Source organism: Schistocerca piceifrons, chromosome 4, assembly GCF_021461385.2.
Source record: "Schistocerca piceifrons isolate TAMUIC-IGC-003096 chromosome 4, iqSchPice1.1, whole genome shotgun sequence".
In the NCBI taxonomy this organism is placed as follows: domain Eukaryota; kingdom Metazoa; phylum Arthropoda; class Insecta; order Orthoptera; family Acrididae; genus Schistocerca; species Schistocerca piceifrons.
In genome coordinates, this window is record NC_060141.1 from 546620850 (window position 1) to 546909207 (window position 288358).

General features: G+C 42.9%; 1 protein-coding gene across 1 annotated transcript; it reads left to right on the forward strand.

Annotated features, from left to right (window-relative positions):
- The first annotated feature begins 86199 nt into the window (after positions 1-86199).
- LOC124795995 (salivary glue protein Sgs-3-like) lies at positions 86200-239634 on the forward strand. Its single transcript, XM_047260077.1, has 3 exons — positions 86200-86321; positions 231650-231832; positions 239205-239634. The coding sequence occupies exons 1-3, from the start codon at positions 86200-86202 to the stop codon at positions 239632-239634; spliced, it is 735 nt and encodes a 244-aa protein (XP_047116033.1).
- The last annotated feature ends 48724 nt before the right edge of the window (positions 239635-288358 follow it).

Here is a 288358-nt window from a genome sequence, read left to right on the forward strand (position 1 = left end):
CAGTGAAGTTCTGTGAGCTCCTCACAGGTGCGCAGACTTGTGTGAGGCCTTGCGTTGTCATGGCGAAGAAGTTCGTTTGAATTTTTTGTGGGGACGAACACGCTGAAGTCGTTTCTTCTTCTTTTTCTTGAGTGTGTGTGCGGAAGAGCGTCACGCGGGAATTCGGACAGGTTTGCACGACCTTGTTGCAGCGATGACAGACGCCTCGCCCAACGACTCACCGTGCTTTTGTTCACTACCAGGTCTCCGTAGACATTCTGCAAGAGCCTATGGATGTCTGTGATGCTCTGGTTTCGAATGGCTCTGAGCGCTATAGGACTTAACATTGAAGATCATCAGTCCCCTAGAACTCAGAATTACTTAAACCTAACTAACCTAAGGACATCACACACATCCATGCCCGAGGCAGGATTCTGAAGCCCCTAGAACCGCTCGGCCACTCCGGCCAGCCTGCTCTGTTTTCCCGCCAAAAGAAACTCAATGACAGCTCTTTGCTTGAAACGTACCTCTGTTACAGACGCCATTTTGAAGGCTACGTAGAGCGCCAACCACCTATCGGAACTTCATGAAACTATAGCGACTGAAGCGGAAACATTCCACGATGCCCCATAGGCCCTCCGTATTTTTGCAGCCGAAGTTAACCAAGGGAAGAAATACCTTGTATTATTTACTGAACGCCCCTCGTAAAAGAGAAGAGGAGGAAAACAAATATCACGACACAGCCGTAGCTCAAAGAGAGTTCCCACAAAACAGGCACCAGCAGTCTCCACTTCCATGGGTTGAATAAGTCTTGAAGTATGTAATGGTCAGGGCAGATAAAACATTTACGTATGTGGGGTACTTAATACATACCTGAAAAGTGAAGGTATGCAGAAAATCTTTTCTGGACTTGTGCTTCGAAGCGGAGACCTACAATACAGTACCCTACTTTGGAGCTGTTTTCCATCGTTATGTCTCATCATCTATCCTCAATGCAGTAAAATTTTGTAGTGGAATACGGTTTCATACTCGCGATCACCATCTTCCAAGTTCTGTTAAGGATTATGTCAATATGCAGTCTGTCTCTTAGGCAAACTGAAAACAAGAGCTGAAGTGTCTGTTACAGTTTGCGATGTGCTGTGTATTCACTGAAGAAGAGACTTTGGGGGGTTATTAACTGCATGATGAGACAATCCATCCACAATCGGCACGTTGCTCATAGACAAGAGGCAAATCCAAGCCGACTGCCAGTTGCTGAGGAATTAGACAGTGCTGTAGACGCTCCCAATCTCCCATCTCACTCAGTCTTCTAATAGCTTCTTTACTAGTTTCTCAAAGAAGAAATGCGCTCATCAGTGTCCTTGCAGAATTTTGATTACAAACCATGCCTTGCGTTATAAATAGCCTTTCTGTAGCCTAAAAAGTCTTCGCAATGAACAACTAAAGCCATGTAATCAGCATAAATGAAGCTCGTAATATGCCGCGATCTTGACTGGTCATCCGTAAACAAGCACAATACGATCGACGAAAGGACACTGACGTAGGAGGTTATTACTTGCCATCTGTCCTTAGTTTAGTATGGTAATCAGCAGATGAATAGATGCTGAGAATTATATCTAACAAAAGAGAAGTAAATGAGTGCTGGTCTGCAACGTGTTACGTTGGTTTCTAAGCTAAAATGTATGTTTTTTAACATTTTTCTCTTTGTTCATAAATTAAGCATTCAGGTATCCACAAACTAATTTTTATTTCACATCGTCAGCTTGACGACTTCGCACCGTGTGTGTACAGAAGGACCCATCCCTACCTGCAGTCAGGTGGGGCAGATGGGCATAGTACAGGAAAACGCAGCCGTCTACTACTTCTGTCTGCGGAGGGGAGGCAAGATTGTTCCAGACATGTTCAGATGTCCGGGCAGCATGACGTTTGACCTCACTGTTTCTAGGTAAGTACTGTACAATATTAGTTCAGAACAATAGTCTACTCTTAGTTCTTTGGCTTTCATAGTCTAGTTTTCATAACTATATTTTAAACACACTGCTGAGCCTTAAGATAACTGCTCGCTTAATGTCGTGTTAATCCTCCTTTAGAAACCAGTTCAAAATGTTCAAATGTGTGTGAAATCTTATGGGACTTAACTGCTAAGGTCATCAGTCCCTAAGATTACACAGTACTTAACCTAAATTATCCTAAGGACAAACACACACACCCATGCCCGAGGGAGGACTCTAACCTCCTCCGGGACCAGCCGCACAGTCCACGACTGCTGCGCCCAGCCCGCTCAGCTAATCCCGCGCGGCTAGAAACCAGTGCAGCACGCGTGGCATGTATTCGACAAGTCCATGATAGACTTCCGCAGGAATGTAACACCAGATGTGTGCCCACATGTCATGCAGTTCCCATGAATTGTAGGCTTGTGGGTGCCGAGCTGGCGCCATATAGCGGCCCATATGTGTTACACTGGGCTCAGATCAGCCAATTTTGATGGCGAAAATTTCAACACAAGTCAACTGCCATGTTCCTCAAAAGACTATCACTTTCCTGGTTTGACATTATGATCCTGTTGGTAGAAGCCACCACCGTCGAGGAAGACATCAAGCATGTAGGAATGCAGATGAACTGCAACAATATTCACTTAGTCTATAGCTGTCAAGATGCCTTTGATTTCCTGTAGCACAACACTGCCCACATCTTGCCACAATACATGTTCCGAGCAGACGCTCGCCAGGATGACGCCGTATCTGGACACGTCCATTAGTGTGGTATAACAAGAAATATTATTCATACGACTAGGTGTCATTTTCCATTGATCCACTATCTAGTCTACTATCCCGCGCCCTGCAAATGTCATTTGTTCAACATAGGAACACTTGTTTTCGTAAGCTGCAGAGACTAATATTCTAAAATTGAGACGAATAGCGTGCTCCGAAACAGCCTGCGCCCACACCATCATTGTAGTCTCGCGTTAGATCTGGCACAGATCCCCGCTTTACAGAAAGGGCCAGTCTCCAACCCCCATGCTCTGTGATGAGGGATGCATCTCCGACGCCTTACCACTAACTCGTACATTTACGTCCTTTAATAATCTACCCTTTGCCAAAGTCGTTTACGTCAGTGTGTTTCTACACTACGGCCTATAACGTTGCTACAGTTCTTCCCGATCCATCTCCGCCCCACTTACATTCTTTGCTTACCCTTTCACGTGTCCAAAACGCCACCAGGCAACGTTCAGTCTCGCTATGTGCAGTGGTCATAATGTTTAGGATCATCACTGTATCTAAATAAACAACTATTACTCGTTCTGTAACTCTTCAATAACAGGTCACAGTCTTTCTAAAGTGCTCGGAAAACGTTTACACACATCTTGCCAATGATTGTCACATGTTTCATACTAATACGAATCTTGACTTTAGAATTTGTCTCATATCTGCTGTGCACTGGAGCATTTACTGGGTGTTGTACGGACTTTGTAGCCAATACTGTAACCGCTCTCTGTTAAGATTTTACACCAACTGATTAGGCTGGCTAGGTAAAACGTTTCCTTCAGTGGACAGCTGCTCAACATTCACTCAACACCTTAGACTTATTAACGCAAACTTTATTACAGTAAAAGTTTTCGTTTGTTGGTACCCAAATATATACACTGATAAAACTTCAACTCAGTTAATTAGTAAATATAATAATCCTTAATAATCAGAAGTCGCAGTAGAAGTAACATTAATGTAAAACAGAACGATACTTTTATGTCGTCTCGTTGTCTCTGTAGGCTTGTACTAAGAGAAGCAAAGAGAGGACGTATCCTCTTTCTATAACGCAAACTGCATGCATTTATCAACTGGATTCTTTATTCATAAGAATAAGAACTCTATTTAAGTCAAGATAGTCCTTGTGGTACAAGCTCTCTGTAATGGACCACGTTAGCCTCACTGCTGGTGATGTAAAAAGTCCATTATGTACACTATTCTGGTTGCTAGTTCTGTCTGCGAAGGAAAGTGACTGGGTTGCGACTGATGTCTCGATGACTCACTCAGTGACAGACTCGAACTCACTCAATGCGACAGACTGGCCCTCCTGTGCGGCGGCGATCTAAATAGTGGTGGCGTTGAGGGCGTTGATGGAGCGCTTCCTGCGAGTCTGTCATTGGCTTCTATCGATCTTCTCGCAACGTCTATGCTGCATGGTATGCTGGTGCCAATCTACGCCAGCACAAGATAGGCCAGGAGCTGTAACTGTGGAGGACTGCGTACTCCCAACTGTGCCCCACCACCTGGCTTCACAGGTTCGAATCCTGCGTCGGGCATGGATGCGTGTGATGTCCTTAGGTTAGTTAGGTTTAAGTAGTTCTAGGGGACTGATGACCACAGATGTTAAGTCCCGTAGTGCTCAGAGCCATTTGAACCATTTTTGAACCACCTGGCTTGCAAGGCAACAGGAACATCCTCCCGAACAATGCTGCCAGGGCACACGTCCAGGCCTGAGGGGGTGTGCTGGGGTGATGATGGCGACGGCGGTGGCGGGTCAAAGTCCATGGGGTCAGTGAGTGGAGACGGTGGGGAGGAGGGCGCAACTTCCATCCGCTTCTCTCGGGGTGCCCCATTGGCACCAGCAGCTGGCATCAAGGGCTGCGTGGTCCCATGAGCCCGTGGATCTGGGGGGAAGAAAAGCAGCAGAATCCAGGGCAAATGACATGCACGAATTTGGTTCTGGTGGCAGTACTTCAAACCATCGGAACCTGCAATTAAGTATATATAAGAGCCAATGCGTTCCTGGAACACGACTCTTTCCCGGCGCCCGCGGTTGCTGTAAACCCTGGGAAGAACAAATTGCTTGGCGCAAAGGCATACTTGGGGACCACTGGCGGCTTCAGATGCTGCGGTGGGTGTAGCAAGTGTAGCGGCGTCTGATGGCGGCGGCTGTGCAGATGTTTCGCCGTGGCTGGGAGCGGTAGGGGGCGAGAACGAGTTGCAGCGCCTGTTCCCATGTGTGGGTGGTGCAGCGCTTGGCCATCTGTCGCTTCACACGGCGCATGAAGCATTCTGCTTCTCCATTGAACAGTGAGTGAAATGGAGCACTTGTTAGATGACGAATGCCATTTCCTTCACAGAACTGTTCAAAATCACGTGAAGTGAACTGCGGTCCATCTCCGACACTAGTATTGTAGCAAACCTTCTATGCAAATTGTGGGCGACAACGCTTGAATGGTGCTACGTGATGTCTTAGAGTTCACAGGCACCGCAAATGGTAACTTGCTAAAAGAGTCCACCACTATGAGCCAACGAGTGTTCCAAAATGGTCCTGCAAAGTCAATGTGCACTCGCTGCTATGGCGATTGAGTCTCAGGCCAAGCGAGAATGTTTGTGGCAGAGCGGATTGGTTTTCTGCGCAGGCGCGACACTGTGACATCATCTGTTCAACGTGGGCGTCCTTGTCTTGTCAAGTGCGGTGCCAGCGCGCAAACTGTTCAGCGCTAACAATTCCTCAGAGTCGTTGGTGGAGCAATCGCAACACATCCTGTTGCAATATTTTGGTAATAAGCACACGCGACTGCCCACTGTCATTTTGATCTAGAATCGCACCCCACTGAACTGAAAGGTTATGCCGATGTGCAAAATATCGCCGCGCAACTGAGTTCTGGATACTGTTCAATGAACGAAGCCAAGACGTAAGAATATAATGCAACAAAATCTTGAGATCTGGCTCTGCTTCCGTAGCCTGTGCTGTTTTTCTGTAGTACAAGGGAAAATATACCAACAATTCAGAGCCCTGCGCATCGGTTTGGCAACAAAATGAGGCAGATGCATCAAAATTAGAGTCTAGGCCAATTGGATGGCGAGATAGGGCGTTTGGACCGCCATGCTTTGCCGTAGGTCTGTACATAGTTTCATACTGATATTACGAAAGCAACCAACTCTTCCCTTTGGCGTACGACCTGAGGCGACAATATAGTCAAGGTTGTTGAACAAAATGGCACTTTTGCAGTCAGCTATTCCAAGTAAAAAAAAATGGCGGGTGCGGAAACACTGCCGAAAAGGAAAGGAAAATACTTGAGCAGTCCTAAGTGTGTATTTACAACAAACACTTTCTGTAATTCTTCACCCAATGGAATTTGCAAGTAAGTATCACACAGATCTGTCTTAGAAAAGTAACGTCCTGCACCAAGACTGTCTATGAATTCTTCAGGGCGAGCCGGCCGGAGTGGCCAAGCGGTTAAAGGCGCTACAGTCTGGAACCGCGCGACTGCTACGGTCGCAGGTTCGAATCCTGCCTCGGGCATGGATGTGTGTGATGTCCTTAGGTTAGTTAGGTTTAAGTAGTTCTAAGTTCTAGGGGACTGATGACCTTAGAAGTTAAGTCCCATAGTGCTCAGAGCCATTTGACCGAATCTTCAGGGCGAGATAACAGATAACTGTCAACTACTGTCTGTGGGTTGACTGTAGGCTTAAAGTCAACACAAATGCGTATGCAACCAGAAGGCTCATGCAACAAAATGAGAGGACTTACCGACTAACTAGCTTGAAAGGGAGAAATTAACACCATTATCTTGCAATTCTTTCAATTCACTGGCTAGTTTGTCTCTTAAAGCAATTGGAACGGAGCGGACCCGGATAAACTTAGGCTGTGCATTGTCTTTCAATGTAACATGTTCTACAAAATTATTAACTTTTCACATTCCTTCCAAAAATAGTTCAGAAAATTCTTTGGATCACAAGCCGATATGGAAAGTACATTGTCTTGGAAGCGAAGGCCAATCAAAACCGAAAATGTTCTCACTGTCTCTTGACAGTAAAATTCACTGTCCTAGTATGATATTTGTAAGTGGCAGGCAAACTAAACTCTCCATGCACTGGAATTTCATGGACGTTGTAAGCAGTAAGGTGCTTGCTAGATTTAGAAAGGAGCCTGTCTGTTCTTACGTGACACTATTAAGGAAAGTTACTGACACGCATGTTCACGCAAGTTCACACGACGGCCAGCAGCTCGTAATGAGACAAATAGTTTGTTTGAACGTCGTTGCACAGACCTAGGGCGAGAATGACGCACAACCTTAACCTTACTTTCGTCAGAATCTGGAAAACACAACTTTCACTGTATATGCATGAGCCTTTTTTTTTTATGCAGAACTGCCGTTTTTGTGCTGTTGCAAACAAACTGCTTGAACACAGCTTTTTTCCCCACAGGTGTAACACATTGATTACGTGATGGGCAATCCTGCCTTTTATGGTAAACAAAACATATAGGGCAAGACTTCACTAAATTTACAGGCCTGTCTACCTGTCTACGTGGCTGCCCGCGCGGCTGTGTACGTGCTCGCTATTGTGGCTGCTTGGGGCGGTCGCGAGCAAGGGGTGACTCGACCCGACAAATCGGGGCCTGGTCAAACTTATCGGCCGCTATGGCACCCGAATAAAATTGCTGTAATACTTGCAACACTTGAGGAAGTTATGGATTAGAGTACTTAAGTTCTGTTCCCGTACCGACAATCTGCGACACTGGATGCTATTGCATCCCTAATCATCAAGTCACTGTAAAGTTGCCACAACTACATTTAAATTTACACTTCATAGTCATGCCCGATAATTCTGTGTACCACTGACGGTACGTCTGTTCCGGCTGTTTCTGCAAGCGAAAGAACAGATACCTGGCTGCAGCTACTTGGACTTGCTGGTCATAGTACTCAGTTAATGCAGCGATTATTAGTTGCTCATAGTTAAGTTGGTCGGGAAACGCAGTTGGGAAAGGTTTTTGTATTAACCTGAACACGAGGGATCCCGCAATCGAAAGAAGATATTGTAGCTCCACTGTACCTTGAACTAGATGAACTTCACAATGTGCTTGGAACTGTGATAGGTATTCGAGCCATTCCTCTTCTGTGTCGCTACATTACCAGACCGTTGGTATGCTGGTCGGCGGCACGTGTTGGACTTGTCGGTCGGTTGGCTCTTGTTGTGCGACCGACGTCGCTTGTGCATCCAGAAATTGTTCTACAGTCGTCAGCAAAGCACCAATTTTTAGGTTCTGAAACTGAAAATTTTGTGTTAGATCCATCACATTGGCCGTCTGAGTCTGAGGCGCGATGGTAAGGGGGGAGGGGGAGGGGGCGGGGTGGTCATGGTTTACAGCAATATGTTATAGCAAAATAATAAGCAAAGCCTCCGAAAAGAAAAATTTGATTAGTTAATACAAGAATACGACAACGAGCATCCCTGAAATCTTAAACACAAGAGAAGCAAGCAAAATCTTCTTCTGAAGTATACTCGTCGCCATCTTTTGTTGTCTCGTTGTCTCTGTAGGCTTGCATCAAGAGAAGTAAGGAGAGGATGTTGTCCTTCTACAACAACAAAAAATGCACGCATTTATTAACTGGCTTCCTTATTCATAAGAATAAGAAATCTGCTTAGCTCAAGATAGTCATTCCAGTACAAGCTCTCCGTAGCAGACCTCGTTAGCCCCACTGCTGGTGAAGTACAAACTGCGCTATGTACAGTATTCTGGTCACTAGGTTCTGTCTGCGAATGCAAGTGACTGGGCTGCGACTGATGTCTCGTTGATTCACTTGATGAAACACTCGTACTCACTTGGTGAGACAGACTGGCCCTCCGGTCCGCTGTGGCGATCTAAATAGTGGCGGCCGAGAGGGCGTTGGTGGTACGTTTCCTGCGAGTCTGTCGTTGGCCTCTATCGATCCTCTCACAACCTCTCTGCCCCATGGTGTGCTGGCGCCAGTTTATGCCAGCATAGATACAATCAAATGGCGACTATTAACCTACATTTATGTTTTAAAAGAGAATAATTTCATTCAACTCCTTGTATTTCAAACAATATAAGACATTACAAGATGAAAAGAAATCTCGGCAGGTCCTTGCCTGTAATATTAAGTTATTAAGGGAAATTCTAAAATATCAACCAGAAGTTTTTTTGTTAACAAATGCCAATAGGCAACTGCATAAGTTCAGCTTTAGCCACTTTTTTAGTAGTACATTTCAGGAGATATGAAAATCGCATAACTTCCAATCTAAGGAGAAGGTGCTGTCAGGAACAAACAACTACTGATCCTTGGCAATTTTTTACAATAACATTAAGTAAGAACAAAGCAAAAAATACCCGCAGAAGCTTAAGGCTGGAAGATTCGAGTGTGAGGACACCCACCTCAATTAAACATTACAGAACCATAGCCAGAATACTATGGTTTGCATCATCCCATCAGCTGCTCAGGAGAGGACAAACCTACCACAGGCAGCTTGCAATTACAAAACAATCCTCTGATAGCACGGAAAATCAGTGCACACAGTATTATCAGGCTTCTATAACAAAGAGAGAAGTTAAACTAGTCAACTCAAATAATTTACGTTGAATAAGTGCGCCTAATTAGCAATTGCAACGTTCATAATAGACAAAACACAGAAATCCAATATGGTCTTTGGCAAATGCAACAAATTACATCACTTGTGGAACTAGGCAGTGGGCAACATCCCCAAGGAGTTGGTGAAGCGTCCTAAGTTCAACAGGTAGCCTTTATTCACATCAAGCATGCTCTGTCGGTCTGAGCATTGGTGGTGCCAGAGGGGTGCACTGTGGTCAGAACTTCAGTGATGTTATTGACTCAGGGTGAAAGACACCCCTGAGCTGGACTTGCCTTCTGGCTCAAAAAAAAAAAAAAAAAAAAAAAAAAAAGTTCAAATGTGTGTGAAATCTTATGGGACTTAACTGCTAAGGTCATCAGTCCCTAAGCTTACACACTACTTAACCTAAATTATCGTAAGGACAAACACAAACACCCATGACACCCACGCCCGAGGGAGGACTCGAACCTCCGCTGGGACCAGCCGCACAGTCCATGACTGCAACGACCTAGTCCGCTCGGCTAATCCCTCGCGGCTGCCTTCTGGCAGCCACATTGATCTGCATCAGTTGTACCTTCTGAGAGTCAGGTGTAATAGTCAAAACGTTCGAGCTACGTAATTAAGTGATGAAGAGCTTGGCCCTAACAAGTTATTTCGAAGTATTGCTTCTTTCAAAAATCATTAAAAATCTCGGTAAAAAGGTCTTCATTGTGTACTGAAATGAAATATTGGCCCATTATTATTCGTGTTTATTACCAAACTTCATAACAAACACACATTACGAATTTTTAGCCATATCAAAAGGAATAACATGCATATAAAATGAAACAACTATCCTTTTTGGGCAAATACCAATTTAAGCTAATGTTTCATCCACCTGACAAAGACCATGGTGAACAAGAAGAAGACAGTAAACATCTGCTTTTACATCATTGATAAAAGAAATATCGCGGAGCCACACAGTGATTAGTTCAACTGTGTCACAAGGCACATGCATGCACGTCCGAAGGAACTTCGCATCGTAATTCGGAATAATACAGGTACTGCAATATCGTCTCCATTTAAGTCTGTCAGTGGAATGTTCTCGTACGTCAAGCGAGGCCATGGTGCAGTATGATAGCTCTTGACGTGCTGATATGCGGTCTGTGCAATTTTATAAAGAAGTTTTACTGTTTCCGGCTCTGAAATAATCCATTTTGTATCCAATGGCGCCCCAGATGGGTATCAAAGCTGTTTCAGAAACAGCCAAACAAAGATCGGTGTAACAGCATTGTGCTGTTTATGTTGTTGCTTCGTTGACTAATAATATTAATATCAGATTGTTCACAGGTTCGACTTTCTACGGGGTGGGAATGAAAAGATAATGGGATACGTAGAGCAGAGATGGCGACTGCGATAATCTTCGAATCTATCTTTCATCTATAGTATTCATTAACTCGCCACTGAGTGGCACAGATGTCCTATACACCGTTCAGAATAATTAAAACCAGTTGTTCTCTCGCGTGAAATATACTTAAATTCTTCCAGAAATCATCACTTTCTGCTTGAAGTACTGTACGTGATTTCTGCCTTCTCATCTGGCAAAAATATATCACATAAATCTAATAATGTTCCTCATCTTCGTACATTACTTTCGATTAATCAATAAAAGTATTCAATCACACTAATATGTCGTACAGATGTATTGCATTGTCTCTGTGCCGGTACCGATCGGGAGGTCACCCTTGACGTCAGTTGTGAACATACACACAGATACAAATACTATTACCCACCGGTAGGACACCGCACTCTAATGGATTTCAGCGTTTAATTTAAAAATAAAGCATTCGTAGGGACCCGCCAGAGACGTCTATGGAACAGTAGAGTGAACATTCATCATGTCACGAAGGGCACTCATGAACAACGATCGGCTCTGCATCATAACGTTAGGTGCAGAAAGCTTGTCAAACTGGGAAACTGCTCGACGTGTGCGCCGAAGACATAGTGATGTGGTGCGTATATGGAATCGGTCCCAACGGACAGGTAGTGTTGAAGACTTATCCCGCACGGACTCTCCACTTTCGAGAGGAGCACTCAGTGGTTGACATCTACGATTTTTAAGTCAGATGACTCATGGCCTTAGCTCACTAGAACTCAATTCAGCGTTCGAAGAGGCCCCAGGACGTCATGTATCACCCCAAACTACTAGAAAAAGAAAGCATTATGCGAATCTCCACTCCCGATGACCGTGACAAGCGCTTCGTCGTTCACCACACCATGGATTCCATAACAGATGGGGAAGAAATTATGCAGAATGAACGCCCCAGAATCGGTGCCGGGTGTTGTTTACGGATGAAACGGATTTATTTGTATACTGATAATGGCAGACAACGTGTTTGGAGAGAACCTGATTATATCGAACGTCTCCAGAACTGTGTCCCAGATATGTGAAAACCTGGTGATAGTTGTGGTGGTGTGGTGGTGGTGTTATGCTGTGGCATTACAAGGGGCCCCCATACTTCTTTCGTGGTTGTTGAGGCCCATCTCACGGCAAATGGTCGAGATTCTGCAACAAATAGTGGGGCTGTATCGCCAATATTTTGCTGTTAGGTTCATCTTGATGTACGACAATACGAGTTCTCATAGTACATTTCTCGTGAACTCGATCCTCCGCCGTGCTAGGATCCGCAGAATGGGGTGTCCTGTCCTCTCCGTGGACGTGAACGCAGTCGAACATTTGTGGGATCGATGGAAGCGAACTGTTTTCGGAAGTCGACAACGGTCACGTAGGCCTACTGTGCACGACATGTTTCAGAATCGTCATGGAAGGGCGGGACAATCTGGACTGCAACTCATCGATAGTATGTCACGACAGATTCCGGCCACCATCCGAATAAGAGGACGTTTAATGACGTTTCGAAGCTACTCAGGAGTGTAGCGAAAAATTGCCCACTGGAGGCGATTTTGCCGTCTCGCATATGTTTTAATTTTCATCATTTGTTGATCCGCGCACATCGCAAACCAATATATAAGTATGCTTCCACCTTTTTTTTCTGTACCATGAATTTCGAAATAAAAGAGTGATCTGTAACTTTTACTGATATACAGTGTGTAAATTTTAAGTTGACAAACCAGAATATCTCGAAAAATAAACCTCGCACGAAAAAATGTGTAGAATCCAAAGTTGGTTACTTTCGAGGGGGACATCTGTTGGTGCTAAAATTAGCCCGCCACCCCAGCCCCCTGGGGGTGGGGCGGGAGGCAACTTTAAAATTTCAAATTGGAACCCCCATTTTTATTGCAGAATCAGATTCTACATAAAAACTATGTACATTTTGTCTAAAACATTTGTTTTGGTTCTTGGTACTTGTCGCTGTAATTCAAGAAAATCCATGTTCTCATTTTTGTGTCAAAAATGATTACGGATAAATAAAAAATACTTATTTACTTCGTAAATTTGCTAAAACTTAAACTCTTCCTCTCTCCCCGTAGGGTGGGGTTTGAGAGAGAGGAATTAGAGTTCTACAAATATTGACCCAAATACTAATTTTTTCCGCAGTTTCGGAGAAGTTTGCTTGTAAAACACTAATTCCTCTCTCTCAAACCTCACCCTATGGGGAGGGAGGGAGAGTTTTAGTTTCAGCGAATCAAAATTTACGAAGTAAATAAGTATTTTTTATCTATCCGTAACCATTTTCCACGCAAAAATGAGAACATGGATTTTCTTGAATTACAGCGACAACTACCAAGAACCAAAACAAATGTTTAAGACAATATGTATGTAGCTTTTATGTAGAATCTGATTCTGTAATAAAAATTGGGGGTTCCAATTTGAAGTTTTAAAGTTGCCTCCTGCCCCACCCCCAGGGGGCTGTGGTGGCAGGCTAATTTTAGCCCCAACAGATGTCCCCCTCGAAAATAATCAACTTTGGATTCTACACATTTTTTCGTGTAAAGCTTATTTTTCGAGTTATTCTGGTTTGTCAACTTAAACTTTGCACCCTGTATAGTGCTTGATTTGTAACAGTATGCGCCGGTACGCCGTACGGACCTCTGACAAAAAAAGCGTTAAAATAGCGTTTTAAGAAGTCTGTATTTGAAAAAATCCAGAGGAAGATCGCAGTACCGGAACCTCTATTTTTTCTTTTATTTTTTTAAATTTATTTATCTATTTAGCGTATGGCGCTACACACATGGTTTACACTTATTACATTATGAAATTATATGATAAAATACACTATAGAATATACAGGTGAAGGATACATATTCAGATAAAGTATAATGCGTAAACACAATAAAAAGTAACATCACAGCAGATATTTTGCGTTACACAAGTCTTCAAATTCTGACGTCCAAATTGGCGATCCATTCGAGGCAGGGCGGTGTGGCGTTGAAGAAGTCAGCCCGACTACCCTGGTAGGCTCTTAATTCACAGTCCTGGGCGATGTGCTGTATTGTTTGATTAGGTGCCCCACAGTCACAGCTAGGGCTGGGAAGCTTTCCCCACTTGTGTAGATTGTGTGCACACAGTCCATGTCCTGTTCGGATTCTGTTTAGTCTTTTCCATAGCTGTCGTGGAAGTTCAAAGCCCTTAGCTTTCTCTGATGGACAGATAAGTTAACGGTTGTCAGGAGAGGCGCTATCACTCCAGCTCTCGTGCCATTTATTATCCATGCTGAAGTTGGCAGCTGACAGTTGTTGGGCCAGTCTTAAAGGGGGATTTCTGGAGCGCAGCCGTGTTCTTTCCAAAGTTGGGACATCTTCATGGATAGGAAGTAGGGAGTTATTCATTATTTTTGTGTATTCCTTCATCAGAGCTTCCTATCTTCGTACGTTGGGTGGAGCTATATGATTAAGTGTTGGAAGCCAAAATAGTGAGTAGTCTTTATGCATCCAGTTATGGCTCTCATAGCAGCGTTGATCTGGGTGTCCACCTTGTTTACATGCTTGCTGGTTAACCACGCTGGTGCACAGTACTCGGCTGCAGAGTACACTAAGGCGAGTGCAGAGGTTCGTAGTGTGTCTGCTGCTGCTCCCCAGTTAGTGCTGCAGAGCCTCTGAATGAGGTTGTTCCGTGAGCTTATTTTATTGGACACATTTCCAGGTGTCTTTTGAAGGATAATGTCCTCTCTAAAGTGACCCCAGGTACCTTGGATATGGCTGATATCGCAGTTGACTGCCATTCAATGACTGGGTGTTGTGTGATGTCCTTAGGTTAGTTAGGTTTAAGTAGTTCTAAGTTCTAGGGGACTGATGACCATAGATGTTAAGTCCCATAGTGGTCAGAGCCATTTTTTTTGTTCAAATGAAAGCAGCTGACTTCAGTCTTGGTGGGATTTGGTATTAGTCTCCATTTGGTGAAATACTCATGCATATTTTTTAGGTAACTTGTGAGGATGTTTTCAGTGTCTCTTTGTGTCTTTTTTTGCAAATCAAGCATATATATGTTACATGATTATTCATTTATTTCTTGTTTGCTTTTCCTTTTTTTCTTCCCAAAACCTCTTCATTGTTTGATTGTTTTTCTCTTTCCTTTTCTCTGTCCATACTCCGCCTATTTTCTTCCTTTCTTTTGGTTCTAATTTTGTGTCCATAATTTTGTTTCTGAATTTGTCTCTTTCATTTATCATTTCAATACAGATCCCTACTCGTTGCTTGTTTTAGATCTTCTATTTCTTGAAACCAATTGGTGCTTTTATTTTTTTGAATTGTTTACTACATCAATAAATCAAAAATCCTCTTTGTGAGTCTGTTTTTGTTTATTCTATGTTTGTGTCCTTTGAATGTTAGTTGGCGTTTTCTGATCATGTCTGCGAGCCTGTTTGTGTGCTCATATATTTCTTTGGCTTCTTCATCCATATAGCATCTCTGTGTACAGGTCCAAAAAATTTTCTGAAGATTTTACGTTCTACTTTTTCTGTCTCTGCGATGCCTGGTGCTCGCACTGTGGTCGGCTTTGATGCATAGAGTGCTTCTGGTAGTATAACTGTACTATATTACCTCATTTTAGCCTATCTTGAAATATTTCTTTGACTGTAGTGCGTCCATGTCAGTCTGTGCGCTTTCTGAAGTTTTTCTATTCTTTATATGCTGGATGTCTTTTTTGTATAGATTCTGCAAGATATTTGAGTTATTCCACTCTCTTAACCTCTCCGTATTTTGCGTGCGTGGCTTGTTTGTTGTTGTTTATTGTTTCATGTATTGCGTTTTCTCATGCGATATATGTAGACCTGTTTTCGCAGAGCCTTCAGGTAAGTATTCCAGTGCATCTTGTCTATTGATGCTGAGTATTATCAGGTCATCTGCAAATGCCAGGCGTTTTATGATTGTCTTGTTTGCACACGTTTTTCCTAACTGAATCCCTTTTACATTTTCATCCCATTGTTTGATAATTTCGTCGAAGACAATGTTGAATAAAATCGGTAAGAGACCATCTCGTTTTCAGACCCCTGTGTGTGTATCTCGAATGGGTCTCAGATCTCTCCCATAAATTTAATTTTGAATGTAGTATCTGTAAGTGTCTGTTGTATGAGTGTCCTAGTTTTTCTGTCTATTCCACATTCTTCTATTGTATCATAGATAATCTACCTGTCTATGGAGTCGTAGGTGTACTTAAAGTCCACGAATGTGACTTCACTGTTCCTCGTCCGTTTAGCCTTCAGGAATGTTACCAGTTTCCAAATCTGTTCAATACAGGATCTTGCTTTTCTGAAGCCGGCTTGGTATTCACGTTTCTTTGTACCAGCTTGTGATTCTAGTCTGTTGAGTAATGCCTTGGCAGGAATTTTGTAGGTGACCGGTAATAATGAGAAACCTCTGTAGTGATTAGGGTCTGTTTTTTTGCCCTTTTTGTAGAATGGGTGAATCAACACACATTTCCATTTCTGCGGAATTCGAAATTTTCTCTGTATTCCGTATTTCTGTAAGGCTTTCATCGATTTTATTTGCAATGGTTTGCTCTTTGAGTCTCCGGTTCAAGTAGATAATTGCGTCTTCTGCTGGGAATCTGTCGTTTTTAGTCGTTTTATAGTCTCTTCTACCTCTGTTGTTGAAAGCGCCATTGAATCTGGGTTTGGTACCGTTTTCCTGAAGTGCAGTTTCCCTTTACGTTTCTTGCAATTGAGCAGTTTATCGAAATAATTTTTAAGAATGTTGCAGTTCTCTTTAATATTTGTTTCTTGAGATACGTCCGTTCTTTTGAAGCAAATACTTGGAGGCTGATAATCTTTTATATTTTCCCCGAAAATTCTGTATAAATTTCTTGTGTTATTTCTCTTGACGTCTTCCTTGATTTCCTTTAGTCTATTTTTGTCTTATTTCCTCTTCACCCTTCTAATATCTTTCCAGGATTGTTTCTGGACTTTGTGGAAATCTTGCCATGTCTATTTTCTTCTGTTACTGCTTAACATCTTCCATGCCTGGAGTCTACGTTACATGGCCTGACAACAAGCTGTGTTCCACCGCCGGCCGAAGTGGCCGTACGGTTCTAGGCGCTGCAGTCTGGAATCGCGAGACCGCTACGGCATGGATGTGTGTGATGTCCTTAGGTTAGTTAGGTTTAAGTAGTTCTAAGTTCTAGGGGACTAATGACCTTAGAAGTTGAGTCTCATAGTGCTCAGAGCCATTTGAACCATTTGTGTTCCACCATCGATGTTTTCGTTTCCTAGGAAGTTGATCCCAACGCATCGCATTCTCAATTATCTTCGCGAGTCGCGAGGTCTGCCCAATTTTCTGTTGAACTTCGATTAATTCCTTCAATAATTTTGTCTTTGTTTGTTGTTGTTGTTGTTGTTGTTGTTGTTGTTGTTGCGGTCTTCAGTCCTGAGACCGGTTTGATGCAGCTCTCCATGCTACTCTATCCTGTGCAAGCTTCTTCATCTCCCAGTACCTACTTCAGCCTACATCCTTTTGAATCTGCTTTTTACCCTCCACGCTGCCCTCCAATACTACATTGGTGATCCCTCTATGTCTCGGAACATGTCCTACCAGACCGATCCCTTCTTCTAGTCAAGTTGTGCCACAAGCTCCTCTTCTCCCCAATTCTATTCAATACCTCCTCATTAATTACGTGATCTACCCATCTAATCTTCAGCATTCTTCTGTAGCACCACACTTCGAAAGCTTCTATTCTCTTCCTGTCTAAGCTATTTATCGTCCACGTTTCACTTCCATACATGGCTACACTCCATACAAATACTTTCAGAAACGACTTCCTGACATTTAAATCCTTACTCGATGTTAACAAATTTTTCTTCTTCAGAAACGCTTTCCTTGCCACTGCCAGTCTACATTTTATATCCTTTGTTTATCTTTAAGTATTCCGGGTCCGACCTTATAATTTTTTCTGTGTTGTCTTTCTGTTTCTTGATATTATTTTCACTTGCAGTAAATGATGGTCGGACTCGAAGAATCCTTTTCGTTTTCGCACATTGATAATTTCGCTCATATGTGTTATGGCTACATAATCTATTTGAAATTCTTCCCATGTTGTTTTGTGCGTTAATCGTTTGTGAGTTTTCGTTTTCGCTCTTGAAATTGCGTTGACATAATTTTTAATTTAAAATTTTGACAGTAAATTATGAGACGTTCCACAGTATTATTGGTTTGTTGTGTGCTCTCCTTGACTAGTTGAGCACTGAAGTCTCCTAATATAATTTTAACATGCCTTTCTGTTATCTTATTTGTTATTTCTTCCATGTCTTAGCAAAACTTTTCAGCTTCTTGTGGTTTCTTTATGTTGTGATAATTTGTGGGTGCATGTGGATTGATGATTGTGTATCTTTTGTTTCCTGATACTGAACCGAAATCTAGGAGACAGAAAAAATCGCAACACCAAGAAGGAATTGTGCAACACAAAAGAAAATTGATAGGCGGGTTTCTCAATCTGAGAGGTGGCGTCTGTTCAAATTTCGTGTAAGCCGCGTGAGAGTAGAGCTAGTAGTGCAACTATTAGGATGCAAATCTGGTTTGCTTTAAATACACGCTGTAACGGTCGTTAGTATTAGTCACCTTTGAGATCGGACGTGGTGAGTTGATGTTAGTGAAGAATGCCTTTAAGGCGACAAGGACGCCATTATCAGCACCTCACTGAGTTTATATGAGATAGTGTAAGAGGGCTATCAGAAGCTGGATGTTCCTTCTGCGATACTGCAGTACAACTTGGCAGGAATGTAGCCACTTACACGACTGCAGGCAATGTCGGTCACGAGAATGCGGACAGCCACGTGGTGCTACCGAGAGGGAAGACCATCGCGCTCGGCGTACAGCTCAGTCGCATCGTACTGCATCTGCAGCAGCAGTTGGCACCACAGTGACACAACGAACTGTTACATATCGGTTACTTAAAGGATTGTTCCGAGCCAGTAGACTTGTAACGTGTATTACACTGACCCCAAACCATCGCTGTTTACTACTTCAGTGGTACCGGTACCAGTGATAACTGTGCGTTGGTTAAAAGCAGGCCAACTGAGGACTTGCAATCAATCTGTCTGCGTGCAAGACACATTGACCCCACAGTTGGGGTTAAGGTCTAGGGCGCGATTTCGCATCGCATGCTCCCTGACTGCACATTTGTACATCAGTCTGTGATTCGACCTGTTTTGCTGGCATTCACGAACAGCTTTCCAGGTGCTGCTTTTCTACAGGCTACCTGTAGCCCACATACCGCTGTTGAAACCCAGTAACTATTCAGTAACAGTTACAGAAATACAGCAATGTAAAATCGCATATTTTCGACTTCCTGAATTTACTAACGGCCACTTGAAACGTTACGCTAGTGTGTTACAAAAGTCTGCTCCTACACTCTCAGTGACCAAGTTCAAATTTTGAAACTCTCCGTCAAGTATATTACCATGTATGCTATTGGCCTATAAACATATATTTTCTCTGCTACGCCACGTATTAGGGCTTGTCTCAAAACAGATAATCCAAGAAATCTCTCTCCATGTCATATGTCACGAAATTGTCGATGGATCTAACTGTAACCTCCTACCCAATGTGTATAAGAAGAATTTTGCTAGTTGAATTATGTAGAGAGAGTTCAACCGCGGTAGGAATAAAAATGGATTTACTAGTTCTTCATTTGGGACGCGATTCGCATGTATTGAAAGGCACCGCAGGCAATCTAGGAAAATTACAAAACCCAGTACAAACATAATCACCACATACAAAAATTCTAAAACAACACAACCACATAAAAATTCTTTAACCCTACAACATGAAGTTGCACGTCGAAAATTGTGTTTAGGAACGGGGAGGGAAGGGAGGTAACTAAAGAGTGTACCAGCTCCCGTAGTATGAAATATAAGATTTAACACAATCATACTACGGGGAAATAATCGTCTCATGAAATGAATAGTCACACGCATGAAATTACGCCCAGCAGGAATGGACCAAGTGCATGTATAACGCTAAAATACGGAACAACGCTGATAGTGACAACTAGTACCTAAAACAAGAACGGCATTGCCTCGTACGCAAGACTATCAGCAATGGCCATAAAGGTTTAAAGGAATATGGTAACACACCTCATCTACATCTACAAGACTACTCTGCAATTCACATTTAAGTGCTTGACAGAGTGTTCATCGAACCACAATCATACTATCTCTCTACCATTCCACTCCCGAGCAGCGCGCGGGAAAAACGAACACCTAAACCTTTCTGTTCGAGCTCTGATTTCTCTTATTTTATTTTGATGATCATTCACACCTATGTAGGTTGGGCTCAACAAAATATTTTCGCATTCGGAAGAGAAAGTTGGTGACTGAATTTTCGTAAATAGATCTCGCCGAGCCGAAAAACGTCTTTGCTTTAATGACTTCCATCCCAACTCGCGTATCATATCTGCCACACACTCTCCCCTATTACGTGATAATACAAAACGAGGTGCCCTTTTTTACACCCTTTCGATGTCCTCCGTCAATCCCACCTGGTAAAGATCCCATACCGCGCAGCAATACTCTAACAGAGGACGAACGAGTGTAGTGTAAGCTGTCTCTTTAGTGGACTTGTTGCATCTTCTAAGTGTCCGGCCAATGAAACGCAACCTTTGGCTCGCCTTTCCCACAATATTATCTATGTGGTCTTTCCAACAGAAGTTGTTCGTAATTTTAACACCCAGGTTCTTAGTTGAATTGACAGCCTCGAGAATTGTACTATTTATCGAGTAATCGAATTCCAACGGATTTCTTTTGGAACTCACGTGGATCACCTCCCACTTTGCGTTATTTAGAGTCAACTGCCACCTGTCACACCATACAGCAATCTTTTCTAAATCGCTTTTCAACTGATACTGGTCTTCGGATGATCTTACTATATGGTAAATTACAGCATCATCTGCGAACAACCTAAGAGAACTGCTCAGATTGTCACCCAGGTCATTTATATAGACCAGGAACAGCAGAGGTCCCAGGACGCTTCCCTGGGGAACACCTGATATCACTTTAGTTTTACTCGATGGTTTGCCGTCTATTACTACGAGCTGCGACCTTCCTGACAGGAAATCACGAATCCAGTCGCAGCTTGATTAGAAGTCGCTTGTGAGGAACGGTGTCAAAAGCTTTCCGGAAATCTAGAAATACGGAATCAACTTGAGATTCCCTGTCGATAGCGGCCATTACTTCGTGCGAGTAAAGAGCCAGCTGCGTTGCACAAAAACGATGTATTCTGAATCCATGCTGATTACGTATCAATAAATCGTTCCCTTATAGGTGATTCATAATGTTTGAATACAGTACATGCTCCGAAACCCTACTGCAAACCGACGTCAATGATATTGGTCTGTAGTTCGATGGATTACGCCTACTACCCTTCTTAAACACTGGTGTGACCTGTGCAATTTTCCAATCAAGCCGATAATCGTAATAAAAGAGAAGTCTCAAATGGTAAGATCAAATGTGACTTAAAAAGAATACAGGTTCTGTCAAAAGCATAAAAAATTACCTCGGGAAGTAACACTGTTATAATATGTAAACCATGCCTTTATACAACATGATGAAGCGAACTGCCTGCATGCCTCACACCAATGAAGTCGTAAATGGCGTTGGTTCGGGGTCGGAGGAATGTAACTGCAGGGTGTCTGGCTCGAAACTGTCCTTGAAGTAACCGATTTGTAACATTTTTTGTGTCACTGTGGTGCCAACTGCTGCACAAATTGCTGCTGCAGATGCACTACGATGTGACAGAGACATACTCCGAATACGATGATCCTCCCTCTCGGTTGTGCCACGTAGCCGTTCAGCTCCGACCTTTTTGCGACTATACATCCTCGTGACCACCACTGGCAGCATTGGCAACATTGCTGTCGGGTCTTTCTGTAATATCGCAGGAGGAACATCCAGCTTTCGTAACCCTAACACACGAACTCTTTCAAACTTAGTGACGTGTCTTCGTCGCCTTAAAGGCATTCCAGACTAACTTCAACTCACCAAGCCCAGTCTCAAAGGTAACCGAGGCTCAAGACCGTTGCAGCGTGTTTTTAAAACAAACAAGATTTGCATGCTTATAATGGAGCCACTAGCGCCACTCTTAGGCGACTAGCGCTAAATATGAACAGGCATCGTCTTCCAAATGCGAAAAACAAAAATATGTCTGTCAATTCTAGTGTATACCGCACAATTCATTCTTGGTATTGCGATTTCTTTTGTTTCTTTTGTATGTTTGTGTGGGTCAGAGTGTATTACTGGATAGGTGTTTTATTAACACCGTTAACCCTGAAGGGTAAAGCCCCAGCTACGAATTCCAGTCAGGCAACAGTACTAATGAGCAGCTATGTTTCAAAAGGGTGAACGCTCAGCTGTAGAGTCAAAATAATATTCTAATGATGAGCTAGTATTTGCCATACTAGCTGGACACCACTGAACCTAGTCTATTGCTTTGCAGTGTGTTCTTAGAACACTGTTCCATTAAGTATACTAATATCACTCAAATTCCAGGTAGGTATGTGGTAGTACATAGTATCATTCGGGATACCCTAAATTCAATTATTCCTTAATGTGAAGGAAGTTAAGAACCTATGACAAAGTGACAAAAAGAAAAAAACATATTGACTATGCACTGAAACAATACTTTTACGCCTAAATTAACACATCATCAAAAAAAAAGTTATTAAGCATTCAACTAAAAAGGAAATAACTTTGCCAATCACAAAGTAGTATATATAAAATATTTGTCGTTTGGCCATGGTGAAGACCTAATGGTGCAGAATCTTAGTTCAAGTGTTAACACACTCTACACAACTCTCTTGTACAGAGTATTTAAAAGTTAAAGTAAACATACGAACCTGAGAACATAAAGAATTTTGTTTAAATTCTCTTTCTTACTGGCAGCTGCATAGTGAAGGACCAGCCATCTACAATGTGGGGTCCAACGACAGAACAGCCGTCCACGACCTGGAGCCCAACAACAGCACGGCCATCCACGACATGGGGCCCAACACCAGGCCAGCAATCCACAACTTGGGGCCCAACTACAGGCCAGCCTTCCACAACCTGGGGCCCAACTACAGCCCAACCATCAACAACTTGGGGCCCAACAACAGTCTGGCCATCCTCCACCAGGGGCCCTACAACAGGACGACCATCCACAACCAGGGGTCCAACATCAGGCCAGCCATCCACTACCTGGGGCCCAACTATAAGCCAGCCATCATCAACTTGGCACCCAACATCTGGTCAGCCATCCTCAACCTGGGGCCCAACAACAGGCCAGCCATCCATAACCTGGGGCCCAACTACAGGACAACCATCTACAACCTGGGGCCCTACAACAGGACAACCATCCACAACCTGGGGCCCAACAACTGGACAACCATCCACAACCTGGGGCTCAACTACAGGCCAGCCATCCACAACTTGGGGCCCAACATCTGGCCAGCCATCCACAACCAGGGGCCCAACTACAGGTCAGCCATCTACAACTTGGGCCCCAACTACAGGCCAGCCTTCCACAACCTGGGGTCCAACTACAGGCCGACCATCCACAACTTGGGGCCCAACAACAGTCTGGCCATCCACCACCTGGGGCCCTACAACAGGACGACCATCCACAACCTGGGGTCCAACAACAGGCCATCCATCCACTACCTGGGGCCCAACTACAAGCCAGCCATCCTCAACTTGGCGGCCAACATCTGGTCAGCCATCCTCAACCTGGGGCCCAACAACAGGCCAGCCATCCACAACCTGGGGCCCAACCCCAGGACAACCATCTACAACCTGGAGCCCTACAACAGAACGACTGTCCACAACCTGGGGCCCAACAACTGGTCAGCCACCCACAACCTGGGGCCCAACTACAGGCTGGCCATCTACAACTTGGGCCCCAACTACAGGCCAGCCTTCCACAACCTGGGGTCCAACTACAGGCCGACCATCCACAACTTGGGGCCCAACAACAGTCTGGCCATCCACCACCTGGGGCCCTACAACAGGACGACCATCCACAACCTGGGGTCCAACATCAGGCCAGCCATCCACTACCTGGGGCCCAACTATAAGCCAGCCATCATCAACTTGGCACCCAACATCTGGTCAGCCATCCTCAACCTGGGGCCCAACAACAGGCCAGCCATCCATAACCTGGGGCCCAACTACAGGACAACCATCTACAACCTGGGGCCCTACAACAGGACAACCATCCACAACCTGGGGCCCAACAACTGGACAACCATCCACAACCTGGGGCTCAACTACAGGCCAGCCATCCACAACTTGGGGCCCAACATCTGGCCAGCCATCCACAACCAGGGGCCCAACTACAGGTCAGCCATCTACAACTTGGGCCCCAACTACAGGCCAGCCTTCCACAACCTGGGGTCCAACTACAGGCCGACCATCCACAACTTGGGGCCCAACAACAGTCTGGCCATCCACCACCTGGGGCCCTACAACAAGACGACCATCCACAACCTGGGGTCCAACAACAGGCCATCCATCCACTACCTGGGGCCCAACTACAAGCCAGCCATCCTCAACTTGGCGGCCAACATCTGGTCAGCCATCCTCAACCTGCGGCCCAACAACAGGCCAGCCATCCACAACCTGGGGCCCAACCCCAGGACAACCATCTACAACCTGGAGCCCTACAACAGAACGACTGTCCACAACCTGGGGCCCAACAACTGGTCAGCCACCCACAACCTGGGGCCCAACTACAGGCTGGCCATCTACAACTTGGGCCCCAACTACAGGCCAGCCTTCCACAACCTGGGGTCCAACTACAGGCCGACCATCCACAACTTGGGGCCCAACAACAGTCTGGCCATCCACCACCTGGGGCCCTACAACAGGACGACCATCCACAACCTGGGGTCCAACATCAGGCCAGCCATCCACTACCTGGGGCCCAACTATAAGCCAGCCATCATCAACTTGGCACCCAACATCTGGTCAGCCATCCTCAACCTGGGGCCCAACAACAGGCCAGCCATCCATAACCGGGGGCCCAACTACAGGACAACCATCTACAACCTGGGGCTCTACAACAGGACAACCATCCACAACCTGGGGCCCAACAACTGGCCAACCATCCACAACCTGGGGCCCAACTACAGGCCAGCCATCCACAACATGGGGGCCAACATCTGGCCAGCCATCCACAACCAGGGGCCCAACTACAGGTCAGCCATCTACAACTTGGGCCTCAACTACAGGCCAGCCTTCCACAACCTGGGGTCCAACTACAGGCCGACCATCCACAACTTGGGGCCCAACAACAGTCTGGCCATCCACCACCTGGGGCCCTACAACAGGACGACCATCCACAACCTGGGGTCCAACAACAGGCCATCCATCCACTACCTGGGGCCCAACTACAAGCCAGCCATCCTCAACTTGGCAGCCAACATCTGGTCAGCCATCCTCAACCTGGGGCCCAACAACAGGCCAGCCTTCCACCACCGAGGGTCCAACAACAGGCCAGCCATCCACTACCTGGGGTCCAACTACAAGCCAGCCATCCTCAACTTGGGGCCCAACATCTGGTCAGCCATCCTCAACCTGGGGTCCAACTACAGGCCGACTATCCACAACTTGGGGCCCAACAACAGTCCAGCCATCCACCACCTGGGGCCCTACAACAGGACAACCATCCACAACCTGGGGCCCAACAACAGGTCAGCTATCCACTACCTGGGGCCCAACTACAGGACAACCATCTACAATCTGGGGCCCTACAACAGGACGACCATCCACAACCTGGGGACCAACTACAGGCCAGTCATCCACAACTTGGGGCCCAACTACAGGCCAGCCATCCAAAACCTGGGAACCTACCACAAGCCGACCATCCACAACTTGGGGTCCAGTGGCAGCCAAAGCTGCCTGAAGCTGCGCCACTGGCTGTACAATTCGAAATCTTATTTTCAATCAGAATGATTTGTCACTTTAGGATTCATAAAATGTTTCAGCTATTCAGGCATTAAATAGGTGTTTCCCGTTGAATGTTTTTGTAGTGGCTTGGCTAATAACGACATTGTTGTGCAGTTTATCGCCTACTATATGGAAATATTGTAGGCATAAGATTCTGGTTTTGACATATGTAATGCGTGAGTTACATCGTATTTGTTCATAATGGCCTTATTTCATTACAGCCTTATTTATTGATTCATTGTGTTTTATGTTTAAAATAATTTTTTTTATTCTTAGATTGGATTCATCATTGCAGCATTTGTATGAGACTTAGAAGGCAAATGTGCACTACAGAGTGTATACGCTATAGTCCTCTATCCTGAGGTGCATAAATAAATAAAAATCGTGTACCGCATCACATAAAATAAAACGTTAATTACTCATCATTCTTAGACATGTGACAGTCACCCATTTGAGTTTTTCTGTTAATGGTTCTAGTGAAAGTTTCGTGTTAACATTGATCGAAAGTAGACTGATCAAAAGGAACTGGGTACCACTATACAATGCGGAACTGACCACTAGATATTACGAGTGTAGGACCTGCCAGTGTGAAAGGAGGCAGGGTACTTTGTTGGCAGCAGAGACGCTGCAACAGCAGAATGGAGCGATCAGGAGAGCTCACTTACATCGATCATGGACTATTGTTTGTCACCTGAGAAAAAAATCCATCATGAACGACAAAACCCTTCTAAAGCATCTTCGGTGGTGTGACTGAAGTGGAAACTCAAAGAACCAACCGCAGCAAAGGACTGGGCAGAGACCATCGAGGATTGCAGAGGGTGGCTGAAAAAATTTGATGGAATCCACGGAAGAACTCACTCTCGATTTCCAAAGGGCTACCAGCAGTTCAGCTAGCACAGTGACTGTGATTATGGAGTAGAAATAATGGGGTACAGCGGTCGAGGAGCTCTTCATGAGCCATTCGTTCATGTGGCCAATTCTAAGCAATGCTGGCAGTTGTGTGAATAGCGAAACGACCAGACAGTGGCTGACTGGAAAAAGAGTTACTTAGAGTGGCATCATACTATACGCTTTGGCGAGTTGATGGAATGTTTCGAATCAAGCTAATTCCTGAAGAACTTTATGTGCCGTCATGCGCAGTGCCGACAGTTAGGTAAGGATAAGGTGCTGGTGTTGCGGTGTGTGGATGTTTTTCTTGATTGTAATGTGGTCCTCGTATTGCGCTTAACTCCTTCGCTTATCACGTGGCGTACGCAACACACGGAGCTGGTGACGTAACTGCATACGGAACCCATGTTGTGCCAAAGACATACTATTCTCGGCTTCCGCAAGTTGTCGTTACCTGCTGCAACATGTTTCAGAAATATTAGAGGAAGTAAACATATTTTTGTAATGGTAGAACTCAAGAGGATAAGAGAACGCTAAATGCGAGAGGATATGAACATTTTGCAGAATTGTGTATTGCAAAGGAACTATTAGGAGACGATGTATCTATCAGCTTAGTGATGCAGCCTGTAAAAGCTGCTTCTGTGAGGCAATAGTTTGTTGACAATAGTATTAGTGACATGGACCGACCTGCCTAAAGGCACCTTGGGGATGAGGTAGAACGTCAGCTTCGTTCTAGATGCCTGTACGCAACATCACTATGTTCTCATGTTTTCTCTCTTGAGGAAGAATGAGCAGTCATTCCTCCGTAGACATTGAGTCATCTCATTGCGAGTGTCCCCAGCAGAGTTCAAGCCGTCATTAAGGCGAATGGTGGAAAGCCCTGCATTAATTGTGACCAATAGTAACCTAGATACTCTTGTATCTCGAAACGTTATGTTTTCTCGACTGAAGACGACTTGGTGCTGAAAGTTGTCAGGGGATGTGTTCCTTTCACAATACCAAAATACCCAACAGGATTGAAATCTCAGCACCGTGAGGTATTCACAAAAGCAAACAAAAATAACTTAAAAAGGAACACACTTTGCGTCAGATGTAACGCCATCATAAATGATATTCTATGCATTGCAGTAAGTCTACGTCGTTTCTCATTCTGCTATTCCACTAGGAAGAAGCTCTGGTAGTAAATTTCGCATATCAAGGGTGAAAACATCAGTAACGAAGTTTGATTCATTCTTGGAGCAGTGCTTAGAGGGCCCACAGCCGAGCGTTCCAGAAGGCGAAATGGCCTCGCGCCCATCAAAATTCGCCAAACGTTGGGAAATAAATGGATCAGCGTGTCCTGCCTAGCCCCGTTAGACTTTCAAAAATTTAAAAAAAAAATGAGGTTAGATCATCTTGTGTGTGAGCCAAACCACGACAGTTCATATGAATTTCCCCACACACGGGTCCTTCTCGGTCGATGCTGGGCCCTTGACCTGATCGATCGCTCGTCTGGAGGGTGCCGCAAGGATGCATTTACGTTTATGGTGATGGTTGCATCTGCTTAACAGAAGAAAAATCTTTTAATAGGGGTGACAATATTACAGGTGGATTTCAATTTTTTCAGCGTGTCGACCCATTTGACGTTCATCAGCCAAGCATAGTGAGTAACCATTCCTGCTCATACAACTCAAGAACTAATAAACGAGCATAAGCGAAGCCAACTAGTGTTAGAAGCAAATTGCTGCACAAAAGGAACAACCGATGTCATCTGTGGAAAAATCAAAACTATCAATTTTCTGATAACACTTCGTAGAGAAACCAAGATAGCTGCCAGCGTGTGTGGTCGTTAACTGCTAAAGAATAAGAAATCACACTTTTCTTAGCAGTGATACAAATTCTTACTTCTCCTCTAGGATAATTACTGAGAGCCAATCACTGCATGCCTACATTTTACACATCCGTTTGCTCCGTTAGCAATAGGACTCAATAGGTAAAACAAACATTTCATTTCGAACACATTTCCACGAATTGCTACCAGTTACTTATGACTTGTATCGGAATAAATTTGGTAATATTAAACTAATGTAAATCCTACTGCAGCCTTTCCACGTGTTCATACATACATGCAGTCCTCTAGACACCACAAAATCACATGACAATTGTCAAGAACTGTCTGATGGAAAGTCTTAAGCGAAAAAGTCGTCGGAATATCGCTTTCTGATATGTACATCTGGTTCACTCGTATGGACGGATGGCAATCAATACTGCGCAGAGTGGTGGCTTTGAAAGGATGAGAAAGAGGAGCCTAGACTGGAAGTACCAGACCAAGAAATAGGATTGGGGAGAAGAGGAGTTTGTGGCACAACTTGACTAGAAGAAGGGACCGGTTGGTAGGACATGTTCTGAGGCATCAAGGGATCACCAATTTAGTATTGGAGGGCAGCGTGGAGGGTAAAAATCGTATAGGGAGACCAAGAGATGAATACACTAAGCAGATTTAGAGGGATGTAGGCTGCAGTACGTACTGGGAGATGAAGAAGCTTGCACAGGATAGAGTAGCGTGGAGAGCTGCATCAAACCAGTCTCAGGACTGAAGACCACAACAACAACAACAACAATTCATGCAAAATGGCTTCCAACGTGATCATGGCCGCACGATGGGATTTAACAGACACTGAACGCGGAATGATAGTTGGAGCTAGACACATGGACCATTCCATATCGGAAATCGTTAGGGAATTCAATAATTCACGGTCCACAGTGACAAGAGTGCCCCGAGTATACCACATTCTAGTCATTACCTTTCACCACGGACAACGCAATGGCCGACAGCCTTCATGTACAACCGAGAATAGTGGCGTTTGCGTAGAGTTGTCAGTGTTAACAGACGAGCAACACTGCGTGACGTAACAGAGAAATCAATGTAGGACGTACGACGAACGTACCCGTTGGGACAGTGTGGCGAAATTTGACGTTAATGGGTAATGGCAACAGGCGATACGAACAGCACGACATCGCCTGCAGGATGGCTCTCCTGAGCTCCCGATCGTATCGATTGGACCCTAGACGACTGGAAAACCATGGTCTGGTCAGATGAGTACCGATTTCAGTTCGTTAGAACTGTTGGTACGGCTCGAGGGTGGCGGACGCCCCATGAAGCCATGGATGCAAATTGTCTACAAGCTGATGATGGCTGTATAATTATGTGGGCTGTGTTTACATGGAATGGACTGGATCCTCTGAGTCAACTGAGTCGATTATTGACTAAATGGTTATATTTGGTTACCTGGAGGCCATATGCAGCCATTCGTGGAGTTCATGTCCCCAAACCACGCTGGAATTTCTATAGATAACATTATGCCATGTCACCAGGCCACAATTGTTCGCGATTGATTTGAAGAACATTCTGGACATTTCGAGCGAGTGATTTTGACACCCAGATCGCCCAACATGAATTCTATCGCACATTTATGAGGCATAATCGAGAGGTCAGTTCATAAACAAAATCCGTCAGCGTAACACTTTCGCAATTATGGACGGCTATAGTGGCAGCATTGCTCAGTATTTCTGCAGGGGACATCCAGCGACTTTATGAGTCCACGCCAGGTCGAGCTGCTGCACTGCGCCAGGTGAAAGGAGGTACGACACGATATTTGGATGCATCCTATGAGTTTTGTCACCACAGTTATTTGCAACTTCACGAATTGTATTAATAACATCAAAGAGTTACACCGTACTGCCACCGCACTAAAGAAACTAATGAAGCTGGTCAATTTAAGAAGTAGTAGCTAAGGTTCTGTACATTCTCAAGGCACTCGCTGAGGAACACCAAACAGTTGAAAAGCGTGATTTAAGAAGCTTATCGTCAAACTGTCTCTGATGCTCCACTGGCTGTGCGGACGAAGTCGCCCACAAGTAGTTCCTTAGCCATAAGTAACGTTGTTCTGTCACCTTCAGGAATCTTCAAACAGTAGCACGTCTCCTCAAATGCAATAAACCGAGTGTGTCTCCTGCAAAGCGCTACCGTGAACAGTCTGTAGTGACTCAGCGTGCACCTGTGTACACTGGTCAGCTGCAGCATGAAGACTCGAAGGCTCTGAACGAGGACCGCAACAGGGCGAACTGCGCCAACAGCGACAGAGCGCTCAAAAAGCAGGATGGTTACGCACCTTAGGGAGACGCGACAGCACTCTTTACTCGTTTACTGAGTCAAAGACACCACAGACGAAAGACTATCGACACTAGCTGATACATGGCTGTATCTCTCGCCATTTTGAAAACAAAAATCGGTAGAGGAGTTACCACTGCCTTAAAATGATGCTTTATAACGACCAAGTTTAACCTGGCTATCATGAAATCTTAAGCAACAGGCTAACTGGGGTCAAGATCTTAACGTTGTTAGGTTCAGCGAAACGTGCAATACTTTATGGAAATTCTTATCCTTCTGGCTTTGAGCTCCAAAATTTTTAATATGTCTCAAACGTTTACATGGCAGGAAGCCTAAAGCTATTGTACCGTCTTTCTCTGATCTGCAAGCTAAATATTTTCAGCTCACCTCCAATTCCTTATGATGACTTCGGGATCGATCTACTTTGGAAAGACACCATTAACAGACTGTAGGTTTGATACAGATGAGGGTTAAACAAACATTAGAATGGCCAGAGTTCTTTTATAAGTTTCATGAAAAGCAGAATTAAAGATCAAATTTGGCAAGAGATACGCCCGCTATACCCGCTGGGAGGAACAGGTAGTAGGATTGTGGAAAGGGCCAAACGTTGAGGTCAGTTTCTCCTTCTGTCATTTATTGTAATTTAATAATCTTTATAACCACCAAAGCGGCACATAGGCGGGCTTTTACCGAATGCAACTCTTTCACGGCTGAAGGCCTCCAAACAAGAAATCTTAGCAAATCAACAAGATAAAATCCAATTAAGATAGCAATAAAATAATTTAAAAAGGCAAACATATGCAAAGTGGAATAGAAATGGCTAAGGCTCAGGGCCACAATTAAATTTCATATCTTAAAATATATTGCCATAATCTTTTAAAGGCAGAGGGCCGCAATGTTTAAGCTTGAAAGATAAACATAAAGTTTAATTTTACAAATTTTTTTAAGAAAATTAAAACAAATAATCATAATCCTTAAATTCAAAGTAGCTGACAACAGATAATTAAACACCGGTGGCACTTAGAAGCCTCCAGGGAGGTCGGTCTGCCCTCGTTCACTTAGGAGAGGCAGGTGGTGAGCCCACTATACTTGACCGGTCGGAACCCAACCAGGGAACAGCCATGGACCGACCGACACAACGACTTGCTTGCGACCAATGGGTACATGAGAACTCAAACACATAAAAGTTACGAAGCACACAACATGAATGGACGTCGCTTGGGTAGTTAAAACCACTACTCAACTTTGACGTACTGGATCGGTGAACCACGAAGCTCGTAGCGATCGGACAGCTCCACACACGCTCCGACACTGTGCAGGGACCGGCAACGGACCCAGCGACTGCACCGCCCGGAGACATCTTCCCTGGAGCGCAGCAACCGACCGACTGCCTGCTGGTCCGCCCGCGACTGCCACTCCGTCGCGAGTGCACTGCTGGTGCGCTTCCCACTCACTTCCAGACACACGACGGCGGAAATACTGGCTCGGACCCAAACATGCAGAGGGAACACGCCCACTGGCTAAACAACATCCCTGAACCAGGAAAGGACTGACCCAAGTTCCACAAGATGGTGATTCAAGGGGGCCCAGAAGTGCTCAGAGAACCAGTTACACTTCTCCCGATGAGACGACTGACCTCTCAGAGCCACTACGCCGACAACATTTAAAATAATCGTCAGTGGAACTAACGCCAACTACACACACAGGCTGACAAACTCTTTCACGAAGACCTGAACAATACACAACAGTAACTAATAACGCACGAAGGCAAATCGGGAGTCGATGCGCGCGCGCGCGCACACACACACACACACACACACACACACACACACACACACACACACACACACAGCCGACTCATAAACGATCGGGGAGCCAAAACGCGTCGTCCGGTAGGACGACCGACGGCGATCCACCAAGACCGCGGCCCGACTCAAGTGATGCGTGGCGGCAATGGTCAAGCGAGCCATGTCGACGCAGACCTCACTGCTGCTCCAACCTGACTGCGCTAGTGCCGCATTGTAACCCCCAACTGGCAGGTCCGGACTGCACTCCAGACACGTTCCAACTGACTGGCAGATCCTAACTCGCAACGCAAACTCGCAACCCGAACTCCCATACGACAGACAGCGACCGGGAAGTAATAGCAGTCGAGCGAAGATACTACGAGAGTGGACATATCGATACGCGCTGCTAACGTTGCTCACAGTCAGGCAAAGCAGCAACTCAGTGACAGCAGTAATTAAAATTAACGTAGTGAGGTGGAAGTACGTTAAAAACAGGGTGTAAAATACATGCTGGCGGGAACACGAGCCACGCACGGCTCAACAAGTTTCAGGGTTTCAGAGTGAGCTTGCAAAATAATCAGTGCAGATTTTAGATTATGGTTATCCCATTCTGCGTAGGAAGGTGCCGGTGATAGTGAATGGTGATAATATCAGATATGGCATTCCCAAAGTAGAACTTTCTAAACACACTAGACGCAAAAACTGAACGGGTTGGGGTCGTGGCTTGGGGGATAGATGTCACGAAGATCCTTAGGGGGCCAAGAAATAGAAAAAGCCTTAGTCAAATGTTGAACAGGTAATCTGGTTGTTCATCTCTTTATTAGGTATTAGCTGCAGAGAACGAGAGAACGAATTAACAAGAATGTATCAGTTACAAAATCTCATGCATACGTAAAATATTTACCCCGACACAGGAATTAAACAGGAGCTGAACTTGCCTTGAAGACCCAAATTGAAATTATTGCGCACAAGGCAAGATTAACGCAAAGAATTTTTGACCCCAGCTGCGAATCCTAAAGTGGGTAAATGCATAGTATTAAATTTAGCATTAATGGAAGGTGTTCACAGAAACTAGTTTTAAATGCACACGTTAATTTATTCAACTAAAAACACACATTAAATGCATCTGACTACGCAAGACTTTCAACTGATATTACAGAATTTGTGCTAGGTGAGTTATATTGAATAATCCAGCTGCTTTTCAGCATTACTTGAAGGTTAGTGATAAAGTGCCCTTTAGACGCAACCGGCATTCTAAAAATATTAACAAACTTTTATTCCAACGAGTACAATAACTGTTGACCTTACAGACTGAGGAACACATGCATCTCCAGAAGTAATAACCGCAATAATCAGAGAAAATGTGGACCAAGAGTTGTACAACGATGCCAGTGCTGTTAATAATGCTCAACGTAGATATTCAGCATGAGACTTGCAGAAAGATGTCATCATTTCAGTGTCTCTGCAGTACAGAGCAGGTGTCGTGCTTTCGCCAGCATGAGCTCCGGAGCCCGATCGTCTGTTAACATGTACACCAGATTTGAGCCTCCTCCTCTCTAGATCAATTTTTCAATGCGCTCTCTTCTCCGTTCCACAAGCAACTCCAAATATACTAGCTGAATCGTACAGCCCGTTCTTTTCTTCTCATCAAACAGGACACGACCAGCAGTCGCTGAACAAGAACACTAAACTGTCCAAACTCGTTAGTTCTCCTTGCAAAAAAACACCGCCAAGAAAGTGTGTCATGTTAAATCGACGATGACTGTCCCGCTCGCCATTCTTTCTGAAAATACTACTGCTTCTACACTGTCATCGTGACGTCACAAACATTTTTAACATCTCGTGGTTTCGCACCCAGCAACTAGCCTCTCATCAGATGTCTTCTGAAAGTAAGAAACTCTGCCCAAGGCTCGCCTCTTATTTTGCTGCAAGCCGTGTTTCTTCAGCTGAATTCACTCTTCAGAACACGGAAAAATGATGTCGACCTCGAGCTGATCAAGTTTCATACCTGGCCTCTTCTCAACCACTGAGCCTCTATGGCTCATAGACTCACAATAGCTCCGACCTTCTGGAGCTCACCTAGCGAGGCGACTTTCATGGAGACAATACCTGAGGTTGCCTGCAAGTGCAGACGCCAAAAGCAACAAGCAACTTTTTTCCTACCATCAATCACTGCTTGGCTGTCCCAGCTCCACCGTACTAGTCTGGTCCCACACACTCGCACGGGTAAAAGGAAAGAAGACCACCACCATCTTAAAAGACTTAAGATTTTAAGTTAGAAGTCAGTATGTGCAGTCACTGCCGCCCCGTTTGCTTTTATAAACAATATTATCATATGCTGTCACTTCATTATCCTCTAAGTAGAGTGTTGATCTCATACTAAACGAAAGGAACATGCCAGATAGGTTGCCCTTCCCACTGTTACCGTTTTTGGTACTAGGAAGGGGACCCAAATAACCCACAAAAACCTTTCCCATGGGCTTCTTTTCGAGGGACGAATAAAGAAGACCATGATGAGAATTAGGATTACGCTTAGTGATCTTACAGGCCTCACATTCACTAACCAACCTCCCTACATCCTCATTTAATGTTAGCCAAGTGAGAAGCTCTCTGATTTTCGTTAGGTTTTATATATAGCGCAATGCCCTTCAAGTAGTTATTCACGAAAATATGGAAAAAAGCGATATTTTCCTTGTGGAAACAATTTCTTAATTTTTCGTTATAATTGATGATATAACAAAGGAGAAATTTATTACGCTGGTAACAGTGAAGTTGTTGACCAGTGAGAAGCAAGCGTCTGTCTAAAACTGCCTATACCTGGATCCTGACTCTTCTCCATTCTTCTCCATTAAATTACTGAACACTGAAAGCATTTTTATTAACACCATCTAAACCCACGCCTCACTTTCGGTACCCTGGAATGCCTCTGGGTCACTACGATCTACTTCAGTCATATGACTCAAAGCTTTCACAATCTGATTATCTAATACCTGTATATGCTTTACTGAAATGTGAACGGCAGAAATTCGGAGAGCACGAAGTGCAATCCAGTCAGTCTTATGAGGTCTTCCAAGCACACGACTTAAGAGCTGGTTGTCGGCTTGTTCAAGTTAAAATAAATTTTCTACTAGGCGAATAGCACCGCTAGCGTATCTAACTCTAGAGCAGAACATTCTAATCCAGCCACAGAGCTAGCTCTAAAAGTTTACGCAACCGGTCTCTCTTACCGTCCGTCATGCTCCTGGAGGAGTACTGCTTCAATCTGGACCTAGACGTTTAAAATCAGCAATAGCCAAAACAGCAGTACCACTAAGTGTCAGCTTAACTGCATCAAAGGCAGCTTGGTGACTATTATTTCGCCGAAAAACTTTACCCCTATGGTGCAATTGATTCAAGGGTGAAGCTACCTGGGTGAAATTAGTTATGAATTATCTAACAAAATTATCTTAGCAATAAATCGAGCGTTATCTTCCTGATTTTTAGGAGGATGAAAATTCTGAGTATCTTTTGTTTGCCCTTGATCAGTTCTCGCCCCAGTGGTAGAAAATAAATGCCCTAAACATGAGATTTCAAGATGTGCCAGATCAGTCTTACATCGCTTATGCTTACTTCTCGTCAACGAACCAAAACTTGGATTAAATGGCATAAATATTCCTTAAAGGTTTTACTAGATATCACTCTATCATTAAGGTAATTATAAATATACACAAGCTTGCCCAAAATCGAGTCCAATAAACGCGAAAGAACCACTACACCTGTGGATAAAACACGATTGGATTCAAATAAATTACAATTGGCACTGAATGCTTTGGTGGTTTCAATTCTTCCGCTAATGGCACCTGGTGGTAAGCTAGTTAAGGTCTAACACAGTAAAATAACGCACTCCAGCAAACTAAGCGAAACAATTCTCTAAGTCAGCTAAAGAAACTGACTGCGAGATAAACTTTTGAGTGGCAGTAGGATAATCTACCACTAGCCTACAATCAGCGCCTTTTCCCTTTGGCAACAGAGACATGGGTCAAGCATAGGGCGAGGTCGGTGGCGTAATGGCCTTAGCAGCCAATATATTGTCGACATTCAGGCTTAATTAACTTTTGGAAGCGATAAACGATACGACACTAGGTGAACAGTTATATCATCAGTCAACTTACCGTATCAGTAAGCCCCAACCTCACTATAAACACATCTGCAAACTGTTGAGAGCTTCTGAAACTTCTTCGACCTCCTTTCTTTCAATTGAGCGGCATTAAATTGAACTGAATTACCTTGAACGTTATTAACACATTGGATGCTATTATCATAATATTATCTTTATAACTTGCCAGGCTGAAATTAAAAAAAGATCTATTTGCCAACATAGCTCAAGACAGCTCTGAAACATCTCATTTTTCCCCATATTTTCAGTGGTTATCTCGCCACATGCAGACCCGCATCGCCGTACTCGTCCTTTCTTGACACAAAGAAAATATCCGGGTTTATTACAGCGATAACAATTTCTAACATGTCGAATTGCACTTCATTATTGTTTATGAACGAAATGAGTGTTAAAGATACATTTGTGACATGTTCACTAGCATAACGTTTCCCGTTATTGAAGCGAATGCTATCTGTTCTTGTGACAATATCTTTGTGGTTAACGAAGGAGCCGGATTTATCACTAAACAACAAAGACGAACAATCTTGATAACGAATTCCTTCCAAAATATTACTGAGAGCTTCTGCTTCTGAGACCTTTAAACACAACGGCGGGATAGCTGTTCTATTAAACTGGTGCATAAATATATAGCATTATGTTTTGCATGTTGCTATGCCGGCTGATAGGGGTTTATTCATCGATGGTAATTTTTTATTTCTAGTTCACCATTGGTATTTGAGTTTACATCTTATCATTTTGTCATTTGGGGACAGTGAGTGGACGCTACAAAATGGAGTGCCAAGTGGAAAATCGGAACATTTCCAACATATTCCTCTGTTTGCGTTCAGCAGAGAGGTGGCAGCAGCAAAGACAGCCAGAAGCATTTGCACCCTGTATGGGGATAATGCCATTGAACGCAGCATGGCACGAAAATTGATTTTTCGTTTTAAGGAGGCTAGCTTTAACATTAGTGACTCTCCACGTTCAGGAAGACTTTTGGGATTTGATGAAGACTGTTTAATAACATTAATCCACAATATGAATATAAAAAAAGGGAGGAAGGTTTATCTGTTTAGCAAGAGTAATAGAAGGCAGATTTCAGACTACCTAACAGATCAAAGCGAAAATTTCTGTTCCGACACTGACAATGTTGAGTGTTTATGGAAAAAGTTCAAGGCAATCGTAAAATGCGTTTTAGACAGGTACGTGCCGAGTAAAACTGTGAGGGACGGAAAATAGCCACCGTGGTTCAACAACAAAGTAAGGAAACTACTGCGAAAGCAAGGAGACCTTCACTGCAAGTTTAAACGCAGCCAAAACCTCTCAGACAAACAGAAGCTAAACGATGTCAAAGTTAGCGTAAGGAGGGCTATGCGTGAAGCGTTCAGTGAATTCGAAAGTAAAATTCTATGTACCGACTTGACAGAAAATCCTAGGAAGTTCTGGTCTTACGTTAAATCAGTAAGTGGATCGAAACAGCATATCCAGACACTCTGGGATGATGATGGCATTGAAACAGAGGATGACACGCGTAAATCTGAAATACTAAACACCTTTTTCCAAAGCTGTTCCACAGAGGAAGACCGCACTGCAGTTCCTTCTCTAAATCCTCGAACAAACCAAAAAGTGGCCGACATCAGAATAAGTGTGCAAGGAATAGAAAAGGAACTGAAATCACTCAACAGAGGAAAGTCCACCAGACCTGACGGGATACCAACTCGATTCTACACAGAGTACGCGAAAGAACTTGCCCCCCTTCTAACAGCCGTGTATCGCAAGTCTCTAGAGGAACGGAAGGTTCCAAATGACTGGAAAAGAGCACAAGTAATCCGAGTCTTCAAGAAGAGTCGTCGAGCAGATGCGCAAAACTATAGACCTATGTCTCTGACATCGATCTCTTGTAGAATTTTAGAACATATTTTTTGCTCGCGTATTATGTCATTTCTGGAAACCCAGAATCTACTCTGTAGGAATCAACATGGATTCCGGAAACAGTGATCGTGTGAGACCCAACTCGCTTTATTTGTTCATGAGACCCAGAAAATATTAGATACAGGCTCCCAGGTAGATGCCATTTTCCTTGACTTCCGGAAGGCGTTCGATACAGTTTCGCACTGTCGCCTGATAAACAAAGTAAGAGCCTACGGAATATCAGACCAGTTGTGTGGCTGGATTGAAGAGTTTTTAGCAAACAGAACACAGCATGTTGTTCTCGATGGAGAGACGTCTACAGACGTTAAAGTAACCTCTGGCGTGCCACAGGGGAGTGTTATGGGACCATTGCTTTTCACAGTATATATAAATGACCTAGTAGATAGTGTCGGAAGTTCCATGTGGCTTTTCGCGGATGATGCTGTAGTACACAGAGAAGTTGCAGCATTAGAAAATTGCAGCGAAATGCAGGAAGATCTGCAGCGTAAAGGCACTTGGTGCAGGGAGTGGCAACTGACCCTCAACATAGACAAATGTAATGTATTGCGAATACATAGAAAGAAGTATCCTTTATTGTATGATAATATGATAGCGGAACAAACACTGGTAGCAGTTACTTCTGAAAAATATCTGGGAGTATGCGTGCGGAACGATTTGAAGTGGAATGATCATATAAAATTAATTGTTGGTAAGGCGGGTGCCAGGTTGAGATTCATTGGGAGAGACCTTAGAGAATATAGCCCATCAACAAAGGAGGTGGCTTACAAAACACTCGTCCGACCTATACTTGAGTATTGCTCATCAGTGTGGGATCCGTACCAGGTCGGGTTGACAGAGGAGATAGAGAAGATCCAAAGAAGAGCGGAGCGTTTCGTCAAAGGGTTATTTGGTAAGCGTGATAGTGTTACGGAGATGCTTAGCAAACTGAAGTGGCAGACTCTGCAAGAGAGGCGCTCTGCATCGCGGTGTAGCTTGCTGTCCGGGTTTAGAGAGGGTGCGTTTCTGGATGAGGTATCGAATATATTGCTTCCCACTTATACCTCCCGAGGAGATCACGAATGTAAAATTCGAGAGATTCGAGCGCGCACGGAGGCTTTCCGACAGTCGTTCTTCCCGCGAACCACAAGCGAGTGGAACAGGAAAGGGAGGTAATGACAGTGGCACGTAAAGTGCCCTCCGCCACACACCGTTGGGTGGCTTTAGGAGTATAAATGTAGATGTAGATAATCCACGTCAGTGTACTCGAGAACTGGCAATTGTGATGAACTGTGATCGTTACGCCATTGCCTTACATTTTCAAGCAATGGCTCTAAGCCAAAATGGGAAAAAACCGGGGATGGCCATATGTGCATCTCTGGTTGCTCGTAGTCAATTGGCTCGTCAACAACACCAACCATTCCTATCCTGTACCGTTACTGGTGACGAGAAATGGTGTCTTTATGCTAATATAAAGAAAAGAAAGGAACGGTTGAGCCCGAACAAAGCAGCACCTCGCCACACAAAGACTTGCGCGCACCCACAGATATTAATGTTATGCATATGGCGTAACAACGAAGGTGTGGTATAGTGCGAATCCATTCGCCGAGATGTAACCATCACTACTGACACTTGTTAAGGAGTGAACGGCATTGACTGCTCTAAGTTTAACTTTCGTCGCTGCTCGGTTAACTCTGTTCGACGCGATCCCAAATTGGCCCATCACTATCTTGTAAAGACTCACTTTTCAGATGTTATGGTGTTATCAACAACTGTGACGTCTTGCAGATGCAGCCCAACAACAACGACCAGGAGGGCTTTGTGAAGTGATGCTATTCCACGATAACGCCCGCCGGCATTCCAGGAGACTGACAAAAAACACTTTATAGTAGTTGATTCGGAAAGTCATTCCAGCCCAACTTATCCACCTGATATTGTGCCCTCAGATTTTTACTTTTACCGCTCTCTATCGAACAGCCTTCAAGAAACTTCCTTTCCGGATGAAAATGTGCTCCGAACATGACTCGAAGAGTTCTTCGCCTTTATACATGTGATTTCTACAGTCTCTGTATCAAAAACTTACCCAAGCGTTGGCAGACATTCGTAACAGCGAAGGAAAGTCTGTGTTATGTATATCTGTTGTGTTTATTAAATTTATCGAAAAACGCTACGAACTTATGCACAAACCTAACACACTGACATCTAGAACACTGATATCTGCTCATGAGCAGTTAGCGTTCATGGAGTCGTGGCACTTGCTCTGTTCACAACCACCATCTACCATCAAGGTGTGATATCTCAAGATGGTCTACAACAGACCGAAACCGATAACCTAGTAAAAAAAAGAAGTTTCTTCCGGTTGTGGCTCTTTCACGTTCGTTTTTAAGTAATAAAAAAACCGCTGTACTCCAAGAGCAATGTTCTCGCAAACTACATTCATCCTGTGTCTCTGAATCCCAACCAAATTTTTTATTTGTGTATGATGTTAGGTTAGCAAGATAATTATTGTACTTAAAATTTGCTACATATTAGCAGATTATATAAAAGAGTACAATATCTAAGTTGTATAAACCCGACAGGAAAGGATGTGTGTACAACTTGAAATATTTATTGTAATGTATGTATCCATCACCTCAACCAAAGGTCTCCACACTCCTTTAATAATTATTTTCAAATAACAGTGTTGTTCTTTCATACATTCTTTGCATTCTGAGATAATTTTGTTTTGCTGTAAATTCTTTGCAATTTGTTGTTTCTAGACACCATCATTCTTCACAAAGTGTGACAGTTTACATGTGATTCGTTACGACAGAGAAAGGAGCCTGTGGCCACTGGATGTATTCTGTTTTAGTTGTTTTATTTTCATGTTTAGGTATACGTTTAGTTTTTAGTCAAAAATTTCCCCAAAGACATGTTCTGAAACGAGTCTTCATTTCTCCCTCAGACAGTGCCACAGATTACCCTAATGTCATAAAACAACACACACGTCGTACTAACACATTTAAATCAACCCGATGATGGAGGTTTAACTTTCGAAACACGCTGTGGATATAAATAAACAGTGACTGGTAACTGTAAAGCTGTTACAAAAAAAGTAAATGAATATGATTAATGGTCTATATCTATTTCACGAACGCATATTAACTTTTATGGACATGCTGGGCTGTGAATTTGATGGTGGCAGCCACGAAGACAACCTTAGGTGATCCAAGAGATCAGACTGTAGGTTCCGCGGTGTCGTCTGAACAAGACACAGCCAGGGCAAAAGTACCGCCGGCGCAGAGACGCTAGCTGGTGCCAATGCCATAGAGACCCGCCACTGGCGCGACTTCGACCAGCGCCGCGAGTGGTGCTGGGGATGAAGATATCGACTTCGCCTCGGCCAGTTGTCGACCGAGTACAATCCGAGAATGACCGGACGACAACGGACAGAAACCTGTTCGGAAGACAGAAGAGCAACTCCCATCTCCTTGATTATAGATCATCGTCCAGGGCTGACTTAGAGAGGGAACGTCGTTTAGTGTACTCTTAAATGTGAACGGACAGTTGTAAATTGCATTTGCTATGCACTGTGAAGTGTAACTACGATCATTTGCGCTTAGCCAATAGGGGCCTTTTCTGTTATGTTACAAGATGTGTTGCAGACTTTTTACTCGTCAAGACACAAAATTTAACCCATTTGTGTGACTTCATTACTTAATTTGTTGGAGTGTTGTAGAACCTTCGTTCTGCTATTGTGTTACATGACGCTGGGGCATGGCTGTTCAATAGTGGCAAAAAGAAATTGTCTCAGCGGTGTACTGCGCCAGAAACCGTTTCACAAACTCACAATCTCGGCCTACCTTATCAACTGTGGCAACTCTACTTCCACAACAGTAGCGACGAGGCCTTTACAAAACAGGCGACGAGGGTTTACAAAAGGTTCCAGATAACCGTAATCCAACAGCAGGTCCCAAACAAAGTCTAATCAAAAGAAGCAAATAATTTTTTACAAAACGTTCTCTTAGTAGATACTTCGTGTAGTACATCCGCAGCGCACGGCACTACACATCGCACTACACACGTGTTGCAGGACAGCTGATGATAACCGATGCAACCAAACGGTAGATTACCAGTGTTACGAGAATATACAGCCACTTTTCCGTTGGCATACAATGGCACTTTAAGTGTTTTTAGATTCTAATCACTTGCCGAACTGCCCCCTTCCTCCGTAAGGAGAACGTTACCATTTGGACCGCAACAGAAAACAACCTCGCCTGCTGCTCCACTGACTCTCCTCGGCTTTCATACAAAGAGATCAAACAGGCTCATAACCAAGCATCGTCTATACGGTGCTCAAACGCACCACCGCAGCTGCTACTTAAAAAACGATTTCGCTTGTAATCATAGCTGGTGATAAAGAATGTCTCGCTTGCGGCAAGTACTCCCTCCTCCCCCCCCCCCCCCCCACTTCACCATCTGACTACCCCAGTAGTACAAGACTGCATACAAGTTGAAATTTAAGCATACTATCACTATGGGGATGGACCTGGATAAACTGAAAGAACCAGAGGTTGTACAGAGTTTCAGGGAGAGCATAAGGGAACAATTGACAGGAATGAGGGAAAGAAATACAGTAGAAGAGGAATGGGTAGCTTTGAGAAATGAAACAGTGAAGGCAGCAGAGGATCAAGTAGGTAAAAAGACGAGGGCTAGTAGAAATCCTTGGGTAACAGAAGAGATACTGAATTTAATTGATGAAAGGAGAAAATACAAAAATGCAGCAAGTGAAGCAGGCAAAACGAATACAAACGTCTCAAAATGAGCTCGACAGGAAGTGCAAAATGGCTAAGCAGGGATGGCTAGAGGACAAATGTAAGGATGTAGAGGCTTATCTCACTAGGGGTAAGATAGATACTGCCTACAGGAAGATTGAAGAGACCTTTGGAGAAAAGAGAGCCACTTGTTTGAATATCAAGAGCTCAAATGGAAACCCAGTTCCAAGCAAAGAAGGGAAAGCAGAAAGGTGGAAGGAGTATACAGAGGGTCTATACAGGGGCGATGTACTTGTGGACAATATTATGGAAATGGAAGAGGAGGTAGATGAATATGAAATGGGAGATATGATACTGCGTGAAGAGTTTCACAGAGCACTGAAAGACCTAAGTCGAAACAAGGCCCCGGGAGTAGACAACATTCCATTAGAACCACTGACAGCCTTGGGAGAGCCAGTACTGACAAAATTCTACCATCTCGTGAGCAAGATGTATGAGACAGGCGAAATACCCTCAGACTTCAAGAAGAATATAATAATTCCAATCCCAAAGAAAACAGGTGTTGACAGATGTGAAAATTACCAAACTATCAGTTTCATAAGTCACGGCTGCAAAATACTAACGCGAATTCTTTACAGACGAATGGAAAAACTGGTAGAAGCCGACCTCGGGGAAGATCAGTTTGGATTTTGTAGAAATGTTGGAACACGTGAGGCAATACTGACCCTACGACATATCTTAGAAGAAAGATTAAGGAAAGGCAAACCTATGTTTCTAGCATTTGTAGACTTAGAGAAAGCTTTTGGCAATGTTGACTGGAATACTCTCTTTCAAATTCTGAAGGTGGCAGGGGTAAAATACAGGGAGTGAAAGGCTATTTACAATTTGTACAGAAACCAGATGGCAGTTATAAGAGTAGAGGGACATGAAAGGGATGCAGTGGTTGGGAAGGGAGTGAGACAGGGTTGTAGCCTCTCCCCAATGTTATTCTATCTGTATATTGAGCAAGCAGTAAAGGAAACAAAAGAAAAGTTCGGAGTAGGTATTAAAATCCATGGAGAAGAAATAAAAACTTCGAGGTTCGTCGATGACATTGTAATTCTGTCAGAGACAGCAAAGGACTTAGAAGAACAGTTGAACGGAATGGACAGTGTCTTGAAAGGAGGGTATAAGATGAACACCAACAAAAGCAAAACGAGGATAATGGAATGTAGTCAAATTAAGTCGGGCGATGCTGCGGGAATTAGATTAGGAAATGAGACACTTAAAGTAGTAAAGGAGTTTTGCTATTTGGGAAGCAAAATAATTGATGATGGCCGAAGTAGAGAGGATATAAAATGTGGACTGGCAATGGCATGGAAAGCGTTTCTGAAGAAGAGAAATTTGTTAACATCGAGTATTGATTTAAGTGTCAGGAAGTCGTTTCTGAAAGTATTTGTACGGAGTGTAGCCATGTATGGAAGTGAAACATAAATGATAAATAGTTTAGACAAGAAGAGAATAGAAGCTTTCGAAATGTGGTGCTATAGAAGAATGCTGAAGATTAGATGGATAGATCACATAACTAATGAGGAGGTATTGAATAGAATTGGGGAGAAGAGGAGTTTGTGGCACAACTTGACCAGAAGAAGGGACCGTTTGGTAGGACATGTTTTGAGGCATCAAGGGATCACCAATTTAGTACTGGAGGGCAGTGTGGCGGGTAAAAATCGTAGAGGGAGACCAAAAGATGAATACACTAAGCAGATTTCATTTGCATTTCATTTCATTTCATTTTATTATCTTCCTGTATATCATTTACATGATGTAGGAATTGTCACAACAAAGTTATCATACTAGTACAAGTACTGCAGACATAATAATAGAATATCACTTTCAAGGCGTTTTTTAAAAGTACAAGTTTACACATACAAATTAAAATTTTTGGCAATAAATTTACACACAATCAAAGTACTCATCTATGTCATAGAAAGTTTTGCTTAAAAGGCAATTTTTAAGTTCAGTCTTAAATTTTACTTCATCTATTATTGCCTTCATGTACACTGACAGAGCATTGTAGAGTTTTATTCCAAAATAACTTACATGCTTTTGGGTTTGTGTTGTCCTTACCTTTTCTACATACAAATTCTTATGAGTTCTAGTATTATAATTATGGCAGTCCTCATTTGTACATAAATTTTTCATATGTGTTCTTGTACACAGAATGCTTTTAAAAATATACAGTGATGGTATTGTGAGTATTTGCAGTTCTTTGAAAAGGGGCCTACAATGAGTTCTTGGAGAGTTATGTGTTATGATTTGTACAGCTCTTTTCTCAAATTTGAAGACATCTGTTAGGCTTGATTTAGTTTTACCCCAGAACACTATGCCATAAGACACGATGGACTAAAAGTAAGCAAAATACACTAGTCTAGTACAGTCTGTACTGCATACTCTAGATAATATCCTCAATGCAAAACATGCCGAATTGAACCTGTGGGATAAGTACTTGAGATGGTCTTTCCAGCTTAAGTTTTGATCAATGTGCGTGCCCAAAAACTTTGTGGATTGTACACTCTCTATCTTCTTATCCATTAGTTTTAACTGGAGGTCCATATCTTGAGTTGCTTTGCCATACTGTATATAATTTGTTTTACTTAGATTAAGTGTTAACTCATTAGCATTAAACCAATGTTGAATATAGACTATATCAGTTGTGGTGGTAAATGATTTTTTATCATCACTTATAATTATGCTAGTGTCATCTGTGAACAACATTATTTTGGTAGAAATATTAGGATGTTTTATGTCATTTATATAAAGCAAGAATAATAAGGGACCGAGAACACTGCCCTGTGGGACACCTATTTCCAATTTCTTTGCATCTGAGACGCACTTGATTTTCTGATTCTTATGCTCTGCGATGATTTCTACCACCTGAGTTCTATCTTGAAGGTAAGATTCAAACCTCTGCTTCACAACTCCCCTTACACCTATTGCCTCCATCTTGTTTAACAGAATTTTGTGATTTGCTGTAGCAAAAGCTTTAGATAAATCTAAGTTAATTCCCACTACACATTTTTTAGTGTCGAGACTCCTGACAATCTCTCTGGTATAGGCATGGATAGCTGATTCTGTGCTGTGGCCTGAGCGAAAGCTATGTTGATTGCAGTTTAGAAGTTTGTGAGCATCTTTGTAATTTATGAGTCTGGTTTTCATTAATTTCTCTAGAATTTTTGAAAATGATTGGAGAATCGATATTGGTCTATAATTTTCTACCTTGTATGGATCTCCTTTTTTAAACAGAGGTCTAACCTTAGAGATTTTCAACCTCTCAGGAAACACACCTTCGCTGAAAGACAAATTGGCAATATGTACCAGGGGCTTTATAATTTGTTGGGCAACTTTTTTTATTATTGACACAGGCACTTCATCCACACCTGCAGACATTTTTGATTTTAGACTCTTTATCACCTTTAATATTTCATTATCATTTGTGGGAGTTAACAACATACTACTCTCTACTTTTGGGGCTGTTAATTTCTCATGTTTAGTAAAGTTTTTACTTAATGACACTGGTACACTTAAAAATTAATTATTAATGTATTTTGCCAGAGTTTCATCTTTTAATTCAATATTTTCACTATTTTTGAGTACTATTTCCTGATCCTTGAGGCCCTTACCTGTTTCCCTTTTCACAATTTCCCAAATAGTTTTTGATTCATTGCCTGATTTTCTTATTAATTTATCATTACTTAGTAATTTTGCTTTTGTAATTACTTGGGGTCAGTCCAACTTTTCAGTCTATAGTTAAGCATTTTCATGGTCCTGGAGGAATTTCTAATACCTGTTGTGATCCAGGAGTTAGCACGTGTATGCCCATATGTGTTTGTTTTGACAAGTTTCTTAGGAAAACACATTTCAAAATTCAACTTAAAAATGGAAGAAAAAACATTATATGCAGTGTTTGTGCTAGTTTGGAACAGTACTTCTGCCCATGATTGGTTAGTCAGTGTATTTATGAAGTGACTGCAACTATTTGTGGAGAAGGTTCTTTTGTACATTTGGTATGAACTATTTTTGGTCACAGGGGCTATGGGAAATTTAAGGATAAGTGCATTGTGATCAGATATTCCTAGGTCAACATTTATTACATCTATATCTATGGCATCTATATTTGTGAAGATATTATCTATGAGACTTTTTGAAGAGTTTGTTATTCTTTTAGGGTTAGATATATGTGGATACAAGTTGAAGCTATGTAAAAGATTCAGGAACTGATCTTTGGATGCACCTTCAGTCAATAAGTTGACATTAAATCTCCACTTATAATTATTGTTAATTTTTTATGATGTAATATTTTGAGCAATGCCTCTAACTTATTTCTAAAAATTTCAGGATCACCACATGGTGATATGTACACTGACATTATCATTAATTTACTCTTTTGCATATTCAACTGTATTGCTGCAGCCTCAAAATGTTTTTCTTCATTCAAGTTATATTTTTAACCTTTACTCCAGGTTTTACATAAATGCAAACACCGCCATGTTTTGTTTCCTTCCTGCAAAAATGGCTTACTAATTTGTATGGGGAAATGCAAATATTTTCTAGTTCATAACTCATGCACCAATGTTCTTGAATGCAAATACAATCTATACTAGCTTCACTGGCTGCAATCTCAAGTTCTAATATTTTATTTTTAACGCATTGTATGTTAAGGCTCATTATTTTTAAATTATTGAAATTAGATTGAGAGGAGTTTGTACTCATGTTTCCCAATGTTACCGGCTGTTCCTTGCCTAGGCTGGGTAACAAAAATCCTTAAGAATTACACGTTTCCTGCTCCTTGTATTTCTTACCCCTGGATGTGCCACCATACTTCTTGTATCTGTAGTTGTAGCTGCTGTTTCAGTGGATGCTGGAGGTGTTTCTGAAGCTGATGATTCAGTGGATGTTGGAGATGCTGCCAGTTTTGATGCTGAGTCTGGTTTTGTAAGTGATGTTCCAATTGATACTGGAAGTGATGTTCCAATTGATACTGGAACTTTTGCTGAAACTGTATTTTCGTTTAAATCTTGAACTACAGTTGGCACTGACGTTACTGTGGACGTTGAAGCTGCGTATGAAGTTGATAAATGAAGCTCCGATGGTGTTGATTTTTCTTCTGCTGATGATATCTGAGTGGCATTTTGTACCACTGTTCTTGCCTCTGTTCTTCTGATTGATGGACTAGTCACAGATTCTGGACTTGATTTTGAACCTGCTGGGGAGGGTGGTACATCTGCTGCTGATGATAATGGTTCAGCTGTTTTTGATGATTTCGACACTACTGACAATTTGGCTGATGTGGCTGCTGTACTGGACGACACTTCAGATTTTTTTACTTCTTCTAACGTCAAAGAATCTTCTGTTGCTACCAATGATTGTGGGACATCAGCTCTTCCTATTTCCGCTAATGTTGATACTTTAATAAGGCCGTTTTCAGACAGTGTAATAGTGTTTCGTTCTACTTTAGAGTCTTTAATAGCATTCGATATTTCAGCGCTCATGGCTTCCTTCCCTTTCATGTTTCTGTGAAGTCCATGCTCTGTAAAATGCTCTCTGCAATCACTATTTATCCCAACATATGTAGCATTAGGATAACCTCGACATATCTTAGCGAAAAGTCTGTTGGCGGTAATAATCTCAGTATTCACGCAAGAGTTTTCCATGAGATCATACCTATGAGGGACACTGACAACAAAAAATTTCACTTCAGGCATTTTACAAATTACTTGCTTTAAAACTGTAGCACGTCTAGTTTCATTGTGGTATACATCGTTGGCGCCTCCAATTATCACACATGTGCTGCCATTCGTCATAGATTGATTACAGCTATTTAAAACTTCACATGGTGGCGCTCCTGGTTTGATTAGGCCAGTTACCTTGAATCCTGTTTTCTTAGAACTCATAATTTCGGCTACACCTCTTCCATGGCTGTCTGCTAGAATAAGGATTTCATGTCTATTTTCCAATGTGTGTTTTTTGTTTTATTTACAAATAGCAGGCCGATTTGTTTTGCTTTGTGAGCGCAATTTAGCGTTGATCACTGAACTGTCCGTGTGGATGATGGTACAATTTGATTGTTCTTTCTCCTCTGTGCTATTTTCAAGCTCACTAAAACTATTACTTAATTTTAAAGTAAGTTCCGCTGTTTTTGTTTTTGGTCGTGTGCTGCTTATTTGACTGGTATTTGAGAACACTTGTAGGCTAGATTTTGAGGAATTTCTCACACTTATTACCAAGTTTTCAAGCGTTTTTGCGTATTTTATAATATGATCGAGTTCTTTCCTAAGTTCGTTCTCTACATTCACTTGCTGCATCAAACTAGTCTCAGGACTGAAGACCACAACAACAACAATAACTATGTCATATGAACACTTACTGACTTACCATGAGAAAACTCTGAAGTATCTCCGCTTTTGATCAGGATCGAAAAGCCACAACGTCATTTGGATTGAAAGACGCACTGAGCCCTATGGTCTGCGAAAGCAAGGTAAAAGTTTTTCCTTATTTTATCAGCAGCACTACTAATAGGTCCAAAATTCTTTACCATTATTTCATCGCCTACTATATAAGGATTTGTCACCACTTGTAACACTGCAGCTCCGTAAGAAGTACCTGTTTAGTGTCTTTTGCTTTATCCATCGACCAAACAGTTGGTTGGGGGAGACACTATGGGGACAGGTCAATTAATGACCAAATGTTACTAATTGGAGCTATGATTCTCATCATCAACCACAGAAGGAAGTGGTACGAACAAATTTATCCCTGTTATAATGTGCTATTAATGCTGAGCACAGATTCGTATTTGCTCTTTTTGTACATGACTGGATTGGGTAATATGGAGTTTTAGTGCTATGGATGCCCATACCTAGGGATTTTTGTAAATACGTTACATGTGTCATGTCTCATGCGTCGCCAACTTCCTCACAGGCTCACGCATCACAAATATGGTTTTTAGCCTATTCATAACCGCCCTATAAGCAGCAACTCCAGTTTGATAAAACCAAGTGAGACGTGAAAATGCCTGAAAACAGGCTATAAGTAGCAACTATAATTTCTTAATCTAGCGAGTAGTTATACAAAATCGATGCACATTATATCAGATGCATTTTCTACGAAATTAGATACCAGAAACATAAAATTTCGAGATGTGAGCATATTTTTGCATTTTTCAACTCTAAGAATAATGTCTGCGTACATATTTCGCCATATTAAGCGTTCCGTTGTTTTATTTCTAGTTTCAGATACCGAAATGGCCCCTCCCCTCTATTATTGGATTTCGGATGCAGATTAAAATATACGGCATCTGTTCTCAAGGCGCAATTTTTGGCTTATCGTATTGTGCATTAGACCATAAGACGTCTTGCTTAATAGAATGAGACATTGCAGCTTTTACAGGTTTCAAGAATGAATTAAGTAGCTGCAGTACTAGCTTCGCCAGATTTTAATTAATATTTTATACTTCTAACAGTTTCATTATTGGGACTGGGAGAAATACTACTGCAAGTGTGCTTGAAGACCCTTTAACCACTTGCAAAATAGTCATTTCATCAGTCTGTTCCATGACTGCTAAATGGCGAGAGTGTTTACAGCTCAAGTTCCTTGTTCCAGAGTGCTGTATATAGCTGATATGACATTTAGAAAGTTACCATTTTTCTATGTCTGTATTGATATTTCTTCAGTCCAAGCAGCCGGCCGGAGTGACCGAGCGGTTCTAGGCCCTTCAGTCTGGAACCGCGCGGCCGCTACGGTCGTAAGTTCGAATCCTGCCTCGGGCATGTATGTGTGTGATGTCCTTAGGTTAGTTAGGTTTAAGAAGTTCTAAGTTCTAGCGCACTGATGACCTCCGCTATTAAGTCCCATAGTGCTCAGAGCCATTTGAACCAGTCCAAACAGCACTACCAATGCATCATCTTCATAAACCTAATTATTATTTTGCAAGTGGTTAAGGGGTCTTCAAGCACACTTGCAGTAGTATTTCTCCTAGTCTCAATAATGAAACTGTTAGAAGTATAAAATATTAATTAAAATCTGGCGAAGCTAGTACTGCAGCTACTTAACTCATTCTTCAAACATGTAAAAGCTGCATTCTGTGCTTCGTCTCACTCAAATTTATAACCTTTCTTATGCAAATAATTTAATAGTGCAGCTTTAGGGACCTACCCAAGAATAAATTTTCTAAATAAATTTCCCATCCCAACCAATCAGGCTATACCTTTACTATATTCAGGAAGTGGAAATTCAAGGACTGAATGTATTCGCTGTGGGTCTCTTGTAATTCTTTCCAAAAACTGCATCATAGATCATGATGACTCCGTTCACCATACAACTTTTATCACAAAGATGAGTAAAAATTTCTCATAAGAACTGATCATGTTTCTCTATAGTCTTACTACCGATTAAATCGTATAAATAATGATACACATAAGAAATCTTAATATCTGAAAATAGTTGGACAGTTAATTGAGAGAGTGCTGCAGTTCCCACTGATAATGCAAATAGGATTATTCCACACATAAATGTTCCCATCAGTTGTAAAGATGGTGAGCTGTCAGATTTCCCTAACGGTATTTATTTTTACAGTTAGTTAATATCCAGGGCCTTAAAGTATCCAAAACTGAAATATAAATGAGATAAGGGTAGTGATGACAATTTTCTTGTTTCACTGTCTGTGATCTTTCACATGCCTACCCTCATCATTTGACATTTTGGCACTAAAAATAAAAGTTGTAAATAAGGCAATTTTTAATTACGACTTACTCCATTATCCAATATGTAATTAGTAAGCTGTTTTGATATTTACACTCACAGTAGCAAAAGTCAGTACGGAGGTTTCAGTACCAAATCAGTGTCATTAATTTCAATGCAATATTCTAATAAGCTGCAGCACCTAGATCGGTGGCTAACTAATCCAGACTTGGCTTTAATTTCCTTTTTCCCCTAGTCATCCAGATAACAAAGGGTCGAATTGCTATTGCTATGTGATATCCATCTGAGCCAAGGCCTTCTTGCTTTGGTTACCTGTATGGTTGCCGTCTCCTTATGCTGACGAAGGGGAGATATTTTCTTTGGATTAAAATTAAAATGAAAGTTATTACCCACTCAAAGCAATACAAATCTTACCTTAGCGATAAATTAGGATCGTACTATGCAGGTATAATCAACGACGGCTCCCGGAAAGTACTGGAGTGGTCACATCCTCAATGAAGGATAAAATTCAAACTACACCTAGTGATTGGGAGCAGTTTACTCTTCAGGCGGCTGACTTAGGTGGGGATCGAATGTACCCTACAATAAGAAGTCAACCTCAGTAATGTGCACAAAGTATGTGTGGAGGGCAAATGAGCGGTTAGAGATAAGGAACCTCTTGCCCTTGGGATGGGAAACTGTGCACGGAGCCAGATGTGCCACAAAAGCCAACAGCATGGATATGTGGAAAGCAACAGAAAACTACTACAGCATTAAAGACTCATTTGGATAGCCCATGTGTAGGAATTCTGGTTAAATTTAGTAATGTATGTTATACTATTGTCTTCGGGTTTCAGATCCTGAGGCCGTCTTGCACTAAACCCTCTCAGAGGCGGAACAGGAGGACCAGAAAAAGAAATAAAAATTAAATTTAATCAATTAGGTACACTGGAAGACGAGATGAAAAAGAGTATCAAATAATATCAGCTTGACTTTTTGGACTGTGAGACAAGATGGACTGTAAATGGTTACTTTATATGAGAAGATTTCAAAATAAAACGTAGTGGAAATTAACAGTCGGGACTAATGGAGTAGCTATTGTATTAACAAACAAATGGATCCATGGTGTAATTAACACCTATCATGTGATTGATAGGATATTACTGGCATAGTTAAAGGCTCTCCCTGTGGATATAATAGTTGAGGTAGATTTACTAACTGGAAACAGTAAAGATGAATAAACAGAAAATATTTATAGCGTCATTGAAAAATTAATGGAAACGATAAATGCCAAAGACAATATTTTTCTCATGGGAGATTTTAATTCACCTGTAGGGCATACAAAAGAACCAAAAGCTTGTTGGTAATGTAAGAATGGTTGAAAGTCTTCCTTATTTTGGGTTCCTGACGTTTAATGCTGGCAACCGTTTACCATCCAAATGAACTGTAAGAACTGCAGGTTTATCGTTCTTGAAAGCTGATTTTATTGTTTCAGACCATTCTCTTCTCTCCTTTGTCAGATTCTACGGATATATGGTTTATTAATACGGAGCTATTCATTATTGGGACCATGTGCCTTTGCTGTCGCCTGAAGAATGTACATAGAATATCTTACACTCAGCAGGCATCTATCCAAGGTAGCTATTAACTTTTCAGTAATAAAATTTTTGGTACCTCAACCCACACCATTCTCAAATGAACTACTCTAAGAAGCATATTCTAAAACTCAGCATTATCAACATCAATTTCATCTGCAAGGGAAAACGCCTTATCTGGTTCTTCGGATGATGAAGAAGGAAGTGCAGCAAACGATGTAGAAGTGGTTGCTGTGCACTTTTGCTTCTCTTGCCTTTTTTCTTCTCTATTTTTCTCTTCTTCACCCTATGCTCTCTACTTCCAAGACACCTGCAAGGTAGTCTTTTCTCTCTGGCACCTTCTGCAAAAGTAAAATCATCCTGTATTCTTTCAACTCAATTGTCCATAGAGCACTGGCATGTGAGATATAAAAAAAAATTTGTCATGGTTTTTATAATCTTCTCGTCACAGCACTTACATCTTGACACTTTCCTTTTTGCAGCTTTTTCTACTGTGAATGCAAGTTAATACCTTTTGTGAACGATGCTGAGTAGCTCTTGTCTGAATTCTTCCTTTATCCCAGAGTAAAATTCCCTCGCAAACCTCAAAGAATAACAACTTCATTACGCTCTGATTAAAATTACTTTGCGACTGACTTTTCAGTAAATCGAATCGCGAGGCCGTAAAATAGTCAGCTGCAGCTGTTTCTCGGCTCTACGTGCTCACCGTGTTGCCTTTTCTGTGTGTAGAAGACGCAGACCTGCCTCCTGGGTTTGGGAGGTGGGCAGGCGATGCAGGCCGCAAACGCTGGAGAGATGGCAAAGAAGAGCACTAAACGCAGTGATTTTCACGTTCGAAACTATAAAAATATTTTTACGCAAATAGGGCAACGTTATTTCTGCTGCCTAGGTTAGTCTTCGGTAAACCTTTTAGTTTCTGCATAAAAACAGCTGAAAGAAAACTTTCACACTCACAACTTTTATCACACAGTCATAAATACCCTTTTGTTTAAAAACTTGGTTTCCTTCGCATCTTATATTCTGACAACACAGGTTGCCTTTCGTAATCGCAGTTTTATGGTGTCTGCAATTAAGAAACCTACAACACTTACCTCGAGATGCTTGCAGTGAAAAATGTGACTACTTTACGTTAGCATGGAAGAAAGCACTTATATGGTTATGGAAATGTTGTTATACAATTGTGTAAGCTTCCGCAGACAGGGTAACTTGACATAAAAGTTTTCTCAGTATGGTACCGTGTCATGATGGAAGACCACTGTAACTGTGGCGGAAATGTTAGTTCCTCCTGCATAGTTTTTTACATTATGACGTGGTGCCATTACTCAGAGAAGTTTTGAGCCAACGAAATGTTACGAGTTGAAATACGCACTAAAACTTTTTTAAATATTATTGTCATTTTTGTATAAGGAAACTACGCTTTCGCAGTAACACGGTCATAAAATTAATAGCGCTCATTATAGTTTGTATAATACTGCTATCAATCCAATAAGCTGTGTTATTGTCTTACTTCTACATCCATGGACGTAAAGAGTTGAGAATTTGAATAAATTATTATTCCTTGGCTTTAGTTGTCTATAGATGTATGAGAATGCAGTGAAGGTTATCTCAGTCATACACGTACAGAATTGGAATCTATGAATCGTTTTGTAGCTCTTGTTGATATCAAAGAGCAGTCAAAAGCTTGATCATACCTGAGTAATAGTAACCAATCGACTATCCTTCAAAAGGCATCTACAGTAGCACACAGAAAGTGAAACATTATGGAATGTCTACAGTAAAAAACATTCCCATACCAGATAACTGTTGTAAGGGTGACTTACTGGATCATGTGGCTCAGGCTGAACCACCTGTACCTCTATATGTTACGGATGAACTGGCAAAAAAACTGTAAGGTCCTCAGATTGTCATCGTATAACTGCAGTTTCAATTCCACTGAACTCACATGGGCTCAACTTAAGTGTTACGTGGAAGTGAAGAACAAAAAATGTGCCCTGGCACAAGTGGAAAGACTGAAAAAGTATACTGCAAACTAAACTTCCTCATTATACTGGCACAATTTTGTAAGACACCCGAAGGAAGTAATCGTGAATCCATGGGGAAATGAATGTGCTGTGGAAAATAACATAGGAAACTTATTATGACATTAATTCTGACAGTGATTAAACAGAAGATATTGAAAGTGATTCAAATGTAACTTACGTGCATCTGTTAGTGGCATAGAGTGGTACCAAAAATTCTGTTCCACTCAGCTCTTACAACTTCTCCGCTTAATAGATAATTTATTATTTTGCGACGTGTGGTAGTAAATGGTCGTCTTACTCCTGTTAGTCATCTTTAACCTCTGTTTACGGTATCTGGACCTAATTCCATAGCTACAGAAGCTGCGACCGCCAACAGAGGTCCTCCCACTACCCACTAAGACGTTGGCAACAGTCAGCAGTACATAGCTTGCTTCTTTCTTGGTGCGCGCACGTTACTATCATTTGCGCGAGCACGTGGCATGTTGTGTGTGAGCCAGAAACTCTGCTCCCCACCACTGCTATCTCTCAGTCAGTAAGCAATTTTAATCGGAGTAAACGGTTAATTTTACTTCTCCTATATGGAAAAATGGAAATGAGGTCCCATGCTTCTTGACAGAGCGTAGGTGAACGATGCGGGAGACCCGCACCGCTGTACTAGACAACGTCCTAATGGAGGTGGTTTGCCGTTGCCTTTCTCCGACCGTAATGGGAATTAATGATGATGAAGATAACACAACAACACTCAGTCATCTCGAGGCAGGTGAAAATCCCTCGCCGCGGCAGGAATCGAACCGGCGACCCCGGGCTCAGGAAGCGGGAACGCTACCGCGAGACCACGAGCTTCGGACGTCTCCGATATAATAAAATAAAACTTCCAGCACTTGTCTATTCGACGGTAATTTGCGTCCTATTATTTCGTGTTTTGCATCTCCTGTTAAAAGCACACTTTACTTAGCCCTACCGTCTTACAAGAGAATTATGTAGTCCGACATGTCGAAACCTACCCTGAAATTTTTTACACAGAAAGAATACAGCAAAAGAAATGAACTGTCAAAAATTTATCTGCTAAGGTGCATTGAAAGTATTTTTTTAAGTTGAAGTTACATTTATTTTGCCCTAAAACGAATCGGTTATGATAGCAATTTGTACAGCCCTTCCTGCCTAGCAAGGAGAATGCGAGAACGAGCGGACGCAAGCTTAACAAGGGAACGTGGCACCACCTAATATGAAGTCCGAAGTTCACATATGTGAATTTTAAGCACTTGCACTATACCAAAAGTGACTGAAATCATTTAATTTGTTTAACAACTTGCTGTTTATATCGACAGCTAAGTTGTTGCAGATGTAATTGTTACACAAGTCACTAGCAGAGGAAAGAAAATCAAGGCAGTGTATGATGTTACATTACAGACGACATTAATCGATCGGGACATAAAATATTTTAAAACAATTTCAGTAGCACAACTCTCATGATAAAATTTTAATGATGTATATTTTACTAACAATGAAACAATTCCTTTTTTATTTCCTGCAGTCGTCACAGAAATGCAATGTGTCTATTGGTTGACGAAAACACGAGGCACGCCTGATAGAATGAAAATGCATTGAGGCACTTCACAGTAATTACTAGTTTTACTTAGATAGATCTGGAATGGAGTAAGTAACGGTCATGGCCTTTGATCTCCGTATTATGCTGCATACCAGGCACAGTTGACCAAATTCTTAAAATGTGGTACTGCAAACTGACAATGCAGAAATGACTGAATCTTAACAACACTGTTCCACTGATAATTCTGAAATGACAAAGAGCTATCGAAAATTATATTTTACGACAATTTTCTGAAAAACGCTTTAGTCTGGTGAAAGCTTTTTTTATCGAGAGGTTGAATCAACTATCAGTTCCGAGTGGAATCTGAATTACATTAATAGTCTTTTCGTATTCTTCCTAAAGAAATACGTGTCGTCGTGTCCAGGCCAAGGGTCCAACAAAAGCAATGAATTACTCTCTGCAGCTGGTAAGAAGTATCGGATGTAATACTGGAACTTATTCTCTCACATTTTTCTAAATTTTGTTACGTCGCTTACAATATTTTTGCAGCTACACAGTCATTTCTTTTAATATTTGCCTTGAAGTTCCTGAAGATAGATATGAAGCTCGGGAAATAGTAATCCACTGATACCTAGTTGCATACTAAGGTGTAATGGGATTCGTCGAGTGCACAAGGAACTCTAATTTTGCTCAAAATGTTAAAGTGCAGTTTATTAAGTGAAGTGTGTATGGATTTCCTGCACGAAATCTGACTGACCGGCTTGATACACAGCATTTTAGGGGATAACAAGAAATTTTATCTTCCCGTCAGTAATGAATTTATAGTATTACCTATTAATCATATCTCATCTACACATTTAGCTAAAGTAAACTTCATAATTTTGCACCCTCCTTTTCCATATAACTTCCTGAATGGAAATCAAAATTCACGGAATCGTCAGAGTTATTTTCTCTTTCTTCTAACGTTCCTACAATGTCCAATGAAATGTCGAGAGCATTCGAGTGAATGTCCAAGAAATTAACTAATGAATAACACATATGTATGACTTCAATAGAAGTAGGTGATTTCGATTACATATTACGTCCTTCATATATCATTTTTGCAATGTTCAAAACTTTAATTGAATTCTGGAACCAGCACTAAGACAGATGTTATTAGCAAACATATAAGAAAAAAAACACAAAGAAAATTAATTCAGTTCTATCTCCATTAACATTTAGTGATACCACAAGGGCAGCTACTAATTGCTATGAATATTGAATGAATTGTAAATTCGTGAAAATAGTAAATGTGAACAATTTGTTAGAGGAACTATCAATGGAAACTGAAATTCGATTTATTTGGTCGGGTTTTGCTGTGTCACCTGTTAACTTATCTACACTCACTCAGGACTATATGCCTAGCGCATTGCACATTCGCTGCTGCGACGACAATGGTAGGGGTGTGCGTTTCTCCAGCCATCTAGTAAGCTACGAATTTGGAAATTTTCAAAAATTTTTTTGAAAATACCTACAGTGTGGCTTGACAGTTAATATTTTCACCTTGTGTTTCTCTCGTTGTGTTCTTCCTGTGCAAAAAATTTCAGGGGAGATTTCGACATGGATAAAACCATTCCCTTGCAAGACAGCAGCTAGAAGATATGTGTGACACAATCGAGAACAAATAAACAACTGACTGCACTGCACATTTACATACTGATAACACGAGGTGACATCAGCGCGACATCTGCAAACAGTGTGAAAGATCATGTACTTCATTAGAGTTTACGCTCAAGTTGGCATTGGTTATAGTGCTTCTGTCGTAACAGCATTTTGTATAGATCGGTTTTAGATTGACTCAAAGAATGATGGAGGACAAGAGCTTGGAAATATTGATGTCGGAAAGTAAGGGACACGCTAATAAGTAGTTCAAAGTAAATTCTTTTCTGTATCATGTCGTAAGTGTTTGCAGGCAAAGCAGAAACGACGATGAATACAGGTCGAAGCAATAAATTAGAATTTGTACCACGCCCGGAATTCGATCCTGAGTGTCCCGTTCACTACGTAAGAGCGCTAACAACCGCACCGCCCTGGCACTGTGGCTAACACAGCTGTGTAGATTACCCTGATACGTCTCCCGCCTTAACACAAACTCCAATTCACGCCTCACCCCATCTTGAAGTTCCCACACGTAACTCGTATCAGTACTGCAGAGGCTCTCCGACACTGGAATAGCACCTTACTATTGATCAGAATTGGGATAATCCTCCCTGCATCTCAGGCATAGGTGATACATTTATTCATATTATGTTATGGGCTCCACATAAGTATTAAGTCTCAGCTTTGCCAATGGTACTATATACAGGTAGAACAATGACTTGAAATTTGTAGCAAAGACGGGATTCGAACTAGGGTCTTCTGCTCAGTTAAAAAAAAAAGAAAAGGAAAGAGGGAATGATCCCTTGGCAAAGTGGGGAGGTTCAAATGGTTCTGAGCACTATGCGACCTAACTTCTGAGCCTAGAACTTAGAACTAATTAAACCCAACTAACCTAAGGACATCACACACATTCATGCCCGAGGCAGGGTTCGAACCTGCGACCGTAGCGGGCGCTCGGCTCCAGACTGTAGCGCCTAGAACCGCACGGCTACTCCGGTCGGCAAAGTGGGGAGCCATCATTTTACGTGGCATGGCTACGATATCTCCGTCGCCAAACAGGAACATATGGAAGAGGTAAATGGCCACAGGAGAGCATTTATTTATCGACAAGAAATAATTCCGCCTTTCCCGTGACTTGTTTCTGTAAAAAAAAGAAAACAAACACAATGCTATACTCCACGGACACTGCCGCCCTGTCTTCATGGCATGTCTTCTCGTAATGTCGCATAGGTACCGTGAATGTATTGAATTTATGTCTTGCAATGAATAATGCAGCTAAGGGGCGATCGTAGAAGATGCTTTTCAAGAAGTTCGAAAAGTATTGACTGTACTTAGGGTTCTTCACAATAGCACAATGACGATCGTTTAACCAGTTCCAAATCTATGAGTCAATATGATACCACCTCCAAATAGTGAATTGCCTGACCTCTCATCCGCATGACAGAGGCCAGGTAGAGGAGAGTGCGTGAATCGATATAAGCGGGTGACATCCGCAAAAAGAGAGCCAGAATTTGGAGCACAAAATACAAGATCTCTTCGGCCGGCCCACAATGAAGCCAGTGTTCGTCTGTATCCTGGACGTTGCAGTTCACCAGGGCAATCGGAAATATGGATCGTATGGAGACTTCTTAAAGTTATCTTTTTCCTGTTCGCCGTCAGGTACCAGGTCGAAAGTACCTCTGAATCTTGCCTTACCGCCTTGACAGTACGCAGTACTACCTTCCAATGCACGGTGCGATATGTCAGATCGACAACACTAGGCGACCCGCGGCGAAATAGAGTGCGATAGACGTCTCTTCTCGTTGGTAAGCGATAGACATGGAGAACAGCTGTAGTCCATATAAAACCTCCCAAAGTAGGAAAATAGCACCGGTGTCGCAGTACGTGCCACCGGAGGGTCGACGAAAGACGGTGCCAGAGCCACCCTCAGTAATCCCGTGACGGTAGCCAGGCATCGCCGTCAGCGCTTGAGGTGCATACCAACGTATAGAGACACTGCTCGATCACGAACATTAGCAACGCCAAGTCCGCCGCGCTCTTCATGAGGCTCCGAGCTATCTGTTTAGGCGTCGGTAACATTTGTTCTACATGCGGACGTTAATAATTTCGGTCTGTTAATGAAGGTGCAAAGCACGAAGGCGATGAGTGACAAGTCCAGCACAGATATGTTGCAAGAGGCTCCGATAATTAAGAGTCGTCGTGCGTGAGTTGTCGTCCGTGAAGTCGATACCAAGGCAGCTGATTTTACCGCACAGTCTAAGTGAGGCAATGCCTGCATGTGTCATCCCAGCGCAAATATTTAAGGCCAGCGATTTTTGTATTTTTATATGTCTCCCCGAAGCTTCCCATAAGTGGAAAACCAATCCAAGGCTATACGGACATTACATTCGTCACGAAGAGTTAACAACAGATCATCTGAATACGCAGTGAATCTGAGAAAGACGCCACCAAGAGACAATCATGTAAGGCGGCATCGTAGACAGCACAACAAAGGTTCTAATCCTAAAGCATACAGCACTGTCGATAAGGGACAGTCCTGTCTAGCAGATCGGCGAATCTGCAAGGTGTTCGACAGTGTACCGTTGAGAAGCACTTTCAATGTTGCGCCACGTAGGAGACAGAACACCACCTCGATGAAAGTTCGCGGGTATTGCATATTCTGAAGCACAGCAGTTAAGTACACATGACTGAAGCGATCAAATGCTCGACTAAAGTCTGTCACAGCCAGAGCTCTCGGTATACAGAGCAACTTAGCGAAAGCAGTCACGTCCCTGTAGCGGTACAGAGCGGCGTGGATATAATGCGTCCCACCCGCCGCTGTCTGATCCACTGACAGGACACAACACGAGACGTCGTACACCGACTTCGAGCTGCCAGTAGGCGTTTGAAGATTTTCGTATCACAGTTCAACAAAGTCAGTTGTCGGTAGTCTGTAATTCGTGATCCTCCGCAAGGTTTACGGATTGGGACGATGCCACCTTCCGCAAAGGCAACCGGAAGCTGCACCTCTGACATCATGAGCTCTTGACATATAGTAGTCCAAAAGGATACCAACGGCTTCTGGAACGTCCTATAAAACTCCAGGTGTAACCTATCCGCTCCTGGTGTTGATATCTGGATCAGATCTCTTCTTCACCTACAGGTTACAATAATGGATAAAGTATGCATTGCTTATGTCTCTCTGCCTGACGTGACGGGCGCCAACTTCCGTCTTCATCTCATCGATCACAGTCCTGTGTCTGCGCTTTCTTTCCATGGTTATAGGGTACATGGATTGGACAGATGTAAGCAGTGTGGTCAGTAAATGCTGCTGGTCACAACCCAGTTCCCTTGACCGCATTCCTGAGAGAGCGGGAAGTATATATCCGTTCAGTTCTGCTGGACGAATGTCCCGTGAAGTGCGTGAAACCCTGTCTATTAACACAGATGATGTTCCAAGTTCCCACCAAACCGACCTCGAGAAAGACAGCGCCGCGTTCTGGGCAAGGTGAATAGTGAGGTGTTTGGTCCTTGGGAGACCGTGTACAATTAAAATCGTCCCCATTCACCATATCATCTACCCCGCCTTTGCGTACTTGCGTTAATTCCTCAATAAAGAACAACGAACGTTCATGCCTCTTACTGACACCGGTGTAGACTCTGTAAATAATGTTGAGCTAGCCTTATCCTGTTGGAAAACATCCTCTGTAACGCTGTTCATGAATGGCGACATCACAACAGGTCGGATCGCCAGACTGACGTACAATTTTGCAGTCTGGATTCGTGGAATTACCACGAGAGTGCTCCTGCTGTCGTACGAAATCGCACCCCAGACCTTAACCTCGAGAGTAGATCCAGCATGTCTAGAACGCAGACAGGCTGAGAGCGGGTCCTCAAATGGCCTTCTACTAACCAACACATGGGCATCACTGGCACAGAGACAGAACCACATCTCATCAGAAAACATAACAGACCTCCACTCTGCCCTCCAAAGAGTCCTCGCTTGACACCACTGAAGTCGTAAATGGCGGTGGTTTTGGGTCGGTGGAATGCACGCTACAGGGCGTCTGGCTCTGAGCTATCCTTGAAGTAACCGATTTGTAACAATTCGCTGTGTTACTGTGATGCCAACCGCTGCACAAATTGCAGCTGCAGACGCTGTACTATGTTCCAGAGCCGTATGCCGAACACGATGGCCTTCTCTCTCGGTAGTGCCATGTGGCCGTCTTCAGCCTGGTCTTCTTGTGAAAGTTCATTCTTGTGACGGTCGCTGCAGGCGATCACGTACTGTGGCTACATTCCTGCCAAATCCATCCGCAATATCGGAGAAGAAACGTCCAGCTTCTCGTAGTCCTGTTACACGACCTAGTTCAAAATCAGTGCGGTAATGATAATGGCGTCTTTGTAGCCATACAGCCGATCTTGTCTAACATCGACCCACAACGTCCAATCTCACGACCGTTACAGCGTTTAGTTAAAGCAAACCTGATATACATCTACGTTGTCATTGTATAATATATTTTTATCAACACATGTGGTGTTTCGGATTCATTTTAGGACCTAACATCAGAGTTGCCACCCTGGTGCCTTTGCCTATAATGTCGTATGACATACGACGTATTTAGGAGAAATTCAGTTTATGGGAAAATTATGTTTGTACATAAAGTTACCCACCATTACCATCACCATTGTCATGGTCATCATCATGGTCATCGTCGTCGTCATCGTCGTCTTTGTCATGGGCATCGTCATCCTCGTCGTTGCCACAGTCAGGGACATCGTCGTCATCGCCATGGTCATCGTCGTCTTTTACATCATCGTCGTCATGGGCATCGTCGACATCGTCGTCGTCATCGTTGTGATAGTCATAGTCATGGTCAAAATCGTCGTCGGCGTCATCATCATAGTCACAGTCATCGTCGTCGTCATCATTGTCATTGGTGTCGTTGTCATGGTCATCTTCATCTTGGGTCATCGTCGTCATGGTCATCGTAGTCATGGTCATCATCGTCGTCGTCGTCGTCGTCATCGTCATCGTCATTGTCGTCTTCAGTCATTTGACATTCACTGGTTGTTAAAGGTCAAATTACTGTTTTTTCATGCTGCTCCCGTATGTCTGTGGTTATCATATATCCGTCTTCCATTACGTCCTCCTGGTCTACTGTTCTCTCTTGATGACTTGGACAGGAATTCGTCTATCTGACATCCATTCACTCAGCTACATATCTCACCCACCTTCTTTTGATTTTCATTACGTTTTTCATTTAAGTCTGTTTCATATACATTTGTTCGTTTCCCTGTCTCTTCAAGTACTTACCAACATATTGTCGAATAATTTTCAGATCAAAAGTCCATATAAAGCGAGAAATACTAACTGTAAACATTAAACATAACGCAGTTGTAAAATACCATTTAGTTTACAAAAATCACTGCAAGACAGTGTAACAAGTTTGTGTATACTTTATCTATCCATTCAGGCATTTTCTGCGGATCCCCTAGACGTAGAAAGGTATCAGTTTTTTTATGACTCAGTCCTTAGCTTCAACTTGTTTCATTTCATACAAACAATGATGGGTTAAATTATTATGTCCACCTGCTTAATAGTGAGTCGGCGCAGCTTTGCGTTCACATACCGATTCTCTGTGGCATGTATTCGGTAATTGCTGGTATGTTTCCTGAGATATGTGGACCAGACGTCTACACAAAGGTCAAGCAATTCTCGAAAGTTACAGGCCAGTGGTTCGGGTGCGGAACAGGTGCCCCACAGAGTCCCAAATGTGTCCCACCAGGTTCAAACCAGTCACGTTTCGTGACCAAGAGCTCAACCAGAGTTTATTAACACACTCCTCAAACCACTGTAGCACGAGTCTAGCGTTGTGAAGGGGATGGTGTAAAATGCCATCGCCGTCATGGAAACATAAAACATGATATGATTCAGGTGGAGCGTAGTAAAGTCCTTGTCCACAAGTGTGATGGTACCTTCGATCACCACCGCAGGTGCCATGGAAGACCAGATGAATGTCTCCATCGTATAACACTGACCCTCCCTAGGCCTGCGTCCGTGGCGGAGTGCTTGTTTATAGCTGTCACTAACATTATTACAGTAGTAGTATGTCTATGTTCGTTCTGTAACACTTTGAAGACGTATATACGCAGCGATTACGCGTACGCTACGGTACCGTAACCATCTGAGTCATCGCGCTCTGGCCGTTGCGCAAGGTCGGGGCAGCCGTCCAGGTGAGTCGGCAACGTACACACACACACACACACACACACACACACACACACACACATACACAATGTTAACAATTACATATTGCTTTGTGATCAAATATACTTTGATTTGTTTCTTTAAAGTTCTTTAAAGGACACACACACACACACACACACACACACACACACACGCACAATGTTAAGAATTACAGTTTTCTCTGTGCGTGTGTACAAGAGATTAAAATTTGCATAATTTAATAAGGAAATGTTGTGAACTTCCCTTTCTTACGAATTATCAGTTCTAGTATTAAAAGAGTCGGTTTAGGCCGGTTGAGGTGGAAAAAAACACCTTGCATGTGTAGTTTTTCCAGTGTGTTGTGCAAGTGAAGGTTAGTTCCATTTGTGTACCACGGGAATAGGTCAATCGGTCAACCACTAACAAAGTTCGGTTTAAATACCACGGAGATAGTTCGTTCTGTGTACCACGTCCTGTGTACCACGATTGATCAAGTCTGTCGCTATCCTTCGACTTTACCAGAAGAGTGGCGGCGGCAAGGAGAACTGGAGCGAAATGTAGCAGCCAAGATTCCTCACCCCTTGCAGTAATGGGAACTAAACCAAAAAGGTAACAAGCAAGAGCTCGCCTGCGAGCTCGCAAATTTTGGGAATGGAAGACGTACCACCAATATCTGCACCTGAGAAACTGCACTTTACATATTCTGAAAATTTGCAGCGTATCCTTTGTCAAAGACTGTCTTCTGTTTGTTAGTACTGACATAATCGCCAGTTTTACGTTTCGAAGGGCGTGGATCGATCATTTTGATTTTATTATACACCTACGCCGGCTGCATTTTAATTGTCCTGTGCTTCGTGTGATTATATTGTTTTACGAATCCTTGTACGGTATTAATCAATTTGTAGGAGCCCTGAGCAGTAAATTTTCTGAACATAAGACTCTTGAGAGTTCTGCTGAAACGTTCAACTACGGAAGCTTTCATATTTGAAAAAGTGGACTAATGATTAATTCTGAGGTGTTGCATTAACTTTTTGAAACTAGTATTGTAGAATTATTTCCCAAGATCGGTTTGTAAGTGTACTGGAACCCGCTTGCTTTCTGCGTAAATTTTTTTAAGAGCGTTTGCAACTGCAGCACCACCTTTAGTCTTCAGAGCAGCAACCCACGCGTATTTGGAATAAACATCGACCACCGTTAATAAATATTTATATCCAGGATTCCATTTCGAATATGCAGTCATATCAATTAAGTATGCTTGATGGAGGTTGCCAAATCCATTTGTGATAACTGCCTGCCCACCTAGGATACGTTCAACAGGCAGGACGATGAAGCTCATCAGCAATCGCAGCTTGCATCTCTCTTTAACTTGATGCTTATTGAAAACATCTGCCCAAGCCTAGTTCAACGACGTTGGCTACTCAACAAAAGGGGACCACTACTGTTAATAATAACGTTTCTACTCAGGTATTAGGGGAAATGGAATTAATGATGGACGACAAAATGAAAGAATCGAAAAGGCAATTACAATCTGTTCGGGAGGAAAACAAAGAAACGTGGCAGGAAAACAAACAAATTCAGGAGAAAATCAAACCGGACTTTGTTAGTGATTAACCGATCGACCTAATGCCGTGGTACACAAATGGAACTAACCTACACTTGCACAACACACTGGAAAAACTACACATGCAAGGTGTTTTTTTTCCACCTCAACCAGCCTAAACCGACCCTTTTAATACTTGTATGTGTGCGTATGTGTGTGTATGTGTGTGTGTGTACTGATCACAGAAAAAACTGTTATTGTAAACATTGTGTGTGTGTGTGTGTGTGTGTGTGTGTGTGTGTGTGTGTGTGTGTCCTTTAAAGACCTTTAAAGAAACAAACCAAAGTATATTTGATCACAAAGAATACTGTAATTGTAAACATTGTGTGTGTGTGTGTGTGTGTGTGTGTGTGTGTGTGTGTGTGTGTGAGTGTGTGAGTGTATGTAACCAACTCATCTGGATGGCTGCCCCGACCTTGCGCAACGGCCAGAGCGCGATGACTCAGATGGGTACGGTACCGTCGCGTGCGCGTAATGGCTGCTTATATACGTCTTCAAAGTGTTCCAGAACGAACATAGACATACTACTTACAGTATATGGTCAAACAAGAAACGTCTTTCATCCGATCAGGCAACACGTTTCCAGCAATCCACGGTCCAATCTTGGTGATCCTTGCCTCATGTCATCTTAATTTACGATGTCGTTTGGCCAACATGGAAACACGAAGGCGTCGTCTACGCATATTCAACGATGTCTGCTGAGCGAAGTCCCCAAAACAATTCTTCCTGTATCAGGAATCTACTCTTTCGTCAGATCTACCAAGATTGCCGTCAGTCCTACTTTACAGAGCCAACTTTGAAGTTCTGTGATGTGGGGTAGATGTCCAACACGTTCGCCTCCTGTTTTTCATTGTCCTTCAACACTCTTTCGTGGCAGCAGCACACCAAAAGTCGACTAGCTCCGCAGTTTCCGAAATACTCGTTGCCATGTGCAGGGTCATAACATATAATCGCTTAAGGCTGTGGACTTTGTTATTTTAGGCCAAGTCGTCGCTAGAATGAATCCCCATACCTGCCCAGTTTATATATTTTCCTTGCCGCAACGGCACCAGGCGGCCTTCAGTCTTATGGTGGACGGTGGTCATAATGTTTTGGCCGAGCAGTGTATGTCATACACTGATGAAAGCGGAGAGTATTTATACTATGAAGCACCACTCCAACGCGTATCAAACACTATGGAAACGTTCATCGCATAAGGGGTATTAAATGATTAAACATTCATTCCAGTCGGAAGTGGTGTCATTAAAAACGATGTGAAGTTGACGCCCAAGGGCCTGAATACAGTGTTGCATTCATTGTGACGTGGAAGCAAGCAGCCTCCGAATGTCATATCGGGGAATTTCTTGCCATAAATAAAATACGTGCTGTATCCGTTCATGACGATTACCTGTTTCCCATCAAATTCCCAGACATGCTACTTACGTCTGGGAAGACTAGTTAGGATCCATACATTACTGAATGCGTTTTTTGTTTGAACTGCTCTGTGTGGCCTCCCATTATCCTGTTTGAATATGAAATTTGATACGAAGGACTTGAAGGGAGAGACAATAATATTCTTGCCCCATACTGAAGAGCATTCAGCCTTCCTTAAACAATTACCAAATCACTCCTCTCTCATATATAATAGATTTCACATAATAAATTGAGAGGCATGATAGGGATGAACCAAGAGAATCGGTGCTGCCTATCACTATTCACCAGGTCGTATATGGACACGTCGGCGTCGACCACTCCACCACAAACTGAAGCGAGATTCATCGCTGAACACCACAGTGCTGCATCTGTCTCTGCCTCTACGGCAAACCAGACTTTGTGGTCTGTGGTATGGTGTCATAGGTAGACGACGCATGCCATATCGAGATCTCAGATTCCAGTAATCTGTTCCTGACAGCTGCTGCTGGCAATGTGCCTGCAACTTCTGCCCAGATTTCAGCTGTAGTCATTTGTGCATTCCTCAGAGCGTATCGAACATCCTATGATACTCTGATATATCCTCGAAGGTGCCACGGCCTACTCTTCTTCCTACACTTTTTTCTCAAGTCCATGTCATCACGACTAATTGCCCAATCATTTCGCTATAGCCAACTGTGTGTGCAGTCTGTCACTATGACGCCCCCACGCCCCTCACACCAATGGCTCTTCCACTTTCAAAGCCTGAAAGATGGCGATAACCTGCACTTCCAGCTGTTTCAGACATGCTGTGCAGCAATCTCCACCTGAAAAGTCTGTGACTTAGGGATACCAAATAGCCCTCCTGTATTGACGCCATTCTTCATCTGTACGAATTGCTTTTTTTTTATTTTAAATACAAAACATTAAGAAAATAAGCTAACATAGGGATGAAATTTTAATCAATGCAAGTAGGAAAACAATGCTGATTCTACGGAATTTTCTTAAGCTGAGGAATTAAAAGAAGGGATCTGTTTTACTTGGTAAAAATTTTCTAAAGCCAATATGGTACAAATATAATTTTATGTACAAACAACCGGTTTTGACATATTTTGCTGTCATCTTCAGTTCTTCAAAAATGTTATAACATCTGTTCAGTTTGAGTGGGACCTCACGCCAAGCTGTCATGTATATAAAATTTGGCACAAAACATAAAGGTGTGTCATAAATAAGACATTTAGAAACAAGAATCGCCTCGTGCATATAGCCATGTCCACATGCATAGCACTCTCAGATGATTTTTGAAGACCTGAAGATGGCGGCAAAGTCTCTCGAAACCGGTTGTTGGTAAATAAAGACCCATTTGTGCGATCTTGACTTAAGAAATTCTTTACTAAGGGCCGATTCTGGAACACATTTGACCTTTGACCTTTGCGTTACCTACACTCAGGGATGGGGTCAATGAAATTTGACATGTCCATGATATAATCATGCCTCTCCACACCCCATACCTCCAGCTAATCAAACATTTCAAGATGACGGAAAGAACCCAATTTTGTTAGTGGAAAATTAAAACATGTTCACCCTCCTCTCCCCCCATCCCTCAATCTTCGCCATCCCTCAGCCGATCAGAGCAAAGTACTAAAAATTAACTACCCACCATTAAAATTTGTACATCTCTATATTCACATCACCCTTATCTTAATTACTATGATTTATGGCTCAAAGGTGACGTCAGATACTTTTATACTAAAGTGATATAGCATACATATACCGGCACAGTGCTACTTAAACCTTTGGGGCAATTTGTTGCAGTTTTACCGGGTTTCTTCCACTTTTCAAGACTGTCATCCTAAGACACATGTAAATACAAGACTTTAAATTTTAAACAATTACTACAGTGTTAAATGTTAACATATACACTGATATCTCGCGTTAAACAATTGTCACAGTGCAGCAAATACGCTCTCGCAACATAACAAGTCTACATTTCGCTGGAAGTAACTTATTTAGGGATAGGGGAAGGGGCATCGAGTGGGAGGTGGTTTTAAATTTTTACTACCACACTTGGGATATTTCTACCATCTCGAATTTTTTGATGGTCTTGAGATAGGATGAAGGGTGAGTGGACGGGCATGATTATGTCATGATGCGAAGGTCAAAAGTCAGAAATCAAATCTGTTCCAGAATTGGCATTGTATGATTAGTAACGTATCCAACAGGAATGTAAATAGTGGAGTATCAGCATGGAAGCATTAAGTCTAGATGGTAGTGATGTAATACCTTCTATTTCTGTCAGTGTAATTGATTTTCGGACTCTTTAAAAAATTTTGTTTTGGGAACCTGCGCAAATTACCTTTCAGCGGTCTAAAAAATCCACACTACGAACAATTAAAGCCATATAGTCAGCATAAATGAAGCTTCTAGTGTGAGGAGATCTTTATTGGTCGTTTGTGCATATTTACTACAGGATTAACGGGTATTATTTCGTACCTCTTTTTGTTGTCCTAAATTTAATATTGTAACCAACAGATCGATAATTGCCGCGCAGGATTAGCCGAGCGGTCTCAGGCGCTGCAGTCATAGACTGTGCGGCTGGTCCCGGCGGAGGTTAGAGTCCTCCCTCGGGCATGGGTGTGTGTGTTTGTCCTTAGGATAATTTAGGTTAAGTAGTGTGTAAGCTTAGGGACTGATGACCTTAGCAGTTAAGTCCCATAAGATTTCACAGACACTTTAAGATCGATAATTGCTGAGAAGCAAAGGTGACAAAACAGAAAAGTAAATTACTGCTGGTGTATGACATTTCATCTTGGTATTAACCAAGTGCTTCATTGTAAGCTAAATTATCGTATTAAAACATTTTCCATTTTGATCCTGAAGTAATCAGTCAAATGACCACAAACTAATTTTTATTTCGCATCAACAGCTTGACGACGTCTGACCGTATGTGTACAGAAGGCCCCATGATGTCCTGCAGTCAACTGGGGGAGACAGGTGTGGTACGGGAAAACCCAGCCATCTACTACGTCTGCGTACTAAAGGGAGGCAAGATCGTTCCAGACGTGTACAGATGTCCTGGGAGCATGATATTCGACGTCAGTGTTTCTACGTAAGTATCCTATGAAGTGAGAAATAAGCTCTGCTCTTAGTTCTTTCTCACTTTATCGTTTATTTTTTGTAACTAATTTCTGCACATGCCGAAGAGCAGAAGTATTATGACGATAGACCGGTGGATTATGGATACAGAGGTGGCGGTGGGTAGCGTCCCATGTATGTTGCATTGGCTTCAGTTAAGGTGAATTCGATGGCTAAGATATCGACATGAATTATCTATCAAGCTCCTGAAATCACTGTAGCACGATTCTGCCTATGTGACCCGAACATCCAGCTGGAATGTTTCATTACTGTAGAGGAAGACATTAATCGTGAAGGGATGTAGGCGGACCTTAATAACTTTCACGTAGCTTGTAGGTATCATAGCGCACTGGACTTTTGACACAAGTCCCGTGGACACCTATGTCTCCCATAGCATACTACTGTCTCCGCAGGTCTGTGTCCATGCCAAAGTGCATTTTCTGATCGGCCTATCAGCTGAATAACGGCTTATCTGGATAGTACCACCGACCTGGTGTAACAAGAAACGTAGTTCGTCCGACCAGGTGACACGTTTCCATTGATCGACGGCCGAATCCTGGTGATGCCCAGTCTACTGCAATCTTAACTGAGTGACATCATTTTGTCAACATGGGAACTTATGGCGTTCATTAGCTGTGGAGCCTCATTTTCAACAATGAGTCCTGAATAGTGCGCTCCGAAACCTTTGCACTCTATCACCAGATACGCCACAGTCAGCCGCAGATGGCCGCCTATCCTGCTTTTCAAAACGGGCAAGTCGCCGACCTCCTCATTCTGTGATGAGTGGACGTTTAAATTCCTTTCGCCTAAGTCGTGCTTTCATTGTTCTTCAATAAAGTGGCCTTTGCCTAATGTCAGAGGATTTCACCATTGTGGCTTGTATCATTGCCCGAATTATTCTCCGTTTGTCATAGTAAAAGGTATTTGACCATTATAGGTAAAAAGAAACGAGAGGGTTGAAGACAAGGAAACAAGGACATAATTATAACGAACATAAGTCCAGAAACCAATGGTTTCATTAGGTAAGCACAAATGCAGTAATGCCAGTTTTAGAACACTTTTAACGCCTAAAGCTGTGTTTATGGCGAAAGGTTATGTATAAGGACATGCATGATGGTACTCCGGCACAATTTCTTGTGGCTTTTGGGGAATACGTAGGATGAATATTTGATAACAAGGATATCAGTCGTGACTCACCAATAGCCTCTCAGGTCCCCCAATTGAATCTGTTCATTGTTTTGTGTGGAGATACGTAAAAGATTTTGTGTATTCCAGCCCTGTTCTTAGGGTCTTTGAACAATGGGAGCGCATCGTGGAAGGTTTTCAATGCTTTCAGAACTCGCCTGATATTTCTGAACGTGTACAGGCATCGAGGAGCGGACGTAGTGTAGCTTACCATCGCATGAACTGTGAGCATGTAGTTGTTCAAAATGGCCCTGAGCACTATGGGACTTAACATCTATGGTCATCAGTCCCCTAGAACTTAGAACTACTTAAACCTAACTAACCTAAGGACAGCACACAACACCCAGCCATCACGAGGCAGAGAAAATCCCTGACCCCGCCGGGACGCGGGCCAAGTGTGCTAGCCGTGTGCAGGCCACCGCTCGGCCTGTCTCGGCTTTGCTCGTTCGTTTCCGGAAGCACTCGGCACAGCGCAACTTTTCATTTATTATTGCGGTGTACTATTTTTTTGTCGGCACAACTCTCTTCGGTTCTCCAAAACCGGGGAGTCAGCGCTGTTTAGACTTCGCGATTTGTTCATGGTAAGATGGACGTTCACGGGTCTAGCTTATGCTTGTACGAAATGAGGCATTCTAGCGATCTGTCATCTCAAGCCTTTAGAAATGAACAGGAATGACAGAAGGGAGGGATGAGATTCTGAACATCTGTTATGCAGTCGTACAAGTAACCGTTACTGCAAATTTTCTAAGAAGCGATATTACAAAGCCATGAAGAAAGAATTTAAAGATTTAGTTGACAATGAAACCGCAAAACATTACAACGATCGACACACGGGATTCACTGCTCAGTACGTCAAGAAGCACTTTGTACTAAATTTGCAAACATGCAGCACGTGACGAAACTGGTAGTAAGAATAGTAAAACATCTGTGGTCTCACGCATTATTTTACTGTCAGTTGCAACACTTTTGGATGGAATTGAGCGAAGAATGGAATTTACGAAGGAAATAGGAGTGGAGGAACTAAAATTGGAACATGCGGAATGGAATATAGACCTCACATTTTAAGTGACCTCGACTGCACACTGTCTACAGTAAGACAATGCAGCATGAGAAATAACTTCTTTCCGATCTGATGAGGATGCGTTTAAAAAGAAAATCGCGTTGTAGAAGGGACACATTCTCTCAAACACAGTCGTGTTTCCTAAACTCAATACTGTTAAAGAAAACGTTAAGTTTTAAGAATTCGTAGTAGTTTTGAAGGAATTACAAGGATAGTTTTCTATGCGTTTTGAAAACACTTCTAATATTAAATCTGTTTTCGAGCTGTTTTAGAGACACTTTGCCGTTTCAGTTGAAAGCTCACCTGTGACTGTACAGATGTAACAGACTGATCTACTTTCCTCAGGTAGGGTTTCCACGTCCCCATAAAGAAGTTGCAAAAGTGGTACATCTCGGTCGACACACAAGTGTGAAAGGCTTTTCTTCGATTATGAAATTAAATAATACACGGTTACGTGAGGGCGAAAATCTGTGAAACTGTCTGAGTCTGTCCATATGCCGACATATTATGTCTTCGGCGCCCCAGAAATAATTAAATAATACCGAAAATTTGCGTTGTTTGTGTAATATTTTGTTGATAAATGTGAAATATAAAAGCAAATCGTGTGCAGTGCGACTGCATACCGAAAATTTGCGTTGTTTGTGTAATATTTTGTTGATAAATGTGAAATATAAAAGCAAATCGTGTGCAGTGCGACTGCATTGCCATTTAAATGCAGCAGGTTCGAGGTTTCCCTTCCCCCCCCCCCCCCCCTCCCCTCCATCCAAGGGTTCAGACAGCGTGCCATGGCACGGGGGAAATGTATGGTTGAGCAGAGCGCTATGGTGCCCGTGCTAGGGCACGGTTCGCGAGCCGAGATCTTGACCCGCCCTGATTTACTTGTTTCGTTGTCATCTACACCACTCTTTCGTCTGTACATGCGAGTATAGTAGAGTCAGACACCTTATATACATATTTTCCATACCGCTTCAGATGCTTTCAACGCCACCAGGCGACATCCATTGTCGAGATGGACAGTGTTTATCAACAGCGTTTGTTTACACAAAGAACCTATACTTGTTCTGTAACAGTCTCCAATAGGTCATATTACCCTTTGTAGCTTTTTAAACCATTTCACGTAACTTCCTAGTGACTAAGTGTAACAGGATAAAGTCTGACAAGAAATTTACCTTAGGTTTTTGTGGTACAGCCATTATGTTCTGACACGTTTACTTTATGTTGTACAAACGTTGGAGCTAATATGAAATGGTTACAAGCATAACTACATTGATTACATTGAGACACATATTTGAATTACATACATCGAAATTCAAAATCAGCCTTTACAAAACAGTTAAGTGGTCGTTCTTTGGACAAAACCATTCTCAGACAGCCCTCTTTCCCGAGAACCAAAAAAATCTAACCCCCTCTTCAGACTAAAATTCTACTAAATGTAAGACATTCTGCAGCAGTCATTAATATTTACCGTATACTGATACAGTAAGCTTGTTTACGCTTTTAACAGAAAGTCAGCATTATCCAACACTCCTTAGAGCTGAAAAAGCAGGGATGCCTTTATCCACAGTTGATAGGTTTGAACAGCTCTGAAAATTAGAAGACGCAGTTAATAAACAAAATTTAACAATATAAATAATGTAACTGGTCAGCATTTAAACAGTTTTGATTAAAAAAACCGAATAATGAATTATCGCCGGCCGGTGTGGCCGTGCGGTTCTAAGCGCTTCAGTTTGGAACCACGTGACCGCTACAGTCGCAGGTTCGAATCCTGCCTCGGGCATGGATGTGTGTGATGTCCTTAGGTTAGTTAGGTTTAAGTAGTTCTAAGTTCTAGGGGACTGATGACCTCAGTGGTTAAGTCCCATAGTGCTCAGAGCCATTTTTTGAATTATCGAATCACAACAACTTGTGGTTCACGATTCCTTATCTCTGTAGTCTATTGTATGTAGAAAATCTACAGAGTAATGAGAAGACATGAGCAGTTCTAAACTTCACCTGATTTCCTGCACGAATTTTTGATTATATGGCCAACATCTTGTGAACTCATGCTACAGGGTCGAATGACAGTTCATACACTGAAAAACCAAAGAAACTGGTACACCTGCCTAATATCGTGTAGGGCCCCCGCAAGCACGCAGAAATGTCACAACATGACGTGGCATGGATCTGACTAACGCCTGAAGTAGTGCTCAAGGGAACTGACACCATGAATCCTGCATGGCTGCCCGTATATCCGTAAGAGTACTTGGGGGTGGAGATCTCTTCTGAACAGCACGTTCCAAGGCATCCCAGATGTGGTTAATAATGTCCATGTCTGAGGAGTTTGGTGGCCAAGGAAGTGTTTAAACTCATAAGAATGTTCCTGGAGCCACTCTATAGCAATTTGGACGTGTGGGGTGTCACACTGTCCTGCTGAAATTTCCCAACTGCGTCGGAATGCACAATGGTCATGAATGGATGAGGGTGATCAGACAGGATCATTACGTACGTGTCACCTGCCACAGTCGTATCTAGACGTATAACGGGTCCCATATCACTCCAACTGTACACGCTCCACACCATTACGGAACCTTCACCAGCTTCAAAAGTCTCCTACTGACATGCAGGGTCCATGGATACCTGTACACGTCCATCGGCTCGATACAATCTTAAACTAGACTCGGCCGACCAGGCACCGTGTTTCCATTCATCAACAGTCCAATGTTGTTGTTTTACGGGCCCAGGGGAGGCGTAAAGCTTTGTGTCGTGCAGTCACCAAGGGTACACGAGAGGGGCCTTCGGCTCCGAAAGCCCTTATCGGTGATATTTCGTTGGCTGCTTCGCACACTGACACTTGATGGCCCAGCATTGAAATCTGCAACAATTTGGGGAGGGCACTTCTGTCACATTGAACGATTCTCTTCAGTTGTCGTTGGTGCCATTCCTGCACGACCTCTTTACGGTCACAGCGATGTTGAAGATTTGATGTTTTACAGGATTCCTGATATTCACGGTACACTCGTGAAATGATCGTATGAAAAAATCCCCACTTCCTCGCTACCTCAAGGTGCTGTGTCCCATAGCTCGTACGCCGACTGTTAAACCACGTTCAAACTCACTAAAAATCTTAGTAACCTGCCACTGTAGAAACAGTAACCGACCAGACAACTGCGACAGACGCTTGTTGTATTACATAGGCGTTGCCGACCTCAGCGCCGTAGTCTGCCTGTTTGCATATCTCTGTATTTGAATACTCATGCATATACCAGTTTCTTAGCGCTTCAGTGTATAACTTGCTGGTGTAGCGTAACGCGTTGCGTGTCGGGTTGTAAAGACAAAGAAGTGAGCTAACCATGGATCTGATCAGCGTGGTGGATAAGCGGCCGTGGTTGTGTACACCAGCCAGCCTGCGTTTGCATTTTATGTAAGCTGTCATGATCGGTATGTCGAATACCGAGCAGATGCCCAAATGCCGCCTCAGAGAATACTATAATATAAATCGAATTTTACACGATTCTCAGACAGCTGGTGCTCTCGACTACCCTCCCTTAGGTTACCTTGACAACTGTGACGTCAGGAAGCACAACCGGTAGCAAAGAAATATAGTAAAATTCAGTTTGCCAAACCCTGATAAATCGGACCCCGAATTAGACGGAATAATTGCTAGAGAGAAATATTACAGCTAGTCCACGTTCGAGTAGGTTAGGTGCAAGAGGCAGTCAAACGAAAACGAGACGGTTGGAAAAAAAGTAAGTACACTGGGTATTACTTCAGTAGTAGTAGTCATAGCTGTTGATACATTTACCTACTGTGATACAAGACGGTCAGCGCTTTCATAGAAAAAAGTCTGCTGTTGCCTACGGAACCATGATTGTACCCTGTCCTGCACCTCTACGTCCGAAGTAAGTCGACGGCACCAACTGTCTTTTTTCAGGACTCCAAAAATACGGGCATGAGGAATGTCTGGATTGTACGGAAGATGTGTAATGCTTCCCAACGAAATTTCTGCAGCGTACTCATAAAAATCTGTCAATAAAATGCCCGCCACGCGTTGCCAAGGGTCTTTCGGCTACGCTCAATTAGTTTCACTGGGAAGTCCTTACACGTTTCCCATACAGTCCCGGTCTCTCCCCATACAATTCCATATTTTTGGAGACCTGAACAAAGACGTTCGCGGCCGTTGATTTGCTTCGGACGAATAGGTGCACGTCTGTGTGGCATCATGGTTCCGTAGGCAACTGCAAACAATTTTCCATGAAGGCACTGACCGTCTAGTACCATAGTGGGACAAACACAGTAACAGTTATGGAGATTACTTGTGAAATAATTAACAATTTACTTATTGTACTCCATCTCTCGTTCCAATAAGCCTGCTCCTTATATGTCTCATTGTCTCATGCCAACATTAATAGTTATTCTGTATTTATGTTATTAATAAGGTATTTATGATAATGCTGATTTCGTTTCAACAGATATATTCGTTTTATGCTCCTTTCTAGCCAAAGAAATGCTACGTTAGGTACACACATTTTACGCTGATAATTTTAATCTCTTGTAATACCATCAGAGAAATTTATTTTGTAAAAGTTCCTCTAACTGCAGTGCGAAAATTAATAAAAAAACATTTGTCAAACACGAATTTTGCTGAGTGTGTTTTGGATTACATTAAGATTCGACGTAGGATAGTTCCATACGTGCTGAAATGTGGTATGAGGAATTTTATAAACGAAATTGACTAATTAAGGCTCGAAAATCAACCATGCGACATTGTGGTTGCTCGGGGTTCTGGGATTGGTTGGTTTTCCAACCAGGACCGATACATGGGGATATCAAAGACCACCACTATTTTATGAACGCTGATTGACTGAGATACTTGCTGTGCAAAAGAATAACACAGGAATTTTCCATTCTATCGTTCACCGAACAACAAACTCACCGCTTGCGTTTTCCAGTCGATGACAAATTGTATTGAATGCACGACAGACGCACACCTTGTTCTATTATTCCAACCCAGTTATTTCAGTTGAGATAATCGAACTTCAACGTTTTTATATTGTTATCTTTCTGTAGATTTCCTTTAATAGTTTCTATTAATATTGTGCAGTTTCTGATTTGTTGATTGGAACATGGTGGTTTAGCTAAACTAGAGAGAACGCATAAAAGTAAGCAGTGTGCGATCTCCTTATATCCCACGGTCAGCCATCTGTAGAGCTACTAATCAGCGCATCCACAGTATCTGCTATGTTTCATATCCCATAGTCCCGCTTCTTCTGATTCCATTAATTTAAGTATGATGCTCTGCATCCTTGGTCTTTTCATTTAGTTTCCCACATTCAGAACTGATTGTGCACAGAACTATGCTGTGACGTACACGCAAGCATCTAGTAGTTTGAAATGTTCTTGTTGTAGTGGGTAGAAGCGCCAACACTGTTTTACTAGAGGAGGCCGAAACGCACGCGTTTTAGCTCACGCAGGCTGGCGTGAGGAGGGAAGAACTATACTGACGTGAGGTCTGGAACATGACAAGGAATTAGAAATTAGAAACCGGACGTAATGGGTTTCATACTTAACTTTAATCCATTAATGATGAACGTCGCTCTTGACGGTACATGAGTCACAATATTATCTGTTCAGAAGACATATTAACTGAATATGGCGCCTTGCTAGGTCGTAGCAAATGACATAGCTGAAGGCTATGCTAAACTGTTGTCTCTGCAAATGAGAGCGTAAGTAGTCAGTGAACCATCGCTAGCAAAGTCGGTTGTACAACTGGGGCGAGTGCTAAGGAGTCTGTCTAGACCTGCCGTGTGGCGGCGCTCGGTCTGCAATCACTGATAGTGGCGACACGCGGGTCCGACGTATACTGCCGATTTAGAGGCTACCACCTAGCAAGTGTGGTGTCTGGCGGTGACACCACAGTTCTTCTGTTGGGCTGCAAAGTATCTGTGATTGTGAGGTGAAGATTTAGTAGTGAACTTATGATATGGGACAAACCTTATACTTGCAGACGGATAAGAATAATTTAAAGGGAAGGTGGCCTACATTAGACCACGACGAAAAAGCAACGATCGGTTTCCCACCATCAGCCATTTCTCAAGAACATAATCTCTTACCCACGAGGACTGGATTGAGAACAGTATGCTTAACGAAGTCTGATTACCTGAAATATTCTACAGTGGAGAATTTATGATCAATTCAACGTACAGAATTTCGTAACATTAAATGCCTACATCGATATCGTACACAGGATTTCGTTTGGCGGTGTTCTGAATTACTTAGCCGAGGACTGGCGTGTTCGCCGCAATAGCCAATTGTCCATAAGTGTTAGTGGTAATGTAATGAACTACGTAAGCCTGTCAACAATTGCACTGATATTTATCGATTAATAGTGGAACTGAACGCATGTAAAATACAAAAAAATTTTCTCAGAATTGTCAGTGTTTTTTTAAATGTGAACAAAGAAGACATAGATACATCTACGTTGCACTAAAAGAAAAACACACATATAACTGGAGCTCACGGAAGCATGCGATTTGCCGTAACAAGTCGTTTAGTGGAAACTACAGACCATGAGATGGACAGGCAGACTGAAAGCAGTTATCTTATTAATGATGTATTACGTAATTCCTCTGGCAACATATTTTGTGCCGCACTAGATGAGACTCTGGACCTTATCATTCGTGGCACTGCTATTACAGTGTGACCTCTTCGGGCACGACACATGACCTGTCACCATAAGTTCACTTCAGGCAGTACATGTCACCTATTAGCTCTGTGATATCCTTTCCTTCAACGGTTTTAGTTCACCAAGGGATACAGGCGATATGCGAAGTTTGGCAAGTCTGAGAGGTGTGTAGACAGCAGTGAAGTTGTGAGAATTCATCGATATGGATGACTGGATAGGTCAGTGAGAAGCAGCCCAAATGCGGGGTGCTGACCACAGACATCGGTCAGGAAACAGTACTAACCCATCAGTAAGTTTAGAAACAGTGAGCACTTCCCTAAAGAGTGAAAAAAGAATTCAGAAAATAATAGCGTTGCTTATCTGAAAGCGTTCACACTACTAGATACCCAACCTTGTCCGTAATATACAGCGTGAATCACCTAAACTTTGCACCGCAAATATTGCGTAAATGAAAAGTGCTAGTCATGTGCTATTTTCACAGAATTGGTTGGTAGTCAGGGGCTAGTACTGTTAGTCACTCAATAGATTTTAATAATACTTAGAAAGTATATTTTTGTGCAAATATACCCCTTTTTACTTGGAGCAATGTGTACTGACATTAACAAACTTAAAGTAGGAAAAACTAAAATGTCAGTTACGTGTGTTGCAGAATCCTAGTTAGTTCTTGTTCTGTTCTAATTCTAGTTATGTGGATTCTGACCAGTAACGAGAGAATTCATCAGCATATTCAGAACGACCATCAACAGTGGCAATACACGCTTCCAGTCTGGTATGAAACGACTGCTGCACACGTGCTAGCATTTCAGCGGAGATGTCCGAGCAGGCTGCAGTAATACATCGATGCATATCGTCGGCTGTAGATGGTACCTCATAAACAGCGTCTTTCAGCTTGACCTACAGTAAAGGCTACAGGCGTCAAATCCGGGGAACGAGCCCTCCATGGTACAGGTCCAGACAAATCATGAAGACATGCTGTAGTACTTCGTGCACTATGTGCTAGATAACTATCATATTGGTAACAGAAGTTCCGCCAATTCTGCAGAGGAACGTCTTTAGCATTCGTGGAAGATGACTTTTAGGAGGCTGCAACACTTGTGCGTGTTCAGTGTTCCGTCTATGAGAAACTGGTTATGAACTGATGGTTCATTACCCCGCACCACACGATTACACTCTATGAACGCAGACGTTCCACCTGAAGAAGCCAAGGCGGATTTTCAACAACCAAAAGGTGCATTTTCGGTGGTTTACCTGGCTATTATCTGTGAATGTGGCTTCATTAATAAACATGATACATCTGGAGTATCCTGTTTTGGCTCTGAGCACTATGCGTCTTAACTTCTGAGGTCATCAGTCGCCTAGAACTTAGAACTAATTAAACCTAACTAACCTAAGGACATCACACACATCCATGCCCGAGGCAGGATTCGAACCTACGACCGTAGCGGTCGCTCGGTTCCAGGCTGCAGCGCCTAGAACCGCACGGCCACTCCGGCCGGCTATCCTGTTTTAATGCACACGTACGGAAATTAACACGGTTATCATAATCATTTCCCTGCAGCTCTTGGTGGCTAGCGTTGTGAAAGGGATGGAACATATGTTGATAGAGAATACATAAGACACTTGCCTGACCCATGCCGCTTCCTCGTGCAATTTTGCGGGAGCTAACGTGCAGATCAAATGCAACGGCAGCAAAAACATTAACTTCCCCCTATTTTGCCGTCACTTGTTTCCTTGTGTTATGCTGTCCAGGTGCTACTCTACCACTTTCAGGCACCTGGTTGAAGAGGTTGATAAATAACTGCCGAGATGGTGGACGTCTCTTAGGATATCTAGCCGCATACTCCACACAGGAACGTACTGCATTCTTCCTACACTCTCCATACACCATGAGCATGTACGCTTTTTCTGTACTGGTAAATCCCATCGACCTGCTCTTTCGACTGTCACAAAAAACTGACAAGAAAGTCAGAATGCACTCAAGGAACACACAAGTAAACTGTAAGGAAAAGTAACAAAATGGCTCGAAGTACTATGGGACTTAACATCTGAGGTCATCAGTCCCCTAAACTTAGAACTACTTAAACCTAACCAACCTAAGGACATCACACACATTCATTCCCGAGGCTGGATTCGAACCTTCGACCGTAGCAGCAACGCGGTTCCGGACTGAAGCGCCTAGAACCTCTCGGCGACCGCGGCCGGCGGAAACGTAACAACATCGTACATAGCAATTACGCAGGTTGAATGGCACAAACAAGTGCCGGTGTGGAAACTTTTCAGAATACGATATCTAGTAAAAGGCTAAAATTAGAATCCTGCATCAAACACCACCGACATTCTAATTAACCCTACTTTTGCTTTGTTAATGTCAATAGCCATTATTCCTTCTAAAACGTGTATCTTTGCACAAAAAACACACTTTGTAAGTATTATTACAACCTTTTTATCGGCTAACAACACGGGCTCTCGACTACCAATCCATTCTGTGCAAATCGCACATCAAAAGCACATTCCAATTCCGCAATGTCTACAGTGCAAGTTTTAGATGATTCACCCTGTATTGCTCTGCTATCTTTTGTGAGCGGTTGTTCTGGATTAAGTATGTAATTTCAATCTATTACACTGAGAATACAAAACAGCAACATTCAGGATATTGTAAGCATACTTTTACTTAACATAAAAATTGTCAGCAAAACTCGGAAACGGTAAAACTGTTATCAATACGCTGAATTTGCCCTTCACCAATGTACAGAGTGAAGAAAAACTCCACCAACAACAGTCATAGGCTGTTCAGGGACTGCCTCAGGAGTATTTCGGTATAAAGAATCCACAGCCAAATGTGACGCATTACTGGATCATTACTGGGTTATTGCTTTTCGTTTGGTGTCTCCCACCAATTAGCTTTGTGTTTGTATTGCAGATAAAATACAGCACAACAGCGCAAATGTTTACAGTACGTGCTGTTTCATTTTCCCATTCTTTCATGGTACCTGCTGTTGACAACTGTAATGTCCTCTAACTCGTTGCTTTCAACTCTGCATTCATTACTGCTCGGTTCCTTCTAGGGGTTTGTTTATTGGCAGTGTTAGCTGTGCGTTAACAACGATACTGTGGATAGGTTTAATGATTTCTGATGAAGAGTTAGCCAAAATTGCTCCTCCTGTATGAGTTCACTGAACGCAGCGGACGAGCAGCACAGCAGCATGATACTGAGTTGTTCCTGCACTGAGAACAACCAAATCACAGTACTTTTGCATATGATAGTTATTGCTTTATTCTTTGTTGTACTTTTTGATTATTGCCAATTACACGCATGTTCACTGTAGTGTATCTACTTTCAGAGAAACAAAAATGACTGTAGGCACAAACCATATAAATCAAAATTACACTATTACTTTGTAACCAGCCACCAAAGACCGTGAGTCCCCTATACCAAACTAATCATAAAGTATCTCTCAACAAACTCTGAAAGATTCGTGGTGGAGTTCTGGTTCACCCTGTATATGCTTAAATTACCAGAACACTGGTACTCGAGGCATTCTAACAACAACAAAACTTTTACAAAACATGCAGTAGGATTCGAATATGATACATTGTTTCAGTAATAAATGTTGCTACAATATAAGAAACCAGTCTACAGATTTTAATTCGAGTGATATTTACATCTACACAAGACATTCATTCAGGGCATTTTAGAAAATAACAATATATATATATATATATATATATATATATATATATATATATATATATATATATATATACACTTGAGGGAAAAAAACATGTATTCATGCACTAATGTTGCACCACAGGTTAGTTTAATTCTACTGTCTACTTTCAGCTGTATTATGACGTCACGGCCTCGCCCCACGAGGCAGACGCTGTACTGGCTTGACTCCAGAAGGCAGACCACATACTGGCCCTTCTCCACGAGGCAGACGACGTACAGGCCCGACTCCACAAGGCAGACCACATACCAGCCCAACTCCACGAGGCACACGACGTACAGGCCCGAGTCCACAAGGCAGACCACATACCAGCCCAACTCCACGAGGCAGACGACGTACAGGCCTGACTCCACAAGGCAGACCACATACCAGCCCAACCCCACGAGGCAGACGACGTACAGGCCCGACTCCACAAGGCAGACCACATACCAGCCCAACTCCACGAGGCAGACGACGTACAGGCCCGAGTCCACAAGGCAGACCACATACCAGCCCAACTCCACGAGGCAGACGACGTACAGGCCTGACTCCACAAGGCAGACCACATACCAGCCCAACTCCACGAGGCAGACGACGTACAGGCCCGACTCCACAACACAGACACATACCAGCCCAACCCCACGAGGCAGACGACGTACAGGCCTGACTCCACAAGGTAGACCACATACCAGCCCAACTCCATGAGGCAGATGACATACAGGCCCGACTCCACAACGCAGACACATACCAGCCCAACCCCACGAGGCAGACGACGTACAGGCCTGACTCCACAAGGTAGACCACATACCAGTCCAACTCCATGAGGCAGATGACATACAGGCCCGACTCCACAACGCAGACACATACCAGCCCAACCCCACGAGGCAGACGACGTACAGGCCTGACTCCACAAGGTAGACCACATACCAGCCCAACTCCACGAGGCAGACGACGTACAAGCCCGAGTCCACAAGGCAGACCACATACCAGCCCAACTCCACGAGGCAGACGACGTACAGGCCTGACTCCACAAGGCAGACCACATACCAGCCCAACCCCACGAGGCAGACGACGTACAGGCCTGACTCCACAAGGTAGACCACATACCAGCCCAACTCCACGAGGCAGACGACGTACAGGCCCGAGTCCACAAGGCAGACCACATACCAGCCCAACTCCACGAGGCAGACGACGTACAGGCCTGACTCCACAAGGCAGACCACATACCAGCCCAACCCCACGAGGCAGACGACGTACAGGCCCGACTCCACAAGGCAGACCACATACCAGCCCAACTCCACGAGGCAGACGACGTACAGGCCCGAGTCCACAAGGCAGACCACATACCAGCCCAACTCCATGAGGCAGACGACGTACAGGCCTGACTCCACAAGGCAGACCACATACCAGCCCAACTCCACGAGGCAGACGACGTACAGGCCCGACTCCACAACACAGACACATACCAGCCCAACTCCACGAGGCAGACGACGTACAGGCCTGACTCCACAAGGTAGACCACATACCAGCCCAACTCCATGAGGCAGATGACATACAGGCCCGACTCCACAACGCAGACACATACCAGCCCAACCCCACGAGGCAGACGACGTACAGGCCTGACTCCACAAGGTAGACCACATACCAGCCCAACTCCATGAGGCAGATGACATACAGGCCCGACTCCACAACGCAGACACATACCAGCCCAACCCCACGAGGCAGACGACGTACAGGCCTGACTCCACAAGGTAGACCACATACCAGCCCAACTCCACGAGGCAGACGACGTACAAGCCCGACTCCACAACGCAGACACATGCCAGCCCAACCCCACGAGGCAGACGACGTACAGGCCCGACTCCACATGGCAGACACATACCAGCCCAACCCCACGAGGCAGATGACGTACAGGCCCAACTCCACAACACAGACACATACCAGCCCAACTCCACGAGGCAGACGACGTACAGGCCTGACTCCACAAGGTAGACCACATACCAGCCCAACTCCACGAGGCAGACAACGTACAGGCCCGACTCCACAATGCAGACACATACCAGCCCAACCCCACGAGGCAGACGACGTACAGGCCCGACTCCACAACGCAGACACATACCAGCCCAACCCCACGAGGCAGACGACGTACAGGCCTGACTCCACAAGGTAGACCACATACCAGCCCAACTCCACGAGGCAGACGACGTACAGGCCCGACTCCACAATGCAGACACATACCAGCCCAACCCCACGAGGCAGACGACGTACAGGCCTGACTCCACACGGTAGACCACATACCAGCCCAACTCCACGAGGCAGACGACGTACAGGCCCGACTCCACAACGCAGACACATACCAGCCCAACCCCACGAGGCAGACGACGTACAGGCCTGACTTTACAAGGTAGACCACATACCAGCCCAACTCCATGAGGCAGACTCCACATGGCAGTCACATACCAGCCCAACCCCACGAGGCAGACGACGTACAGGCCCGACTCCAGAAGGCAGACCACATACCAGCCCAACTCCACGAGGCAGACGACGTACAGGCCTGACTCCACAAGGTAGACCACATACCAGCCCAACTCCACGAGACAGACGACGTACAGGCCCGACTCCACAACGCAGACACATACCAGCCCAACCCCACGAGGCAGACGACGTACAGGCCTGACTCCACAAGGTAGACCACCAAGGTGGGCTCCCTGCCGCCGTTGGATAAGCAGCTGCAGCAGCAAGTCGTATACCCCTAGCTTACTTATTTGTTACATAGTTTAATTCTTTATTTCTTTGCGTGTTTTTGGGTACTTGCAATGTTTAATTCATAAATTTCGGGCGTATTATAGTATTTGAGAGTTGCAGCATTGCGCTTTAGTGTTTACTACGTAGATTCTTACTTAAATTCCGTGTGAGTTTCGTATAGGAGGTGTAATTTCGAGTTTTAATTACTGTAATCGTAAATTCAGGCAGATTGTAGCGCAGTCGTTAGGCATTTGTACAGGTTAGTTAACTCATTCTTTACGTGTTTCAGTTGCGTTATCTAGGCACGGACTCGTGTTTCAGTAACTGTTGTTCAACATCGATTAGAATGAACAGGGACTGTGATTACTGTGTTCGGATGAGGGCTGAGTTGGCATCCCTTCGCTTACAGCTGCAAGCGGCGCTGACTTCGGTCGCGCAGCTTGAGGCTGTTGCCAATGGGCACCACTGTGGGGAGCCGGACTTGGGTATCACGGAGATGTCAACCTCGTCCCGTCTGTCCCCAGATCGGTCCGCCGCTGTGGTTCCCCCGGTTGCTGCCCGCAGTGGGACTGAGCCCTCGCCTGTGGTTGATAGGGAGGTCGTTCCAAGGCGTGGCAGGCAGTGAAAGACGTCCCCAGAGGCTGATCAGAACACCTCCCCGGTGCGTCTGACAAACAGGTTTCAGGCACTGTCTCTGGCTGAGCCAGATGCAGCTGCCTGCCCTGTTTCAGACGATGATTCTCAGCCTTCTAGGTCCGGGCAATCACAGAGGGTGGGCTTATTGGTAGTTTGGAGCTTCAATGTAAGTCGCGTAATGGGGCCCCTTAGGGATACGGCGGCTAAGGAGGGGAAGAAATCCAGTGTGCACTCCGTGTGCATTCCGGAAGGAGTCATTCCTGATGTGGAAAGGGTCCTTCCGGATGCCATGAAGAGCACATGGTGCAGCCAACTGCAGGTGGTGGCACATGTCGGCACTAATGACGTGTGTCACTTTGGATCTGAGGAAATTCTCTCTGGATTCCAGTGGCTATCTGATTTGGTGAAGGCTGCCGGTCTTGCTTACGAGATGAAGACAGAGCTCACCATCTGCAGCATCACTGACACAACCGACTGCGGACCTTTGGTGCGGAGCCGGGTGGAGGGTCTGTATCAGAGACTCAGACGGTTTTGCGACCGTGTTGGCTGCAGATTCCTTGACTTACGCCATAGGGTGGTGGGGTTTCGGGTTCCGCTGAATAGGTCATGAGTTCACTACACTCAGCTGGCGGCTACACGGGTAGCGGAGGCTGTGTGGCGTGGACTGGGCGTTTTTTTTAGGTTAGAAGGTCTCAGGAAAGTACGGGGTGGGTTGCAATCTCAAAGGGTGCATGGCAAATACAGGACGTGCTTGGATCAAGGAACAGTCGGAATTGTAGTTGTAAATTGCGCTTCAAGCGCTAATAGTGTGGTGTCACCGCCAGACACCACACTTGCTAGGTGGTAGCTTTTAAATCGGCCGCGGTCCATTAGTACATGTCGGACCCGCGTGTCGCCACTGTCAGTAATTGCAGACCGAGCGCCGCCACACGGCAGGTCTAGAGAGACGTCCTGGCACTCGCCCCAGTTGTACAGCCGACGTTGCTAGGAAAGGTTCACTGAGAATTACGCTCTCAATCGCCGAGACGATAGTTAGCATAGCCTTCAGCTAAGTCAATTGCTACGACCTAGCAAGGCGCCATTACAGTTTATATTCTTGATAACGTACCGTCAAGAACAATGTATTCAAATGATGGATTAAAGTTAAGTATTCCAGCAGCTACGTACTTTTCTTTATAGCATTCATTCCGTATCCTGTTTCAGACCTCACGCCCGCCTGCTTGAGTTTAACGCGTGCATTTCGGCCTTCTCTAGCTATACAACAAATAGAAAGCACAGAAGCTGAAATCGTTATAGGTACAGAAAGCTGGCTAAAGCCTGAAATAAGTTCTGCAGAAATTTTTACGAAGTCTCAGACGGTGTTCAAGAAAGATAGATCAGGCAGAATTGGTGGTGGAGTGTTTGTATCTGCCAGTAGTGGTTTATCTTGTAGTGAAGACGAAGTAGATACTCCGTGCGAATTGGTATGGGTGGAGGTTATACTTAACAGCCGAACTAAGTTAATAATTGGCTCCTTCTACCGACCTCCAGACTCCGATGATATAGTTGCTGAACAGTTCAGAGAAAATTTGAGTCCCGTAACAAATAAAAACCCCACTCATACGGTTATAGTTGGTGGGGACTTCAACCTTCCCTCGATGTGTTGGCATAAATACTTGTTCAAAATCGGTGGTAGGCAGAAAACATCTTCCGAGATTGTCCTAAATGCTTTCTCCGAAAATTATTTCGAGCAGTTAGTCCGCGAAACCACGCGAATTGTAAATGGTTGCGAAAATACACTTGACCTCTTAGCCACAAACAATCCAGAGCTGATAGAGAGCATCATGACTGATACAGGGATTAGTGATCACAAGGTCGTTGTAGCTAGGCTCAATACCGTTTCTTCCAAATCCACCAGAAACAAACGCAAAATAATTTTATTTAAAAAGGCGGATAAAGTGTCACTAGAAGCCTTCCTAAGAGACAATCTCCATTCCTTCCGATCTGACTATGCAAATGTAGACGAGATGTGGCTCAAATTCAAAGATATAGTAGCAACAGCAATTGAGAGATTCATACCTCATAAATTGGTAAGAGATGGAACTGATCCTCCATGGTACACAAAACAGGTCCGAACGCTGTTGCAGAGGCAACGGAAAAAGCATGCGAAGTTCAGAAGAACGCGAAATCCCGAAGATTGGCTAAAATTTACAGACGCGCGAAATTTGGCACGGACTTCAATGCGAGATGCCTTTAATAGGTTCCACAACGAAACATTGTCTCGAAATTTTGTAGAAAATCCGAAGAAATTCTGGTCGTATGTAAAGTACACAAGCGACAAGACGCAGTCAATACCTTCGCTGCGCAGTGCCGATGGTGCCGTTACCGACGACTGTGCCGCTAAAGCGGAGTTATTGAACGCAGTTTTCCGAAATTCCTTCACCAGGGAAGACGAATGGAATATTCCAGAATTTGAAACACGAACAGCTGCTAGCATGGGTTTCTTGGAAGTAGATACCTTAGGGGTTGCGAAGCAACTCAAATCGCTTGATACGGGCAAGTCTTCAGGTCCAGATTGTGTACCGATTAGGTTCCTTTCAGATTACGCTGATGCAATTGCTCCCTACTTAGCAATCATATACAACCGCTCGCTCACCGATAGATCTGTACCTACAGATTGGAAAATTGCGCAGGTCGCACCAGTGTTTAAGAAGGGTTGTAGGAGTAATCCATCGAACTACAGACCTATATCATTGACGTCGGTTTTCAGTAGGGCTTTGGAGCATATACTGTATTCAAACATTATGAATCACCTCGAATTCGCACGAAGTAATGGTCGCTATCGACAGGGGATCTCAAGTTGATTCCGTATTTCTAGATTTCCGGAAGGCTTTTGACACCGTTCCTCACAAGCGACTTCTAATCAAGCTGCGGACCTATGGAGTATCGTCTCAGTTGTGCGACTGGATTCGTGATTTCCTGTCAGGAAGGTCGCAGCTCGTAGTAATAGACGGCAAATCATCGAGTAAAACTGAAGTGATATCAGGTGTTCCCCAGGGAACCGTCCTGGGACCTCTGCTGTTCCTGATCTATATAAATGACCTGGGTGACAATCTGAGCAGTTCTCTTAGGTTGTTCGCAGATGATGCTGTAATTTATCGTCTAGTAAGGTCATCCGAAGACCAGTATCAGTTGCAAAGCGATTTAGAAAAGATTGCTGTATGGTGTGGCAGGTGGCAATTGACGCTAAATAACGAAAAGTGTGAGGTGATCCATATGAATTCCAAAAGTAATCCGTTAGAATTCGATTACTCGATAAATAGTACAATTCTCAAGGCTGTCAGTTCAACTAAGTACCTGGGTGTTAAAATCACGAACAACTTCAGTTGGAAAGACCACATAGATAATATTGTGGGGAAGGCGAGCCAAAGGTTGCGTTTGATTGGCAGGACACTTAGAAGATGCAACAAGTCCACTAAAGAGACAGTTTACACTACACTCGTTCGTCCTCTGTTAGAATATTGCTGCGCGGTATGGGATCCTTACCAGGTGGGACTGACGGAGGATATCGAAAGGGTGCAAAAAAGGGCAGCTCGTTTTGTATTATCACGTAATAGGGGAGAGAGTGTGGCAGATATGATACGCGAGTTGGGATGGAAGTCATTAAAGCAAAGACGTTTTTCGTCGCGGCGAGATCTATTTACGAAATTTCAGTCGCCAACTTTCTCTTCTGAATGCGAAAATATTTTGTTGAACCCAACCTACATAGGTAGGAATGATCATCAAACTAAAATAAGAGAGATCAGAGCTCGAACAGAAAGATTTAGGTATTCGTTTTTCCCGCGCGCTGTTCGGGAGTGGAATGGTAGAGAGATAGTATGATTGTGGTTCGATGAACCCTTTGCCAAGCACTTAAATGTGAATTGCAGAGTAGTCATGTAGATGTAGATACCAGCCCAACTCCACGAGGCAGACGACGTACAGGCCCGACTCCACATGGCAGACACATACCAGCCCAACCCCACGAGGAAGACGACGTATAGGCCGGACTTCACGAGGCAGACGACGTACAGGCCCGACTTCACGAGGCAAACGACGTACAGGCCCGTCTACACAAGGCAGATGACATACTGGTTCAAAATGGTTCAAATGGCTCTGAGCACTATGGGACTCAACTGCTGAGGTCATTAGTCCCCTAGAACTTAGAACTAGTTAAACCTAACTAACCTAAGGACATCACAAACATCCATGCCCGAGGCAGGATTCGAACCTGCGACCGTAGCGGTCTTGCGGTTCCAGACTGCAGCGCCTTTAACCGCACGGTCACTTCGGCCGGCTGACATACTGGCCTTACCCAACAAGGCAGACAATGTACCAGCCTTACTCCAAGAGGTAAACGACGTACAGGGCCACTCCAGGTAGCAGACATTCTAGCCCAACTCCACGATGCAGATGACGTACCAGCCAGCTCCACGAGGCAGACGATGTACCAACCCGACTCCACGAGACAGGCGATGCACGAGTCTGGCCCTACAAGACAGACAATGTACCGGCCCAGTCACTCCAGGCCATCATCATGACATCTGTCCTCCTTGTCGATGTCACTACCTTACGCAGCACCTCCAAGTTGATAACGACACAGGCTGATTCCTGCACACAGACATCGACAACTTACAACTCACACTGTTCTATGCTGATGGAATGGAGACGCCACATGTCTCTGAATCATGCTGTCACTCGTCTTTCAATGTTTGGTGAAACGATCCAATCATGTTGAGACCAAGCACCCTTAACAAAAATTGCTATAACTACAGTTGCTCTATTCTGAGAGCATGTCATTGCCAAACAATTTGTAGTTCAATGCATTTTCACAGTAAACCTCTCATTTAATTCACAGTGTCCTAATTTTATGCCAAGTATCACACCTCACAAATTCTTTTGGTAGGTATGTTAACTGAGAATGCATGTGGCTTGAAATATGGATTTCATTTCATTTCTTGCTGTGCATCGTTCATGAGGCTATCAAGAATTGAATTAGTAGCTGATGTCATGATTCGGTGGCACCTACATTTTCACAACAGCTGTCCCAGATGAATTTCGGAATAAACCATTAGGTTCAGTGATGAACTGATGTGTGGTCTATATGGTTAGACCGAAATACAAAACAATGCATGAGGCAATTTTGGTCATGAAGTTTAAGATGAGTCTTTCGTTTTGCAAGTGTACGAAAAAACTGTTTTAACAATACTTGCGCATATTCATGGTAATGAAAAGAATGTCGTCATGGCTGTCTCAGAAAATGGGGTGAAGTGACGTATTTCTTTAAGGTAGTTTTGAAATCTGAAACACAATGAGCATGATTTGATATTTGATCCATGAAATATTTCAAGCTCATCAGGCAATCTCTACCTTGTTGGTTATTAATAGAGGAATTGTAAGTAGCTAGAGCGTGAAATTTTGTTGATGCGAAAGTTGTGTTTAAATACAGACTATGGGTACAATGTTTTTTTTTGTGTGTGGCTACGAATACTTAGCCACGCGGGATTAGCCGAGCGGTCTAGGGCGCTGCAGTCATGGACTGTGCGGCTGGTCCCGGCGGAGGTTCGAGTCCTCCCTCGGGCATGGGTGTGTGTGTGTGTTTGTCCTTAGGATAATTTAGATTAAGTAGTGTATAAGCTTAGGGACTGATGACCTTAGCAGTTAAGTCCCATAACATTTCACATACATTTGAACATTTTTGAACAAATACTTATCTACGAGATCCGTCTACTTTGTAGTAGCCTGATTTGATAATCTTCCCATTTACCAACTTCTGCTGTGTCTCGATGCACAGAGTGTAAAAATGATCTCCAACGAATAGATATTTTAGTGCTGAAGCTTGTTTAGGAGACGAATTACTGTAATAAGACTAATGTGCACTGCAGAATGTAGACGTGATGTCTTTATTTTATATCCAGGTACATAAATTAATTAAAAATCGAACATTTACTCAGATAAAATAAAACGCTAAACATTTGTTATGCGATTTCATTCTTTTTATTGTTTCTTTTTTTACATTCCGTTCTAACATTGACTGCATGTGTCTGGAAACAAAGGCTTCTGGAATAAAGCCATCTTGGCACTGAAATTTGTGTGGATATGACTTCCTATCACAACATCAAAATAAAGAGATGAAATTTCGGACTTGTGACTTACTTCCAAACTAGAGGATTGTGACTACTAACCAGTATGCGCTGTGTTATAATTATCACCATAGTAAACACATATCTTACTTATGTTGTAAATGCTCATTCGAAGCATTTATTAATTTCTCCTACAACTTTCGTCGTACGCACTGCAGCCATTTTTCTGGCAGTAGCTTCAACAGTTGGCTTTTAAGACGATTTTAACTCTTATCATTTCATGCGACTCAATATTGTTTGATTTCATCCCCATAAATTCAGTTATTTCACTTCAATATATTTGTTTCACAACGTATATCTATCGCTTGCGACAGGGTAGGCCATGATCCTTCACCAACTTCTCTCGCCCAAATGTGTCAAATCATGTGAAAGTACCTCTGGTATTAACTTTTGGAAGTCAATGACAATGAAAGTTTGGTTGAGGCCAAATGTATGGGGAAATAAATGGGCTGGTGTTTCCTGGTTATTCCTGTAAGATTTCCAGAAAGTCAAAAACGAGGCTCGGGTAGTTGGTATGTAGTAAATCTTCTGCTGCGCCAAGATACACCAGTTCATCAGAGTTTCCTAGGTTTTGGCTCGACGAGATACCGCTTGAGCTGTTGGATCTCGAGTGGTTCGATACATTCACAGAAGCAGCTGCCTAACAAGAACGTTATATGTTAATAACGATAGCAATATTATCGGTGGTATTTTATTTTTTCGGTGTGTCGACCTATTTGACGACCATCAGGCGAGCATTGTCAATAACCATCCATGCTCATACAATTTAAGAGCTTTAAAACGGCCACAAACAAGTAATGAAAGCCAAGTAAAGAAAAAAAGCCAATGAATGGACTAACTTATCTCCATTTCAGTATCACCTGTGGAACAATCAAAACTTCCACTTGACATTCTGGTAAAGTACGCCACAGAGAAACTGCAACAACTGCAAACTTCTGTGGTTCTTAACTTCCAGAACATGATAAACGACACACTTTCTGGGTAGAGATACAAACTCTTACTTCTCCTCTAGGAAATAGCTGAGGTTCTATTGGTGCATTATCAGTCTCAATTGAGAAACCTGTCATAGCTACATTTCACACACCCATTAGTTCAGTCAAAAATAGTTATGAGTAGGAAAAAGCAAACTTATTGCATACACACCGTTCATGATTTGCTAATAATTCCTTGTCAAATGTATTATTAACATAAATTTTCTAAGCGCGACCGCTACGATCGCAGGTTCGAATCCTGCCTCGGGCATTGATGTGTGTGATGTCCTTAGGTCAGTTAGGTTTTAGTAGTTCTAAGTTCTAAGGGACTGATGACCTCAGATGTTAAGTCCCATAGCGCTCACAGCCATTTGAACCATTTTGAACCATAAATGTTGGACTATGGTTGATATGATAGAACAAAAATATTTTGATATATTCCTACCTTCATCAGTCTTCGTAGATAACACAAAATGAGTTGACAAGTGTCGGGAATCATCTGCAGCAAAGTGTGAAGTGAACTAGCTGTTCGGAGTATCACTTCCTCATACGTACAGAGTTCACCAGCCCTTTGCCTTTTTGTTATGCTGATCAGCAAAGCTTTACAGTCACATGTGTAGCGTAACCCGCAAGGAGACAGCGTCCTAACAACATGTAAAAGCACACGTGTCTCCAAGTATATCTCATAGGACTCAAATGTTGGTATGCCTACAGGACCAGTACCAGGATTTAACCGAATTTTAAGCATAATTTTTGAATCGCAATAGCAGAAGGACGCCGACAGATGTCAGATACTTCCACCTACAAACTTTGTTACAATGACCCTATTTCAGAAATCCAGCAGTATCTCCAGTCTTTCCTCAAATTCTTAGGCTCATCCAAAAACCTCGCTCCAGAAACCATATTTCTCCTCATCCCTACCACTCGCTTCACTCCTACCTTCTAGATGCTTCCTAAAGTCCTCAAACCACCACCCAGGATGCTCCATTGTGGCCAGTTACTGTGCCCCACAGAGAGGATATCGGCTATTGTAGGCCAACGCTTTCAGCCTACCCTCCTGTATAAAAAATACCAACCATTTCCTCCTTCGACTCTCCACAGTTCCTGTTCCTTTACCGCACAGTTCCCTGCTCGTCACTAGAAATTGGAATTTGTGGTAAGTTCTTATGGAACCAAACTGCTGAGGTCATCAGTCCCTAGGCTTACACATTACTTAATCTGACTTAAGCTAACTTACACTAAGGACAACACACACACCCATGCTCAAGGGAGGACTCCAACATCTGAAGGGGAAAGCCATGTGAACTGTGGCAAAGTGCATCAGACTGCGTGGATACCCTGAGTGGCAATCGTTACTATTGATGCCATCCCTCTTTACATTAACATCCCTAATACCCATGGCCTTACCGCTATTGAACACTACCTTTCCCAACTCCAGATGGATTCCAAATCAACAACCTCCTTCCCAGACGCCGTGACCAACTATAGCCTCACCTGTGATTACTTCTACCAAATCTGGTTTATAGCTACCATCCGATGCCAACCTATTCATGGGCCATCTAGATGAATCCTTCCTTAACACCCACAATCCTAAACCCCTCACTTGGTTGAGATTCAGTGATCACATCTTTGTGATCTGGACCAAGGATGAGGACACCCTGTCCACATTTCTCCAGACTGTCAACACCTTCTCCCTATTTGCTTCACCTGGTCCTACTCAACCCAACAACCACACTTCCTAGATATTGACCTCCACCTCAAATATGGTCACATCAGTACCCCTGTTCACATCAAACCTACTAACCACCAGCAATACCTCAACTTCGAAAGCTACCACCATTCCATCCCAAGAAATTCCTTCCATACAGCCTAGCCACAAATGACCATCACATCTGCAGTAATGAGTGGTCCCTCTCAAAATATACTAAGGGTCTCACTGAAACCTTTACAGACTGTAGTTATCCTCCCAGCCATCTACAAAAACAAATGTCCCTTGCGTTATCTTTCCAGTCACCCACCACCTCAAAAATCTCATAGTCTTGCCATAGAGTATTCCCCTCATAACTCGGTACTACCCAGGAATGTCCTGCCCAATATCCTTCCCACCCCTCCCACAGTGGTATTCTACATCTACTAAACCTACACAGTATGCTCATCCATCCCTACACAACCCCCACTCCAAACCCCTTACCTTATGAGTATATCCCAGTAATAAATCTAGTCCCATATGTCCTTCCACCACCACTTACCCCAGTCTAGTCAAAAACATCACATGTCCCATTAAAGGTGCAACCAGCCAAGTGATCTACAAGCTAAGCAGCAACCACTGTCTGCATTCTATGTGAGAATGGCAACCAGCAGGCTGTCTGTCCACATGAATGGCCACCAACAAACTGTGACCAAGAAACAATATAACCACCCTGTTGCTGAGCATGCTACCCAACAAGACATTCTTCATTTCAATGACTGTTTCACAGTCTGTGCCATATGGATCCTTCCCAACAACAGCAGCTTTCCTGAACTGCACAGGTGGGAACTCTCCCTGCAATATATCCTATGTTCCTGTAACCCTCCAGACCTGAACCATCATTAGTCATTGTCCTCATCCATCTAGCCCATACCCTGTTCCCATTCCTGCACTCACCCCTCTATTCCATCACTGCACCCAGTCTTTTTACTTCTATCCTGTTCTGCTACCTTCCCTCTCTCCCCCACCCTCCGTCTAACCTCCCGACTGCACCTAGCTTCCCTACCCTCTCTCCACCTCGTCCCTGTACGCTCCCCAGCAGCATGTCACCATCCTCCACCCCTACCCTGCTATCCCTCTACCCCTCCCTTTCCCTGCCCCAGCCACCTCCTTGCCCCTACCCAGTTGCCTTTCCCATCATGTGCTGCTGCTGCTTGTAGTCTGGCTTCAGCTGCCAGAGACTGTGGTCATGTGTATGCTATTTGTGTTTGCTTGAGTGTCTGTGTGCGCATGTGTGTGTGCGTGCGTGTGTGTGTGTGTGTGTGTGTGTGTGTGTGGTCTATTTTTGATAAAGGCCTTGTTGGCCAAAAGCTTATCTTGTGACAATATTTTTGTTGTGCTTATCTGTGACACATCACCTCCACTATATGGTGAGTAGCAACTATACTTTTCATAATATTGTTTAAGTATAAACAGTTTAACGAAAATTTCAAGTTTCTTTTATCATAACACATGGAAAGAAAACAATCACCTATCAGGGACTTTCAATAAATAATGCAACAGCATTTATTCTTAAAGCAGGTTGGTTTTATCCAGGGCTTCAACACACTATATTATTTTCCACTCTTTTGGCTACAAAACCCTCTTTTTGAACGTAACCTCCGCTCAGTGCGACAGCCTTACAAACTTTACTGGAGCTGGCCAGTATGCCTGGGTGGTACTACTCTGCTGGTCGACGTTGGAGCGAACCTCTTGCTGCACCGTCCACGTACTGCATCCCGCAGAATACATCCTTCATTGATCCAAACAGATGGAAGATGGAAGTTGAAAGGTGAGAGACCCGGCATGTAGAGTGGATGAGGAAGAACAGCCCAATGAAGTTTTGTGAGCTGTTCTCAGATGCGCAGACTTGTGTGAGCCCTTGCATTATCATGGAGAGGCAGAAGTTGGTTTGCATGTTTGTGGCGATGAACACGCTGAAGTCGTTTCTTCAGTTTCCTGAAGGTATCACAGTTTACTTCAGAGCTGATCATTGCACTTTGAGGGAAAACATCAAGCAGAATAACCCATTCAGAGCCCCAGAAGACTGTCGCATCTTTACCAGACGAGGGTGCAGCTTTTAACGTTTTCATTGGAGGGGAGGCGGTGTGGCGCTGCTCCATACATTGCCGTTTTGTCTCTGGTTCGAAGTGGTAAACCCATGTTTCATCGTCTGTGAACGTGTTCGACAAAAACTTGTCATGATCAGCTTCGTAATGCACAAAGCAATTCCGCACAGATGGTCCTTCTCGCTCTTTATGGTCTTCTGCTAGGGGTGAGGAACCCAGTGGGTAAACACGTTTGAGTACCGCAACTGATGTACGAGTGTGTCAGCATTACGAACAGATGTGTCCAGTTGTTCAGCGAGGTGTTTCTGATCCGTCGATCACCTCGAATGAGTTTCCGCACGTTGCAACGTTGGACAAGTCGCAGCTGTGTGCAGCCAGCTGGCACATGGGAGATTAGACAGGTCTGCGAGACCTTGTTGCGATGATGATAGACGTCTTCTCCAGCCTCGTCCAGTGACTCAACGTGCTTTTGTTCACTGTCAGGTCCCCGCAGACATTCTGCAAGCGCCTATAAATATCTGCTCTGGGTTTTCCGCTAAAGGAAACTCAGTGACAGCTCTCTGCTTGGAACACACCTCCGCTAGAGACGCCATTTCATAGGCTACTTATAGCATCGCCACCTATCGGGACTTCATGAAACTATTGGGACTGCAGCGGGAATATTCCACGATGTCCCACAACAAATTCCGCGTTTTTAAATTGATATTGGCTGGGAAAAAATGTGTTGCATTACTTGTGGAACGTCCCTCGTACACGTATTACAAGAAGTAATTTCAGAATCATTCGTGATGCGTGTTTCTTTTAATGCCATGATGTGGACTTTGTAAATGCATGCCGCGCGAGATTAACCGAGCGGTCAGGGGCGCTGAAGTCATGGACTGTGCGGCTGGTCCCGGCGGAAAATGGTTCAAATGGCTCTGAGCACTATGGGACTCAGCTGCTGTGGTCATAAGTCCCCTAGAACTTAGAACTACTTAAACCTAACTGACCTAAGGACATCACACACATCCATGTCCGAGGCAGGATTCGAACCTGCGACCGTAGCGGTCGTGCGGTTCCAGACTGTAGCGCCTTTAACCGCTCGGCCACTCCGGCCGGCAGGTCCCGGTGGAGGTTCGAGTCCTCCCTCGGGCATGGGTGTGTTTGTTTGTCCTAAGGATAATTTAGGTTAAGTAGTGTGTAAGCTTAGGGACGAATGACCTTAGCAGTTAAGTCCCATAAGATTTCACACACATTTGAACATTTTTTTGTAAATACATTTTCAACTGCTTTGAGTTTAATCTTATAAGTGACAAATCCTTTTATCTCTCTCAACTACCTTTCACACATACAAATCCCTGATGCATTCCTTCTTTTTCTGTGGAAATGTTGCATGAATACCCGCCCCTCTCAAGTTCCAGTCGCTCCAGAGCCTAAAATGGCCATGCACTCTGCGACGCTTTGCGCATCCGTTTACCCTTTCTCAAAAGGTTCGTTTAGGAACTTATCAAATTCCCGCCTATTCTCACTCACACTGAACACCACCGAAGAATCTACTCCATGGGGCAAACTCGACTCCAATAATCTTACTGTTTCCACTCTACTTTCAAATCCGCATATACTGCCGCGCCTTCAACGGCACATTTCACTACCCCTGTACCTACACACACTCCATGTAGTCTCCCAAAGAAACTCAGCCAACTCCCCCAACCAGATCATGAACTCCACGTCAACATTTACCGATCCTACCAGCCACAGGTCTACCCAGCCCATTCCATCTCATTACGGCTTCCTCCCCCTCCCCATCCCACATTTTCTTACCCCTCATTTCCTTCCCATCTGCGTTTCTTTCACCACCACTCCTTTTCTCAGCAGTTATTAGCGTCACCAATTCTCCCCTCTACACCACCGTTTCTTCTGTCCCGACAGTCACTGATATTATTACTGTTTTTAATTACCAGTGCAAGAGGTCGTATGTCTCATACATCTAAAAATTGCCATTTTATTTTTCCCCTAGAAAAAGTGTTAAATTGAGTGTTAATATCTCCCCTATTTGTCTCCTGTTTCTTTTTCATCTAATTAGTTTTCACTCTCAGTTGGCTGAAGAGCACGTTGCCCGTACTGCTGGCAGTCTCTCTCCCCCCCCCCCCCCCCCCACCATCCCACCACCCCACCCACAGCGACAGTGGTGCTATGAAATAACAAGAAAAAAGCTTTATCCAATGTAATAATAAAATAAATGTCAGTAATTACTCTTTTGGTCTGTCTCCATAACTGAGTGGTCAGTGCAGCTAATTACCATGTGGAGGTCCCAGGTTTGATTTCCAGTATACCAGGGATATCTTCGATGGGAGGACTGTGACGGGGTGCACTCAGCCTGTTACAGTGTGTCCATAATAAAAGTTCCAATTTCAAAACGCTGTAGAAGGAGAACCACTGCTCAGAATGACGTCAAATCTGAACAGTATAATGTTGATACTGCACAAAAAGCAAAATGACGTCTGTCTTTAAATGTTCTTGGGCACAAAACGCATAAAAAGCAAAATGATATCGGTCATTAATTTTTTTGGGGTCAAAAGCCACATAAAAATCAAAATGACATTGATTTCTCATTGTAGTGAGACTGGCGCAAGACACGTTCAATATGCTGTTTACCGTTTTCTGCCTCAAGTTGAAATCAAGTAACAGCCTATTCCACAATAGAGTCGATTGTCTGGAGGGTTACGTTCAGAATGTGTTGTCTAGTGCGTACCTTCAGTTCAACTACGTTCGTAATTGCAGCACCGAACACATCATCTTTCAGATAATCCCAATGCCTGAAGTGACACGGATTAAGATCAGGTGATCTGGGCGGACAGGCTGTAGGGAATGATGGCTGATAATTCTAGCATTTCCGAAATGCCTCTGCAGTAGCTGCTTCACTGACTGTACAGTGTGCGAAGGGGCGCCATATTGCATAAAAATTATCCGACCCACACATCCACGCTTTTGAAAGATTGGAGCACCCTTGAGTGTAAAAGGCTCTCATAGCGTTTATCAATGATGATGCAGGTAACAGGACCTGTAGGACTCTTTGCCTCAAAAAGTAGGCCCTACAATAAACTATGTCGTCGACCGGCACCACACACTCACTTTTAAAGAATGAAGTGGTACCGGTTGACGTGCATGCAAATTTTCCATTGTTCATATTCTGCAATTCTGCATATTGACGTATCATTGTTGATAGAAACTGGCTTCGTCTGGGCACAGAATGTTACACGGCAACACATTTTTAACTTCCATGCGAGGAAGAATTTGGGAATGAAGGCTGTCTTGCTGGCAGGTCAGCAAGAAGCAACTTCTGAAAATGGGTGATTTTGTATGGATATTCTGTGTTTCAAATGTCGAATCATGGAGATGACTCTGAACGGTGTTTATAAATTAGTAATACAAAAATAGCCTGTAATGCTGGATGTTTCATATGACTTTATGCAATGTGCTCGCAGGCATGTGAACTTCATGTCTGCACAACACCTCTCGATCTCTCCTGCTATCCTCCATTTGCCATAATGCACACCAAAAGAACCTGTCTCAAGCAGACATCGAACCAATGCCTTTTTCCTTACCCTTGAGTGCGTACCCGGAACAGTAGCGCCCGATCCTTCATGGAAAGAGTCATGTTGGGCGTCCCTGACGCAAACTAAGGAACAGCCGTGTGCAACGCGTCTGTTGGAATGCACACACTGGTGCTCACAGCGTCATCTACTCGTCACATTTTCGTAATTTTTTTTCTATGAAGTTTCCCACCATCTGAGTGACATGTTGTTCAAACATTCTGAGCTGTGGTTCTTTGTATAGCGGGTTTAAACTGGCACTTTGATTATGGACACCATGTATTTCTATGTCTGTCATTGGTTATGGAGTGGTCAATATCCTTACCAATGAATCAGGAGCACAAAATCTGTGTTGAAAAAGTTGAAAAATCTATGGGAAATCAGCAATGTCAACTTAAGTTAGTAAACATATTTCCTGAGGAGAAAAACATTTCCTATGGACTGTGGTTGGCGACTAAATTTAGGCCTTGCATATAAATCAGTATTTGCAACCGTCAGTTTCAGAGGCAGATTCATGACCTTGAAAACATGCTTCCTGAAGCACAGGCAAATCGTCTGCCATACGTGCAGTATCTGTACTACGTGCTTCACCCAATGGTCCTCCTGACACTGTGTAACTCAGTTTACTGTCAGTATTTCTTGCTTGGGTGATGGTCAACAGCACGTACAAATTTTGCAAAATGCATAACATTGTGCTGTCTGTGATAATGTTATTTATTCTCCTACCGTTTTCTGTTCCAAACTATCATCAACGGCAGCTGTACAACATACAAAAGTGGACAGTGTGACAATCTCAAACGAAATAATAAAAAACAGGAGGAAACGTTAAATCGATCGAAATACTCACAAAAATAATCACAGATGTATCACATGTCATACATGCTTTGACATAAGTTACCACTGGGAACCACAATTGCCAATAAAAATCAAAAGTTATCATAAGATTAAAATATGACGGCACACTGACAAAAGGATAAATGTGATGTACAGCAATACAAGTCGAAGCACCTCCAAGTCAAAGATCACAGTCTTGAAGGTGCCATCGCGTACTTCTGTGGTAATCAGATTACACAACTGAAGTATTAACAGTTCTACACTTGATTGACAGCACATAAAAACACCAATAAAATAAAATATACAAGTAACAGAATAACGGGATTGATGAATGTAAGAATATACAATACTTTACAATCCAGTCAAAAATGTAAGCATATAAAATACAAGTTACAGAGCAATCCATGAAATTAAAATAAGTCAAGCGATATCTGACGAAAATACACATTCAAATAAATTAATACAAAAGAAACACAATTTTTAGGAGTAAAGGCAACTGCAAAAGGAATGTAGAATATGTAGACGTAAAACATATAAAATTTTATGCATATGCCACAATCAAACCAATTTTTTCTTTTTTTTATGAAGTAACATGTCATACATCTGAACTATTCCACATTGGCTAGGAGAATACGTCGTTCAATTTCTACACAATCACAAAAAGTAACTGAAATTCCATTTATCACATAGAGAAACATTAATAAACAGATATGCTAGAGAACCTACACTTGAACACATTGGTTCAAAAATATTTCATCAACATTACTACATTGTCATATGACAAAAAAGAAGACCAATTAGCGTACAGACAAAAACCAAAGGAGAAGGAAATAATCAAATCATACAATTGTTTCAATTGACAAAACCAGAGACACATTGGGAAAAAATGACTATATAAATTTTTACATCATGCCTTTGTAAGTTTTATCATGCATTTAATTCCTTTCCCTTACCCCTAGTCTATAACCCCCTCTCAGACCCACAATATTTTCACATTTATACTTTTACAATGTGTTTAAATTCACGGTTAAAGGCCTCCTCTTACTCAATAATCAATAATAGTCACGAAACGTACATTGTTAGCCCAGCTTCGTCTCAAATTTCCGTGTGACGTTTCTACCACAGCAGATGATCCTCACAAAACACACACTTTCATCCCTGCTTACCCCTTCCCACCCTGCAGCGCCCAGCACCCCACGGAAGTTTATGCATTTCTTTTGTCCCCATGTACCTCTCTGGAAAAGACTTAGTATAACTGTTACAGACTTTGATAGGAAGCTGTCCTATTTGTCATGACGATTTTCAGGAAGTTTTGGCCAAAAATGTGAATGAAGTTGGGAATTTGATAAATGTACTCTACCCTTGTATTACCGATATAGTCATATTCTTTGTAACACTGTTTGAGATCGGAGATGTTGGACTGAGAGCCTAATTTTGTTTTGACAGAATAAGTCAGAGAGTAACAGTAGTAGAGTGTGTTGGAGAGTTGGTTTAAAAAGGATGCTGTGTAGTGGAGACAGCATTGTTTAAGAATGGATTTCGTAATAATATGATTCGAGGAAAGATTTTGAGCAACTGAGATTATATTAATGCAAGAATGATATAAGCCAACTTTGAAGGTAATCTAGGTTTTTTTTATATTTGAAGCTGTGTAGTTTCTCATTTTGTAATAAAGCATACGGTCCTGTCTTATAAAAGAGTTATTATAGGAGAGTTATTAAGAAATATTTTGCTAACTTGTGTAGGTGAAACTTTATGAAAAGTTGTATTTCTTTTATGGCTTAATGAAGCGCAGTTAAACTTGTATCTTTCTTCTCATTTATCAGTCGTTAAGATTAGTTCAACATGTTCATTCATTTTCATGGATCTGTTTACACACTCGCATTGAACTTCACGAGTTGTGTACTGAGAAGCATTTATGAAAATTGGTAAGATACTGTCTTGCATTGCACATTGGAAGTACGGCAAATAAAATTTGATTTTTGACGGTCACATCATTATTCCTAATTGCAACAAGTTGCAGAGCAGATGAGAGTTCCGTGCGAGAAGTACGCCAAAAAATTCACTTACTATCAAAGTTCCTGTTCACTGTAAAGCACAGTGACTGACCCAGTTTATCTGCGAAAATAATATCAGTATCACATTAGAGGCTTAATACCAGTAAAAGATTTCAGTTAAGTGCTATCTGCGAATTTTCAAGCAGTTTTATCAGAAAGTCAGATGCATTAATTTTTATGTTCATTTACTGTGTAATTACAGTAACATTTCTTTTATAGTGATTATTTGCAAGACTAAAGATAAAGATTAGCAATATTCAGGGCCAACGTTTTAAACTGAGTTGTTTTATTTTGCAGTCAGATGGCGTATGTAAAGTTCACTGAAAACGAATTGCTTTGTCGCAGACGAATTGTTTTATGTAACGGCTGTACTCTGTTCATCATAAAAATAAACCTGATGTAAAAATTACGCTATGTATTCTTCCGCGCCGAGATTTATATAAGAAAATAAGTTTTACGTATTTCTCAGACACCAGCTTGACACTTATGAATACGAGTGTAAATAGATAAGAAGCTTTCAAGTGCAAATAGTTTGTTTCGACTGCTCTGTTTAATCGATGCACTAGTAATTTTGTAAAAATTTCAATATTACCATAGATTAATAAAAATACCACAATTATAATGACATAATCTAAGATTTCAAACAAAAAAGAATAAAGGGAAGAAAAAGAGTAAAATAAAAAACTCGATACGATAATTAATGAAACGAAATAGTAAATAATATTTAAAATTAGATTACACAGACAAAAATAAAGACCACTTTTATTTCGATTAAGATTATTAAAAATTATCACGTCCCTGGAACTGAAGCCACGACATACAATTTACGATCGAAGAGCTTTTCTCACTAGTTGAAGTAAAACGCCTTTGGGCACGTGTAAAATTTCAAGGTCGCGATACACATCCATCAAATTTATCAAATAGCTTGCGAGATCTCGTGTGTGTGTGTGGGGGGGGGGGGAGGGGGGCACGAAAAGATTTTTTGAATCAACAAGTACCACTCTGGGTAAATGGGACCTAACCAGAAAAAAAACAGGAATGAATCAGCAAATAAAAACTCATTGCCAGACTACTGTGACCTACGAACCAACTGTGAACGGCCATACATGTGGTATAGGCTTAATAAAGTTAAATGAAGGCATAAATGCCGTAGGATGCCAATTTTCGAGCCTCAAAAGTAGCTCATCGCAAAAACGGCCAGGCCGCCGCATGTCATAGACGTCCAGCAAGACCAATCAACAGACTGCTGCAAGAATCGCAATGAGACGCATCAATATACATACAGTATATGTCATAGAATGGCCGCCACCAGAACTAATCCCGAGGGCGAGAGGGACAATCGAAGGAATCATAGCTACAACACGGCCGCAACCCCACGTATTCTCCCAAACGCCAGGCGCTAGTAATAACGCTAAATCCACACCCTGTATGAATGGCATTAAATGAGATGGACCTAGTATAAGGTAAACAATAAAAGCGAAACACACAACGTATAATTCAACTGTCAAGAATTAAAAATGAAGAAAACATGTTTAATGGAATTGTCGAGAAATGAAAATAATAAAACAATAGCACAAACCATAAAAGAGACCAGAGTGACATATCACAAGTTAAACAAAACAGTGCAAGATATTTGAAAGTACAGAGTACCTCATATTAAGAATTCAAGACGAAGGATGCAGATAGTGCAACACAATGTATGAAGTAACCTACATAATGATGCTGCACAAATTTTACAGTGACGGAGAATTTAGCGTGACAAGTAAACACGAGAAAAAATAGTGAATATGTACATAGTTGCAAAGCTACACATTAGGTATATAGCTAAGGAACAGTATATTCCGTACAAACCAATTAATAGGAACATTTACCCTAGCTCTGAAAACATTCTGCGACACCTCCCAGTCGACACGACACACAACCTCCAAGTTCACGGGACGAGATGCTACAGATAAAACTTACGCGAAGATGACCAAATGCGACAACCTACTATAGTGGGCTGGCCGTGGTGGCCGTGCGGTTCTAGGCGCTTCAGTCTGGAACCGCGTGACCGCTACGGTCGCGGGTTCGAATCCTGCTTCGGGCATGGATGTGTGTGGTGTCCTTAGGTTAGTTAGGTTTAAGTAGTTCTAAGTTCTAGGGACTGATGACCACAGCAGTTAAGTCCCATTGTGCTCAGAGCCATTTGAACCATTTTTTTTTTACTATAGTGGACACCGCTGCAGACATTGTAAATAGTTGCTGAGCATCCCTTTACATTTAAGTCAATTTGTTCGGATGTTGCAACTTGCACTTCATAATTTTTAACTCTTCCAAAATGTAAGGACCCGTTCTTTTGATAGTATATGCAAAGTTTCTAAGTTATCTTTGATGTTACGCAAACTGTGCTATTGTGTATCAAATGCACTGCTAAAACTGTCTTAGGATTACAAGCGACACCATATTAATACCAACATTATTATACTGGCAAACTACACGCTCTTCATAATGGTCCAACGTTGCACGTTACTTTTAGATTCAACAAGGGTTCCCGCCCACAGATCTCATACAGCTCTCTAGTTTATTGGATATAAGACTGTCTGGAGCATAGTATTGTATTGTAGTGAAACATGGACTGTGGGAAAACCGGAACAGAAGAGAACAGAAGTATTTTAGATGTGGTGCTACAGAAGAACTTTGAAAATTACGTGGACTGATAAGGTAAGAAATGAGGAGGTTCTCCGCAGAATCTGTGAGGAAAGAAACATATAGGAACACTGTAAGAAGAACGGACAGGTGTTAGGACATCTATTAAAACATCAGGGAATAATTTCCATCTGCCCAGTCTACAACGTCTGACGTCTACAACGAGGGGTGGCCACCCAACCCCGCGACGTCTGGACGTGGTTTCACCTTGGTTTCACCACGTGTTGAAGACACTCACCACAGCATTCCTCGAACACCCGACAGGTTTTGGAGTTACTGAAATGCTCGAGCCGAGTCGGCTGGCCCTCACAATCTGCCCTGAGTCAAACTCAGACAGATCGCGCCCCTCCCCCACGTTACACACGGACAGCACGCCCACTTATACTACATGAACGGTGCGCGTGTCTGACTAGCGGTCATTCCTCGCCAGCTGAGGCTGCTATCACCTAAATGGGTTTATATCGATAGTAAGTCGGTGATTATAATGTTCTTCCTGATCAATACATGTCTGTATGTTAAAAATGACTTTCGGCAGAATCGTGGTTTATTTTCTTGGTAGTATATTTCGTTTGAAAGTTATGAGGCTGTCAAGAAACACTACTTTTTTCAGTCTTCTGACTGATTTGATGAGGCCAGCCACGAATTTCTTTTCCGTATCAACCTTTTCATCTCTGGGTAGCAGTTTCAACCTTCATCCTAAATTAATTGGTGGACGTACTCCGATCTCTGTCCTCATTGACACAGTGCTGGCAATGAGCGAGAGTCATTTCATTGCGGTTTATTTTAACGCAAAGCACACGCAGTGGAACTCCCACCTCACAATTGTCAGCGGTCGTCGCCTCCTGCGGGCCGCCCAGCAAAACGGTGTCACAATACTGGGGCCGTTCGATCACACGAATTTACCCTGATTGCGTTAAGGCCGCCAACTGTGAGTTCGTGGATGCGTCGATTATCCGTGGTGGTTCTTCGTGGCAACAGCGCTGGCCTGGAGGGTCGCAGTGACTGCTGTCAGCAGGACAGGCAGCGGCTGCAGGAGTTCATTCAGCGATTGCAGAAGCGATCGGAGTTCTCCGGTGTGGGGTCTTCTCTCGGTGCAGGGGCAGTCATGGGGACGTCCTCTGTGGTTGGGGCAGTGCGCTTTGACTGGATGGTAGCTGCTCGCTGTTGTGCGGCACGTTAGGTGGGCCGCGGTGCGATGTGGGGAGGAGCACAGTCTGCGCGCCATCCGCGCCCTCTGGTCGCTGCTTATGGAGCGGTTGGTACTGCGGCTTTATCAGCTGACTGTTCCTGGATCTTGATGTGTTGGTCTCTCTTAGTGCTGTCTGGAAAGGAGAGGGGGTGGGAGGGGCCCCCTGATGGCATCCACGAAACTGATACCTGGCTGCACCTTGTTTAACGGTGCTGTCCTTCCTCGCTGATAGTTGCTTCGCTTCCTGAACGCCTTGCAGCCCCTATAGCTCGCCACAAGTGGCTCTCTACAGTTGCAGCACTGTGCCGTGTCTTCTCTCTTCAGAGTTCACTCCTTGCTCTAGTGCGGGCCCGGGTATTTAACGCAGCAGGGCCGCATGAAACAGCACTGTGCAACGTGGTCGAGACCCTGGCACGAGTAATACGTTGCCCGCCTTCGCTTTGCACGGAGTGGCTCGACAGTTACCGGTATGTGGCCGATACTCTGTAATTCGAAAATCTTGCGATTATCAAAATGACATAGATCAGAGGCTTGTCCCTGTGAGTCCTGGGCGACATCATCAGGCACGTTGGACACGGTAGCCCAGCGCCTCCAGTTCTCCTTTGATCTGACTCGGTCCCATCTTCATAGGAAGGTGGCGGATGCCGGCCTTGAGGACTTTGAGGGGGTCCGCGATATGTGTGAGGCAGTGGAGCCCCTCATTCTCGATCAGCTTCATGAGTTTTTTGTGGTCTTCGATGCTGATTCTGTACCTTGAGACGGTCGTTTCTGCCAACAGCGACTGTTGCTGACACGATCTCTGCATTCAATTGCGAGAAATCCTTGAATGTACCACCCGTACATAGGACGACGAATGGTGGAGGGGAGAAGGTTTCCTCCCCCGTGACGGCTCAGCGCCACTCAATCCAGCCGACTCAGGGATGGCATTGAATGAGTTTTCCTCCTGCAGTGGTTGCAACAACTGGATTACTTTGCCCCGTCAGTGTGGTTCCTGCCGGCTGGAGTGGCCGAGCGGTTCTAGGCGCTACAGTCTGGAGCTGCGCGACCGCTACGGTCGCAGGTTCGAATCGTGCCTCGGGCATGGATGTGTGGTATGTCCTAAGGTAAGTTAGGTTTAAGTAGTTCTAAGTTCTAGGGGACTGATGACCTCAGAAGTTAAGTCCCATAGTGCTCAGAGCCATTTGAACCATTTTTTTGTGCTTCCTGCTTGGGACAATAAATTCCTTCTCCAGGCTTGGAATGGGTACAGCCGCTTGCGTCCCCACCTTCTTCTTTGGCAGCGACTTGGTACTGGCGGCCTGTGGTGCAGTGTCTTCCTCGCCGGAAACAGTGTAACCTGCCCACTATATTTGTTTTTACCTGAAATCTAACCCTACTTCGCCTCCCACTTTATAAAACCTACGTATTACCAAAACTGTGTATTCACAAACTGTTATCCAACTTACGCTCGTATGCTAACCATTGACTGAACAGAAGCTAGTTTTAACTGAACTGTAACTGATCTGAATGCAAACTGTCTTTATATTAAATGCGCATCGCTAGTAAAACAGTTATCTGGCCCTAGTCAAAATTTCAAATTAACTCGCGTCTTGACGACATTGTTACAGATTTCTCGAAAGCATAACAGCAGACAGTTAGCAGGCAGCGGCTAAGCTCTATATCTGTTTCTAAATACATATTCAAACTGTTGCATATGGTAATGCATAATGAGAAACAGTGGGGTGGGGAGAGTAACTGTTTCCATGAAATAATATGCCAGGTCAACGATTTTAGAATGAAGTATATATTCAAATGGACAGAGTAAAACTTCGTGTTATCATCATACATATCATTGGTCTGAACAATACTATGCTTAACAAAGTAAATAATGATTTAAAAAGGATTCAATGTTAACAGAGAATTTCTATAAAAATCAAGCAGCTTAATCAATTAATACGCTAGGTCATGGCTCAGGGAAGTGGGGTGCTCTTCCTCTCAGCTCTCAGCAAGTTAAGTAGCTGACAATAATCACTCCTAGCCGCGCAATGCTGCAGCTTTACCTCAAACTTCTTGTCTTCAAAAATAATAATATTATTCAAAATATATATTCCTTTCATCTTTCAATGTACACATCATACTCATGCATGCTGTTCTTTACCATATTCCTTATCTAACAGATACAATCACAAGTCAACACCTACCACACATCAACTAAGAATGAATCAGACTGCGCAGAGGCAAACACTGTGCCACGACAAGACCAGAGATTGTTTAACCGTAACGTAACTTGCCCTCTCTCCGGTGTGCACATCGATAACATACAAAGACCAAGTGCCATGACCACCTTACAACAGCTCGATGTTTCCGTGATGGTTGCATGGTTTCCATCCGCCCCACTTGTGGCGCGTTCTAATGGAATGTTTCCTTCTGGTACGCCAGTGCAGTTGCAGCGTCAAGCGTCGCTGCTTCTTGTTTTGCGTCAACCCACGAGGCAGGCGTGTTCTGCACCGTTGCGGGCGTGGCAGGGTTTCCTGCTTACTCGGTGGCCGCTGCCGCTTCTCAGGTCGCTACTCCTGGCTCCACGGCAACCCACAAGGCAGATGTCTTTCGCTAGGCTGCGAGCAGGGCAGGCGTTTCCCTCTGCGCGTCGGCGGCTGGCTGCTTCTTCCAGGCGGCTACGATGATTGTTGCGACTCCATCTCGGCGATAGAGGCGCCCGCCGGTCGCCAAGCGGTCGAGTGAGTGTGTACGATTTTTCTGGTCACGTGCGTGCACCGGTGAGTCTGTGCCCGCTTTTCGCGCCAGCGATCTCCGTGCAACGTAGTGTGAGAGCCGGTCAGTCGTAGATGGCAGGCAAGATGCGGCCGCCGGGAGAGCACTCTCTGCCGAACCACTCGCTCCCACAGCCGCTTGACGAGTTTCCGGTCCTCTAGCAGCATCCTCCTCTTGATCCACAGTGGAAGTATTGTGTCTAGACAAGACAGCCTAGACACAATGAGAGGAAGCCGAAAGGCACGCGCTAAGCCAAAGCAGGGTGAGTGAGGTCTGAAACAGGATACGTTATGAATGCTATAAAGAAAAGTACGTAGCTTCTGGAATACTTAACTTTAATCCATCGTTTTGGTACATCTGGAGATTGTGGCGATACAAGTGAGACTCTTTAGATACATGCAATGTTACTAATGGCGCCTTGCTAGGTCGTAGCCATTGACTTAGCTGAAGGCTATTCTAACTATCTGCTCGGCTAATGAGCTATGCTTCGTCCGTGTAGTCGCTAGCAAAGTCGTCCGTACAACTGGGGCGAGTGCTAGTCCGTCACTCGAGACCTGCCTTGTGGTGGCGCTCGGTCTGCGATCCCTGACAGTGGCGACACGCGGGTCCGACATGTACTAAATGGACCGCGGCCGATTTAAAGCTACCACCTAGCAACTGTGGTGTCTGGCGGTGACACCACATTCCTCCCCCGCAAATCGGCGAACGGTCGTTTGATAAGGCTTCCGCCCGCCGTGGGGAGGACCCCATGTTGGCGTATGCGATGAGGTGGGGAGCCTAACAACAGGCGAGGCTGCGCCACCCGCACCCGGCCATTCGGTCCGAGGGGAGCTAGGAAACGCCTGAAAACCTAGTCCAGGGTGCACGTCAACATGCGGTGTATGCGCCCGTAAATAGACTGGAGGGGCCGAAGGGTCGACCTCCATTGCGTCGGGGTACCCGACGCGCGAAGACGCCATGTGGTCCGGAGCGGGCAAGAGTTCCATGGCGGAGGACGGCTGGCCACGGGAAGCGATCGGCGGCGCGTGACCCAGGGAGGCGCGTGGCGGCTGCAGCGAGGCGCTTGGCGGCTGCAGCGAAGCGTCCACTGCGGGCGGCGCCGGCTGGAGAACAGGCGGCGGCGGCGGCGGCTGCGGCGGCGCGTCGCCATTGGACAAAATGGAAGGCATCGTCGGTAACACCTGGGGATGAGGCGAGCCAGTAGATGGGTCCCCAGGGCGCTGACCGGACGGCACCGTCGCTGAAAGCAGACGGGGAGCGGCAGAACCCGTGCGACGACAGAGGCGCCGCTGATTGAGATGCCGACGCACCTCACCAGAGGCCCCCAAAACCAAATACATCGCGCGGCCGAGGCAGCGAAGAATGCGCCCTGCGAGCCAACGCCGTGAACCTCGATAGTTGCGATAGAATACAACGTCGCCTGGAGCAAAAGCAGAAGTCTGCCGCTGCACAGGAACCTGATGCGGCGGATGCAGCAAAGACATCAAGGTTCGATGAGGACGACCGTGGAGCAACTCAGCCGGCGAGCGACCATCTCGAGGCTGAGAGCGATACGAAGACAAAAAGAGCAACAACGCGTCCTCCCGAGAATGCGACTCTTTCAACTTCAACATCTGTGACTTGAAAGTCCGGACCAATCGTTCAGCGGCACCGTTTGACTGAGGCGAAAACGGCGCGGATGTCAGATGTTGAATACCATTGGCCTGGCAGAATGACTGAAATTCTGCGGACATGAATTGCGGGCCATTGTCGGAAACAATAGTCTGCGGAAGACCTTCAACGCAAAAGATAGCAGACAATGCTTGGATGGTGGCAGAGGACGTCGTGGAAGACATCCGGACAACAAAAGGAAAATTACTGAAGGCTGATTTACTATAGACATGTTAAACAATTGAAATAAATCTAAACCAAACAAGTTCACTGCAGTAGAAGAACGAAGAACGTTAAATGATACAAGTTTTGTTTGTCCCTTGTATGTTGCAAGAAGAGTGCACTGTCCTAACACAGGGATATTCTGACCTGAATAACTATTTAACTTAACATTTGCGGCACGCAACGGAGGTTTGCCCAGTTGTTTGTACGTGTCGTGATTGAGCAATGAAACTGCAGCTCCGGTATCGAGCTGGAATGGTATGACCTTGCCATTAAAGTCCAAATCTACAAAAAGCTTATTGTCCTGCTGACGACAAGAGCGACTGTCTCGTGCAATTTGAACTGACACTGGTACAGAAGCACTGGCGACTTGACGCGAGTTCCGGCGACGTCAACGCACAGTATTTGTGGGACGATCACAGTCACTGTTAGAGACAGTGGCACTGGACGAAGTGGAATTAACTACAGGAATGTCCATGGGTGAAGGTCCACGAGACTGAGCATTCTTGGTTCGATTCCGGCGCAAAGCAAAGGGCCTGGTATGGTTGTGATTGTCTGATCTGAGCTTTTTCTGGCAAACACTTTGAACATGTCCTTTCTTATTACAGAAAAAACAAATAGCTTGGCGTGACGGGCAATTGTCACGCGAATGTCTAGTAGCACACCGCGGGCATGATTTCACTGCAGTTGTATGCTGTCGCGGCACACCTGGTTTAGAGCGTGGCGGCAGCTGCGCGGACGTGTGCGAGGGCAGGTTACCGGGCCGTGCAGCGCGCCCGGCAGGCCGGTTAATGTTACACACGGCTGGCGAAGTTGCAAATGATTCCTGTGCAAAGTCAAGCGTGTCTTGTCTATCTAATATGTCGATCACTTGCTGAAGGGAGGGATTAACTAGTTTCAAAATCTGTTCCCGTATGCGAACATCAGAAACGTGCTGTGCTATTGCATCACGTACCATAGTATCTGAATAAGGGAGTCCACATTCACACTCAAAAGCACAATCCCTTGTAAGGCCTTGCAATGTTGCAACCCACTCCCTATTAGTTTGACCGGCTGTACGTTTTGTATGAAAGAAAGTATACCTCTTTACAACTACATTAACTGTTTCCTTGAAATAGGCATCCAAAGCAGACAAAATTTCTTCGTAGGACAGAGTTGCTATGTCGCTTCGGGGAAATAATTTCACTATCACACGGTACGTCTGCACCCCTACACACGCCAATAAATGAGGCTGCCGCTCGTTACCTTGAATTCTGTAGGCGGCGAGATGAAATCCAAACTGGCTTGACCACTCCGTCCATGTTTCCTTAGCTGGGTCAAACGGCCTAAAAGGCGGTGCAAGTGCGAGTTGCAGCAAGTGCGAGTTGCAGTGCAATTTGACCCTGGACGAGCTGTCCAAGGGCATCCAATAACGCCTGCGTCTGCTGATTCTGCAAGCGATAAAAGTCGGACAGTACATCTGGCGAAGCCATGACACAAATAAATGTAAGCAATTAGAAAGAACAAGACCCTTTCCGTTGACTCGTGGCCAAAAATTGTTGTGTCTAGACAAGACAGCCTAGACACAATGAGAGGAAGCCGAAAGGCACGCGCTAAGCCAAAGCAGGGTGCGTGAGGTCTGAAACAGGATACGTTATGAATACTATAAAGAAAAGTATGTAGCTTCTGGAATACTTAACTTTAATCCATCGTTTTGGTACATCTGGAGATTGTGGCGATACAAGTGAGACTCTTTAGATACATGCAATGTTACTAATGGCGCCTTGCTAGGTCGTAGCCATTGACTTAGCAGAAGGTTATTCTAACTATCTGCTCGGCTAATGAGCTATGCTTCGTCCGTGTAGTCGCTAGCAAAGTCGTCCGTACAACTGGGGCGAGTGCTAGTCCGTCACTCGAGACCTGCCTTGTGGTGGCGCTCGGTCTGCGATCCCTGACAGTGGCGACACGCGGGTCCAACATGTACTAAATGGACCGCGGCCGATTTGAAGCTACCACCTAGTAAGTGTGGTGTCTGGCGGTGACACCACAGGAAGGTTGGTCCGTGACAGGTGAGGGGTGGGATGAGGCCGCCGACGACGCAAGTTCTACCGAACGGCGATCTGCCTAGTCGCTCCCTTCAGCGACAAAAGCCGCGTCCGCATAACGCCTTCTCAACCTCCTTGCAGCATCCATCTCGGTGGCAGGGTGCATGTGCTGATCCATTGCAGGTTCGGGGCCAGATGTGACCGGTGACGCAGCAGGCTATGCCGGCCGAAGATCCGCCACCTTTCGCTTCATCACAGCGTACCTCTCCGCTCGCCATCTCGCTAAAGGCTGCAATTGCATGCTGTCAGCTCCGCTAATGCATTGCCCTTTTATACCTATTGTTCACGATACTACTGTCATTTGTATTCTACTGGCCATTAAAATTGCTACACCATGAAGAAATACAGATGATAGACGGGTATTCATTGGACAAATACATTATACTAGAACTGACATGTGATTACATTTTCACGCAATTTGGGTGCAGAGATACTGAGAAATCAGTACCCTGAACAACCACCACTGGCTGTAATAACGGCCTTGATACCACTGGCCATTGGGTCAAACAGAGCTTGGATGGCGTGTACAGGTACACCTGCCCATGCAGCTTCAACACGATAACACAGTTCATCAAGAGTAGTGACTGGCGTATTGTGACGAGGCAGTTGCTGGGCCACCATTGACCAGACGTTTCCAATTGGTTAGAGATCTGGAGAATCTGCTGGCCAGGGCAGCAGTCGAACATTTTCTGTAGCCAGAAAGGCCCGTACAGGACCTGCAACATGCGGTCGTGCGTTATCCTGCTGAAATGTAAGGTTTCACAGGGATCGAATGAAGGGTAGAGCCACGGGTCGTAACACATCTGAAGTGTAGCGTCCACTGTTCAAAGTGCCGTCAATGCGAACAAGAGGTGACCGAGACGTGTAACCAGTGGCACCCCATACCATCACGCCGGGTGATACGCCAGTATGGCGAAGACGAATACACGCTTCCAATGTGCGTTCACCGCGATGTCGCCAAACACGGATGTGACCATCATGATGCTGTAAACAGAACCTGGAATCATCCGAAAAAATGACGTTTTGCCATTCGTACACCCAGGTTCGTCGTTGAGTACACCATCGCAGGCGCTCCTGTCTGTGATGCAATCTCAAGGGTAACCGCAGTCATGGCCTCCGAGCTGATAATCAATGCTACTGTAAACGTCGTCGAACTGTTCGTGCAGTTGGTTGTTGTCTTGTAAACGTCCCCATCTGTTGACTCAGGGATCGAGACGTGGCTGCACGATCTGTTACAGCCATGCGGATAAGATGTCTGTCATCTCGACTGCTAGTGAAACGAGGCCGTTGGGATCCAGCACGGCGTTCCTTATTACCCTCCAGAACCCACCGATTCCATATTCTGCTAACAGTCATTGGATCTCGACCAACGTGAGCAGCAATGTCGCGTTACGATAAACCACAATCGCGATAGGTTACAATCCGACCTTTATCAAACTCGGGAATGTCATGGTACGCATTTCTTCTCCTTACACGAGGCATCACAACAACGTTTCACCAGACAACGCCGGTCAACTGCTGCTTGTGTATGAGAAATCGGTTGGAAACTTTCCTCATGTCAGCACGTTGTAGGTGTAGCCACCGGCGCCAACCTTGTGTGAATGCTCTGAAAAGCTAATAATTTACATATCACAGCATCTTCTTCCTGTCGGCTAAATTTCGCGTCTGTAGGACGTCATCTTCGTGGTGTAGCAATTTTAATGGCCAGTAGTGTATATGTGCATATCGCTGATATACCTCAGGGTATGTGTTTCTGGAGAGGGCGGGGGGGGGTTCAATAAAGTGAAATATCGTTTCTTAGGCCCCCAGGAGGGTTAAGGGGGAGGCACCAATAAAGTGTTGTGTCCCGGGCGCCGTCGTTCGGGAGAGGGGCACGAGAGGGCGAAGGGTGCCAATAATGTGTCGTGCAGAGGGCGCCTCTGCTTCCGAAGCGCCATTCGCGATTGGAATAGTAAAAGGGAGAAAACATACCGATACCGGAAGTACCTTCAGTCACACAACTTAAGGTGGATCGCGGAGTTTAATTGTAGATATAGACCACAGCATGAAATACTGTATCTCTCGAAGCATTTTGTAAGATTATTTGATAGTCACACTGTCTCCTTGTCGATTTCGTCATTGTCCTTTGCAGAACACCGTCCAGAAAGAGTCATCTATCTTCTTCCTATCGCTCCCTCGTACAGTCCTTGACGGGCTGCTGAAAGGGACCGTTGTGACATCGTGGCGAACGAATTCCAGCACCAGTTTTCGACACAAAATAAATATATTAGCTGTACGTTGTCAGACATCTGTCCGTAATTCGCACTGGACAACCCCTTGCTGCTCAACGTAGTCATTGCAGTGTTGTGCCATTTTTCTAGAAGAGAGATATAAAAGTGTTGAATTCTAAGGGCACAAAGATGTCATCGCCAAGAGTTGAGATCAGCTCCTAGTGCATAGGGTGTCATACAGTGCCACACACAGTTTTAGTGCTACGTTTTGTGCAGTCCGGTTGGCATGGCTGCACGACAGACTTGGCCTATCGGCTAACCTGACGTTTGTCCTATGTATGTTTGCTTGTACATATTAATATGTAACGTTAGCCCTTATGTTCCAACTATTATACAATGCTACAACTGCCGAGATATAATCGTATTAGCAAGCAGTGTAGGAGTGAACAGACGTGTAGGTGGTGTCGAGGATCCCATTCCACACTAAAGTGTCTATTAAATCAAATCGCTTGCGTAATTTATGGAAGTGAAAACTTGGCTGCAGGCAGACAATGCCAAACTCACATCTTTATTAGACAAGTGCGAGGGTTCAGTTAGTTCGTAAATTACCGTCTGGCCTTCAGCTCTGAAAGGCCTATGACCCCCTGACTCGTTGATAAACACTTCTTATGTCTGTAGAAGAATTCTACTTATATCCAAAACCAGAACACAATAATTCTGATTTGTATGAAGGTTATTATTATGCCTTTGATCTCAAGTATGTTTTGAAATTAATCATTTAAGTACATCTCGTTTTAACAAACTCGAAACTTCCAAAGCAAAAACAAGAGTATTTGCATCAGTATTTACATTACTAATCTTCTGGTCATTGGTATTTCATGTCGTCATGGTTCGTGTAGGAGATTCTCCAATCACTCTGCACTGCTTCAACATACTAGGACGGCTCAAATCTCATGCGGAATACCTCAGTAAAATAAAGCTATACGCGAAACAAGTTTCGGTTCATACCAGATCTTACCGCAAAATAATTAAACTTATAAACTCTGTACAATTTTTCCGGCTGAAGAAATAAAAAGATCTTCTGCTAATAGAGCCTGATCATATACATTCAAAATAAGCACGAGATTTCCCCCTCCATCAACGAAATTATTCATTTTAAAAATCCCAGCCACAAAAAAGTGGGAAATCTCGTACCTTCACACAACTCAATGAATTTGTCAAATTCAGTCACACTCCTTTCAGGGATTCAGATAGGGACTGGAGCGATGTCTTCTCATGCTGTGTTCTTACCACATCCGGTGTATACCGATAATAGTGCCATTGACCTGGACGAATCTCTCGCTACCAGACATCGAAGGATGTACAGAGTAGGACCATTTCAAGGCCACCCTGAAGATCAATCTCGATAAAGATCGAGCGATCTTCAAGGAACATATCAGTTTCATTATGTCAAAAACATGGCTATGATATTTTATGACTACAAAAAACCCATCGTGGTAGGAACGACTGCCGACCAAGAATTGATAGTATGAGTCTTATATAGAGATGAATTGAAGTGCACCATTCTGCAAACAAAGCCCTGTGGTAAAGTCTTCTTGTGTAACAGATGATGACAACATCAAAACCCTAACTGTGGAACTCGACAAGTTCACTTTAACTTCTCTCTACAAACCTCCTGCCGCTATTTAGTTTTCTGACTCCCAGGATATCACCACAGCTAGAAAAACATAGTCATCAGCTGTGACCTCGACAGCCATCACACTGATTGGGAATACAGTGCGTGTAACGACGACGGACTTGAAGTTGAGCTGTTCGCAGAATGCCAACAACTCAAACTCACAAAGGACCGTAAGCAACCAAGGACATTCTACGGCTATTGATGAAAGAAGAGTTACAACCCTGAACTTTTTTTGTCAACTGTGAGATCAGTCGAATAATGAAGCAACACCTTCCACACAATACAGATCAGTTATGTGTACCACTCAAAAAGTTTTATAGCCTCAGGTCGTACGCTTTAGACGCAGATTCAATTTTAAGAGGCCAAGTGTGTCATCTTCACCAAAATGGCGGCCGACAAAATATTGGAAATAGACGTCAATCCAAAGAACTACGATGTGTTTATCAAGCTCCTGCTCAAAGCTGAGTGTCAGAGCGTCCCAAGAGGCTGCATAACCAGCTACAGACAGGGGTTACAATATGGCAATGTGCAGCTATACGCCAATTACTGTCGCAGCTTTGAGGAAGGCCATTTCTCCGACGTAACGAGGGAGTTGGATGAGACATTAACGCAGAGAGTACGTTCCACTCGCAGAGCTGAGCAATCGAAGTTGATAAGGCCTAGTCCACAATAAATAAATTATCCAACGAGCCTCACGAACCTGTACAGTTTAACAACATGCGGGCTTTCAAATAATGATGAAATGAAGTGGTGTGATGGCCCTCAACTACGTACCCTCTGACTCGAAGATGAAATATTAAAAGTTTTTGCTGGTTTCGTTGTCTAGGGGCTGGGATACGTAGTTGCCGCATTACAAGTCAAATACTGCTGATTCTACAGTACACAATATGAATAGATCGAATGGTCGAAGGTTCCTATCACTCGGCAGTTGCGAATTTTGAACGTAACATAGACATTTATAAATGAAAGGTTGGAATTAAATAAATTCTGCAGGTACTTTTTAACTACTTTAAATGATGTGTACGATAGCAGAAATACTTTTAAGAATGCCCTTTATTACTGTATAACACTTATTGGTGTCGATGGTCCAGCAATTAAATAAAATATAAGTTGAATAACAGGGAAACAATAGATTCCTACTTCACGTAATTAGTTATGAGTAACAACATAGCTCGCGAGATATTCACGTCTAAATGCGTACTACGTCTTCACTGCAGAAGCTATGGAAACCTCACAAGTGCACAAGTCGGCACTACAAAATATTTCTATTTTCCGCGACCACACGCAAACTCCTCCACTCTCCAAGTCTTTCCTGCGACTGTGCGTCCGCCGCACCGTACCGTCCAGGACTGTTTCCATGTCCTGTGTGACTGTCCCTCGCACCGCGCTGTTCAGAACTCCCTGTGTCCTCTCCAGAAATGATGCTCCTTCCCAACCCCAATACGTCTCTCCATGTGTCCTTTTTGGAAACGATCGCTGTGATTGGCTAGAGCGCTCTCGCCCGGTCTCCAAGCAAATGCACACTCACAAACATCATGAAACACATTATTAAATACATAAACAAACCAAATAAACATATATCAAAGGGATAGAAGCAAAAGGTAGGCCAGTAGCCTAATGTCTCTGTGCTTTCTAAAACACAGTAGATAATTGACCCATTTCTTCATGAAAAGTATATATCGGATATAAACAAAGACATAGATGAGTAAATATATTTATAAGCATGCTGCTACCATTTTTTCGTGTAACTGTGGAGTAGACCTACTTATGGCCTGACGCGATCGACAGTGATCGGCCATGACCTCCAATAACTCATGCACTACCCAAGTTACTCTGAACTTATAATATTGTCAGGGCACCACAACTCACCCGTTACCTCACAAACGTCACTGCAAATGAAATCGACCATTAATTTTTACTTGACGTATAGTGCAGCGGAAAGCGTCTAAAGGCCATTGATAAGTAACATACGATGTAAAATCAAAAACTGACAGCATCTGGCGCTCCACCACAACAGAAGAAATTAGTAGTCTTATCCGAGCTCTGAAAGATGGTGAAGCTGTTGGGGTAGACAAAGTACACATAGAATTTCTAAAACACTTTGGCAAAAGAAGTACTGACTGTTCTTCAACAACTGCCTAGAAACGTTCAACATTTCGAAGCTCTGGAGACAATCTCGTGTTGTTGTGTTGATCAAGCCCGGAATATTACCAGACGACCCGAAAAAGTTTCGGCAATATCTTTCTTTGCCATCCTTTCAAGCTATTTGAACGAATTCTTCCAGCCCGGCTCATCCCACTCATCGAAGATAATCCCATTAGAGGACAAACCGCCTTCTGTCCTGGACGGTCTTACACAGGTCAGGTACTGAATCTCACCCAGCGTATCGAGGACGATTTCGAGAAAGGTCTTCTCAACAGTGCTACCTTTGTTGACCGGAGTGCAGCCTACGACACAGTGAATATTAGGAAACGTCTCTAAAAGTGTACAACACAACCAAAGATTACAACTTTATGAAGATCAGTGCAGAGCTCCTCAGTAAAAGAAGATTTTATGTTAAGCAAACGTGCAAAACGTGTGATACGTAATAGTGGGATTCTTATGTCTAACCCGTCCTATTTTTTAACCAGAAGTCCAGTTCCTAGCTATTTCGTTTTTGGTGTTTTCTGTGTTCATTTATTCGATTTCATACCACGTCCAGTGCGACAAGTGGTGTAAGTCCAACACGTGAAGTGAAATGAGGAAAGGAAAGCGTGATACACAGCCATGCCGGTAAATTCGTTTGTTCGGTGAGAGACTACTTTCAGAAACAATGGAAAAATATGAGCCCTTATTTCCTACTAGTCATGTTGTAAGGAGATCTGCTGAAAAGTAAACAAAAACACTTTTGTAACGATATGTAAACAACAGTCCAGTGTACACTCAGATACCAAAAAGACATGCGACAGCGATATGCACATATACAGATGGCGGTAGTACCGCGTACGCAGGGTATAAAGGGGTAGCGCATTGGCGGAGCTGTCATTTGTACTCAGGTGATTTATGTGAAAAGATTTCCGACGTGGTTACGACCGCCCGATAGGAATTAACGGACTCTGAATGCGGAATGGTAGTTGGTCCTAGACGCATGGGATATTTCATTTCAAAAATCGTTAAGGAATTCAATATTCCGAGATCCACAATCTCAGAAGTGTGCTGAGAATACCAAGTATCAGGTGTTACGGCTCACCACGGACATCGTAGTGGCCGATTGCCTTCACTTAACCACCGAGAGCAGCGGCGTTTACGTAGAGTTGTCAGTGCTAACAGATGAGCAATACTGTGTGAAATAACCACAGAAATCAATGTGGGCCGTACGACCTACTTGTCCCTTAGGACAGTATAGCGAAATTTGGTGTTAATGGGCAATGGCAGCAAACGACCGACCGGAGAGCCTTGACTAACAGCACGACCTCGCCTGCAGTGTCTCTCCTGGTCTCGTGACCGTATCGGCTGGACCCTAGACGATTGGAAAACTGTGGCCTGGACAGGTGAGTCCAGATTTCAATTGCTATTAGCTGATGTTAGGGTTCGAGTGTTGCGCAGACCCCACGAAACCATGGACCCAAGTTGTCAACAAGGCACTGGTGCTGGCTTCGTTATGGCGTGGGCTGTGTTTATGTGGAATGGAGTGGGTTCCCTGGTCTGGTCCAACTGAACCGTTCATTGACTGGAAAATGATTAAGTTCGGGTACTTGGAGACTATTTGCAGCCGTTCCCAAACAGCGATGTGATTTTTATGGGTGACAATGCGCCTGTGACCGGTCCACAGTTGTTCGCGATTAGTTCGAAGAACATTTGGATAACTAGAGCGAAGGATTTGGCCACCCAGATCGTCCGACATGAACGCCATCGAACATTTATGGGACATAATCGAGAGGTCAGTTCGTGCACTGGCAACACTTTCGTAATTATGGACAGCTATAGAGCCTGCATGGCTCAGTATTTCTACAGGGGACTTTGAACGACTTGTTGAGTCAATGGCACATCCTACTGCTGACCTACGCTGGGGAAAAGGAGGTCAGACGCGACAGTAGGAGGAATCCCGTTACTTTTGTCACCTTTGTGTAGGGTGTGATGACACTGACACGACTAGGCTGCGGGCACCAGGAAAGAAGTGGCTGAGGAAGAAGCAAGTGACAACTTTCGCGATTTTCAGAACGACGCTTTTCGTCGTCATTTGTGTCACTATTTTAAGAGAAGGGCCTTCTCATACTATAGAAACTGCTCCTGTCGGCTCCCGCCTCACACAGGTACACTACGACCAGCATCCCCACGAGAGACAGCAAGCCACAATGAATTACGCCTGAAGAATAAAAGGTGCATAAGCGAAATCACTTCACAAAAAATATCAATCTTAAATAACAGGAGGGTGCGACCCAAATAATCTAATGAAAGGCCCCTGGTTATCTCTCTCCAACCCGTAGTAGCTTCTACAGGGAAATAACAAACCATGCAATACACAGCCAAAAGAACCTTATTAAATTTACATAAAGATATGCCTGAAGGCAATGAACTTCAATAAGAATACTTAAACAGAAAACTGGAAGGACAGCGGCGTGGCAGAAAGTCCACACCGTCGAGCTTACCTTAAATAATACAAGTACAGTAACCTTATTGACACGTGGCTCCTCTCAGCTTGCACGACATTGCCGCTCCCATCATTTTAAAAAAAATTAAAAAAGATTTTTCAATTTTAACTACCGCTTTTACCAGATGACGGTGTATTGGACGTGAAGAGTGGGGAGTGGCTACACAGCAATGTTCAACGTTACCATGTTATAAATTGCGTATATTGCCTGACGATGCACCGATAAGTGGTGCGAAACCAGTCGCAGATTTAATAAAAATCACTGATACAGCCAGTGCGGAATTTTCTTTGGAAGAATATCGAAGTTTGACTGTGGTTGCCCGCCCAACATAACAACATGTTACGTGAATAAATGTGCTTAGCTGGTGCGCAACAGGACATCTAAAACATAGTTCAATAACATACTTGATTAAAGACACGTAATGACCATAACAAATACAGAATTTTAAGAAAAGGTAACCGTTTAAACGTATCTAGAAGAACGGTTTAATACAAAAAGGTATTTAAACCAATACGATGAGAAAGCCGTTCCACAGCACATCCCTGAAGCTAGGCTGCGCTCAAAAATCTCTTACACATGTCAAGTACACATTAACGAGACACAAGCAAAATTACACAGTAAGCTGCTAACAAGGACAACTCAGACCAATGGAGGCTAGATCAACATTCAATTACGTAGCGGCAGGCAGGTCGACAGAACCGACAGCCACAAGGTTTACGCAGCAAAGTCATGCATCGGCGACACAAGCAAGCCAGCAACAACAGGTCACTTAATCACCGCACGAATAGCCCTCGAAACGCTCGCAGCCGATTAACCCACCAACTGTCCCCAAGTAGGAAATAGCAAGCGCGCCAAGACACGGAAAGCCGCCGGCCACGCTCCGCCAGCCTCCGCCTCTGGCCCGGAAGGCTGCCCGCCCTCAGCTCGTCTGTCTCTCTGTTGCTACGGCTGCTCCCCAAGAACTGCAGCGCCACCTCGCAAAGTGCAAGCGAGACAGGCCTCACCAAAAGATCGGAAAAGGAATCGAGGCGAGCCAGCACGGCCAAGGTACATCGGGCAGGTGCTAAAATGCTTGTTAATGCGCTACTGGCCATAAAATTGCTACACCACGAAGATGACATGCTACAGACGCAAAATTTAACCGACAGGAACAAGAAGCTGTGATATGTAAATTATTAGCTTTTCAGAGCATTCATACAAGGTTGGCGCCGGTGGCTACACCTACAACGTGCTGACATGAGGAAAGTTTTCAACCGATTTGTCATACACAAACAGCAGTTGACCGGCGTTGCCTGGTGAAGCGTTGTTGTGATGCCTCGTGTAAGGAGGAGAAATTCGTACCATCACGTTTCCGACTTTGATAAAGGTCGGATTGTTGCCTATCGCGTTTGCGGTTTATCGTATCGCGACATTGCTGCTCGCGTTGGTCGAGATCCGATGACTGTTAGCAGAATATGGAATCGGTGGGTTCAGGAGGGTAATACGGAACGCCGTGCTGGATCCCAACGGCTTCGTATCACTAGCAGTCGAGATGACAGGCATCTTATCCGCATGGCTGTAGCGGATCGTGCAGCCACGTCTCGATCCCTGAGTCAACACATGGGGACGTTTGCAAGACAACAACCATCTGCACGAATAGTTCGACGACGTTTGCAGCAGCATGGACTATGAGCTCGGAGACTATGGCTCTGGTTACCCTCGACGCTGCATCACAGACAGGAGCGCCTGCGATGGTGTACTCAACGACGAACCTGGGTGCACGAATGGCAAAACGTCATTTTTTGGATGAATCCAGTTTCTGTTTACAGCATCATGAGGGTCGCATCCGTGTTTGGCGACATCGCGGTGAACGCAAATTGGAAGCGTGTATTCGACATCGCCATACTGGTGTATCACCCGGCGTGATGGTATGGGGTGCCATTGGTTACACGTCTCGGTCACCTCTTGTTCGCATAGTCGGCACATTGAACAGTGGACGTTACATTTCAGATGTGTTACGACCCGTGGCTCTACCCTTCATTCGATCCCTGCAAAATCCTACATTTCAGCAAGATATTGCATGACCGCATGTTGCAGGTCCTGGCGAGCACATTCTCCAGATCTCTCACCAATTGAAAACGTCTGGTCAATGGTGGCCGAGCAACTGGCTCGTCACAATACGCCAGTCACTACTCTTGATGAATCATGTTGAAGCTGAATGGGCAGGTGTACCTGTACACGCCATCTAAGCTCCGTACGACTCAATGCCCAGTGGTATCAAGGCCGTTATTACGGCCAGATGTTGTTGTTCTGGGTACTGATTTCTCAGGATTTATGCACCCAAATTGCGTGAAAATGTAATCACGTGTCAGTTCTAGTATAATATACACTCCTGGAAATGGAAAAAAGAACACATTGACACCGGCGTGTCAGACCCACCATACTTACTCCGGACACTGCGAGAGGGCTGTACAAGCAACGATCACACGCAAGGCACAGCGGACACACCAGGAACCGCGGTGTTGGCCGTCGAATGGCGCTAGCTGCGCAGCATTTGTGCACCGCCGCCGTCAGTGTCAGCCAGTTTGCCGTGGCACACGGAGCTCCATCGCAGTCTTTAACACTGGTAGCATGCCGCGACAGCGTGGACGTGAACCGTATGTGCAGTTGACGGACTTTGAGCGAGGGCGTATAGTGGGCATGCGGGAGGCCGGGTGGACGTACCGCCGAATTGCTCAACACGTGGGGCGTGAGGTCTCCACAGTACATCGATGTTGTCGCCAGTGGTCGGCGGAAGGTGCACGTGTCCGTCGACCTGGGACCGGACCGCAGCGACGCACGGATGCACGCCAAGACCGTAGGATCCTACGCAGTGCCGTAGGGGACCGCACCGCCACTTCCCGGCAAATTAGGGACACTGTTGCTCCTGGGGTATCGGCGAGGACCATTCGCAACCGTCTCCATGAAGCTGGGCTACGGTCCCGCACACCGTTAGGCCGTCTTCCGCTCACGCCCCAACATCGTGCAGCCCGCCTCCAGTGGTGTCGCGACAGGCGTGAATGGAGGGACGAATGGAGACGTGTCGTCTTCAGCGATGAGAGTCGCTTCTGCCTTGGTGCCAATGATGGTCGTATGCGTGTTTGGCGCCGTGCAGGTGAGCGCCACAATCAGGACTGCATACGACCGAGGCACACAGGGCCAACACCCGGCATCATGGTGTGGGGAGCGATCTCCTACACTGGCCGTACACCACTGGTGATCGTCGAGGGGACACTGAATAGTGCACGGTACATCCAAACCGTCATCGAACCCATCGTTCTACCATTCCTAGACCGGCAAGGGAACTTGCTGTTCCAACAGGACAATGCACGTCCGCATGTATCCCGTGCCACCCAACGTGCTCTAGAAGGTGTAAGTCAACTACCCTGGCCAGCAAGATCTCCGGATCTGTCCCCCATTGAGCATGTTTGGGACTGGATGAAGCGTCGTCTCACGCGGTCTGCACGTCCAGCACGAACGCTGGCCCAACTGAGGCGCCAGGTGGAAATGGCATGGCAAGCCGTTCCACAGGACTACATCCAGCATCTCTACGATCGTCTCCATGGGAGAATAGCAGCCTGCATTGCTGCGAAAGATGGATATACACTGTACTAGTGCCGACATTGTGCATGCTCTGTTGCCTGTCTCTATGTGCCTGTGGTTCTGTCAGTGTGATCATGTGATGTATCTGACCCCAGGAATGTGTCAATAAAGTTTCCCTTTCCTTATTTCAATTTCCAGGAGTGTATTTGTCCAATGAATACCCGTTTATCATCTGCATTTCTTCTTGGTGTAGCAATTTTAATGGCCAGTAGTGTATTTTGTTCTAAAAAAACCGGCAATTATCATAGGATAGTACACTTTTCAGAAGTGGTTTGCGACACAGTTTTTGACAAATCTCACAGTACCTCTCTCTTTGTTACGGACAATTCTCCGCATCACTGTGATTCATGGTAAGACATCATCTTTGGCAAAAAGGAAAGACGAAATCATTCAGTGACCGAAAAGGCAAGATGTGGCTCTCAGTAGATCTGAAGAAGGCTAAAGTGTTCGAATACAGCACAAACGAAGTTATTTCCAACATGTATCTCGTCAGGAAATCGATAGGCTTCCTGAGTAGAATTGCCATCTCAAGGTTGAAGGTTGAACGTAGGTATACATACCACAAATAAAAAATTACGTTGCTGTAAACAATAAGAACTTCACCTCTAATGTTGGGAATCTCTTTCTAGAAGCCGTCAGTCAAGCGACTAGTGAGATATGGAAATAGATGAACAGCACTGCAGGATTCACCAGAGAGGCCTTGATACGCCTGGGCATTGAGTCAAACAGAGCTTGGATGGCGTGTACAAGTACAGCTGCCCATGAAGCTTCAACACGATACCACAGTTCAACAAGAGTAATGACTGGCGTATCGTGACGAGCCAGTTGCTCGACCACCATTGACCAGACGTTTTCAATTGGTGAGAGATCTGGAGAATGTGATCGCCAGGGCAGCAGTCGAACATTTTCTGTATCCAGAAACGCCCTTACAGGACCTGCAACATGCGGTCGTGCATTATCCTGCTGAAATGTAGGGTTCTACAGGGATCGAATGAAGGGTAGAGCCACGGGTCGTAACACATCTGAAATGTAACATCCACTGTTCAAAGTGCCGTCAATGCGAACAAGAGGTGACCGAGACGCGTAACCAATGGCACCCCATACCATCACGCCGGGTGATACGCCAGTATGGCGATGACGAATTCACGCTTCCAACGTGCGTTCACCGCGATGTCGCCAAACGCGGATGCGACCATCATGATGCTGTAAACAGAAACTGGATTCATCCGAAAAAATGACGTTTTGCCATTCGTGCACCCAGGTTCGTCGTTGAGTACACTATCGCAGGCGCTCCTGTCTGTGATGCAGTGTCGAGGGTAACCACAGCCATAGTCTCCGAGCTCATGGTCCATGCTGCTGCAAACGTCGTCGAACTGTTCGTGCAGATGTTTGTTGTCTTGCAAACGTCCCCATGTGTTGACTCAGGGATCGAGACGTGGCTGCACGACCCGTTACAGCCATGCGGATAAGATGTCTGTCATCTCGACTGCTAGTGATACCAGGCCGTTGGGATCCAGCACGGCGTTCCGTATTACCCTCCTGAACCCACCGATTCCATATTCTGTTAACAGTCATTGGATCTCGACCAACGCGAGCAGCAATGTCGCGATACGATAAACCGTAATCGCGATAGCATACTATCCGATCGTTATCAAAGTCGGAAACGTGATGGTACGCATTTCTCCTCCTTACACGAGGCATCACAACAACTTTTCACCAGACAACGCCGGTCAACTGCTGTTTGTGTATGAGAAATCGGTTGGAAACTTCCCTCATATCAGCACGTTGTAGGTGTCGCCACCGGCTCCAACCTTGCGTGAATGCTCTGAAAAGCAAATCATTTGCATATCACAGCATCTTGTTCCTGTCGGTTAAAATTCGCGTCTGTAGCACGTCATCTTCGTGGTGTAGCAATTTTAATGGCCAGTAGTGTAATTCATGCCTTCCCACTGCTGCTGTCGCTTCTCAATGTCACTACCTCTCTCTTCCTCGTTGCCTCTGTCATAGACTCTGTTTCTCACTCTCATTGGCTCTCAACCACTTCCACTTTCTCCTTCTCTTTATTCCTGTCCCACTGGCACTGTCTCCTTCACATTTTTCCAAGAACTGTTCTGTCATTGCCTATTCGTTTCCACTGCCATTGTGTCCTTCTCTTTGTCTCGTTGTCTCCTTCTGTACCACAACCGTTACCTACTATCTTCCGGTATTTATTGTTTTTCCCCCTCTTTCCCACTGCCACTGTCTCTTTCTCTCAGCAAAAATAGCGCAGATATGTTCCCATTTCAAAGTTTTAGCGAATATTTTTAAAAGTGCTGGGGAAGGTAAAATGAGGCAGCCCATTTCTCAGTCATAATCTTTTAAACAAGAACATATTCGCATTTTTTGTGCTCCGACAGGAGATTTTTCTCCTCTGTTTCCCTTCTTTTCCGTGCCACAGCAGAGCATGTCAGTCATATTAAATGAACTTTATCGGTCAGTAAAACTTTGATAGTTGACTTACGTGGTACTGAAATCACGTAAAACGAATGTTACACCTTAGATTTTACGTGCGCAAAAATTTTGCATGTGTTTCAGCACTATAACATAGGGTTCCCAGAACCCTTCTGATGACACTTTACAGAACAGTTCTTCAGGCTGTGTCTCTTTATAAACTACGTTCTCGCCTAACACTGGATTTTATTCGGTATTTTATGTCTACAACTAGGGTAACCTCGAACCTCTGCCGCGCGGGGTAGCCGCGTGGTCTTAGGCACGTTGCCACGGTCCGCGTGGCTCCTCCCATCGGAGGTTCGAGTCCTCCCTCGGGCACGGGTGTGTGTGTGTTGCCTTTAGCTTAAGTTTAAGTTAGATAAAGTAGTGTATAAGCCTAGGGATCGATGACTTCATCAGTTTGGTCCCATAGGAACTTACCAAAAATTTCCAAATTTCTCTCGAACCTCTGCATCTCTGAAACTGATAAAGATAGAAAGAAAATTTTCATTGTTGATCGAGATGGGGGTCTTAGGAATGTATCATAAGGATTTCAGGTATATGCTGATATATTCTTCTTCGAAGCCACCGCTCGGTTTTGGTAAGAAAAAATACTTTTTTTTCTAAGGAACTGCCAATGAACTAATGATGCCATCGTAAGCCCCTTAAGGCGTTCTGTAGACCACGTCAAACGCAAAAATAACCAACAGATTTTCTCCGTTTGCCTAAGCAGGAGAAATTTAAAATATTCCTACTTTGACCCTGTACTGTAGCATAGTGACACTAAGATGACGATTCTGTTGGGCATAAAAATAATTCATAGCCAAAGAGTATCCAAAACATTTGACACTACCTACCACCAACAGAACCCGAGGTTCGATCCCCGGAAATATCCCGATTTTATGTACGGATTTTTGAAGTATATTAGTTAGCGCATGCTGTCGAATGCGTACCGATACATTATACAGCTTGTATCTGCAAACAACAAAACATTTTCCATTTTTTTCTTTTTTTCTTTTTCGTTAATTTCGGACTGAAAATCGTTACGTATCGCGTTATTTAGCCTGTTACTTAACGCTCCTTGCTTCCCTTGTTTAACACTTTAAAATCACGCGCCACTCACCATATAAGAACGAAATGAAACAATTGAGCATTACTTTGCTATAACAACACGTGAATTGTTGGCAGAAGCCTTCTTCTTTTATAAAAATAATAGCAAATGCGTATAAGAGCAAAGAATGTCAACAGCAAAAGAAATAAACACATTAAGATGTCATAAACAAAGTAAGCAAGCCCATAATATCAGAACAACAATAAGAAGTTAAATGACGCGATATTTAGTTATTATCAATCGAAGTTTAACGAAAAACAAAAAAAATTGAAAAAGTTTTGTTGTTTGCAGATGACAAGCTGTACTATGTATGATAGTGTAAATCTACCAGCATATACAGCTAAGAGTATCGTGAGGTATGTGGAAAACATATATAACCATATTATTTCCACATTTAGTACTCTACTCTAGACCTGATTTCCCTCCCCTCCCCCCCTCTCTCCGCCCCTCTCCACCCTGCCCCCCCCCCCCCCCCCAAGAACCACGGACCTAGTCGTTGGTGGGGAGGCTTGAGTGCCTCAGCGATACAGACAGCCGTACCGTAAGAGCAACCACAATGGAGGGGTATCTGTTGAGAGGCAAGACAAACATGTGGTTGCTGAAGAGGGGCAGCAGCCTTTTGAGTAGTTGTAGGGGCAACAGTCTGGATGACTGATTTGCCCTTGCAACCCAATAAAACCGGCCTTGCTGTGCTGGTACTGCGAACAGCTGAAAGCAAGGGGAAACTACAACCTCATTTTTCCCGAGGGCATGCAGCTCTATTGTATGGTTAAATGATAATGGCGTCCTCTTGGGTAAAATATTCCGGAGGTAAAATAGTCCCCCATTCGGATCTCCGGGAAGGGACGATTTAGGAGGACGCCGTTATCAGGAGGAAGAGAACTGGCGTTCTATGGATCGGAGCGTGGAATGTCAGATCACTTAATCGGGCTGGTAGATTAAAAAATTTAAAAAGGTAAATGGATAGGTTGAAATTAGATACAGGAGGAATTAGCGAAGTTCTGTGGCAGGAGGAACAGGACTTCTGGTCAGGTGAATGCAGGGTTATAAATAAAAAATCAAATAGGGGTAATGCGAAAGTAGATTTAACAATGAATAAAAAATATGAACGATGATAAACTACTGTGAACAGCATGGTGAACGCATTATTGTAGCCAAGATAGACACGAAGCCAACACCAGCCACAGTAATTCAAGTTTATTTGCTAACTAGCTCCGCAGATGAGGAGGAGATTGAGGAAATGTATAACGCGATGAAAGAAATTATTCAGAAAGTTAAGTGAGACGAAAACTTCATAGAGATGGGGGACTGGAATTCGATAGTAGGAAAAGGAGAAGAAGGAAAAGTCGTTGGTAAATATGGACTGGGGAAAGGAATGAAAAAGGAAGCCGCCTGATAGAATTTTGCACAGAGCATAGTTTAATCATCGCTAACACTTGGTTTAAGAATCATGAAAGAAGGTTGCATACGTAAAAGGGACCTGGAGACACCGGAAGGTTTCAGATTGATCCTATAATGGCTAGACAGAGATTTCGGAAACAGCTTTTAAATTGTAAGACATTTCCTGGGGCAGATGTGGACTCTGATCACAATTTATTGGTTATGAACTGCAGATTAAAACTGAAGAAACTACAAAAAGATAGGATTTTAAGGAGATGGAATGTGGATAAACTGAAAGAACTTCACGTTCTAGAGAGTTTCAGAGGGAGCATTAGGGAACGATTGACAAGAACAGGGGAAAGGAATACGGTAGAAGAAGAATGGGTACCTTTGAGAAATGAAATAGTGAATGCAGCAGATGATCAAGTAGGTAAAAGGACGAGGGTTAGTGGCAATCCTTGGGTAACACAAGAGATATTAAATTTAATCGATGAAAAGAGAAAATATACGAATGCAATAAATGAAGCAGGCGAAAGGGTATACATGTCTGAAAAATGAGAACGACAGGAAGTGCAAAATGGCTAAGCATTCTAGAGGACAAGCGTGAAGACGTAGAAGCGTATACCACTAGGGGTAAGGTATATGTCGCCTACAGAAAATTAAGAGACCTTTGGATAAAAGGGAACCACCTACATGAATATCTAGTGCTCAGATGAAAAACCAGTCCTAAGCAAGGAAGGAAAAGCAGAAAGGTGGAAGGAGTATATAGAGGGGAAGAATTTGACAAAGCACTGAAAGTCTTAAGTCGATACATGGCCCCGGGAGTAGACAACATTTCTTTAGAGTTACTGATAGCCTTGGGAGAGCCAGCTCAGACAGAACTCTACCATCTGGTTAGCAAGATGTATGAGACAGGCGAAATACCCTTAGACTTCAAGAAGAATATAATAATTCCAATCCTAATAATACCACGTGTTGACAGGTGTAAAAATTACCGAACTATTAGTTTAATAAGTCACGGCTACAAAATATTGACACGAATTCTTTACACAGGAAGAAAAAACTGGTAGAAGCGGCCTCGGGGGAGATCAATTTGGATTCCATAGAAATGGTGGAACGCGCGAGGCAATACTGACCTTACGACTTATCTTAGAAGATAGATTCAGGAAAGGCAAACCTACGCTTCTAGCACTTGTAAATTTAGTGATAGCTTTTGACATTACTGACTGGAATGCTAACTCAAATTCTGAGGGTGGCAGGCTTAAAAAACGGGGAGCGAAAGGTTATTTACAATTTGTACAGAAACCAGATGGCAGTAATGAAAGTTGAGGAGCATGAAAGGGTTGGGTTGGGTTGTTTGGGGGAGGAGATCAAAAAGCGTGCCCTTTCAAAGGAACCATCCCGGCATTTGCCTGAAGCGATTTAGGAAAACGTAAGTCAGGATGTCCGGACGCAGGACTGAGCCGTCGTCCTCCCGAATGCGAGTCCAGCATGAAAGGGAAGCAGTGTTTGAGAAGAGAGTGGAACAGGGCTGTAGCCTATCCCCAATGTTACAGGTACATGTAGACAGATGCACAATGTGTACAGTGGTGCCGGCCACAGTGGCCGAGCGGTTCTAGGCGCTTCAGTCTCGAACCGCGCGACCGCTACGGTCACAGGTTTGAATCCTGCCTCGGGCATGGATGTGTGTGATGTCCTTAGGTTAGTTAGGTTTAAGTAGTTCTAAGTTCTAGGGGAATGATGACCTCAAATGTTAAGTCCCATAGTGCTCAGAGCCATTTGAATCGTATAGAGTGGTGACAGGGAGATGAGACTCTAGGTTGGCTTACGGGTCTGCCCTTTATCACTTCTTCATGTTTATGCTACGTACATGCAGAAGAGCCAGGCACTAGTTTATAATTTTAGTAAGTGTGAGACAGAGATGACGCTTACTAGAGTCTCCATTCAGTTACCAGGCTGTAACTTTGTTAAGATGCGGGTACACACAGAAACATATGGTACTACAGACCACTAGCCATGGAAGTTCTATTGTTCTAATCGAAACCTTAGGTTGAAGTACTCGCCACAATGAAAGGACAAACAGACAGAGGTACATGTAGACAGATGCACGATGGAACCCAATAACGCTAGTCTAGAGGTATATGCAGTCCAGCTTTGCAAGTCGTTCTTATTGTACAAAGTCCACTGAAGAAAATGCTCACTTGCATAGTATCTGCTGTAGGCTTGTTCATCCGAAACTCTGAAACTCTGCCTTGCTTGACGTATGAGGGTATCTATATACGGAATTTGGGGCATTTTGCTTACAGATGGGACGTGACTGCGTCGCATTTTAACGCCAATTCGAAGTCAGCGAGTGTGAAATCAGCTGTTTCTCAGTGCGTGTGACCTGTTGATGGACTGATGAATGTGGCAAGCACTATTCGTTCCAAGACTTACAGCTAACATTCATACGAAGATGATTTCTTTTTTTCTGGCAGACTTTTCGTGATTCGGTTATTATTATATGCATACAAATTCTGTTGTCTGCATATAGTACTGTGCAAATATTAATGTAAACTGCTAATAAATGATTTTGCATGTAATTTCTGAAAAACGAAATTGTGTGTGTGTCCTAAACTGTGTTATTTATCAATAAAATATTTGTCCCGAATCCCATCTTTCGCATCCAGTAGCCTCATTCACGATATTTGAATCTCTATAACAATTAAAGCTTCGAAAATACGGACTAATTCCATAAGCCTGGATTTCATCAAAGCACGTGGGGCTACTAATTTCACTGTCTTAGAAGTGAAGGGATCAGTGGTACAAATAAAAATATGTGTGCTGAAACTGCCCTTAAACAACTACCAATCTGAATTTCCTTACATTCATGAAATGCAGTGTGAACATTTTGTGGGTTCTGTTTTTAACTCGTTTCACTGTAAACATTGTCAAGTACTTTATCACTTTACATCTGTGTTTACGTGTTATTGATTACTTTTGATGTTGACAGTCCCTTCAGAAAAACTCAAATTACTTCCGTATCTTGATAGTTAAAGGGGTTTCCAGTATCAACTATAAAGAAAAATATTTGTCCATCCATGTACTATCATTTGTCAGAAACCTTGTATCATTATTTTGAAGCTTTTGTTTAAATGAGAGAAATTGTGATTTGTGTCTTTGTATCCTGCCTAAGGCAGCTTCACTGCAGTATGGAGAACAACATGTGTGAAATAATTTATTCCTTGTTGGACAGACAAATAGACCTCCTTCCAGTTCTAATTTCGATATTTTGAATACAACTCATGTTTGGCAAACTATGGTCGAAATTACCAGGGGTGAAGTGGTCAGCACAGTCTCTCAGTTACATGTGAGATGTCACTTTATTTCAAATCATCATGTCAGTCTTCTGACTGGTTTGACGCGGCCCGCCACGAATTCGTTGGAAAACAATGAAAATGTTGTCAGTTGATTGTAGAGCTGCGGTGTTACATTATATTATACGATACGACCCTTTTGTTTACTGCTTAGTTACGAGAAAATGTTAGACTGTGTGGTGTGGAATACTCAAAATGGGTAAATAATGATTTTTAGATACTGTATAAAAACTAATCGATTTCTGATTGAAATAAAACATTATAAGTAGATACAACTTTGTTTCATTTACATACACACAGTATTACGAGCGGTTTTGAATTCCCTTTATACACTGTGTCTTTAGTATGTGGAGGGGTGGCATCACCTCACCCGCTCCCACCCTTGCTTTGGACGTTCGGCGCTGAAGGCCAGCAGGACAGTTTGGGATTAACTTGGACAGACATCCTGTGTAAAAAGGGGCCAAGAACTTCCACTGCTCTGCTACTACGACATGCCACTGTTATACAATTATAAAATCGAAGCCAAACAAAGATTAACTGTTCGATGGTTCCTCAACGAAAAATTGCACATCATATTAGAAGAAATATCGCAATCGCAATTTTGAGACTAAAAGACGTCTTAATTTTCGTAGGCTAGTCTGATCTGATTCTCAGCATAGCCTGTCTCTAACAAAGTCATCATTGACTAGACGTTTAATGTTCCTTCCTTCAGGGATACACAACGAGAATAGCTGCAGAATGGTATGTAACACAAGAGTTGCCTCAACTGTCCTCTGCTACACGTAGCGTCCGCATAATAAAAAGTAGTCTAATGTAACAGAATATTTCAATTAAGTATAAATAATTAGTAAACGTCCGGGTATTCGCTAACTAGCAGGACGCATTTCTGGCTGCTCTCAAAAAGTATAATATTATACGCATTATATGTGTACATTTGAGTGGCGTACAATACTGAGCGATAAAGCGATTTATGTAATGCTATGTACTGGATTATTAAAACTAACATAAATTAAAGTATTTCTCGTTGGTACCTATAACCTGAAATGTACTCACTGTTCAATTACGTCTTTTTCTGTTGAAGACACTTTCAGTATCAAATTTCCTGGCAGATCAAAATTTGTGTGCCAGACCGAGACTCGAATTCGGCACCTTTGCCTTTCGCTGGCAAGTGCTTTACCAACTGAGTTACCAAAGAACGACTCAAGATCCCTCCTCATACTTTTACTTCCGCCAATAACTCATCTCCAACCTTCCAAACTTAACTGGAGTGCTCCTGCGAAATTTGCAGGACTAGCACTGAAGTACTGACGGAAGTAAAGTTACATATTAATTACAGTATTCGACAGAAAAAAGACATAATCAAACAGTGAGTATATTTCAGGATACCAGGTATAAATGAGTAATACATAAATCTTATTTTACAAAATCCAATACACAGCATTACGTAAATCGCTACGTTTCTTTGTTGTTGTTGTTGTTGTAGTCTTCAGTCCTGAAACTGGTTTGATGCAGCTCTCCATGCTACTCTATCCTGTACAAGTTTCTTCGTCTCCCAGTACCTACTGCACCCTACATACTTCTGAATCTGCTTAGTGTATTCATCTCTTGGTCTCCCTCTACGATTTTTAACCTCCACGCTGCCCTCCAATACTAAATTGGTGATCCCTTGATGCCTTAGAACATGCCCCTTATATTTTACAAAATCCAGTACATAACACTACGTCAGACGTTACGTCCCTTAGAACAGTAAAAAGTGTTAGGGGTATAAGTGGTACTCAATTCAGTTCGTTCATTGTTTTTAGGTTTCCATCTCTAAACCTGTAAAAATGGAACACTTGGAGAAACTCCGTGTTGTCCGTCTGTCTGTCTGTCTATCTGCCCGACAGTTAAGAATCCTTTTTCTTAAAAAATTGTAAGTTTATAAAGTTCAAATTTATGTCACATATTAAGATCTACGGTTTCTTGAAGGTTTAAAACTTTTAAGCTTCTAAGTCACTTAAATCGAAAGATACCGCCGTTTATGTTACGTACTACCTGTGATAGACGGTTTCGCTCAGGGATACCTTTATACCTATAACAATCATTCGGTCTACTGTTCTTTTGAATAAGTGAGTAATCGTATTCGTGTAAGATCCTCTGTACATCTCAGACTACTTCTCGTTTCAATCCACTGATATTTGTGCATCGTTGGTCAATTTTTTGTTCTTCATTTCCAATTAAATATACTTGCAGAAATTTATGGTCTTCGTTGAGTAGAGATAGTACTGATCCCGTGTTGTGATAGATTTTTCCTTGGATATAAAAGAAACATAATCAATTTCATCTCTGTTAGTGTTGATCGAAATGACACCGAAAACACTCATTTGGAGGCAGGCGTTATACGCTTTTATATCTTGTTTCTCCGGTCACGGAATGTAAAAATTCCTGCAGAGCTGCTTCCAGTTATGATAATCGAATTTTTCCTTTCATCAACAGAATGCTGGGGTTTCTCTATTGAAATTATTTGCAAATGTTATCCATTTTTCCGATTACGAAATGTTTGTGCTTGTTACTTTCTTTCGTCGGGTCGTAGTGGAATGCTTCATTTGTTAGGTTGTGCCGTTTACTTGTCCTCGCCCGAGCTTCCCAGAGGGTGATATTTTCATGGCTGGCTTGAGTTCGCAGTCCTTCATTATAGGATTGTATTGCAACTCTTGATTCTTCAGTCCGTCCATTGCGTTGTCCTCCAGTTTATCTGCTTCTCACGGTGCTCATTCTCGTTCGTTGGGAACTTAAACGTGCTTCGCTCTCTTCTTCTGTTTAGATTCTTTGCTGTTCTTTTTCTTTTCGCCGTTTTGCTTCAGAACTGGCAAGATGTCCTCTTTCATGTTTGAGAATTGTCTAAAATATAAATCAAATCAACTTTTTACTAACGAATACACTAAGTACACTTTATACACTTTTCACACGCTATTTTAGATTTATACTCAGTCAATGTATCACTTTGACTGCTCACACTTCGTTGTTTGTTTTTATTCATTTGCTGCACTACTTCTCGTTTCCTCCCTTCGTCACTGATAAGAAACTGACGTTCGAACTCACGAACGGTGTTGCCGCGTATACGCCTATCAATGGGCAGCCCCACCAGTGGAGAAATCCAGAACATACCCAAAAGGCTTCGAATGATCCACAGTGTTCCAGAAAATTTCAGACCGTTCGAGAGTATTCTGGAATGTTCCACAATGATCTGGGATGTTTCCGAACATTCTGGAATCTCCTCAAATGTTCGAGACTATCCCTGATCAACGTCCCTGATCAATGTGGAACACTCTGGAATGTTGTGGAATGCTCTCGAATACTCTCGAATTTTCTGGAATGTTCTCAAAATTTGAATACGGTGAAACTTTGCAGCCCTTATATCTTCAAAAGCACGCCCTTCAGGTAGAAACGGAACCTGGTTCATGGATGGTGGATAACGTGCTACCACACCATACAACTCCCTTGATCGTACCTGGACTCGTTTGTGCGTTTTAGCGGCACGCACATTGTACACTTCCTTCTATAATATATATTGATTTTATACTCGAAAACTCACTCATTAAAACCTATATTGTGCGTCCTGTTGGCACAGAATCGTGAAATTTGGCAAGAAGCAAGGTTTCATAATACAAATGAAGGAAAAAATCCGAAAACAGTTAATTTGTAATTATATAACACGAAAATAAATTATCTTTGTAATTTTTTGTCCGTCTGCCTGTTTGTCCCCCTGTTAAACATTTCTCTCTGGAAAAGTTTGACGTATCAAGTTCAAATTTATTTGGCGTATCAAGTTCAAATTTATGTCACGTACCAAGGTCTATGGTCCCTTGGAGGCATAAAAATTGTAAGGGTCTAGGTTAATGCAATAAAAAGATACGACCATTTATGTCACATACTTTGATAGTCAAAAACTCCCTCACCAACCTATAAGGCACTTTCCGTTGATCTAGAATCACGAAATTTGGCAAGCAGCAAAGTTTCACACCACAAGTAATGCAAAGAATCTGAAACTTGTTCAATTGTAATCATATCACATAAAAAATAACTTTAGCCATTTGAACATACATTTCCTTCATCATCCGTCAAAAGCAGAACAGACGGATACTACAGCATGCATATACAAACTGTAAGCTGTAGTAATGTTTTAGTAAGTAAATAAAAGTGTTTTGTTGAATCTTCTTCTACATCTTAACATATATACTAAAGTCCGCTGCTCGCTTCTTTTTTGTATTCGGGGTAGTTTGAGGAACTACTGTAGAGATTTTGATATCGGCTTGGAGTTCCCGGAATCAATATCTTGCCAGTAGCGATGTCGATAACAGGTAAAAATCGTTGAGATTCTCGACTCCCAGTATGGATAAAACAAATACATACATATATAATTATGTTTGTACGGAATCCTCCGAGCGAGAATCCTACTAGCATTTGGCCATTTTTTATTTCCTCTGCATGTAGTAGTTTTCTTGCAAACAAAAGTATTTTTATTTCCTCAGCATGTAGCAGTTTTCTTTCAAACAAATCACATAATTTATGCTGATGTTTTCTGCACGACCGTAACCGCACCCCTAAGTGAACTATGTCTTTCAATGTAGACTAACTGTTTTTCCTCCACGCTTCCACACTTCCAACACTTCACCTGCTGCCCAGGCGAAAATAACCATTAATGACTCGTTCCTGCCACGTGTACTTGGACGTATTAACCAACCTGAAAACATACTATTACTAATAACTATATGAAGTAAATAACTCATATAATGTTATACAGTAAGCTGTAGTCAATCACCAACAAAAAATATTTGCTCTTATACCCCTAACACCCTGTATACTATGAATGAAATGCATACTTAATGAGAGCAGTCAGAAATGCGTCCTCCTCGTATGAATACCAATACAAAAAGGAATGAAGACAGAAGATTAAAAACTCGGACATCGCGAGAGAAAACTGATACACGAAATGTAATCAGCAATGTGGTACAAAAACGCCTATCATCTTCTGTGCTGCGAAGAATAACCACAGCATTAATATTACCACTGCATTAGTATAAAAAAATAGTAAACTGCGCCTTAGATATTACAGCCCTCTAGAAATGGTTAATACCGGAGGCGAGGTGATAAAAACGTAACTTCTGAAATTATATACAGAATGTCTGCAGATAAATTTACATAGCTGTAACAATGGTGTAGTTCAAAATTGTTAAGGCTTTCGTGGCCACTTGTTGACAAACTGCCTATTGGCTTCTGTCTCGGGTTCAGTTCACCACCGGCAATGGAGGGTGAAGCTTTGACAATGTCAGCCACTCGTGCTCTCGAAACGTCAGAAAAATCATTAGATGAACGTCGGCCGAAGAACCCGAGACAGAAGCCAATAGGCAGTTTGTCAATGGTGTAGTTGTTTCATTTCACAAAAACGAGACAGTCATCACTCAGCCTATAAACATAATTGTCTCCTGTCAGTAAATATTTCCTAAAATTTGCACCATGTCACAAAAATGGTATTTTAATGGAGCAACGGAAGGAATGAATACAACGTAACGACAGTTTGAAAATCGCGAACGTATGAGGGGCAGTCAAATGAAAACCAGACCCCTGCCACATCAGGACTATGGAATAGTTACATTCAAAATTTTTCACCACACACTTTAACACATTTATCCCACATGGGAACACGATGCTCCATTCCCGTTTGGTAGAAAGTGGTTGGTCACCGTGACGAATTCACAACTCTACTGTCTACTGCGTTTACTCGTCCAACTGAAACCACGAACATTTTTATTCAGGTGGCCAAAGATGTGAAAATCTGGGCTGTACGGAGGGTGTTGCAGTGTTTCCTAGCCAAATCGCTGAAGATTGTCCGATTGGCAGCGTTGGAACTGGCGTTATCGTGCAAGAGGATGATTCCGCCTGACAGCATTCCGACCGTCCGAGGGCAAACGGCAAAGCCAACAGTGGAAACATCCGACATCTTACGCGCCAAAGAAATCTAAGGCTGTTCACACAAGAAAGATCATTACGACCTCCTTCTTCGACTGTAGGGGCCCTCTGCTCGCCGAGTTCCTCGAGGGTGGGATCACAATCAATACGCAGCGCTATGAAAACTCTTTGCAGAAACTGCGGCGCACCATAAAGTGAAAACATCCTGAAATGCTGTCGAACGGAATTATCATGTTGCACGACAACGTCTGCCCCCCACTTCGTCAATCGGACGAAGGGTAAGCTACAGCGATTTGTTTGGGAAACACTCGGACGTCCTCCGTAAAGCCCTGATCATTCATCGTGTAAAGTTCACATCTTTGGTTGACCTGCAGAAAGATATGCATGGACGTTGCTTTCAGTCGGACGAGAAAGTGCAGGAGTGGATGCGGTTGTGGATCTGTCAGCGTTCTGCGAAACAGGAATTGGTCGTCCCGTCTCCCAGTTGGATAAACTTCTTAACGCGTGTGGTGATTACTTTTGATCTGATCATTCCATGGTCCCGTTATGGCCGATGCTCGGTTTTCGCTTGATTGTATCTTACTTTGCATAAAAAAGAAAGGCAGGAAGGTAGGTGTTTAGTGTAGTGTCGACGACGAGATCATTAAAGACGGAGCATAACATAGTCAGAAACTATCCTGACAGCTTAGGAAAACCTTCTAGATTGCCGAACGGGGATTTCAACACTGGCCCTTCCAAATGCGTATCTAGTATGCTAATTACTGTACCATGACCCTCAGCTACAGAACTTAGTAATGAGTATAGTTAAACATTTTGCCGGAGATTCATAGCCATGAAAAAAAAGGAAAAAAGCAGGTGATTCAAACTTGTAAGGTGCATGGATAATAAGTAGCTGTAGTTTTTGTGATCTTTGCCACAAGTATCTCTATACATGAAGAAGATATAATAAGGGGAGCTATGATGGTATCACAAACTTGACAGACGACATCTGCCAAGTTAGTTGCCTCGAATATTTGTCCCAAGTGGAAGTATTTTAATCAAAAATGATATCTTGCATCATTTACAGGTGTACTAATCATTCTGAACTGTAAAGCAATCGCATTTCATTCATAAGAGGACTCGTTCAAGCGATATTTTCTTTTAAACAGGATGTAATGTGTGTAAGTGCAGATATTTCCACTGGTAGCTGAGGACGGTGTACTGAACAACATTACATCATCATTCACGTAATTCGCTGATTAATAATTATGGCTATTACTAGCAGTGTCTTTTTAGGTTGGGTAGTACCTCCAAGTATATTTGGAAAGAACAAGTGATTAACTGTTATTTTCCCCTGGGCAGTAGATCAGGCGTTATACTATGACACTTGGACGCAGAATGGTTAGTCTATACTGACAGGCGTAGTCCACTTAGAGGAGAACACGCTAAGTACCATCATCCGATTTCGCAGGAATTTCGCTTAGTGGAAGAGCGCCTTGGCTTATCCGTAGGTACTCGATCGTTTCTGAAAAAGTGGCGGTCAAAGTTCTCGAGGAATTTTCGACATAATTTATGTGTCTTTTAGCTCTCGACATCCTCAGACGAAATTCTCCCCAGTGGTTAGCGGTCATCTACTTAATTTTGTGCCCCTTGTTTAAAATCTGATTACTCATTTTATTTATTTTATTGTATTTAATATTATTATTATTATCATTCCCCCTCCCCCATGAACCATGTACCTTGCCGTTCGTGGGGAGGCCTGCGTGCCTCACCGCAGGTGCAACTACAACGGAGGGGTATCTGTTGAGAGGCCAGAGTAACGTGTGGTTCCTGAAGAGGGGCAGCAGCCTTTTCAGTAGTTGCAGGGGCAACAGTCTGGATGATTGACTGATCTAGCCTTGTAACACTAACCAAAACGACTTTGCTGTGCTGGTGCTGCGAACGGCTGAAAGCAAGGAGAAACTACAGCCGTAATTTTTCCCGAGGGCATGCAGCTTTACTGTATGGTTAAATGATGATGGCGTCCTCTTGGGTAAAATATTCCGGAGGTAAAATAGTCCCCCATTCGGATCCCTGGGAGGGGACTACTCAGGAGGACGTTGTTATCAGGAGAAAGAAAACTGGTGTTCTACGCACCGGAGCGTAGAATGTCAGATCCCAGAATTGGGCAGATAGGTTAGAAAAATTAGAAAGGGAAATGGATAGGTTTAAGTTAGATATAGTGGAAACTAGTGAAGTTCGGGGCAGGAGGAACAATACTTCTGGTCAGGTGAATACAGGGTTACAAATACAAAATCAAATAGGGGTAAGGCAGGAGTAGGTTTAATAATGAATAGGAAAATAGGAATGCGGATAAGCTACTACAAACAGCATAGTGAATGCATTATTGTGGCCAAGATAGATACGAAGCCCACGACTAACACAATAGTAGAAGCTTATATGCCAGCTAGCTCCGCAAATCACGAAGAGATTGATGAAATGTATGATGAGATAAAAGAAATTATTCAGATAGTGAAGGGAGACGAAACTGTAATAGCCATGGGTGACTGGAATTCGATAGTAGGAAAATGGAGAGAAGGAAACGTAGTGGGTGAATATGAAATGGGACTAAAGAATGAAAGACGAAGCCGCCTGGTAGAATTTTGCACAGAGCATAACTTAATCATAGCTAACACTTGGTTAAAGAATCATAAAAGAAGGATGTATACAAGGAATAAGCCTGGAGATACTGGGAGATTTCAGAGAGAATATATGATGGCAAGACAGGGATTCAGGAACCAGGTTTTAAATTGTACGACTTTTCCAGGGGCAGATGTGGACTCTGACCACAATCTGTTGGTTATGAACTATAGCTTAAAACTGAAGAAACTGCAAAGAGGTGGAAACTTGAGCAGATGGGACCTGGATAATCTGAAAGAACCAGAGGTTGTAGAGAGCTTCAGGGAGAGAATTAGGGAACGATTGACAAGAATGGGGGAAAGAAATACAACAGAAGAAGAATTGGTACTTTGAGAGATGAAATAGTGAAGGTAGCAGAGGATCAAGTAGGTAAAAAGACGAGAGCTAATAGAAATCCTTGGGTAACAGAATAGATATTGAATTTAATTAATGAACGGAGAAAATGTAAAAATGCAGTAAATGAAGCAGGCGAAAAGGAATACAAACGTCTCAAAAATGAGATCGACAGGAAGTGCAAAATCGCTAAGCAGGGATGGCTAGAGGACAAATGTAAGGATGTAGAGACGCATATCACTAAGGGCGAGATAGATATTGAGTACAGGAAAATTAAAGAGACCTTTGGAGAAAAGAGAACCACTTGCATGAATATTAAGAGCTTAGATGGAAACCCAGTTCTAAGCAAAGAAGGGAAAGCAGAAAGGTGAAAGGAGTATACAGAGGATCTTCTTGAGGACAATATTATAGAAATGAAAGAGAATGTAGATGAAGATGAAATAGAAGATATGACACTGCGTGAAGAGTTTGACAGAGCATTGAAAGACCTAAGTCAAAACAAGGCCCCGGGAGGAGACAACATTCCATTAGAACTACTGACAGCCTTGGGAGAGCCAGGCCTAACAAAACTCTACCATCTAGTGAGGAAGATGTATGAGACAGGCGAAATACCATCAGACTGTAAGAAGAATATAATAATTCCAATCCCAAAGCAAGCAGGTTTGATAAGCCACGGCTGAAAAAAATTAACACCAATTCTTTACAGACGAATGGAAAAACTGGTAGAAGCTGACCTCGGGGAAGATCAGTTTGGATTCCGTAGAAATGTTGGAACACGTGAGGCAATACTGACCCTACGACTTACCTTAGAAAATAGATTAAGGAAAGGCAAACCTACGTTTCTAGCATTTGTAGACTCACAGAAAGCTTTTGAAAATGTTGACTGGAATACTCCCCTTCAAATTCTGAAGGTGGCAGGAGTAAAATACAGGGAGCGAAAGGCTAATTACAATTTGTACAGAAACCAGATGGCAGTTATAAGAGTCGATGAGCATAACAGGGAAGCAGTGGTTTGGAAGGCAGTAAGACAGAGTTGTAGCCTCTTCCCGATGTTGTTCAATATGTACATTGAGCTAGCAGTAAAGGAAACAAAAGAAAAATTCGGAGTAGGTATTAAAATCCATGGAGAAGAAATAAAGACTTTGAGGTGCGCCGATGACATTGTAATTCTGTCAGAGACAGAGCAGGAAGAGCAGTTGAACGGAATGGACAGTGTCTTGAAAGGAGGATATTAGATTAACATCATCAAAAGCAAAAGCAACAGAATGTAATCGAATTAAGTCGGGTGATGCTGAGGGAATTAGATTAGGAAAAAGAGACACTTAAAGTAGTAAAGGATTTTTGCAATTTGAGGAGCAAAATAACTGATGATGGTCGAAGTAGAGAGGATATAAAATGTAGACTGGTAATGGCAAGGAACGTGTTTCTGCAGAAGAGAAATTTGTTAACATCGAGTATAGATTTAAGTGTTAGGAAGTCGTTTCTGAAAGTATTTGCATGGAAGTGAAACGTGGACGATAAATAGTTTGGTCAAGAAGAGAATAAAAGCTTTTGAAATGTGGTGCTACGGAAGAATTCTGAAGATTAGATGGGTAGCTCACATAACTAATGAGGAAGTATTGAATAGAATTGGGGCGAAGAGGAGAATGTGGCACAACTTGACAAGAAGAAGGGATCGGCTGATAGCACATATTCTGAGGCATCAAGGGATCACCAATTTAGTACTGGAGGGCTGCGTGGAGGGTAAAAATCGGAGAGGAAGACCAATAGATGAATACACTGAACAGATTCAGAAGGATTTAGGTTGCAGTAGGTACTGGGAGATGAAGAAGCTTTCACAGGATAGAGTAGCATGGAGAGCTGCATCAAACCAGTCTCTGGACTAAAGACCGCAACATTATTATTATTATTATTATTGTTTATATGCATATCCGTAGAAGGTCACTGCACGAATGTTTCTTATCAAATTACAAGATACAAGGACGTTATATTAACTGTAAAAAATTAAATTTATTACTGGACTTCACAAAAGTGTCATAGATCTATTATATAAAAAATGTGTATGTGTAATATGTCAGATGGCTACAATCTTCTTAAGTTCTCATATCGTGAGATTTCAGTTTCACATCAATTTTTATATTAAAACCCTTATATTTTATTCATATGTTTATTTTTCAGATAAATTTGGTGCTTTGACTTGGATGGTGCTGATTGTAGAAACGCTCAGAACACACATATTCTCAGTACCACAAGCATTGTGCGAAGACAAGTTTGCCACAGTGACATTTATTTGTATGAATTTCTTTTCGAGAAAGAAACGTCGTTAACGTTCTGAAGGTTTCGCACGTTGGCGATATTTTGGTGGAAAACCATGCCATGCAAAACGGATAACGTTCACAAAAACTGATGCTTGTAATTGATTACGAATCAAGATAACTACAGCAATTTCATCGAAAACCATTTCAAATAATTTTCTCTTACTTATAAATTCATTCTTGTGAATACGGTTAGTAGACGAATAAGGACAACTTTATATCAATATACACTGGAAAAAATTCGTGTAGTAATGTTGTAAGATATGGGTATATAAATGGGAAACAAAAATAAAAGTAATAATAAGATTTCGAACGTGGGCGCAAACTTAAGAACCCGCCGCCTAATCAGTTCCACCACTTCCGCTGAGAATATCACGCGGCTAAAGGCACATAAAGTTTCTCGAAAATACCTAAAAAACTTTGACCGTCTTTTTTTTTCAGGAACGGTCGAGTATCCACGGATAAGGCGTGACACGTGTTCGCTTACTGCGACCACTCTTCCATTGAGCCGGCCGGTGTGGCCAAGGGGTTAAAGGCGCTTCAGTCTGGAACCGCGCGACCGCTACGGTCGCAGTTTCGAATCCTGCCTCGGGCATGGATGTGTGTGATGTCCTTAGGTTAGTTAGGTTTAAGTGGTTCTAAGTTCTAGGGGACTGATGACCTCAGATGTTAAGTCCCATAGTGCTCAGAGCCATTTGAACCATTTCTTCCATTGAGCGAAGTTTCTGGCACTTGCCGTGTTCTCCTCGTTAGTGAAGTAGTTACGACTGTATAGAAACGTTTGTGATGTATTTTTTGAAATATTGTTCGACTCGCTGAAAAAACAACCAACGCGAGAGTGTGTGTACATAATACGGTAACACATATAAAAATATTTGCACTTATACCCGTTACATCTTGTATACGTGAATTTTGGTCCCACTGTTTACTTTTACTGTAGTGGTTTTATTTATTTATGTCATTTGACTTTAAATTTCCAATCAGTCCAACTCGGGGGAATGCTGTGAGACGGAATGTTTGGAAACTAGCCAAACAAAGCAAAATGTGTTCTCAGCGTTTTCGGGCAAAGGAGGCAGACGGAACATTAGTTTCGTCATTCCTTCTTAATTAAAATGCTAGATTACAAAAACAGTCTTTTCAAATCCGTTTTCCGTACTTTCTCGTATTTAATGGAGGCCACTGAAATTTTCACTGATTTCTGCTAAACTGGTTGTTTGTAGTACCTGTTAATATCGTGTGAAAACATTTACGTAACTACTGACGCATTTTTAGCATTTGCGAGGAAGAATGCTCTAGTCACCAAGACTACAAAGCATACTCATTTTCATCTACACTCGTAGTTTGCAAGCCACTATAAAATGCATGGCATTTAGTGGCAAGAACCAAAACCGTTCAAGGCTTATTCCGTGACAAGATGTAATAAGGTTAAATACAAATGCTGTCAAAATCTGCGAACATGGTGTTTAGGATTAAATGCAAGAAAGTACGGAAAAAGGATGCAAACAAAAAAAAGTGTGTTATTGCTGAAAACAGTCTTGACACGAGGCAGAGCATGAACTACGGAGAGAAAAAGAACCTTTCGTCCGCCTCCACCTACTGAGACTTCATTAAAAAGCAGCCGAAATTCGTATAAGTAACGATCTGACTAACAGAGACACGAGATTTCAGCTCAGCAAGGCATGGGAACTAACACTGGCGGTACTCAGCATCGTCGGCCGCAGACGAAAGAATCCAGCGACTCGACACAGAGACCGGACACCTACAATCGCACTGAAAACTATTGGCACACGTGCGTATTTATCGTTGCTGGTTACAAACGCCACACGTTCTGGTACACAGCACATGTACGTGCTACCTCACATACCACACATTACAATTCTGCCCACAGTGACTACCATTAACAAGGAAATGCAGTGTTAACGGAAAACATGTATCTCCTCTGCCACAAAACGTACTGACACAGAGCGTGGCTTCTCGGTATATTGCTGGGTTTTCAGGTACCGGAGCGCCATCTGCTGACGCAGTAGACACTGCATGTTGTTGACGGTCGAGTCACTAGTATGTTGCTGTATTGCGCGATAGAGGTCAGCATGGGGCCGAAGAAGAAGGAACATTCGGTGGCGTTGCGTGCGAGAGTGGTATTGCTCCATTCACAACGGAGAAGCTATCGACAAATCGGAGCAGAGGTGTCTGTTAGCTACAACACGGTTCGAGCCATCATTCGTAAATATGAACAGACTGGAACAACAGTGAATAAGTGTCATTCCGGACGTCCAAAAGCGCTTACAACCCGCGAGCTTCGCCATATCATCAAACCTGCTCGGAAGGAACCTGATACAAGTGCAGCAGCTGTTGCTGAGGTTGTTCAGACAACGTCCGACAAGACGGTTAGTGTTCAAACTATACGAAATGTGTTGAATGAGGCTGAAATGCATGGATGTTTTCTCAGGAAAAAGCCATACATATCGGAAATTAACCGGCAGAAACGCCTGCAGTTTGCCAAGGACATCAGCAGCAAGCCGATGGAGTTTTGGAACACTGTGATATTTAGCGGCGAATCGAAGTTCAGTGTGTTCGGATTTGATGCAAGAAAGAAAGTCTGGCGCAAGCCGAATACGCACCTCGACATCACACACATGCATCCCATAGTCAAGCACGGTGGGGGCTCTATCAAGGTCTGGGGCTGTATGGCGGCGTCCGGCGTTGGAAATGTAGCTGTAATCCACGGTTCAATGGATCATATGAGATACATCGACGAGTTGCGAGGTAATTTACACGCTAGTGCACAGACATTGGGCCTTACTGGGGTGTTTCATTTTCAGCAAGACAACTACCCAAAACATACCGCCATGAAAACCTGGGAGTGGTTACTGTACAATGCCCCAACAAGGGTTCTAACACCACCTCAGAGCCATGATTTGAACGCTATTGAGAACCTGTGGGCACATCTTGACAAAAAAAAAAAAAAAATCAGAAAAAGGCGTCCGTCCGGTGAAAACGACTTGGAGAAAGTGCTCCTGGAGGAATGGTCGAAAATTACCCCTGATATCATCCGGAATTTAATACAAAGCATTCCTAGGCGTTTACGTGCTGTTATAGATGATAAAGAGATGCACACTAGCTATTAGAAGGTGAACATCAATGAAGAAAAGGAACACACTGTCCGAATCATACGCGTGTGCCAGTACCTTTTTGGATGCAGAGGAGCGATGTTTATTTTCATAACACTGTATGTTACTTTACGGACAGGTGAATTGGACATATTTGTAACATATGTAATGTAAGGTGGGACGTGTCTGGGCTCTGTTCTGAAATATATATTTCGTTTAACCTACAACCACTAAAATGTAACTGTGCCAATACATTTTGGTGCGATTGTATAACTGGGCTCCAACACACTTCCGGTGCAGCGCTGGGCTGCGATTTGCGGCTACGCTTTACCCGCTTCGCTCATGTGGAGACCGTGGCCCGTTTCTCCTGCAGTGTGTCGTCCTTTATGGTTCATCTACGACGACGTTATAGCCCCACCCCTTGGCGCCTGTGTTTTTCTAGTGTGTCGGCACATACACTGGTCAGCCAGAACACTATGACCACCGACTTACTATCGATGTTAACCCGCCCAGACGATAGCAACGTCAGTTGGCGAGGAATGATTGCTAGTCAGACACACGCCCGGTGCATGTCGTGTCAGTGAGCGTGCTATCCGTGCGTAGAATGGGGGAAGGGGCGTGATATAGCTGGGTTTGACCGAGGGCAGATTGTAATGGCCCGGAGCCTCGGCAAGAGCATTGCGAAATCTGTACGACTTGTCGGGTGAGGAGTGCTGAGGATAGTGTCTTCAACACGTGGCGAAACCAAGGTGAAAACACGTCCAGACCTCGTGAGGTTAGGCGACGTCCCCTCATTACAGGTGCCGGACGTCGTAACTGGGCAGACTAATAAAATGGGACAGGAGGTGAACAGTGGAGGGACTAACATCAGACTGTAATGTTGGGCAGAGTACAAGTGTCTCTCAACACACAGTGCACCGAACACTCCTAACGATGGGCCTCCGCAGCCGACGACCGATGCATGTGTCAATGTTAACACCACTACGGCGGCAACTCCGACTGAGACGGACACGTGACCATCGGCACTGAACGTTTGCTCAATGGCAGAGCGTTGCATAGTCTGATGCATCCCGATACCTTCTTCATCATGCCTTCCAGGGGAACAGCCCTTTGGCATCTGTACTGCGGGACGGAGAAAAACTGGAGGTGGCTCAGTTATGCTCTGGGGAACATTCACGTGGGCATCCGTTGATCCAGTGGAACTCGTGCAAGGCATCATGACGGCCGAGTAAAGTGCACTGGTTTCAGAACATGTACACACCTTCATGTTTTCCGACAGCAGTGGCATTTTTCCACAACATAATGCGCCGTATGACAAGGCCTGGAATGGTTCGAGGAATACAATGGCGAGTTCCAATTGATATTCTGGCCCCCATCTCACCAGATCTGTTTTAGAGGCAACGGAAAAAGCATGCGAAGTTCAGAAGAACGCGAAATCCCGAAGACTGGCTAAAATTTACAGACGCGCGAAATTTGGCACGGCCTTCAACGCAAGATGCCTTTAATAGGTTCCACAACGAAACATTGTCTCGAAATTTGGTAGAAAATCTGAAGAAATTCTGGTCGTATGTAAAGTACACAAGCGGCAAGACGCAGTCAATACCTTCGCTGCGCAGTGCCGATGGTACTATTACCGACGACTGTGCCGCTAAAGCGGAGTTATTGAACGCAGTTTTCCGAAATTCCTTCACCAGGGAAGACGAATGGAATATTCCAGAATTTGAAACACGAACAGCTGTTAGCAAGATACCTTAGGGGTTGCAAAGCAACTCAAATCGCTTGATACGGGCAAGTCTTCAGGTCCAGATTGTATACAGATTAGGTTCCTTTCAGATTACGCTGATACAATAGCTCCCTACTTAGCACTCATATACAACCGCTCGCTCACCGATAGATCTGTACCTACAGATTGGAAAATTGCGCAGGTCGCACCAGTGTTTAAGAAGGGTAGTAGGAGTAATCCATCTAACTACAGACTTATATCATTGACGTCGGTTTGCAGTAGGGTTTTGGAGCGTATACTGTATTCAAACATTATGAATCACCTCAAAGGGAACGACCTGTTGATACGTAATCAGCATGGTTTCAGAAAACATCGTTCTTGTGCAACGCAGCTAGCTCTTTATTCGCACGAAGTAATGGCCGCTATCGACAGGGGATCTCAAGTTGATTCCGTAGTTCTAGATTTCCGGAAAGCTTTTGACACCTTTCCTCACAAGCGACTTCTAATCAAGCTGCGGGCCTATGGGGTATCGTCTCAGTTGTGCGACTGGATTCGTGATTTCCTGTCAGGAAGGTCGCAGTTCGTAGCAATAGACGGCAAATCATCGAGTAAAACTGAAGTGATATAAGGTGTTCCCCAGGGAAGCGTCCTGGGGCCTCTGCTGTTCCTGATCTATATAAATGACCTGGGTGACAATCTGAGCAGTTCTCTTAGGTTGTTCGCAGATGATGCTGTAATTTACCGTCTAGTAAGGTCATCCGTAGACCACTATCAGTTGCAAAGCGATTTAGAAAAGATTGCTGTATGGTGTGGCAGGTGGCAGTTGACGCTAAATAACGAAAAGTGTGAGGTGATCCACATGAGTTCCAAAAGAAATCCGTTGGAATTCGATTACTCGATAAATAGTACAATTCTCAAGGCTGTGAATTCAGCTAAGTACCTGGGTGTTAAAATTACGAACAACTTCAGTTGGAAAGACCACATACATAGTATTGTGGGGAAGGCGAGCCAAAGGTTGCGTTTCATTGGTAGGACACTTAGAAGATGCAACAAGTCCACTAAAGAGACAGCTTACACTGCACTCGTTCGTCCTCTGTTAGAATATTGCTGCGCGGTGTGGGATCCTCACCAGGTGGGATTGACGGAGGACATCGAAAGGGTGCAAAAAAGGGCAGCTCGTTTTGTATTATCACGTAATAGGGGAGAGAGTGTGGCAGATATGATACGCGAGTTGGGATGGAAGTCATTAAAGCAAAGACGTTTTTCGTCGCGGCGAGATTTATTTACGAAATTTCAGTCACCAACTTTCTCTTCCGAATGCGAAAATATTTTGTTGAGCCCAACCTACATAGGTAGGAATGATCATCAAACTAAAATAAGAGAAATCAGAGCTCGAACAGAAAGGTTTAGGTGTTCGTTTTTCACGCGCGCTGTTCGGGAGTGGAATGGTAGAGAGATAATATGATTGTGGTTCGACGAACCCTCTGCCAAGCACTTCAACGTGAATTGCAGAGTAGTCATGTAGATGTAGATGCAGATGTAGATCTGAGATGTGATTGAACCTGGCATCAGAGCTTACCGACCCCTCTCCCTGTAATTTACGGGAATCAGATGACTTGTGTGCGCAGATGTGGTGCCAACTCCCTCCAGCGATCAACCAAGACCCCACTGATTCCACGCCACATCGTGTCACTTCTATTATCCGTACTAAAGGTGGACATACCGCTATTATTTAGCTGGTCGTAGTGTTCTGGATGATCAGTGTATATTCGCGAGCCGTGCAGCAACACTACCCTTCACTCACCTATGGCTCCACTGCGTGGGCCACGATTATTGCCTCCAGAATGCAGAACAAGGTGCTTCAGTGGAGCCTGCGTGTCCCTCCACTCACGAGATTTCTTACCCTGCACGAGCAGACAAACATTGTCCTTCTACAGACGACCATTCGACAGAAGGCACCAGTACGACAAAGTCGACGCCCTGCGCTACACGGTCAGTGCATTGCAACGCATTGGCTAGTGATGGGGCAACCGACTGCTTTTAGCAATCGATTGGTTACCAGACTCTCTTCTTCTTCAGTCGAATGAAACTAGTCTCTGTATTTCTAAAAATAAAGTATTTTCAAAATGTATCTATTTACTTACTTATATAAGAAGTTTCGTACTCGTGGCCATAAATATCAATTTCTGGTTGGTTTTAAAAGTTTAATATATGGTGTGGCGCTGTAAACTCCTGTATATATAAATAAACAATCAATTTATAGCACGTTTTTATTAGGTCGCTTCTTGTCTGTTCGTTCGGTACAAATATCACAACTGATTTTAAACTAACTTCCCGATAAGCTAGACAGTTGAAACTTTCAACTCAGCTGAGAACTGGATGACACTGTAATAATAACTTGCTTTAGGGTCTGGTGTGTGGCGGAGGGTACTCTGTTCTCCGGTCTGTCTGTTGTCTGTTCGGTACAATTTTTCCAACTGATTTTAAACTAACTTCGTGATAAGCAAAAGACTTGAAACTTTCAACTTAGTTCTGAACTGCATGACTATGCAATATTAACTCGCTTTCTTTCCTAGAGTGTCGTGAGATGGTACTTGGTGTACCATTGGTATTTCCCTGTTTTCCTGTTCCAGTCGCCAATATTTGGCAGTTAAGAGCGATTGCTGCTAACTTTCGTGTGAGCTCGATTCTCTCTAGCTTTTAGATTCATGGTCTTTACGCGAGACAAACATGGGTGGAAGCAATTACTACTTGACTCAGTTGAAGAAAAATTGAAATAAACGTGAAATTTTCCAACTGTCTCTGCTGTAATCTCATAAAAATATTTTAATCAATAGATAAATTTCACACACGCAGCGCAGAAAACAAATATTTCAATAATTTTTTTTTAATATAACAGGTTTTTAATATGGACTAAAAAGTATCAAATAATCTATCCTGGCACCATAGAGATTCATAATACCATAAAGATAGCCCTGAAAATTTGTGCTTGCGACTTTTTAATAGCTTTGACAGTAATTGTAAAACCGAAAATGGAAAACGTGGGATGCATGAAATAATACTAAGGAGCATAGAGAGTAACTGCCGTTGAGAATAATAACACAACAGTTCTGAAGCGCAATAAGATTGTTAGCGACTTGGGTGAATTATTCGTCCATTATTATTTACCTATTGCATGCGGCTCACGTTTTTTGTTATAAATTTCACCAGTAATATCATAGCTATTAAAAATTCACTAGCACAAATTTTCAGAACTACGCTCATGGCGTTAGGAATCTGTATGGGACTAGGAGAAATTATTTAAATACATTTTACTCCATTACAGAATCGTTTTACATTAAAAAAATTTTACTTAAATAAGTGTTTATAATTTAAATTTATTGAAGCTCTACCTCTCTCTTCATCCGGTTGGAGCCCACCATCGATAACTTTTTTCGGTGAATGCTGATGTGACGTGAACATGAACCACATAGAATACAATTTCTTTAATTGAAGATATGATCTGTTGCATTTTAAGCATATACTTCCACTTGTGGGAAGTTTTTTTATCGCGAAAAATATTTGTCATCAACCGCTAATTTCCTCTGAATTTTTTATATATATTTTTTCTAATATGATGATGATGTTTGGTTTGGTGGGTGCTCAACTGCGCGATCATCAGCGCCGGTACAAAGACCCAATTTTTTCACAATCCAAATAAGCGACGGCCACGAATGATGATGATGAAATTCTGAAGACAACACAAACACCCAGTCCCCAGGCAGAGAAAAATCCCCATCCAGGCTGGTACTCGAACCCGGAACCCCTTAATCCAGAGATAGCAACACTAGCCACTAGACCACGAGGTGCAAACAGTGTTATAATACGAAATCATCCGTCCAGATACTGTTTTTGCATTGAATTTACCTTGACGATCATGTCTTATTCAGTCTTATGATTTCTCCAGTCCAAATATTTTATTCTGATTTATATATACATTTATTTAATTAAGCTTCTTTGTTTTCATATGGCTTTTGGTGCATCAGGATTACCTGCAATATTACTCGCTTCCATTAAGCGGTACAAACGAAAAAAATAAATTTATAAATTTAAAACTTTGCAGCTTCTTACAACAATCGAAACACAATAATCTTGACGATTACCTTTACCGGTAGACTTGCGTGTGTTGAAATGTCTCTGTTTAATAGTTTTATTATGTAGATGCGTTTCTCGTGTTGTAAGCGTTTGTGTATCGTGTAAAGGAAACTGAAATGGTTAATGAGATCATAATTCGCGTAGACGAATGTTGAGAAACCGCGTAAACAACCACAGTCAGGCTGGCTGGCAAAAGCGATTCGAAACGACGGGGAAACAAACCAAGACGGCTGTCGCCTTCCGGAGTCTGGCACACAGCGAGCAGATATTTTTTTAAAATAATATCTTAAAACCGCTCAGGTGAATTGCATTATAATATCTTGCACCCATGTTCAAATACGCAGTGAGCATACTCGCTAAATGTTACTATGAGAACAAAAATATTTCAGTTAAATACGAGGATTGTCCAGAAAGTAATGCACCGTTATTTTTCTCTTCAACTAATTTTACTGAACACAATGAGAGTGACACACACGTTCTATGGCCTTCCTCCAGCACGAAACAAGGGCCAATCCTTGTCCTGGTGGCGGAGCCAGTGCTTCACTGCGTAAATCATCTCCTCAACATCCGCAAAATGTCTTCCGCGAATGGTATCCTGTAATGGCCCAAACAAGTGGAATTCCGAGGGGGCTAGGTCATGGCTGTCAGGTGTGACACCGTGGATAGTCTTCCAGACCGCTGCAAATCGTAGAGCTCCGCCGAATCCCCTTCTGATGACCTCACCCTCCGTGCCCAGCGACTAACTGTACTTCTGTCAACAGCAGATGTTCCACAAACTTTACACAAGCGTTTGTAAATACACTCCTGGAAATTGAAATAAGAACACCGTGAATTCATTGTCCCAACAAGGGGAAACTTTATTGACACATTCCTGGGGTCAGATACATCACATGATCACACTGACAGAACCACAGGCACATAGATACAGGCAACAGAGCACGCACAATGTCGGCACTAGTACAGTGTATATCCACCTTTCGCAGCAATGCAGGCTGCTATTCTCCCATGGAGACGATCGTAGAGATGCTGGATGTAGTCCTGTGGAACGGCTCGCCATGCCATTTCCACCTGGCGCCTCAGTTGGACCAGCGTTCGTGCTGGACGTGCAGACCGCGTGAGACGACGCTTCATCCAGTCCCAAACATGCTCAATGGGGGACAGATCCGGAGATCTTGCTGGCCAGGGTAGTTGACTTACACCTTCTAGAGCACGTTGGGTGGCACGGGATACATGCGGACGTGCATTGTCCTGTTGGAACAGCAAGTTCTCTTGCCGGTCTAGGAATGGTAGAACGATGGGTTCGATGACGGTTTGGATGTACCGTGCACTATTCAGTGTCCCCTCGACGATCACCAGTGGTGTACGGCCAGTGTAGGAGATCGCTCCCCACACCATGATGCCGGGTGTTGGCCCTGTGTGCCTCGGTCGTATGCAGTCCTGATTGTGGCGCTCACCTGCACGGCGCCAAACACGCATACGACCATCATTGGCACCAAGGCAGAAGCGACTCTCATCGCTGAAGACGACACGTCTCCATTCGTCCCTCCATTCACGGCTGTCGCGACACCACTGGAGGCGGGCTGCACGATGTTGGGGCGTGAGCGGAAGACGGCCTAACGGTGTGCGGGACCGTAGCCGAGCTTCATGGAGACGGTTGCGAATGGTCCTCGCCGATACCCCAGGAGCAACAGTGTCCCTAATTTGCTGGGAAGTGGCGGTGCGGTCCCCTACGGCACTGCGTAGGATCCTACGGTCTTGGCGTGCATCCGTGCGTCGCTGCGGTCCGGTCCCAGGTCGACGGGCACGTGCACCTTCCGCCGACCACTGGCGACAACATCGATGTACTGTGAAGACCTCACGCCCCACGTGTTGAGCAATTCGGCGGTACGTCCACCCGGCCTCCCGCATGCCCACTATACGCCCTCGCTCAAAGTCCGTCAACTGCACATACGGTTCACGTCCACGCTGTCGCGGCACGCTACCAGTGTTAAAGACTGCGATGGAGCTCCGTATGCCACGGCAAACTAGCTGACACTGACGGCGGCGGTGCACAAATGCTGCGCAGCTAGCGCCATTCGACGGCCAACACCGCGGTTCCTGGTGCGTCCGCTGTGCCGTGCGTGTGATCATTGCTTGCACAGCCCTCTCGCAGTGTCCGGAGCAAGTATGGTGGGTCTGACACACCGGTGTCAATGTGTTCTTTTTTCCATTTCCAGGAGTGTATTTCCCACAGTTTCCTTCTCTGCAGTGAGAAATTCAATGACGACACGTTGTTCGTAACGTACATCACCTACTAACGCCATGTTGAAACTGTCCTGCAGCTACGCTATCTGTCGGAAGAGACGGAAACGTGGCGTGCTCACTCAAGAGACTTCAAATAATACGTACCTAACGTTCGCATTCGTAGCATTGTTTCCGGCTGATAAAAAAATGCTGTGCATTACTTTCTGGGCAACCCTCGTGGCTTAGAGGAAAATTACCATTTTGCAACACTAGTTTTCCTGGGATTAGTCCAAGTTTCGATGGCGTCCAGAGGCATATTGGAGGAATTGTTATACAATTGTCCGGCGTAAATCTGGACCTTTTTTAGTGACTGGGGAAATTTGATTGATTGGAAATAAATAGATTGTATTAAACTTTACTTAAAATTCATTAAATGAGGACCAGCCCGTAGATAGTTTCTTCGCTTTAGTATGTTAAAAACCCAGAGGCAATCACGCTTAGACTTTCTCCTATACACATATAGGGTGTTCCAAAACGATCTTTACACTCTGATCACGTATTTTTCGGGAATGGAAATAGGCGAAAATGTGTAGTTTGCGACCGAATGTTCACACACACCTAAAGGTGCTTTTTTCCTATTTTCCCGTGTTAGTTTTTGGCTGGCCACCCCCACCCCCCACCCCCCACCCCACCCCACCCCACCCCCCGTACAGTTCGCACAGTGTGACAGTGTGTGGAATGATTGGTACAGACCAAATGACACCCAGGTCCTGCGGAACCTCATTACATTTATTCTTTTGGTGGGACCTGCAGAAATTGTGAGATCGCGTCAGAACAACGGCACACGTTAACTAGGACACGATGGGCCAGACATGGTACTGGAATATCGCTTAGGTATCATGTGAGCTACAAATCCAACACACATTTAAGGTTTGCTTATGATACTGTGGTGTACGGTATGGTGTCGAACTTGAGTGTCTGTAGGAAGATACAAGACGACTTAGACAAAATTTCTAGTTGGTGTGATGAATGACACCTAGCTCTAAATATGGAAAAATGTAAGTTAATGAGGTTCAGTAGAAAGAACAAATCTGTAATGTTCTGATACAATGTTACTAGTGTCTTGCTTGACAGTCAAGTCGATTAAATATCTGGGTGTAACTTCACAAAGCAATATGAAATGGAAGAATTTCAGGAAGTAGCAGTTCAGAACAGAGTATGTAGGACGCTGGTACTACTATTCCTGAGTACTGCTAGAGTATTTGCGATCGCTACCAGGTCGGATTGAAGGAAGACATTGAATCGATTCAGAGGCGGGCTGATAGATTTGTTACCGATAGGTTCGAACAACGTGTAAGAGGTACGGAGATGCTTCGTGAACTCAAATGGGAATTACTGAAGGGAAGGCGACGTTCATTTCGAGAAACGCTATTGAGAAAATTTAGAGAACCGGCATTTGAAGCTGACTGTCCCACGATTGTTCTGCCGCCAACATACACTGCGCGAAAAGACCACGAAGATAAGATACGAGAAATTAGGGCTCATACGAAGGCATAGAGATAGTCGTTTTCCCTCTGTCTGTTTGCGAGTGGAACAGGAAACGAAATGATTAGTAGTAACACCAGGTACCATCCACCATGAACCGTACTGTGGTTTGCGAAATATCTATGTAGCTGTAGATGTAGACCATTGCCCCCCCCCCCCCCGCCCCCCTTCTTTTCCATGACAGTCACGAATTTTTTAGCTCTATCCCCAATTTTTTTAATTAATTAGGGGCAGGTATTTTTTCCGGATTTAATAATTTTCAAACGATTTATCCCAAATTAGATGTTTATTTCACCTGTGTCGGTATGCTGGTACTGAAAGGGTATTTTCCCAAATAACTAATATATGGAGCTGTGACAAAACACAGTGTGCTATAGAAACTACTAAGCAAATTTAGTGACTAGAGTGAATTATAATGAAACTTGAGTTGAATGTTTTCATATTTTGTTGAAGAATATAGACATGCTGAAGAAAATTTACAGCACTGATAAAAAAACGCTATGTCTGCTGACACTGCTTTATCTTAGAAGATACTAATAAAATACAAATTAACGTACTTTTCGCAACAAACTAAAGTGATAACTTACATTTATTACGTTTAATTAAAACTTGTTTGCAGTATCAAAAATTTTTAATGTACCGCGAATTTCAGTCTGGAAAATATGGTCACCTTAACACGTTGAACTCTGCTAGGCGGCCATGCGTATGAACATCAAGCTGCAAGCGGAAGGTTTCGACCTTTCCCTATTTGAGAATTATATGTGATCAAAGTTGTAAGGATTATTTCGGAACACCCTGTATCTTTTATACTACTTTATTCAGACAATCGGCAATCGCATGTACTGCGACGCTGCCCCGCCCACCAGACAACTGGATACGCTATTTTAAATGTCATTTGCCTTCTACTCATAGAGCTGTATTAAAAATGACTTAATTTACGTTCATATTCCTTACTGACAATGAGTACTACTTTTGAATATGGACGTCTCCAGACTGTGCTTTCACAAATCCTTGTTACTCTCGTGTGTAATTTATATCTGCTGATTGGTAGGAGGCGCGTGCCCGCTGGTGTTGTCAGCAGTGAAACAGTAACATGTGGATGGACAGCAAAAGAAATAAACTGGAAAGCAAAACTGCCTTTGAATGCTTTGCTAACACAAATAGAATTATCGCAACCAAGATGCCGATTTGTTTCAGAAAGGAACCTTAAAATCAGTTTGCATTATTCATTTTGACTTATGGCAGAGAGACATAGCTGTTAACGCGGATACAACTGATCCCAGAACAGTGGATGAATGGGTGTTGAGAAATACTGAGAGAGACACGTAGAGTGAATATGTTTCAAGAAACAGAGAGACGTGCTAGATGTAATTTGATCAAAGCACTAAATTATGAGGAATGATAGTAGATCAACTTCGGAAGCTTAATTCCGAATTAGAAAATACAAGAAAAGGCAGACGTCGAGGTAATGGAAGACCGCCAGATGATAAAAACAAGCAACACGGATGAGTACTTCTGAAGACCGGAAAGAATGGAAAAATCTGGTGGTAGCCTTTTTCCAGTTGTGTATGTCAAGTGAATGATGGCAGTAGGGCTGGCTGTGGTCCCGGTAATGTATGGTCATTGTATTATACGAGCAAGCAAATGATAACGAAGCACAGTACTTGTAAAGAGAACACAAAACAGTTGGGTTCGCAATAAATAGCGTCAAGGGTAAAGTTTTTATAAACACTTGCTGTCATACGTAACTCTGTAGCTTAGTTGGTACTGTTTTCAGTCGTGGGATATACATTCGTACAGTAATTCATTCAAGGCCAAAGAGGTACGTCTCCCAGAAAATTCTAGATTCATGCGACTGTTTCAAGAGCAAAACAGTGATACCGCTCAAGAATACAAGTACAGGGCGTTTTCCTTTAGATTAGCAGGCACTTAGCCAATAAACAACGAGTATGCAGACGATATCACGTGTACGCTGTTTACATTTGTTACCACTGATACGTCAATAGTGGAAATCGATATCTCAATGGCAGCGTAAGGAAAACAAGCATTTTGCTGATAGTCTTATCAGAGCGACTAACGGCAATAGCAAAGCTGTCGTGGGTAAGAGTAGGAAATGCACGTGCACCTACAGATTAGATTTGACCTGATTTTGTTGACCCATTTTCACGGTGTTTGTGGGTATAGTCCTTGTTCGTTTTGGTTATAGTCCGTGTTCCTTCATAAACACAAATCTTTTAGACGACGACGTCTAGATCATTTATTTTTAATTACTGACGCTCAATTTTGATCCAGCATACAGTCCATCTGCATGTCTGTATTCAGTAAAGAAGAAAACGAGGTGACAATACAACATTCAGATACATATTCAGGAAAGAAGAAATTGAGATGAAATAGGGTAACATTTTATATACGGTATAATGTTTAGTAAAAAAGTAAAGGAAAGCAGCAAGATAGAACACAAACATCTTGTACTTAATCATACCTGGGAATACAATGGCGCGACTGCTACAGTCGTAGATTCGAATCCTGCGTCGGGCATGGATGTGTGTGATGTTCTTAGGTTAGTTAGGTTTAAGTATTTCTAAGTTCTAGGGGACTGATGGCCTCAGATGTTAAGTCCAATAGTGCTCAGAGCCACTTGAATACAATGAGCAGTCATACCACTGTGACGTGAAACTGAGTAAAATGCACAACCATTGTCGTAAGGTAAGTGTACACCGAGTTACACAGTCAGTTACCTGATACGTGCGGATATATACGGAAAATATTCATTTGCACAATTTAAAAGAGCTGATAAAAGTTAATATATTTAGAACAAAGTACTAACACCAGTACATATGAAATATTGCAGGATAAGAACAAAATCTCCAAATATTTCTCATGTATATGAAAAGCTTTTTTCTTTTATGTCATGTACCGTATTAAAGAAATCAATAGTTAAATATCTATATATTTTAACAAAAAGTTTGCATATGAACTACTCGGCCCAATTTCTGCTCCAAAACTCAGCTCACAGAAACTTAGGTACCTTGATAATTTTTGAAGTCGTATTACGAACAGCAGCCCTCTTACTTATTTTAATGGACACAGTCAGAGAATATGGAAAGTGGTATCATCATCCTGCCACCTACAAGGCCTTTGTCCCTGTCATCCTCTGCTATGCCAACCAAGCCCGAATATCCACTCCACCAAAGTTCTATCACTCTTTCCAAATTCTGGAGCGAAAGATTATCTACAACATGCGCAGAAAGCAGACTGTGTTTATAAAACTCGAAGGACATGAAAGCAAGTCGGTAACTGAGAAACGAGTGAGACAGGGTTGTAGCCCGTCCCCAGTGTTAGTCAACCTTACGTTGAGAAAGCATCAAAGCAAACGAAGAAAATTTGGAAAGGGTTGACAAAGAAGAAATAAAAATGTTGAATACAAATACATGCTCTCGCAGCGATATCCATTAATAAAATATTCTCGGGTATCGAGCCACGTCAAGTGTTTAACTGCCCACGGGCTTTCGGCAGAGACCTCTTTTGCTATTGTCAGGTGGCCGGCTGTCTTGTGGATGCCACTGCATAAAAGTATTTTAAAGTTTTCATCTTAGCATTCACGTTAAGTGATTTTAGGAATCCACTTAAAATCTAAATCTTTATGGACAGACTGGAATTTGCATTGCCATCTTCCCGAATACTAGTGCAGTGCGCCACCTCACTGGCTCACAGGAACAATATACGCAAACATGTAAATACATAATTTCCACACATTATTTTCTTATTAAACCATAATACACTGCGGTGTCTTATTTTGCTCCGATACTTAAACATCTCTGAAAAGATTCAGAACCGTCAGTACCACTGTCTTGGTTGTGGTGTTTGTTTCATCTACTGTCCTATCTAATCTGGTACGCGCTACGATTCAGATTGTCTCTGCCTGTTTACTTGGTGCATTTGATTGAGACAGCAGTCCTTAAGGCATTGATAGCAACTACTAGGCATACAGACTTCGTCCGTTGCACAAAACAGAAAAGAAAAATTTAATTTGGAAGTAGTAACTGAACATCATGAAACTGATCTGTTACTTATGATAACACTGTTGCCATGAAAGTCACCAGTAAACTTAACAGTGGTCTATGCTGCAAAAATACCAACGAAGATAACATGGAATGAGATGCACAGACAAACTGTTCATCATTATAAACTGAAGCGCCAAACAAACTGGTACACGCATGCATACTCAGATCCAGAGATACGTAAACAGGCAAAATACGGCGCTGCGGTCGGCCAACGCCTATAAAAGACAAGTGTCTGAAGCAGTTGTTATATAGGTTACTTCTGCAAAAATGGCAGATTTAAGTGAGTTTGAAGGTGGTGTTATAGTTGGCGGACGAGAGAAGCGGGAATTTTCCCGTACGACCATTTCACGAGTGTACCGTGAACAAAAGGAACCAGGTAAAACATCAAATTGCCGACATCGCTGCGGTCGGGAAAAGATCTTGCAAGAACGGGACCAACGACGACTGAAGAGAACCGTTCAACGTGGCAGAAGTGCAACCCTTCGGCATACTGCTGCAGATTTCAATGCTCGGCCATCAACAAGTGTGAGGGTGCGAACCATTCAACGAAACATCATCCATACGGTCTTTCAGAACCGAAGACCCACTCCTGTACCGTTGGTGACTGCACGACACAAAGGTTTACGTCTTGCTGGGCCGGTCAACACCGACATTGGGCTGTTGATGACTGGAAACATGTTGCCTGGTCGGACGAATCTCGCTTCAAATTGTATCGAGCAGATGGGGGTGTACAGGTATGAAGACAACCTCATGATTCCATCGACCCTGCACGTCAGCAGGGACTGTTCAAGCTGGTGGGGGCTGTGTAATGTTGTGGGGCGTGTGCAGTTGAAGTGATATGGGACCCCTGATAATTCTAGATACGACTCTGACAGGTAACACGTACTTAAGCATCCTGTCTGCTCAACTGTTTCCAGTCATGTACACTGTGCATTGCGACGGACTTGGGCAATTTCAGCTGAACAATGCGACACCCCACACGTCCAGAATTGCGACAGAGTGGCTCCAGGAACACTCTTCTGTGTTTAAAACCTTCCGATGCCCACCAAATCCACCCCAGATATGAACATTATTGAGAATATCTGAGATGCCTTGCAACATGCTGTTCAGAAGACATCTCCACCCCTTCGTACTCTTACGGATTTATGGAACTACCTGCAGGATTCATGGAGTCAGTTCCCTTCAGCAGTACTTCAGACGTTAGTCGAGTCCATGTTACGTCGTATTCCGGCGCTTCTGCGTGCTCGCGGAGGCGCTACACGAGTTTAGGCAAGTGTACCAGTTTCTTTGGCTCTTCAGTGAATATGAGTGGTGTCTGTGCTATAGGACATATCCACCAAAAGACACACCATTCGTGATGTCGCGAATGGTGCATATATTTATATAAAACAGAGAATGGGAGACGAAAGGACAGAGATTGGGGAGGGGGGGGGGGGGGGGTAGGGGGAGGGGGAATTCGTAACTCCCAACCGTACAGGGTACTGGTAGTGCACTTGCAAAAAGTTGAAAACTTATGCCGGGCCGGGACACGAACCCAGAATCAGCGCTTCGAAACGGTTAAGGCAACCGCTCATGAGAAGCGGTAAAACCAGGTTCGAGTCCCGGCCCTGCACAGATTTTCAACTTTCGCCCATACATTACCGTAATGTCCTGTGCGGCTAGAAGTTACGAATTCCCACCCATCCCTTCCCTTTCTTTCCCCATTTTCTGTTTCATATAAACTGCACATGTTACAGCTGTTATTGCCAAACAGCTTGAAAAGTGAGTGAATGCAAATGGACTTGATTTGTACAAGCAGCACACAACCTGGAACACTGACACGTGGAAACGTGTGTGATTCGTATTTGTACAGATTTTAATGGCTTCGTGTAATGGCTCATACAGCCAAATGCTAATTTTTTTTTTAAAAAAAAGTCCTGACACAAGATCGAGATTAAGTTATTTCGTGTACAGGACTTAAAACTTAACGATTTTTTTTAAATTTAATAGCTGTTTACTTTGTTGACACGAATATAAAATCATTGAATTTTTGCGTAATTCAAAACTGACCTTATAAACTCATCAAATGATAGAATCAAGCTGCTAAGAAGTAAAATCCTAAAATAATATTCCAAATTAATTTTACAACGTAAAAAGTTTCTATATAGACATCATTATTCAATGAACTTGGATTAATATAGTGAGAAGTAATAAGTTGTAAGATATGTGCCGGCCGCGGTGGTCTCGCGGTTCTAGGCGCTCAGTCCGGAACCGCGCTACTGCTACGGTCGCAGGTTCGAATCCTGCCTCTGGCATGGATGTGTGTGATGCCTTTAGGTTAGTTAGGTTTAAGTAGCTCTAGGGGACTGATAACCGCAGATGTTAAGTCCCATAGTGCTCAGAGCCATTTGAACCATTTTGTAAGATATGTACAGAGTGTTCTCCCTCGTTTTTGTAATGTACATCTGTACTAAAAATTGCACAATGTCCTCATCAACTGCGCAGTAATTGCATTTCTGAGATGGTACTAACATTAGTAGATGCTTCATTTCCTTAATACCAATGTGACCTGTTGTTAAGCTGTTTATGGTGACCATCTCCTTCCGCTTGAGACCAGACTTCAAGAACTATGGGTGGTGAATTTGCACTGCAGGATAGCTCTACACTAAGTTGGCATGTATACATTTACACAGTCCCTCGCCACGGCGTGTTCACATGTGGAAGGTATCGACGCTTGTTTGTGCATAGGGGACATTAAGGACTACGTCCCCTTGCTACGGAGAAAGATGGAAGTTTGTAAACGTTGTAGGTGGCAAAATAAAAAGTAATTTGCAGTGCGTCCGGTTGGTCTCACTATCTAACTGTAGTACTATGAGACCGTTTTAGGTTATCAGTACTGTATGACTTGTCTACAAGATGGTATACTATCATCGTAGTTGGTAATATGCCCACCCTTAGCGCTGTTAATGTCGATGACTGATTTGAGAGGCATGTGGATATGAAACAACACGACTACAGCAGCTTCCACCTTCACCTGACTCGAATCTCACTGAACACCCATGTTGCATTGGGATGTAACAAGTAAAATATTGATCACATGTGCATTATTTTATTCTTGTGCACTCTTCTTCTGCAGCCTGTCGCACTCCAGACTGCCACACCAAACCGTACGTACTACACTCGTCGGCATTTGCCGCTGCTATTACCCTACTGGTCGCGGCTCGACATGCAGGTCAGAATAAGGAATACGGCAAATTTTCACTTTAAGATTGCAGATTTATCTAACACATTCCTTATAAATACAATTACTAACTGAACTTTGGAGAGCAGCCTCTGTTCCAAACATTGCCTAGGGTTAATAATTGACAAATTCTACATCACTGTCTTCATAAGTCCCAATAGAAATGAACTGTTAAACAACACGTTACCAACCCTCGGCGTTATAGGGTAGAATGCGATCACTATATTACTTTTCATGAATGTGGTACGACTAAACTATTGAATTCTCTAGCAACAGTCGCAGTCACCTGTTACGTATTTGAGGCCTCCAGCCTTTGACATGGGAGTATTTGGCATGAATACCGTGGCTTGTCCTGCCCCTCTAGCCCACACTCTAAGACAAAAAAAAAACGACGTAGCAGGAAGGAACTATCCGAATGGGACGGAAATGCTTCATAAATTGAGCAAGTCCACCTCTGACCCCTTATACCAGCAGTTATTCGGCTTGTCCTCGTGAGAATTATTGTGCCAAATTCTGCTCGACTGGTGTGTTAGATCGTCAAACTCCTGAGGTCGTTGGAGGGCTCTGCCTGTAATGCTCCAAACGTTCTCAACTGGGGAGAGATCCTGTGACCTTGCTAGCGAAGGTAGGATTTGGCAAACACGAAGACAAGCTGTAAAAACTATCGCCATGTGCGGGAGGGCATTATCTTGCTGAAATGTATACCCAGGAAGACTTGCCATGAAGGACAACAAAACGGGACATAGAATATCGTCGATGCGCCGTTATGCTGTAAGGATACCGCAGATGACAACCGTAGGGGGCCTGCTCTGAAAAGAAATGGCTCCCAGACCATCACTCCTGGTTGTCGGGTAATATAGTGGGTGACAGTCAGGTCGGTACGCACCACTGCTTGAGGCGTCTCCAGACATATCTTCGCTGGTCACCAAGGTTCAAATCTCATTGACGAGAGTAGAACTGTCTGCAGATGATGAGTCTCGCTTGAGCACCAATTGGCAGCGAAGACGCGTCTGGAGATGCCCTGGGCAGTGGTGGGATACCAACCTGACTGTTACCTACCGTACAGTCTGACAAATATGAGTGATGGTCTGGATTACCATTTCTTTTCGTAACAGGACCCCTTTCGTTGTCATCCACGGAACCGTTATAGCACAACGGTACATTGACTATGTCGTACGCGCCGTTCTGTTGCTCTTCATGCAGGCCATATTGGACTTAAATTTCAGCAAGATGCCTGCTCGTACAGGGCGGTAGTTTCTCCTTCTCGTCTTCGTGCTTGACAAACGTACCTTGCCCAGTAAGGGCGCCGGATCTTTCCCCAGTTGAAAGCGTTCGAAACAACCAGCTACGGATTTTGACGATTTAACGTTCCAATTGGACATAATTCGGCTTGATATCTCTCAGAAAAATCCCACGAACTCTTTCAATCACTGCCAAGCCTAACAACTGTTTTCATAAGGGACAGAGGCGGGCCAACTCGATATTGACTGCTCGATTTGTGAAGTTCGTTCTCTTGAATAAATCATCCCGTTTTTCTGAAATGGCAATCATTTGTTTAGCTGTACATGTACTTCACGTCTACCAATTTCCGTCCTATTTGGATAATTCATTCTTGGTACGTCGGTTTTTTATGACGTTTTTATATCCCCCTTGTCGCTTCTACAACATCAACATCCCAAATATTCCCTATTAGAATTGCCTTTGCCTCACTACCAACTCGGCCGGTATATTGAAAATAATGGCTCTGAGCACTATGGAACTCAACTTCTGAGGTCATCAGTCCCCTAGAACTTAGAATTACTAAACCTAACTAACCTAAAGACATCACACACATCCATGCCCGAGGCAGGATTCGAACCTGCGACCATAGCGGTCGCGCGGTTCCAGACCGTAGCGCCTAGAACCGCTCGGCCACCTTGGCTGGCGTGTTTTGAAAGTTTCCTGATTGTACAGAGGATCCTCATTACCCAAACAGCCTGCTTTGCTTACAGAATGAAAAGTACACAAACTCTCAGGAGTGAAAATGTGTCGTTGGTCGTATGCCATTTCGACACTTCACGCGGCAGCAGCAGTAGTGCCATGGCTAAGGACATTGCGAAGGCTGCTGGTGGTCTCCGTATGGCGAGCCACCGTGTAACACATACTCTCCTCTGTCTTTTATACTGCAGTATGGGAGGTACACTGAGCTGGTGGCAACTTTTGTTGCACACATTAGGGCATTTAGCCCAGTCAACGAAGACCAGAAAATGTGAAATAGAGGGCGGGGGGGGGGGGGGGGGGGAGCTCATGATGACAATCTACCTTTCCTCATTACTGGAGTACAATGACCGACTTACTAAAAATCCTGGTCGGTGGGGTGTGAGCGTGAGTGTGGGGGTGCCATTAAACGTCACTTTTTAATGTTTTCCTTGAATAATTCAAAAACCGCAAGTTTCAGAAAGAAAATAAACCTATTTTAAATTTACTACAAAAAAGGGATTATTCATTTTTTCTCTAGGACTACAGTTCCAACCTTTCAGGAAACAGAAAAGTCGCAGATTATTGGAAATAGTATTTTCATGGTAAAAGTGCAAGGTGCTCTACAAAGTTACACCGCACCTTTCATTGTTCGCGTGATGAATCACTGGTGACCCAGTCTGGAAACGTGTCTGCGTAATGCTAAACATGGAATACAAATATGAGTTGCTAATAACACTAACGCATGTGGAGTCTATCGAAATGTCTGCACACTGTGTTGTTAGAGGAGAAACTGATTCTTAGTAACTGTGCACGACAGTTAAAACGCTCTTACAAAAGGCGACTCCTCCATCCCGAGCGCTGCTTGCTTTTCAGTTTACGGACTGTCTATATCTCCCCAGAATTTCGTGTCCAGTCTTCTTACGTGAGTAAACAAAATTACTTCACTAAGCTCAAGTTTATAAGTGGAGTTACTTTCGGATCATTAAGTGAGTAAATCTATATCCCAGGTAAAATTTGTAAATCTCTTTCATTCAGGCAATGCTGGCACTTGTCGAGTAGGCTGCTCTGAGTGGGTGACGATTACGTTTGGTTCGTGGGGCGCTGAACCGAGCGGTTACCAGCGCTGCTACAAATTCCCAATCTTTTGACAGTCCAGTCACTCCATTTTTCCAGAATGATGATGAAGTGATGTGACAATACAAACAGCCAGTCTCTGAACGGAGAAAATCCCCGACCCGGCCAAGAATTGAACCTAGGACCCCATGATCCAGAGGCAGCAATGCTAACCACTAGATCACGAGCTGCGGACCTGTGAGTGAAGTCACACTCGCACAGTACGCCTTTCTAGGTAGATGTGAATATGTATGACGGAATCTGGCCGATTGCATTCAATAATAGAACAGTTAGAGTTCGAGTCTCGGTCCGGCACACCGTTTTAATCTACCAGGAGGTTGCATATCAGAGCACACTCCGCTACAGAGTGAAAATCTCATTTTGGAAACATCCCCCAGGCTGTGGCTAAGCCTTGTCTCCACAATATCCTTTCTTCCAGTAGCGCTAGTTCTGCAAGATTCGCAGAAGACGTTCTGTGAAGTTTGGAAGATAAGAGACGAGATACTGGAAGAAGTAAAGCTATGAGGATGGGGCGTGAGCTGTGCTTTGGTAGCTCAGACATGTAATTCTTCTTCACTTTCACTCAGGATGGCAACGTCATCAGCGAATCGTATCATTGATATCATTTCAACCTGAATTTTAATCCACCACCTCAACCTTTCTCTTATTTCCATCATTGCTTCTTCGATGTATAGATCAAACAGTAGGGGCGAAAGACTACATCACTGTCTTACACCCTTTTCAGTCCGATCACTTCGTTCTTGGTCACCCATTCTTGTTATTCTCTCTTGGCTCTTGTACATATTGTATATCACTCCCCTCTCCCTATAGCTTAACCCTATTTTTCTCATAGTTTCGAACATCTTCAACCATTTTACATTTTCGAACGCTTTTTTCAGGTCGACAAATCCTATGAAAGCGTCTTGATTCCATTATCAATTGCCTCTCTGATGCCTTTACCTTTCCTAAAGCCAAGCTGATCGTCATCTAACACATCCGCAGTTTGCTTTTCTATTCTTCTCCATAGTATTCTTGTGAGAAACTTGGGTGCACGAGCTGTTAAGCTGATCGTGTGATGATTCTGGCGCTTGCCAGTTGTTGCATTCTTTGGAATTGTGTGGATAATATTTTTTCCGAAAGTCAGATGGTATGTCGCCAGACTCATACATTCTACACAATAACGTGAACAGTCGTTTTGCTGCCACATCCCCTTGGATTTTAGAAACTGTAATGGAATCTTACCCATCCCTTCTGTCTTATTTGATCTTAAGTCTTCCAGAGCTCTTTTATATTCTGGTTCTAATACAGGATCTCCTATCTCTTCGAAATCGACTCCTGTTTCTTCTTCTATCACATCAGACAAATCTTCCGCCTCATAGAGGCTTACAATAAACTGTTCCCACCTATCCGCTCTCTCCTCTGCATTTAACAACGGAATTCCCGTTGCGCACTTAATGTTACCACCCTTGCTTTTAATTTCACCGAAGGTTGTTTTGAGTTTCCTGTATGCTGTGTCAGTCCTTCTTTTTCGATTTCTTCACATTTTCATGCAGCCATTTCGTCTTAGCTTCCCTGCATTTCGTACTTATTTCATTCCTCAGCGACTTGAATTTCTGTATTCATGAATTTCCCTGAATGTTTTTGTACTTCCTTCCTTCATCGATCAACTGAAGTATTTCATATGCTACCCATGGTTTCTCCGCAGCTACCTCTTTTGTACCTATTTTTCTCTCCGACTTCTCTGATTGCTCTTTTTAGAGATCTCCGTCCCTCTTGAACTGTACTGTCTACTGAACAATTCCTTATTGCTGCATCTATAGCGTTAGAGAACTTCAAGCGTATCTCGTCGTTCCTTAGTATTTCTGTATCCCAGTTCTTTGCGTATTGATTCTTCCTAAATAATCTCATAAACTTCAGCGTACCTTCATCACTACTACATTCTGATCTGAGTCTATGTCTGCTCCTGGCTACGCCTTACAAATCAGCATCTGATTTCGGAATCTCTGCCTGCCCATGATGTAATCTAATTTGGATATTCCGTATCTCCCGGCATTTTCCAAGCATACCTCTTCCTCTTGTGATTCTCGAACGTAGTATTCGCTATTACTAGCTGAAATTTATTACAGAACTCAATTAGTTTTTCTCCTCTTTCATTCCTTCTCCCAAGCTCATACTTCCCTGTAACCACTTTTTCTACTCCTTCCCCTACAATTGCATTACATTTTCATCTCCCATTAAATGCTGCACTACTCTTTCAGTATTCTCATATACTTTCTCTATCTCTTCATGTTCAGCTTGCGACGTCGGCATGAATACCTGAACTATCGTTATCATTGTTGGTTTGCTGTTGATTCTAGTAAGAAGAACCCTATCACTGAACTGTCCACAATAACACACTCTCTGCCCTACCTTCCTATACATAACAAACCCTATTCCCGTTATAATATTTTCTCCTGATGTTGATATTATCCTATACTCATCTGACCGGAAATCCTTATCTTCTTTCCATTTCATTTTACTGACCCCTACTACCTTTAGATTGAGCCTTTGTATTTCCGTTTTCAGATATTCTAGCTTCACTACCACACTCAAGCTTCTGATATTTCAGGCCCCGCCTCGTAAAACGTTTACATTTCTTTGGTTATTCAATCATTTTCTCATGGTCATCTCCCCTTGGCAGTTCATTCCCGGAGATCCGAAAGGGGGACTATTCCGAAATATTTTGCCACTGCAGAGATCATCATGACACTTTCTCAATTACAGGCCACATGTCCCGTGGATTCACGTTATGTGTCTTTAATGCTATGGTTCCATTGTCTTCTGCATCCTCATGCCGTTTGTCTTTGCTGGCTGTTCTGTCTTTAGGGGCAGTTTCCCACCCCAAGAACAAGAGAGTGCCCTGAACATTGCCCTGAACATCTGTCCGCCCCTTCGCTCTCTCTGACAAGGCCGTTGGCAGAACTTCTTATGCCTGAAGTCTTCGGCCGCCAATGCTGCTTATTAATCAAAATTTAAGCGGTGGTGGGTTTCGAAGCCGGGACGGAGGACGTTTTGATTACTAATAAAAGACGCTACCTTTCTTTGCGTTTTGTTCATTATTGTTCTTTGTATTTAGTCGTAGAGGGCGCTACATGACATCCGTTGAAATTCGTTGTTGATCTCTTCACTTCGTTTTCTTGTTGCAGAGACCAGCCAGCTCTCTGACCGAACACGCTGAGCTACCATTCTGGCGTTCCTGAGACCACAGGTGTATTATATAGGACAGCTCACTAATTTGCAGGTACGTGTCAGCAGTTCTTGTACTCGTTGAAATCTTACACAATGAAATCGCCTCCCGCCGTAGCTTAGGACGCCGCTATAGGATCCAGAACATACTGGCGCAGCCCATTGATACAGAGGATTATCGTGTTTTGCATTTGAAAGGGTACAGTCTTCCAGTGGTCCAGTCCGAAGTGTGCGGGGACAATGTATCATCATACGACAAAGTTGTTAAGTGGCGCTGATGCTACCAGTGTCGTAAAACAAGTGTGAATGAGAAGAACAAATTGGCAGGCCATCCCTCTGTGAAAAATCGGAAATCAGAAGGCAAGGGAAGATGGTGCCCTGGTGCTTGAAGATCGGCATAACACAATCGAGGCGGTAGTCGAAAAAGTGAAAATCATTTTCAATCTATCAGTTATCAACATCTTGCACGACATACAAAACATGTAAAATGTCACCACCCACTGGGTTCAGCGGAAGCGTATACCTATTTAGAAATCTCACCGAATGGGGACAGCAGCAGAAATGTTCTATCTGTGTCACGTCTGTGCAGATCTCTTCTTTAGCGCTGATCGCCATAGACGAGTGATGGTCGTATTACTACGACCCCGAGGTAAAGAGGTAAAACATTCAGTAGATACGACGGAGAATCGGAAAGTAACTCACAATAATTTTTTCTCCCTTGGTACTACAGATGAAATGTTGAAATTTGACGACGAGTTAGTTTCAAATTTGCGCTACAGAGGATATTTTGTTTCCATGTGCAGCTCTGGAAAGGGACGCCTGAGCTACGAAACAAATATGGCGCGCATCTCACTGTCGTCAACTTGTAAAGAACAACAAAGTGTAGTTTTCTGTTTGTGGACCAAAGGGCATAAACGGAATGAAATTCACAGGGAAATGTGTGACGTGTTTGGGGACGATTGTATGGACCGTAGCAATATCTCCAGGTGGTGTGCATTCTTACAAGACGGCCGCTAGAACCTTAGAGATTCGCCAAGCTCAATGAGATTGGTGACGGCTGCAAACCCCGCAGTATGTATGAGCCAACGCAGCAGCAATTTTGAACGACCGGTATGTACGACTGCGAGCCTTATCGCAGTAGTTCCACATTTCGTATGGTGCGGTGTACGATATCTTTCATGACACGCTGGAAATTCGTAAAGTTAATGCTAGCTGGGTGCCTAAGAACCTGACAGATAACGACGAGCGCTAGCGAACGATGATAAGCTGGGGTCGCTTAATGCGTTACTCCCAGAAGGACATGACTTTCTGAAAGGAATCCTTTCTGGTTATGAGTCGTGGGCGTATCACTACGTCCTCGGAAACGAGCTGACCTCTATGGACTGGAAAGATGCTGCTTCCCCAGAACGAAAAAATTCAACTGATTGAGTCTGCTAGAAAAGTGCTTTCGACAGTGTTCTGGGATATACACGGTATGTTACTGGTGGACTTTGATGAACATGAGACCACTGTGAAGTTGCGGCCAACATTAAAATTTACATTAAGCTGCATAGCGCCCCCATATTGCTGCTCCCGTTCATGAGAAAATCAAATTTCGGTGAGATGTTCTCCAGCATCCACCACAACTATGAATTGGACAGGTTGAGTGCACTTGGAGGTTGTTTCGTTAACATTCTTTTCAAGCAACCACAAACTAAAACAACTCAGAAAATATGTATAGAAAAATCTGAAACAAAATTAAATTAAAAACTCAATAACATGAAATTCATTATCACTATTTTTAAGGCTCAGCCTTCCACTACAACTCAGTTTAATATTTCCATCTTCAAAAAACTGAAAGACCACTAATCAATTTCAAGTATCTGTTTAGCGAAATAATTTTAAATTTATTATCAAGCTCCATACAAATTTTTTCAACACATTTAGTTTTTAGATATTCAAGACAGTAATGTAATATAAATTATTCACTTCCAATTCACTAATGCTCTCAGATAGAGTAGAACTGTTTGTGTTATTGAGCTTCTTTATCAGAGCCTCTGTTTATATAGGCAAAAATTTTATTAAGATTAAAATTTATTAATCTTCTAAGTAAGGATGAACATATTCATATGGGAAGAAATTAAATTTGACAAAATATTTTCGTTGAAACAAATACTAAAACAAACAGAAACAAGTTAAATGTAATAATTGCAAATATTATTGTAAACCATCTTTAGTTACAGAACATTTGTGTAGTATGAAACATACTGCTTATGGAGAGGAAGAGACATTTGAAGAAACTGATGTACAAAGATGGGAAGAAATAGAAAAGTCAAATTCTCTTTGTTCATAACTGTAAAAAATAGAAAATTATCAACTTAATAATTATCATTTACCAAAAATATAAAAGAACTACATTATAGCTTATATATTATTTCTCAACATTTCTTACTCAATAACCAAAAAAATCTAAATTTGGAGATTTAGAAACCAAAGAATTCAATAAAAAGGAACTAATAAATTTATTGTATTGTTATAATGAAATAGCCAATGTAGATCTTATTTCTACATGAAAAGATACAGAAAACTTATTTTGGTTTTAATATGATAAAATTTATTAAATAATAAATTACTCTTCATCTCCATAAGGCACTGCATCACAGTTTTCTAGAACTACTCTTTCATCAGACGAAAATGAGGTTTCCTTTGTTAACTTGTTAGTGTCTGTGTCTGTCATAATCTGATTGTACTTTAATTGTATCTTTTCCTTCACTTCACTCTCAATTAATGTTATCATAGGTTCACCATTCAACTTTTGAATATTTTAATAGTTTAAAGTGAACCCCTTGACTTTCATCTCTGTGCTTTTATCATTTTTCTTAAACTAATAACTTCAGGTCCAGTTGATGCCCAATCTGTAATCCAGTTATTTCCTAACTCATCAGTCCATTTGCTTATCATACAACCTCTTTCCACAGTATTTTCACCATTATCAATCTGTACTACACTGTTAATATCAAGGACTTTCCTAACTTATCTAAAATATCATATAACCCAAGAACATTTGCAGCAGTATTGTTTTCTACATAATAACCATTGAAATCGTACTTCATATATACCATATGCTCATTAATAAAATTTATGTCTATATCATTTAATCAATCATCCAATAGTATCTCATAAAATTGTTGTAAATCTATCACACACTCAGTTTGGCTGATATTTTACCGTTGTCTCAGTTTTCCTCACAATGAATTCAGACGGACTAATTCTTCTTTCACATACTTTATATACATCTCATTACTTCCAAAATTATAAGGTACGTTTCTAATTTTATTTTCTTAAGGTCTTTCATCAGAAATTTTTAACATGTTGCCCCTATTTCTATAATCTCATACTTCATGACAATCTAAAATTTTGTATCTTTTTCTACAGCTGCATGTACTTCATCAATTCTCCAAGTTCCAATAAAACTTTGTTTGCTATCATTGTGACATTTATTTAATTCCTCCTCTCCACATGTGTCACATAAGGGAAACAACAGTTTAAAATTTTATCAATCTTTATTCATATTGGAGAAACAGCACAATACAATCTTCTAGGTGCCAATACCAATTTTAATGTAATATCTTGGTGTATTTTCTAGAGTTTCACTCACAGTAATAATCATACTATTGCACTGTTGGATCAAGATCAAATCCATCGATATATTTTTTTTCACACCATCTGCTTTAGCTCTTAATTTTTTGTGTTAGTTCAGCATCTCTTGGATTCGAGGGTTTCACAGCTTCAGATAACTGTTCTAATTTATTAAGCTTTTATAGACTGCTGAGTTAAGCCAGTAACATTCCCACATCTCCATAAAATTATATCCAACAAGTTTTATTTCACTACTTGTTTATTTATTTGTGCTGTCATTGCCTTCAAAACATTTTTTACAGCTAGGTCAAAAAGAAACATGATATTGAAAAACAGTACTGGTTTCTTTATCAAAGCAGTCTGCTTTAGCTCCATCTATATTTACTTCACCACCATTAAGATTATGATGAATATCAATATCGTTTAAACTATTAAACCATTCTATGATTTTTACTATAATTTTAGTTGTTCTTTATCCGATACATAGCCATACAAATTCCAGTAATTGTTAAATAAAAGAATGGATGAATATCAGCAATCTCCATGAATTCTTTCTGAAGCTCTAAGCAACATCTTCTCAATATATCAACATCAGAATTACCATACTAGTTAATTTCTTTCCTTATATTGAACAAATAATTAACTTTTTGACTATACCATTTGAGAAGCACTTCTCTTCCTTTTGGATTCACAGTTCCAACACAATAATTTTCGATTCAGGAATTTGTCCTACGCAGTATTCATTTTCCCAGGTATTCATTGCATGCAGCTAGTAATCTCTCCTCAGTTCTTTCAAATGAAACGTTTTTCGAAAGTATTAAGAAGGCTTTGTACAAAATTGCGGCAATATTTAGTTTATAGTTCTGAATGTTTAATCTTCAATAACATCCATTTAGTTCCTGTGCTGGTAGTATACAGTTTTATTTTATTTGGCATCATGAGTTATAAATGTATAATTCATCAACCTACAAAATTCATTATTTGCCTTATATTTATAAGCAGTATCACCATTAAAACTGTAACTACTATTAGATTTGAAATATGTATATCAATTTTGTGTAGAGGTTCATACTCAAAACACATGTACCTTTCTGTATAGGTACAAGGAACTCTCTTTGGTATTCTCTTTCCACAACATATAAACTGTTTTTCTGCAACTATTTTATAACATTCCCAGCGCTGGAAAACATAATAATCTTTCAATATTCCACTAATATCACAATCATCTTTATTATCATTTGACAAGCATTGACTATAAAATCCTTTCACATACACGACCTTTTTGCAACTTGTATTTTCAGAATGAGGTTTTCACTCTGCAGTGGAGTGTGCACTAATATGTAACTTCCTGGCGGATTAAAACTGTGTGCTGAACCGAGACTCGAACTCAGGACATTTGCCTTTCGCTTAAAATTTAGAGTTTTAATGTTTACAACTTGTGTACAGTTTCTACATAATTCAAACCCACATTTCTGCTCCTTAAATCTGAAACAAATGTGCTTACTTCTTTAGTGTTATAAGCTGTATCATGAACTTCTTAGTTTTTTTCTTAAGCATTCCATGCTTTATTACAACAGTGTCTATTACAGTTTTCATAATATAACTCATTATTCACAGTATGTGTTCTGTAGCATTCCAAGTATACAGACTTTCCTCTCTATTTTACAACTGTGCTTATTCTTGCTGTTATATGGTTTATTACGTAAACTACAATAATATGGTTATTCTAAGAATGCTGACATACTGTTAATTACATCCAAATTGTTGTGATTTTTATACAGATGTATCCTTATTGCTTTCTCAGGACCACAATAGATAACTGAACAGAAATTCTCAGCACATACAAGATTTATTTAGATATTTGGCAGTTGCTCAACGTTTTTAATATCATCTGGAGTAGATCTTTCTGCTTCATTGTATTCAGCTAATTGTTAATATCCAGGTTAAATCTTTCGGTAACTTGTAGTTATTCCTTCTCTAATTTTCTTAATCTTGTTCGTAGTTAGTTCTCTTCCTAAAACAACATTTGTATGATATGTTAATGCCACTATTACTGCTCTAGGACCATAAAGATTGCCAATATTATTAATTCTTGAGAAAAACCTTTCAGCCTTTATGTCATCACCTAACTTTATTATTTTTTACCTGTTTCACCTCTGCCTCTAGGAACTGGTAACATCTGAATACTGAACTTGGAATCTGTGAGATCAGTAGACTCGTCAGACAATAATATGTTTCCCATTTTATTGCACAAAACTTGAACAGAATGTTTATATCTGTTGCCTTACATCCTGTACTAAGAGGAAAAACCCATTATTGGATATTCAACTGTTATGTTCAACTTATTTCCTTCTCTAAAATTAGTTCTCTTTTTTGATACTCGCACCATAGAATTGAGTGTTGTTGCTACACAATAACTCAAATCACTAGCAGTAACAAGGTTGCTAATATTAGAATCATTGAAGAAAATTTATAGTCAACAGACAAATCTTTATATTTTTCATTTAATTTCGATTGTGTTTCTTTAATCTTAAATAAATCCTTTTTAGGTCGTTTGTCCTCTTTCCTTTCTCAAATAGTTTTCTACTGAATAGATGAATTTAATGTTGTCTCACTGTTTTTTTCTCATGTCAGCAGTGGAGTTTTTCAACAGTCATCATCAAATCTGTAAAAATAATTTATATTAGGTACAAGTTATTTCCTTGATCCACTCTTTCGGAATAATTTTGAATGCGATGAAAATTCCTGTACCACAACTGAACTAATTAACTGCAATTTCTTCGATTTGTAGTAGCCTCTCATACCAAGACTTTTAGCTAAATGTTAGAGCTCAATTACATTGATGTTATTGAAACTTCTTGTAGGGGCAGCTAAATTATGTGATATAATAAAACTAATTAAAAAATGAAACTTCCTGGCAGATTAAAACTGTGTGCTAGACCATGGTTCTGTAATGAAATAATGCTTCTTTAATCTTCTGTATCTAGTTACATTATTTCTCCTGCAATGATTACAGAGTTGAGTGAGAGTATATCATCTCAATGGGCCCTCTTAAAATATAGATAAAGTTTTATGAGCTTTTCGGAAAATGCAGGTTTCATAAAATAGTAAAATGTTATGATTATTTAAATTTCATTTTCAGTTAATTCTATATTTCTGGCTGACAATAGATGTATTCAGATAGATACCAATAACTTAGACTGTTCATCGTTGGAAACTGTTTTTAAAAGCTTCTTATAATAATTAGTCAAAATAAGTCTTCCACAAACACAAAGAATTTCCTTATTATTATAGATTTTTATAACAGTTCTTACCACAATCCTCACAAAAATGTGAAAGTTTATGCTTTGGCTATGTATATGAATAAAAATTACAAACTGACTTCTTCAATTCACATTTTTAACTTTTTGGCAACCTCCATTTATTTAGAAACATTTATATCAGATTTAAGTAAAATTATGCACTAGCTTCATTTTTCCCTATACTAAATAAAAATTTATGTAAATAAATTAATCTCTTATCTTGTTGCTGTGTGATAGATAATTGTATATATGAAATATTTACAATCTTAGCATTTTTATTGTCACAAGCATTTCTACTATGTAATTTTTATTTCATTTTTGTGTGTTTTTGTAGAATACACATTTCACTACATATAACCAAGCAGTTTTAGACACACTCTTAAGGAAGTTACAAAACTAGACTATTAAAAAAATTATCTAAATAAATTATAAGAAATTTCAAGAAGTCTGGTCAGAAAAAGAGCTATATTTATCAATGAATTTAGACCACAGAAGTTAATATTCAAATTTTATTAATATAATTCAAAATTTAATAAATGGACTCAGACTCAAGTGCATCTGTTCCTATGTCAGAGGTATCTGCGATGAATATTTTTCAAAATAACATGTTTTCATACAACAATAATCAAGTCTTGGTAGTAATTGATGAAAATCATTATTTACAAACATTTTATGAGATCTGAGTAAAATTATGCACTAGTTTCATTTATCCCTATACTTTTGGCCTATATTTTAGAGTACGAAAGTATAAAACAGGGACTTATAACAAATCTTGATGATAATTATATGATGGAAATTAGATATTTACCTGATATTTATCCTCAGCAGGAGGAAAAGTGTGCACATTTTCAGTGCACGAGAGCTGGCTGCAGATTTGTTGCTACAGTTGCATTAACGACTAGTTCACTACTTCTTTGCTAATAATCTTATTCCGAATTCACCTTTTCGTAGCTAAATCTCAAGTTGTGAGAAGTCTTTTGGTAGTTCTGATAGAAGAGGAACGAGTTGGACTGCGTCCATCCAAACCTGCATTCAGTTCTGCACCTCTTTATCAACTTTTGGTACCGTTTTCCTTAAGTAAGCGGAATCTCAAGAAAAATTATCAGTACCCTAAAGAAGACAAACGAATTAACAGTTATACGACAATCTGATGTTTCCCAAGCCACATAGGTGAATTTGACTCCCAATGAAACTTGAAACTGAGCAGTAATATCAGTTTCATAAGAGTTAAGTGTGCCTGGCCCATTAGCGTGCTGGCAGTGTCTAGTCTATCTACAGTTTCACGCTGCCATAGTAACACATAGCCTCCAGAGAAGAGTAGAGCTTCTTTATTCACGGGGGTGTGATGAAAACTAATGCCTTCGAATTTTTTTGTGGAAAAAACGTTATTAGCAGTCTTTATTCTTCATGTCTGTATTATCGTAGCCCTCTGCCACTAGAGGAATCCGAAGTGTAGTAAGTAATATGGCGGTGTGTAACGTAACTGTCAGTGTATGAGAAACAGCGTACTGTAACCGAGTTTGGAATTCTAGGAGGTCATCCACACAGGGAGCACTATTCCGTTCAAAATGACAGTACCAGAACACACATGAGCTCTGCGACATCTGCAACAATCCAACGCCTTGGGTTCACTGTCCCGACTTAGTCCAGTGTAATTTTCATCTGCTTCCGAGACTTGTGGTTCTATTAACAAAGTCAAATATTCCACAGTGACAGTATCAACAAATTGGTCTCTCGTTTGGAGAAATGGGTTCGTCACCACAGTGACTATTTTGAGGAATAAATATGTTCACAACCAGAATAAAGATGCAGAATATAAATAATGTTTGTTTTATTAAAAAGTATTTAAGAAATTATAGAAGCACATAGTACAAATTAATAACTGTATTTAATATAGTCAGCATTATATCATCGATAGATTTACATATGTGTCGTCGCAAATGGAAATCGGTTGGGACCAAGAGTGTCAAAGAAGAAACAGAATCAGGATCTGGTTGGCAATCAAATGATAATGGCAGGTTGGGAACACATTGAGACTAGCTTTAGGTTCCTGAACTGAGAGTTTTACCTCAAATGGAAGCAGATATCAGTGAAGGGGATTTGCGATAAAAAATTTCTCGACTTTATGCAGAAGAATCGTCGACTAACTGTGATCTCGATGGGCTGCCTGACACACAACGTTCGAACATAATGTTGGATGCTTGAAATTTAGGCATGTTTACAGGTTTGATGAGCAGCCAGAAGAACAGGACGCTATTACTGGTTGTAATGGAATTTTTTATCCAGTCCGATAAAACAATATGAAGTATTACTTTAAACTCTACTATGCGAAGGCAACATAACTGATATGTCCTGAAGCCTTGAAAAATACTTTATATGGAACAATTAAAATGCTTACTATTAAGATGCAGTCTTTAAATAGTAAAAAAATCAAATTAGAACAAAAGAAAACATAGTGTGTTCCATAATCTATAAATTCTCTAATACATACATTGAAGCGCCAAAGAAATTGGCACAGGCATGCGTATTCCAATAAAAAGATATATAAACAGACGGCATACGGCGCTGCGGTCGGCAACGTCTATATACAACGACAAGTGTCTGGCGCAGTTGTTAGATCAGTTGCTGCTGCTACAATGACAAGTTATCAAGTTTAAGTGAGTTTGAACGTGGTGTTATAGGCGGCGCACGAGCGATAGGACACAGTATCTTCGAGGTAGCAATGAAGTGGAGATTTTTCCGTACGACCATTTCACGAGTGTACCGTGAACAAAAGGAACCCGGTAGAACATCTAATTTCCGACATCGCTGCGGCCGGAAAAATATCCTGCAAGAACGGGAGAAACTACGACTGAAGAGAAGCGTTCAACGTGACTCAAGTGCAATACCTCCGCAAAGTGCTGCAGATTTCAATGCTCGGCCATTAAAAGTATCAGGGTGCGAACCATTCAACGGAACATCATCGATGTGATGTTTCAGAGCCGAAGGCCCGCTCGTGTACCCTTGAGGACTGCACGACACAAAGGTTTACGCCTTGTCTGGGACCGTCAACACTGACGGTGGACTGTTGATGTCTGGAAACATGTTGCCTCGTCGGACGAGTCTCGTTTCAAATTGTATCGAGCGTCTGGACGCGTCGGGTATGGATACAACGTCATCAATCTATGGACCCTGCGTGTCAGCAGGGGACTGTTCAAGCTGGTGCACGCTGTGGAATGGTATGGTACGTGTGCAGTTGGAGTGATATGGGACCCCTGACGCGTCTAGATATGACTATGACAAGTGACATGTACGTAAGCATCGTGTCTGATCACCTGCATCCATTTATGTCCATTGTGCATTCCAACGGACTGGGGAAATTCCAACAGGACAATGTGACACACCACATGTCCTGAATTTCTACAGAGTGGCTCCAAGATTACCCTTCTGAGTTTAAACACTTCTACTGGCCACCAAACGCCCCAGATATGAACATTACTGAGCATATCTGGGGTGCTTTGCAACGTGCTATTCAGAAGACATCTCCACCCCCTCTTACTCTTATGGAATTATGGACAGCCCTGCTGGATTCATAGTGTCAGTTCCCTCCAGTACTACGTCAGACATTAGTTGAGTCCATGCCATGTCATGTTGCGGCCCTTTCGCGTGCTCACGGTGGCCCCACACGATATTAGGCAGGTGTACCAGTTTCTTTGGCACTTCAGTGTATATAAAATTTAATACACATGCCGTTATTTTTACAAAGAACAACATCCACAGTGAGCCGAACTCAGATGGAGAGCAATGAGTCAAAGATTCAGCTAGAACTACGAGCGGAATCAGTGAACGAGCCAGGAGCGCTGTGTGCGAAATCAGTCAGAGCACCAAGAACACAAAGAGCCTGGTGGCTCCTGGGTTACCTTGCTATTCACTCCGCATGGAGTCAGTAATATACAACATCACAAAATGCAGGCTTGTCCAGCGTCTGCATTTGTGTTCAAGCATGTTTCTATATTTTTGTCCGACCCCTGCACTTCTGTTCGGCGCGGCGGACGACGCACGCGGCCTGCTACGCTCCTTATACGCTGCTGCAGGGCGAGATTCTTAAGCGGGAACGCGCTGACTCGCCGGCGGCGTACCGGCACTGAACGCACCGGCACCGAACGCAATTTTTCTGCGGACACGAGTTGGCCCGCGGCGTCAGGTTGCGGCACGCATCTGGGTGCCCGTCCGTTCGTACACAAGCCCAGGGGGCAGCGGAAGGAGTTCGGTTGCTGCGGCTGTCGGTTCAGAACCCAGAGGCGGCGTTGGTGACTACGTCTAACCGGGTGGTTGTAATTACAGAGCAACTACTCGCAGGGTCCAGTATGAGCTGTAATTGTATGGCAGCGAAACTTGAAAGACAGGCGAATCGTTAATGCGGAATCGATTTACGCTGGAAAACAAATTAGTTCCATTTGCGGCCACAAGGCGCTCTACGCTCTTTTTATGACGGTATGACGTACACGCTGCCATCTCAGAAGCCATAACTGGGGTGAACAGTGTGGCTATGGACACCCTCGACCGTCGCCTCTCCTGCACCCCCCCCCCCCCCCCCCCACCTCCGGACGATCCAAGCCAAGGCACGCTCCCGCCTCTGTCTCCTCAAGATCCTTTCCGGCCGTACTTGGGGTCTGGACCCCTCCACCATCCTCCATACCTATAATTCCCTCATTCGCCCTATCCTTTGCTGTGCCCACCCTGCCTGGATCTTTGCTCCCCCTACCTTTCACAAATCCCTTCAGATCCTAGAACGCCATGCTCTTCGCCTCGCATATCACATCCGTCTCCCCTCCCCCACGCGGATCCTGTACGACCTTATTCCGTTCCCTCACCTCCTCCTTTTCCTCGAACAGATACGGATCCTCTACACCTCCCGTAAACTCGATCCTTCTCACCCGCTGGTCTCTCCCATCCTCTCCCGCCCCCATCTGCTACCGCGCCTGTACTTCCACGTCCCACCTGCTCTCCATCTCTCCACTCTCCACACCCACTCCCAAGGTGGCTTCCGCCAGCTCCCCCTCCCTGATGATGCCCTCCTCCCCTCCATCTACCATTCCTACCAACTTTGATCCTACCTCCCTCTTCCCATGTTTGTTCCTATGGGCACCCTCTCTCCCTTCTCTCCGCCTTCCCTCCCTGTACCCTTTCTCCCCACTCCTCCCCCGGGCTTCCCCCACCCCCATTCCTCCACTCCTCCTACCATCTCCTCTGCCATTGACATCTTTGCTCACCCCTCTCCCTCCCCCTCCCCCTTCTTCCCCTCTTGGCAGGTCCCCGACTCGCACACGCTACGTGGACATTCACGCGCCGGAGATCATCGCCATCCGTTTTCTCGTGTGTGTCATCGTGTTTCTATTTAGTGGTCGCAGTCACGCTCCAACGCTCACATGTGCCATCGAAATCATCAGTGTTTGTGCGCCGTGCCAACGTGTTTCAGTGCATCTTTCGTCGAGTGTGAACGGCTCCATGTTTTTTGTATTTCTGGGTCTCCTGTTTTTTGCCCGTCAATATGTCTATATTGTATCTTCTTTCTGTTTTCTCACTGTCTACTCTAAGGCTGAAGAGCAGCGTAGAATGCTGCTGCCAGCCTACCTGCTGTACAGGTATTAAAGTAACAATAAAGAAAAAAATGTGGCTATAGAGACGAGAGACTGTGAATTGTTAATTAAACAGTTTTGTGTAAACGAGGAGAGGTGGTATGTTACTAAAAGGTTTAATGAAGAGGATAAATGAAATTCGGAAAACTGGATGAGCTTTGTATGGCAACTGAAAGAGGAAGGCGTCCTACCACGGTGGAAGTTACTGATAAGGTTGCTGTTGCAGTAACTGACAGCACAGAAGGTGACCTGGGTAGCGCGAATGGTCCTGAAGTGAGACATGGACTGTGGGAAAGCCAGAACAGAAGAAATCGAAATTTCTGAGATGTGGTGCTACAGAGTAATGTTGAAAACTGGGTGGACTGATAACGTAAAGAATGAGGAGGTTCTCTGCAGAATCGGCGAGGAAAGGAATATGTGGGAAACAATGAGAAGAAGAACAATCAGAATGATAGGGCATGTGTTAAGACATCAAGGAATAACTTCCTTGGTGCTACAGGGAATTTTAGAGGGTAAAAACATTAGAGCAAGATACAGACTGGAATACATATATCAAATAATTGAGGATGTAGGTTGGAAGAGCTACTCTGAGAAGAAAAGGTAGCCACAGGAGAGAAATTCGTGCGGGCCGCATCAAAGCAGTAAAACGAATAAAAATAAAATAAAAACAGAGGGCCGGTCAAGTGTACCATGACGTCTGCACGTTACCGAGACTTCTTGTACAGCACGTAATTCCTAATCCCTGTTTTAGAAAAGAGCTGCTGTGTGGAAATCACTGTTTTCATGCAAGATGGGGCAACACTTCAGTCTCCCGCCCAGTGGAAGATATTTTTAATGCCATCTCTCACGAACGTGTCTCCTGCGGTTTTCCAGATGCATGGCCTGCAAGTCCACCTGATCAGAATCCCTGTGTCTTTTGGCTCGTGGGATATCAAGAAAAACGCGTTCACCAGCGACGTTTTCGGGCTCTACCTCATCTAGTGTATAGGAACACGTTGCTTACATTCCACCGGAATTGCTGCAAGCAAGTGTTGATGAGTCGTTTTACGGATGCAGTATCTCGTCGACGTCTCCGCTGCTTATATTGAACAAACTGTGCAAGCAGACGTTAATAATAAAATGAACATTACGCCTTTTTCACTTGTTTGACTCTTCTGCCCACGTTCCCTTCCTAATCCATTACATATGGGAAAATTTCTGTACGTTTTTCTTGCATTCATAACGACACATTTGCAGCTGGTGGCAAAAATTGGAGCCAGACTTTTTTCTGCGTAAATCGGTTCGGCATTAGAATATCTACAAAGTTTCGCTGCCGTACGGTAATTACAGCCCTTATTGGACCACTGTGAGTAGCTGCACTTTAATTACAACCACACTGTAGTTGCAGTGTAAACTCCGAGGCCACGAGCGTCAGTTGCCGGGCGCAGCAGCATTGCCCATCTGGTCGTCCTCTTCAGCCCGTTCGGCTGCCGACCTTTACACATACCAGGGTGGCTCTTGTGGTGGTGGAGGTCATGTAGGCGACCTGCCAAGCGCCGTTGAAATGTCCCTAAATTCTGGTATCGCATCAGCGAAGTACCCGTAGTAGCAGAGGCACTGCAAGGCATAGGTGCTGAGCCGGCAAGTTCAGCGAGCGCCTGGATTTCGGCAACACGCCCTGCCTCAATCCCGCCTCGAAACAGTGACACTGAATTCTTTTCGTTCAGCACTGCGCTTCAAAAAAAAGTTCCATTTAAATGGAAAACGTTGGCGTCTGTATGTCAATAGTTGAGAAGATTTCAAAGGCACGCTAGCCATTATCGTATTGGGTACTCGTACTACCAAAATCCCATGCACGAGTGGCGTTCAATAAATGAGGCAAGTAGTTTCATGAAGTTCCGACAGAACGACGGCACTATACCTAGCCTTCAAAATGACGACTATAACGGAGGCGCATTCCAAGCACAGCTCTGTCATTGAGTTTCTTTTGGCGGCAAAGCAGAGCATCGTAGATACAGGTGATTGCCCGAATGTCTATGAATACCTGGCAGTGAAGAAAAGCATGATGTGTCGTTGCGCTAGGCGTCTGTCACCATCGCAACAATATCCTTCAAACCCGTCCGACCTCCCGCGTGCCGGCCGGCCGCACACAGCTGTGCAGTGTTGGAACGTGCGGACACTCTCATTCGAGGTGATCGACAGATGACGATAACACCTCGTTGCTCAGCTGAACGTCTCTGTTGGTACTACTGGCACACTTTTCCACCATTTGGGGCACTCGAAGGTGTGTACCCACTGGGTTCTTCACCGCCTCGCATAAGACCATAAAGAGGAACGAAGAATCGAAGGATCATCTGTGAGGAATTGCTTGCGCGTTACGAGACTGTGACAATTTTTTGTTGAACATCCTCACAGGTGATGAACCATGCGTTCATGACTTCGAACTGGAAACAAATCGGCAGTCCATGCACTGGCGCCATACTTTGAAGATGTCATTCCGTTTGATTTTCTACCTCACCGTGCAACTATCAACTCTGATGTGTAGCCCGCATCTCGTGGTCGTGCGGTAGCGTTCTCGCTTCCCACGCCCTGGCTCCCGGGTTCGATTCCCGGCGGGGTCAGGGATTTTCTCTGCCTCGTGATGGCTGGGTGTTGTGTGATGTCCTTAGGTTAGTTAGGTTTAAGTAGTTCTAAGTTCTAGGGGACTGATGACCATAGATGTTAAGTCACATAGTGCTCAGAGCCATTTGAACCATTTTTTCTGAAGTGTATTGTGCTACCCTCAGGAACTTGAAGGAGCGACTTCAGCGTGTTCGTCGTCACAAAACTGCAAACGAACGTTTTATTATCCATGAAAACACGAGGGCTCAAATAAGTCTCCGCACCCGAGAGGAGCTCACAAAGCTTCGTTGGGCTGTTCCTCCTCGTCCACCCTATAGCCCGGATCTCGCACCTCCCGACTTCCATCTGCTTGGCCTACTGAACTATGCACTCCGCAGGAAGCAGTACGCGGATGATGGAGAGATTACTGATGCAGCAGGACGGTGGCTCCAACGTCGACCAGTGGGACCAGTAGAGAGGTACTATTCAGGCGCACAGGGATTCCAAAGAAGGTGGAGTACGGCTGTCGCATTGAACAGAATTTATGTCGAATAGTAGAGTTTTGTAGCCAGAACAGTGGGAAATAATGGGGTGTATTGAAATCCTGAAAAAATCCAACCTGTTCTTAGAAAAACAGTGCGGAAGTTGGTATCTGAGAATTGTCGTTACTCCTTCGCGCTGAAACGGCTTGACATATTAGGAAGAAATTTGGAATGGAATTACAAGGATTGGAACTTGAAATAGTGGCAACTACTTATTCACAACCGTTACGTAGAATGAAATTTTTCAATCTACAGCGGAGTGTGCGCTGATATGAAACTTCCTGGCGGATTAAAACTGTGTGCCGGACCGAGACTCGAGCTCGGGACCTTTGCCTTTCGCGGGCAAGTGCTCTACCAACTGACCTACCCAAGCATGACTCACGCCCCGTCCTCACAGCTAAAGTTTGGAAGGTAGGAAACGAGGCACTGGCAGAAGTAAAGCTGTGAGGACGGGGCGTCAGTCGTGCTTGGGTAGCTCAGTTGGTAGAGCACTTGCCCGCGAAAGGCGAAGTTCCCGAGTTCGAGTCTCGGTCCGGCACACGGTTTTAATCTGCCAGGAAGTTTGAAAATGGTTACGTGTTTGCACTTGTTACTGTCCTTCAAAGTAGTCACCAGCATTGTGTAGAACCCGTTGCCAGCGATGTGGAAGGCGTAGCTTACCGTTAGCAGAGCCTGTTCTGTTGATGGTGCGAATGGAGCGGTCTACTGCCTGTCGAATCTCTGGAACAGTTCTGAAGCGCATGCCACGAAGTGGTTTCTTCATCTTTGGAATCAAATCAAATTCCAAGGACTTAAGTCCGCGGAGTATGGTGGATGGTTCAGTATCCCAGTCCCATCGACCGAACAGAGCAGCCACGCCTTGCACTGTATGCGCCCGCTTGCATTGCTTCAGATGCATCAAATGCCAATTAATTAATTGTTAGATACTTGTGATCCGTCTTTCCTCATACAGTAAAACACGATTTGATAACGGTCATCTAACCTCGAAAGTTGTGAGCCACAACTTTTTCCGATACAAACCGTATCTTGCGAAGTTTCCTGATAATATAAAGGTCAGATGCACATATATATACATATCGACACTCTCACTCCGTTCAAAGACATTGATTCCACAATGGATCGGCAGAAAGCTGTGTGGATTATCTTTGTGGTAAGAACGTATTATTTTGTTCATTACGGTAGCAACGGAGCTTCTTAAATACTACAACCTCGAGGCAGCAAAGAGGATTTTGCGTTTCTTTTATTTTTTATTTGATAAGCCGATGTAATTTAGCAGTCTGTCACAACGAAATGCTATATCTATCAAGTTTTTAAGTATTCTTGGAGAGAATGAATTTAGTATAGACTTGTGCAACTGAGCAGAAAAATAAACGACATATAAATATTTTTAAGCATTACCTCAAAGATCTGCAGTAAGATAAGAGTAACGTTTGCAAGCGTCATCACAGGAACATGAAATTCACTGATTGAGGTCTAATCGCTCCGACAGCTGCTAAGAAAACTTTCAAACAGAGAGAATCGGATAGTTGTTACGTTACACGATAAATCGCAAAAATTTGAAGGTTGTCGATTCTACTAAATTCCTAGGGACTGCAACAGTGAGCAGCTCAAACTGGAAGTAGTCACATTGAAAAGATTTGGAGAAGGCGAACCAAAGACTGCGTTTAATTGACAGAACACTTCGAAGACGCAGCATATCTACTAAAAAGACTATCCACACTACGCTTGTGCGTCCTCTTCTGGAGCAGTGCTGAGCGGTGTGGCATACTTAGCACGTAGGATTGACAAAGGGCATCGAAAAACTTCAGAGAATGGAAGCTCCTTTCGTGTTATCACGAAATAGGGAGAAATTGTTACGGGTATGATGGGCGCGTTGGGGTGCCAAGCCCTAAAACAAAGGCGTTTTTCAATGCGACGAAATCTTTTCACGAAATTTAAATCACCAATTTTCTCCTCCTAATGCGAAAATATTTTGATGACATCCACCAACACATGAAGAAACGATCATCATAATGCAATGAAAGAGCTCGCGTGGAAATATTTAGATATTCGTGTTTCCCCATATAGCGCTGTAGCGTGGAACTATCGAAAAATAATCTGAAAGTTGTTCTATGAACTCACTGCAACACAAATAAGTGTCAATCGCAAGGTTATTACGTCGATGTAGAGATAAAGACTGACTGACAATCTTATGTGTGTGATTTTACTGAAAGTAAGTAATAAATTTTCTTTTTCTAACTACTATGCTTTTTGCTGCAGTGAAGTCTCTCCCAAGCTGTGGAAGTCGGATTTTTTAAATTCTGTACCGCGTTCTGAAACGAAAACGACGCCCTACGTGGGCCACTGGTTCGAAAATCCCAGCAGCCACTTCATGCTTTTCTACGCGATCCGTTGAAGAGATGTCAAGATAAATGACGAGCTTCATCCAGTGAAATATGCGAACATTTTTTTTCGTGTTTTTGATTTCAGCTAATTTTACAAAAACATCGTTGTCTCGGAGTTCTCAGAAACGACGTGTGTTGTTACGGTGTACGAAGAACAATAAAAATTGCGGCAGAATCGCTCTTTCTGTATTATACAGGAGAAATGATTAATATTCAGTGATATGACAAGAACGATCATTCGAAGCAAAAATATTCCCTTAAATATGGGCTCTAAAATACATACTTTGACACTGTGAGCATTTCATCTTCTATACTGTGAAACAAATCTCTTTTACCTCAACCTTTTTGGTTTTTCATAGTTTTCGAGGAGGCAGTGCGGACCAAAACCAGAAAAAAGTCCCGTAAACATGGATTCTAAAATGCATACCTTAAGATCTATGATGACTTGTTCAGTAGGAGAAACATGTTTTACAGTAACGAAGATGAACAAGTGCTCATAGCTCTTAAGGTATGCATTTTAGAAGCCATGTTTATGAGACTTTCTTTCTGGTTTTGGTCCACGCTACCACCACTCAAAATACTGAAAGCAAAGGACTTGTAGTAGTAGGAGAGAGTTATTTCACAGTGTCGAAGATGAAGAACAGCTCATAGCTCTTAAGGCATTCATCATAGAGCACATGTTTACCAGACTTTGATGCTTCGTATGGTCGTTCCTGTCATGTCCCTTAATAGTGACCATTCCTCCTGGGGTGCCCTTTGTAGTAAGCTGATTTAAGCAGAGAATGTCACACTGGTGATGTTAGATGGTGTCAACGAGCGCTAACATGAACACAGATGTACAGGCAATTCTTATCTTTCCTTGTCATGTACTGTTGTACAGCTTTCTGTCTTCATTTCTTACATGCCATTTGAACCATTTTTTTTAATTTTTTTTTTTGTCTTTCAGAAAAATGGTTCAAATGGCTCTGAGCACTATGCGACTTAACTTCTGAGGTCATCAGTCGCCTAGAACTTAGAACTAATTAAACCTAAATAACCTAAGGACATCACACACATCCACGTCGGAGACAGGATTCGAACCTACGACCGTAGCGGTCACTCGTCTCCAGACTGTAGCGCCTAGAACCGCACGGCCACTCGGGCCGGCGATGTCATTCAAGATTCTCTATTTGTAAAATGGCTCTAAGCTAAACAATGTGTCCCACTAACTCTGGTAACACAAAAGATTTTGCCTTGTGCGCTTGTGGCCACACACCTCCTCTTACGTTTTCTAAAATATTTTCAGCTATTCTACTCCTCCACCCCTGTTCAAGTGCCATGATTTATATATCCCCATCTCCGAATTGCAGAAAGAGGTTCTCGTGGCGCTGAAAATTATCCGCAAACAGCACATAACTGTTCTTTTGCACCTCCAATTTCCCCCATGCCATCTTTAAGAGAATAACTTGCTAGACAAGCTATTTCCTGCCCTTCTGTTATAAGTACCAAATCTTCTTCGTGGAAATCCCCGCACGAAGGCCCAGTGCACTATATCACCTGGTTAAGCTCAAAGCCAGCAATTATTTGCGTTATCTTTATAAGGGGTAGGGGGTGAGGGAGGGGGGCGGAGGGTGAAAGAAAAAGTAAGCTGAAAGGAGACTTTTACGAAGGAATCTTTCCCTACGGTGCCAGTATTCGCTCTACACATCTACACATCTAGGAATCATTCAGTTTTATTTCGTTTCTGAGAACTTGCGCATTTCAAAACCTAGTATCATCGAGGCAATTAAATGAGTCCATTTTATCAGAAGTTGCTTTGGTAATTCGCAATGCTTCACATCGTCTGCTGGAACTGTTAAGAACAAAGATAACGAAATCCAAACGATTATTATTATTATTATTATCGTCATCGTATAACATAAGAGCACATATAGAGGTTTTTGACAACAATATGAAAACACGGCAGAACATGCACGCTTGACCATAAATGCAGATGCTAGCCGAGATTGCAGGTTTAGTTGACGCATTTGACCGCAAAAGAAACCTGCCAAGCGTCCTCAATATGCCGCAAGTGTCAGTCGTGTTCAGAACAGTATTCTGTGTAGTCGTGAGTGCATTATGTCGGAACTAAGTGGAGTCGAAATCGAGGGAATTGTTGGTACCCGTATGGTGGACGCTTCCGTAACCAAAGTAGCCGAAGTGTTTTGTGTTTCAAGAGGCATGTAATCGTTTATACCGTGTACACAGAAAGCAGGAGAACGTCATTCGCTAAGTCACAACAGGGAGGTAAGTGTGTTTTGAGAGATTCTGATGGGCGGTCACTGAAGAGGATTGTGATGAAAAATACGAGGGCGACAGCTGCAAAAGTCGCTGCAGTAATGAATGCCGCACTTGCGAACCCTGTCAGAAGAAAAACAACAAGAAGGGAGCTCCAGAAGCAGAACTGCTGGGCGACCTGGAATTCAAAACCACTCATCGGCAATGCAAATGCCCGTAACAGGAAAATGTGGTGTCGAAACCATAAAATCTAGACCGTGGATAAATTTAAGTATGTCACTTGGTCGAATGGGTCTTCTTTCAAACTGTTTCCAACTTCTGGACGAGTTTACTTACCAAGTGAAACATTGCGGGGCTTCGGTGATGATTCACGTAGCCATTCCATGGGGCTCGTGGTTACTCTGCAAGGCCCCATTACTGCCAAGAATTATGTGACTATTGCCGGCCGGCGTGGTCGAGCGGCTCTAGGCGCCACAGTCTGGAACCGCGCGACCGCTACTGATGACCTCAGATGTTAAGTCCAACAGTGTTCAGAGCCATTTGAACCATTTTTTATGTGACTATTGCGGCTAATACGGCCGCCCCATGGTGCAGTGAGGTGTTTTCCAGTGCTGATGCTGTGTTCCAAGACGACAGAGGTCCCTGCTCATACAGTTTGCATCGTCCTGGACTGGTTTTGTGAGCAAGAGGATGAATTTTGTATCTCCCGTGAATTTTGTATCTCCCGTGCCCGTCACAGACACTAGACTCAATATATTTGAAGTACGACTGGAAGTCGTGAGTGAGGAGTGCGACCATTTTAATTATTTCTATTTCGATTCTAAAAAAAGCTGATGGTCCGCAGATTGTAGTTACTGAATGTTAATGGATCTTCTTCATTTTTATAACGCGTGTTGGACGTGACCAACCATTACAAATGTGAACACATACAGAATCGTGTTTGTACAGGCACAATGGTTTGTAATTAAAACTCAAAAATTTTTACAGGGATACTTACAACAATGCAATACGAGTACCGTGCTGTGACAAGGAAGACTTTCAACTTACAAGGCATCACGTTACTGTATTGACATAAGAATAGTAATACTGGTGTAACGGCTAACAGAGGACTGAATGGGTTGGCAGAAAAACAATTCGTGATTTCGACAACAAAAATTTTTAAGAACGTAGTGAAGCAGACAGTGTTACTTAAAGACAAGATCGCCCACATTTCCATTTTGGCCCCTGGTGTACAAATAGCTAACGCCCTTAGGAAAGCTAAAGTGCACGTTGGGTTCCGTACGAAGTAAAGCTTGGATTTTTTCTGCGCCATAGTTTATTCAGTCATGTAGATGTTTGTAGGATTAGATGTGAGGTTTGTGACAATATTTGATTAGCCCAAGTGGCAATCGATTTGTCAAAACGGTCACCAGTTATGGCCAATTCAGCATACTTTAAACATTCCACCCATGGAATATGAAAGTTTTAGAAGACCTTGAAATTTATGTTCATTGTCATATTAACCCGGATAGTGTAAACAATGAGCAACTAATACGTAATAAACAATAGTTTTTCAGCATTTTTGATGAGCTCCGAGCTTAATGTTTCTTCATATTTCAGCAGTACAGTTGTACTATTTTCTGTTTTATTTGTGAGGTACACCTAGTGTCAAATAAAAGCAGTTACTATGTTACTAAGATTTTGTGCGTGGGTTTGACTTTAATTTTTTCATCTTGTAACACTTGTTTTAAATAACTTTTTGTTTTTGCTACATCTTGGCATGAAATACATACCGCTCTAAAATCAGTATAAAAGTCAGCCCACATTGTAAAATAAATCTTATGATAAAGCAACGTATTGGCGGTATGCAGCGCTAGCACTCACACGCCATTTACCATAAGCGAGTTTACTTACGCTGTGATTAGAGCAGTAATAATGAATCTCCAGTTAGCTGTTCATGTCAAGTCAGTATTTCTGTTCTTACGTAAATACAGTAACTTCATGTATAGTAAGTTGAAAGACTTCCTTGTCAAAGTATTGTACTCATATTACACTGTGATGCGTATTTCTATAAAAAATTTTGAATTTTCATTACAAACCATTGTGCCTGTGCAAATACGATTCTGCTTGTGTTCACATTTGTAATGTAAAAATGTGTTATTAATTTAGCAGGTTATATGATGATGGGCGACACCCGAAAAGCGTTATGAAAATGAAGATCCATTAACATTTAGTGACTAACTTTTGTTACCCATCAGCTTTTTTCGAGTCATAATATAAGACCTCAATGTTATTGATGCTTTGTGGTGTCCTTTGGAGAGAAGGATGGTTGTTCTTTATCCACATCCATCAGAGTTACCTGAACTTGCCACAGTTTTGCAGGAAGAATGACAAAAGATTCCGTTGAAAACCATAAGGTCTTGTAATTATCCATTCAGAGACCAGTGGAAGCTGTTTCGAATGCCAACGGTTTTCCTCCAAAATGTGTTGTATTTTCATTCAGAAATGTTAAACTCAATTTTCTTTTTCAAATGGGTATGTCAACGTTTTAACAGCCATATGGCCAGATATTAAAAAAAATATTTTTTATTTCATTTTACTCTACACTACAACATATTCACAGACGATCAAAGTTGAATTGTATCGTTTTAGTACGTTTGCTTGTAAGTAGTGCTTTCCAGAATCCACAAGCTATGTGCCTCAAGTTAAACAAGGCATCTTTGGCCAATCTGCGGATCGCAGTCCGCTCTCGTATCTGAGAAATCAGCACGTCTGATTGCTATTCAGTGGTTCGATTCCCGGCCGGGTGGGAGATTTGTTGTGTTGTTCACATCCAAGGTTTTGTCCACCCTTGTAGTTGTACATCCACAGTGAATTTACATATCAATATTAAAATCGGACAATCCGATCGCAGGGAGCTCTGAGTGCCACTTTTGTTCTCTATCAGACCACTTTTAAAGGTGTGAATCGTTAATTTCTACCCGATGTCTGATCTTCCGCACCATAGTCACTCGCGGCAGCTCTATAACAAGCCCACTTACTCAAGATAATAGCAACAGTTACCTTGTGCCGTGCGGATGTGTTTGAATGTTGACCATTCCCGACGGAGAAGATAAAGCCGTGAAACTTTCTTCGATGGGTTGGCGTTCTGGACTGAAAATTCATTCCAGTGTTCTTTCGACTCCTCGGTGGCCTCGAAAACGTCTGTGATCCGAAAATGATGGCATTGACAGCCTGGATTCCCCACTTGGGACATATCGGCCGCTGAGTTGCAAGTCTTCTAAGTTGACGCCACATTAGGCGACTTGCGTTTCTATGACGACGATATGATGATGAGGACAACACAGCACAATCTCCCTCCCGGCCGGGAATCGAACCCGGGCACACTGCATAGCAATCAGACGTGCTGATTACTCAGCTACGGGGGCGGACTGCGATCCGAAGACTGAGCCAGGGTATTTTGTTTGACTTGAGGTGCATAGCTTGTGGATTCTGGAAAGCACTGCTTACAAGTAAACGTACCAAAACGAAACACTTCAACTTTAATCATCTTTGAATATGCTGTAGTGCAGAGCGACATGAAAGACAAAATATTTTTTTAGATCTGGTCATATGGTTTACTAAAGCGTTGAAATACCCATTTGAAAAAGAAAATTGAGTCTAATATTTCTGAATGAATACCGTTGAAATGGTAACAGATAAAAAAATTCAAATAAAAGTTCTGTGGTTCTTAATTAACGTTACAAAAATTCACCCAGATTTGTCGAAACAGCCACAATTTCGAAGTCCCTCCCCCACTATTTTGTTTCTGATTTCGACGTTTGACAAACAGCAAAGCCTATAGCGTCGTTAATACTAAATTCAATCACATAAAAATTTATGTCAGCGATATAGAGGGTGATTCAAAAAGAATACCACAACTTTAAAAATGTGTATTTCATGAAAGAAACATAATATAACCTTCTGTTATACATCAATACAAAGAGTATTTAAAAAGGTTTTTTTTCACTCAAAAACAAGTTCAGAGATGTTCAATATGGCCCCCTCCAGACACTTGAGCAATATCAACCCGATACTCCAACTCGTTCCACACTCTCTGTAGCATATCAGGCGTAACAGTTTGAATAGCTGCTGTTATTTCTCGTTTCAAATCATCAATGGTGGCTGGGAGAGGTGGCTGAAACACCATATCCTTAACATACCCCCATAAGAAAAAATCGCAGGTGGTAAGATCAGGGCTTCTTGGGGGCCAGTGATGAAGTGCTCTGTCACGGGCTGCCTGGCGGCCGATCCATCGCCTCGGGTAGTTGACGTTCAGGTAGTTACGGACAGATAAGTGCCAATGTGGTGGCGCTCCATCCTGCTGAAATATGAATTGTTGTCCTTCTTGTTCGAGCTGAGGGAACAGCCAATTCTCTAACATCTCCAGATCACTCGTTCTCGGCCGTCCAGAATTTTTCCCTTTGCACAAACACCCATTCTCTGTAAACTGTTTATACCAACGTTTAATACACCACCTATCAGGAGGTTTAACACCATACTTCGTTTGAAATGCACGCTGAACAACTGTCGTCGATTCACTTCTGCCGTACTCAATAACACAAAAAGCTTTCTGTTGAGTGGTCGCCATCTTAGCATCAACTGACGCTGACGCCTAGTCAACAGCGCCTCAAGCGAACAAATGTACAACTAAATGAAACTTTATAGCTCCCTTAATTCGCCGACAGATAGTGCTTAGCTCTGCCTTTTGTCGTTGCAGAGTTTTAAATTCCTAAAGTTGTGGTATTCTTTTTGAATCACCCTGTATAATGAGATGGTATTCCAAATAAGTACACTCCTGGAAATGGAAAAAAGAACACATTGACACCGGTGTGTCAGACCCACCATACTTGCTCCGGACACTGCGAGAGGGCTGTACAAGCAATGATCACACGCACGGCACAGCAGACACACCAGGAACCGCGGTGTTGGCCGTCGAATGGCGCTAGCTGCGCAGCATTTGTGCACCGCCGCCGTCAGTGTCAGCCAGTTTGCCGTGGCATACGGAGCTCCATCGCAGTCTTTAACACTGGTAGCATGCCGCGACAGCGTGGACGTGAACCGTATGTGCAGTTGACGGACTTTGAGCGAGGGCGTATAGTGGGCATGCGGGAGGCCGGGTGGACGTACCGCCGAATTGCTCAACACGTGGGGCGTGAGGTCTTCACAGTACGACCGAGGCACACAGGGCCAACACCCGGCATCATGGTGTGGGGAGCGATCTCCTACACTGGCCGTACACCACTGGTGATCGTCGAGGGGACACTGAATAGTGCACGGTACATCCAAACCGTCATCGAACCCATCGTTCTACCATTCCTAGACCGGCAAGGGAACTTGCTGTTCCAACAGGACAATGCACGTCCGCATGTATCCCGTGCCACCCAACGTGCTCTAGAAGGTGTAAGTCAACTACCCTGGCCAGCAAGATCTCCGGATCTGTCCCCCATTGAGCATGTTTGGGACTGGATGAAGCGTCGTCTCACGCGGTCTGCACGTCCAGCACGAACGCTGGTCCAACTGAGGCGCCAGGTGGAAATGGCATGGCAAGCCGTTCCACAGGACTACATCCAGCATCTCTACGATCGTCTCTATGGGAGAATAGCAGCCTGCATTGCTGCGAAAGGTGGATATACACTGTACTAGTGCCGACATTGTGCATGCTCTGTTGCCTGTGTCTATGTGCCTGTGGTTCTGTCAGTGTGATCATGTGATGTATCTGACCCCAGGAATGTGTCAATAAAGTTTCCCCTTCCTGGGACAATGAATTCACGGTGTTCTTATTTCAATTTCCAGGAGCGTATTTATCAGAGACCAGCTAGAAATATCTCCACATCGCTGTATGTGGACCCCATATATGTTCGTTTCCAATGCCAATGGTCATGTTGGGTTGTTTAATAATCATTTCTCACATAAACACACTGAAGCCCCAAAGAAACTGGTATAGCCACGCGTATTCAAAGACAGAGATAAACAAGCAAGCAGAATACGGCGCTGCGTTTGGCAACGCCTACATGAGATAACAAGTGTCTGGCACAGCTGTTAGATCGGTTACGGCTGATACAGTGGCACGTCATCAAGATTTAAGTGAGATTGAACGTGGTGTTATAGTCGGCGTACGAGCAATGGGACACAGCATCTCCGAGATAGCTGAAGTGATAGATGAAGTGAGGATTTCCCCGTATGACCATTTCACGGATTTACCGTGAATATCAGGCATCCGTAAAACATCCAATTTCCGACACTGCTGCGGCCGGAAAAAAATCCTGCAAGAACAGGATCAACGACGACTGAAGAGAATCGTTCAACGTGACAGAAGAACAACCCTCCCTCAAATTGCTGCAGATTTCAACGCTGGGCCATCAACAAGTGTCAGGGTGCGATCCATTCAACAAAATATCATCGATATGGGCTTTTGGAACCGAAGTCCCACTCGTGTACACTTGATGACCATGACACAAAGCCGTACGCCTCACGTGGGCTCTTCAACACCGACATTGGACTGTTGATGACTGGCAACATGATGCCTGGTCGGACAAGTCTGGTTTCAAATTGTATCGAGCGGACGGATGCGTACGGGTATGGAGACATCGTGCATCAATGGGCCCTGCATGTCAGCAGGGGACTCTTCAAGCTGGTGAAGGCTCTGTAATGGTGTGGAGCGTGTGCAGTTGAAGTGACATGGGACCCTGATACGTCTAGATACGACTCTGCCAGGTGTCACGTACGTAAGCATCCGGTCTGACCACCTGCATCCGGTTATGTTCATTGTGCATTCCGACGGACTTGGGCGATTACAGCAGGACAATGTGACACCCCACACGTCCAGAGTGGCTCCAAGAATACTCTTCTGAGTTTAAACTCTTCCGCTGGCCACCAAACTCCCCAGACATGAAAATTATTGGGCATATCTGGCATGCCTCCAAAGTGCTGTTGAGAAGATATATCCACCCCCACGTATTCTTACGGATTTGTGGACAGACCTGCAGGATTCATGGCGTCAGTTCCCTCCAGCACTATTTCAGACATTAGTCGAGTCCATGCCACGTCGTGTTGCGGCACTTCTGTGTGCTGGCGGGGTCCCTACACGTTATTAAGCAGGTATATCAGTTTCTTTGGTTCTTCAGTGTATATCCTACATGTAAATTCTGCACACATTATTCTATACATATTTTTCTTTTAATTTTATTTATCTTTTAATCTTTTTACATCGGACGTTTTCTTTTTCAAGTTTTAACATGTTTCAGATTTAATTATTTTGTATCTCAAATTGTTTTTACATTATTGTTGTATCATTATTATAATTCTGTCCAACAATGACGAAGGGCAGAATTGTTTGGGTCAAAAAAAAATCTGAATGCGATGTTTCAGTGCCTATATTATCCCGAATTATGGTGCAAGGTTCTTTTGGACATGTGTGCCGTCAGTCGTGCACGGATAGCCAAATGGTAAGGCGACAGCTCGCATGAATCGGGAAAACCGGGTTCTAGTCACGGCCTGGCACAATTTTTCATTGTCGTCATTCTGTTTTACAGCTTATGTTTGTCCTTTGCGGATTTAATGTAAATCTGAATGCACCAGGCACAGGGATTTCGACAATCTGTGTGCACTGTTGTACTGTGCATCAAAAACAATAGAACTTTTATCTGTAACCTTTCGTCGGTATTCATTTAGAAATATTTAACTCAGGTTTTTTCATGAGATGTTTCACGCCCTCAACGGCCTTAAGGGCATATATAAAAAACATGTCTCTTATTCTGCTGCATACTGCAACATATTCAAAGCCCATCAAAATATAAGTGTATCCCTGGGGAACGTTTACTTGTTAAAAATGAATTTACAGCTTTTCTTCTTACATCCAAAGGGCCAGTATTTTATAGAACTGGCAGCCAGAGAGTGGGAGCAGAAATGACAGTTTCAGAAATAATTCCCATGGCCTCACTCAGACGTACAGAGAGGCGCTATATTCAGCAGCTGAGTACACATATGCGTAGCCTATCTGCATTTGCTCCCAAAGTGATTCTTTTTATTTTGTGGAGCAGATTTACTCTTGAGCGACACTTGTTTGACGGGTTTGTACAGTACTGCTTAAATATCATTGCCAGTCGACGGTGAAACAAGGGACTTAGTTATGAAAAACTTCGAGCACGTCAAATAACACATGTAACTTCCAGTTTATCTCCTTATTCTAGACATGGAACCCTGTTACCTCAATTTTACTTGGGTTTTGTTTGGATTATTTCTAAATGTACTCATTCAATATGGTGAGGTCACCTGGAAGCGTTCTCTTAGAACTTTCGATCAGAGAGCATGTTGTTGAACGAAAGCAATTATATCAACAAGCTTCAGCATCTGGCATTCCATCCATACAGTGTATTAATTTACCGTCAGCCGACGAAAGCTGCGGTCGATTAGAGGCCTCTCTAAAATCCAGATACAACCATTGTTGTGAGCGCTAGCAACAGCAACTCTGACTTTTTCTAGAACAACCCTGCTCGACTGGAATTATCACTCACCTCCTGGTTGTAGTTGAGGCTATTGGAACAGTGATCAGCACCCACCAGCACTGTGACAGCAGGTTTACTAAAAAAACTGTTTCCACATCCATCACAACTACTTAGCTGCTGCTGAAATCTATTTGCCATTTGCTGTACAGTTTCCTGAAAATTCTATTCAAACAGGTCATGGCACGTACAATTGTCTGTGTAAACTGTTGCTAAAAGGTCCTGATACGTAATTAAATTATGGAAATGGGAAGATAATTATTGAACTGTGAAATTTTAATTTTCTCTGATTTGTGCCCGAAATGACACCGAAATTTTGTCTGTCTTTCTAGCTGTCGACTGCTTTATCTGTGACTGCCGCCGTTTCAAAACCAAGGTGGTCTCCCTTCGCTCAACGGGCGTACTGTTCATCGCCTGGTGAAGTCCTCTGCAGCAGTGACTGTTCGCAGGTAGTACTCTCTTCTATTGGTACAGAACCTAACTTGGCGGAAGGCTCTTTTTCTTCTTGTCTTACCTGCACCCCACGTAATCCGCATAGTGCTGGGCAAGCAAATGAGATTTTAAAGGATTTGCTCTTCGCCGAATATACACTGCGCAACACACTTAGAGGATTACTTCATCGAAACTCCGTAATTGTCTCTCATTGGGACGTAGAAGTTTGATATTTGGCTCAAGGGTGCCTCAAACATTCCTCTGTAACGTGCAGGAGTATGGCACCTTGCGAGGTCACGATCAGGCTCAGCGACGCTTCATACAACAACGTGTCGACACAGACCAGAGATCGGAAGTACATGTGAGGTGTAAGGTGGGATGACTACGTAACATTGACACCAAATTTTGCTACAGTTCTGACCAGCACCACAGTGGTCGCTCACACCATGGGAAGGTCGTCACACCCCCTCTTATTCTCATGTCACAGCATCTTTTCACGCCTCCAAGATGTGGGTCATCAATCACGCGTTTTTCTTATGGGAGGTACAGGAAAACATTTTAGACACACTGCCGTTCAGAACTGAAACGAAAAGAAATAGGGCGTGGCATAAAGGATGTAAATGATGCCGCCTCTTTTCTTGGGGCATCGATATTCACACATTTCGCGGTTGAGAACAACAGTTAGCAGTTTGTTGAACAACTGGACGACATCCTCGACAACCTTTGACACTGCAGACACCGCTGAGACAATTCAACACTTTTGTAAGGATATCGTGGGCTAATAATCCCCCATAAGGTGATCTCGTCTCTTTGGAGTGCTTCACGACCACAGTTTTTCCTCTGGTGTACAGGGTGGAATCACCTGTGGTTCTTGAAAACAGTTGGATGAAATCTGAACGTGATAAAAAGCAGCAAAGGGTACTTACACTTCGCCACTCTTCTTGTTCCACACCTCCTCCGGTGTGATCACAGAGGAGTGTGACGTTGACGCATACGTGAATAAAATGGCAAAGGCTCCTCCCACTTCAGCAACACCCTTGGTGCCAACCACCTGTATTTATTGAGCGCTTTAACAATGTGTCTGTACACGGACAGCATTGTGACAAAGTATTATGCGCCTGCAGACGGGCAACCCCTGTATGTCCCTCCGATTCGGCGGGTGCTAGAGCAGCAGTGTAGCCTGCCTGCAGGCGCCTATGACCCCACCAAGCATTGTCTCTGTACATTTTTCAAGTGCTCAACAAAGGCGGGTAGGTGGCATCGAAGGTCTTACTGTTGCTCATCGCACTCTGAACTGTAGTTTTCGACTGCGAAATATGCAAGAAAAGGCACCCCTAGAGGCCTTTTCGTGTCTGTTCTGAGCGTCGGTGTGTCTGAAATGTTTTCCTCGGCCACCCAAAAGAAACCGGCGTGGCTTCAATGCTGGGCGTCAAGGTTCTAACCTCTACTACGGACAAGTTAAAAGAAGGGGTGAAATGGTCTTAAGACGAACTTCCCATCGACTAGCAAGTCCACAGTGGCGTTGGGCAGAATTGAGATTTGGTGCCAATATGACATCACTCACTCACTTTACAGCCAAATCAACTGAGCTCCGGCCTTTTATTCGCATGTGTCGCAGAATCCGAGGTGGCACATCGCCACGCTTTTGTATCATTACAGAGGAACACCAAATTTCAAACTTCTACGATGGAATGGGACACTATTATGGGTTTCGAAAAAGTGACTCGCTTATTTTGTTGTGACGTGTACTAACAGCGCATTTGCTCTGCTAAAGACAGAAGTTACAATGAAACTGATGTAGCATAACATTCACACATCATACCATGTTCATAGAAACTCAACGCGGGTATAAAGACACTGACAGGAAAAAAACGAAACACCACGATATAATTAACGCAGAGCAATGAAATTGAGTAAGTGCACTACCGGCCATTAAAACTGCTACACCACGAAGATGACATGCTACAGACGCGAAATTTAACCGACAGTAGGAAGATGCTGTGATATGCAAATGATTTGCTTTTCAGAGCATTCACACAAGGTTGGCGCCGGTGGCGACACCTACAACGTGCTGATATGATGAAAGTTTCCAACCGATTTATCATATACAAACAGCAATTGACCGGCGTTGCCTGGTGAAACGATGTTGTGATGCCTCGTGTAAGGAGGAGAAATGCGTACCATCACGTTTCCGACTTTGATAAAGGTCGCATTGTAGCCTATCGCGATTGCGGTTTATCGTACCGCGACTTTGAAGCTCGCGTTGGTCGAGATCCAATGACTGTTAGCAGAATATGGAATCGGTGGGTTCAGGAGGGTAATACGGAGCGCCGTGCTCGATCCCAACGGCCTCGTATCACTAGCAGTCGAGATGATAGGCATCTTATCCGTATGGTTGTAACCGATCGTGCAGCCACGTCTCGATCCCTGAGTCAACAGATGGGGACGATTGCAAGACAACAACCATCTGCACGAACAGTTCGACGACGTTTTCAGCAGCATGGACTATCAGCTCGTAGGCCATGGCTGCGGTTACCCTTGACGCTGCATCACAGACAGGAGCGCCAGCGATGGTGTACTCAACAACGAACCTGGGTGCACGAATGGCAAAACGTCATTTTTTCGGATGAATCCAGTTTCTGTTTACAGCATCATGAGGGTCGCATCCGTATTTGGCGACATTGTGGTGAATGTACATTGGAAGCGTGTATTCGTCATCACATACCGGCGTATCACCCGGCGTGGTGGTATGGGGTGCCGTTGGTTCGACGTCTCGGTCACCTCTTGTTTTCATTGACGGCACTTTGAACAGTGGACGTTACATTTCAGATGTGTTACGACCCGTGACTCTACCCTTCATTCGATCCCTGCGAAACCCTACATTTCAGCAGGATAATGCACGACCGCATGTTACAGTTCGTGTACGGGCCTTTCTGGATACAGAAAATGTTCGACTGCAGCACATTCTCCAGATCTCTCACCAATTGAAAACGTCTGGTCAATGGTGGCCGAGCAACTGGCTCGTCACAATACGCCAGTCATTACTCTTGGTGAAATGTGGTATGGTGTTGAAGCTGCATGGGCAGCTGTACCTGTTCTCGCCATCCAAGCTCTGTTTGACTCAATGCCCAAGTGTATCAAGGCTGTTATTACGGCCAGAGGTGGTTGTTCTGGGTACTGATTTCTCAAGATCTATGCACCTAAATTGCGTGAAAATGTAATCATATGTCAGTTCTAGTATAATATATTTCTCCAAAGAATACTCGTTTATCATCTGAATTTCTTCTTGGTGTAGCAATTTTAATGGCCAGTAGTCTAACATATTGAAGTGATTGATATTCCAAAATCACAGGTTAATGTAAGCGTGAGATAAGCTGCTGCAAATGTGAAATGCTGGTACATTAATAATCCGTGTATCCACCAGAACGTTGAATGCATGCGCGCAAACGTGCCAGCATTGCATTCTAAAGGTGCTGGATATCAGTCTATGTGATGGAGTTCCCTGCCAGTTGCACTTAGTCGATCAGTGTAGGGACAGTTAATAATGTTTGTGGATGACGCTGGAGTTTTCGTGCGACGATGGCCTATATGTGCTCGACTGGAGACAGATCTGATGATCGAGTAAGGCAAGGCAACATGTCGACACTGTATAGCATTTTGGGTTGCAATGGCGGTAAGTTGCCGAATGTTATCCTGTTGGAAAACACTCCTTGTAATACTGTTCTTGAATGGTAGCACAACAGGTCGAATCACCAGACTGACATAGAAATCTGCAGTCAGGGTGCGTGGGATAACCACGAGATTGCTCCTGCTTTCATACGATATCGTACTCCGGACATAGGTCCAGAGTACCTAGCACACAGACTAGTTGGTTGCAGCCCATTAGTTGGCCTCCTTCTAACCAATATAGGGCCATCACCGGCATCAAGACAGAACCAGCTTTCATAAAAAAAAAGCAGCAAACCGACATCCTGCCCTCCAATGAGCTCTCGCTTGACACCACTGAAGTCACAAATGGCAGTGATTTGGGATCAGTGGAATGCAAGCTACAGGCCGTCTGGCTCGAATCTGTTGTTCGAGTAACTGATCTGTAACAGTTCGTTGTGTCACTATGGTGCCAAGTATGCGCCAGGGCCATACACCGAACACAGCTCTCTTCCTCTCCTTAGTTCAACTTGGCTGTCCAGAGCACGGAGGAGGAGGAGGAGGGGGAGTAGATTAGTGCTCAACGTGTAACGTCCCCTTAGAAAAATTAATGAATTGCTGTGCTGGTAAACCTCTTTCATTATTTGCTTTTCAAACAGCTGAGAAAAACTGAACGCACTCAGACATTACTCTCTTTACTTATTCTGATCAACACTAAACTGACACACAATATTTTTAGCGCAACGCAATCTGACTTTCAAAAATCCCTACAAAAGAATGGCCCTGACTAACATTAACCTATACGTTTCACAAATCACTTACCTCACAAAAATCTTCGTTACTCGAACTACTGCAATTCAGCGAGCGCTACTACTGCCAGCTAAATAAAAGATTCAAACTACTGAAGGCACTAACTACTGATAGGCATAGTCAGCAAATGAAAGATTTTGATAGAGAACAAACAATGTATTTACCTTAATAGTGTTAAAAGTCATAATATACATAGCAGTTCATGACATCCAGTCCTACAAATTTCAAAACTCCGCCATTTCTCTCCCCACATCCACCACTGCTGGCGGCTCACCTCCAACTGCGCAACGCTACGCGCTGTTAACAGCCAGCTGCACAACACTACAATGGCCAACAACAACGCAAACCAGCCACAGACTGCACACAGCACAGCCAGTGATTTTCATACAGAGCGCTACGTGGTGTTACCAATATAAAAACCTAAACAGCCTACTTACATAGCCCCCATGCTCCCCACAAAAAATTTTACAAATTGTTTTGGGCAGTGGCCAATACTGATTTGAAAAAAATTTTCATAATTACAATAACAAAAAAATCAAATGCACACACTTATTGATACAATGTTGGTCAAAAGCTAAAATTTTCTCACAGTCCATAAAGACAGTCCTGATCGCTCATCACAGTAAAATTGCAGTGTTTTTCTCAAAGTCTGAGCAGTAAAATAAAATGCACATGGAAGTAGTGGATTTCCATGCAGTCTTAAAGAAGTAGCGTTGTCCTTCCAACGGAAAGACAGTGCTGACTCTCGACATGCAGACAGGTAATGGGCCACAACAGAGCAAACCCACAGCAGAGTCAGTCGAAGTTTTGAAGAATATTGGTAGGTAGGTCATCACAGAGCAGACCCACTGTAGTCCTGGTAGAGAGTATGGTACTGGTGGGCCACCAAAGGTGCAGACCCACTGCAGTCCTTGTAGAAATAACGGTATTGGTGAGTCACCAAAGGTGTAGACCCACTGTAGTCCTTGTATAAATAATGGTATTGGTGGGTCATCAAAGATGCAGACCCACTGTAGTCCTTGTACAGATGGCCAGCAGCCATCTGTTGTGACTGTGCAGGTGCACAATCACCATTGAAGAGTCTTGCGGATAATATAGCAAGTCCATAACCACCACTTGTGCACTCACAAAGTTTTTGGAATTGTCCTTAGAACCAGCAATGCTGTTATCCAGTCCCTTGCTGAATTATTAACACACGTGCAAACACTAACAGTCCCTACTTCTCACATGTTGTCCATATACTATGACCAACAGAAACGTGTGCAGTGATATGTAACATACAAGTTAATAACGTGACGAACTGGTGTCAATTACGATTTTATAACATAAGAATACAATTACAAAGGTACAAAATACATCATTAAAGAACATAACAATACAGATAACATTTGTAGTACAGGCTTTACAAAAGAATCGAAATAACATATGCATCAGTGTTACAGGAATTATGACATGAGTACATACATAAAAGATCAGAATAACTTTCGAAACATCAACTTCACACATGAGCATTAAAACAGAACAGAATAAATAATGTCTAAACATCTTTACAAAGAAAATAACATAGTATTTAAAAATTCTACAACATAAATCTTATTAGCTAAACACGTAAAGACAGGAAAAAGACAAATACACAAGGGAACATAAACACATAGCGGAATAATACAAAAGGAAGACAGGGTTCGTTTTCAGTGTAACATTTGGTACTGCAGTCCAACCCAAAACTTCATTCCATAGATCTTTCCTCTTATTTCAACATTTGTTTCCACCAAAAAAATCCTATCCAAGCATGCTTTCTGTATTTATATGTTCACATATTTCTTACCTCATTATTTATTTTCCATTATCTTACCTCATCATTTATTTCCAAGAAAATCCTACCTAAACCTATTGTCCCTAAACCCTACTTTTTTTGTTCATATCCTCTTTCAAAATACTTTTTGGCCAAACCATTTTCTTATAGCTTCTCAATGCATTTCTTCCAATTCATCACAACTCGTTCTCTTATATAGCCTACCCCACCTTAAGCTAACTTAAATCTACTGAGCTCAGATGCTAAACTAAGGGACAAGGCAATGCAGCAGCACAAAACAATTTACACAAACAGCAATGACAAAAAAATTGTAAATTGGCAAAGCAAGCTACAGTACATCAAAATTACCAAGCAAATGCAACATTACAACTAATATGAGCCGATGTGCAGCAACAAGAAAAATAAATCAATAGGAAAACTGGCTTAACAGAGTAATACAAAGTGAAATTTAGTAGCACTATGCCTGGCAAACAGCAGCAGCAAATGCAATAATTTATATCTAAACATGACAAAGCTCAAGCAGAAAAAATATTACAGTAAAAATGCCCATGTTTAATACCTATGTCACATCTTAATACTAGAGTGATGCATCACGATAACCTACTCTACCAAAAAAATTACCAAGTAGTTGAAAAGAAAATTATGTATGCAGTTACTGTTATTAATCCCTTATTATTGTTCTTTCCATTCCAAGAGCTCCTTTTTCGAAGAATATGGATCATAAAATTATTATTTAATAGATCTGTTGGCAGAAAGTGTTCACATTAGCAAATGTACTTAATTTTATTTTATAAAGCCAATGCTGAACACAGCTCGAAACCAGATATTAAACAAAATGAGCAATCTCTCAATTAGAAAGACAATAGATGTAAAATGTTTCTCATCATTTCATTAGGCATCTTAGTAAATATCATAAATTAAGAGCTCCACAGTGTAATCATATGTTTTCAAGTTTCAGCGTGTCGTATTTGCGATGCTTTCTACAAAGAAATGTCAATAGCGAGGATAATGGCCTCTTTTTTTTCACCTGTGCCTCTGAAAGGCACACACTAAAGGCTTTTTTCCAGGCGACTGTCGCGCAGCTGGGTGCCCACAACGCATTACGTGAAGGTGGTCACTTAACTTTCTTACCGAAATATTTATGACACCAGTTTGCACTACAGTGACAGTCTCATATAAAAAATTTCACAGGTCGAGAATTTGCGTTGCAAATGTGTAGAAACAAAATCCTATGAATATAACAGTGACCAAAAAATTTTCGCCGACATTGTGATACATTCGCACATTTACGCACATTTCATAACTCTTAAAGTACGGTTCTTGGTTTCCAACATCCTTTTTCACAAGTCACAGTCCCTAACCACTATTCATTACTCCTTACCTTATTACACATATACATATTCGTCAATACTTCTTCAGTATTTCATCATAAGAAACACATAGCATAATCAAACTCCTCATATATGGTAGCATCATCTTATTGATCATAAACATACCTCAACAGCATAATACACGTCGTCATCATAATAATAACATCATAACACTTCAGTCAAATCTCAAAAACCTCGTAGCTTTCTGCAATAATTTCAAAACCTAAAAAAATATTCTCTGCTCATTTCAATAGTGTGATCTACCTCAAATGTACTTTAAAAATCATGATCCCATACCAAATACGACATTCAAAGCTCTCATAATATCACAATAGTTCGGAAAAAATATGAACAGTTCACAAAGTACAGACAAAATACAATTTCGTATGTGTGAAGTTATCCAACAGTGTAATTATGTAAACATCTGTCACTGATGTAAAATAAATGTTTGTCTCTCTCAGTTAAATGATCAGATAGCTGTGTAATTTATGTGTTAGAGAAATAAGGTACCGATGTGTAAAGTTGTATAAGCAAATACCATATTAGCTAGGGCTCCTTGTGCTTGCCAAACACGTGGTACACAAAGTAAGCGCGTACCCCCCTGAGGTTTAATGTAATTATACCCTCAGGTGTTACAGATTACAGCAATGGAATGAAATGTATCACAGAAGACCTTTGTATCATTGTACTTCAAATCTCTTTAAAAATAAATGATTTAAGTACAAAATTAATCACTCAAATACGTGTACTGTAGCGCTAAACTGTGCGTCTTGCTGTAAGATAATCTCTGTGGAAGTGTCTTAGTTATCGTCCTCCAAAAGCTAAGGTCTGCAGAAGCCAATGTACTTACCTCATGATAAACAAAAGTGAAATGCTTTGCATATAGATATCTTAGTTATTACACTTATTGCCGTGATGAAGAAAGTACTGTGCTGTAACGTATTGTTGTGCTACGGAATAAGCAGTCTCATTGTAGCTATACCACAATAGTTACTACTAAAACATGTTTTACTTTCCAGAATAATACAGAAAAACTGTGCAGATATAAAACAGAAACACTGCAAAAGCAACATTGTAAATTATCATTCATTAGTAGCGTCGTGATAAAATCGTGTAGCTTTCACATAAACTAACCACTGTGTCATCTGGTATCTCACTGAAATTGCTTTAAATCCAGAATGTATTTTCAAGTAAACCAAAATGTTGCATTAAAATATCATTAGCAGTATATGTTTTAAGTGTGTAAGCCTTATAGTCGTTACGTAATCGTGCAACTAACAAGCAAGAATGTACACACACAATAACACTGTGACGTCTGTTCACTATAACAATGCATTCGTAATTTCTGTTTAAATAAGTTCTCTTGGTTCTTGATTGGATAGTTAACTTCAAACATTGTTGCATGGTAACAGTTTCTAAGTCTGACAATGCATACTAGAAATGTGAAGTGAAAAGTTTTATGCCAAAGTCAAAGTTAAAAAGCAGATTATCTCTCAATAAGCGGTTTTACATGTGAAGTGTGGTGCAATCCTTTACTCTTCATAGTACTCAGAGTTTGAACTTGAATGCAATTATCATGCGGTATACGTCGCAAAGAATACTGGAATTTTTCTCAAGGTTAGCGTCAATGTTATTTTTCCCTGAGCCAGCCGGCGCACGTGGCTGCCTGCGGTGCGAGTCATTGCCTGTCTCTTTGTTGGCACGCGTCGTTATTAGGATTAGGAGACCTAACTTCTACAAATTCACCTTATCGAGAGGGCCCTGCCCTGTTTGAATCCCGCCAGTTCTGATGCAATTCAGGTCTGTCATTACGATCATCGTCTGTCGTCATGTCAGTAGATTCCATAGTTTCTTTCTTGCCGGTCACGTGGTGGAGAATTTCTCCCTGAATCGTAACTGCGCGCTGGACCGTTGCGTCTAAAGTTATTCTGTCTCCCCTGATAATAATTATTTTGGTTCCCATATTGTCTGTTTCTATGGTTGTCTCTGTGATAGTCACTACCGCGGAGAGGTGATCTCTGCCTGTAATTATTACTACTCTCCCAACGGTTGTCATATGGGTGGTGACTGTTTTGGTCACGATTTGTGTTGTGAGAATAGCCTTGTCGTGTCCAGTTATTATTTCTTTCATCGCGGAATTGTGACGGATGTGACCTGTAATTGTTGTGCTCCTGATTTCGTGTCCCGCGATTGTCAGTGTCAATTTCTAATTCTTGTAAGAGTCCTCATCATTATGAGGCTATGTTCTACTCGGTCTTGTGTAGTTTGAGACCAATATGCTGAGAGGAAGGCATGATAAAATTCTCCTTCACTGTGGCATTCGTGAATGACCGATCGCATTCTTACAGCTGGTTCATTCTCTAAGTAGCCACACATAAATTCTAATCTGTGCTCTAATGACCAGTTGGGAGGAAAACAATGAGAGAATTGATGGAGCCATGCTTGTGGATGAATGTCGTTGCCAGAATTCTTAAATGTTTTAAATTTACGTGTAGTAATGAACAGCTTATGGTCAAAATCATCATGTCGGCGAGTCGCATATCGGTTATTGTTACGTCGTGTTGGCGGTTCCATCTCAAAATTCGGTGCACCTTGCCAATTTATTTCATAATTTCCGAAATGCCCTGTCTTATTATTTTGCGGATTTTCCGTATTTCTAAGTCCCTCTTCCAGTGTTGGAGCGCGAGTGTCCTCTGAAATACGTAATTCTTGTATTACCTGTGTCAGCTGATCTTGTACTTCCCGGATTTCTCTTTGGTGTTGCGTATTAATTTGATTCTGATTTTGTTTGAATTTCCTAATTTGTTCGCACTCTTCTGTGTCATTAAAGACTACCGGTTTTGTGTCATTCAGATTATCATTTACCTTCGTAGATAAATTATTTAGGTGATCCGAAAGTTCAACTACTTTCACAGATAATGAACTAATTTCCTCCATATGTCTTTCTGAACCAATTTTCAGAGTATCTACTGTGTCCTTTAAGTTTTCCTGAGTTTTTGCAAGTTGCGTAACCGAATCCGTAGATGCAACTGAGTCAATTTTAGCTTGAAAGGTCTCATGATTTTCATGAACAATAGTTTGCAGCTCTTTTATGGCTGCTTCGTGATTCTGTAATGCATTTTCATGCCGCGAAAAATAGGTTGAAAATGCTCACAAATTTGTGTTTTTACGTCATTACAAACTTTTTGACATTTCGATTCAATGTTATGTAACTCAGTAGTTAAATCTTCAAGTGTTTGTTCAAGCGTGGTGTCTACCTTCCGAAGATTTTGTTCCATTGTGTCTAACTTTTGAAGCTTTTGCTGTGTTTGTCCCATTTGTTGTATTAATTGTAATAACAATGCACTGGTGTCTGAAACATGTTCCTCAGTGCTTTTCGGCAGTGAATTTGCACCGGCAACATTCACATTTTGACAAGCAGAAAATGTGTCTTGACTTATTTGAGAAAACGGTGAGGACCCAAAACCTGAATCTACAGTATTTGCGAGATTGTGTCCTGTCATTTCGGATTCCTGAGGCGAGTTATTGCCGACCGATCGATCGATAATGCTTCCCTGTTCTCTAATTGTTTCACTGTCTATGCCATTATTTTCCGCCCGCTCCATTTCCCTATTCACAATTACCAAATTACTACTTTGAATGTCTGTTAATTCATTACACAGTGGTGCTGATAAGCTACGCTCGTCGTCACTATTATTTCTCAGTTTACTTTGGAGCCTAGTGTTACGTTTTTCACACGCCATTATTGTCACAATATTTCACACGATAACACAGAAAAGCACAATTTGAAGAGCAAAAATAAGAGAACACATTAACATAGCACTGAAAATATTATCTAGTTAATTGCAAGCGCAGCTGCGAAATACTTGGTGCAAATCTACATGCATGCCACAACTGTTTTACTATACAAGAATGAAAAACTACAACTGCAAAGGAATTTCTCTCTACAATTACGCGCTAGCAATAAACAAAGGCTGCACTAATTGCACAAACTGCAAGAAAAAATCAGAATATTCCAGTGAGGTATCCTCGGCTAAGGGTCGACATATATAACCTCCCCTTAGAAAAATTAATGAATTGCTGTGCTGGTAAACCTCTTACATTATTTGCTTTTCAAACAGCTGAGAAAAACTGAACGTACTCAGACTTTACTCTCTTTACTTATTCTGATCAACACTAAACTGACACACAATATTTTTAGCGCAACGCAATCTGACTTTCAAAAATCCCTACAAAAGAATGGCCCTGACTAACATTAACCTATACGTTTCACAAATCACTTACCTCACAAAAATCTTCGTTACTCGAACTACTGCTATTCAGCGAGCGCCACTACTGCCAGCTAAATAAAAGATTCAAACTACTGAAGGCACTAACTACTGATAGGCATAGTTAGCAAATGAAAGATTTTGATAGAGAACAAGCAATGTATTTACCTTAATAGTGTTAAAAGTCATAATATACATAGCAGTTCATGACATCCAGTCCTACAAATTTCAAAACTCCGCCATTTCTCTCCCTACATCCACCACTGCTGGCGGTTCACCTCCAATTGCGCAACGCTACGCGCTGTTAACAGCCAGCTGCCCAACACTACAATGGCCAACAACAATGCAAACAAGCCACAGACTGCACACAGCACAGGCAGTGATTTTCATTGAGAGCGCTACGTGGCATTACCAATATAAAAACCTAAACAGCCTACTTACAAACGTCCCGTCGACAACGAGGTCATTAGAGACGGAGCACAGCCTCGGATTAGGCAAGGATGGAGAAGGAAAGAAGCCGTGCTCTTTCAAAGGAACCATCCCGGCATTTGCCTTAAGCGATTTAGGGAAATCACGGGAAACCCAAATCAAGATGGTCGGGCGCGGTTTTGAACCGTCATCCTCTCGAATCCTAGCCCAGTGCGCAAACCAATGCTCTATCCCGGTCTTGGGACCGATGACCGTAGCAGTCTGGTCCCTTTAAACAAAAAAATAAAAAAATAAAAATAAATAAAAATAAATAAAAATAAAAATATCCCGGTCTTAATGTGATGGTACATTCTCGTGACCATCGCTGCCAGCTTTTGTGAACAGTGGCCACATTTCTGCCAGGTCTTTATGCAGTGTCGCAGGAGAAACATCCAGCTTCTCGTACCCCTATTACACGACCTCATTCAATGTCGATAAGATGTTGATAAATGGCGTCTTTGTCGCCTGAAAGGCATCTGACCAGGTCCAATCTCAAAGGCAACTAACTACAGCGTGCAAACCTGATTTGCTTCCTCATAGTAGCCTTATCTTCGACGACAAGCATAAAATTTGATTAATCATCATCTTTCAGATGTAGCAACACGACTGCCAACTTTCGTGTAAGTTGCAACTCCTCCTAGGTCTTGTGATTCTTTTTTGTCGTCACTATACGTCACGTGAACAGTGAAACTTATTTATTATTTAAACAAGAAAGGGAAACATCTGCTCCCCTTTCGAGAATTTGTGATCGAATATTGTTTTCTTAAACAGGTGCAGATTTGTCTTGGCAACCTGGAAGATGGATACGATCCTTGGCCAATGATAACGTGCAGTACGACCAATGGAATGAAATGCAGTGCGGTAAACAGAACGTGCGTCCCAGCGGAGCAGTCTGATTGTAAGTCAGCTATGGACCAATTTCCATGTAACGCCATCGGATCCTACCCTGACCCGTACGACTGTAAGAAGTATCACGTCTGCCTTAACGTCGGAGAGCCAGCGGACCTGGGATATTGCCCTGGTACTGACGAAGCCTATAACCCTCTCACAGCAGACTGCACGTAAGTTGCCAGCAACCGTTATTTCACGATACGGTTCATCCCAAATGCGATTCAGACAATGCAAGGTTATTAATCAATCAAACAAGTTTTATAGTTACAGTTTTTCCTTATATCTTCCATAACTAGCGACCAGGGTAATATTGCCGAGTGATCTTTGAAATCGCAATTCATTACGCTGAGTAATACTTCTTTATTTGCAAAGTTGTTCATAGTACTGTATTTGGTGCATTTATGGGCTGCTTTTAAACGGCCACGATGAGCGCTATCTCGTGAATTAAGACCTGAATCATTTTATTTAATTCTTTCTCAAAGTCTGCCACAACTGAAGATCTGATACAGTGAATATGAATACCATTAATTTACATTCTAGTCGTTCTTCTTTTCATTGTTGACATGATCGTAGTAAATAAGTAAGGTGACAGAGGTAACCCCTGTCTCACTTCACTTCCAATTTTTGCTTCTTTCTTGCTACAATTAGTATCCATTACAGTAGTTTGACTTCTGTGTATACTAAAAATTAATCACCTGCCCTTCCAAGTCAACTCGTACTCTGCACACAGCTTTAAATAACAATTTCCGGTCAATCATATTAAATGCTTTATCTGTGACTGTAAACGAGGTACACAGAGGTGTCAAAAGTCATGGGATACCTCGTAATATTATGTCAGACCTCCTCATTCCAGCGTAGTGCAGCAGCTCTCGTGGCAAGAACTCAACAAGTCGTTGGAAGACCTTCTATAGCCGTCCATAACTGCAAAAGTGTTGACGGTGTAGGTATACGGTCACGAACTGACCTCTTGATTATGTTCCATAAATGTTAGTTGGCATTCATGTCGGACGATCTAGGTGGCCAGTTTTGTCCAGAATGCTCTTCAAACAAATCGCCAACAATTGTAGCCCTGTGACTTGGCGCATTGTCACCCACAAAACTTCTACCGTTGTTTGGAAATATAAAGTCTAAATAATCTCTAGGCAGCCTAACATAACCATTTCCAGTCAATTATCGGTTCAGTGGGACCAGAGGACCCAGTCCATTCCATACAAAGACAGCCCAAACCAATAAGGAGCCACCACTAGCGTGAACAGTGCCGTATTGACATCTTGGGTCCCAGGCTTCGTGGGGTCTACGCCACACACACTATCATCAGCTCTTACCACCTGATATCGGAACTCATCCGACCAAGACACGGTCTTCTAGTCGTCTATGGCCAAGTGGTCTAGGAGTAGCGACTTTGATTAGTAATCAAAACGTAAGCCGTCCCGGGTTCGAAAGCGCCACGCTTAAATTTTGGTTAATAATCAGCACAGGCGGCCGAAGGCTTTCTGTAAAAAGTCACTCGGATTCAGCAAACGGCATTGTCAAAAAAGAGAGTGGAGGAGCGGGCAGAGGTTCAGGGCACTCTCTAGTCTCCGGGGTAGAAAACTACCCGAAGGGGGGGGGGGGGGTGTAATGTCTCTTGCAGCGGTCTCTCCGCAATATTTTCAGAAATTTTATGAATTATATAACTCAGTACATATCTCGAAATATCTCTTCTTATCTTACCGATTCCGAAACTTTAATATACGATGATTATCAATGCAAAGTAGTTTCAAGCCCTATTATTCCTTGGAGCGTCCATTTACTCCATGGAATAGCTTCTCTGCTATCTGTTTTCTCTTATGAAAAGAATGAGGTAATGCTTGCCGATTAGCCGTGAAAGAAGGAGGATGTATATGTATGTATTGTTGAGCTAGTCGCCATCTTGATGAGATTCTGTATGAGAAGGAATTTAATACATGAACTAAACTAAAGAAAGTGTGTTGGCGTATTATTTAACTGATTATTATTGACAGTGTCTGCTTACTACGATGTGTTGCACGGGATCAGTGGGGAACGTCTGATTTACACTAGACGAACCTGCCATTTTGTATGCTCAAGATATCCAGTTACTTCAAGTAAATAGGCTAACACGGTCTTACCAGCAGATCTCCGGTCTTCCCCATGTGATCACCGAAAGTTAATAATTATTACAAATGTTTTCAGGAGATCGACTGACAATTTTCGTCGAACCGACACTTCGAAATTGCTTCACTGCCATATGGAATTTAAGTTAAGCTCAGTTTAATCAGGATAGAACAGTATTGAACTGTGTGAATGTGATAAGCCTGCTTTGTGAATGAAAATTCCCTTAATATACGCATGGTTTTTACTATCCTTATCAGTGAAGCTAAATCAGGCCGGTGTGAGAGAGGTTTTTAAATTTTAGACCCCACAAAAAATTTATTAAAGGGGCAAGAATCAGCAGTGATCAACGGCATGAGGATGCAAAGGCAATGAAAACCACTGCATTAAAAACATAGGACATCTGGCCTGTAATTGAAAAACGCTCAGTCTGGATATAGAAACGGTCAGTCAAGTGAAATGGAAAGAGAAAAAGGATTTCTGGTCAGCCGGGTATAGAGTAATATCAACAGCAGCAGCAGAGAATGGTATAACAGGATCAGGATACGTTACGAATAGGAAGGTAGGGCAAAGAGGGTGTTACTGTGAACAGTCCAGTATATAATTGTTCTCATCAGAATCGACAGCAAACGAACACAAACAACGATAGTTCAGGTATACATGCCGACGTCGCAAGCTAAAGATGAAGAGAGAGAGAAAATATATGAATGTATCGAATCGGTACTACAGTACATAAAGGGAGACGGTGGACTAGAATTTTGTTGTAGGGGATGAAGAAAAGGTTACAGAAGAATATGGGCTAGGGACAAGCAATGAGAGAGGAGAAACAGTAATTGAGTTCTGTAATAAACTTCAGCTAATAATACCGAGTCCTATGTTCACGAATCACAAGACGAGCAGGTATACTTGGAAAAGGGCGGATGATACGGGAAGATTTCAGTTGTATTACATCATGGTCAGACAGAGATTCCGAAATCAGATACTGGATTGTAAAGCGTAGCCAGGAGCCGATATAGACTCAGATCACAATGTAGTAGTGATGATCAGTAGGCTGAAGTTTAAGAGATTAGTCAGGAAGAATCAATACGAAAAGAAATGGGATACGGAAGGACTAAGGAATTACGAGATACGCTTGAAGTTTTCTAAGGCTATAGATGCAACAATAAGGAATAGATCAGTAGGCAGTACAGCTGAGGAGGAATGGACATCCCTAAAATGGGCAATCACAGAAGTTGGAAAGAAAAACATAGGTAAAAAGAAGATAACTGCGAAGTAACCATGAGCAACAGAAGAAATACTTCAGTTGATCGATGAAAGAAGAAAGTATAAAAATGGTCATGGAAATTTACGATTACAGAAGTACAAGTCGCTGAGGAATGAAGTAAGTGGGAAGTGCAGGGAGGCTAAGACAAAATGGCTGCATGATCCATTATTAGAATCAGAATTTAAGAGAGCTCTGGAGGACCTAAGATCAAATAACGCAGAAGGGATAGATAACATAACAAACATACCATCAGAATTTCTAAATTCATTGGAAACAAAACGACTATTCGCATTGGCGTGTAGAATGTATGAGTCTGGTGACATATCATCTGACTTTCGGAAAAATATCATCCATACAATTCCGAAGACTGCAAGAGATGACAAGTGTGAGAACATGCATCCAAGTTACTGACAAGAATAATAAACAGAAGAATGCAAAGGAAATTGACGACGCGTTAGATGAGGACCAGTTTGTCTTTAGGAGAGATAAATGAACCAGAGAGGCAATTCTGACGTTGCCGTTAATAATGGTGCACAACTGAAGAAAAATCGAGACAGATTCATAATATTTGTCGACCTGGAAAAAGCATTCGACAATGTAAAATGGCTCAGTTTTTCGAAATTCCTTCAAATTTATGTTAATCGTAATTGTAATTCCTAGGTATTTAGTTGAATTTACGGCCTTTAGATTTGACTGATTCATCGTGGAATCGAAGTTTAACGGATTCCTGTTAGCACTCTTGTGGATGGCCTCACACTTTTGGTTGTTTAGGGGCAGCGTCTCTGATTCATAATCAAAACGTCTTCTGTCCCGGGTTCGATACCCGCCACTGCCTAATTTTTCATAAATAATCAGCATTGGCGGCCGAAGACTTCCGGCATAAGAAGTCAGCCTCATTCTGCCAACGGCCTTGTCAAAGAGGGCGGATAGAGGTTCAGGGCACTCTCTTGTCCTAGGGGTGGGAAATTGCCCCTAAAGGCGGAAGAATCAGCAATGATCAACGACATGAGGATGCAGAAGGCAATGGAAACCACTGCATTAAAGACACGTAACGTGTATCCACAGGACATGTGGCCTGTAATTGAAGAAGTGTCATGATGATCTCTCCATTGGCAAAAAATTCCGGAATAGTCTCCCATTCGGATCTACGGGAGGGGACTGCCAAGGGGCAGGTTACCATGAGAAAAAGATTGAATAATCAACGAAAGGATAACGTTCTACGAGTCGGGGCGTGGAATGTCAGAAGCTTGAACGTGGTAGGGAAACTAGAAAACCTGAAAAGGGAAATGCAAAGGTTGGTTGGTTGGTTTGGGGAAGGAGACCAGACAGCGTGGTCATCGGTCTCATCGGATTAGGGAAGGATGGGGAAGGAAGTCGGCCGTGCCCTTTCAGAGGAACCATCCCGGCATTTGCCTGGAGTGATTTAGGGAAATCACGGAAAACCTAAATCAGGATGGCCGGACGCGGGATTGAACCGTCGTCCTCCCGAATGCGAGTCCAGTGTCTAACCACTGCGCCACCCCGCTCGGTGAAATGCAAAGGCTCAATCTAGATATAGTAGGGGTCAGTGAAGTGAAGTGGAAGGAAGACAAGGATTTCTGGTCAGATGAGTATCGGGTAATATCAACACCAGCAAAAAATGGTATAGCAGGTGTAGCATTCGTTATGAATAGGAAGGTAGGGCAGGGGGTGTATTACTGTGAACAGTTCAGTGACCGGGTTGTTCTAATCAGAATCGACAGCAGACCAACACCGACAACGATAGTTCAGGTATACATGCCGACGTCGCAAGCTGAAGATGAACAGATAGAGAAAGTGTATGAGTATATTGAAAGGGTAATGCAGTATGTAAAGGGGGACGAAAATCTAATAGTCATGGGTGACTGGAATGCAGTTGTAGGGCAAGGAGTAGAAGAAAAGGTTAGAGGAGAATATGGGACAAGGAATGAAAGAGGAGAAAGACTAATTGAGTTCTGTAACAAGTTTCAGCTAGTAATAGCGAATACCCTGTTCAAGAATCACAAGAGGAGGAGGTATACTTGGAAAAGGCCGGGAGATACGGGAAGATTTCAATTAGATTACATCATGGTCAGACAGAGATTCCGAAATCAGATACTGGACTGTAAGGCGTACCCAGGAGCAGATATAGACTCAGATCACAATATAGTAGTGATGAAGAGTAGGCTGAAGTTCAAGACATTAGTCAGGAAGAATCAATACGCAAAGAAGTGGGATACGTAAGTACTAAGGAATGACGAGATACGTTTGAAGTTCTCTAACGCTATAGATACAGCAATAAGGAATAGCGCAGTAGGCAGTACAGTTGAAGAGGAATGGACGTCTCTAAAAAGGGCCATCACAGAAGTTGGGAAGGAAAACATAGGTACAACGAAGGTAGCTGCGAAGAAACCATGGGTAACAGAAGAAATACTACAGTTGATTGATGAAAGGAGGAAGTACAAACATGTTCCGGGAAAATCAGGAATACAGAAATACAAGTCGCTGAGGAATGAAATAAACAGGAAGTGCAGGGAAGCTAAGACGAAATGGCTGCAGGAAAAATGTGAAGGCATCGAAAAAGATATGATTGTCGGAAGGACAGACTCAGTATACAGGAAAGTCAAAACAACCTTTGGTGACATTAAAAGCAACGGTGGTAACATTAAGAGTGCAACGGGAATTCCACTGTTAAATGCAGAGGAGAGAGTAGATAGGTGGAAAGAATACATTGAAAGCCTCTATGAGGGTGAAGATTTGTCTGATGTGATAGAAGAAGAAACAGGAGTCGATTTAGAAGAGATAGGGGATCCAGTATTAGAATCGGAATTTAAAAGAGCTTTGGAGAACTTACGGTCATATAAGGCAGAAGAGATAGATAACATTCCATCAGAATTTCTAAAATCATTGGGGGAAGTGGAAACAAAACGACTATTCACTTTAGTGTGTAGAATATATGAGTCTGCGACATATCATCTGACTTTCGGAAAAGCATCATCCACACAATTCCGAAGACGGCAAGAGCTGACAAGTGCGAGAATTATCGCACAATCAGCTTACAGCTCATGCATCGAAGCTGCTTACAGGAATAATATACAGAAGAATGGAAAAGAAAATTGAGAATGCGCTAGGTGACGATCAGTTTGGCTTTAGGAAAAGTAAAGGGACGAGAGAGGCAATTCTGACGTTACGGCTAATAATGGAAGCAAGGCTAAAGAAAAATCAAGACACTTTCATGGGATTTGTCGACCTGGAAAAAGCGTTCGACAGTATAAAATGGTGCAAGCTGTTCGAGATTCTGAAAAAAGTATGGGTAAGCTATAGGGAGAGACGGGTCATATACAATATGTACAACAACCAAGAGGGAATAATAAGAGTGGACGATCAAGAACGAAGTGCTCGTATTAAGAGGGGTGTACGACAAGGCTGTAGCCTTTCGCCCCTACTCTTCAATCTGTACATCGAGGAAGCAATGATGGAAATAAAAGAAAGGTTCAGGAGTGGAATTAAAATACAAGGTGAAAGGATATCAATGATACGATTCGCTGATGACATTGCTATCCTGAGTGAAAGTGAAGAAGAATTAAATGATCTGCTGAACGGAATGAACAATCTAATGAGTACACAGTATGGTTTGAGAATAAATCGGAGAAAGACGAAGGTATTGAGAAGTAGTAGAAATGAGAACAGCGAGAAACTTAACATCAGGATTGATGGTCACGAAGTCAATGAAGTTAAGGAATTCTGCTACCTAGGCAGTAAAATAACCAATGACGGACGTAGCAAGGAGGACATCAAAAGCAGACTCGCTTTGGCAAAAAAGGCATTTCTGGCCAAGAGAAGTCTACTAATATCAAATACCGGCCTTCATTTGAGGAAGTAATTTCTGAGGATGTACGTCTGGAGTACAGCATTGTATGGTAGTGAAACATGGACTGTGGGAAAACCGGAACAGAAGAGAATCGAAGCATTTGAGATGTGGTGCTATAGACGAATGATGAAAATTAGGTGGACTGATAAGGTAAGGAATGAGGAGGTTCTACGCAGAATCGGAGAGGAAAGGAATATGTGGAAAACACTGATAAGGAGAAGGGACAGGATGATAGGACATCTGCTAAGACATGAAGGAATGACTTCCATGGTACTAGAGGGAGCTGCAGAGGGCAAAAACTGTAGAGGAAGACAGATTGGAATACGTCAAGCAAATAATTGAGGACGTAGGTTACAAGTGCTACTCTGAGATGAAGAGGTTAGCACAGGAAAGGAATTCGTGGCGGGCCGCATCAAACCAGTCAGTAGACTGATGACCAAAAAAGAAAAAAGGGTAAGCCACCAATTTTTGCACCATACAGATATCTTTTCTAAATCGTTTTGCAATTTGTTTTGATCTTCTGATGACATTGCTAGTCGATGAACGACTGCAGCATCTGCAAACAACCTAAAACGGCTATTCAGATTGTCTCCCAAATCGTTTATATAGATAAGGAACAGCATAGGGCCTATGACACTACCTTGGGGATCGCCAGAAGTCACTTATGTTTTACTCGACGACTTTCTGTCAATTACTACGAACTGTAACCTCTTAGACACGAAATCAAAAGCCTTCTGGTAATCTACAAATACGAAATCGCGCGCTCACACACACACACACACACACACACACACACACACACACATAAGCACGCAAGAGCGCATCATTTTCTTTAGCTCAGTCCGCAAAATGATCAATTACATTGAAGCGCCAAAGAAACTGGCATAGCCATGCGTATCAAATACAGAGATACGTAAACACACAGAATACGGCACTGCTGTCGGCAACGGCTACATAAGACAACAGGTATTTAGTGCAGTTGTTAGATAGGTTACTGTTGCTACAATGTCAGGTTATCAGGATTTAAGTGAGTTTGAACGTGGTGCTTTAGTCGGCGCACTGGCGATGGGACACAGCATCTTTGAGATAGCGATGAAGTGGGGATTTTCCCGTACGACCGTTTCACGAGTATACCGTGAATATGAGGAATCCGGTAAAACATCAAATCTCCGACATCGCTGTGACCGCAAAAAGATCCCGCAAGAACGGAACCGACGATGACTGAAGACAATCACTCAGCGTCACAAAAGAGCAGAAGAGCAACCCTTCCGCAAATTGTTGCAGATTTCAGTGCTGGACCATCAACAAATGACAGCGTGCGAACCATTCAACGAAACATCGTCGATATGTGCTTTCGGAACCGAATATCCAATCATGTGTCGTTGATGACTGTACGGCACAAAGCTAAACGCCCTGCCAAGGCCTGTCAACACTGACACTGGACCGGAAACATGTTGCCTGCGTCGAACGACTCTCATTTCAAATTGTTTCGAGCGAATGTACGGCTGTGGAGACAACCTCATGAATCCATGGACCCTGCATGTCAGCAGGGGACTGTTAAAACTGGTGGAGGCTCTGCAATTGTGTGGGGCGTTTGTAGTTGGAGTGATATCTGATACATGATACGTCTAGATTCGACTCTGACGCATGGCACGTACGTAAGCATCCTGTCTGATCATCTGCGTCCATTCACGACCATTTTGTATTCCGACGGACTTGGGCAATTGCAGCAGTGCAATGCGACGCCCCACAAGTCCATAATTGCTACAGAGTGGTTCCAAGAACAGTCTTCTGAGTTTAAACACTTTCGCTGGCCACCAAACTCCCCTGCCGTGAACATTATCGAACATATCTGGGATGCCCTGCAACGTGCTGTTCAGAAGAGATGTCCACTCCCTCGTACTCTTGCGGATTTATGGACAGACCTGCAGGACTCACGGTGTCAGTTCCCTCCAGCACTACTTCGGGCATTAGTCGAGTCCATACCACGTCGTGTTGCGGTACTTCTGCATGTTCGCGGAGGCCCTACACGATATTAGGTAGGTATACCAGTTTCTTTGGCTCTTCAGAGTAGTTACAAACAAAATTGTCTTCCAACGACTACACCTCAGTTACAAGTCTCATTACCTTGCTAACCTACTTAGTGCCTTGCTCCATTTAGTGACAGAGGGAGTATGCATCAGCTGTGGGTTACCATAGAATATATGACACCAAATTCTCGGTACATACTGGTGTTGACTACAGATGAGAAAGTTACGATGCCATATGCTCTAAATATTGCCTTTTTTGTGTATACTGTGGCAGGAATGCATGATATATGTATTTGTACCTCATTAAAAGTAGATTTTGTTCTCCAACGCAGCTGATTGGTTAGCACGGCTCACTGCCATGCTGGAGGAACCGGGTTCGATTACCGGTAGTGGCAGGGACTTTTCCTTCGTGGGAGAACGACTATCGAATGCACTCACCCTCCTAAGCTCAGGTGCGGAGCTGCTCGATGGATTAGTGGCGGTTCAAATGTCAGAAAAGCATACAAATGGGAGATCAGTGTGCTGACCACATGCCATTCCATACCGCATCCAATGAGGCTGTGGGCAGAATATGTCATGGCAGTAAGTCGGACCCTATTTGCGCGAGTAGGGCCAGATGCAGAACTTAATTAACAACTACATTACAGACATTTTATACTCTTTTCACGCCAGTTCTTAAGTTCTCAGAGTCATTTCTGCCGTTCCTAGAGGCACCTATAGTCCTCAGCAGTGTTTATGACCACTGGGCCGGGAATGCGCAGAAGACAGCTGCGCAGTTAGCCAATTAGCGCTCTGTCGGTTTTCCCGTTCCGTACGGCTTAAACTTCCGTCGTGCACTGACGGAAAAAAATAACAACACCAAGAAGCAGATGTGCGGCATAAACGCGTGTTCCTATATCTGAAAGATGTTGTCTATTCAAACACCGTGCCACTTGCGTAAGAGTGGCTCTAGTAGCGCCTCTATGAGTTTGCTTTAAACATACGCTGTAACCGTAGTAAGCGTTGGTTACCTTTGAGACCGGACGTGATGAGTTGACGCTACTCAAGAAAGCCTTTAAGGCGACAAAGACGCCATTATCAACACTGAGTTTGAACAAGGTCGTGTAATAGAGCTACGAGAAGCTGAATGTTGCTTCTGCAATAATGCAGAAAGACTTGACAGGAATGTAGCCACTGTCCATGATTACTGGAAGTAGTGGTCACGAGTACGTACGCTCACAGGAAGTCTGGGCTCCGGACGGCCACTTAACACTATCGAGAGAGAAGACCATCCTGTTCAGCGTATGAGTCTGGCGCATCGTACTCTATCTACAGCGACACTATGAGCAGCTACGAGCCAGACACCCTATAGCGCGCATTCCACTGATCTCAAACCACCGCCTTTTGCGACTTCATTGGTGCCAAGCGAGAGCTCATTAGAGGGCGGGGTGGAAGTCTGTTGTGTTTTCTAATGAAAGTTGGTTCTGCCTCAGTGCCAGTGATGGACGCGTTTTGATTACGAGGAGGCCATTTGAGGGCCTGCAAACAACCTGTCTGCTTGCTGGACACACTGGACCTACAGTACATCTGGACCTATGGCCCGGGGAGCGATTTTGTATGACAACAGGACCACTCTCGTAGTTAGTTATCCTACGCACCTTGAATGCAAATTTGTGCGTCAGTCTGGTGATTCGACCTGTTGTGCTGCCATTCACGAACACCATTCCAAGGGGTGTTTTCCAAGCAAGAGGATGAAGCTCGTCCACATACCCGTATTGTAACTTAACATGCTCTGCAGAGTGTCGACATGTTACTTTGGCTTACCAGGTCACCAGATCTGTTCAAGTGGTTCAAATGGCTCTGAGCACTATGGGACTTAACTTGTGAGGTCATCAGTCCCCTAGAACTTAGAACTACTTAAACCTAACTAACCTAAGGACAGCACACACACCCATGCCCGAGGCAGTATTCGAACCTGCGACCGTAGTGGTCGCGCTGTTCCAGACTATAGCGCCTAGAACCGCTCGGCCACTCCGGCCGGCACCAGATCTGTCTCCAGTCGAGCATATATGGGACATCACCGGACGATAACTCAAGCGTCATCCGCAAACATCATTAACTGTCCCTGTACTGACCGACTAAGCGCAACAGGCATGCAACTCCATCCCACAGACTGACAACCTGCACCTACAATACAATGCATGCAAGTTTACATGTTTGCATCCAATGTTCTGGCGGTCACACCAGTTATTAATGTACCAATGTTACCTAGACAAACGTGTTCCCGAAATTTCATTACTCTACATCAATTAATTTTTGGGGTTGCGATTTTTTTCCATCTGTGTATTTGAGCGGTCTGTCGCGTTTCCGATGGACGAAACTACGATTGACTGATTTCTGTGGTTTTCTGTGCGTTCTGTGAGCTTTCCCAAGATGGCGAAAACATCTAAAAGGCACCAAGTGCTTCACGAAATGGCAAAGACCTTATTTTTAAAGTGTACTCGTTCATCAAACATGAGGCAGATTCAAGCGTGCCGTTCTGCGAGGTTGCTAAGATGCGGGAACGCACCGTAGCGGCCTGTGGCAATATTGGTGTATGATCCGTCAGAACAATTGTGAGGGGGCCAGTGTGTCTTAGCACCAACTGGAAATGTGGAATTTCGACTCAAGGAAAGAAACATAGCGTGCCAAAGCGGGTAATAAGACTCGACGACTTCACGGAAGTCGGTTTGCGTCGGAAGGTTTTCTAATGTTATGAAAGAGAGCGAGTTCCCCACAACAGGGCACTGAAATTGCTCACTGTTATGCGTGAAGGAAGATCAAGGTCAATTCAAAGAATTTAAATATGTAAAATATAAGACGGATAGAAACATTTAATGGAAGGATGCTAGGATGACGTTTCTAAGAACAATGCTTGAAGTCATATCCAAAGGAACGTCAGCTGTGTATTACTTGTGCGAGACTTAGGTAAATCAAACCCGCGCTAGAAATTTTACTTGGCGGACAACAGAGGGGCCGGCCGGGGTGGCCGAGCGGTTCTAGGCACTACAGTCTGGAACCGCGCGACCTCTACAGTCGCAGGCTCGAATCCTGCTTCGGGCCTGGATGTGTGTGATGTCCTTAGGTTAGTTAGGTTTAAGTAGTTCTAAGTTGTAGGGGACTGATGACCTCTGATGTTAGGTCCCATAGTGCTCAGAGCCATTTAAGCATTTGAACAACAGAGGGACAAGGCAGCTTTATAATTCCAGTGGAAAAAGAAAGGCATCTTATAATATGTGACCACGGTTCCACTGCTACCGGATTTGTGCCTCAAAGTAAACTTCTATTCCGATTAAAATCAAAAACCAACCCTGACTACCATTCTGAAATGAATGCATCAACATTTCGGTAGTGGTTTCCGAATCATCTAGGATCTGTCACTGTTATGGTCAACGCAAGCTATCGCTCTGTTATCCTCGACAGGCGTCGCACTAGAATCACAACAAAAAGTAATATTCTTTCATGACTGCGAAGAAATAATACACGACATATTGAAGCACAAACAAGAGCAACACTGTTGGAACTAGTTAACATTTCTACGACATTGATTCTGTAGAGTTGCAACATAGTCACGGTGTGATAGGGTTACCTCCTTATCATTGTCATTATAACCCAATAGAAGTGGTGTGGACGCCGGTGAAGAGACGTGGCGGATAAAAATACTATGTTTATAGTAGCCGACACTGAATGTCTGATCCATGAAGCAACAGACAAAATCATCGTTGCTGATCGGGAAGTCAGCGTAAAATGTTCAAATGTGTGTGAAGTCTTATGAGACTTAACTGCTAAATTCATCAGTCCCTAAGCTTACACACTACGTAACCTAAATTATGCTAAGTACAAACACACACATCCATGCCCGAGGGAGGACTCGAAGTCAGCGTAAATCACACTGACAAACTGTAAGAAGACTGCCGGAAAGAACTTATTAGAAACGACATAATGGATCCGCTAATTGTCAGTCTGGCACCCACATTCGTCGACTCCAGCTCTGAAGGTAGCGGCAGTGAAACATTTGAATAAAAAGGCAGTGTACGTGAATGGAATGTAAATTCATTATCATGGAAAATTTACTTCCTTGTCAAGCTGTCGGTGCCGTACAATGTAGTTCAGAGCATAATCTTTTCTGTAGTAGAAATTTTATTTTACTGACCTTGCTATAATGACTGCAGTAAAACAATATTTTAAAATGCTGCTCTTCCTGCTGTGGATGTTTTAGAACTGATTCTCTCGTCGTTTCATTAATAAAGTAAGAGGCAACAGAAGGTTTAATCAGTTCTTTAAGGTGCAGCTTGTTACAGAATCCACTCTGCAGTGCGAGAATCTGTATCACTGGTTACTTTTCATGTCCTTATGTTTGGGAAAGACTGAATACATACACCATTCTGTATTACAACAGTCTAGTCTGATGCCACCTGTTTCAGTATACACAAGGAGCCCTTACCGGCAATCGTTAATTTTTAACTAGAAATGACAGTAAAACTTTTACGTAGGATGTTTTATTATGTGACGTGGCCTTTTTGGCGTTAAAATTGTATGACGAGAGCTGTTATGCTCAACTTCTTACGTATGTAACATAAATCTGATGAAGACTCCCTTAGTTTAGGAGTCGAAACCATGGTCAATTCGACTATAAAATCCATTGCAACCAGTGGGCTGTCTTTACTGTAAAAAACATTCTGTATTACGTATCTCATACCTATTAGGTACACATTGAATCTAACAGTAGAGAGGTACGTTGAACTTCCGATAGTGCAGCTGTCCGTACCATTGCTGCTGCCTATGCACTTTCAGCCGAGTTGACAACGCAACATTCCTTGCGAGCTGCGATGCCAGAGGCTATTAACGCTGTCGCCGACCATAGCGTTGTAGCTTGGCAAGCGAGTCTGTACAGTATAGACTCCTCCCTGTCGGTAAATTTGTAACTGTATTTGAGTTTGCCTTCCTGTTCCTTTGGTCAGGGTAGGCGGGTAGTTCCGGGACGTGTATCACCGCCAGATAAGCGCTATGGCGAGTGCATCCAACAGGTAGCTTGGATGCAACAGGTAGCTTGGAGGCTTCGTATCAAGTCGGACTGTAACTAGCCAAGCAAGCCCCGCAGTGATCAGGATGCGTTGTTCTTAGAATCAAGGTGATATATGTACCAAATTGAGTTATCAGCATGGCTGACGCCACACAGACGATCTGAGTTCGATTCCCGACACTGCCAAGAATTTATCCTTTGTGGGAGGATTGGAACGAGGTGAGGTCTGAAACAGGGTGCACTCAATCTTGTGGTTCCAATTGACAACTATCACACAGACGACCCAGGTTCGTTTCTTGATGGGAGGACTGAAGGGAGGGGGTGTAAAAGATTGTACGGGGGTGCACATAGTCTTGTAATTCCAATTGAAGACTGTTATACACACGACCTGGGTTCAATTCCCAACACTACCAACGATTTATCCTTGTTGGAGGACTGGAATTGGGTACAGAGGTCTGGAATGGGGTGCACTCAGTTTTGTGATGCCAATTGAAGACTGGCACACAAACACTGCCCCCCCCCTTCGATTTCTTGCATTCTCAAGGCTTTGTCCTTGGGGTGGGGGGGGGAGTGGGGAGGGAAGACAGAGGGCTTGCAAAGGGCGGAATGGGGTATCTTGTGATGCCAATTGACGACTGCCACATAGACACTCCTGGTTTGATTTCTGGCACTGCAAGGATATATCCTTGGTGGGAGGACTGGAACGAGGTGCAGAGGACTAGTATAGGGTGTGCTCAATCTTGTGATCCCAACTGACAACTGCCATACACACGACCCAAGTTCGATTACCAGCACTGTCAAGAATTCATTTTTTATGCCTGGAATGGGGTACACTCAGTCTTGTGATGCCATTTTAGGAGCTACTTGACCAAATAGCAACAACACCAGTTCTGCTAACCCAACAATGGCCAGGAGTGCGGTATTCTGAACCCAACACTCCATACCACATCCAGATGACGCCATTGTCTGATGAACGGCGCGGCAGTCAAGCAGGCCCAGTTGACATGTCCTTGGCCAGAATGGCGATGCTTATCTTATGTGTGAAATCCCTGACTTCTTTGTAAAAAAGCTTCCAAAACAGCTTTATTGCCCAGATCCGAGTTGATACATACCTTGAAGATGACACTATAACTTTGCCGAAACTAGTAATCAGGATATATATCAACTGCAATCAGGGCAATGAAACTTCCATTTTGGAAATTCTTTTAACCTGATATAGAAATTGGTTTCCTTCTGTTAATGTCAGGTAATTATTACGTTTTCTGTTTTATCATTTGAATGAAAATACGGAGTGTTCAATGACCCCTTTCAGGTGTACAACTCAGAATGTAAGTGTACGAACGCTGGAACCAGAGGCCTGCAAGTGAATTCATACAAGTGAACACTTGCGCACATCTGAGGATACCGTTACAAATACGAAATTGCAACGTGAAAACAAGCGTCGTTGCTCTCTCTTGGCTCACTGATACTCAGTGACTTACAGAGATCCCATGAGACGACCGATACCAGTACTGTGATTTTGATCCTGTCAGTATGCTATGTAATACTTTCATCTGTATTTACCTTGCTCTAATACTACTGTCTAAGGCGCTCTGTAACTACTTGGTTTATGTATTGCTTTTCTTAAACTAGGCACAAAAAACGAATACGCCTGATATGAAATTATTCTCTCTCATGGGCAGACTAACGACGTCAGACCGCGTCTGCACAGAAGGACCCGTCAAGCCCTGCAATATGTCACTCGAGGTGGGCGTCGTCCCAGAGAACCAAAACATCTACTACGTCTGCAAGCCCAAAGGAAACGGTCTCGACCCGGAAATGTACCGGTGTCCCGCTGGAATGGTTTTCAACGTCACTCTTTATTCGTAAGTATCCCATGCAAACTTGGAGTAAAATGGTGTTAATTTTGTCATTCATAGAGGTGTTTCCAACTCATTGTACAGGCACACTATGTTCTTCCACACCTTCCTGAACTCCATAGCGTTTCTCATTTTCTGCTCCCACTTCCCATTATTGCCTCAGGCATCGCTTTTCCGTCCTACGTGGACTTCTCTATGTGATAGGGAGCGCATATTCAGCAGTATTTAAAGGTCTTATTTTCAATGCAATCGAAATCGCCTTTCCAGTACAACATCTACAGACTTGTCAATGACACCAGGTGATCACATGGACACTGGGTTGTCATCGTTGACGTCATAAATGGGAAAGCACGTCCAGCAAAGAGGTCAATGATTTCTTATACTCCATAAGATGTATAATGATGATGATTGCCCTCTATCCATATGATTAACTGTTATCACCGATGATCCGAAATCGGTTGCAAATAAAGTAACACCTATAAATACAGTTCATGGTGCCATCTCTCCTTCGTAAAGATATAGTACCAGTCGTCATCCCGCGATTCATCAGAAAATGGATGCATATACATTGACGTCCTCCTGACTTCCATAATACCAAACATAATGTCTACTCTCATTACATGCAAAACGTTACAGTTTCATCAACAGTATTTTAGAACTTGGTTTGCATTCCTGTCGTTAACAATTTAGTCTCTTTAAATTTAGTCTGAAGCCTCCTTTTTTCCCTTCAAATCGTATTTTTACCTTTCTCGTTAGCCTGTTGCTGGCGCACAAGGCCGTCACTTTGAAGGAGTTTCAACAAGAGTCAGCAGTTGTTTCGTGAAGGTAGTGTGTATTCCTAAATTGGATAGCAAGAAATCCGTGGTGTAAAAAATTTACATTCTGTACCTACTTCCATAGGAATGAAATTGTTCTGTATAGCAGCGATGGATAATTTTTATTTTTATTTTGAGTCATCAGTCTTCTGACTGATATGATGCGACCTCCCACAAACTTCTCTACCGCGCTACCATCTTCGTCTCAGAGTGTCACTTGCTCCCTACCCCTCAATTATTTCTTGGATATTTTCCAGTCTTTTGTTACAGTTTTTACATTTTACAGTTCCGTTTATTACAGTGGATGTTCCTACCTGATGTCTTAACACATGTCCTACCCCCCCCCCCCCCTACCCCCTCTTCTTGTCAGTGTTTCCCATATGTTCCTTTAATCGCCGATTCAGCGGAGAACCTCATTCCTTATCAGTCCATTTAATTTTCAACACTATCTGTGGGACCATATCTCAGACGCTACGGATCTCTGATCTACTGGTTTTCTCACTGCCCTTGATTCAATCATCATACAATGCTGTGCTCGAAACGTACATTCTCAGAAATTCCTTCCTGAAACTAACGCTTACGTTTGACACCAGAGGACTTCTCTTGGCCAAGAATGCCCTCCTTGCTAGTCCGCTTTTTATGTCCTCCTTATATCGTCCGTCATAGGTTATTTTGCTTCCAAGATAGCAGAATTTCTTAACTTCGCGTGTTTCTTAGTCACCAAATTTGTTGTTAAGTTTCTCGCTGTTTTCATTTCTGTTACTTTTCATTACTTTCTTTGGTCTACTCCCAACCCATATTCTATACTCATTAGACTGTTCATTCCATTCAACAAATCCTGTAATACTTCTTCACTTATACTGAGGATAGCAATTTTATCAGTGAATCTTATTATTGACATCCTTTCACCTTGAATTTTATTCCCACTCTTGAATCTTCCTTTGTTTTCGCCATTGCTTCTTAGACATATAGATTAAAGAGTAGGGGCAAAAGACTGCATCCTTGTCTTGCACTCTTTTTAATCAGAGCACTTCATTCTTGGTCTTCCAAACTCTTTAGCCCCTCTTGGTTTTATACAAATCGTATATTACCTATCTTTCTCTATGGCTTACTCCTACTTTTGTCAGAATTCGAATTTGCGCAATTTTACGTTCTCGAACGCTTTTTCTAGGATAAGAAAACCTATTAGCCTATCTTGATTTTCCTTTAGTCCTGCTTCCATCACGAAGCCCAACGCCAGAACTGCCTCTTTGGTACCTTTACCTTTTCTAAAGCCAAACTTCTCATTATGTAATCGATCCCGGGTTTTCTTCTACATTCTTCTGTACATTATTCTCGTCAGCAACAGCGGTATTAAGCCGATTGTGCGATAATCCTCGCACTTATTTGCCGTTGCTATCTTCGAAATTGTATGGATAATATTTTTTAGAAAGTCATATGCTACGTCGCCGGATTCATACATTCTACACACCAACGTGATCAGCAATTTTGTTGCCACTTGCCCCCAAAATTTTAGAAATTCTGATGGAATCTTATCTATCCCTTCTGCCTTATTTGATACTGAGTCCTCCAATGCTCTCTTAAATTTTGATTCTAATACTGGATCCCCTATGTCTTCCATATCGACTCCAATTTCTTCTTCTATAACGTCATCAGGTAAGTCCTCCGCCTCGTATAGGCCTTCTATATACCCTTTCCACCTATCCTCTCTCTTCTCTTGGTTTAACCGTGGAATTCCCACTGAACTCTTAATATTGCACTATCGATATTCTGATTTTTGGATAATTCTGCACAAGATAGTCAACCAGGAGGTGATTGTCACCTGTAAAGTTCTCTCTCACTAGAGTCCATTCACATATGCAATGTGCTAATCACAATCGACTACTTGTGGCGTTCTATTCGTGTACACGTTAGCGCCAAAACTGCAAGTGTCATGAGAGCAATCTGCAGTGCAGTTTGACACCTGAATGTTGACAGTGAGGTTATGAGGGACAAACTTTTACATAAAATCTAAATAAAACAATAGTTTGTAGGAACAAGCAGTTGTAACAGAACTGATTAATGACCGAAGCGAAATTCAAGGTGGATATTCTTGACAAAGGACATGTGAGAAGTTTTCCATACTCCTGAGACGTAAAAGAGTAATAAACACGTCGTCCAAACATTTCAAAACATTTACGTTTATCTGCTCGAAAAAATATGTAGTTACACGTCAAACACTGTTTATAAGGCATTAAATAGAGCAGTTTTACTTTATATTTTGTATCTTTTTTCCTTCTGAAGTACCAAAATGTAAAATTATTTTTCTCTTTAAACTGACTATTATTTCACTGATGAAACAATCTTCATTAATTAAAGTATGTTTACTAACGTTCTTATTTAGGCATAAAGTAGGCTTTCCCTTGCTAGGTATTGTAAAATATAATTTTTTTTCTTTCAGATATTTCATCTTTCTTGTGTGAGAACATTAGTAAGAGCATATCAGGCTGTATAGTTTGTAGTACTGTCTAGTCTGTCAACTTATGTTACCTATACACCGTTATTATAACGCTCGTATCTTGGGACCCTCTGTGCACTTTGACATCTTACAATGGAAAAACATACGAAACGCGTCAAGTGAGGAATCTGAGTAATAAAGTCTGTTTTCACCGGCAGTACGGCCTTTTTGAAGCGACCTATTCAGCTCCCATACAGTGGTGGATCGTATTCAACACTTCTTTCAGCGAAGAGCTTTTAGTTCAACGGATCCGTGATTCCTAATAACACTTAGATGGCGATTATGCAAGTTTTCTTGTGTTCCCGTATTATGTTGGACGTTCACGCTTGTGCTGCGAAGCTTAGTTGACCTGAAACACAAATCGGTATTGACATTTCGTACTGTGCTTTTTCGCTCTTGCTTTTTACAATCAGTTCCGTCAAAATAGAGAGGTGGTAGTCTCAGGTCATATTAAGTCCAGGAGGCAGTCCAGGACACTGCATCCATGGTACCGAGTGGTTGCAATTAAAGTTCAGTTACTGCCGGAGGTCCAGTGTGGGCTGTAAATATCGCAGTGCAGTGAAGCTAGGTAGACATGCTAATGCGTTAATGAGGAACCGATTTACGCTGGAACAACATTAATTCCAGTTTTGGCCAACAGCGAATCTGGCGGTGTACACTATTTGTGTAACGGTAAGACAACCACGCTGTCATTTCACAAGCCAGTATCTACATCTACATCTACATTTATACTCCGCAAGCCACCCAACGGTGTCTGGCGGAGTGCACTTTACGTGCCACTGTCATTACCTCCCTTTCCTGATCCAGTCGCGTATGGTTCGCGGGAAGAACGACTGCCGGAAAGCCTCCGTGCGCTCTCGAATCTTTCTAATTTTACATTCGTGATCTCCTCGGGAGGTATAAGTAGGGGGAAGCAATATATTCGATACCTCATCCAGAAACGCACCCTCTCGAAACCTGGACAGCAAGCTACACCGCGATGCAGAGCGCCTCTCTTGCAGAGTCTGCCACTTCAGTTTGCTAAATATCTCCGTAACGCTATCACGCTTACCAAATAACCCTGTGACGAAACGCGCCACTCTTCTTTGGATCTTCTCTATCTCCTCTGTCAACCCGACCTGGTACGGATCCCACACTGATGAGCAATACTCAAGTATAGGTCGAACGAGTGTTTTGTAAGCCACCTCCTTTGTTGATGGACTACATTTGCTCAACCTGGCACCCGCCTTACCAACAATTAATTTTATATGATCATTTCACTTCAAAACGTTCCGTACGTATACTCCCAGATATTTTACAGAAGTAGCTGCTACCAGTGTTTGTCCCGCTGTCATATAATCATACAATAAAGGATCCTTCTTTCTATGTATTCGCAATACATTACATTTGTCTATGTTAAGGGTCATTTGCCACTCCCTGCACCAAGTGCCTATCCGCTGTCGATCTTTCTGCATTTCGCTGCAATTTTCTAATGCTGCAACTTCTCTGTGTAGTACAGCATCATCCGCGAAAAGCCGCATAGAACTTCCGACACTATTTACTAGGTCATTTATATATATTGTGAAAAACAATGGTCCCATAACACTCCCCTGTGGGACGCCAGAGGTTACTTTAACGAAATGGTTCAAATTTCTCTGAACACTATGGGACTTAACAGCTATGGTCATCAGTCCCCTAGAACTTTAGAACTACTTAAACCTAACTAACCTAAGGACATCACACAACACCCAGTCATCACGAGGCACAGAAAATCCCTGACCCCGCCGGGAATCGAACCCGGGAACCCGGGCGCGGGATTACTTTAACATCTGTAGACGTCTCTCCATCGAGAAAACCATGCTGTGTTCTGTTTGCTAAAACCTCTTCAATATAGCCACACAGCTGGTCTGATATTCTGTAGGCTCTTACTTTGTTTATCAGGCGACAGTGCGGAACTGTATCGAACGCCTTCCGGTTCGAATGGCTCTGAGCACTATGGGACTTAACATCTTAGGTCATCAGTCCCCTAGAACTTAGAACTAATTAAACCTAACTAACCTAAAGACATCACACACATCCATGCCCGAGGCAGGATTCGAACCTGCGACCGTAGCAGTCCCGCCGTTCCGGACTGCAGCGCCTAGAACCGTAACACCACCGCGGCCGGCACGCCTTCCGGAAGTCAAGGAAAATGGCATCTACCTGGAAGCCTGTATCTGATATTTTCTGGGTCTCATGAACAAATAAAGCTAGTTGGGTCTCACACGATCGCTTTTCCGGAATCCATGTTGATTCCTACAGAGCAGATTCTGGGTTTCTAGAAATGACATGATACGCGAGCAAAAAACATGTTCTAAAATTCTACAACAGATCGATGTCAGAAATATAGGCCTATAGTTTTGCGCATCTGCTCGACGACCCTTCTTGAAAACTGGAACTACATGTGCTCTTTTCCAATCATTTGGAACCTTCCGTTCCTCTAGAGACTTGCGTTACATGGCTGTTAGAAGGGGGGCAAGTTCTTTCGCGTACTCAATGTATGTGAGTGAACAGAATGGCTGTCGGAAAGAGAGACTCTGCGCTGCTAGTTAAATTGTTTTTCGTGAATTGTAGCATTTACAGTATTGCATTGAGACAGGATCGCCGACTAAAAGGCCTAAGGAGAGGCCCGAAGTCATTTAATGGTTTAAATAAGATGATAATGAAATTCGGAAACAAGTGGACTTTGTGTGACACATGGAACGTGTCCTATCCCAATGACGAGGTTGCTGTTGCTGTAACTAGCGATGCACAACGTGTCCCGTGTAGTGCTAGTATTCGTGCAGCGTCACGAGTATTGCCCATCCCATGGTCAACAGTACGAAAAGTTTTACGGTCTATTTTACACTGGTACACGTACAAAATACAGGCGGTGCAGCAACTGAAACTTCATGATCTGCAGCCACGTTTTGAATTTGCTCTTTGTTTTCTGGCACGGATCGAAGTTGATGGCAAGTGGCCGGGCAGTATCCCACGGAAGGACAGGGAGCATTTCATACTGAAGGGTGCAGGAAACACACCGAAATGACGAATTTGGGGTACTGTTAAACCGCGTGTTGTGCACAAAGAGTCACTGCACTCGCCTTATGTGACTGCGTGGTGTGGATTCATAAGCACCTTTATTATAGATTCGTTCTTCTTAGAAGAGAATACACCCAGAGGCCCTGCCAGGTGCATTAGAACCTCCACAAGTTATCGATGCCTCCATGTACAGCGTTTGATTCCTGGTTTGGAAAAACGTAACTACGTGGAAACCACTGTTTTAATGCAAGACGGGACAACACCTCATGTCGTTCGCCTAGCGGATGATCTGCTTAATGCAACCTTCCACGAACGAATAGAGAAACACGTTGCTCAGATTTCCACTGGAACTGCTACGAGCGAGCATTGACCATGTCATTTTGCGGATGCAGCACCTCGTCGACGCCTACTGTGCTGCTATTGAACAAATTGAGTAACCTGCGGTTTGTAATAAAATCAACATGCCTTTTTTCGTTTGTTTGATCTTTTCCACCCATGTCCCATTCCTAATCCACTACATAAGAGAATATTTATATACGTCTTTCTCGCATTCATAGCGCCAGTTTTCACCTGGTAGTCAAAATTGGAACTATTTTTTTCCAGCGTAAATAGGAACTGCATTTACGCACTAGAATATCTACCACATACTGCTGCCATACGACAATGACATCCCCTCTGTGAGTAGCAACCACATAGTAAATAAACTGTGGCTTGGGTTACTTCAATGTGCATCAGTTGTTCAGTCTTACTATTCTTTTGTGTTGACCAATGCACGCACAGAGAAACATTTCAAAGCTCGCTTCAAAGCTCTGTATCCTAAGAAACAAAGCTGCATTACTATTTTTGATTCGAGGAAGGAGAAAATCAAATTTTTGTTCGTATCTTGACGAATAGTCCCTGAATGCGTCCGTCAATTTGACCGAAGTGTAACCTACGATGATAAACAAAAGGCGGCAGTAGTTGAAATTCAACGTATTGATGCCTTATGCAGTATACCACAGCCGACAAACCTGTTGTCTTATTGCAGCTGTGTAGAGCCCTCCATAACACCAGAACCTACCCAAACGGCTGCACCACCAGTGACGCCTCCGTCAACGGCTGCACCAACAGAGACGCCTCCATCAACAGCTGCACCAACACAGACGCCTCCGTCAACGGCTGCACCAACAGAGACGCCTCCGTCAACGGCTGCACCACCAGTGACGCCTCCGTCAACGGCTGCATCACCAGTGACATCTCCATCTACTCAGTCTCCACCATCACCAGGCGGCGAGTGCACTACGCCCGCAGAATCCACTGCCAACCCAGAAGACTGCCACAGCTTTTACAAGTGCAACGGCGAAACTTGGGTGCGCATTGAGTGCATTTATGGATACCACTACGACCCACAAGAAGAGACGTGCATTTACGGGCCATGCCCAGGGCGCAGAGGACTAGAACTGCTGAAATATTTCTAAGGTCTTGTCACCTACGAAGTGTAGAGGTACCCCTGCTTGAGTGAGGCTCCTTTAATGCTGGGAGTGAAATTAAAAATACACGACGGAGGGCTCAAAAGCTTATTTCATCAAAATATTACGGAAATTAGACATAATGTACATGGATTTATAATCTACCTTTACATTATTTTTGCTTCAGAGCATACTTTACCTGGAGAAGAAAAATTAAGGATTTCAATACAAGGAATTTGCTACAGATGGGAGGAGCAGGCATTATACCAAATATAATGTTTCATTCAAAAGAGATGACGTACGAAAACACTGGAAAGAACAAATATTTCAAGGTAGTGCAGACCTCTATTGATTTCCCAGGGTTTTCGTATTAACCTTCGAACGGGAGCGCCGGTTTTTTTTTTGCATGAATAGGCCCTTGGGGTATTCAGTAGCCCACCTTCTATGATAAGTTATAATTTCTTTAGGAATCAGTTAAATATTTATATTTTCCAGTAATATTTTATATATTTGTTTCAAAAGCTTTAATCTGCATCTAAATGAAGGAATTAATGATACAGACACGTAACAAAGGAAACAAATACATTATTTAACTTATAAATGACGAAAGATATCTTACAAATAATATAGAAGAATGTATACACATTTTAATTTTAGCTATTTTATGTTAACTCTTTACAGTTATATTGTACTAACAATAAATCAATTACACAAAAATAATAAACAATGTGTGAGTCAATCTCCTGTTGATGACAGGTAACACACGTAGGCTCTGTAATAAGACGAGCTTGACAAGTAAACTTATTGCACTTCACACAAACTTTCTTCGTAGAGTTGTCTTTTTTCCTTCCACACACGTGGCAACTTCCTTTCTTCCTCTTCTCTGACGTTCCTGGTATGTCTATGACTTCTTCCGAAGCGAATTTTCTTCTTAGAAACTCAGAAACATCGGTGGGCTGTGATATGATTTCCGATCTATTTTTCAAGCGTTCATTCATCAATGCAGACACTAAATTCTTCAAAAAAAGTGGTTTGTAAAGTGAATATTAAATTTGGCAATTTATTCCACCTATATTTAGCATAGTAAAAGATAATGCCATAGGCCGTCTCTTCGTACTTCTGGAAACAGAAATATCACGTAACCATTCCGTCCACAGTATCTACTCCTTTAGCGAGATTGTAATCAATAATAATGGTTGGCTTTCCTGTTTCGGGGTCGATATCATCCGTATCATGCGCTGTAGACAGGAGTGTCACTAAGAGATTTCTTTTTGTTGAGTATGAGACAAAAGATTTATACCTTGAAACCCAAATGTCGAAAGTCCGACAGGTTCGTCTTTCAGAGGCAAAAATTCGGATGGGAGCTCATTTTTTTCCTTGCAGAGAGTGCCTAGAATTGTCATTTTTTCCCCTAACATGTCTTCTGCTAATTGGCATCTCGTGTACCAGTTGTCAGTGGTGACATTTCTGTGTGACAAGCCTTTTTACAACTTCTGCTGGGCTGTTTCATACTTGAAATTGTATATCTGGCTGCTTTACCACATATACTTCAATATTACTGTTGTAAGAAGTTTTTGCATGACACACGAAAAATTTTTTATCCCTTTTTTGACGGGTTTTGGATGGTATGTACTGGATCCAGGAATAGCGGCCTCTAGATGTAATCAACATTTCATCAATCGTCACATATTCAGTTGGATTATAGAATCGTTTCAAGTGGATTGTAAACGAATGTAAAAACTTTCCGACACCAGCTAACTCGTCAGGTTTTCTCCTTTCATTTCGAGTGAAAACGTCATCAAACCTCATGCAACACATTACAAACAAAAATCTTTATAACTCATTATGGCTGTCAGGATTCCATACCTGTACCGTGTAACTCCCAAATATCTTTTACATTTACATGTTGACCTGTCTTTATACCTATTAAAATTAAAATGACGATTAGTGCCGCAGTGTCACATCTATCAGCAACTTTACTATATGTTGTACGTTTGCAGTTTGTGACACTGCGGTTGTCAATGTATTTATTAATGTGGGATATTATCACAAGATTTATATAAGTTTTAAAATTTTATTAAAAATATTATTTCACTAGCTTGTAAGACCGGGTGAAACTTTTGTAATATTTTTTGCTTGGATTTCTTGTTTAAGAGTCTGGTTTCTTCCTCCATTTTGATAGTTTTTCTCTCCCTAAGAAAAACCCAATTTCTGAACTTCTTTCCCCCTCGCTCCCATTTTCGTCTTCCTGTTCGTAATTAGTTCCATGGTCTTGGTCGCTAAAATGCACTTCATCGTCATTCAGAACACTTTCACTTTCAGATAACTCAAAAAAATTTATTCCAGGTCTCTCGGTCTCGTCGAGTTCTTGAAGGTGTCCAGGTAGGTCCTCAAGCTTTATAAAACCTTTGGACCTAGAAACAAATAGACAAACAACACTAATTGCTGGCTAACAACTCTTACATAGCGAAAAATAAACAAAAAAATGCTTATGTATTTTTAGATCCTTGTAATAAATACTATCGTGAAAAGGAACTTTTACAATTCAATCCTTTGCTTAGGTAAAGTGAAAATGGCACACACGTTCAAAATTGTCCAAAGAAGCAAGTATAACACTAGCGAGTGCACGGGCTACAGAGTGCCTCACAACGCAACACTGAGAGCTCAGAGACGAGGAGGGATGGAGAGGGAAGTAGGGGGCCAGAGAGGGCCAGCTAAGCAAATACCTAGAACTGCCACGTCGCGGGGCTCTGCCTGACGCTGCAGCATTACGAAATTCCGGAATGGAGTACCCAATTGCCGGCCGGAGTAGCCGAGCGGTTCTAGGCGCTACAGTCTGGAACCGCACGACCGCTACGGTCGCAGGTTCGAATCCTGCCTCGGGCATGGATGTGTGTGATGTCCTTAGGTTAGTTAGGTTTAATTAGTTCTAAGTTCTAGTGGACTGATGACCTCAGCCGTTAAGTCCCATAGTGCTCAGAGCCATTTAAACCAACCATTTTTGAGTACCTAATGCCCCAGCGCACCCGGTCGAACATTAAGAAAGGCATCGAGTTAATTTTGCATTTGGATTTAAATATAAATTTTCTAATTGCTTTTCCAGACAAAATGGATCTACTTAAACCGTAGAAGCTAGTATACACAATGAACTTTCCAACTAAAATTCAAGAAACAACAGCACAGCCGTATAATATGTATATAGACAATTCTGTAGTTGACGAGCACAGTATGAGTACTAAAACAGAGATTTAGTGGCATGAGTCCATTTGCGATGCATATATTTAAAGCCAATTTCGAAGGGCAAATGTGGCAAGAAAACTACGGTACAGAAACGTAAACAAAAAATGGAATAGATTTCCATAAATATATATCAATTTCTTTCGAACCCCTTTCCCATTTAAAAATTTCAGAGAGATGTGCAGTACTAATAAGCAACCATGATATGAATAACCGAATTAGCGTATCATTGAAATGAGAGTAAGAACGATAGCCCAATTACAGAAAACCGCTACAAAAAATACGGCAAAGTACTGAAGGATGTCGTCAGGCAGGCTAAAATAACGCATTACACTCATTATTTTCAACCTGTTTGAGTTCGTTGCTCTCCTGACCGACTATGTTATCTCCGTAGTTCCGCTATTGCATATATTCTTGAAATTGAAAAAACTAAAAAGAAACGTTACCAGTAAAATACCACCCACATCAGTGCGACACTTGAGCTTGCTTCTTGTTATACAACTTGTCAGACCTTGGTACCAAACGAGACACAGCTATCCTCAGCTCGTCCTCCACACAAATCCGTGATCTGTACTTGGTTTTAATGATAGACAGAGTAGAAAACTCACTCTCGCCAAGAGGGTCACCTCACCTTATTCTTTGTTGCTCAAGTTGGCAATGTCACTGATGGAAACTTCACTTATAGTGAAGAATGTGATTAAAGTTCTAACAGTTCTTCTTCTCCTGCAGTATTAAACCCGGAAGGGATAATCATTACTGAAGGGATTTTGAACCCATTGAAACCTATCATATTTTTCTGGAAGGTATTTTTCAAAATGAAAATGATCTTCAGATAGCTGTTCTTCAGTTCCGGAAAATGTATCTGCACTAAAGGTTTTCGCACAGTCATTTATAGAATGCTGCAAACGTGGAAAGTAGCCGATTTCTCACTCGTCATTCATTTTCTCTTCCAAAGAAGAAGTTTCTTTTTGAAGGCCGAAACATTGTCAAAAAGCTGAATGAAACTAGTTTTATTTCCTTGCAGAGACTTATTCAATGAGTTTAAATTCTCAGATATATCACGTAAGTATGCGATCTTTAATAGAAAGTCAGTGTCCAAAAAGCACTTAGCACTGATATGATTTTCTTCTTCCAGGTAAGAACAGACTTCTCGCTAAATTTCAAAACTGCGCGATAACATGTTTCCCCTGGAAAATCAACAATTGCTGCTATGAAATAAGAGAGATCTATGTTCAGCCTTCAAATAGTAACACATTTGTCTAAAACTCTAACTTTCTCAGTTTTAATAAGCTCACCACATTTATGAGATTTGCACCCTGTGATTCAGATCAACACTAAAATGTTGCGAAGTAAGTGCTTCTCTATGGATAATGCATAGGGTTAACATAATATCAGGGTCTTTGCCACGGATAAGTAGTTGTAGGCCACTGTAATGCCCCGACATTAATGCTCACCGGCAGTACACACACCAAAACAGTGAGCCCAGTTAATTTGATTTTATATCATAAGATGTCCACAATTTCGAAAAAATTTTTGCCTGTCGTAACTGCATGTATTTCGTTACAAAATAGATTTACCATCTCGTTACTTTTTTTCGTCAACAAATCGCACATAACAAATCGAATGGATATCTCTTTTGCTATTAATGGCCTCATCAAGTGCAGGCCAAAATTCCTCCCTCCAATTTTTTTCTGTAATTTTTTCATGAAGTTTCTCTCCTAAATCTTGAATTCGACAACTACATTTAGTGTCAGGCAAATGACTGGTCAAGAGCTGTTTTGCCATGGACCTTCCAAGAATGATGGACACTACGTCAATATTACTTGGTAGAATTAGTTCTTCTACGAAGCTGGTCGTAGGCTGTGTTCTGAAAATGAACAGCATAGAGACAGAAGTGATGACACTTTCTGCAGTACCTGACCATCATTTTGCAGGACAATGCTCAAGCACGTACAGTGCAAGCTGTTACTGATTTGTTTGCTCATGGGGCTGTTAAGTGCTATACCACCTACCGCACTCCCCTGACTTAAGCCCTGGTTCAACTTGATTTCCAAACTGAAGGAAACACTTCACGGCATTCGCTTCAGGACTGCTACAAATTCGTCGGGTTATAGACCGCGCCGCTCGAACTGTCAACACAACTGGCACTACTAAGAGTATCCTACGACTTCCACATCGCTGGCAACGGGTTATACACAATGCTCGTGACTACTTTGAAGGTCAGTAAAACTTTGAAACACGAGCTGTAAACAAAAAGTTGCCACTAATAAAGTACCAACCCTCGTACAATCGTATGAGCCTTCTTCCGTTTTGCTGCTCTGTAAGCTTACGCTAGAAGTTCTTTATTTGAGATGTTCGCCTGCTTGAAAATGGTTTTTTTTTTTTTTTTGTTCTTTCATTTGACTTACATTTCTGGAAAAATATTCTCTTGGTCTGAGCAGTTCATTATTACGAACACATTTTAAATGACGTTTTAATTTCTTAGGTAGCATACATTCAACAGAAAGTACTTTCAAACACACCGTCGACTCCCTACATTGTCCACAAGAGTGCACTTGAAACCTAAATTTAAGTAGTTATCGTCGTCTTACCTATTCTTGAGGTTCTTATCTTCATTACCACTTGTCTCAGCAAGTTTTCGCTCTTCACAGACATTTGACAATTGTAAATGTGACTATCTATATGCCTCCGTATGATGCCTAATTTCTCGTATCTTATCTTCGTGGTCCTTACCAGCAATGTGTGTCGGCGGCAGTAGAATCTTCCGGCAATCTGTTTCAAATGCCAGTTCTCTAAAGTTTATCAATATTGTTCGTCTCCCTTGAAGGACTCCATTTGAGCTCATGAAGCATTTCCGTAACACTTACGTGTTGCTCGAATCTACCGATAACAAATCTAGCAGCCCGACTCTCAATTGCTTCGGTGTCTTCCCTTAATTCAACCTGATACAAATCCCAAACTCTGGAGTAATTCTCAAGAATAGGTTGCACCAGCGTCATATATGCGGTCTCCTTTACAGATGAACAACACTTTCCCAAAATTCTCCCAACAAACCGTAGTCGACCACTCGCTTTCCCTCCCACAATCCACACAAGCTCGTTCCACTTCACATAACTTTGCAAGGTAACGCCCAGATATATAAATGACGTGACTGTGTCAAGCAGGAAACTGCTAATGCTGCATCCGAACTTTAAGGGTTTGTTTTTCCTATACATCCGCATTAACTTAGTCAGTTTTCTACATTTAGAGCTAGCTGCCATTCATGACGCCAACTACAAATTTTATCTAAGTCGTCTTGCGCCCTACTACAATCACTCAACTGCGACACCATACCTCACACCACAGCATCATCAGAAAAACCGCGGCCGCGCGGAGTGGCCGCGCGGCTTGAGGCGCCATGTCACGGATTGCGCGTCCCCTCCCGCCGGAGGTTCGAGTCCTCCCTCGGGCATGGGTGTGTGTGTGTGTGTGTGTGTGTGTGTGTTGTTCTTAGCGTAAGTTAGTTAAGTTGTGTGTAAGTCTAGGGACCGATGACCTCAGCAGTTTAGTCCCTTGGGAATTCAGTTCAACGTTCTCAAACAACCGGGGATTGCTGCCCACCCTTTCGAGCAACTCATTTAGCTATATAAACAACAGTGGTCCTAACACACTTCCCTTAGGCATTCCTGACGATGCCCTTGTCTCTGATGAGCACTCGCCGTCTCAGGACAACATACTCGATTCTATAACTTAATTTCTTAGGTATCTGTGAACCTATTCCATATTCCCGTACCTTCGCCAACAGCCTAAAATGGGGTACCTTTTCAGATGCTTCCCGGAAACCTAGAACTATGGAATCAGCCTGTTACCCTTCATCCATAGGTCACAATGTATCATGTGAGAAAAGGGAAAGCTGAGATTCGCAGCCGGCCGGAGTGACCGAGCGGTTCTAGGCGCTTCAGTCTGGAACCGCGCGTCCGCTACGGTCGCAGGTTCGAATCCTGCCTCGGGCATGTATGTGTATGATGTCCTTAGGTTAGTTAGGCTTAAGTAGTTCTAAGTTCTAGTGGACTGATGACCTCAGAAGTTAAGTCCCATAGTGCTCAGAACCATTTGAACTATTTTTGGGTTTCTCATGAGGGATGCTCTCTACAGAGTGTAGCAAATAAAAGTGGCCCAGAGAACAGAGTTCTAGGATACAAAGAAACACAGCAGAGGAAAAGAAAGTACTAACCTGACTGTATCAGATGTTGAAAGTGCCACCATTCGTCCCTTGGCACTTTTGGCCCATGGTCAGGAAGCTGCTGAAGGAAGATCGAAGAGGGACTTCTGGGATCCCCGCAATCTTATCCGACATGTTCTCCTGCAGTTCTTGAAGACTACGAGGCTTGTTACGAAACATCTAAGACCTAAGGGCTTTCCACACAAATTAATCGCTCACTGACAGATCATGTGACCTGGGTGGCCAGCTAGGGCCGCGACCAGACTGACCTCTGCTAAGAACTCGGTCAGATGTGAAGATTGTGTAAATGTGTTTCAAGGTTCGGTCAGCTGTATGGTCAGTTGCTCCATCCTGTTGGAGGTCAATGTAAATCTTTTCCTTCTCCGTTAATGCTACCATAAATGGTTTCAAAATGTTGGCAACGTAACGCACCGAAGACAGCGTCGGATGCAAGAAGATGGGACCAATAATACGGTGTGCAGACACTGGACACCAAACCCCAACCTTCTGATCACGAAATGACGTTTCGTGGAAGTTATGCGGATTCTGCACTGCCCAGAACATGTGATTCTCTGAGTTGACATAACCACTCAGGCGAAAGCAGGCTGAATCGAACATAAAGAACAGATCCATGTCCAAGTCATTCATTGTCATCTCGGTGAACAGCCACTCACAAAACTGGAGGCGCTGAGGAGCATCTGCTGGTTTTAATGAATGAACAACAGACAGTGAGATGCATGTGCGGGTCCAGGTGGAGTATTCGTCCGCATGATCGACGTGATACGACGGTCTCTTGCGACAGGCGTCAAGTTGATCTGGTAGGACTCTGAAGCATTTTCTGATGAACTGCAGACACATTTTCTGGTGTGCGGACACGTTTTCAACTGTTTTTTGACTTGTTCAAAACAGATCCTGTCTGACGCCATTTTCGGACTAAGAGGTCCATGGCAGTCTGTGCTGACACTTTGACACCGTTCTCGGCAAACAACTAACGACACCGTTTCCACGACTTTGTCGTAACGTAACTTCCCACAACGGGCACCCGCTGCTCCATTGTGAGTACCACCGTCCACTGCTCCACTCACGCCGACACCGCCCACACTACTCTCTCAACTGGTGTGGATCACGTGGCAGGCGTACGCGTGGTGTGGGCGTCACTGGGTGTGTTTAAATGCATACATTCACGTCCAATCGTATCCACTCGTGCGGGCCACTTTCCTTTGCCCCACCCTGTAAACCATGCTTATCCGTGGACATAATCTTCTCGGTCTCAAGAAAATCTATTATTTTCTATTATTTTTCGAACTGAGAATACGTTCAAGGAGTCTGTAGCAAGCCGAAGTTAGGGATATTGGTCTGTAATTTTGCAGCTCCGTTCTCTTACCCCTCTTATATACAGGAGGCACCTGCGCATTTTACCAGTCCCTTGGAAAGCCTTCATCAACTTTGTAACAAAGTCACAATAAAATAAAAACTGGTTGGAAATACAACAATGACAGCTGGTGCTATCACAAAAGTAACACGCGATTGTTCAGCTTCGAGGCTATGACCGTTTACATTTAAAGTGGAATTCCTTCGAGGCCACACACACTGACACCAGAAATGAAATTTTCCACGACGCCCCAGGCGGTCATTCACAGCGCACCACGACGCCGTTGCGCACGCGTTGAATACCACTGCATTACACGAAGCCAATAGAAAGCTCTCAGAACAAAACTGAATATATATGGTTAATTGTGAAAGAGCAATCAAGGCAGAATTTGGATTCCAAGCGTGTTACGCGTCTCTTGTGTGAGAGTGATACTGTTAGTGATCTGTAGCAATGGCTCTAAAATTTTCTGATAACGCGGACCCCTCCTTATTCGGAAAGCGATCTGCGGACCCCCTTGCAGTGCTGTCTGAAATTTCATATGGCATTAAGAATGTAGGCTACTAAATAGAGTTGCCACCGACAAGAAAAAAAATCAAGAAAAACTATCCATTAAGTAATTTATTCTAAAGATATTTGATTGTTGCCTGTTGTTGTCTTCAGTCCGAAGGTTGCTTTGATGCAGCTCTCCATGCTAGTCTATCCTGTGTGAGCCTCTTCATCTACGAATAACTACTGCAACCTACATCCTTCTGAATCTGCTTACTGTATTTATCTCTTGGTCTCCTTCTATGATTTTTACCCCCCACACTTCCCACCAATACTAAATTGGTGACCCTTGGTGTCTCAGAGTGTGTCCCATCAACCGATTCCTTCTTTTGATCACATTCTCCCACAAATTTCTTGTCTCCCCGGATCTATTTAGTACCTCCTCATTAGCTACGAGATCGACCCATCTGATCTCCCACATTATTCTGTACCACCACATTTCGAAAGCTTCTATTTTCTTTTTGTCTAAACTTTTTTTCTTCCATGTTTCACTTCCACTCATGGCTACACTCAGACACATTCAGAAAAGATTTCCTAACACTTAAATCTATATTCAGTAGTAACAAATTTCTCTTCTTCAGAAATGTTTTTCTTGCCATTGCTAGTCTACAATTATTTTGCCACCAAAGTAGCAAACCTCGCCTACTACTTTAAGTGTCTCGTTTCCTAATCTAATTCCCTTAGCATCACCTAATTTAATTCGACTATAGTCCATTATCCTTGTTTTCCTTTTGCTGATGTTCATCTTATGTTCTTCTTTCACATGGCACCTAGTCGGCAGCAAACATTCCTCTCTACAGCTACCCACCTATCAATTCACTACCCATTCCGTTCAACTACTCTTCTAAGTCCTTTGCTGTCTCTGACAGAATTACAATGTCATCGGCAAACTTCAGAGTTTTCGTTTCTTCTCCCTCGCTTTAATTCCTACTCCAAATTTTCTTTAACATCGGGGCGAGGCTAAAAACCTATCTCACTCTTTTCTCAACCACTGCTTCGCTCTCATGCCCCTCGACTCTTGCAACTGCCATCTGGGTCCTGTACAAGTCGTAAATATCTCCTCGCTCCCTGTACATCACCCCTGCTGCCTTCAGAATTTCAAAGAGCGTATTCCAATCAACACTATCAGAAACTTTCTCTAAGTCTATAAATTCTATAACCATATGTTTGTCTTTCCTTAACCTACCTTTTAAGATAAGCCGTTGGGTCAGTACTGCCTCACGTGTTCCTACATATCTCCGGAATCAAAATTGATCTACCCCGAGATGAGCTTCTACCAGTTTTCCACTTCTCCTGCAAAGAAAAAATTCAGTTAAAAATAAAGTAATTTACATAATACGGTAACAGTACAGTAATACAGAAAATACTTTTATACTGTATAGTAACTAAAAATCTTTTTTTTAAGGAAATCCACTTGTAAAACAGTGATCGCAAATGTGGGGTCAATAATGTGAGAAGTGAAATTCTTTGTGTTTTTTCATAATTCCGATGAAATCTGGAATAGGTTTTGTCATTTGTCACCATCAATTTAGGTCTGATTCCACGTTAAGACGATTTCGCATTAAGGTATTAATACCGCAAAGACCAGAAAAGGTCTGCTCATATACGTAAGTGGTAGGAAAAGGCATCAACTGTTGCAATGCGGTTTTAAACAACTCTTCATAGTCACAGCGCACACGCAGCCGAAAACTAAAAAGTTCATTTTCTTTGGAAACGTTTTACCAAGAAAGGGGAAAAGCGTGATTAATGCCATTCGTTGAGGTTGGAGGTGTGTGTGGTGACGTCATACTTAAACCCTAATCGAGTTAAATTGACAAATAAAATGCTTGTAATAAAATATATTAATGAATCTAGTGTCGAAACCAGCAGGGGTTAAAACTGCAAAGAGGAGATAAAAACTTGAAGGTGGAAGGCAATTAAATAGCGAATTTGTTATTTAATCACATGATCTTGGTACTGAACAAATAAGAAGCATCGAGTGTAGTTTCTCTTTGTTACTTAATAATACAGCAAGACCGAAGTTTCATTGTTTCTTTTATTTTTAACAAATCACTCACGCAAATTTAAAAAAGTAGAAAATTTTTGCTTCATCAATAATAATACCGCAGTGCAATATTATTGTATCAGAGTTGTTCTTACGTTTGCTGGAAAGGAAGCTGTTAAAAAACAATGTTGTGTGTGTATGTCATTTTGATATTTTAAATCTTTTCAGAAATTGATTGAATCAAAGCAGTGCTCTTATTTGTCTGTTGCGATCTATTTTCCAGGACAATTTTACACTAACCGCACCGAATTTGAGTCAAGTGGATTAGGAACATATTTTCGGAGGGGTTCACATCGGTTTTCTTATAAATCCCACAATTGGGGAGGGGGGAGACGAAAATGCCATATTCTCTTTTGTCTGCGAGGTGGTGGATGGATGAAACAAAAGGTTTCGAGCACAAGGCATTTTTTTTTAAATTTAACTAAGGCGTTTGATTGTGGTGGCCACAAAATATTGCTCTAGAAGTTGGACCATTATGGAATATGGGGAATAGCTCACAACTGTTTCACCTTCTACTTTAGCAACGACAGCAAAAAGTCATTATTCACAGTGTTAAAAATGGCTGTGATGTGGGGTCTGAGTGGGGTATAATCAAATGGGGGGGGGGGGGGGGGGGGGCGTACCCCACGTATCAGTCAAGGGGCCACTCCTACTTCTTTTTAATATAAGCGATATTCCCTCTAGTATTGCAGGTAATTCTAAAATACTTCTGTTTGCTGATGACACTAGCTTGGTAGTAAAGCATGCAACACCGGCTCTGTTTCTAATAGTGCAGTTCATGATATAAGTTCATGGCTTGTAGAAGATAAACTAACGCTAAATCACAGTAAGACTCAGTTTTTACAGTTTTTAACATACAATTCATACAATGAAGAATCCTGGAGATACTACAAGGTTTCAGATAGATCATATAATGGTAAGACAGAGATTTAGGAACCAGGTTTCAAATTGTAAGACACTTCCAGGGGCAGATGTGGACTCCGGCCACAATCTATTTGTTATGAACTGCAGACTAAAACTGAAGAAACTGCAAAAAGGTGGGAATTTAAGGAGATGGGACCTGGATAAACTGACTAAACCAGAGGTTGTACAGAGTTTTAGGGAGAGCATAAGCGAACAATTGACAGGAATGGGGGAAAGAAATACAGTAGAAGAAGAATGGGTAGCTCTGAGGGATGAGGTAGTGAAGGCAGCAGAGGATCAAGTAGGTAAAAAGACGAGGGCTAGTAGAAATCCTTGGGTAACAGAAGATATAATGAATTTAATTGATGAAAGGAGAAAATATAAAAACGCAGTAAATGAAGCAGGCAAAAAGGAATACAAACTTCATAAAAATGAGGTCAACAGGAAGTGCAAAATGGCTAAGCAGGGATGGCTAGGGGACAAATGTAAGGATGTGGAGGCTTATCTCACTAGGGGTAAGATAGATACTGCCTACAGGAAAATTAAAGAGACCTTTGGAGAAAAGGGAGCCACTTGTATGAATATCAAGACCTCAGATGGAAACCCAGTACTAAGCAAAGAAAGGAAAGCAGAAAGGTGAAAGGAGTATATAGAGGGTCTATACAAGGGCGAGGTACTTGAGGACAGTATTATCGAAATGGAAGAGGATGTATATGAAGATGAAATAGGAGATACGATACTGCGTGAAGAGTGCACTGAAAGACCTGAGTCGAAACAACGCCCCGGGAGTAGACAACATTCCATTGGAACTACTGACAGCCTTGGGAGAGCCAGTCCTGACAAAACTCTACCATCCAGTGAGCAAGACCTATGAGACAGGCGAAATACCCTCCGACTTCAAGAAGAATATAATAGTTAAAATCCCAAGGAAAGCAGGTGTTGACAGATGTGAAAATTACCGAACTATCAGTTTAATAAGTCGCAGCTGCAAAATACTAATACGAATTCTTTGCAGACGAATGGAAAAACTGGTAGAAGCAGACCTCGGGGAAGATCAGTATGGATTCAGTAGAAATGTTGGAACACGTGAAGGAATACTGACCCTACGACTTATCTTAGAAAAGAGATTAAGGAAAGGCAAACCAATGCTTCTCGTATTTGTAGACTTAGAGAAAGCTTTTGACAATGTTGACTGGAATACTCTCTTTCAAATTCTAAAGGTGGCGGGGGTAAAATACATGGAGCGAAAGGCTATTTACAATTTGTACAGAAAGCAGATGGCAGTTATAAGATTCGAGGGGCATGAAAGGGAAGCAGTGGTTGGGAAGGGAGTGAGACAGCGTTGTACCTCTCCCCGATGATATTCAATCTGTATATTGATCAAGCAGTAAAGGAAACAAAAGAAAAATTCGGAGTAGGTATTAAAATCCATCGAGAAGAAATAAAAACTTTGGGGTTCGCCGATGACATTGTAATTCTGTCAGAGACAGCAAAGGACTTGGAAGAGCAGTTGAACGGAATGGACAGTGTCTTGAAAGGAAGATATAAGATGAACATCAACAAAAGCAAAACGAGGATAATGGAATGTAGTCGAATTAAGTCGGGTGATGCTGAGGGAATTAGATTATGAATTTAGACACTTAAAGTAGTAAAGGAGTTTTGCTATTTGGGGAGCAAAATGATTGATGATGGTCGAAGTAGAGAGGATATAAAATGTAGACTGACAATGGCAAGGAAAGCGTTTCTGAAGAGGAGAAATTTGTTAACATCGAGTATAGATTTAAGTGTCAGGAAGTCGTTTTGAAAGAATTTGTATGGAGTGTAGCCATGTATGGAAGTGGAACATGGACGATAAATAGTTTGGAGAAGAAGAGAATAGAAGCTTTCGAAATGTGGTGCTACAGAAGAATGCTGAAGATTGGATGGGTAGATGACATAACTAATGAGGAGGTATTGAATAGAATTGGGGAGAAGAGGAGTCTGTGGCACAACTTGACAAGAAGAAGGGACCAGTTAGTAGGACATGTTCTGAGGCATCAAGGAATCACAAATTTAGCATTGGAGGGCAGCGTGGAGGGTAAAAATCGTAGAGGGAGACCAAGAGATAAATACACTAAGCAGATTCAGAAGAATGTACGTTGCAGTAAGTACTGGGAGATGAAGAAGCTTGCACAGGATAGAGTAGCATGGAGAGCTGCATCAAACCAGTCTCAGGACTGAAGACCACAACAACAACAACAACAACATACAATTCAACAAAACTCGATGTTTTAATTTCACAGAATGGGCATATGACTAGTGAAACCGAACAGTTAAAATTTTTAGGCGTTCAGATAGACAGAAAACTGTCGTGGAAAGCCTATGATCAGGACCTTCTTGAATGACTTAATTTTTACAATAGGAACGGTAGTTGAAATAAGCGATCGTTCGACAGGAAAATTAGTCTACTTTGCTTATTTTCATTCGCTTATGTCATTTGGTATTACATTTTGGGGTAACTCTCGCCCATTCTCAAAGGATATTTTTGGCTCAGAAATGGGCGCTTTGGGAAATAAGTGGTGTAAGTCCGCGAACCTCTTGTCGACCCTGTTCACTAGTCTGGGTATTCTTACATTAGCCTCTCTATGTATTTATACTTTACTGCCGTTTCTTGTTAATAATATCAGCTTATTCCCAAGAATAAACAGCTTTCACCCAGTTAATACTAGGCAGAAATCCAGCCTGCATTTGGATCGCACTTCCGTAACTCTTGCGCAGGAAGGTGTGCAGTATACTGCTGCATCCAATTTCAATAAGCTATCACAAGAATTCAAAACTCTTAGCAGTAATCCACGTGCTTTCAAATCGAAACTGAAGAATTCCCTCTTGGGTTACTCATTCTGTTGTGGAGTTCCTTGAAAAATTAAGCTGATTCCTATGTTATATTGTTGATTGCGTTTATTTAAACTTATGGCTTGACCTTTTTTTGGGTTCATAAACACTTTATTTTATCTGTTTTTACTTTTGTATTGTAATTTCATGTACTGACACGTTCCATGACCTAGGAGATTTGCTCCTCAATTTGGTCCTACGGAAGTAGACGTGTTGAGAAAAAAAAAAAAAAACACAAACAAAGCTCAGCTGTCCTACAGCGGGAAGGGAGGGAAGGGACCGGGACTTTGACCAAGGAGGACATCGACCCTGTAATTCTGACCACAGATCTTGACCCTTGACTGTTCCATACTGTTACAGTGGTCGGCAGGATTAATTCTACAGGCTCATCATCTTGAGATAAGGTTGAGTTATGGATGTGTAACAACTTTTCTAGACCGGCAGAACTGTATCAAACAGGTTTTGGTAGTAAAAATTGAAAACCAAAGTGTGGTGTTAGCGTTTCTCTTATAGTTGGCACACCACAGTATACATCGCACAAGATCTGTAATACATATCGGTGTCAATTCGATTTACTGAACCTCCTAATACTAGTATTTTTTTGTTTCACTGAGTACCACTAGGGTCATGTAGGCCCCACATAATTTACAAGGGATATTTTGGCACAATTTTAATTAACTAAAATAAAATATGCATTGCAGCTATTCAATGTAATAGTAATAATTCTATTTTTACAAATGTTACGTCTACAAAACAAAAAAATATTTAGGTTGTGGTCATTTTGGCCCCAGTGGTACTCAGTGCAAAAAAACTATGAATACATTTTACTGTGTTGTAAATACAAACTGGACAAAGCCATTGGATACAATTGGCTCAGAGAGAGAGATAGTCATATTTTCAAAATAATACCCCTGGTAACAAGGCAGATACGTTTTCCCAATGTGATTCTGGGATCATATTTACCCCAGTAGCACTAGGAAGTGTACAACAACTGATGCAAGAAACTGTAAGAATAGCCACAAAAATAAGCGAGAAACAATATTTTCATTGTTGCAGGTGTTTCGTCTATCAGATGTTCAACATAAAATTTATATTCTGTTTTTAAAAGCCTTATATTCAAGAAACAAACAAACCATTTAAATTGTGGACATACTAACTCCGGTGACACCCACCACAGATGAATAAATTTTAATGTATTGTGAATATGAAAATGAACATCATTCAATATATCTGGCTGAGAGATGAAGTTATATGCTGAAAATAATAGTTTTGAAAACAAGGGATGTATATATTTCCAATGTCATATTGACCCCAGTGGTACCAGGAGGGTGACGGTAGCTGAGGTGGCATATTACTGACATTTGAAAGAGCAAACATTTATTTAAAAATTAAAGACATTGAAGATTTACTTAATATTGTGCCAGTCATTATAAGCAATTACCTTCATTATACTTTTTCAATAATTAGCACTGAAGACATCTGACTGAACTAATTAACTGCACTGATATTTTTCAACGCTGAATCCATACTGGGGGAATAGTGTCAGATCAACTCTGGCTTCTGTCAATAAGATTTTCTGGTGCACTGAATTTGTACTGCGCATCTGCCTTAACCACAGCTTCAAACTCACTTCATTTTGGAAATGTACCAGTATTATTATCACAGTAATATCATCGCACAAATGAAGATTACTCATTTCTTCAGCTTTGTGAAAGGTAATCACTGTGCACTTTTATTAACACTGCAGAGTCATTAAATACACTGCTGGCCACCGTAAATGCAACACCAAGAAAGACAAGAGGTAGCACAACAAAATTTACTTTGTAGATAACATGTTGACCAAGTATCAAATGATTACGTCTACAGACGTCTGTGACGTGTGGTTCCTGCCAGAATCAGTAGCCAGAGTAGCCGCCATTGTTGGAGATCACCGCTGCCACACGTCTCGGCATTGAGTCAAAGAGACGTTGGATGTGTTCCTGGGGTACAACAGCCCAAGCAGCTTCCACACGTTGCCAAAGATCATCTGGTGTGGCAGCTGGGGATGTAATCTGGGCCACTCGTTGAGCAACCATGGACCACATGTTTTCTATCGGCGAAAGATCCGGAGAGCGAGCCGGCCAGGGAAGCACTTCAATCTGGTTATTGACGATGAACCTTTGGACAATGCGTGCCACGTGTGGTCGCGCATTATCCTGTTGAAATATGGCTGTGGCCGAGCCCTGAAGGTAAGGAAGGACAACTGGCTCCAGCACCTCGGATATGTAGCGCCGGCTATTTAAAGTACCGGCAATGCGTACTAGAGGCGTGCGAGAGTAATATCCAATACCGCCCCATACCATAATACCCGGTGCAAGACCAGTGTGGCGGTGCATAATGCAGCTGTCCAGCATCCTCTCTCCACGGTGTCTCCACACTCGAATCTGACCATCGTGGTGCTGCAGACAGAAGCGTGCCTCGTCAGTAAAGACAACGTCATTCCATTCTGCCGTCCACATCCGTCTGTCATCACACCATTGGCGACGGAGACGTCTGTGGTTCTGCGTCAATGGTAGACGAAGCAATAGACGTCTTGCGGACAGACCACTCTGCAGTAAACGGCGTCGAATGGTACGCGCAGACACTGGATGATGCGTTACAGACGCAATGTGCTGTGCTATGGTTCGGGATGTCACTGAGCGATCCGTCACTGCCATGCGCACAATTTGCCTATCAGCACGTGCAGTGGTGCACCGAGGTGAATGCGATCAACCACGTCGGTCCGTCGTACCCTCCTGCATCCAACGGTCACATATCCGCATTACAGCTGTTTGATTTCGTCCAACACGACTAGCGATTTCTCTGTATGATAATCCACAATCTCGGTAAGCCACTATCCTTCCTCTGTCGAACTCGGATACTTGATCAAACGATGTTCGCTGTTGTCTACGAGGCATAACTGATCGTCTTGTGAAACAACCACACGGTAAACACACGTGCCGAACGTACACTCGTCGAAATCGCCAAGCCTTAAATGGCGCTATGAGGTGGTGCCAAAGGCGCGCGTGATGTGCGTCTGCGCTGAAATTCTAATCAGTTGCATATCTCATCGCTGCAAACCCATGGTGTAAATTTCACTTGATCCGGATGCTTCCTTCAGGGTGTTGCATTTACGGTGGCCAGCAGTGTATATATTGGCTGTCGTATTTCGTGCAGACACTACGAGAAGAAATCTACAGTGGAAGTGATTATGGGATAAAAATTCGGCACACGGAAGTGCGTATGAATAGTTTTAAAAAACTAAACTGTTCTAAAAACACACAAAACATAAAAAACTTTGGCTTTACAAAATACTGACGTACTTTAGCTCTAGATTCTGACTATGCCATTCTCGACGTCGCTGTTTGTTTTACTGCACAAAACAAAATTACGTAAAATTCGAGATCTTCCTGCCATGCAGGCACCAAGACATTAAGCAGCCTGTCCTACAGTCATAGTATCTCACGTTTCTCCTGGCCATTTTCAAACTACAGTTTAGTAGCGTGGCAATCAGTTATAGGTGGGCATTAGCGAGAATTCTATAATGAACAAAAATCCTATACATAGATTCCAAGAATGGGTAAGTGTCCCCTCTTGTCTCCACTTACGAACGCCTTTGCAAAAGATCCCTAGACAAAGATACCGAGAGAAAAACACAGCCTCTATTTTACCATATATTGGAACAACTTAGCGAGTACATTCACGGTCGATCTATGGTTGTCCATTTCACACGAGTTTTTTGAAGATTTCACGACCGGTAAACCTCGCTTTTCTCCACTAAGTCGGATACTCAACTTCGCATCAAATACGGATAAAGGCTGGAAATACGTCAGTTTGACAATTCATAGACAAACCTTGTAGCATTCGATTGTGGATACAATTGGATAGGGTGCTTTGTCATGGCATGGAACCACAGCTCTCAAAAATTCCTTTTCGCTAGAAGGAATGTTTCCAAATGCTCTTTAGTGAAAGACAGGTTATTAAGGTTCATCCGTTTTTTCTGTGGGCGATTGGCCAGAGGTATCGGCAAATCTGCTGACAATAGTATCGCAGGTAGTTATGCATCAGAGGACGTTGCTAATTTGTAATGCCACAACCCTGGCAGCGATCGTCACACATCAGGCAGTGCAATTGTGCGTTCGCGACAGGAGATTAACGAAGAAAGGAGACCCAGATAACTAAAAATAAATATATGTCATTGCAGACTCCGGACCCACTTTTTACGACTGACACACTAGCGAACTTTTTATCGCGTTATCGATTTTATTTCGAGTTTTACTAATCATAAAAATGCAAGTTTACCCCTGATTAAAAATTCAGAAAGGGAGACATACTGAGGAACAGTCTGCCGGAACTTAAACTTGGCTTACGTCATTTTAGGAGGATTTGATTATTGGTCCAAGTCTGCGGCAACCATTAAATTCAGAAAAAAATCGAATAGGACTTCTTCTTCCTAGAGCAGGCTCAGTGCTCCAAAAACGACTGTGTTTCGGCGGTTGGGATCAAGGCATGAGGGAAACTTCCATGGACGGAAGACTGTGGCTGTTCTCTAATACCCAGCAGGCCGTCTTTGACCGCGGCACATCCCGACGGTTGGTACTGGACCGATTTTCTGAAGTAGGAAGCACACTAACGAGCGGATGTTCAGAGGCCTTAAAACTTCATCGACCAGTCCTCTTCCTTTTGTGTGCCAGTCATAAATCTGCTTGTGCAGAGGTGGCTTGTTGCTGAATCGACGGCGGGATGCGCGATGCATTGAACAATGCATTGATTTCTGGCAAATTCCAACAGACAAAATGATTTCTCTTGGTGGTGTTTTCACCATGTTGCTACAAACAAACATCAGTATAGCTGTGTCACAACTTTGTACCTTCCTCTATCCAGTGAAATGCGCAATGAGTTTCTGTTTATTGCAGATTGTCGGTAATAAACAATTTAAATCTGTTCTTTCTCTCTTTAACTGAATCACCCGGTACTCTCGGCACTTAAGGACCTTGAGTCAGAGTAACGTTTGCATGTTCATTGCCTTCAGCATAATGCAGGAATGTAGACTGGCCGTTGTGACCTCGTCGCGTCCATGTAGAGAGACGACACAGTGTGCGATATGGTAAGCCGTCGCAGCAACCGTTCCCTTTCCGTCACCTCGATCACTTCCTCACTGGTTCAGCTCTTTCTGTAACATGCTGGGATTCTCACCTGAATTCAACCCGCTCCTGTAATTAAACTCCAATGGTTGCTTACGTTTTTTGATAGTCATCATGTTGATTCCTGCATTAATTGACTACCAGCTCTGTACAACGGTAGTTTATCTGCTCATTGAAGGCTGCTCTTGGCTCTACGTTCGTAAATTCTAGAAGAATGTATCCTATTGTTTAAAATTCATCTACTGTAATCAGAGTCGTATCCTCGGACTAGTTTCCTCAATGTCGTAATGAACTGGGAACACCCGAATTGATAAACGATGTTGATAGCCTCCCACGGTCAGGCCTGAGTTACATCTCCATTAAAATTCCTGAGAACTCTGCGACGAGCCGTTTACTCTCGGCACTTAAGGACACAAAGGGAGGGGCGGGGCTACAAATTTTCTCTCATGTGGGAGAGTCAAACGTATGAGCAGCACATTTTTCTCGATTGGACGCTTTGATCGCCGTACTTAACTTCGAAGAGTCAAGCGAAATCTTAGCAAAATAGAAATCCAAAAATTGACATCGCCAGATGTTTCATGCCAAGTAGGTACACTATGTGATCAAAAGTATCCGGACACCTCACTGGAAATGACTTACTAGTTCGTGGCGCCCTCCATCGGTAATACTGCAATTCAGTATGGTGTTGGTACACCCTTAGCCTTGATGACAGTTTCCACCCTCGCAAGCTTACGTTCAATCACATGCTGGAAGGTTTCTTGGGGAATGGCAGCCCATTATTCAAGGAGTGCTGCACTGGGGAGAGGTATCGATGTCGATCGGTGAGCCCTGGCACGAAGTCAGCGTTCCAAAACTTCCCATAGGTGTTCTGTAGGATTCAGGTCAGGACTCTGTGCAGTCCAGTCCATTACAGGGATGTGTAACCACTCCGCCACAGGCTGTGCATTCTGAACAAGAGCTCGATCGTGTTGAAAGATGCATTCGCCATCCCCGAATTGCTCTTCAACAGTGGTAAGCAAGAAGGTGCTTAAAACATCAGTGTAGGCCTGTGCTGCGATAGTGCCACATAAAACAACAAAGGGTACAAGTCCCCTCCATGAGAAACACGACCACACCATAACACCACAGCCTACGAATTTTACTGTTGGCACTACACACCCTGGCAGATGACGTTCACCGGGCATTCGCCATACCCACACCCTGCCATCGGATCGCCACATTGTGTACCGTGATTCGTCACTCTACACAACGTTTTTACACTGTTCAATCGTCCAATTTTTACGCTCCTTACACCGAGCGAGGCTTCGTTTGGCATTTACGACGTGATGTGTGCCTTATGAGCAGCCGCTCGAACATGAAATACAAGTTTTCTCACCTCCCGTCTAACTGTCATAGTACTTGCAGTGGATCCTGATGTAGGAATTCCTGTGTGATTGTCTGGATAGATGTCTGCCTATTACACATTACGACCCTCTTCAACTGTCGGCGGTCTCTGTCAGACAGCAGACGACGTCGGACTGTACGCTTTTGTGCTGTGCGTGTCCTTTCACTATCACATCGGAAACATTGGACCTAGGGAAGTTTAGGAGTATGGAAATCTCGCGTACAGACGTATGACCCAAGTGACACCCAATCACTTGACCACGTTCGAAGTCCGTGAGATCCGCGGAGCTCCCCATTCTGCTCTCACACGGCGTCAAATGACTACTGAGCTTGCTGATATGGGGAACCTGGCAGCACAATGCACCTAATATGGAAAACGTATGTTTTTGGGGGTGTCCGGATACTTTTGATCACATAGTGTAGGTTTAAACGTCATCTATGAAATCACTCTCCATGTGTCCATAAATTAGGAGAGAATCAGAGAAACAGCAATAACTATTACAAAACTTTATACTTTAAGACACGTGCAGTTTAAATCAGATACTAGAGCGCTTTAATGTTGCTTTTACAGTAGTTGTCAAGGCCTCACACATTTACTGACGGACAAAAAAATGTCGTCATCCTCATATCGATCGAGAGCGTGTGACCTACTTTCTAAGAAAATGAAGCTTTCCTGAAGATTGATAAAAGTTCAGCCAATAGACGCTGATTCCGCTGACAATACTTCAAGTACGATGTTTACGCCCACTGTGACTTGTGCAACGATGTCGCCTATAATGAGCACTTACGTTAGCGACGCAACAATCCTTGTGATAATCTTATCAAATCTGCGTACGTACAGCACGCATTAATGTTTGTGAGCGAATATCTATAACAAGATCTTGTACATTACGCACATGATTACAACCGTTTACCGCCGTTCTTCCTGGAAAAAATGAAAATATAGTCTAAGCAGAATAGAATAAAAAATTCTAAATTTACATAGAACATTACACGCATTTCTTTCAAAGGAGATAGGTTTGCGTCTTGACAATTTAGTCGCACTTCATCTACACTCGTGCACATAAATCATGGAAAAACTTAAAAACCGCAACAATTATGGCAATCAAGCAGACCTACAACAAAAATGAATATATTGTTACCATGTCTAAAAGAATACCTTACTCCGTGCGACAGGTGATTATTTCCTCTATAAATATAGACTTCGTTTTGTGGACTAATATTTTCCAACAACAAACAATTCAGAAGGTGGTGTGTTCAGTGCCACCCACATGTAGCACATGCTTCGCAAACCTACAGTCTATGGATTCTCGCCCAGATGAATAGATCTATTCTGTGGTGATAATGTCACGACTCCCATTAACAAAACATTATGGTGACAACCACTATAGCTACATTTAAAAGATACAGGGTTGATTTTCCTTGACAACAGGCATTGGGATTTTGTCACTCTTCCGCAGGAAGTCCTTCATGAGCTCTGTAATCTGCAGACGTGTTTGACAAAATCGTAACATATTTTAGCTGCGCAAGACATACTTCCAAATATATTCCAGATGGTTCAAAAATGGTTCAAATGGCTGTGAGCACTATGGGACTTAACATCTGTGGTCGTCAGTCCCCTAGAACTTAGAACTACTTAAACCTAACTAACCTAAGGACATCACACACATCCATGCCCGAGGCAGGATTTGAACCTGCGACCGGAGCGGTTACGCGGTTCCAGACTAGAACCGCACGGCCACACCGGCCGGCAATTATATATTCCGGGTCACTTTTCTTCTATCAAGACTGCAATATCAGAAATATCATGTAATACATATTACAGTTAGTGCAGATTAGACTGACATTGATGCTGGTCATTAAAACTTCAATACCAATGGGGTTTTTAAATAACTAGACTTTACTTAGTGTGCATAGTATATGGTGTAACAGGAAGAATACATGATTAAATGTGTTTTTGATTGGGGGATACACAGAATACAACATGGACTAGAGGCGCTCAATAAGTAATGCAACACATTTTTTTCTGAAAGAAGGTTGATTTTATACAGGATTCCAACACAGTGTATTCTTCCCCACTCTTCTGGCTACAGGCTACAAAACCGTGTTTTTGAACACAACCTCCGTTCCATGCGACGGTGTTACAACAGCTTACTCGGAGGTCTGTATGCCCGCATGGTATCACTCTACTGGTAGACGTCGGAGACAATGTCTTGCTGCATCAATAACCTCCCCATTATTTACGTACTGCTTCCCAGTTCATCTTTCACTGAGCCAGACAGATGGATACGTAGGCGAGGAACCCAGCGGGCACACGCTTGATTACCCCAACTGGTGGACAACTGGGTCAGCACTACCAACAGAGACGTCAAGTTGTGCAGCGAGGTATTTGCCATTCGTCGATCACTTTGAATGCGAGTGTCCGCGTGTTCCAACATTCTAAGGGTCAAGTTGTGTGGGGCCTGCAGGACATCGGAAAGGTCAGGGCGACCTTGTTGCGATGTTGACAGACGCCTAGCCGAACGACTCACACTGCTTTTATTTGCTGCCTGGTCTCTGCAGATATTCTGCAAGGGCCTATGAATATCCGCGAAGCTCTGATTTTCCGCCAAAAGCAACTCAGTGACACCTCTTTATATGGAACACACCTCCGTTACAGTCACCATTTTGAAGACTAGCTACAGCGCCGAACCTACTGGAACTTCATCAAAGTGAAGCAGGAATATTCCACGATGTCCCACAACAAGCTCCGCGTTTTTCAACTGAAAACGTCCGAGAAAAAAAATTGGTTGCATTACTTATTGAATGCCCCTCCGCCACTTCTAGCCACTTCTATCCTTGGTGGGTATCAAGTTGAACTGAGCTTGGGTGCCACTCTATGCTCGTTCAACTCTATGATAGTGTTCGTCAGTCGTTGTGATCGCCATTAAAATTTGTGTCAGACTGGGACTTGAACCCACTGATCAAACCGACCATTATGACCACCGACCTGCTATCGACCTAAACCCGTCCAGGCCACAGTAGCGTCAGTTAGGGAGGAGTGACTGCTATTCAGACATACGCATGGTGCGTGCTGTCCGTGGTAGAATGGGGAAGGCGTACGGTCTATCTGAGTTTGACCGAGGGCAGATTGTGATCTCACGGAGGCTCAGCATGAGCATTTCGCGAACTGCACAACTTGTCGGGTCTCGGAAGAGTGCTGTGGGGAATGTCTTCAACATGTGGTGCAAGCAAAGTGACTCCTGACGTCGTGGAGTTGGGTGGCCACCCCTCGTTACAGATGTTGAATGTCGTAGGCTGGGCAGACTGGGCAACCGGACTGGTAGCGCACCGTGGTGGAACTAACATCAGGCTTTAATGCTAGGCAAATTGTGTCTGATCGCTCAGTGCACCGCATTTCCTAACGATGGGTCACCGCCGCCGGCAATCCCTGCATGTGCACGATGTCAGCAAGTAAAAATGGGCACATGACTATCGACACTGGGCTTTGATGGGTGACAGAGCGTTGCATGGTCTGGTGAATCCTGAAAGCTTCTTCATTATGCCGACAGGAGGGCGCGAATCCGTCGTCTTCCTGGGGCACGTCTCCTTGACGCCTGTACTGTGGAATGGACACAAGCTGGCGGCGGATCCACTATGCTCTGTGGAATACTCACGTGGACACCTGTGGATCCAGTGGAGCTTGTGCAAGGCACCATGACGGCCAGACCTTGTACACCCCTTCATGACGATCATGTTTCCCAATGGCAATGATATTTTTCAGCAAGATAATGCGCCATATCATAAGGCCAGGAATTTATGTGCTGGTCCCCCAACACGCTGGATCTGAACCCGATCAAACACATGTTGCGTCACAGCTCATCGCCCCCTCACGCTCTCCCCAGAATTTACGGGAATCAGATGACTTGTGTGTGCAGATGTGGTGCCAACTCCCTCCAACGACCTAACAATGCCTTATTGCTTCCACGTCACGATGCGTCGCAGCTGTTATCCGTGCCAAAGGTGGACATACTGGCTCTTAGGTAGGTGGTCATCATGTTGTGGCTGATCAGTGTATTCTCGTACAGGAGAGTCGTTTAATTGAAAGTCGGTTGCCCAGCGTCAGCGGATAAATACGATATTGCAGTCCGAAGGAACACTGTGTCGTACTTCTGAACAACACAGGCACTGCAATATCGTGTATGGTGGCGTGCCTGTCTCTTGTCAGTCTGTGACCAGATGTTTTCAGTGGGCGAGAGAGATGGAGAACTTGCTGGACAAGCAAGACTAACTCCGTGTCGAGTTAGTCGGGGAAAGCACTGGTAACGTGTGGTCTTGCGTTGCCTTGCTGGGAAAAGAAAGTGAAACAGACCTCACACGTCACAAATGTATTTAGAGCTGCTGTCCAAATTAGCAAGTACGAGAACCACAGGTCATCATGGTTTATATCCAGTGGTACCCCACACCATCATTCTAGGTCCTGAACCCTCCACACACAGATAAGTCCATTGGTACACTGTATGCAGAAACTGAATTCTTCACAAAACATGACAGGGTACCATTGCTGTGCCAATTGTTCAAGTGCGGTGTAAAATTGTTGGCGCATCTTCCAGCTGCATCGTCAAAGGAACAGCAAAAATGGTCTCCATGCTAGTAGTCCATAGTACTCTTATGTCGTCACACTATCGCTGTGCAGACTTGATTTACTGCAATCAAGTACTTTTCCTGAGCAAGACATGTGACGAAGCCATGTGATCCTGTACAGCCGAGTGAACATTGTGCGCCCTCTTGGGAAGAGTCCCGTGGCACCGTTAATATAACGCATGTCGTTGAGTATGCCAGTCATGAACCCATCAGTTCGAAATCCTCATGCTAGTCATGGGATCTCGACCATAGCAAGCAGAAATATTGAAGAATCATAAATTGCAGTGCCAACAGAATACGAACCAGCCACTGCCGAATTCCGACACATGCTCGTAGTCATGTCTCCTTTTTACACGACGCCTAACGCAATCTTCTCACAAAGGAATGATATTTAAAAGCTATTTATGAATGAGAAACCCTCTGTTTAATTTACAGAATGCAGACGCCGTTATATGGACTTGCTTTGTGCAGTTGAGACAAAAAGGGGTATCTGAGAATGTAGACTTCTCGCCAGATTTGACCTTTGTATCATGCCCCCCCCCCCCCCTTGGTGCAATAATTTTAATAAATTACAGTTTATATGAACCCATTAATCTTTTTTAGCTGAATAGATTCTTGGTCTTAGCTATCCGAAAATAAAATTGTAGTCGTCGTTTTCCGTAAATTTTATTTACAGAAATAATTATAGAAATTCATGGCTTCTGATTTAGTAAAAATTGCGAGGAGTTGTAACCAAATTGACAGAATCGTTTTTCCTCTTGACATAGCTGTTGTTAAGCACCACATGCCTTGAATTCTCCGTTATGTGCACATAACGCATCCAGTCATTGACGCACAATACTTCGTGTAATTCCTCTATAATGCAATATCATTGAAGACCTGATATCTTTTAGAAATACAGACCATTGCTGAGACAATGAAAAAAAATACCTAGAATGATATTTCCACACTGCAGCGGTGTGTGCGCTGATAAGAAACTTCCTGGCAGATTACAACTGTGTGCAGGAGAGCTTCTGTGAAGTTTGGAGGTAGGAGACTAGGTTCTGGCGGAATTAAAGCTGTGAGGACGGGGCGTGCGTCGTGATTGGGTAGCTCAGTTGGTAGAGCACTTTCCCGCGAAAGGCAAAGGTCCCGAGTTCGAGTCTCTGTCCGGCACACAGATTTAATCTGCCAGGAACTTTAAAAAAAATACCACTGGTTTTCCTTTTTTCTTTCAGAAGGAGCCACATCTGAAAACTGTATCATATGTAAGTCTAGTGATGCAAATTGTCCAAAAGGGCGCCAAGCGCGATACCGGATTAGGCATCTTGTTGTCTGGAACACTACACCTGAAGATTACCTCTATTCCTCAGATCTAAATCGGTCATTAAAAAATAAGAAAATATTGTAATCCTATAAAAGAAGTCTCTTTCATCTACCTACTTAATGAAACGTAAACTTTTCTCTGATATTTACGAAACTTTATACTTCGTGCATGTTCAAAACAGGCTGTAACTCGTGTAGTCTCCGAAGTTCGCAGGCTATTCTTCAGATTAAAAACTTAAAACCGAAAGGCAGTTGACTGCCTTCCCACACATCAGAGTTGCAAGATTTTGTCCACAATCACGGATCACGTTATCAATCACGGACAGTAGTTTCCTCTGAGGATATTTTGCAAGATGGACAACGACGCTTACGAATGACGCGTAATACATACATTCACGGAGCAGAGGTGAATCCATGACACGTCAAACCTGCTTCCAGACACCAAACGTTCTCTTGGTCCGTTACATTACATACACTGCGCAACAGAGTTAAAGGATCACTTTCCCGAAATCTTGTAGTTGCCTCCCATTGCAGTTGCCTCCCATTGCGAAGCGTCAGTTTGAAATTTGCCTCAAAAGTGCGTATAACCTTTTTCTGTAACGCTGCAAAACCGTGGCGCCCTGCGATTCCGCCGTAGGGCTCGACGGCGCTTCAAACGTCAAGGTGTCGATATATGCGAAAATAAAACCACAACTCACAAGCTCTTGTAACGTGTAAATTGGGTTAACGATGTCCACATTGGCACTAAATTTCAACAAAATTCTCCAAAACGCCGACGTGGACGCATCACACGATGGAATGGCCGTCACAGCTTCTTTGGACGCTTCTGCGACGGAGGACAGAACCGCGACGCCCAGCGTTTAAATCAGGCTGTTTTCTTACCAGTGGCCGAGGAAAACATTCCAGACACACCCCCGCTCGGATTCGGCGTGAAAATACCTCAGTGGGCGCAGTAAAGGACTCAATAAAATCACCCATTTCCCCGGGGTATGCCGTCCGCTGTGGCCGAGCGGTTCTAGGCGATTCAGTCTGGAACCGCGCGACCGCTACGGTCGCAGGTTCGAATCCTGCCTCGGGCATGGATGTGTGTGATGTCCTTAGGTTAGTTAGGTTTCATTAGTTCTGAGTTCTCGGGGACTGATGATCTCAGATGTTTTGTCCCATAGTGCTCAGAGCCAGTTGAACCATTTGAACCTTGGGGCATTGATTCCCACGCATTTCAGGGCTGGAAACTACTGTTGGCAGTGCAACGAACAACAAGTAGACGTTCTTGACAACCTTTGACAGTGCTGTCGCACATTGATGTTTCGACCCTTCTCTAAGGACATTGGTGGGGCTACATCCCCATTGAACGTGATCGCATCCCTTTGGAGCGCAGAGCAATCGCAGTTTTTGCCTCGTGTAAAGCCCGTAACAACTAGGTACCGTTCAAAACCACTCGACGTAATCCGAAGGAGCAAAGCGTCCTTAAGTTTTTCCAACCCTCCTATTTCGCGTCCTCCTCCGGTGTGATTACGGAGGGGTGCAACATTGACACATGCGTGAATAAAACGGCGAACTGTCGCTCTAAGACCAGCCAGTTCGGCAAAACCCTCGTCGGCACCAGTCCACCTTTATTAAGAATTTTAAAAAATCAACGTCTACGGAGACAACTAGTAAAGTAGTCTTAGGCGCTTGCGCCCTGTAATGCCAGTTTCCTACCTACAAGAGTCCAAAGACTATTTTACAGGTTGTCTCTGTACACATTCATTTTTAAAATTCTCAAGAAAGATGTGCGGCTGTCGTCGAGGGATTTACCGAACCAGATAATCTTACTGGGACTGCATGTGTCAACGTCCTGCATAACCCACTCCCCCGTGATCACGCCATAGCAAGACGCGAAATATGAGGGCTGCAACAGCACCAGCATCCATTGCTTCTTCGGTTCACACTAGAGCAGACATTACTGTCGACCTGCCCTCCGAAGGAGTGAGATCACGTTCGGTGGAGATTTAACCCTATAGCGTTCTTAGAGGAGGACTGAAACGTCCGAGGGTGTCAAGGACGTCTTCTTTTGGTCATGGCACTGTGAACTGTCGTTTTCGATCGCGAAGTGTGTTGGAAAGAATACCCCAGTAAAAGGGGTGATTTCATTTACGCCCTTGATGCCACAGCCTGAAGTCTTTTCGTGCCGATTCTTTCCCATGCCACTTATAAGAAAGCCACCTGATTTCAACGCTGATCTTGTGAATCTGAGCTCTATCGCAGAGGCGTCAAAAGAAGGGGTGAATGTTGGTAAGACGAGGTGTAATGACCCTCCTATCGTGTGACAAGCGCACGATGGTTTTTGGGCACAAATGTGATTAAATTTGGTGCCACTGTGGACATCATTAACCCACCTTAGACGTCACATGAATTTGTGAGTTGTGGCTTTGTTTTCGCATAAGCTGTTTGAGCAGTCGTCAAGTCCAAGGATGACGTCTCAGAGTGCAAATCTTTTGAACCGTTACAGAGAAAGGGCAAATTTCAAACTAATGCGCCGCAGCAGACGGTAATGGCCGGGTTTCGAAAAAGCAATCCCTTAATTCTGTTGCGCAGTACACGTGCGACGATTTCGTTTAAAACTGTATGCGGTGGGAAACTGTTTGTACAATTTTTACGTAAACATACAGGCAAAAGAACTTCACACGAGGACATATTACTCCGGCATCGTGTGACATCGCCACTAACGCTGAAAATCGCCTCAAGTTTCTTCTGATATATCACACACACCTGAAGCTACTTATCGATGATTAAATCCCATTGAGCTAGCAGATTGTTAGGTTATTGGTTCTGTAAGTAGGCTGTTTATGTTTTCTCTATGTAAGTAGGCTGTTTATGTTTTCTTATTGGCAACGTTACGTAGCGCTCAATATGAAAATCACTGGCTGTGCTGTGTGCAGTCTGTGGCTAGTTTGCATTGTTGTCTGCCATTGTAGTGTTGGGCAGCAGCAGCTGGATGTGAACAGCGCGTAGCGTTGCGCAGTTGGAGGTGAGCCGCCAGCAGTGGTGGATGTGGGGAGAGAGATGGCGGAGTTTTGAAATTTGTCATGAACTGGTATATTTATATATGATGATACCAAGGTAAATACATTGTTTGTTCTCTATTAATATCTTTCATTTGCTAACTATCCCTATCAGTAGTTAGTGCCTTCCATAGTTTGAATCTTTTATTTAGCTGGCAGTAGTGGCGCTCGCTGTATTGCAGTAGCTTGAGCAGCGAAGATTTTTGTGAGGTAAGTGATTTGTGAAAGGTATAGTTTAATGTTAGTCAGGGCCATTCTTTTGCAGGGATCTTTGATAGTCAGATTGCGTTGCGCTAAAAATATTTTGTGTCAGTTTAAGGACAGTCGTGTATAATTGTTCAAAGGGGACGTTTCATATGTCGACCCTTAGCCTAGGATACCTCACTGGAATCTTCTGATTTTTTCTTGTAGTTTGTGTATTTAGTGTAGCTTTTGTTTATTGCTAGCGCGTAATTGTAGAGAGAATCTCCTTTGTAGTTGCAGTCTTTCATTGTTGTACAGTAAAACAGTTGTGGCATGCATGTAGATTTGCACCAAGTATTTAGCAGCTGCAATTAACTAGATATTATTTTCAGGGTTATGTTAATGTGTTCTCTTATTTTTGCTCTTCAAATTGTGTTTTTCTGTGTTGTCGTGTGAAATACTGTGACAATAATGGCGTGTGAAAAACGTAATACTAGGCTCCAAAGTAAACTGAGAAATGACAGTGAAAATGAAAGTAGTGTGTTAGCGCCACCGAGTAATGAATTAACTGATGTTCAAAGTAGTAATTTGGTAATTGTGCATAGGGAAATGGAGCGGACGGCAAACAATGGCGTGGACAGTGAAACAATTAGTGAAGAGGGAAGCATTATCGATCGATCGGTCGGCAATAGCTCGCCTCAGGAAGCCGAAATGACAGAACACAATATTGCAAATACTGCAGACTCAGGTTTTGGGTTCTCACCGTTTTCGCAAATGAGTCAAGACACATTTTCCGCTTTTCAAAATGTGAATGTTGCCGGTGCAACTTCACTGCCGAAAAGCACTGAGGAACATGTTTCAGACACCAGTGCATTGTTATTACAATTAATGCAACAAATGGGACAAAAGCTTGAAAAGTTAGACACAATGGAACAACACCAGATACAAACACAGCAACAGTTAGACACAGTGGAACAAAATCTCAAAAAGTTAGACACAATGGAACAAAATCAGAGACAAACACAGCAAAAGCTTCAAAAGTTAGACACAATGGAACAAAATCAGAGACAAACACAGCAAAAGCTTCAAAAGTTAGACACAATGGAACAAAATCTTAAAAAGTTAGACTCATTGGAGCAAACTCTTGAACGAACACGTGAGGATTTAACTGCTGAGTTACATCACATTGAATCGAAATGTCAAAAAGTCTGTAATGACGTAAAAACACAAATTTGTGAGCATTTCCAACCTATTTTTTCGCGTCATGAAAATGCACTACAGAATCACGAAGCAGCCATAAAAGAACTGCAAACTATTGTTCATGAAAATCATGAGACCTTGCAAGCAAAATTTGACTCAGTTGCATCTACCGATACGGTTATGCAACTTGCAAAAACTCAGGAAAACTTAAAGGTCACAGTAGACACGATTGCAACACAAATGGACACTCTGAAACTTGGTTCAGAAAAACATAGAGAGGAAATGATTTCACTATCGGATAAAGTAGCCCAACTTTCAGATCAGTTCACTAACTTATCTACAAAGGTAGATGATGATCTGAATGACACAACACCTGTAGCCTTCATGGACACTGAAGAGTATGAACAAATTAGAAAATTCAAACAAAATCAAAATCAAATCAATACACAGTACAAAAGAGAAATCCGGGAAGTGCAAGATCAGTTGGCACAAGTAGTACAAGAATTACGTATTTCAGAGGACACTCGCGCCCCAATACGGGAAGAGGGACATACAAATACGGAACAGACACAAAATAACAACACAGGGCACTTCGGAAATTGTGAAAGAAGTTGGCAAGGTACGCCGAATTTTGAGATGGAACCGCCGAAACGACGTAACAATGACCGACATGCGACTTGCCGACATGATGATTTTGACTATAAGCTGTTCATTACTACACGTAAATTCAAAACATTTAAGAATTCTGGCAACGACATTCATCCACAAGCATGGCTCCATCAATTCTCTCATTGTTTTCCTCCCAACTGGTCGTTAGAACACAGATTAGAATTCATGTGTGGCTATTTAGAGAATGAACCAGCTGTAAGAATGCGATCGGTCATTCACGATTGCCACAGTGAAGGAGAATTTTACCATGTCTTCCTCTCAGCATATTGGTCTCAAGCTACACAAGACCGTGTAAAACATAACATCATAATGATGAAACACTTCGAACAATCTGAATTTTCCAGTCTTGTGAAATATTTTGAAGACATGTTGCACAAGAATCAGTACCTGTCAAACCCATACAGCCCCTCAGAACTCATCCGCATTTGCTTAATCAAAATGCCTAAACATTTACGACATATTATTTTAGCAGGACGTTGCAAAGACGACATTGAAGCTTTTCAGGGACTGTTACAAGAATTAGAAATTGACACTGACAATCGCGGAACGCGAAACCAGGAACACAACAATTACAGGTCACATCCGTCGCAAATCCGCGATGAAAGAAGTAATAACTGGACACGACAAGGCTATTCTCACAACACAAATCGTGACCAAAATAGACACCACCCGTATGACAACCGTTGGCAGAGTGGTAATAACTACAGGGAAAGATCACCTCTCCGTGGTAATGACTATCACAGAGACAATCAGAGAAACAGACAATATGGGAACCAAAATAAATATTATCAGGGGAGACAGAATAACTTTAGACGCAACGGTCCAGCGCGCAGTTTCGATTCAGGGAGAAATTCTCCACCACGTGACCGACAAGAAAGAAACTACGGAATCTACCGAAATGACGACAGACGATATGATCATAACGATAGACCTGAACTGCATCAGAACTGGCGGGATTCAAACAGAGCAGGGCCCTCTCGTCACGGTGAATTTGTAGAAGTTAGGTCTCCAAATCCCAATAACGACGCGCGCCAACAAAGAGACAATAGGCAATGACTCACACCGATGGCAGCCACAAAACGTTCTTATGACACTAACGACGCAGCTGCCGTAGCTAGTAATTACGTAAAAATGGAAGACATTAGGGACATCTTACTCCAGGAACAAGACATAAAACATAACAATATTGCATATCCTGTGATTCACATTACAGTAAATGACGTAAAATTTACGGCAGTACTTGACTCTGGCAGTCCCATCTCAGTAATTAGTGAAACAGCCTTTAGCAAATGTAACAAATCGAACGATTGCCCTACACTTCCGTTACGTAAGATTAAATTACAAGGTGCAATCTTTGGAAAAAGTGTAGATGTACGCCAGCAAACCAATTTAGAATTCTTTTGTCAAAGCCACAGCTTCTCTATAATTTCTTCAGCAGCATTTATTCGCGGGCTAAATTCCATATTACCTGAGTTCTTAAAACGTCACATCACCTTATATGTGCACGATATTCTAATAGCGGAAGCTTCATGGGAACAACATAATCGCATCCTCAACAGTCTGTTACGTATTTTTGCAGAATCTGGAATTACAGTTAACTTGGAAAAGTCTGAATTCGGTAGGTCAAAGGTGAGGTTTTTGGGACATATTATTTCTTCTGAAGGCATTCAGCCGGATCCTGAAAAGTTAGAAGCAATCAGAGCCATTCCAGTTCCATCCACAAAAAGACAAGTCCGCAGTTTTCTAGGTCTCGTAAATTTTTACCGTCGTTTTCTGAATATGCAAATTCTAGTTACACCAAAACTTTGTTCTCTCACTGGAAAAAATACTATTTGGAACTGGGACGAACAAGCCCAGTTGGAATTCAATTCTTTGAAAGAAGCGTTACTTCACGCGCCAATACTAGCTCATCCTGATCTGTCACAAGATTTCTGCCTTAGCACGGATTCTTCTAAAGTCGGTCTTGGTGCCCATTTATTTCAAGAAGCCATAGAAAATGACACTACCATTCAGAAAACCATTGCTTTTGCTAGCCGAGTGCTAACGAAATCTGAAAAAAATTATTCCGTTACTGAATTAGAAGCTTTATCTATCGTTTGGGCATTTAACAAATTCCGTTTCTTTCTTTCTGGTAAGCACGTAAAAGTATACAGTGATCATCGTGCATTACAATTTCTTATGTCTTCAAAATTAAATCATGACAGGTTAAAACGTTGGGCATTGTTTCTGCAAGAATTCCGCTTCACAATAGTCTACATTCCCGGCAAGGAGAACATTGTTGCGGACGCACTGTCACGCGCACCGGCTGGGCTTGAGAAAAGTACCACAGAAGGCAACCTCGAGAAAAATTTCAGTATTCTTTACATTCAGAAAGTCGCCTTTGAAAACTTCATCACCACATCTTTAAAGGACATTGCTCATGAACAAGATAAAGATCCGATTTGGAAAGACATCAAGAGCAAATGGCATGAAAAGACACACACACAGATTCGGCATTATTACCTGGTTAGAAACAACATACTCTTCAAACGCTGCACTGTTGATGACAAGCTATGGGTACTTTGCATTCCAGACGATTTTGTTAATAAGCTCATTTGGTACATTCATTTCAGCTACGCACATTTTGGTCCACGAAAATGTTATCATATTCTTCGAACGACTTGTTATTTTAACAATATGGAAAAGCGAATTCGAAGAGTCTTGTCTATTTGTAAACTTTGTCAAAAGGCGAAACCATCTACTGTCTCACATCGTGCTCCGTTGTTTCCTATTATTCCTGCTAAATTAAAAGAATTTGCTGCTGTTGATCTCTTGGGACCGCTTGTCAGAACATCCAATGGATTTTCGTACGTTCTAGTCGCTGTTGAACTTACTTCAAAATTTGTTTCTTTCACTCCGTTACGTAAAGCCACTGGACGGTCTGTATCCAACGCCTTTGTTAAAAATTTCTTACGTGAAGTTGGACACGTTAGTAAAGTCATTTCAGATAACGGACCGCAATTCAGATCTGCTGTTTGGTCACGCATGCTTCGCAACCATAAAATCAAACCTGTTTTTATTTCATTGTACTCACCACATTGCAACCCGTCTGAACGGATTATGAAAGAAATCAATAAGCTTTGCAGACTTTATTGTCACAGAAAGCATCAGCATTGGGACAGATATTTACACTTATTTCAAAACGTGCTGAATGAAATGCCTCACGACTCCACTGCTTTACCACCTACTCTTGTACTGAAGAATGAAGAACCACCGAACAGAATCAGAGAGCTTGTACCTTTCCCGAATACACGTAAACTTCGACACAAAGACATAATTGATTTGGCTCTTAAAAATATAAAATCTGCAGCAGACAAAAGGAGAAAACTACACGGTAAAGCAAATGCAAGGAAATTGTATATTGGTCAGAAAGTTCTCATTAAAGCTCATTCATTGTCACATAAGAAGAAACACTTGAGTCACAAATGCTTTCTAGTTTACAATGGACCTTACAGAATCCGACGTATACCACATGATAATTGCGTTGAAGTTGAAACTCTGCGTACTAGGAAGAGTAAAGGTTTACACCACATTTCTCATGTAAAACCATTTATTGACAGATAATCTGCTTTTTAACTTTGTCTTTGCCATAAAACGTTTCACTTCACGTTACTAGTATGCTTTAGGAACTGTTACCATGCAACAATGTTTGAAGTTAAATATCCAATCAAGAACCAAGAGAACTTATTTAAACAGAAATGACGAATGCATTGTTATAGTAAACAGACGTCACAGTGTCATTGTGTGTACATTCTTGCTTGTTTGTTGCACGATTACGTAACGACTATAAGGCTCACATACTTAGAACATTTACCAGTACTGCTAATGAGATTTTAATGCAACATTTTGGTTTATTTGAAAATACATTCTGAATTTAAAGTGCTTTCTGAGAGATACCAGATGACACAGAGGTTAGTTTATGTGACAGCTACACGATTTTTATCACGACGCTACTAATGAGTGACAATTTACAATGTCGCTTTTGCGGTGTATCTGTTTTATATCTGCACAGTTTTCTGAATTCTTCTGGAAAGAAAAACATGTTTTAGTAGTAACTTTTGTGGTATAGCAACAATGAGACACCCTTTTTCGTGGCACAACATTACGTTACTGTACAGTACTTTCTTCATCACGCCAATAAGCATAATAACTACGATATCTATACGCAAAGCATTTCACTTTTGTTTATCATGAGGTAAGTACAGTGGCTTCTGCAGAACTTAGCTTTTGGAGGAAAATAACTACGACACTTCCACAGAGGTTATCTTACAACAAGATGCACATTTAGCGCTACAGGACACGCAATTCAGTGATCAGTTTTATACTTAAAACATTTATTTTTAAAGATTTTTGAATTACAAAGAAAGTTTTCCGTGATATATTTCATTCCATTGGTGTAATCTGTAACACCTGAGGGTATAATTACATTAATCCTCAGGGGGGTATACGCCTACTTTGTGTACCATGTGTTTGGCAACCACAAGGAACCCTAGCTAATATGGTATTTGCTTATACAACTTTACACATCGGTACCATATTTCTCTAAAACATAAATTACACAGCGATCTGATCATTTAACTGAGAGATAAGCATGTTTTTTACTACGTCAGTGACACTTGTTTACGTAATTACACCGTTGGATAACTTCACACTTACGAAATTGTATTTTGTCTGTACTGTGTGAACTCTTCATATTTTTTCGGAACCATTGTGATACTATGAGAGCTTTGAATGATGTATTTGGTATAGATTCATGATTTTTGAAGTACGTTTGAGGCAGATGACACTTTTGACATGAGCAGAGAATTTTTTTTAATTATTGGAGGAAGCTACGACAATTTTGAGATTTGACTGAGGTGTTATGATGTTATTTTTACGACGACGATGTGTATTATGCTGCTGAGGTATGTTTATGATTAATAGGCTGAGGCTATATAATGACGAAATATTGACGAGTGTCGATGGATACGTATATGTGTAATAAGGTAAGGAGTAATGAATAGTGGGTAGGGACTCTTGACTTGTGAAAAAGGATGTTGGAAACCAAGAAACGTACTTTAAGAGTTATGAAATGTGTGTGTATATTCGTGAATGTATTACAATGCAGACGAAAATTTTTTTGGACACTGTTATATCAATAGCATTTTGTTTCTACACATTTGCAACGCACATTCTTGACCTGTTAAATGTTTTTATGTGAGACTGTCTCTGTAGCGGAAACTGCTGTCGTAAATATTTCCGTAAGAAAATGAAGTGACCACCTGCACGTAATGCGTCGTGGGCACCCAGCTGTGTCAGACGCCTGGAGAAAAAGCCATTAGCGCATGCCTTTCAGAGCACAGGAAGAAAAAAAAAAGGCCATTATCCTGGCCATTGTCATTCCTTTAGAGAAAGCATCGCAAATCCGACACGCTGATTACTTGGAAACATATCGTACTTTCTGATATTTACTGAAATGCCTAATGAAATGACGAGAAATATTTGTACATCTGCACACCTGATTATGACAAGTGTCTTTCTACGAGAGTTGAGAGAATTTCTACTAACTTATGAAATGTCACATGACTATTGAATGATATTTTTATGCTTTGGTTTGCGTAATTGCTTATTTCATTTGATATCTGGTTTCCAGCTGTGTTGCAGCATTGCTTTTATAAAATGAAATGCATTTGCTAATGTGAACACTTTCTGTCAACAGATCTATTAAATAATTATTTTATGATCCACATTCTTTAAAAAAGGAGCACTTGGAAAGGAAAGAACAATAAGAAGGAACTAGTAACAGTAAAACATAATTTTCTTTTCAATTAGATGGTAATATTTTTTTTACAATAAGTTGTTGTGGTGCACCACTTTAATTACATAGACATTAAGATGTGAATATACATTTCCCTTATCTGCATTGTTATGTTTAGTGTAATATTTTTTCTGCTTGCGCTATGTCATGTTTGGGTATAAGTTGCTGCTGTTTGCCAGGCATAGTGTTATTGAATTTGACTTTTGCTCATTTATGCTGCTAGCTTTGCCAATTTGCATTTTTTGCATTGCTGTTTGTGTTGATTTGTTATGTGATGCTGCATTGCCTCGTTCCTTAGTTTAGCATCTGAGCTCAGTAGATTTAAGTTAGCTTAAGAGGGGGTAGCCTCTAAGAGAATGAGTTGCGATGAATTGAAAGAAATGCATTGAGAAAACAGGTTTAGGTAGGATTTTCTTGGAAATCAATGTTGAGGTAAGAAATGTGTGAACATATAAATACAGAAAGCATGCTTAGATAGAATTTTTTTGGTGGAAACAAAGGAGGAAGTAAGAGGAAAGATATATGAAGTTTTGGGTTGGACTGCAGTACCAAATGTTACACTGAAAACGAACCCTGTCCTTTCCTATTGGTGTTATCCCACTATGTGTTTATGTACCCTTGTGTATTTGTTTTCTTCCTGTCTCTGTGTAGTTTCATAGAATTTTTTTCTTCTTTTAATATTAAGCCACATTCTCTATGATGAGGAATACTGTTATCCTCAAATATAATTGGCACTAATGATATGTTATTTACTTTGTAAAGATGTTAGACATTATTCATTCTGTTTAAATGCTCATGTGTGAAGTTGATGTTTCACAAGTTATTCTGATCTTCTATGTATGTACTCATGTCATAATTCCTGTACCACTGACGTATATGTCTATTTCTATTCTTTTGTAAAGCCTGTACTACAAATGTTATCTGTATTGTTATGTTTTTAATGATGTATTTTGTACCTTTATTGTATTCTTATGTTATAAAATTGTAATTGTCACCAGTTCATGATATTATTAACTTGTTAGTTACATTTCACTGCACACGTTTCTGTTGGTCATAGTATATGGATAATATGTGAGAAGTTGGGACTGTTAGTGTTTGCACGTGTGTTTATAATTCAGCAAGGGACTGGATAACAGCGTTGCTGGTTCTAAGGACAATTCCAGAAACTTTGTGAGTGCACAAGTGGTGGTTTATGGACTTGCTATATTATCCGCAAGACTCTTCAATGGTGATTGTGCACCTGCACAGTCACAACAGATGGCTGCTGGCTATCTCTACAAGGACTACAGTGGGTCTGCATCTATGATGACCCACCAATACCATTATCTCTACAAGGACTACAGTGGGTCTGCACCTCTGGTGGCCCACCAATACCACAATCTCTACCAGGACTCCAGTGGGTCTGCTCTGTGATGACCTACCTACCAATATTCTTCAAAACGTCGACTGACTCTGCTGTGGGTTTACTCTGTTGTGGCCCATTACCTGTCTGCATGTCGAGTCAGCACTGTCTTTCCGTTGGAAGGACAACACTACTTCTTCAAGACTGCATGGAAATCCACTACTTCCGTGTGCATTTTCTTCTACTGCTCAGACTTTGAGAAAAACACTATATTTTACCGTAATGAATGATCAGGACTGTCTTTATGTACTGTGAGAAAATTTTAGCTTTTGACCAACATTGTATCAATAAGTGTGTGCATTTGATTTCTTTGTTATTGTAATTATGAAAAATTTTATCAAATCATTATTGGCCACTGCCCAAAAAAAAAAAATTTGTAAAATTTTTGTGGGGAGCATGGGGGCTATGTAAGTAGGCTGTTTATGTTTTCTCTATGTAAGTAGGCTGTTTATGTTTTCTTATTGGCAACGTTGCGTAGCGCTCAATATGAAAATCACTGGCTGTGCTGTGTGCAGTCTGTGGCTAGTTTGCATTGTTGTCTGCCATTGTAGTGTTGGGCAGCAGCAGCTGGATGTGAACAGCGCGTAGCGTTGCGCAGTTGGAGGTGAGCCGCCAGCAGTGGTGGATGTGGGGAGAGAGATGGCGGAGTTTTGAAATTTGTCATGAACTGGTATATTTATATATGATGATACCAAGGTAAATACATTGTTTGTTCTCTATTAATATCTTTCATTTGCTAACTATCCCTATCAGTAGTTAGTGCCTTCCATAGTTTGAATCTTTTATTTAGCTGGCAGTAGTGGCGCTCGCTGTATTGCAGTAGCTTGAGCAGCGAAGATTTTTGTGAGGTAAGTGATTTGTGAAAGGTATAGTTTAATGTTAGTCAGGGCCATTCTTTTGCAGGGATCTTTGATAGTCAGATTGCGTTGCGCTAAAAATATTTTGTGTCAGTTTAAGGACAGTCGTGTATAATTGTTCAAAGGGGACGTTTCAGTTCTTACGATTCACCCTCTGTTCCAAAACATTTCTGTAGGTTTAAGATCGGTTGATTTAGCGGAACAATCGTAGTGAGCGTATGTTCGTCGAACCAGATACGTGGGCGTACACTCCTGTGAACACGGCAGTTTTCTGTTTGCACAGCGAGTTCACAGCATACTCACAGTGTAGAGGCAGAAGAAAGGGCAGCACTTGGTTAGCGAGAATATTGAAATAAACATTCTGGTACATGTTTCTAGTACCACGGATTGGTGGGTCCAAGTCATGGTATGGGAAACACCCCCAATACATCAAAGAACCACCAACGACTTTTACACACCGCGGGTTAAACGCCTCATCAGTGTCGATGACTCCTCATCAATGAGGCACTCGATTACTTCCGTCACTGGAAAAGACGCAAAATCGATATATTTTGTCCAAATACACGCTTCCAGGCAGCCAGTATCCAATTTCTGTGTTGTTTGGCCCATGAAAGGCATGCTGTTATATGTACCCCTATGTGAAATCTCCTTCTGCGAGGTATCCGACTCCAATTGACCCCGCAAGCAGTTCCCTTAGCACTGTTCGGTCAAAAACTGGTCAAGGTGGACCTGCACTCAGTGACAGAATCATTATTCCTGTCAGTATGGAAAACTATTGTCAATGACATTGTCAGTTATCATCTACATCTACATCTACATAGATACTCCGCAAGCCATCGTATGGCGCGTGGCGGAGGGTACCCCGTACCACTACTTGTCATTTCCGCTCCTGTAGCCGGCCAGGGTGGCCGATCGGTTCTAGGCGCCACAGTCTGGAACCGCGCGACCGCTACAGCCGCAGGTTCGAATCCTGCCTCGCGCATGGATGTGTGTGATGTCCTTAGGTTAGTTAGGTTTAAGTAGTGCTAAGTTCTAGGAGACTGATGACCTCAGAAGCTAAGTCCCGGAGTGCTCAGAGCCATTTAAACCATTTTCAACCGCTCCTGCACCACTCGCAAACAGAGGGAGGGAAAAACGGCTGTCTGTACGCCCCAGTGTAAGCCCTAATTTCTCGTATCTTATTTTCGTGGTCCTTACGCGCGATGTGTGTTGGCGGCAGTAGAATCGTTCGGCAGCCAGCTTCACATGCCGATTCGCTAATATCTCTCAATAGTGTTTCTAGAAAAGAACGTCGTCCTGCCTCCAGGGATTCCCGTTTGAGTTTCCCGAAGGATCTGTGTAACACGTGTTGTTCGAACCTACCGGTAACATATGTAACAAATCTAGCAGCCTGCCTCTGAATTGCTTCGACGTCTTACTTCAGTCCGACCTCGTACGGATCCTAAGCATTCGAGCAGTACTCAAGAACAGGTCGCTCAAATGTCCTATATGCGGTCTCCTTTACGGGTGAACCACTCTTTCCTAAAATTCTCCCAGTAAACCGAAATCGACCATTTGGCTTCCCTAGCACATATTCTCATTCCCCCTCATATCGCTTTACGACGTTACGTCCAGATACTTAAGCGCATTGACTGTGCCAAGCAGGACACTAGTAGTACTGTATCCGAACATTAAAGGTTTGTTCTTCCTACTCATCTGCATTAACTTACATTTTTCCACATTTAGGGATAGCTGCCATTCATCACATCAACTGGAAATTTTGTCTAAGTCGTCTTGTATCTTCGTACAGTCACTCGGCTTCGATACCTTGCCGTACACCATGGTATCATCTGCAAACAACCGCAGATTGCTACCCTCCCTGTCCACCAAATCATTTATGTGTATAAAGAACAACAGCAGTCGTAACACAGTTCCCTAGTGCACTCCTGATAACCACTGTTCTTACGCTGTGTTACGTGGCTGCGAGTGGCAAACCATTTCTTGTATACATGTTGGACAGTCCGCGCTGATACACCAAAAAATCGGCCAACTTCAGTCACCCAATGATCACCTCTAAATACGATAGCCCATTTCTCCCATTCTGTCACTGCACCAAGTTGCCGCATCCGTTGTGCTGATTCCCACACCCAGCTGACACATACGAATCATTCCAGAAGACAAAAGTACTAATTTCTCTGCTGGGATCTATTTTCTCATCGACCTTATCCAACACTTACATGAACCTACAACTATACATCTGCATACAGTGTGTGCCTCCTAAGACTCGTCAGGCAGCATTTTTTTCTGATGTTTCGGCAGATACTTGAAATTTTGCTTCTTCATGGTGTGGGTGGACTCAGCCCAAACAAATACTGCTCCTCACGTATTTCATGCGACGTCCAGTGCCAAGGGAGAGCATCGGTTCGTTTCCCCTTACAAACAAATGATTTTCATACCGGAATTTCAAATGCCCATTCGTTAGGGTGGTACCAAATTAGACTGGTGTGATATTCGATTCATCGATATGTATTAACAGGGACAGTAAAACATGAAGTATAACCAGTACTCCAACAGTGCCAGCACCGCTCTGGCCTGCGCTGGTCCTCACTGACTGCTACCCGCCATACAGCAGCACTGCTCAGTCACTGCTATGGTTATTAATGTTTTACTACCGAGCGAGCTGACGCAGAGGTTGGCACACTGGACCCGCATTCGGGAGGACGACGCTTCAGACCCACGTCCGGCCATGTTAATTTAAGTTTTCCCTGATTTCCCTAAATCAATTCAGGCAAATAGCAGGAAGATTCCTTCACAAGGGCGCCGCCGACTTCCTTCCCTAATCATGAAACCGACGACCTCACTGTTTGGTTCCCTCTCCCAAATGAACCAACCAACCGTGTTTTACTATCCGTGTTAACATACACTGAAGGGCCAAAGAAACTGGTATAGGCATGCGAATTCAAGTACAGAGATATGTATACAGGTATAACACGGCGCTGCGGTCGGCAATGCCTATATAAGACAACAAGCGTCTGGCGCAGTTGTTAGATGGGTTACTGCTGCTGCAATGGCAGGTTATCAAGATTTGAGTGAGTTTGAACGTGATGTTGTAGTCGGCAGGCGAGCGATGGGACACAGCATCACCGAGATAGCGATGAAGTGGGGATTTTGTCGTACGACCATTTCGCGAGTGTACCGTGAACACCAGGAATCCGGTGAAACATCAAATCTCCAAGATTGCTGCAGCCGGAAAAAGATCTGAGCTCGTCAACACCGAATTTGGACTATTGATGACTAGAAACATCTTGCCTGGTAAGACGAGTCTCGTTTCAAATTGTATGGAGCGGATGGACTTGTACTGGTATGGAGACAACCTCATGAATCCATGGACCCCGCATGTCAGCAGGCGACTGTCCAAGCTGGTGGAGGCTCTGTAATGGTGTAGGGCGTGTGCAGTTGGAGTGATACGGGCCCCTGATACGACTCGATACGATTCTGACAGATGACACGTACTTAGGCTCCAGTCTGGTCACTTGCATCCATTCATGCCCATTGTACATTCCAACCGACTTGGGGCAATTCCAGAAGGACAGTTGGACACCCTAAACGTCCAGAATTGGTACAGAGTGGCTCCAGGAACACTCTTCTGAGTTTAAACACTTCCGCTGGCCACCAAACTCCCCGGACATGAACATTATTGAGCATATCTGGGATGTCTTGCAACGTTCTGTTCAGAAGAGATCTCCAACCCCTCGTAGTCTTACGGATATATGGACAGTCCTGCGGGATTCAATGTGTCAATCCCTCGCAGCTCTACTTTAGACATTAGTCGAGTCCATGCCACGTCGTATTGCGGCACTTCTGCGTGCTAGCGGGAGCCCTATACGATGTTAGAAAGGTGTGCCTGTCTTTTTTGGCTCTTCAGTGTATATCGATACAACTAATACCGTAATCTGGGACTTCCCTATCGAATGAGCCCGTAAATTTCCGCCTTTTTCCATCGGGAAACAAGCCGACGCTTTCCGTCGACGCTGGGCGACTTAGCAGTCTCTGCAGGAACAGCGAGCATAGCGTCGTTGTGCCGCTTTCCCATGTGAACGCATTCACGAGGTGCAAATCGGTCCACTCCTCATCAGTTATTTCCATGCTACCGTGTGTCACTGTTCACATACAGATAACACTGACGGAGGCCGGCCGGTGTGGCCGAGCGGTTCTAGGCGCTTCAGTCTGGAACCGCGCGACCGCTACGATCACAGGTTCGGATTCTGCCTCGGGCATGGATGTGTGTGATGTCCTTAGGTTAGTTAGGTTTAAGTAGTTCTAAGTTCTAGGGGACTGATGACCTCTGATGTAAAGTCCCCATAGTACTCAGAGCCATTTGAACCAAGACTGACGGAGAAACAGACCCGCAACAGAACAAAGCGGTACTGAACGCAAGCTTCAGGAGCATGTGGCACTTGCCAATAGCAAGTATCGTTAGTGGACGGATCAAGTTTTTTTATCCTAAACAAGACATAGAACGCATATCGCCAACATTAGCACGGTCGTTTAGACATTTTCAGGGAAATACCGATACAAGGAGTAAGAAATCAAACTAAATGCAGTTGTTTTGCAAGAAGCCACCGGAGAGCACGGATTCCTTATATAAAAATACACTCTGAGACAAGAAAAAGAAACACCACCAAGGAACTGTTCGAATGGGACGGGAATCGGTAGATGCTATGTATCTGTACAGAAAAACGAATGATTACAATTTCAGAAAAATTGGATAATTTATTCAAGAGAAAGAGATTCACAAGTTTAGCATATCAATAATTCATTGGTCTACCTCTGATCCATATGCAAGCAGTTACTCGGCTTGGCATTGATTGATGGCGTTGTTCGATGTCCTCCTGAGGGATATAGTTGGGTTGGGCTGTTTGGGGAAGGAGACCAGACAGCGAGGTCATCGGTCTCATCGGATTAGGCAAGGATGGGGAAGGAAGTCGGCCGTGCCCTTTCAAAGGAACCATCCCGGCATTTGGCTGGAGCGATTTAGGGAAATCACGAAAAACCTATATCAGGACGGCCAGACGCGGGATTAAACTGTCGTCCTCCCGAATGCGAGTCCAGTGTCTAACCGAGGGATATAGTGCCAAATTCTATCCAAGCAGCGAGTTAGATTGTCAAAATCGTGAACTGGTTGGAAGGCCCTGCCCTTAATGCTCCAAACCTTCTTAGTTGGGAAGAGATCCGGTGACCTCGCTGGCCAACACACGAAGACAAGGTGTGTGCAGGTGGGCATTACCTTGCTGAAATGTAAGCCGAGGACGGCTTGTTATGAAGAATAACCAAACGGAGAGTAGAATATCGTCGATGTACGCTGTGCTGTAAGCTGCTGCGGATGACAACCAAAGAGGTTCTTCTATGAAAAGAAATGTCACAATTAAGCAAGCCTCCTGCTTAGTGCGCCATATGGCGGGCCACAGTCAGGTTGGTATCCCACCATTGTCCGGGGCGTTTCCAGACACGTCGTCGCTGGTCATCGGGGCTGAGATCGATGCAGGACTCACCACTGAAGACAGTTCTACTTCAGTCAATGAGATTCCAGGCTGACGACGTCTCTGGAGATGCCCCGAACAGTAGTGGGATACCAACCTGATTGTCGCCCACCATACGGCCTGACGACCAGGAGTGATGATCTGGGCTGCCTTTTCATTTCAGAGCAGGAACCCTTTTGTTGTTATCCGTGGCACCGTTACAGCACAGCGTTACGTAGAAGATATTCTACGCCCCGATTTGTTACCCTCCGTGGCCAGCCAGTCTGGGCTTACATTTCAGCAAGATAATACCCGCTTGCATACGGTGAGAGTTTCTACTGCTTGTCTTCGTGCTTGCCAAACACTACTTTGGTCAACAAGGTCACCGGATCTCCCCCAAATGGAAAGCTTTGGACCGTTATGGGCAGGTACTTTCAACCAGCTCACGATTTTGACGATCTAACACGCCAACTGGATAGACTCTAGCACGATAATACCCGCTTGCATACGGTGAGAGTTTCTACTGCTTGTCTTCGTGCTTGCCAAACACTACTTTGGTCAACAAGTCACCGGATCTCCCCCAAATGGAAAGCTTTGGACCGTTATGGGCAGGTACTTTCAACCAGCTCACGATTTTGACGATCTAACACGCCAACTGGATAGACTCTAGCACGATATCCCTTAGGAGGGCACCCAGCAACTCTATCAATCACTGCCAAGCCGAATAATCGCTTGTACAGGGCCCGAGATAACCGGCGCATTACTGACGTGCTCAATTTGTCAATCTCTTTCGCTTGAATAAATCATCCAATTTTTCTATAATTGTAATCAGTTGTTTGTCTGTACTTAAACATCACATCTACCGATTCGGATAATTCTATCGTGGTACTTTTTTTTCTGAACAACCTCCGAAATTTTATGGCAGAGTACTCCGTTAGCCACTGCACAGCGCACGTCGGAGGATACTTCGCACCAATGGTCAGATTTTGTGCACTGTTCCATTCGCGCAGTGAGCGAGAGAAAAATGACTGCCTATAGGCCCCTCTACGTTCCGTATTCTCTCTTCTGTCACGCTCATCATCTCAACCCGATACATACGACGATGGCAGCTCAGCGGCCGCGCAATCTTCTTCGAAAACCGCTTCACTAAATTTTACCAGCAGGTCACCTTCGATCAAAAACGAAATTATTCATAACATTCGATGAAATACTCCGTATTTTTGTCTTACATCACATGCCAAAATCTAAAAAAACAAATTGATGAAGAATGATATGTGACATGCAGGATATCTGACATGCTATATACATCCAAAAAAATAGTTTTTACATGTGCTGAAACACAAACATTTTGCTGTTTGCTGTTCTCTCGAAAATGACCACGCGGCCGAATTACGGGCCTGCATTTAATCAGTCAAAGAAGATCATGATGGTTTTCAAAACATTTTACACGACTCTGAAAAATTAATATACCGATATGTGTTTCACCTGGACTAAGTCATCTTTCTTCCAAGGATTTCCTGAACATTCCTAAAACACTTTCGTAAGGATTACGCTTACCTCTTACGGTCCTAGCAACGCGTCATGGAATTCGTTAGATGGCTGTTGCCATGATTACTTGATAAGAACAGAAAACACTGGAACACGAATATAGACAAGATAACACTGGTGCCTTCTACCCGATTTGCTTTACAGATGAATATCAAATTTCCAGGATCCTGCCATTGGCCTTTCCTAATACTGATTTTAGGTAATCTTCCCATACGATACCCCATCTTAGTATTGTCCGTCAATACTCAATACGACGTGTCGTGCTCTCAAGACGTTCACCACTAATCTTGTAATCAGATATTATTGGGTTCTGTCTCTTTGATATAGGCATTATCTTATATTTACCCATATTTAATCAGCGGTGCCATTCATTACACCAAGCAGAAATTTTGATTTCTTTCTACAGGCATTTACCGCCATCTTACGACGACATTTTCATGTACACAACAGCGTCGTCAGGGAACAATCCGATAGTGCTGCTGATCCGATGTGATAACTTGTTTATGGGTGTTGAAGAACATTTGAGATTGTCTTACGCTTCCTTTGTACGTACCCGATGTTACCTTCTTTCCTTTGTGTGGAACATTCACGGTCCAGTATTACATACTGATTTCTATTAGTGAACTAATCATAGAGACAATCACATATTTTCGAAAACTCTCCATTTTGTAGCACACCGACCATACAAGGGCGTACTAAGTTTTACCAGCTCGTAGAACAGTAGTTTTGTGACGATGAGTGATGGTGAGTGAGTGAGCAAATAATTACGAGTGACGTCTGTGTGTATAGTGTGTGGAGACATATGTATAAAAAATGTATGCAGTGCCGGTAGGTATGTACATAATGAAT

Bases quoted from the DNA above. Each gene is read 5' to 3' on its own strand.
- LOC124795995 (XM_047260077.1), top strand. From the start codon at position 86,200: ATGGCAGTCACATACCAGCCCAACCCCACGAGGCAGACGACGTACAGG. The intron at 86,322-231,649 runs GTAGACCACATA...TCTCATGGGCAG, and splicing joins TACAGGCCTGACTCCACAAG to ACTAACGACGTCAGACCGCG. The intron at 231,833-239,204 runs GTAAGTATCCCA...GTCTTATTGCAG, and splicing joins TTCAACGTCACTCTTTATTC to CTGTGTAGAGCCCTCCATAA.